This window comes from Rutidosis leptorrhynchoides, chromosome 2 (assembly GCF_046630445.1).
Source record: "Rutidosis leptorrhynchoides isolate AG116_Rl617_1_P2 chromosome 2, CSIRO_AGI_Rlap_v1, whole genome shotgun sequence".
Classification (NCBI taxonomy): Eukaryota; Viridiplantae; Streptophyta; class Magnoliopsida; order Asterales; family Asteraceae; genus Rutidosis; species Rutidosis leptorrhynchoides.
The window spans coordinates 525,412,053-525,700,410 of NC_092334.1; the positions used below are offsets into that span (position 1 = coordinate 525,412,053).

At 34.2% G+C, this 288,358-nt stretch overlaps 4 protein-coding genes across 4 annotated transcripts; 1 reads left to right on the forward strand and 3 right to left on the reverse strand.

Annotated features, from left to right (window-relative positions):
- Positions 1-26,944: 26,944 nt before the first annotated feature.
- Positions 26,945-35,075, reverse strand: LOC139892904 (uncharacterized). Its single transcript, XM_071876030.1, has 7 exons — positions 34,335-35,075; positions 32,836-33,763; positions 31,492-32,529; positions 31,112-31,180; positions 28,831-29,862; positions 27,539-28,432; positions 26,945-27,240 (listed from the first exon to the last, which is right to left on the reverse strand). The coding sequence occupies exons 1-7, from the start codon at positions 35,042-35,044 to the stop codon at positions 27,166-27,168; spliced, it is 4,746 nt and encodes a 1,581-aa protein (XP_071732131.1). The 5' UTR covers positions 35,045-35,075; the 3' UTR covers positions 26,945-27,165.
- A 468-nt stretch (positions 35,076-35,543) lies between these two features.
- On the reverse strand, positions 35,544-38,806 carry LOC139889578 (uncharacterized). Its single transcript, XM_071872522.1, has 3 exons — positions 37,982-38,806; positions 36,708-37,711; positions 35,544-36,510 (listed from the first exon to the last, which is right to left on the reverse strand). Exons 1-3 carry the CDS (start codon positions 38,804-38,806, stop codon positions 35,544-35,546), a joined length of 2,796 nt encoding a protein of 931 aa, XP_071728623.1.
- Positions 38,807-51,982: 13,176 nt separating this feature from the next.
- LOC139889579 (probable receptor-like protein kinase At5g38990) lies at positions 51,983-154,548 on the reverse strand. The gene is made up of 5 exons (XM_071872523.1): positions 154,357-154,548; positions 153,961-154,053; positions 53,022-53,190; positions 52,300-52,943; positions 51,983-52,057 (listed from the first exon to the last, which is right to left on the reverse strand). Exons 1-5 carry the CDS (start codon positions 154,546-154,548, stop codon positions 51,983-51,985), a joined length of 1,173 nt encoding a protein of 390 aa, XP_071728624.1.
- Positions 154,549-268,290: 113,742 nt separating this feature from the next.
- Positions 268,291-273,355, forward strand: LOC139892905 (histone deacetylase 19-like). The gene is made up of 8 exons (XM_071876031.1): positions 268,291-268,429; positions 269,205-269,739; positions 269,877-270,317; positions 270,981-271,211; positions 271,580-271,647; positions 271,748-271,805; positions 272,932-273,003; positions 273,086-273,355. The coding sequence occupies exons 2-8, from the start codon at positions 269,212-269,214 to the stop codon at positions 273,176-273,178; spliced, it is 1,491 nt and encodes a 496-aa protein (XP_071732132.1). The 5' UTR covers positions 268,291-268,429; positions 269,205-269,211; the 3' UTR covers positions 273,179-273,355.
- The last annotated feature ends 15,003 nt before the right edge of the window (positions 273,356-288,358 follow it).

A 288,358-nucleotide genomic window follows, 5' to 3' on the forward strand; every position in this document is an offset into this window, starting at 1 on the left:
TTTTACTTCGTCGGGAAGTAAGACTTGGCCACTGGTTGATTCACGAACCTATAACAATATATACATATATATCAAAGTATGTTCAAAATATATTTACAACACTTTTAATATATTTTGATGTTTTAAGTTTATTAAGTCAGCTGTCCTCGTTAGTAACCTACAACTAGTTGTCCACAGTTAGATGTACAGAAATAAATCGATAAATATTATCTTGAATCAATCCACGACCCAGTGTATACGTATCTCAGTATTGATCACAACTCAAACTATATATATTTTGGAATCAACCTCAACCCTGTATAGCTAACTCCAACATTCACATATAGAGTGTCTATGGTTGTTCCGAAATATATATAGATGTGTCGACATGATAGGTCGAAACATTGTATACGTGTCTATGGTATCTCAAGATTACATAATATACAATACAAGTTGATTAAGTTATGGTTGGAATAGATTTGTTACCAATTTTCACGTAGCTAAAATGAGAAAAATTATCCAATCTTGTTTTACCCATAACTTCTTCATTTTAAATCCGTTTTGAGTGAATCAAATTGCTATGGTTTCATATTGAACTCTATTTTATGAATCTAAACAGAAAAGTATAGGTTTATAGTCGGAAAAATAAGTTACAAGTCGTTTTTGTAAAGGTAGTCATTTCAGTCGAAAGAACGACGTCTAGATGACCATTTTAGAAAACATACTTCCACTTTGAGTTTAATCATAATTTTTGGATATAGTTTCATGTTCATAATAAAAATCATTTTCTCATAATAACAACTTTAAAATCAAAGTTTATCATAGTTTTTAATTAACTAACCCAAAACAGCCCGCGGTGTTACTACGACGGCGTAAATCCGGTTTTACGGTGTTTTTCGTGTTTCCAGGTTTTAAATCATTAAGTTAGCATATCATATAGATATAGAACATGTGTTTAGTTGATTTTAAAAGTCAAGTTAGAAGGATTAACTTTTGTTTGCGAACAAGTTTAGAATTAACTAAACTATGTTCTAGTGATTACAAGTTTAAACCTTCGAATAAGATAGCTTTATATGTATGAATCGAATGATGTTATGAACATCATTACTACCTTAAGTTTCTTGGATAAACCTACTGGAAAAGAGAAAAATGGATCTAGCTTCAATGGATCCTTGGATGGCTCGAAGTTCTTGAAGCAGAATCATGACACGAAAACAAGTTCAAGTAAGATCATCACTTGAAATAAGATTGTTATAGTTATAGAAATTGAACCAAAGTTTGAATATGATTATTAACTTGTATTAGAATGATAACCTACTGTAAGAAACAAAGATTTCTTGAGGTTGGATGATCACCTTACAAGATTGGAAGTGAGCTAGCAAACTTGAAAGTATTCTTGATTTTATGAAACTAGAACTTTTGGAATTTATGAAGAACACTTAGAACTTGAAGATAGAACTTGAGAGAGATCAATTAGATGAAGAAAATTGAAGAATAAAAGTGTTTGTAGGTGTTTTTGGTCGTTGGTGTATGGATTAGATATAAAGGATATGTAATTTTGTTTTCATGTAAATAAGTCATGAATGATTACTCATATTTTTGTAATTTTATGAGATATTTCATGCTAGTTGCCAAATGATGGTTCCCACATGTGTTAGGTGACTCACATGGGCTGCTAAGAGCTGATCATTGGAGTGTATATACCAATAGTACATACATCTAAAAGCTGTGTATTGTACGAGTACGAATACGGGTGCATACGAGTAGAATTGTTGATGAAACTGAACGAGGATGTAATTGTAAGCATTTTTGTTAAGTAGAAGTATTTTGATAAGTGTCTTGAAGTATTTCAAAAGTGTATGAATACATATTAAAACACTACATGTATATACATTTTAACTGAGTCGTTAAGTCATCGTTAGTCGTTACATGTAAATGTTGTTTTGAAACCTTTAGGTTAACGATCTTGTTAAATGTTGTTAACCCAATGTTTATAATATCAAAAGAGATTTTAATTTATTATATTATCATGATATTATGATGTACGAATATCTCTTAATATGATATATATACATTAAATGTCGTTACAACGATAATCGTTACATATATGTCTCGTTTCAAAATCATTAAGTTAGTAGTCTTGTTTTTACATATGTAGTTCATTGTTAATATACTTAATGATATGTTTACTTATCATAATATCATGTTAACTATATATATAACCATATATATGTCATCATATAGTTTTTACAAGTTTTAACGTTCGTGAATCACCGGTCAACTTGGGTGGTCAATTGTCTATATGAAACATATTTCAATTAATCAAGTCTTAACAAGTTTGATTGCTTAACATGTTGGAAACATTTAATCATGTAAATATCAATCTCAATTAATATATATAAACATGGAAAAGTTCGGGTCACTACAGTACCTACCCGTTAAATAAATTTCGTCCCGAAATTTTAAGCTGCTGAAGGTGTTGACGAATCTTCTGGAAATAGATGCGGGTATTTCTTCTTCATCTGATCTTCACGCTCCCAGGTGAACTCGGGTCCTCTACGAGCATTCCATCAAACCTTAACAATTGGTATCTTGTTTTGCTTAAGTCTTTTAACCTCACGATCCATTATTTCAACGGGTTCTTCAATGAATTGGAGTTTTTCGTTGATTTGGATTTCATCTAACGGAATAGTGAGATCTTCTTTAGCAAAACATTTCTTCAAATTCGAGACGTAGAAAGTGTTATGTACAGCCGCGAGTTGTTGAGGTAACTCAAGTCGGTAAGCTACTGGTCCGACACGATCAATAATCTTGAATGGTCCAATATACCTTGGATTTAATTTCCCTCGTTTACCAAATCGAACAACGCCTTTCCAAGGTGCAACTTTAAGCATGACCATCTCTCCAATTTCAAATTCTATATCTTTTCTTTTAATGTCAGCGTAGCTCTTTTGTCGACTTTGGGAGGTTTTCAACCGTTGTTGAATTTGGATGATCTTCTCGGTAGTTTCTTGTATAATCTCCGGACCCGTAATCTGTCTATCCCCCACTTCACTCCAACAAATCGGAGACCTGCACTTTCTACCATAAAGTACTTCAAACGGCGCCATCTCAATGCTTGAATGGTAGCTGTTGTTGTAGGAAAATTCTACTAATGGTAGATGTCGATCCCAACTGTTTCCGAAATCAATAACACATGCTCGTAGCATGTCTTCAAGCGTTTGTATCGTCCTTTCGCTCTGCCCATCAGTTTGTGGATGATAGGCAGTACTCATGTCTAGACGAGTTCCTAATGCTTGCTGTAATGTCTGCCAGAATCTTGAAATAAATCTGCCATCCCTATCAGAGATAATAGAGATTGGTATTCCATGTCTGGAGACGACTTCCTTCAAATACAGTCGTGCTAACTTCTCCATCTTGTCATCTTCTCTTATTGGCAGGAAGTGTGCTGATTTGGTGAGACGATCAACTATTACCCAAATAGTATCAAAACCACTTGCAGTCCTTGGCAATTTAGTGATGAAATCCATGGTAATGTTTTCCCATTTCCATTCCGGGATTTCGGGTTGTTGAAGTAGACCTGATGGTTTCTGATGCTCAGCTTTGACCTTAGAACACGTCAAACATTCTCCTACGTATTTAGCAACATCGGCTTTCATACCCGGCCACCAAAAATGTTTCTTGAGATCCTTGTACATCTTCCCCGTTCCAGGATGTATTGAGTATCTGGTTTTATGAGCTTCTCTAAGTACCATTTCTCTCATATCTCCAAATTTTGGTACCCAAATCCTTTCAGCCCTATACCGGGTTCCGTCTTCCCGAATATTAAGATGCTTCTCCGATCCTTTGGGTATTTCATCCTTTAAATTTCCCTCTTTTAAAACTCCTTGTTGCGCCTCCTTTATTTGAGTAGTAATGTTATTATGAATCATTATATTCATAGATTTTACTCGAATGGGTTCTCTGTCCTTCCTGCTCAAGGCATCGGCTACCACATTTGCCTTCCCCGGGTGGTAACGAATCTCAAAGTCGTAATCATTCAATAATTCAATCCACCTACGCTGCCTCATATTCAGTTGTTTCTGATTAAATATGTGTTGAAGACTTTTGTGGTCGGTATATATAATATTTTGACCCCATATAAGTAGTGCCTCCAAGTCTTTAATGCAAAAACAACCGCGCCTAATTCCAAATCATGCGTCGTATAATTTTGTTCGTGAATCTTCAATTGTCTAGACGCATAAGCAATCACCTTCGTTCGTTGCATTAATACACAACCGAGACCTTGCTTTGATGCATCACAATAAATCACAAAATCATCATTCCCTTCAGGCAATGACAATATAGGTGCCGTAGTTAGCTTTTTCTTCAATAACTGAAACGCTTTCTCTTGTTCATCATTCCATTCAAATTTCTTCCCTTTATGCGTTAATGCAGTCAAGGGTTTTGCTATTCTGGAAAAGTCTTGGATGAACCTTCTGTAGTAACCAGCTAGTCCTAAAAACTGGCGTATGTGTTTCGGAGTTTTCGGGGTTTCCCACTTTTCAACAGTTTCTATCTTTGCCGGATCCACCTTAATACCTTCTTTGTTCACTATGTGACCGAGGAATTGAACTTCTTCCAACCAAAATGCACACTTTGAAAACTTAGCGTACAATTCTTCCTTCCTCAATACTTCTAACACCTTTCTCAAATGTTCACCGTGTTCTTGGTCATTCTTTGAGTAAATAAGTATGTCATCAATGAAAATAATGACAAACTTGTCAAGGTATGGTCCACACACTCGGTTCATAAGGTCCATGAACACAGCTGGTGCATTAGTTAAACCAAACGGCATGACCATAAACTCGTAATGACCGTAACGTGTTCTGAAAGCAGTCTTTGGAATATCATCTTCTTTCACCCGCATTTGATGATACCCGGAACGTAAGTCAATCTTTGAATAAACAGACGAGCCTTGTAGTTGATCAAATAAGTCATCGATTCTCGGTAGTGGGTAGCGGTTCTTGATGGTAAGTTTGTTCAACTCTCGGTAGTCGACACACAACCTGAATGTACCATCTTTCTTCTTGACAAACAAAACAGGAGCTCCCCACTGTGATGTGCTTGGTCGAATGAAACCACGCTCTAAAAGTTCTTGTAATTGGCTTTGCAGTTCTTTCATCTCGCTGGGTGCGAGTCTGTAAGGAGCACGAGCTATTGGTGCAGCTCCTGGTACAAGATCTATTTGAAATTCAACGGATCGATGTGGGGGTAATCCCGGTAATTCTTTCGGAAATACATCAGGAAATTCTTTTGCAATGGGAACATCATTGATGCTCTTTTCTTCAGTTTGTACTTTCTCGACGTGTGCTAGAACAGCATAGCAACCTTTTCTTATTAGTTTTTGTGCCTTCAAATTACTAATAAGATGTAGCCTCGTGTTGCCCTTTTCTCCGTACACCATTAAGGGTTTTCCTTTTTCTCGTATAATGCGAATTGCATTTTTATAACAAACGATCTCTGCTTTCACTTCTTTCAACCAGTCCATACCGATTATCACATCAAAACTCCCTAACTCTACTGGTATTAAATCAATCTTAAATGTTTCGCTAACCAGTTTAATTTCTCGATTCCGACATATATTATCTGCTGAAATTAATTTACCATTTGCTAATTCGAGTAAAAATTTACTATCCAAAGGCGTCAATGGGCAACTTAATTTAGCACAAAAATCTCTACTCATATAGCTTCTATCCTCACCCGAATCAAATAAAACGTAAGCAGATTTATTGTCAATAAGAAACGTACCCGTAACAAGCTCCGGGTCTTCCTGTGCCTCTGCCGCATTAATATTGAAAACTCTTCCGCGGCCTTGTCCATTCGTGTTCTCCTGGTTCGGGCAATTTCTAATAATGTGGCCCGGTTTTCCACATTTATAACAAACTACATTGGCATAGCTTGCTCCGACACTACTTGCTCCGCCATTACTCGTTCCGACACCATTTGTTCCTTTCGTTCTATTAACCCCTGGTCCGTAGACCTCACACTTCGCCGCGCTATGACCATTTCTTTTACACTTGTTGCAAAATTTGGTGCAGAACCCCGAGTGATACTTTTCACACCTTTGGCATAGCTGCTTCTGATTGTTGTTGTTGCGGTTATTATTGTTGTTGGGATGATTGTTGTAGTTGCTGTTGTTGTTGTTGTTGTTGGGCCGCTTGTTGTAGTTGCGATTGATGTTGCGATTGTTGGGATAATTGTTGCGATTGCTGTTGTTGTTGTATTGGTGATTCTTATCACCATTTTCCTCCCACTTTCTTTTGACTTGCTTCACATTGGCCTCTTCAGCAGTCTGTTCTTTAATTCTTTCTTCAATCTGGTTCACTAGTTTGTGAGCCATTCTACATGCCTGTTGTATGGAGGCGGGCTCGTGTGAACTTATATCTTCTTGGATTCTTTCCGGTAATCCTTTCACAAACGCGTCGATCTTCTCTTCCTCATCTTCGAATGCTCCCGGACACAATAGGCACAATTCTGTGAATCGTCTTTCGTACGTGGTAATATCAAATCCTTGGGTTCGTAACCCTCTAAGTTCTGTCTTGAGCTTATTGACCTCGGTTCTGGGACGGTACTTCTCGTTCATCAAGGGCTTGAATGCTGACCACGGTAGTGCGTACGCATCGTCTTGTCCCACTTGCTCTAGATAGGTATTCCACCATGTTAACGCAGAACCTGTGAAGGTATGCGTAGCGTACTTTACTTTGTCCTCTTCAGTACACTTACTTATGGCAAACACCGATTCGACCTTCTCGGTCCACCGTTTCAATCCGATCGGTCCTTCGGTTCCATCAAATTCCAAAGGTTTGCAGGCAGTGAATTCTTTGTAGGTGCATCCTACACGATTTCCTGTACTGCTAGATCCAAGGTTATTGTTGGTATGTAGCGCAGCCTTTACTGCGGCTATGTTTGAAGCTAGAAAAGTACGGAATTCCTCTTCATTCATATTCACGGTGTGTCGAGTAGTCGGTGCCATTTCCTTCAAAATAGTTAAATGGAACAAGTTAATCATACAGAATATTAAGAGTAGTTAATAGTATTTCGTAGCATAATATGAACTCATTTATAAAAGCTTTTTCTTCATATTAGCGTTTTATAAGTTTAAATTCGGGTAGTACCTACCCGTTAAGTTCATACTTAGTAGCTAATATACAATTCAACTACTACAATTCTATATGAAAAACTGATTATAATAATATTTCGCGTTCAAACTTTTATACAATATTTTACAAACTTACAATACCGCTTATTTTACATAAAGCATGAAATATAGCACACAATAACTTTGATACAAGATAGTTGTGAAGATAATTCTAGATAGTACACAAGTCGTTCAGCAAAGGCAATAAAGACACGTAATTCATACGTCCAGAAACAAGTCATGCATTCTGGTTTTACTAGGACTACTTCCCATCCTTGGTCTTGTGCAACATAACTGTTATGGCCGTTGATAAGACAGCGTGTTGTAACGTCGTCAAAGGGACGAGGGTTACGTAATGTCCAACAGTCCCGTAATAATCTAAAAACCTCATTTCTTACCCCAATTACCGACTCCGTCACTTGTGGAAACGTTTTGTTTAATAGTTGTAGCCCGATGTTCTTGTTCTCACTTTGGTGAGAAGCGAACATTACTAATCCGTAAGCATAACATGCTTCTTTATGTTGCATGTTAGCCGCTTTTTCTAAATCACGAAGTCCAATATTCGGATATATTGAGTCAAAATAATTTCTTAACCCGTTGCGTAAAATAGCATTTGGGTTCCCCGCAATATATGCATCAAAGTAAACACATCGTAACTTATGGGTTTCCCAATGTGATATCCCCCATCTTTCAAACGAAAGTCTCTTATAAACCAAGACATTCTTGGAACGTTCTTCGAATGTCTTACAAACTGATCTCGCCTTAAATAGTTGTGCCGAGGAATTCTGGCCGACTCTAGACAAGATTTCATCAATCATGTCTCCGGGTAGGTCTCTTAAAATATTGGGTTGTCTATCCATTTTGTGTTTTTAAACTGTAAAATAGACAAGAGTTAGATTCATAAAAAAATACTTATTAATACAAGCAATTTTTACATATATCATAAAGCATAAGAACACTATATTACATATATTACACCACACGAATACAACTATCTTATTCCGACTCGCTCGTTTCTTCTTCTTCGGTTTTGGTTCGTTTTGCCAAGTTTCTAGGGATATATGATGTTCCCCTAATACGAGCCGTCGTTGTCCACATTGGTTTAGAAAAACCTGGTGGTTTAGAGGTTCCCGGGTCATTGTTACAACTTAAGGACTTCGGGCGTTGACGATACATATAAAGTTCATCGGGGTTGGAATTAGATTTCTCTATTTTTATGCCCTTTCCCTTATTATTTTCTTTTGCCTTTTTAAATTCAGTTGGGGTAATTTCTATAATATCATCGGAATTCTCGTCGGAATCCGATTCATCGGAGAATTGGTAATCCTCCCAATATTTTGCTTCCTTGGCGGAAACACCATTGACCATAATTAACCTTGGTCGGTTGGTTGAGGATTTTCTTTTACTTAACCGTTTTATTATTTCCCCCACCGGTTCTATTTCTTCATCCGGTTCCGATTCTTCTTCCGGTTCCGATTCTTCTTCCGGTTCCGACTCTTCTTCCGGTTCCTCTTCGGGAACTTGTGAATCAGTCCACGAATCATTCCAATTTATATTTGACTCTTCATTATTATTAGGTGAGTCAATGGGACTTGTTCTAGAGGTAGACATCTATCACATAATATCAAACGCGTTAAGAGATTAATATATCACATAATATTCACATGTTAAAAATATATAGTTTCCAACAAAATTTGTTAAGCAATCATTTTTCAAGTAAACACGGTCGAAGTCCAGACTCACTAATGCATCCTAACAAACTCGATAAGACACACTAATGCAAAATTCTGGTTCTCTAAGACCAACGCTCGGATACCAACTGAAATGTCCCGTTCTTATTGATTAAAAACGTTCCATATTAATTGATTTCGTTGCGAGGTTTTGACCTCTATATGAGATGTTTTTCAAAGACTGCATTCATTTTTAAAACAAACCATAACCTTTATTTCATAAATAAAGGTTTAAAAAGCTTTACGTAGATTATCAAATAATGATAATCTAAAATATCCTGTTTACACACGACCATTACATAATGGTTTACAATACAAATATGTTACATCGAAATCAGTTTCTTGAATGCAGTTTTTACACAATATCATACAAACATGGACTCCAAATCTTGTCCTTATTTTAGTATGCAACAGCGGAAGCTCTTAATATTCACCTGAGAATAAACATGCTTTAAACATCAACAAAAATGTTGGTGAGTTATAGGTTTAACCTATATATATCAAATCGTAACAATAGACCACAAGATTTCATATTTCAATACACATCCCATACATAGAGATAAAAATCATTCATATGGTGAACACCTGGTAACCGACATTAACAAGATGCATATATAAGAATATCCCCATCATTCCGGGACACCCTTCGGATATGATATAAATTTCGAAGTACTAAAGCATCCGGTACTTTGGATGGGGTTTGTTAAGCCCAATAGATCTATCTTTAGGATTCGCGTCAATTAGGGTGTCTGTTCCCAAATTCTTAGATTACCAGACTTAATAAAAAGGGGCATATTCGATTTCGATAATTCAACCATAGAATGTAGTTTCACGTACTTGTGTCTATTTTGTAAATCATTTATAAAACCTGCATGTATTCTCATCCCAAAAATATTAGATTTTAAAAGTGGGACTATAACTCACTTTCACAGATTTTTACTTCGTCGGGAAGTAAGACTTGGCCACTGGTTGATTCACGAACCTATAACAATATATACATATATATCAAAGTATGTTCAAAATATATTTACAACACTTTTAATATATTTTGATGTTTTAAGTTTATTAAGTCAGCTGTCCTCGTTAGTAACCTACAACTAGTTGTCCACAGTTAGATGTACAGAAATAAATCGATAAATATTATCTTGAATCAATCCACGACCCAGTGTATACGTATCTCAGTATTGATCACAACTCAAACTATATATATTTTGGAATCAACCTCAACCCTGTATAGCTAACTCCAACATTCACATATAGAGTGTCTATGGTTGTTCCGAAATATATATAGATGTGTCGACATGATAGGTCGAAACATTGTATACGTGTCTATGGTCTCTCAAGATTACATAATATACAATACAAGTTGATTAAGTTATGGTTGGAATAGATTTGTTACCAATTTTCACGTAGCTAAAATGAGAAAAATTATCCAATCTTGTTTTACCCATAACTTCTTCATTTTAAATCCGTTTTGAGTGAATCAAATTGCTATGGTTTCATATTGAACTCTATTTTATGAATCTAAATAGAAAAGTATAGGTTTATAGTCGGAAAAATAAGTTACAAGTCGTTTTTGTAAAGGTAGTCATTTCAGTCGAAAGAACGACGTCTAGATGACCATTTTAGAAAACATACTTCCACTTTGAGTTTAATCATAATTTTTGGATATAGTTTCATGTTCATAATAAAAATCATTTTCTCATAATAACAACTTTAAAATCAAAGTTTATCATAGTTTTTAATTAACTAACCCAAAACAGCCCGCGGTGTTACTACGACGGCGTAAATCCGGTTTTACGGTGTTTTTCGTGTTTCCAGGTTTTAAATCATTAAGTTAGCATATCATATAGATATAGAACATGTGTTTAGTTGATTTTAAAAGTCAAGTTAGAAGGATTAACTTTTGTTTGCGAACAAGTTTAGAATTAACTAAACTATGTTCTAGTGATTACAAGTTTAAACCTTCGAATAAGATAGCTTTATATGTATGAATCGAATGATGTTATGAACATCATTACTACCTTAAGTTCCTTGGATAAACCTACTGGAAAAGAGAAAAATGGATCTAGCTTCAATGGATCCTTGGATGGCTCGAAGTTCTTGAAGCAGAATCATGAGACGAAAACAAGTTCAAGTAAGATCATCACTTGAAATAAGATTGTTATAGTTATAGAAATTGAACCAAAGTTTGAATATGATTATTAACTTGTATTAGAATGATAACCTACTGTAAGAAACAAAGATTTCTTGAGGTTGGATGATCACCTTACAAGATTGGAAGTGAGCTAGCAAACTTGAAAGTATTCTTGATTTTATGAAACTAGAACTTTTGGAATTTATGAAGAACACTTAGAACTTGAAGATAGAACTTGAGAGAGATCAATTAGATGAAGAAAATTGAAGAATTAAAGTGTTTGTAGGTGTTTTTGGTCGTTGGTGTATGGATTAGATATAAAGGATATGTAATTTTGTTTTCATGTAAATAAGTCATGAATGATTACTCATATTTTTGTAATTTTATGAGATATTTCATGCTAGTTGCCAAATGATGGTTCCCACATGTGTTAGGTGACTCACATGGGCTGCTAAGAGCTGATCATTGGAGTGTATATACCAATAGTACATACATCTAAAAGCTGTGTATTGTACGAGTACGAATACGGGTGCATACGAGTAGAATTGTTGATGAAACTGAACGAGGATGTAATTGTAAGCATTTTTGTTAAGTAGAAGTATTTTGATAAGTGTCTTGAAGTATTTCAAAAGTGTATGAATACATATTAAAACACTACATGTATATACATTTTAACTGAGTCGTTAAGTCATCGTTAGTCGTTACATGTAAATGTTGTTTTGAAACCTTTAGCTTAACGATCTTGTTAAATGTTGTTAACCCAATGTTTATAATATCAAAAGAGATTTTAATTTATTATATTATCATGATATTATGATGTACGAATATCTCTTAATATGATATATATACATTAAATGTCGTTACAACGATAATCGTTACATATATGTCTCGTTTCAAAATCATTAAGTTAGTAGTCTTGTTTTTACATATGTAGTTCATTGTTAATATACTTAATGATATGTTTACTTATCATAATATCATGTTAACTATATATATAACCATATATATGTCATCATATAGTTTTTACAAGTTTTAACGTTCGTGAATCACCGGTCAACTTGGGTGGTCAATTGTCTATATGAAACATATTTCAATTAATCAAGTCTTAACAAGTTTGATTGCTTAACATGTTGGAAACATTTAATTATGTAAATATCAATCTCAATTAATATATATAAACATGGAAAAGTTCGGGTCACTACATCTTGATCATCTGAATGCCATGATCAGCACAATAATTAACGAATTTGGTGCCGATGTATTCTCCTCCATTATTTGACTTCAAGCACTTCACCTTCAAGTTAGAAGATAATTCAACAACAGATTTCCATTTCTTAAAAGCTTCAAAAACATCAGATTTATTTTTAAAAAAGTAAACGCATACCTTGCGTGTTGAATTATCAATGAAAGTAACATAATAGTGTGCTCTACTCAGTGAAGAAATAAGTGTAGGCCCGAACACATCTGTGTGTACCAGCTCTAACTTCTGAGCTTTTAAAGTTCTTCATGTTTTTGCAAAAGTGACCTTTTTCTTCTTGCCTAGAACACATGACTCGCAAAAGTCTGATTCAACCCTCTTCGCACCAGGAATTTTTTCATTACCCACTAGCATACTCATTCCTTTGTCACTCATGTGACCTAAACGTTGGTGCCACTAATTGGTTAAGCTTCGATCATTGGATACTGAATTTGCCTCATTAGCTAGAACTTCTAGCATGTAAAGAGTGCCTCTCTTCTTTCCCTTGGTTATTACTAAGTTCCCTTTTATTACTTTCCACTAACCTTCACCGAATAACACACCATATCCTTGATCGTCAAGTTGTCCAATAGAGATAAGTTTCTTCTTTAGGCCAGGAATAACTCGAACATTTTCCAAGGTCCAATTTGTGCCCAAAGAGGTCTTCAGCTCTAAATCTCTAATCCCTGTGATGTCAAGACAATGATCGTTAGCCAAACGAACTATACCAAGATTACGTGTTCGTAGATTCTTCAACAAGTGTGGACTTGGAGTAGCATGAAACGATGCTCCTGAGTCCATAACTCAAGCATCGATTGTGTTCTCAATGCAACACACAAGAACATTCTCATAGTCATCTGTTGCAGGTGCTACATTAACTTCCCTTCCCTTTGATGATATTGCTAGCTTAGTGCACTGGTTTCGAAAATGTCCAGTTTCCTGAAAATTCCAAGATTCAATGTCATTCCTTGTTCTTGACACACTCTTTCTTCTTGACTTTGATCTGCCCTTGGTGGTGTTACTTCTGCCTTTCTTTTTACCTATCTCTTATGTGTTAAGAAATTTTCCCGATGGTTCTCCTGAGCTCTTTCTTCTTATGTCCTCACCAAGAATAAAATCACGAATGGCCTCAAACTTGAGCTTTGAGGACTCTGTGGATCCACTGATAACTGTGATTGATCTTGATCGACTTTCAAGTAACGAGGATAATAATAAAAGAGCTTTAACTTCGCCATCGAACTTGATATCAACAGACCGAGAGATAATATTGTTGAAGTTATTGACATGGTTTGTTACTGAAGCACCTTCTTTCAACCTGGTGTTTACCAACTGTCTGATCAAGAACACCTTGTTAGAAGTAGATGACTTCTCATACATATTTGATAAGGTCTTCATCAAACCACGTGTCGTGGTTTCATTCACAATGTTAAAGGCAACACTTTTTGTCAACGTGAGTCTGAAAACTGCTAGGGCTTTCCTGTCAAGCATCTTCCACTTGCCGTCTTTCAATCTTTCCGGTTTATTCTCATTCAAAGCATCGATTAGATCCTTCATCCTTCTAACATAGCAAATCTTCAATCTGCATCTTCCACCACCCAAAATCTTGCCCGTCAATCTTGTCAATTTTGATTCTTCCTTCTTCTGCCATTGTAAAAGCTTTATCAGAATGGACAGCAGCAAAACACGCCTGTGAAATAGCAGCATATGTGATGATCAGAAGAATGGCAATAACTGTGATCAGCTGCAGAGGCTTGATCGTAACAGCACCAGCTGTTGGTCACGGCTAGGGTTTGACCTGCAAACAGATGTGATCGTCTAGGATTCCTGAGCAGCAGCTGTTAGAACCTGTAATCTGCTTTAACGTAATAGCAGCAGATCTGAAGCAGATGTGATCTGTAACAGCAACAGCTGACGTGGTCTGCAGCAGCAAACATGATCGACTAGGGTTAAACCTGTGCTCTGATACCAGTTGATATGGCTGAACCTGCACTTTGATCAGAGTAACAACCCTCATCGATCAAGCAATCACACACACAGTCACAATAGCCGAGATTAATAAACTCAAGAAAGAAAATAACACGACACAAGAAATTATGGTGGTCTGATCTCGGTGTGAGACTTAATCCACTTTGGAACTAGAGAGAATTCTTAATACTTTTTGAAGGTGATACAACATACAATATGAGAGAGTATTTATAGACTATGAATTAGACAAATCCTAGTCTAATTAATCCTAGATCTGGCCCATTTAAGTTAGGGTTGGCCATACCCTAACTTAACCACCAAGCAAACCTTTACCGTTTTATTTAGCTTAACAGCTAAACATTGACCGAATCCTACACCTCAACAATCCTTCCTCATAATTGAAAAGGATGAGATTTGTTGGGTTTTTTTAATAAGTTTTCATTTATGAAAAAGTTATAGCCCAAGCCCAACAATTAGGCCCTTTACAAGGTTAGATTGGGTTTGTATTATTAGGGCATTTAAATACTTCAAGTGCAGCCATTTTCTCATTCAAGAGAGTGGAGAGATTAAGAAAAAGAGAGAAACCCCTATTCCCGTCTACACTTACAGCAGCTCTGAAAAGTGACGATCCCCGAATATCCAGCCTTTGAATATTCACCATTTTTGGACAGCGTGTTCCTGACATTTGGGCTAAGGTTTTCAACCGTTGAGTTCGTCTAAAAAGGTCTGTAGCTCGATTTACAGTAGGTCAAACAACAACAGTTTTTAAGGTAGTGATGTTCGTCTTTTCTTTAATTATTTTATATACTTGTTGATTGTTCTTGTTCAAGAGTATGATGATGTTGTATGCCTCTAGTTGATCTAGATAAGGATTATTGTATTTATCTCTTGTTGGTGATAGTGGAATTTAAGTGGCCTACGGGTCCCGTGATTTTTACTCTCGATTTTGAGAGGTTTTCCACGTAAAAAATTCGTGTCTTTTGTGTGTGCTTAATTATTCTTTTATTTGCTGATTTGGGTTGGACATCCTCACGGTTTCATACGGGTCGGAAAAGATTTGTCAAACGGATGTTTGTTTCATCTTTGTAAATAGACCATTGTGATTTTTTATCCGATCATGTGCAACTTTAAGATGTATGTTTGTTATCACCAATATGATACACATCATTTTTTTTGGCGAAATATATATATATATAGATCAAATGATCAGGCAGGTTACAATTGTACAAATCTGGTGATCTGTTGAAAGATACAAATTGTGCATATCTGAGATGATCTGTTGTACGTGAACCTACGTTCACCCTTACACCAACAATAATTGAAAATACATACAGTGAGACAACATTGACAAACACTCACCCAACAAATTGATAAAACCCGCAGCTAATACCAACCGCTGCTAACCCTACCTAGACCTTAAACCAATCATAATACATACCCATCCAAGCACGACCAAGCCCACAGGAGACCTCCCGACCGCCACATCACTAAACTGTCCCAAAGAGCAACATCAGAACCACAACAAACCGATAAACACCGTCTACCGGGAAACCCAAGAACACCCATCATGAGGCCAGCTCACCGAAGAAATCACCCATTCAACGGACAAACCCACCGTACGGGCGGTAGAATAGCCCTCGAGAGATCACCCCCGTCCACCGAATTTTTTGATATCGACACTAATCGACCACGTCAGCAACAACGTCGTAACAGCCCGAACTGGCCACGATGACAGGAAGGATGGAGCAAACAGCGCCCAAACAGTCAGCTAAGGAGCAAACCCACCCTAAAATCGACCAAGAACAACCAATGACCAAAATTCCGGTATGAACTCCGGCCACCCCGCTAAAGCCGACAACAGAAAGATACAACATCAGTCACAAGGCAAAATCTCACCATTTTTCAAAGCTATGGATAAACAGAAACATAAAAAAAGCAGGCGGCAACAAAACCGGCCAAAAAACCGCCGAAAAAAAAACCGACGCCCAAGATACCGCAGGCCAAAGGGGAACAAAGGAGGCTGCCATAAACCAAAAACGGATCAACGGCCTCGTTGTCCACAGATCTCAAAGGAGATCGCCGCCTGTGGGCAATAAAAACGTCGATCCAAAGGCAGCCGGAGTAGTGACGCGAAAGCCCGACCATGACCAAAAGCAACCACCAAAAAAGACGAAAAGAGTAACTCTTACCAGAGGAAGACCACCAAACGTAGAAGAACGTGAAAACACGGCGTTCGCCGCCTACGCCGGAGTCAAGACGGTAAAAGGGGTCGGAACCCGGAAAGTGGTGCCGGACGACGGATCATCGAGGAAGAAAAAGGAAAATACATATTGAATGTCAAATTTTTCTCGCTTATATTTTCTATAATATATTTGATTAATTATTATTATATAAATCTATAAATTCTTTGATTAATTATTAGTCTATGAGTGGGGTCATTAAACGAACGGATATTTTGCTTGCTGTTTCTATATCAGACTAGATGTTATGAGTAGTTTTATGTGTTTTCTACTGATTCTTTTTGGTTACACAGTAAGTAATATATACAACTATACAAGTTTAATATTATATTTCGCATATTCATGTTGCATTTAATAGTTAACACACATCTATGTCCTGATGTCCAAGCACAATATTCCCGACATTTTTATATTTATGTTTGCAATATGAAAACATGTTATCTGAAACACTATTAGTGCATGTTTTGGTTGTTGTTTTTAGATCCAAACCATTATTTGAGTTGTCGTTTTGACGTTTGGGACCTACGGAGTTGTTGGTCATCTACAACGAAGAAAACAAAGGGTGTGATTATCAATGTTATTAATTGAGCAGATGATTGTGGCATCTTGCAGATTCGACCAGTATCTTGGCAGGGCGACACCCGAATAGCATACATTTTGTACAACTTGGTATGTTTGCAGCCATGGCGGACTTCGAATATTCATTTGCCACACAACCCCATTCCAGAGGGTGTTTTACTTGACCATTTTGTTGTCCCTTTTGTAACTTTCTTTAGTGGAATTAATGGCATTTTATACTGTGCGAATTCAGGTTTTTTTGGAAGAGTTTAAACAGGAGATTGTTTTGGAAATGAGTACAATTGGAAATGAAGGGGTTTTGGGTTGGGAGTATGCTCTGATTTTGGAATGGATGTATTTATCTTATTTATGTACATGCCAATCGTTAATTTTATTTATTGGCCGATGATGTTAGATTACTATTTGATTTCAAATCTATCTATATAGTCTAATAAACCTCTAAAATGATGATATCATCATTAAGTTAAATTACTCTTTACTTTTCATAATGATGATGTCATAATTATATATTATTTTAATTAAAAAATAATACAAAATCTTTTAAAAAAGGAAATATTAATCTCTCCTAAATTGTAATTTTATTTTTCTAAAAAAATTTAAAAGACATTTATTATTATTAATTATTATTATTATTATTATTATTATTATTATTATAAATATAAATATTCAACTCTGAGCGAACTTTATGTTTGTAAAATCAACGACAAGTTTCTTAGTCGGAATCTGTGGTTCCACGGGACAATAAACTAAATGACTTTAACATTTACATTCACTTAATACCCAAAACATATTATTAAACTGTTTCGTTTAAATAAACCTATGTTTTCACGGGTCATTTCGAGACATATTTCGATATTTTACATTTGTACCAATCAAACGATAAACAATGTTATCAATATCAAGTCGGCTCCAACATCACGCGACTAACCCTTAGTTGTTTACTTCAAATGACCCTTCCTTTAATTTTTTTTTAGAACAACTTGGTTGGCAACCCCCCCTACCCCCACTGGAAACCCACTCTCGAATCTTCGGACTTACATCAACCGGATCGATTTTGTAGTGACCCGTAAATTTTCGACTAATTTTAAACCGAACTCTCGATACGATTTAATATCTTTGAGACGATAAGCAAAGTCTGTTAGGTTGAGTCTCAAAAATTTTGAACTATTTTCACATATGCAATTACCCTTTGACTATTCCCGACGATTCACGAACAGTTATTTGTAAATAAACATGTAAATAAGTGTATATATGTAAATATAAAAATAAGTGTATATATTAATTTGAATTAATATAATATCATGTAATCATTTGAATTAAATATGTAAAGTATTAAACAAAATAAATAAGATGTTATTAAAATAAATATATATACATATATATGAATTCTGTACATAATTAATATTATAAGTATGTTGTAATATAAATAATATATAAATCTTAAATATTCAAAGATAATATATTATAATAAAAGTATTACATAATTAATAATATGAAATATTATATTAAACTTACTTATTAAAATATATTTGCTATATCAATATTAATATCATTTTATTATTATCATCATTTTTACTACACTTATTAAAACCATTATTATTGTTAGGAAATAATACATTTTATCATTAATATGGTTATTATCATCTTTATTATTATCATTATTATTTATTATTTATTATTTATTATTATTATTATTATTATAACTAATATATTTAACAATTATTAGTATTTAGTATATAAACTATAAATCAAGAAAATAAAAAAATAAAAAAATAAAATAAGAACTAATCAGTTTCATGTTACCATCATTCTGTAGATAATTTATTTTCATGTCTCTAAAATATATTACAAAAACAAATTCAGTTACAGACGTATCCAAAATCTGTTTGAGAACATTTTCAACTTTGTAGATATTTTTTTTCTTCTTTCTTCTCTTCTCCTTTCCTTTCTTCTTGTCTGCTCGAATCTTTCTGATAACTTTAATATTATAAAATTCGATCAATTCACATTACAAAACAAATCATTTACATATCACATTAGATGAAATATTCATTCTGTATCATATTCCCATCAACACTGTAATCAAATTTGTTTCTGTCTTCAGTTTGTTAGATATCAAAATCAATCGTACCAATCTGTTGACAATCACAATCTCCTTTTATGATTTTTCAACTTCTTCCTGACCAAATATTTCTGTCGACATCCTTCATTTGCTAGGAATCAATCAACCATCCACAGGATGAAATCCACTTTCTGTTAGCCATCCATATCTATCACTATCTACATTTGTTTATATCCCTAGATATATACTTGCTATTATAAACGAGGAGAAAACAATTCACCAACACGAACCACAGACTACTACTATCGCATACTTATTGTTGCTGCAATAGACCAAAACCAAACCCACATAAAATCACAATTTATCACAACCATCACCTTCACCTCTTCTCTCTATATAAATATATATGTACATACGTATCACCTGCTACTCTTTTATTGTTCCTGCTCAAACCAGATTAACAATCATCATCCACTCTCATCATAAAATCTTGAAACCCTTACCACTTTTCCATCGATATACGCTACTACTGCTATTCTTTTTTTTCCCCCTTAATACAAGAAGCCACAGAATCGTCACCTTCCAACACCATTGAAACCGTTACTACTGCGGTTGTATTGTTTTATATTTTTTTCTTCGGTTCATGTGATAATGAATATTGGTGCTAACAAGATGAAACAAGAAGGATTGAAGTAAAGTAAATGTTTGATTGGGTGGCTTTTTATGGGTAATAGAAGAGGAGAGGGAACCATGAAAGGGATGTATTCTTGGATTCCAAAACTTCACAGATAGTCTATTGATATTATATCAATGAATACAAAAAGAGATTGGACCGACACCCTAAGCCCTCGATCATACAGCAATATACATTATGATTAGTACTTTTCCTTTTTTTTTGACTAAACAAAGATCGAACCCCACAAAAAGGAACCCTCCAACTACTTTATTTTTTTTTTTCATTTATGTTCCTGCCAAATTACAAATCGTGTTACCAGATCAGAGGAGGAAACCAATTAGCTGTTGGGCCGCTGGCTAAGATCATTTAAGTGTTGGGCCACCATGAATTCACAAACCCATTGTTGTTTCCTGTTTTTCTGTTTCATATGCCGAACCCCAAACCAAGAATTAAACACCATCTTTTTCGATTGTTACTAGTACAACTGCTTCCTATTCCTGTTTCATTAAACAAACCGAGAACCCAAAATACCACACCATCATTTAATCATCACCAAAACCAACGCTTTTTTTTTTCCTGCTGCTTATATTCGATCTACTACAAACCTATCTATTGAAGTATTTCTACAACTATTTCTGTTTCGAATTCTGTTTCAAAAGAAAAACTAGCTGTAAATTAATGATGCTAGTTGACTGTCATCTTCGTGCAAAGTTGGGTGGGCCGAATTGCTATAAGTGTTTCTACTACTCCATTAACACATAAAATAAGTCAATAATCATGAAAAGCAAAAGTAAGGCAGCCTAATGTAATAGGGTACCGATATATATATTCTTATCACTTAACCTAGTGGGGCAATTATTAAATTGAGGGGCCAAAAGTCGACCAAATGGGTCACTTAAAGTGGCATTCGGTTATCATATTTTGTTACGAGGACTTTATGGCACATGAGATAAACAATGATGATGATGGATTGTTATGATTTAGATGGTAATGGTGACAAGGAGATGGAGAACGATTATAATGGATAGGAGATAGATGTTAACAAACTGCTGCACTCAAGCTGCATTGTTTCTGTTTTCCCTCGCAATCCAGGAACAAAATGAAATCAAATTTATAAATATTGTTGGGCTGTAATATAAATTATGCTTGGGCCGAGGTCCATCTTAATTTTCCTGTTAGGCCGAGATTCAACCAAGTTGTTGGGCTGTGACTCAATTTGCAAGCAGGCTGCGGCTATCGGGTTAAATAGAAATAAGGTAGGAGTTAAATTAGAAAAACAGAAGCTAGTTGGACGGTTTGGGATGTTGTCAAGTAATGAGAGGTCACAAGTTCGAGCCCGGGACATTTTTTTTTTTGAAAAGCTTGGAAGGTAGCTTTCAATACTAAATCATTATTATTATTATTATTATTATTATTATTATTATTATTATTATTATTATTATTATTATTATTATTATTATTAATATGTATTATAATTATTACTATTATTATTAGTTATCATTTATTATTATTACTATGATTATTATGTTTATTGTTATTATAAATTATTGTTATTATTGTTGAAAGTATCATTATTAAAATTATCATAATACAAGTATTATTAAAACTACCATCATTTTTCTTTTTCCTTTTATTATTATACCTAATACTAAAATATTTTAAATTAAAATATTGACATTGATAACTGATCTTTTAAAAATAATATTAAGTTTTATTACATTATATAATATTTTTTATATAACACTTATTTTAAATGACACATAATATATATATCCTAAATAGAGTGCCTTAATAAAGAAGATGATATTTAAACCTTAATTATATACCTAAAATATATAAAATAGTTATAATTAATAATATAGCATATGAACTACTAATAAAACAAGAATAATAATAAAATTTAACTTGATCGATTACGATTATATGTTTTAATATATATATACAAATGGTATAGGTTCGTGAATCCAAGGCCAACTCTGCATTGTTCAATATAGTCATATGTATTTTTACTACAAAATACAGTAGGTGAGTTCATTTGAATCCCTTTTACTCTTTACATTTTTGGGACTTAGAATACATGCAAATGCTTTATTAACTGTTTTACAATATTTATATTCGTGATTTCATTTGAATCCCTTTTACTCTTTACATTTTTGGGACTTAGAATACATGCAAATGCTTTATTAACTGTTTTACAATATTTATATTCGTGATTTCATTTGAATCCCTTTTACTCTTTACATTTTTGGGACTGAGAATACATGCAAATGCTTTATTAACTGTTTTACAATATTTATATGCGTGAGTTTCATTTGCTCCCTTTTACTCTTTATATTTTTGGGACTGAGAATACATGCGCTGTTTTTACAACTGCTTTATTAAATGCTTTTGAAATATATTTTGAACTTCGAATACATGAAATGCTTTTATAAATGTTTGACGAGATAGACACAAGCAAAACATTCCTCGAATGAATTATTATGCAGACAGAAGTTCTGCGAATTATTATTGAATTATGTGAACATGATAATTGCCACCATTGAATTATGTGGACATGATAATTGCCACCATTGAATTATGTGGACATGATAATTGCCACCATTGAATTATGTGGACATGATAATTGCCACCAGTTGATGTGAATGTTATATATCGAGAGAATGATTTTATACACAGGTTATGTGTATGTTATTTTGTGCACAAGATATGTGTACGGTTACTATAATTTATGAAAATGGTTTCGTACACGAGAAAGATGTACTGTATTTAAAAGATATAGCATGTACATTACAGGTGGGTATAGGATTCGGGCCCATTTGTACCATGCAGCATTTAAATTTTGTGGTCTATCAAAATGATGAATTTTTTTGTTTTAAGATAAACCTATGAACTCACCAACCTTTTGGTTGACACTTGAAAGCATGTTTATTCTCAGGTATGAAAGAAATCTTCCGCTGTGCATTTACTCATTTTAGAGACATTACACGGAATCGTTCAAGGCATATAGAGGTCCGTTCATCGCGATGGTACCATATGTTATTGTATTCGTTCAGAAGATTTTGGACTGGGTATGACAGATTTTATTATATACCTCGTTCCGCAAACCACGTATTAGAGGGACCACTTCGTGGGGCCACCACTCAGTGTATATATAATATGTGGGAAAACCAGCCCCATTCGAGACTCGAACCTGTGACCAAGCGAAGCCCTACTAGGGAATTGTACCACTCAGCCAGAAGCTCGGTGGTAAATGACCCTTCCTTTAATATCGTTTATAGATACTCGAATACCATTCCATACTCAACAGCCAATGAGATTTACAAAACCCCTTATTGGAAAGCAAGACCATAACCATAATAAAATAGTCTAATGTTCGATGTCCTGATCTTCTCATACGTCTCAAATACAAACCTAACTAGCACCCATGGTCAGATATGGGCATGTGCAAAGTTTACACTTGCACATAATACATAATCCAAAATGGCTTTACTATACATTGTATTGTTTAACTACAATTAAAATATCAAATTGTTGGAATTTGGATCCGCTTTAACCCATATCCAATCCGCCTACTAACATGCTTGATAGCAAATAAAGTGTGTTCATCATCTTATCAATTATGTATTACTAAATAACCATTAAATTAGGTGTTAATATTATGCGTGAGAATTTTAAGACCTTTCAACATTATATAAAATAAAACGGAGTATAAGTTAAAGTTTACGAAAAAATGCTAATAGTCAAATGAGATTATAGAAATGAACAATTGTTGGGAAATCCGGAAATGAGGAGTAATGATTCTTGACAAAATCATTCTATATAGATTATTTATATACGGAGTACTAATTTTATTATTATGTATAAAATGATATCAAAAGTTAAAATCTTATGACCTTTAGACCTTTATTATTGGTGATGAGTGATGGGTTTTTGGGGTATAGTGACTATTCGGCAAAGGTGATAGCGTGATGACGTGATAGAGTTTGTAATAGTATAATATGATGGTTGTGTGATGAGGTAATTGGTCCTGCATTTTTATTTTCTTTTTCATTTTTATGTTAAGTTATTATATTATTTAGTTTATTTTATTAATTAGTTAACTTAAAATTTTTTATAAAAAATAATGGTAACAGATTTCATAAATTTATATTTTTTAGATTTATATTGTTTAGGGTTTAAATTGTATTTTTAATACTTTATTTAACTATTTTGAAAAGTCATACAAAGTCTAGGTACTAAATGTGTAAAGTTCTTATTTCTATACCCCTTCTTTTTCATCATCGGCTCATCGCAACCTGAGAATGAAACCAAATCTGAGGTTTTTTTATTTCATCATCTTCTTCATTTTAATTATTAATCATCTTCTTCATCAAAAATTAAACACAATACGATTCAATCCTAATTCGTGGCAGCCCCCAGTTCGTGGATATCAACCAACACGCTCAGATTCTTCCCGTGAAACTCTCATCGCGCCATCCATTTTTTCGGTCCATCACGCCCCACAGTGGCGCCATGGTGGCGTGATGGTGGCAAAAAACGTGTAGTCACACTACGTTAACAAAGGTCTTAAACAAAGAATTATAAGAAAAATTAATAGAAGATAACATTGAGAAAATTAATGTCAACTTTTTTTTTTTTTTTTAGAACTATCAACTACGATTTTTTTATCCATTGAGGTCCACCGGATTCGGAAACCTCACGTCGTTCAAAGTCCAACTAGAACCAAGGGTAGTCTTCAATACAACATCTCCTATACCTTCTATTTCAAGCTTTTTATTGTTTGCCAATCTACCTTACCTTGATACGATCAAAAATTCTTCATCAAACTCCTAGTGGGTGAGACATGAAACGAAGCTCCCGAATCCAAGATTCAAGACTCCACCGAATCTTCAACACTACACAAAAGTGCATCATCCGTATCTTTCGCGGTAAAGTTAACACCTTTCGCCGGAGAATTCTTGCAATTCCTTTGAAAGTGCCCATTTTGATTGCAACTCCAACAAATAGCTTCACTTCGGTTCTTCAATGGATACCTCTTCTTAGACTTCTTCCTACCCTCCCTAATACCTTCAAACGCTAGCTTAGTAGTTCACGTAGAGCTACTAACCGCGGTGACCGTACTCGACCAACTTTTTCAATAACGATGAAAGCAAAATTAGTGCTTTTAGTTCATCATCAAACTTGAGATCTACCGATTCAAGCCTTGATATGATATTGTTGAATTAGTTGATGTTATCCGTTGCACTCGAACCTTCCCTCATCTTCGTATTGAACAATTGTCGCATAAGAAAAACCTTATTCATCGCCATAGGTTTTTCATACATGTTGGAGAGAGCCTTCAAACATGCAAAATTCGTTTTCTCATTCACAATGTTATAAGCAACGTTCATGGCAAGAGAAAGACGAATCGCACCCAAAGCTTGGCGATCCAAAAGAGACCAGTCGGTATCATCCATGCCTTCAGGTTTGATTTCCAACAAGGGTTGGTGTAGCTTTTTTTGATACAAGTAATTTTTAATTTGTATCTTCCAAAAGCCGAAGTCTTTTCCATCAAATCTATCGATTCTAAATTTCCAGTCTTCCGCCACTTCCCAAACTCGTAACCTTATGCCCTAGATACCAATTGTTAGGGTTATAAGACCCAACAATATGAGTGATTTCAGAAAATTACTCAATCCACAAACATAAACGAAGACAGTAACGAGGAAATTAAAGAACACAAGATATAATGTGGATATATGTAATCAAGAGTTGATTACTTTAATCCACAGACCAAACTAGAGGGGTTTTTATTGATAATTTCGTGCATACAATTTATGGGTTACATAGGGTTTATTTATAGGAAGAAAAGAATCACCAATTCATGTAAATGAGATGAAAACTATCAACTACAAATTCATGAGAACTATCAACCACCAATTCATGTAAATGAGATCAGAACTATCTCATGTTTGGTGTGATAAGAGTTCATGTATGAAACATGAAATTATACTTCATAATTAATTTGTTTCACACTATGAAGTCACGTGAATTCTTGTAGTCCCACTTATTGTTTAATTCTCGTTCACACCCAACAAAAACTCTTAGTACTTGCTTATTCAAATGGGGCTGCTGACCACCTTCTTCCCATTCAGTTTTGGTTGATCTAGAAGTGGTGTTGGTTTATCTAGAAGTACACACTAAGAAGGAATGTAGTTTATGTAACCACCGGAAAGTTGTTGCATCTTCAAGGAGAATTTGTTGTCACCGGGTCCATATCAGACAGCGGGGCATTCATTACACCATTCGTGATAAAGATATTGACTTACTTAGGTTAACTTGTGAATTCGAGCGTTCGTTACTAAATTAAAAACTTGAGAATTTACTGTAATAGTAGACTCGAAGTAGAAAGCCTTTTTCATCATCATTCACATTCAGTACCGAAAATGTTTTTTTTTTTTTTTTTTTTAATTTAATAAAATCACTTAGTTAGGAGAAGATCACATAAAGTTGGTCATACTTCTTGAGTTATAAATTATTCTTCAATGGTTCAAAATATATATATATATATATATATATATATATATATATATATATATATATATATATATATATATATATATATATATATATATATTTTAGCAAAATAACGATTACTATTAAAATTTAATAAGGTTCAAAGTTATATAATTGGCATATAATGGCATGCATTTATTGGGTTGTAAACCACTGTGTTAGACCTCCCACAAGCCACAACACAGGATCATGGGTTGAAACCGGTGTGTAATTATGATTACTGTACTTTATAATATACATATTTTTTGAATATGAATGCTGAGTTTACTAATTTCATTGTTCACATAAGGTTGTATTTTGCAGAATGTGCCTTTGGTTCAGTATACAAAAAAGGTCCAAACCAAGTAAGATAGCCAATTTTGAGTGCATGAATTGTAAACTAGCAAGACACTAAGAATTATCAGTAGACTTGACCACCAAGAAAGAACCACTATTGACACATATATAATTTTACTATACGAGGATATTAAATACCTAGACACCAAGAAAACAACACCAGATGACCCAATGAAACACATCAAATAACCACTAAAGACTATCTAGGCGGTACCTTAATAAACTGACATGTGATCAATATGAAGCATTTCAATATAAATGCAGGCCTATTGACATAAAAATGTACATTCACAGTTTAACATATCAAAATAATGAAATTGACATTTGCATATCTCAACCACTGAACAACATTATACGCTGATTTCAGTTTCAGATTTGAAAGGACATACATAACCTTGATGGTGTAACTTACCAATTTCAAATTCAACTAGAAACGCCTATTTTAGGTAAACACATAATTCGAGTTGACTTTTAACACAATAAGCTCCATCATTCGAGTTTCAATCTTGCAAGAAAATTAGATATATCAGTTGAAGAAGAAGAAGCTCGATTACCTCTCGACATCTACAAGTAAATTAGATGATATCAGTTGATTAAATACTTCTCAGACACAATAAAGAGGTAGAAATTATCCCACTTATTCTCAGACACAATAAAGAGGTGAAATTATCCCACTTATCTGCTGATGCATCTTCAGTAATTCGATTGAAACTAATATAATATGATTTTATAAAATCTAGTTTTTCATGAGTAAAAAGGAATCTAGTCTAACTTTTAAATAAAATTAAAAGCTAGATTATTAAACAGCTTTTGAGTAAAAAAAGGAACAAGAAAGTCGGAACTCCTATTATGGCAAACTTACTTGTAATTCCATTGCTTTCTTAAGTTGTTCCACGACTTCTTTTGCTTTCGGTCGTTCTTCTCTTTTCTCATTTAAGCACTTGTAGGCAATCATCTGAAATACATTCAATGCTTCCGGATTGATTTGTGCTTTTATATCCTCAAAGACAACGTCATCTTGAAGTCCTTTTTCAAATTTGTCTTTAATGAAAACGGGAAGATACACACCTTCGTGTTTCCGGATCATAAATGTTGATCTTCCACATAAGATCTCAAATAAAACGACACCAAACGAATATATATCAGACTCTTTGGTTAAGAAACGTGATTTCAAGTAAAGTGGATCCACATAGCCCTCTGTGCCGCACGCATGATCGATGACGTAGTCAGTTTCCTTACCTATTGCACTTATTAAAGAAAGCCCAAAATCAGCAAGTTTTGCATGCCATTCATCATTTAGCAGAATGTTATCTGTTTTGATGTCCCTATGTATCACAGTTGCTTGTTTTCCGACTCCTCTGTGAAGGAAATCCAATGCGGTTGCAACATCAATACATATGTTAAGTCGTGCCGTCCAAGTAAGACGAATATCATTCAAGTACCTATCAAGACTTCCTCTTGATGCATACTCATACACAATAATTTTTGCATCGTTTTTGACACAATATCCTACAAGACTAATGATGTTTTTGTGCTTATACTCAGAAAGAATATGAAGCTCATTCAGGAATTGTTTCTCCCCTTGACCACCACGTATGTCCAGTAGCTTTGCAACAATTGTATGATCACCCTGTGGAAGTTTTCCTTTATAAACCTTCCCAAACCCTCCTTGGCCGACACAATGTTTATCATGGAAGTTTCCAGTGGCTGACTTAACATCTTCAAGTGAAATCCATAGGGGGTCTTTATGGTTTTCCTATCAACCATGACACCAGTTAAATAAAATATACATGCATTTTAACAAGAAGAAATTTCAAAGTTTTCATAATTTTGTACATTTTTTTTAGTTCTTGTTTGAACTTTTGACTATATATCTATATCTATATATATTCTATATATAAGAAGCAATCATGAAAGAATATTATTACTTTAAGAATAGGGTTAGAATAATTTTGGAGCACATATTATTTGAATTTAATAGCTAAAAACTTAATAGCTTAGAATTCAAATCCTTATTTAAAATTTAAAAGGGTCAATCGTAATTTTTAATACACCTTTTATACCCTTTTTATTTGTTAACAATATGAATATGAATGGTTCAAGGATAATCTTACTAATATGAGAAAAAAATGAGAGTTAACAAAGACAACTTACCTGATATGCTAACGCTTTCTCGAGCTTCGCTACAACAACTTTCATTGTTGGACGTTTCTCTGGAGTGGAATCTGTACACGCAACTGCAATTTTCATGAATGCATCAAGAGAATTTTCGTTAGGTCCACTAAACAGGCTAAAATTGTTATCACATCGTTCTTCCATTATTAAAGGGTCTATCATTTCCTTCAGTATTCCATTGTAGAAGCATTTTCGGGCCACGGGTGCCGGTTCTACTTCGTCACTCATAATGGGCAATTTATCAACGCCAAACTTCCCACATGAAATCTTAAACAAAAATCCTCCGAAACAATATACATCTGTTTCTCTATCAGATTTACCCGTCCCCAAAAAATCATTGCAGGTCTTATTGAGAAAGTCTTGATCGAAATAAAAGTCATTTCGATTCGGTCGAAGAAATTTAGAGTAGCTAAAATCAAAAATCTTTGCCCCAAAATTCTCATCTACAACAACTGAAAGGCTCATATTACCAACTGTAATGCTCATACCTAATGCAGTGCTCATATTACCAGAATGTGATATCATCTTTTGGTCTTCCTTCTCATAATGTAAGTACTTTAATCCATATGCAATATCAAGGCATATTCTCAAACGTTTTGACCATGTAAGCATAATAGACTTCTCTTCGTGCAGCAATAATTCATGAAGGCGTTCAAAAATAGGAATCTCAAAAACGAGGATCATCTCGAGATCTTCATCACAAAATCCAACAAGAGTGACTATGTTAGGATGCTTACAAGTTGTAAGCATTTCAATTTCATTATACAATAACCTTTTCCCATCTTTGTATTCTCCATGGAGGCGTTTAATAAGTACAGTGGAGCGTTTCTTGGGTAGTTCACTTCTATTCTTCTCTTTTACAAAGCCAAACTTTTCTTGATCAAAATGCTCAAGTTCTGCTCTGTAATAGTAATAATTTTTGTCAAATCTAATGCGGTATCCCTCAGAAAAGTTATTGGTGGCCAACAATATGTCACTGAGTCGAATACGAAGATGGCCAAAGAGATTTGCCTGCAACATTGTGATAAGGGGTAATTACTTTTTGAACTTATACTTTGCTAGAAGGATATTGAAAAGAAATCATATACTATTCTAATTTTTTGATTCCTATCGAGCTATTACATGGTTGTGGTTGAAGTCTGGAATTTTATCAATGGTTAAAGTGTAGCTTTGGATAAAGGTGAAGGGCAGAGTTGTCAATTACACAGTTAAAGGGTAATTATGAAAATACAATGTGAACGATATATAAGTATCAACCTACTTTAGATAAATACGCTCTAGGATGCATTATATTATACACACTCACATATGCTACAATGTGTTCTCTCTTCACTTGTGATTGTACACTCCTCTCTCTCTGGTTAACTCTCACCATTGTTGGTTGATCTTGTATAATCATTCATACAACTTGTTGAATGATTCATGTTAAGGGATTATATATCTTAGATCTTGTAAGATTGTAATATAGTGGTTGATTTCATCTTAATCTTTGAGTAGGGTATACATGTAAGATCGCATAGCCCAAACACAATGTCCTGCAATATAAGCCCAAGAGTCCGTCATTTTCTAAAATATAAGCCCAAGAGTCCATCCTTTTCTAAAACCAATTGGTATTAGAGGGACTTCCCCTTAGACTTATATACATACTTTGTTTTTGTCTCCCTCCTATGTGGGATAGGTTTGCACCCCAACAATCCTCCCCTCAAACCGAAGACCACATCACCGAGCCTCCACTTCAACAATACTCCCGCCATCTTATATCACCGATCTCTTTTCTTTCACTACCGGGACACGCCTCTTATACCGCCGATCTCTTTCTTTCACTTTTCTTTCACCATCACAAGCCTCCTATGTGGGATAGGTTTGCACCCCAACAACCCTCCCCTCAAACGGACACGCCTCTTATACCGCCGATCTCTTTCTTTAACTTTTCTTTCACCATCACAAGCCTCCTATGTGGGATAGGTTTGCACCCCAACAATCCTCCCCTCAAACCGAAGACCACATCACCGAGCCTCCACTTCAACGATACTCCCGCCATCTTATATCACCGATCTCGAGTCCATCCTTTTCTAAAACCAATTTGTATTAGAGGGACTTCCCCTTAGACTTATATACATACATTTGTTTTTGTCTCCCTCCTATGTGGGATAGGTTTGCACCCCAACAATACATATCCAGATTACATACTTGTTCAAGTTATTAATTATCATACTAAATAGAAAAGGATAGAAGAACAAATGTAGAAGAAGAGTGTTACCAAATTTTCATGTATCAATTCAAATCCATCCACAACTTGGTCGGAATGTTCTTGGCATTGTGTTGGTTCCTCCATTAAACAAGAACATTAACATTAAAAAAAAAATAAACATTAGTACGGAAAACTTATATATTAATAATTGAAGTGACTGATATGACTCATGGTTGATATTCTATAAACATACTTAGTGTTCAGTTTACATTTCTTTTATATACTACTATGAAACATATACTGAGTTTGTAATTTATATGTTAATTTCAATATAACATTATCAAGATTTTAACAATTCCTAATATGATTAGGAATTACAGTAATATATTACTCATCCATAAACTGAAGACAAAAAGGAATAATTCTTATAATATGGAGTATTGACTTACTTGAAACGATAATGCTTTCTCAAGCTCTTTGACAACGACTTCCATTGTTGGACGTTTCTTTTGATATTCATCCACACACCGATATGCAATATCTGCAAATGTGTCTATAGAATCCTTAATGGGACCTTTAGTTATAACTAAATTGTTGTCATCAGTTGCTTCCTTAATTATTGAAGGATCTACAATTTCCATTAGTGTTCCCTTAAGGTAGCATCTACGTGCCACATCTACCAGCCCACCTTTACTCTCATTCACGTACATTTCATTGTAGGCCACCCTTCCACATAAAATTTCAAACAAAATTACCCCGAAAGTATACACATCTGATTTCCTTCTTAACTTACCTGTCTTCTGATATTCTGGATCAATGTAAAATGGAGTGCCAAAAAATGAACTAAATTTAAGAGAATCTTGGTTCGGCGGAAGGAACATCGAGTGCCCAAAGTCAACAATCTTTGCTCCCAAATTCTCATCTAAAGCAATTGAGATTGTACAGAAATTACGGATTATTACCGACTTTTGGTCTTCCATCTCATGGTGTAGGTACTTTAATCCGTACGCAAGATCAAGACATATTTTCAAACGTTTTTCCCAAGTAAGAACAGACTTATCTTTGAATTTTGTCAAATACTCAATAAGGTATCCATTAGAAGCATCCTCAACGACAATGATCTTCTCGGAATCTTCATCACAAAATCCAAGTAGAGTGACTATGTTGCGATGCTTACAAGTTGTAAGCATTTCAATTTCTGTACTGAATACTTCTTCTTGTTCTTCTCTCTTGTCTTCTCTAGGGCGTAGGCGTTTAATAAAGACAGTGGTACATCTCTCGGGACGTTCACTTTTATTCCTCTGTTGTTCTACAGAAGCAGAATTCTTTTTATCCCAGTCTTCTTCAAGTTCTGCTCTATACAAGTCATAGTAGTCGGTTGAATGATAGAAGTATTTCTGAGAAAAGTTGTCGGTGGCTAAACTTATATCCGCGAGTCTGATCTTCATGTGACTCTGTTCAGATGTCAAGTGTTCCAAGTTGGGTCTCTGTAACAACAAGGGAAAAATATAAAAGGCTGTTACTTGATAAGAAATTGTAGCTTAGAGTTTAGACTCTTTTTGAAGTTACGAGTAATAAAAAAGGCTGTTACTTGAAAAGAGATTGCAGTTTAGACACTCTTTTTCCAGTTACAAGTAATGAAAATAACCTAACCCACCCCATCACTTTTGAACACTAGCTACTAATTCAACCGCATATCTTGACAATTCGTGACCCACTAATATAATGGCAAAAAATCAATTAACAGGCAAAATGTGATAGCAAAAGAAACAGAATAAAAGGAGGCTCCTTACATAAAGCTTTTCGTAGTGCAGCTGAAGCTCCAACGCTTTTTCAAGTTTATAGACAATAGACTTCATATCTGGGCGTTGTGCTCGCTCATCATTTGTGCAAGAATATGCTGCTGCCTGTAAAGTAAAGAGTGATCTGTGGTCTATTTCTTTATTATGGAAAGGTTGAATCATCTCATCTGTTTTGTTTTCATAATGAAATCTCGCCAGTGGAGCTAGAAACCTATCAAATTCATAAGGAAGAAAGGCTTTCCTCATGTATAATACTTCAAATAAAACAACACCAAATGAGTAAATGTCCGACTTGTAGGTCAAACCTCCAGACTTTTCTATCGATGGGTCCACATACCCTGGTGTACCAATAGCTTCCGTGATGAGAACCTCATCTATCTGATGTACTGCACGGTGGATGGAATATTCAAAGCCAGACAACTTGGGCTCAAACTTATTATTTAATAAGATTGTAGAGCTATTGATGTTACGATGTATCAGAGAGTGATTACGTCCATCCTCATAATGGATGTAACTTAATGCACGCGCGACACCAATACATATCTTTAGTCTTTGAACCCATGTCAGACTTGGCTTGCTTAAATGCATCTCGAGGCTTCCTTTGGCTTCGAGCTTGTTTATGATCACCTTCTCGCCTCCTTCATCACAAAACCCGAGAATATAGACTATATTTTCATGCTTGAGCCTAGAAAGCACAGAAATCTCTCTCAAGAACTCAATGGCGTGTTTGTGCTTACGGTCAAATCTACGAGCAGCAACTTTCACCCACTTCCCAGACTGTAAGAGCTTTCCTTTATAGACCTTGCCCAACCCACCATGGCCGATGACATTTTTCTCATCGAAGTTGTTTGTGGCTTCTAGGACTTCTTCAAGCGGGATTTGTAAGTCACTAAATTTCGTGATTGAAGATTCCATGATCCTGTTGACCAAATGAAATAAACGACTCAAACAGTGGATTACAAATGAATTTGAAGGTGAAAAAAAAAGCACATACATACAACAATAATACCTGATCTGGCTTATGCAACAGAATAATGTACATATATAGAAGAGAACAAACAACTAGGAAACAGAAAAGTGCTAACATTCATGGCATCCAATGAAAACAATTGCAAGTTGGTTAGTGTTTGATCTTGTAACACCCCAATTATTTTAATGTATCATTTAATGGTTATTATTTAACTAACTTTGGTTAGAAAAGGACTAGTAATGTAAAGTTCTAAGTGGCATGGGTAAAAAGTGTTTTTAGAAAATAAAAATTGAAGAATTAGATTCAGCTCAATGTGGCACGCCGTGACAAAGATGGTGGAAAGTAGGAACTATGTGTCCCGGAGTGACACTTGTGCCACTGATGGTTAAAAAAAAAAAAAAAAAAAGTTTGTCGTTTTTCGGAAATGGTTAGAGGTCGTTTCAGATCTAGATCTGAAGAAATAGGAAACATATAAGTACTAAGATCTGGCTTATGCAAAAAATAGCAACAAGAGTCATACCGCAGCTGAAGCTCCAACGCTTTCTCAAGTTTGTTGACAATAGACTTCATATCTGGACGTTGGTCTGGTGTTTCAGCCACACACTGATACGCGATTTCTACAAATGTGTCTATAGAATCTTTGTTTGCCTTTTTAATGATTAAAGGATCTATTATTTCCATGAGTGTTCCCTTAAGGTAGCATCTACGTACCACATATACCAGCCCAGCTTCACTCTCCTTCTTGTACATATCATCCCAGGCCAACCTTGCACATAACATTTCAAACAAAATTACTCCGAAAATATGTACATCTGAACCTCTTGTTAACTTACCTGTCTTTTCATATTCTGGATCCATGTAAAATGCATGGCCACGATACGATTTCAATTGAAGAGAATGTTGGTTAGGAGGAAGGAACATCGAGAGCTTAAAGTCTTCAATCTTTGCCCCCAAATTCTCATCTAAAGCAATTGAGATTGTATTGAAATCATGGATTATCACACTCTTTTGGTTTTCCATCTCATGGTGTAGGTACTTTAAACCATATGCAATATCAAGACATATTTCCAAACGTTTTTCCCATGTAAGAACAGATTTATTTTCTTGGTTTGTCAAATACTTATCAAGGTATCCATTAGAAGCATCCTCAACGACAAGGATCTTTTCATTATCCTCATCACAAAATCCAAGTAGAGTGACTATGTTGCGATGCTTACAAGTTGTAAGCATTTCAATGCTCCTACCGAATGCTTTATATCCTTCGTTGTCTTCTCTAAGGCGTAGGCGTTTAATAATGACGGTGGTCCTTCTCTTGGAAAATTCACTTTTATTCTTCTCTTCTACAGAGGCGGATTTCTTTTTATCCCATACTTCAAGTTCTGCTCTATACAAGTCATATAACTCGGTTGAATGATAGAAGTATGTCCGAGAAAAGTTGTCGGTGGCTAAACATATATCCGCGAGTCTAATCTTCATGCGACTGAGTTTAGATGTCACGTGTTCCAGGTTGGGCCTCTGCAGCAACGAGGGAGAAATAAAAGGCTGTTACTTCAATTGAAAAGATATTGTAGTTTAGACTCTTTTTACAGTTACGAGTAATAAAAATAACCTAACCCACCCCCATCACCTGTTTAACCCATTTAACCACCACTTTTGAACACTTCGAAGTCAACCGCATATCTTGACAATTCGTTAACGTGATCAACTAAAATAATGGAATTAAAATCAATTAACACACAAAAATGTGATAGCAAAAGGAGGCTCTTACATAGAACTTTTCATGCTGCAGCTGAAACTCCAACACTTTCTCAAGATCATTGACAATAGACTTCATATTTGGGCGTTGAGCACCCTCATGACATGAGCAAATATATGCTACTCGTAGGAAATTAGAGAGTGACATCCATCCTATTTCATTATTACGAAAAGGTTGGATCCCATCAACTATGCTGTTCTCATAAACAAATCTGGCCAGTGGAGCTAGAAACCTATCAAATTCATCCGGAATAAATGCTTCCCTCATGAATAATATTTCAAATAAAACAACACCAAATGCGTAAATGTCCGACTTGTAGGTCACCCCTCCAGTCTTAAGTATCGCTGGGTCCACATACCCTGTTGTACCAATAGCTTCCGTGATGAGAACCTTATCCATCTCATGCACTGAACGGTGGATGGAATATTCAAACCCAGATAACTTGGGCTCAAACTTATCGTCTAATAAGATTGTAGAGCTATTAATATTACAATGTATCACAGAGTAACTACGCCCATCCTGATAATGCATATAGCTTAATGCACGCGCAACACCAACACATATCTTGAATCGTTGAACCCACGTCAAGGTTGGCTTGCTTAGATACATCGCGAGACTTCCCTTCTCCTCAAGCTTGTTTATGATCACCTTCTCCCCTTTTTCATCACAAAACCCGATAAGAGAGACTATGTTTTCATGCTTCAGACTACAAAGTGCAGAAATCTCTGTCAAGAACTCGATTCCTAGCTTATGCTTACTGTCTAATCTGCATGCTGCAATTTTGACCCACTTCCCGGACCTCAAGAGCTTTCCTTTATAAACCTTACCCAACCCACCATGCCTAATCACATTTTTCTCATCAAAGTTTTCGGTGGCTTCTAGGACGTCTTCAAGTGGGATTTTCAAGTGACTAAAATTCGAGATTTCCGATTCCGTGTTTCTGTTGATCAAATGAAAGAAACAACTCAAAAAGTGGATTACAAATGATTTTGAAGGTGAGAAAAAAAGCACATACATACAACAATAATACTGGCTTATGGAAAACGTTAGTGTACATATGTAAAAGACAACAAGGAACTAGGAAACAGAAAAGTACTAAGATCTGGCTTATGCAAAAAATAGCAACAAGAGTCATACCGCAGCTGAAGCTCCAACACTTTCTCAAGTTTGTTGACAACAGACTTCATATCTGGACGTTGGGCTTGAGTTTCAGCCACACACCGATATGCAATTTCTACAAATGTGTCTATAGAGTTTTTTTTTGCTTCCGTAATTATTGAAGGATCTATTATTTCCATTAGTGTTCCCTTAACGAAGCACCTGCGTGCCACATCTACTAGCCCGGCTTTACTCTCCTTCAGGTACATTTCATCGTGTGCCAACCTTCCACATAAAATTTCAAACAAAACTACTCCGAAAGTATATACATCTGATTTTCTTGTTAACTTACCTTCCTCATGATATTGTGGATCACTGTAAAATATAGTGCCACAAAACGAATTCAATTGAAGAAACTTTTGATTAGGAGGAAGGAACATCGAGCTCCCAAGGTAAACAATCTTTGCCCCAAAATTCTCATCTAAACTAATTGAGGATGAAGTGAAATGACACATTATCACTGACTTTTGGTCTTCCATCTCATGGTGTAGGTACTTTAATCCATACGCAACATCAAGGCATATTTTCAAACGTTTTTCCCAACTAAGAACAGATTTGTCTCTGTGTAAGTGGCTTAAAAAATACTCAGAAAGTAATCCTTTAGAAGCAGCCTCAATGACAAGGATCTTCTCTTCATCTTCATCACAGAATCCAAGTAGAGTGCCTATGTTGCGATGCTTACAAGTTGTAAGCATTTCAATGTCAGTACCGAATACTTTTTCTTCACTTTTGTCTTCTCTAGGGCGTAGGCGTTTAATAAAGACAGTGGTGCGTCTCTCGAGACGTTCACTTTTATTCCTCTGTTGTTCTACAGAGGAAGAATTCCTTTTATCCCAGTCTTTAGGTCTTGCTCTATACACGTCATAGAACATGGTTGGAAGACGGTAGTATGTCCAAGAAAAGTGGTCGGTGGCTAAACGTATATCCCTGAGTCTAATCTTCATGTGACTGAGTTGAGATGTCAAGCGTTCCAAGTTGGGTCTCTGCAACAACGAGGGAAAAATATAAAAGGCTGTTACTTGAAAAGAAATTGTAGTTTAGACTCTTTTTACTCTTTTTACATTTACTAGTAATAAAAATAACCTAACCCACCCCCATCACCTGTTTAACCCATTTGACAACTACTTTTGAACACTTCTAAGTCAACCACATATCTTGACAATTCTTTAACATGATCAACTAAATTAATGGCAAAAAATCAACGAATTGGCAAAATGTGATAGCAAAAGAAATGGAAAAAAGGAGGTTCTTACATAAAGACTTTCATACTGCAGCTGAAACTCCAACGCTTTCTCAAGTTGATTGACAATAAAGTTCATCTCTGGGCGTTGTGCTCGCTTATCATTTGTGCATAAATATGCTGATTGCATGAAAGGAATGAGTGAGCTCCTGCCTATTTCACCATTAAGGAAACGTAGGATCGCATCAACTTGATTGTTTTCAAAACGAAATTCGGCCAGTGGAGCTAGATACCTATCAAATTCATCAGGAATAAATGCTTTCCTCTCGTATATTATTTCCCATAAAACAACACCAAATGAGTAGATGTCCGAACAGCGGATGGAATATTCAAATCCAGATAACTTGGGCTCGAACTTATCATCCAACAATATCATAGAGCTGTTGATGTTACGGTGTATCTGAGAGTAACTACGTCCATCCTCATAATGGATGTAACTTAATGCACGAGCAACACCAATACATATCTTTAGTCTTTGAACCCATGTCAGACTTGGCTTGCTTAGATGCATCTCGAGGCTTCCCTCAGCCTCATACTTGTTTATGATCACCTTCTCGCCTTTTTCATCACAAAACCCGATAATAGAAACTATATTATCATGCTTGAGCCTAGAAAGCACAGAAATCTCTCGTAAGAAGTCGATTCCTGGCTTATGCTTACTGTCGAATCTCCGTGCAGCAATATTGACCCACTTCCCGGACCGCAATAGCTTTCCTTTATAAAGCTTGCCTAACCCATCATGGCTGATGACATTTTTATCATCAAAGTTGTTGGTGGCTTCTAGGACGTCTTCAAGTGGGATTTGTAAGTGACCAAACTTTGTGATTGAAGATCCCATATTTCTTTCTGTTGATCAAATGATAGAGAGGACTCAAATAGTGGATTACAATTGAATGTGAAGGTAAGATATGTGTGTGAACAAGCGGATTAATTAGAGCATGCCAACAAAGTCTAATTTTAAGAGCGTATTTAAAAACTTTTTTGTTATATAATTTTTTTTTTTTTTTTTTTTCTTTTTTCTGTGAAAAGCTTTCTAGAAAGGGGTCAAATTTGAAATTTAACTTTGATTTTTAAATTGCCAACTTGCTATTGATATATGATCGTATAGGACAATTTTACGTTGAACCCGGGAGTATGCTACATGTGAGCTTTGATTTATAAAATGTTTAGATAACATCTAATCTAAATAAATGAATAAAAAACAACACATATATCAGATGGGACAACGAACTAGAAAATAGAAAAGTCAGCAAAGGGTGCTGATAAACAATTGCAAGTTGGTTGGTGTTCAACTTTTTTAATCGATCACAAATTTTAATTATTCACCATGAAAAGGGTGCTTTACCTTGCATATATAGACAATTAGATATGTAAAGTAGGTTACCAATCGTCTCATTATTTTAAAAGTCACTATTTTAAACATAAAAATGAACTCTTAAAAAAACTAATATTTTCAATGAATATATATAACTAGATTTAAGAGCCCGTGCGTTGCACGGGGACTCCTAATCAAACTAAATTGAAACGTAAAATGTTATATCATTTGACGATATGATAAAGACAGTCTCACAAATATCGTTGTTCATGTTTACTGAGAAAAAGGTTACCTTTTGACTTGACTGTTGGAAATAAAATAGCAACTTGTTCTTGATACAAGAGAAAAATAGTTGGTCTGAGTTGAACACTTTATTCGGTCTCATCAATTTCAGGAAATGACATAGTAAAGATTGGGATGTTTTGATCATTCACCCTATGAAAGAAAAAAAGTATGATCTTTTTACGCTAGATACTAAACATGCACCAAATGCATTACATGTACTGATGTGCAGCCAAGTTGAACTATACAACGCTTGTATATGTGTATTACGATAAGGTCATCATTATTAGTATAGGTATCCTAATTGCAAAGAAAAGCTTGTCCTAATACATAACAAACACAATACAATAAGAAGGCTATGAATGAGTTCAACCTATAAACAATAAACTACATAAAATGAATCTGTTATATTTTATATGACCAATTCTGGAAGAGGAAAACACAACAAAGGATTCATATGACCTTAAGCGCGATTGTTTCGTAAAACATAAATATTAACTTTGTATAAAAAGTGGCTTCCAAAAGGCTAATAACTCATTAATCTCCCTTCACATTTTGACGGGAATGATAAAAGAGTACAGAACCGAAAGAAGCTACCATTCCGACCAAGTACCCAATGATAGCACCATAAGTTACAGATAAAACACGAACGAAAGTCATGCCACAATTTTTATAATATTCGAGATACAATAAACAACCAATGCAGGGTAATCTTATAGCTACTACCATGCTACAACACATTCGCTACTATAGCAACAATACATAATATATAAGCAAATGCATATCAAACGAACCCCCTTGATATAAACATAAGTATTACCATGAGGACGCCATTGCAAGCACAAGGAACTTCAAGATTCTAGATGGTATTTTCCTCGTGACACATTGACAGAATCATCGGCTCTTACATCATATTCTTCGGTTTCATTGGTATCCATAGTTGAAGCAGCAACACGACTGTTAGAAGCCATTTGAACAAACACTTTTAGATTCTCGAAATTACGCATATGGGTTAAAATATGCCTTTGTGACCCAAATGGGTCATTTAACCTAACCTAAAATAAGCTCCTAGTTTATTTTTGCCCGTTTGGGGTCGGGAGTCCAAATGAACCATAAAACACTTTTAACTGTATAACTTTCGAACGACCAATATTTCATTACCAAAATGATCAGTTTAAGTAAAATGATGTATGCAGTGAAAAAAATCCTATAAACCAAACAGTGTGCTATCAACATATAAAAGCTTGCAACAAATTTTAGCTGGAAATTAATCCAGTCAACGTCACATTGAACTAAATGTATGTTTAGCATCTATAAAGTAGAAAAGGATTTATTTAATTACTTTCATGATCAAACTGACTACCTAACAATAAATCAAACATCAAAGTATATATGGTGATAGTAATCAAACCCAAAGCACATATGCAAATCATCTATATATACAGTTAAAATATCGTAGACAAATAAACCGAACTCAACATCAACACCTGTATGTGAACATACACAGTTAGTGGCATGCGCAGCAGTAATAGACGGTACTGGTAAAGTATCCATGCCAACAACGATATGACTCAATATATCCTAATATAAATGAAATATGCACTAAAATATTTCACATATTTGGAAAATTAATAACAGACAAAAAAAATCTATTAATCCTATCAATGGCAATACTGATTTCGGCATGGACTCTGTAGACCAAATACCATATTAATCCATCTGATCAAGATTGACAAGATCAACACGGAATTCAAAATGCGAGATTATTATATCAGTAAGTATGATAGTTTCAGGAAAATTGAAGGACTTGTAAACTTTTTGCAATCTGATAAAGACTTGGAAGAAAAGATTCTTTAATAACATGAATATATGTGATGTGAGTCTGAAAAAAAAAAACAAAATGAAATCTAATTAACTTAATTTTCACAATCATTAAAATTAACTTAAATCATTTCATCAATCAAAAGATTAAAAAAAAAACCATATGTACAAATTATTTCATAAAAATTAAAACTTTTAATTGTTTATGTAGTCTCAAAAGGGTAAAAAAATGTTCATAAAAATCAAAATTTTAATCGTTTATGCAATCACTTATTATTTCTATAAAACAGAAAGATTAACATTAACATCAACAGTCCATCTTAGCCTTAGTATTGGGTCTCTTGTCATCACCACCCCACCACTCTCAAACTCATAACAACCGCCACTATCGCCATAGTTGTACTGCCCATCCATAATAGTATAAGTATCACTACACCACCACCCACCAAAAACTACTACTTGATTATGCTTTTTTTTCAAAAAAAAAAAAAAAAAAAAAAAAAAAAAAAAAACAAATTCAACTTTCCCCGCTATCAACTTTATTTATTTATTAAGCATATTTTACCATAATTGTGTTTTTGTACGTCCAAAACTACATGCTTTTTTAAGAGGTAGATACATATTTGAGTGATAGAAGTGCTAAACTGCAAAGTGTATTGTCTAAGGAGCATAAGCATTTGATTTTGTACCTTGATCGAGGTAGCGCCTTCACTAAATATCTCGAGTCTCTTTTTGCAAGTGCGGCAAGCGCTATAACACCATGCTCTTCGGTCATCCACTTCGTCAACAGTTCATTGGAAAGTAAAGAAATCTTTCTGCAAAATCGCATTGTATTTTTTGGTTAATGAATGTAGTCGTTTAATGTTTTGTTGATTTACTTACTTTGTAAAGCTGAGGTTTTTGAGCCAGCAAGTATGACAGTGTCTCCCCGTTCCTTTTCTTTTCTTGATCGGCATTTTTGTATCGGGTTCTTTTTAGGCGAAGCGTTGAATTTGCGTTGTATTATTCAGTGTACCACTATAGTTAATGAGTTTTTCATTAATGAAGTTGTTAGCTAGCTCTAAATATTACATCCTAAATGTGTTTATAACTTCAAATTTCCAGAATTTAGCAAATGGATCAAAATAGACACTTATCGTCAAAATGGGTCAAAACTTACACGTTAACCAAAATAGGCTCAAAAAATCATTTTGTAATGCGATAACTTGCCAATTCGTGTAAGAAATCATAATTGGTGTATTCAAATCAACAAATGCTCAATTTGACACTAAATAATCTACATAAGAACCTGATTTGCAGCAACGGCTTTTAAAAACTCATACTGCATTTTATGACCATGAAGCTTCTCTCTGAATGAACGCATTTGCCTTAACACGATCAGTTTCCTACACGATTGTAAGTTAGTATACACACATAGAATAATTGTAGGTTTTATGGATGTATCAGAAAATAACTTACACTATACAATAACACAGGTGGTCAGTTCAACCATTTTTCTCGAATGAGTCGATATGGGTTGTGTTGAATAGACATTAACGTCTTTCGTTAGATAAATATATAAATGCCCATGCGAATTATTCCACTTTTAATCAATTCTCTAGATGAAGTGTAATATAATGAACTAAACCTTGCAAATTAATTCAGTTATGTCATTTTCAGTTGTATGTAACCCAAGTCAAACATATGATCAACACCATTCTCTTCCAAGTCAGACATGGTACATATGAAAGAGTAAACATTAACGAAATACAAAATCAAAGACCTGACAAAAACGAAATATGCTAAACTCAATTATTATTTGACATTAACGAAATAAACATGGTACCTGAAAAATGAACTTACATAATCATTTTAAACATCAAACATTAGTTGTAACAACTATTATTCACCATTATCTACAAATTATTAGTAAACAAACAAACACCTTACTTACACTCAAAAGTTTAAAGGCATTTTATCAAACACTTTGTGGGCATAACCCAAAGCCAAAACATAATCAATTCAAACCTGTAAATTAAAAGAAATGAAAATCCTAACCGCTGACCCTTATCTATCGTCTCAAACAGCAATAGTCGAAAGGTGTAGCAAAATTTGTACAGTCGTACCTGATCTGTGAGTATTGAAGGAGTTGACGAATTGAATAACAACTTAAGACCGATATCTGCATTAGATGTTACGGGAACGTATTAACGACGTCTTCTTCATCGACATTAGATGTTACAATATAATATAATTAACTTTTATAACACAAAAAGAATAAAAGTTAAATAATTAAAAGTTAAATCGTATTGTACTTGCGGGACATCCTATTCAACGGTCATTCAATGTAGAGCCGATATACACTCACTTAAGCATGGATATGAACGATTTCAATGCATGAATATTAGATATTGATATGGATGAATAATGGATCTGTTAAATTTAGTGTAGGTTTAGATTTTTTAGAAGTGATAGATTAGTATGAAGTATTATAGTGTTTATAATGTTGAGGGAGTGTTTTAGAAATTAGAATAGAAAAGAGTTTTTAGAAAGTTGTTTTATTAATTCAATTTGTTTGTGTTTTGTTGTTTTACATTTTGCAAGACCACTAGCCTATTTATAGGCTCAATAAGTCTACTAGATCATTCTAGCAAATCTTGATTTTTTTGACTAACAAATTCTCTAACAATTTCTAGTCACTTCTACTTAAATATCTACTATTAAATATCTAATAAAACTTACTAATTCTAGATTAATCTATATTAATCTAGAAAAACATTATAATATTTTAACACTCCTCCTTAATGTTTTTCGGTGTTACTCCGAGCATGTTACGTAGGAACTCGAACTTGGGTCTTGGTAGTGCTTTAGTGAAAATATCTGCAATCTGCTCTTCGGTCTTGCAGTATTTTAATTCAATATCTTTCTTGGCTGAGCTTTCTCGCAGAAAGTGAAGCTTGATGTCAATGTGTTTTGTTCTACCAAGGAACACTGGATTCTTTGCCATCGCGATCGCGGACTTGTTGTCGCAGAATATTTTTGTAGCTTCATCTTGTTTCTCGCCCATGTCTTCTAGTATTCTTCTTAGCCATATAGCTTGATTAGCTGAGTTTGCGGCTGCGACGTACTCGGCTTCAGCTGACGATTGTGCCACCGTTTCTTGTTTCTTTGATGTCCATGAGAATACACCAGATCCAAGTGTGAATGCGTATCCGGAAGTACTTCTCATGTCATCCACCGATCCGGCCCAATCACTATCAGTGTATCCATGAAGCTTCGAGTCTATAGTGGGATTGTACCATATTCCATAGTCCATGGTACCTTGCAAGTATCTTAGTATTCTTTTATAAGCTCCGTAATGTATTTGAGTAGGGTTTTGCATGTACCTGGATAGCAGACTCGTTGCGTACATGATGTCTGGTCTTGTTGATGTTAGATATAGTAGACTTCCAATGAGACTTCTGAATCTTGAAGCATCCGCTTTCTCCGATCCATCTTCTTGTCTCATCTTCTCATTGGCAACTAGTGGCGTCGCGACGGTTTTACAACCGTACAGTTTAAACTTTTTCAGGAGATTTTCTGTGTATTTCCTTTGGCATATGAAGATGCCTTCCTTTTCTTGACTGATTTCGATGCCAAGAAAATAGCGCATCAAACCAAGGTCGCTCATCTCGAACGTTTTCATCATGTCTTCCTTAAACTCTTGTATCATTCTCTCATTGTTTCCCGTATATATAAGATCATCAACATACAAGGAAATAATGAGAGTGTCAGAGTTACCTTGGGTTTTGATATAGAGTGTGGGCTCACTTTGACTCCTCCTGAATCCTGTACTTGTGAAGTAGCTGTCAATGCGGCTATACCAAGCACGTGGTGCTTGTTTAAGTCCATATAGAGCTTTCTTTAGCTTCAGGACTTGGTCTTCTTTTCCTTTCTGAATGAACCATTGTGGTTGCTCGACGTATATTTCTTCTTCGAGAAATCCATTTAGAAAGGCTGATTTTACATCTAGTTGGTGAATCTTCCACCTTCGTTAAGCTGCTAATGCCACAAGTGCTCTTATAGTGTCTAGTCGAGCTACTGGTGCAAAAGTTTCGTGGTAGTCGACTCCTTGTTGTTGTGAGTAGCCTTTAGCTACTATCCTTGCTTTGTGTTTTTGTATAGAACCGTCAGGGTTGAGCTTTGTTTTGTAAACCCATTTAACTCCAATGATTTCTTTATTTTCTGGAGGATCAACTAACTCCCATGTGTTGTTTTTCTCAATCATTCTTATTTCTTCATTCATAGCAGCCACCCACTTTTCATCTTTCGATGCAACTTCATAGCTTTCAGGTTCTATAGTTGTGAAGTTGCAAGTCTCGTACACCTCTGCTAACTTTTTAACTCTTCCCGGTGTTGACTCCGGACTTGAATCTTCTTGCGCTGAAGGTAATGTTGCCGAAGGAGAACTTGGCGTAGCAGGGCTCGTTTCTCCTGTGCTTTCATGACAAGAATGCTTTGTTTGTAGTGGATGTTGAGCTGGAGTTTCTATAGATATCCGTGGCAGATATGTTTGCTTTTCAACTTTGTCTTTCTCCCAGTTCCAAGAAGCTTCTTCGTCAAACTCCACGTCTCGGCTGATCACGATGTTATTGGTCTTCAAGTTGTAGACTCGGTAACCTTTTGATTGTGTGCTATAGCCCAAGAATATTCCTTTCTCTGATTTTTCTTGGAGTTTGTGACGTTTCTCCTTTGGAATATGAATGTAGCAGATAGATCCAAATACTCGTAAATGTTTTGCCGACGGTTTCCTTCCACTCCATGCCTTAATTGGAGTCTTGTTTTCAACTGCTTTCATTGGACATCGGTTTAATATATATACAGCCGTGTATACAGCTTCAGCCCAAAAACTGTTTGGACGGCCTTTTTCATGTATCATTGTTTTGGCCATTTCCATTACAGTTCTATTTTTGCGTTCAGAGACGCCATTTTGCTCAGGGGCGTAACCAACAGTAAGTTGGCGTTTAACTCCTTCGTCTTCACAGAATTTGTTAAACTGTGTAGAGGTGTATTCTTTTCCTCTATCACTCCTTAGCGTTTTTATATAATGGCCACTACTCTTTTCGACGAAGTTCTTGAACTTCTTGAATATTGTAAATACTTCTGATTTTTCACGCATGAAATAAACCCACGTCATTCTAGAATAATCATCGATGAAGAGAATAAAGTACCTGTTTTGGTTAAGTGACGGGGTTCTCATTGGTCCACAAATGTCGGTGTGCACGAGCTCCAGTATACCTTTCTCTCTCCAAGATTTGTCACGAGGGAAAGGTTTTCGATGTTGCTTGCCCATCACACAGCTTTCACACGTGTCGGTGATCTCTTCTATGTTAGGCAAGTCTCTCATCATATTCTTCTGTTGGAGGATTTTTAGTGCGTGAAAGTTAAAGTGGCCAAATCTTCGATGCCATAGCCATGATTCTTCAACTTGAACTTTCATGGCTGTGTCTTGGATATACTGCCAACGAAGCGGAAAGTTGCGATTCTCCATTGGCACTTCGGCTATTAATTTATAGTTATTTTTCTTGTCACGAATAACGCATGATTTGTCTTCGAAGAGTAAAGAGTATCCGTGCTCCATCATTTGACCAACACTTAACAAGTTACTTGCTAGGCTTGGTACTAGAAGAACGTCATTGATAGATCGAGTGACGTTATTAGTTTGAACAGTAATAGTACCTTTGCCTTTAGTATCCACGAGTTCTCCATTCCCTAACTTGACACGGGACTTTACGGAGGTGTTGATACTCTGAAATAGCTTCTCATCTCCTGTCATGTGATTGCTGCACCCACTGTCGATCAACCAAGTATCGTCCCTCTGTTTATTTGCGACATGACAGGCATAGAATAGCTGATTTTTGTTCTCCGGAATATCTTCACTTTCTTCCATGAAGTTAGCTCGATGATTTTGTTTTAAACGGCAATCTTTTTCTAGATGCCCAAATCTTTTGCAGTTATTACATTGTGGTTTCTCTTTGTGGAAACAATCTTTCTCCAAGTGGTTTGTCTTTTTGCAGATATCACATGGAGGATAGTTTTTTCTTCTCTGATCAAACCCGGTTCTGGGTTTTTCTCCTCCTCTCGACTTTTCTTCGAGATTTCTTTTCCCCTCATTATTAGATTTCCGAGACCTTATTTTGAGTTTAGACTGAAAGGCACTTTCTAGTGAGTTTTCACTACGCCGACTCAATCTAGCCTCATATGCTTCAAGAGAGCCAATTAATTCTGGTACCGACAGAGTCTCGATGTCTTTTGACTCTTCGATAGCAGTAATGACATGATCGTATTTTTCGGTCATACTGATAAGTATCTTTTCTACGATCCTTTTGTCAGTTATATTATCTCCATAGGCTCTCATTTGATTTACTATTTCTTTGATTCTAGAATAGTAATCTTTAACGGTCTCAGTCTCTTTCATATTTAAATTTTCAAAATCTCGTCTTAGAGTTAGTAGTTTTACATATCTCACCTTGGCATTTCCTTGAAATTCTTCTTGAAGGATCTTCCACGCCTCTTTGGCTGTCGTAGCTCCCATGATTTGTGAAAAGATAGACGGTGTCAAGGCTTGTTGAATGTAGCCTAGAGCAGCAGCATTTCTTACAACATTTCTGTTGTATTTTTCTTGTTCTTCTGCGGATAGAGTTTCGACGTCTTTTGGAGTTGTAAACCCGACTTCGACAATATCCCACAAGCTTTGTGCTTGAAAATATGTCTTCATTCGGATACTCCAAAAATCATAGTTATCACCATCAAAGATGGGGACGGGAATATTGTACGCACCGACGGTAGTCATGGTGTATTCGAACAACGCCCAACACGGCTCTTGATACCACTTGTTAGATTTAGTGTAGGTTTAGATTTTTTAGAAGTGATAGATTAGTATGAAGTATTATAGTGTTTATAATGTTGAGGGAGTGTTTTAGAAATTAGAATAGAAAAGAGTTTTTAGAAAGTTGTTTTATTACTTCAATTTGTGTGTGTTTTGTTGTTTTACATTTTGCAAGACCACTAGTCTATTTATAGGCTCAATAAGTCTACTAGATCATTCTAGCAAATCTTGATTTTTTTGACTAACTAATTCTCTAACAATTTCTAGTCACTTCTACTTAAATATCTATTATTAAATATCTAATAAAACTTACTAATTCTAGACTAATCTATATTAATCTAGAAAAACATTATAATATTTTAACAGGATCGAATGTAATCCATTAGCTATCTAAATACATGTATATACATACATAAATATAAATACCTTCATTACTTTTTTTAAATCACATTTAATGAGTTTTTGGCTGAATGGTTTTATTTGAATCTTGAAACATAAGGCAACGAGTGGCATGCATGGTGCTGCAAAGAAGTAGTTACGTTCAGTGTCTCGGTTATATACATTGCATACCATTGGATTAGAAAACAACTGGTATATTGCCATTCTGAGTAGCGATGTTCACCGGTTCAGTTTACGATTTGTTCAGTTTTGAATTTCTGGAAGCAAAATCGAAAAGAAAACCGAATTCATATATCAAAATTGAACCTAAACGAATCGATTTCAATTCGGTTTTTTGTTTGATTTTGGTTAAAAGCAAAAAACAAACAAAATCTAAATTTTACTAAAAACACCCTACAACGTACAAAGTTACAAAATATACATGCTAATATGATACAAAATTACAAACTATATAATTGTAACTAGTAACACGTGTTACATTATAACCAAACAAGCAGATTGGTCAGCCACGTGTTGCGGCGGCCACCCTTCGTTTACGTAAAAAAAATTGTAGCATCCAATTATATATTATAATAAAAATATATTGAAGCAAAGCAGTTAACGTAACCTAGCTATAAGACAATAATTCGTTTTAACATATTAAATATCTAATACAATTGCAAAGAAACATAGTGTCATATATTACTATATGAGTTGTAACAAATTTATTATCCCGAGCTGTCCAAATTATATTGTATAATATTTTTTTGAGATGGATCAAATTAATTGTTATAAATAGTTACTATATAACACGTAAATAAATTTTTATACACGTAATAAAAATTACTCCGTATAAATTAGAAGAATGATTTAATAAGGTTTGAAAATTTAAGTTAGAAAAAAATGACCCAGTTTTGATGTAATTTATAATTTTAATTGTAATGTAATTTGTGTTACACATTAAAGGAATATTTTATTAATGACTCCAAATCTTTAATTGGAGCAAGGACTATATCTATGTAGCTAGTATTAAAAAAAGTCATCACGTGCTCCCTTCTCTATTCCTCCCTTACTTGAAAATCTACTCATCTCATTTTGCCTTTTCCATTTGATTCTCTAGTCTCCGGTCTTCTTCTCAGGTAACCATTTACAATATCTTCTGAATATTTGCTCTATGAGTCTGTACATTTTTGTTGACTCTGCCTTCTCTCATGTGTCTCGCCTAAAACCTGATTTTTTTCGGCGTCGTTCCAGCTTCTGGTATCCTCCGAACGTCCGGACTTTTCTTCTTTCTTTCCTTTTTCCGTCGCTGATATCTTTTGTTCCCAGTGAAGAACACATCTATACTACATGGAAAAACTCAAAAAAAGTGGCGGGAGAAATTTACGATGACCTATGTGTGTGGCGTGTGGTAGTGCGCTTCAGGCCGATTGCTGGTAAAAATTGTATGTTCGAAAATATGCTGTGAGTTAATTTGTGTAGGTGGTGTCTTTTTATTTAGCTAGAAAAATGAAAGTATTTGCGTTCAAAGTTTGGGGTGGGTTTATGAAGTTTTTTAGGTCTAAAAGCTATGTGGGTAAGTTCTAAAAGCTGCATTGTCGAAAATATGGCGGTTAGATGTTGTTGGAGCAAAGACGAAAATAGTTTGGGATGAAAAGAAAAATAGAAAAGGACAAAAGAGTTACTATTGAGGAATAGTAACTCAAAATTTGCTCAATTGTATATAGTAGTAATTAGAGTTCGAAACTACTATCAATATATGTGAATTTAAAGTCCAAACAAAACTATTATATATCATAATCAAATGATAGCTAAATTTTTAAGTTTTCAAAATGTTAAACAATTAATTTTTTCTTCAACCTAATTCGAAAAACCACACATATGTATAATATATTTATTTATAAATTTTTAATTAATTGAACTAGTTTTTGAATTCAGTTCCAGTTTAACCAAAATTCAAAATTTTCAAAACCATAAATCGAATCGAAAACCGAATTACGAATTCAAATTTGATTGATCCAAAAACCATTTATCAAACTCGGTTTTAGTTTTTCCCGGTTTAGTCTCGGTTCAGTTTTCCGTTTAAATGGTTTCAACCCAGATACTGAGCCATTATTCTCCTCATAGCGGTGTTTGTGGCTGGCTTAATCCCATTCTTTTGTAAGTCCCTCTTGTTTGTACACTTTTTTGGCGATCCTTGTTGAAGTAACAAGGATGAATAAATCCGATCACATAATATATGGAATTTGAGAATATGATATAGGATATATGCTTGTTGGCGGTTTCCGAAGGTAGTAGGAAGGTTTCCTACTTTACGCCACCAAGATACGAAGGTAACTCGTTACGAGTTATGTGTATGTGTTGTGATACGACTTGAGAGTGAAATGCCTCATCCAGAGATTGTGTTCTCCTTTTATAGGGTCATTCCAGAGTTTCTTCCCCAGTATCCTAGGTAGGGATCAGTCTCCAAGGCAATCTTTAACAAGACAAAGTGGACTTTCTTTTCGGTTGACTGTGGTTTCTGTTGTGGAAAAAAGTCGGTCCGATGCATTTCTCTTTGGTCGTTTGGACATTAGTGTAAGTAAGCAGGTCAACCAACTTACTTCTCTTCAGCATATGCGATCTTGTGGCTTTTGCATAAGTCATTGTCCATTGGTAAACGTGATACCTTCGTGACCGGATGTCTTCAGAGAAAGGTTCCAGATTTTCAACAATCTATGCACACTTTCAACATACTAACATCCAGAAATATTTTCTACAATTGTCTAAAGTTATTTTCTTATAGCCAAGACAACAATTCACTCTGTCTTATCCCAATCTTGATTTCGTGTAACTCGTGGCTAATTGGGTCGAAATACATGATTAGGAAAATGACTGCACGATTCAAGGATCAATCTGGTTATCATATTCTCAGCCACAAACCATTTTATATAACAAACAATATGAAGTGTTTCGATATAAACGTAGGCCTATTGACATAAAATGTAAATTGACAGTTTAACATATCAAAATATAATGAAATTGACATCTACATATCTCAACCTCTGAACAACATCTACGCTAATATAAACTGACAAGTGATCGATATGACAAAAGAAGCACTCTTTAGATATAAATGCAGGCCTATTAACATTTGCATATCTTGACCTTTGAAGAACATCTAAGCTAACCGATTTCAGTTTCAAATACAAAAGGACATACATAAACCTCAATGTAACTTACCAGCTTCAAATTCAGAAAAAACACCTATTTTCAGTAAACAAATGATTGAGTTCACTTTCGACAAATCAACGACATTTAAAAAAAAAAAAAAAACTTGTATACGAGGTAGCTCATGCAACCCTACATAAGTACTATCAATTACAAATATATCATTTGAATTTCAATCTTCCACTTGATGTGAAGTATTTGTTAAGGAAAGAAGAAGCTCCATCACCACTCGACATCTACATGTAAATTAAATAAAATTAAATATATGAGTTTAGTACATACTTCTTAGCCACATGCCCACATCAAAGGTGTGAAACTTATTTCACTTATCTGCTAATGTATCTTCCTTCAGGAATTTGATAGACTATTGAAACTAATGTAAATTTATATTATAGATCCTAGCTTATCATAATCATTTTATACAGTTGGAGGCAGAGTTGTTGAGTAAATAAAATAAGAAAGTCAGAACTTAACTTACTTGTAATTCCAATGCTTTCTTAAGTTGTTGTACGACTACTTGTGCTGTTGGCCGATCTTCTCTATTATCATGTAAGCATTGGCAGGCAATCGTGTAAAATACATTCAGTGCTTCCGGCATGATCTGTGTTTTTATGTTCTTAAGCACCACTTCATTCACTTTTTCTTTATCAAAGTTGTGTTTGACGAAACTCGATAGAAATACACCTTCCTTTTCGTGGATTAAAAACGTTGATCCACACAAGAGCTCAAATAAAACGACACCAAATGAATATATATCGGATTCTTTGGTTAACAGACGCGATTTCAAGTAACGTGGATCCACGTAGCCGGGTGTGCCGCATGCACGTTCGATTGCATAGTCGGTTTCCTTATCTATTGCACTTATTAAAGAAAGCCCAAAATCAGCAAGTTTTGCATTCCAGTCATTGTTTAGTAGAATGTTAGCTGCTTTTATATCCCTATGTATCACCGCTGCTTGTTTTCCGATTCCACTATGAAGGAAATCCAATGCGGTTGGAACATCAATGCATATTTTGAGTTGTATTGTCCAAGCTAGACGAGTTTCATTCAAGTACCTATCAAGACTTCCTCTTGACGCATACTCATACACAATGATTTTTAGATCGTTTTCGGAACAGTATCCTACAAGACCGATTATGTTATTGTGCTTATACTTGAAAAGAATTTAAAGCTCATTCTGAAATTGTTTTTCTCCCTGACCACCCTTTACATCCAATAGCTTCGCCACAATTGTATGATCATCCTGTGGAAGTTTTCCTTTATAAACTTTCCCAAACCCTCCTTGGCCGACACAATGTTTATCATGGAAGTGATCAGTGGCTGACTGCATGTCTTCAAGTGAAATCCGGAGGGTGTCTTTATGATTTTCCTGTCAACCATGACAACAATTAAATTAAATATTACATTTAGAAATACATGCATTATAACAAAAGGTTATAAAAGTTCTCACAATTTTGTAGTTCTCGTTTGAACCTTTGGATATATATATATATATATATATATATATATATATATATATATATATATATATATATATATATATATATATATAGACTCTAGTGAGAACTTTTTTAGTGTGAGAACTCTAGGAACTCCAAATACACAGAAATTCGAGCAAAAAAAGTGGCGGGCGAGCAAAAAAAGGAAATTCGAGCAAAAATCAAAAACACGGACGAACAAAAATTCATAGTTGGTGATGTAGCGTGAGGGTACGAAATAGTATTATTTTTAATACAAAATACTACAAAATATGACACAAGTTTTATTAATTTACGGATGGGATATACCTAAACCTTGCTACAACACTATAGGCAGTGTACCTAATCGTAGAGTAGTGTAGTTTTTAGTAAGTCCGGTTCGTTCCACAGGGAGCTGGTGATACTTACTATATTTTTAACTATATTTATACAAAATATATATAATTATATAAGTAGTAATATTATTATAAAAGGGGGGTTTTACCGTTTAATGACCGGTTTGTCGATTCTATATTTTAAGCGTAAAGATAAATGACGATAATTAAAGTGCGTAAAATAATGACAATAAATAAAATGACAGTAAATAAAATTGCGAGTAATAAAATGACAGTAAATAAAGATACGATGAGAAATATAATAAAAGAATTATGCTTATTTAAACTTCCGTAATCATGATGTTTGACGTGTTGATTTTAATTTATTACCATGGGTTAATTGTCCTTTGTCCTGGTTTATTTGATACGTCTATCTGGTTTTTATCCATAATAGTCCATCGGTCATAAATATAAAGTGCGAGTATCCTCGTCAAATTACCCTTATACCCGAAGTCAAATATTCCAACTGATTAAGGATTTAAACTGTGACGCAGTTATCACTTCTGTCAACAATTACACCAGTTATCACTGTATGTAATCCACCCCTGTTTTAATTAGTTTATGAATATTAATTCATCCACTTGATCAGAATGAATAATCAATTACCCAACCCAATTGATTAATTAAATGATTATAACAGATTCCATATGAACATCACTAAATAGGACAACCATAATCATTATTAATTATTAGGATAATTAATTTGAAGATAGGTTCGACAGACTCCAATGAGTTGTCACTCAATTAGACAATACCCCCCATCTATTAATAGTCAATAATCCAATTTCCACAAGTGTCGGTCTTTTGCCCAAACCTTAATTATGGTCCAAAGTTCAATAACCCAATTTTAGTAATTAGCCCAACATCATGAGTACTTCATTTTAAATAAGCATAATAACGACTTAGCTACGAGACATTAATGTAAAAAGGTTGAACATAACTTACAATGATTAAAAATAGCGTAGCGTTACACGGACAGAATTTCGACTTACACACTCAAATGATCTCTATCATAAATCTTATTATTATCATAATTTAAACTTAAAATTAAGATTATTGTTATATCTGATTACATTAACATTATGATAGAGAATTATAAATATAGATATTGATATTTGATATAGAAAAATAAGAAAAAAAATAGAAAGAAAAAAAAGATCGAAAATATATCCTCCTCCTCATCGTTACAATCGTTCCATTTATAGGCTAAATTGTAAATTGAATTTTCATTTACGACCCCTGAACTATGCTCAATTAACAACTTTTTATTATTTAATATTATTCTTATTATGATTTATTTAAATATTATATTTTATTCTTGTGCATAGTTGACTTTTAATTTTTACACCGTTGCGTCGAGCGTTGAGAGTTGGTTCATGCTTCGGTTCTGGATTTTCGAACGTCCTTTCGTATAATTTAATATCTTGTACTTTGCGTTTTGTAACTTGTACTCTTGTCATTTTTAGACGTTCTTCATCAATAATTTGAACCTTTTTGACTGTATCTTGTACTTTTGAGCTTTTTGGACGTTTTGGTCTTTCAAATCTTCGTTTTTGTCTTTAAATCTTCATTTTCGAGCGATTTGCGTCTTTCGTCTTCGCACTTATTTATTTAACTATTACAACTAAAAATAAGGAAATTACATTTAAAAACTTTACATATTGGAACGATATTGCTACTAAATATATGTTCATTTGGAACACTATCAAATATCCCCACACTTGAGCGTTGCTTGTCCTCAAGCAATACAGAACTTGAAATAAAAACATACATGAATCACTTTTTTATTCATCACATTTTGTACATCAGTGATTTTGATATAGCGGTATAAACAATGACAGTAATGATGGTTAAAGGTGGGTGTGTCATCCACAGTTGCCTCGGGTTTAGGTCAACGACACTTGCAATCAAATAGCCGATTTACTTTCGGTTTCCAAAGCAAAGTGCACATTTGAAAGGCGGTTTACAGTCCCACATGACTATAAAAATGTAGATCCTTTAGGGAAATTGGATCTTTATGAAAACATTTGATCTTTTGAAAATTCAAGCTAGATTTTACCCTAGACAAGTTTTCTGATTTGATCCATCATCGGTGTTGCAAAATATATTTGTGGATCATTATTTTGGCTAAAACATTTAGGTTCGTGTAATCCACTGCTATCCCGGTATCGGAAAGCACACATCCAGTTTACTTGTTCCGTATATTACCTTTCGGTAAACTACCGTCCGGTTGTAAAGGAAAGCGATGAACAAGAAACTGTTAAGGCAATGTCCCGTGACATGCAGATGATTATGGTCTTTTAACGTGTCGGATGCTAGAACTATCCTTGGTAGGAGCGATAGTAAAGATCATCCTATGATTTTTCGGTCTGGCACAAGGTCATGTCTCCGACCATGCTATGCAACCACCGTTCTTACGGTTGACACCCGATTTGGTTCAGGTGACCTAATGAATTCCAGGTGAATTCCTAGGATTTTACGTTCAATGGTAATGAACGCATTGAAAATGGGTTTTCAGAAAACAAATCGGTTTGTATTTTTGATCAAAATATTTTCTCGTTCAAGCTCGAGTTTAGATATCATTGAATTCCATGAGTTTGAATTCTCAATCTTTAAGGTCAATCTCTAGGATTGAGTAATATCAGTCTTAAAAGCTGATTTTTAATCTTTAAGGAGATTATCCTTTCTGGGGATCTGATTCATTAGTCTTATCAAGCTAATTTGCACGGTGCCTCCCCATTGTACAAGATAAATCCTTCTCATGGTTAGGATAAATCTGACCACTTGGCGACCCTGTTTGATGCTGAGGTCCGTGGATTTCCTGCTGATTTTAGTGATGACTTTTCTAGGTTTTTCGTCAACCTACAGCTGGTCTGGACGACAACTTCATGACCTAAATCAAGAAGCGCGTGTCTTTTTCGGAAGACTTTACTTCCTTTTAATGATGGAATTGATTCATCGTGTAGATCCATCTTTCTTTCAAATGTATTACAGTAAACCGGGTAAAACTGATTAGTATCGTCCAAAGCAAAAGTACCTGCAATAATCTTGTACAAAAATATGTGATATATGTTTTAAATTGAATAACTTGGTACATTCTTCCCACACTTAGTTTCTTTCTTTGCCTTTTTATTTTCTTTTATTTCATTTTAAATGAATTCAAGCATTTTAGGGTGTTTCTCAATTTATGTCCTTTTCGAGGTAACGATAATTTCGGTATTATCACCTAGTTTTCACCGTTCATAAATATGTATAAACATGATTTTAAATTCATTTAGTTGAAAATTTTTCAAATTTTCACAAAATTTGGCAAATAAACTAAGTGCAAACCCGAGAGAATTTATAACCCTTCCCCACACTTGAGATCATGCAATGCCCTCATTTGCATGAAATCGGACTATAATTATAAATTCATGAGGGTGATTAGTGTAGAAAAGTGATTAAAAATACCCAGTTTGTAAGCATATTATTTTACATCACATTTGATATTTTGCTTCTTGTCGTCAAAATCAGTAGCTATTGCTGAACTTAATGTTAGTCTTTGAAAGTGCGTTGTTCTACCCTGTTTTGTACATAATATAAAATACAAACATATATATACATATTTTTGAAGTTGGGTATATTACCCCACGTTCAAAAATTTATAAAATCAAATATATTTTTTTTTGGCATACTTTAAATCAATAAAATTAAAAATAATGATGAAAAAATTTTTCGCCCCGCCCTCGGGTAAAGTAATTTCGGCTTAATGACCTAGTCTTCAACTCACGAAGAATTTTAGAAATCATTTTTTCAACTTAATGAATTAAAGTAAATTTTGTTTTTAAATATCACACAAAACTTAAAAGCATATTAATTTCATATAAAACCTAAAAAAAACAAAAATTCAGAATGGGGGGAGAAAACTAGTTCTTTAGTGTCTGCTAGCGGAAAAGACCAATCGGATTCCATTCTCGGAACTACACGAGAACAGAACAACTAACTCTAGATAACATTTTCTTAGAACATTTGAATCTCCCCACACTTAGGTAGCTGTGGTGTCGAAATTGTGATTAACTTCATCGTCAATTTCTTTTGGTCCATAATCAACTTGCCTATCTGTGACTTTTTCTTTAAGCCAGTGCCCGGCTTCTTCCGTAATATCCCAAAATTCAACTAGTTTCGCCTTTTCTTTAGGCGACAGATTGGATACTAACCGGTTACATAACTTAAAGTTCCCCTTACTTCTAGCACCGATAGCCCGTTTAAAAAGTTTCTTCATTGAACTGTTAATAACGGGGTCATTTAATTTCGTATCAACAACGGGGTTCTTTATTATCAAGTCATCATTAGGTTTTACTTCATTTTCCCCACACTTAGGCGTTTTATTATTGCTAAGCACTACCGTTGGAGTTGGTAAAACAACATGGTTATTACCAATCGTTTTTACTGGTTTAACGGTTTTAGTTGGTGGAGATTTAGACTTTCGAATCATAAAGGTGATTGATTTGTTACCACTTTTAAGTGTCATTCTTCCATTTCCTACATCAAATAACGCCCCGGTGGACGCAAAGAATGGTCGACCTAAAATTAGAGGAACGTTTGGGTCCTCTTCTATGTCAATGACAATAAATTCGACTAGAAAGGTTAAATTGCCTACTTGAACGGGTAGGTTGTCAGCAATTCCAACTGGGTGCTTAATGGTTTGATCAAAGAGTCGAACACTCATATCCGTTGGACTTAACTTACCTACACCTAATCTCTTATATAAGGAAAGAGGCATAACACTTACACTTGCACCTAAATCTGCTAGTGCATCATACATAACACAGTCACTAAGTAGACAAGGAACAATAAATTCACCCGGATCACCTACTCTAGGTGGAGGTTTTGGTGGAACTGTATTCACCGGGTTTATTTCTACGGTTTTTGTTTCTTGTACTTTCTTCTTCTTTTTCTTCTTTTTCTTTCCAGAGGTATCACAAACTTTATTACTTATCACTTGCTCATACTCAACTCCTTTTCTTGGAAACGGGATGGGTAGTTTGTATGGTGCCACCACTGGCTTTACATACTCGGTTGGTGGTGGTGATGTAACTTCTTCATTGTTACTCACATCTAAAACCTTCCCATCTTCTGGAGCTGGTTTTTCAGAATTTGTTGAAACCATATTAACATTCTCTTTCCGAGGATTTACTTCAGTATTACTCGGTAGCTTTCCTTGTTCCCTCTCACTCATCATGCTAGCAAGAGTACCTACGTGTTTTTCTAGATTCAAAATGGAAGCTTGTTGAGTTCTTAATGACTGATCAAACCTCTCGTTCGTTTGGGTTTGAGTTTCAATAAATTGTGTTTGAGATTCAACTAGCTTGAATACCACGTCTTCCATATTTGACTTTTTCTCTTCGGTTTGTTGTTGTGGTTTATATAAGCCAGGTCTTTGTTGATTGAAAGTGTTGTTTTGAGTTGGTTGGTTATTTGGACCTTGTTGGTTATACCAGTTATTTTCGGGTCCTTTTGGATTGTAAAGAATGTTTTGATTTCGATTGAAGTTTAGCTTTGGCGGTTGATAATTATTTTGATAATTATTTCCTGGCCTTTGGTTCATATAGAAAACATTCTCTCGTTGTTCCATGGTTGGTTCAATGTGACAATCTTTCAATAAGTGTGGTCCACCGCATAGCTCACAACTGATTCGTATTGCGTGAATATCTTTATTCATCTTTTCCATTCGTCTTTCGAAAGCATCTATTTTTGCGGAAACAGAATCAAAGTCATGGCTAGAATCGGCTCTAGCCACTTTAGATGATCGAAAGATATCTTTTTCTTGGTGCCACTCATGTGAGTGAGATGCTGTGTTATCAATAATTTTGTAAGCTTCAGTTGCGGTTTTCTTCATAATGGAACCACCAGCTGTTATGTCGATGTCTTTTCGTGTAGCAACATTGACACCTTGGTAGAATATTTGTACTATTTGGTAAGTGTCTAAACCGTGTTGAGGACATCCTCTCAACATCCTTCCGAATCTTGTCCACGCCTCATATAATGTTTCATTTGGCTTTTGCGTGAACGTAACAATTTCTCCTTGAAGTCTCACGGCTTTGGATGCCGGAAAGAATCGTTTAAGAAATTTTTCAACTAAAACATCCCATGTGTCAATCGCCCCTTCAGGTAATGATTCTAACCAATCTTTGGCTTCTCCCTTTAAAGTCCAGGGAAACAACATGAGATAGATCTGCTCATCTTCCACTTCTCGGATTTTGAATAGTGTACAAATTCTTTTAAACGTACGAAGGTGTTCGTTAGGATCTTCATTCGGTGCACCACTGAATTGGCATTGGTTAGTTACCATGTGTAGAATTTGTCCTTTGATTTCATAATCTGGCGCATTAACTTCTGGCTTAATAATGGCGTGACCTTGGCCCGTGCGTGTGGCTCTCATTCGATCTTCCATACTTAGAGGTTCCGTTACTTCCATAATTGAATTTGTTGAATACGAATCACTAGAGGATTCTGATTTAATGGTTTGTGGCTCAGGAGGAATAATTAGTGGTTCAGGATCTCTGAATTGTCTTTGAATATCCTCCGGGTTCTTAATTGTGAAGTCGGGTTCAAAAGATGGATTGTCGGAAATTTGAGTTGGAGTTCTTGGTCGACTAGATGACGATTCTAAAGAAAAATCAACGGCGGCGATATTTGTTAAACGATGTCTTGATCGAGTTACAGGTGGTGAACGTATGACCGGCGGTGAACGTCTTGCTCGGTGCATTCACTGAATATCCTATTAGTTTTTAAAAAGGAAAGAAAAATTATATAAGTTATCCAATCAATAGACTTTTCTGATTTTGCCCACGTTTCGAATAGCCAAAAGATGCAGCAGAGGGGCAGGATTCGTTTGGTCTCAATATAATTGAGTACTGTTTGGCTCCAATAACCCGGTCCACGTACAAATCCAACTATTACTACGAACCAGAAAATTTTGATGTCTATCAATTTAACCACTTAAAATAAATTTTCGTAATTTTAAGAAATTTAGAGAAGAAGTAGAAAAAATTCTAAGTCCTAAAAACTAGAATGGCGAGAAATAAGAGAGAAAAAGATTGCGCGTCGAAAAGTGTCGAAAAATGAAAAAGACGAAGAGTAGTTTGTAAACACGCGGTTAATCCAACCTTATAACGATCACTATCTTAAAATTAAAACTACAAATAGAGATTACTAATTGGAATTGTAATTGATACATAGGTAAAAGGCGTCGAAAAATAAAAATAAGAAAATAACTATGGCATAACTAAACTTAATACTAAAAGTTGCGACTATAGTCTAAAAATCTAAAGGTAATAAAACTAAAAAAAACTTTTTTTTTTTATAGACAAAATTTTAAAAATATATATATTTTTTTTTAATAATTTTTTTTTTTTTTTTTTTACGTTTTTTTTTTTTACGTTTTTTTTTTTACGTTTTTGTTTTTTTTTACGTTTTTTTTTTTTTTTTTTTTTTTTTTCGTTTTTTTTTTTAAAAATTTTTTTAAAAAAAACGATTTTTTTTTTACAAATTTTTTTTTTTAAAAACGAATTTTTTTTTTTTTTTTTAAAAAAACGATTTTTTTTTTACACAAATTTTTTTTTTTTTTTTTTAAAAACGAAATTTTTTTTTTTTTTTTTTAAAAAACGATTTTTTTTTTTTTTTTTAAAAAACGATTTTTTTTACAAATTAATAATTTTTTTTATAATTATAATTTTAATTTTTTTTTTTTCAAAACTTTTTTTTTTTTTTAATTCATTTACTATTTATGAATAGTAAATAAAAATAAATTAATTAATTTACTATTCACATGAAAGCGACATGATAGCAATTATTAATTATAAGTTACATAATATACCCCTGAAGTATTTAATAAATACGACTTTTTTAAAATTTACGTATAAATTTTTGATTCTTAAATATTATTATATTATTATATTCTATTTCAATATTATTATATTATTATATTCTATTTCAATATTATTATATTATTATATTTTATTTCAATATTATTATAATTAAAAATATAGCGTTTTAGCGCTCCCCGGCAGCGGCGCCAAAAACTTGATGATGTAGCGTGAGGGTACGAAATAGTATTATTTTTAATACAAAATACTACAAAATATGACACAAGTTTTATTAATTTACGGATGGGATATACCTAAACCTTGCTACAACACTATAGGCAGTGTACCTAATCGTAGAGTAGTGTAGTTTTTAGTAAGTCCGGTTCGTTCCACAGGGAGCTGGTGATACTTACTATATTTTTAACTATATTTATACAAAATATATATAATTATATAAGTAGTAATATTATTATAAAAGGGGGGTTTTACCGTTTAATGACCGGTTTGTCGATTCTATATTTTAAGCGTAAAGATAAATGACGATAATTAAAGTGCGTAAAATAATGACAATAAATAAAATGACAGTAAATAAAATTGCGAGTAATAAAATGACAGTAAATAAAGATACGATGAGAAATATAATAAAAGAATTATGCTTATTTAAACTTCCGTAATCATGATGTTTGACGTGTTGATTTTAATTTATTACCATGGGTTAATTGTCCTTTGTCCTGGTTTATTTGATACGTCTATCTGGTTTTTATCCATAATAGTCCATCGGTCATAAATATAAAGTGCGAGTATCCTCGTCAAATTACCCTTATACCCGAAGTCAAATATTCCAACTGATTAAGGATTTAAACTGTGACGCAGTTATCACTTCTGTCAACAATTACACCAGTTATCACTGTATGTAATCCACCCCTGTTTTAATTAGTTTATGAATATTAATTCATCCACTTGATCAGAATGAATAATCAATTACCCAACCCAATTGATTAATTAAATGATTATAACAGATTCCATATGAACATCACTAAATAGGACAACCATAATCATTATTAATTATTAGGATAATTAATTTGAAGATAGGTTCGACAGACTCCAATGAGTTGTCACTCAATTAGACAATACCCCCCATCTATTAATAGTCAATAATCCAATTTCCACAAGTGTCGGTCTTTTGCCCAAACCTTAATTATGGTCCAAAGTTCAATAACCCAATTTTAGTAATTAGCCCAACATCATGAGTACTTCATTTTAAATAAGCATAATAACGACTTAGCTACGAGACATTAATGTAAAAAGGTTGAACATAACTTACAATGATTAAAAATAGCGTAGCGTTACACGGACAGAATTTCGACTTACACACTCAAATGATCTCTATCATAAATCTTATTATTATCATAATTTAAACTTAAAATTAAGATTATTGTTATATCTGATTACATTAACATTATGATAGAGAATTATAAATATAGATATTGATATTTGATATAGAAAAATAAGAAAAAAAATAGAAAGAAAAAAAAGATCGAAAATATATCCTCCTCCTCATCGTTACAATCGTTCCATTTATAGGTTAAATTGTAAATTGAATTTTCATTTACGACCCCTGAACTATGCTCAATTAACAACTTTTTATTATTTAATATTATTCTTATTATGATTTATTTAAATATTATATTTTATTCTTGTGCATAGTTGACTTTTAATTTTTACACCGTTGCGTCGAGCGTTGAGAGTTGGTTCATGCTTCGGTTCTGGATTTTCGAACGTCCTTTCGTATAATTTAATATCTTGTACTTTGCGTTTTGTAACTTGTACTCTTGTCATTTTTAGACGTTCTTCATCAATAATTTGAACCTTTTTGACTGTATCTTGTACTTTTGAGCTTTTTGGACGTTTTGGTCTTTCAAATCTTCGTTTTTGTCTTTAAATCTTCATTTTCGAGCGATTTGCGTCTTTCGTCTTCGCACTTATTTATTTAACTATTACAACTAAAAATAAGGAAATTACATTTAAAAACTTTACATATTGGAACGATATTGCTACTAAATATATGTTCATTTGGAACACTATCAATAGTCGAGCAAAAAAAAAAAATTTGTTCGAATTTAAAAAATGTAGAACACATTTTTGAATACATTTTTGTTCAACTATGATGTGTTCTACATTTTTTTGTTCGAATTTCAAACATGTAGAACACATTTTTGTTCGAATTTCACATTTTTGTTCGGCCGCCCTTTCTTTTTTCTTTTTGTTCGAATTACAAAAATGTAGAACACATTTTTGTTCGAATATCAATATTTTTGTTTCTTCCCTTTTTTTGTCCAACTTTCAAAAATGTAGAACACATTTTTGTTCGAATTTCTTTTTTTTTGTTTTGCCGTGTTTTTTTCTTGTTCGACTTTCCCCAGTTTTGCTCGACTATCATGTTTTTTGTGTGGCAACCCGGAAATTTCCGACCAAATTTAAACTTTAATCTTTATATGTTTCCGACACGATAAGCAAAGTCTGTAATGTTGAAATCTTAAAAACTTTGAACTGTGTTCATATATTCATTTACCCTTCGAATGCTCTCAATGATTCACGAACCACTATTTAAACTATTATATGTTTTTGTTATTATAAATAAATATGTAAAATAAAATAGGTAGTAATGAAAACTATTATTTTATTTTTATATATGTATGTATGTATGTATGTATGTATATATATATATATATATATATATATATATATATATATATATATATATATACATTACTTGATATATATAATGCATAATTTAAATTTCTTTATTTCTAAATATATATTTAATATATTTATTTAAATAATAAAAATTTGTAATTAAAATGTAATTATAGATATATTATATTGGAATATATATAATTATATATTTTACGAACTTGATTTACATTATTTAAAAATACTCGTTTTATATTTTTTTTAAGAAGTTAGTAACGAAAATTTATATATTTATAATTATAGGTTAATATATGAAATATATATATATATAATTTCTATACATAATTATTTAAATAAATATTGTAATATAAATAAATTCTAAATATTATATGTAGAGAAATTATAACATTTCTTTTTATGTAGAATAAGTTAAGCATTAATATTAATTTGTTATATTACTATTATTATTATTATCATTATTAACAATACTATTAATAATTATTATCATTAATAAGTATTATTATCATTATTATTAATACTATCATTATTATTAATTATTATCATCAATAATATTATTACTAATATAATTACTAATATTATTAGTATTATTATTATTATTTATTATTAAATGAATTATTATTATTACTAATATTATTATTATTATTATTATATAATATATAATATAAATATATAGACAGAGATATCTTTTTCAGATCCTAATTTTTATTATTTAAGTATTTCCTTTTTGTTTTGTTCCTTCGCGTGACCCTGCATCACTCACGATCATTGCTATAAAACAATTTTCAATCAATTCCTATTTCTACGTAAATCATTCATTCGCATATGATAAACAACTTTTTCTCTGCTGCTGTTTGAAAATGAAAACAGAAACTTGAAGAAAACCCAGTATTTTTTTTTCTTCTGTCAAGATAATTTTTTTTTTTTTTGGTTTTACCATATATCAAAATCGAGTCAATCTTCAGAATCTAAAAGCGTAGTTGTATTAGGAATCTTGTGGTCAAATTTCCTGCAAAATTTTAAATTCTAAATTCTTGTATCGATTGAGAATTCAAGAGTCAAAGTTTTATTATAAAAAAGTCAAACTGGTTTCTATGAACGAATTCGATTCCTCTGTTACAATTCAGATTCAATTGATGATTGGGAAAGTTTCTAAGAGTAATTTTCAAACTGTTTTGTATAGAAATCGTGGATTAAAACGGTCTCAATTTCAAAATCAAGATATATGTTCATCGTGTTCATCCGAAGCTGTTACAGCTTTTTATTTTTTTATTTTTTTTCTTTCTTTTCTGTTTGAAAAATTAATCCATCTCATTCAAGTTGTTTTCTGTTTCAATTACGAATCATAAATACATTTCGAAGTTTTGTTGAATGTGATAACTGAACTGGTCGAATTGCTTATGAAGAAGGAAGAAAGAAATTAGAACAGAAAAACAATATCGGTTTACATATATATCAGTTGGGTTTAATTTAGGAAAAACAGATTAGAGTAGTTGGTTATGGGTTGATTCGGGTTAGCTGGAGGTCGAGGGTTCGAGCCCGGCTCGGGGCATTTTTTTTAAGAAAGCTTATTTGAGGTAGTTTTTATTTTCTTTATTTTTGATTATTATTGTTATTATTACTTTTATTATTATTGTTATTATTATTTATGTTAATATTATTGTGTTATTATCACTAATATTAATGTTATGAGTATTATTATCGTTAACAAAACTAATATTGTTAATATTATTATCATTATTATATTTATGATAATGATAATTGTTATTACTCCTAATATTTAGAAATATCATTATTTTAATCAAATTAAGATCATTATCAATTTCGTTAACATTAGTATAAGTATCATAATTACAATCAGGATTATTGTTATTATTATTATTATTGATATTATTAGTATTACAATTATTATTATTACAAATATTATAATTATATTTATAAGTTGCAGAAACATTAATTATCATTAATATTTGTATAAGTAAGATTATTATAAATTTTGTCATTTTAGTATTATTATTATTATTATTAATATGATTATGATTAATATTAATATTAATATTACTTTGGTAACTATTAGTATTACTAATCTTATAATTAGATAAAAGTATCATTATTAACAATATCATTATTATTATTATTAAAATTATCATTTTTAATAAAGTTATTATTAGTATTATTATTATTCTTAGTAAATCATTAATATCAAAACCATCAATTTTAAACAAATAAATATTTTGTATATAAAACATACTTATTACATATACTACAATTATATTAATAAGCCATATAACTATATATAAAATATATTAACATTATTTATATAAAAACTTATATACAATAAATTAGGTATTTTTCAGATATAGACATATTAATATAACTATATAAATAATAATCATTTTTAAATATATATACAAACTAAATATATAATATATAAAGTTATAAGGTATGAAATTATTTGATTACGAGTATATATATATATATATATATATATATATATATATATATATATATATATATATATATATATATATATATATATATATATATATATATATATATATATATATATATATACGAATGATATAGGTTCATGAATCCGAGGCCAACCTTGCATTGTTCAGTATCCAGAGGCATCTTTGAGCATAAGCAAGATAGGCAGCTGCCTAGGGCCCAAAAATTTTAAAGGGCCCAAAATTTTGAATATCTATATACTTTTCTCAAAATATTATGTTTAATTAAAAAAAATGTCAATTAAAGTTGTAATACTGTAACTTTAAATAGTTAAATACATTGTAAGTAAATAAATAGATAAATCTAAGTATTATCTTTTTATATGTATGAAAAAATTAAACGTGTATAAGGGCCCACTTTTATTTTCTCATAGGGCCTTCAAATTATTGAGACGGCCCTGTAAGTATCGTCGTATGCATATTTTTACTACAAAATATCGTATTGTGAGTTCATTTGATTCCCTTTTACTCTTTACATTTTTGGGACTGAGAATACATGCGCTGTTTTTTTATAACTGCTCTATTAAATGCTTTTGAAATATATTTTGAACTGAGAATACATGAATTGCTTTTATAAATGTTTGACGAGATAGACACAAGCAAAACATTCCTCGAATGAATTATTATGCAGACGAAAGTTCTGCGGATTATTAATGAATTATGTGGACATGATAATTGCCACCAATTGATGAGAATATTTTTCCCCTGATTATTATTTCTTGGTAACCTAAGAATTAGAATCGGTTATGGCCCTAATTCACGCGAATCCTAAAGGTAGCTACCGGGTTTAACACCTGTAACACCCCAGCTTAACATGACCACAATATTGTCCGCTTTGCCCGCAGGCGCACGGCTTTTTCTTGGCGATCACACACGAGAAGCACTTTCCCAGGAGGTCACCCATCCTGGTAGTGCTCTTGCTCGAGCACGCTTAACCACAATGTACTCGCACTTCTACTCAGCCTGTGATCCCAAAACGCGTTGTGTCATTTAAGCGTGAGTATTACCTTATAATCCCATGATCACTCATGTTCGTGGGCGATGTGAGATTTGCCTAGGGTGTTACATTCACCCCCCCTTTAGGGACTCATCGTCCTCGATGAGGTTTGCCCCACCACCCCCAACGGCACATGAGTGGCTCTGATACCATTCGGTAACACCCCAGCTTAACATGACCACAATATTGTCCGCTTTGCCCGCAGGCGCACGGCTTTTTCTTGGCGATCACACACGAGAAGCACTTTCCCAGGAGGTTACCCATCCTGGTAGTGCTCTTGCCCGAGCACTCTTAACCACAATGTACTCGCACTTCTACTCAGCCTGTGATCCCAAAACGCGTTGTGTCATTTAAGCGTGAGTATTACCTTATAATCCCATGATCACTCATGTTCGTGGGCGATGTGGGATTTGCCTAGGGTGTTACAACACCCCCATTCAGAATGTTCACTAGACGAAAGAGCTAGTGGGCGTGGTGTTTAGTACTTCGAAGTTTATATATTATACAGACGAGATGTTCTGTTTTGAGGATATTATTGATGCGCATTATATGTTAAGGTCAGTTACCATGTTGAGCAATGAAATCGAAATGAATGTTATGTATCGAGAGAATGATTTTTATACACAGGTTATGTGTATTAGTTTTGTGCAAGAGATATGTGCACGATTATTTAAAAATCACGAGGCAACCTACGGGGGAGAAAAGGATACGAACCTACTCTGCTAAGCATTATGAAAAATGGTTTCGTACACGAGATAGGTGTACTGTATTTGAATCTTGTGGTCTATCAAAATGATGAATTTTATTGTTTACGATAAACTTATGAACTCACCAACCTTTTGGTTGACACTTTAAAGCATGTTTATTCTCAGGTATGAAAGAAATCTTCTGCTGTACATTTGCTCATTTTAAAGATATTACTGGAAGTCGTTCGTGGCATATTTCAAAAGACGTTGCATTCGAGTCATTAAGTTCATCAAGATTGATAAGAAGTCTGATATGATAAAACCGACCTTTAAATTTTACAACTAAACTAGCTTAATAAATATTATCACACTACAGGCAACTGGTCCCGATCGTGCAGTAATAGATATTGGCAAGTCAAGTTCGTTCCACGGGGAGAAGCGTATTCAAGAACTTAACGACAATTAATTATACTTGAAAATGGGTTTTAACTGGTTTTTGGATTTGGATATAATTAATTAAAATAATAATAAAAATTACAAGAAATAAAAATATAAGAAAGTGTATTTACTTAGATTTCGTCCCCTCGTTGATATGAATCATAGACAAATCATAATCAATATACTATGGATTGTTGTTAAGTCCTGTTACAATATTATATAGTATATAACTTCGTGATAACCTTTCGATTTCATAAAGCCCTGATTTACTAAAATTCAACTTAACTTTCGCTAATCTCATTTTAACAAATCAACTATACCTGATCATTCGAATTGTGATTCAACCTAGTTTTAACTTTCATTAAAAACTAAACTAAAATGGTTTCCCTTCTTATAATTTCATGACTATATAAATCTTAATACCACCAAATCCGTATTCTTATATTTTTGTCAGGAATATTATCCTACGTTTTGTCTAGATCACAAATAGTGTTGAAGCATATTTTATATATCACCAATTTAACTTTCGCTAAATGATTCAATAAACTATGTGACGGGGATTAAGTATTAAATTTACATAATAATGGATCTTTTGATTGAACACAATATCTAAAATGACTAAAATAACAATTGTAATTCTTAAAATATTTACTTTATATATTTTTTCTTTCGAATTTATATAAAATCTTAACTAACTAAAATTAAATCTAACTTTCGTTAAATCTTATTTTAGCGAGTCAAACTATACTATGATTATTTAAATTGTGACCTAGCCAAGTTTTGACTTTCGCCAAAACTTAAATCATAACGGTTTCCCTTTTACAATTTCACGATTATATGAACTATAATATTATCCAAACCACCGAATCTTATTTCTAAATTGGTGTTAATAATTTATCCATAAGTTCGTCTAAACCACTTTTAGTGTTAAAGCTTAATCTATATTAATAGAAATAACCTTAGCTATTTATATCTAACAAATTAAGTGATATGGATTAAACATCTAATTGTATAACAATGGTTCTTTTAGCTAGGCACAATGTTAGAAATAATCAAAGTTACATTTTAATGTTCTAAATGATAACAATCCATAATCGAGGGGTTCTAGATCTAAGCAAACACAGGAGTAAACAAGCTAATCATAATAATAGGACGGGAGAAAAAATATAAATATACAATAACAACCATGATAACAATAATAACAATGATAATGGTTCTAATAATAATAATAACAAAAATAATTCTATACTAATAATACTAATAACAACAATGATAACAAAAATGATAATAACAATAATGAAAAAATTAAATAGAACAACTTACAAAAGACTTCAATTTATTGATTGCAAATGGGTCAGGTTGGGTTGGTTTGGGTAACGGGTCGAAACGGGTCACAGGTCAGTTGGGTCAAATGGGTTACGTCGCTTTTTTTACATTTATTACATTATTTTAGTTATTTTTATTTATTATATATACATAAGAACTATTAATATACATAATAAATTATATAACCATGAATGCTTTCATAATTTTTTGATAGATTAAACTTTTGTGCTTGACTAATTTGACCCATTCACAAAATCCATTTGACCCATTTCTATTTATTTATCTTTGAGTATTGATACCCATTAGACCCGTTCCTTTATTTTTTTTATAGGACTCAATAGGATGGAGAGTAGCTCATTTGGATCTTTTTTTTAAGTTTTGATTTACATTGTTAAGCTTATTTTTTCTCAAGACCCAATTGACCTGAAAGCTTGACCCATTTGACCCGAATTTGAGTATATGGGTCACAATTGCCAAGTCTACTTTCTTCAAATGCATTTGCTTTTAGGATCGTCAGACAACAGTATGAATTCATCAAGAACAAAAGAATATTAGAGAAATCCATTGAGATGTATTCTTCAAGCAATACATTTGAATATGTCTTATTCGAGATACTGGAAAGCTTTACAGAATTCGTAATTATCTTTTCTCAGTCCTAGTTTTCCTCGTGTTAGATCTTAAGGAACTTTCGGTTTAGCGTTTATGGCTTATGTTCAAATCATGTCTAATATAAAAGTGTAAAACTAACGTGTCGAAAGTGTCATCAGAGAGAACATGATAGTTTTATTGAATGAAATGTTAAGTTTTAAAAGACATTGTGATTATATGCGCTATCCTGCCCTTTAATTTTGTCATCGAAATAAATTTTAAAGTTCATTACTAATACTTATTAGTTCTTCTTGAATCTGTGTAAGGGTGTGTTTGATTGCTGCTGAACCATGCCATTCAGAGCTGAATGCTGAATCGGTCAGCGTTCAGCGTGTTTGATTTACAAATTATGTCACCTCTGAATGGAACCAACCCCTCTGAATCGGTCAGCACTTCCATCCTCTCTGAATGATACCCACTTTCATTCAGCACGAGAATCCAGACATACCCTTGGTAGCATCTTCTACATATTCAACCTTTATTAATCTTCTTCAGTCCTTATCTTTTTTTTCTAAACCAGCAACAAGTCAACATAAAACCCATCTTCATCCCCTCAATCTAGGGCTTTTTTACTTCTTCCATTTGAACAGTCAATTGATAAACTTGTTTTTTTAATTGTCAGATACAAGCAATGGTATTAATCAATTCATAAAAGGAAGCTTACGTTAAGTGTACCACGAGCCGAGTTGCTTCTTATCTTCTTCTATTTGATCCGTTTATGCCTTACTAAAACATGTGGTTTCAGTTTATGATGATGAGATCTCAAGTCGATTTACAAAAATTAGGTGAATGAAATAATACTATAAATATCCAAAAGAAAAGATGTAACGACCCTACTTTTTCCGTTATCTTTTACCGTTAATTATTTAATGACCGTTAACTGTTATTCGTGCCACGTCATCTCTATGACCTATATTATTATTTTTGTAATAATATATTAATTATTATGTGTTAAATGAATATTTGTATTCATATTTTAAATCGTACGTTTCTACGTGTCGCGGATTTCTATCCGGCGAATCTTTTCGGTTTTCAAACCAACGGTCGAGCTTTTGGGATTTTTAATTATTTTAAATATGATATTTTAATTTCATATATTTATATATAGTGTTTATATATATTTTTCGTCGCGTATTTAATATTTCTCAGAATTTTCAATCGCGTAGTCATGTTTTCGCGTTTCGGGTTTCGTTCGGGCATTCGGGCCACAAGGATTTTATCACATTATCAAATTGTCCCATAAGTGGGGCCTACCCCATCCCAATCGGCCGAACCCCTAATGGGTGGGGGGAGTGCCTTGTTTTTCCATTCATTTTTTTTTTCACATTTGCTTTCACAAAAATTACCTAAACCTAAAAACACTCTTTCTCCTCCCTTTTTCTCCCCTTTGGCCGTCGCCTAGAACACCACCATCATCATCATCCTTCAAAAAAATATTACTTGGATCATTAAATCGTTTACACAATCGGATTTCTCTCGCTCTCCTCTACGCGTTCATACTCTTTGATTATCGATTAGGGTATAAAACCTAACCCTAGCTTTTTTATTTTTCATTTATTTTTCTGATTTTATATGTTATATTAGTAGTATGATGATTATTATGTTATTGTATTGTGGATTGTATGCGTAGAAATGCTCGTTAATTCATGTTTTCGGTTTGATTGTTTTGGGACAGTGGTTTGATTGTTTTTTCTGTGAACATAACTGATATAAAAGTGAAATTAAAGTGTTTAGATGAGTTCCTCTCATCAATACATTAATTTTAGACTCCGGATTCATGTCATTTCGATTCCCGGAGCTCTAGATATGATTAAAATGGTGTTTTGTTGAGATTAAAATGTGAAAACGAATTGAATCAGGTATGGTCCGACTTTTTGACTACTTTTGGAGTCTTTAGGGTGTACTAGTGTGTTAGGATTGATGATGGGATGAACTTTCATGTTCGGGTCATCGAAATCCGAGCCACGGATCACCCGGTATGACTAAAATATGTTTTTGAACGGATTAAAGGTACAAGTTGTTTAATGGCTGATCATCACGACTTGTTTGCTGTTATTGGGATTTTCTTGAGCACACTAATGTGTCGGGTGGGTTGGTTAGGCGAAGATATATATAAGGCTCGCCGAAAACTGATTCCCGGGGCTTAAGTTATGACCCGATGAACTTTTAATTAAAACTTATGGTTATTAATTATGACTTATGATACAAATAATGAATTTCATTATTAATAAATTACTTATGATATAAAAAGTAATTATTTAATGTAAGACTTATGATATATATTTATTATATCATTTATTAATTAATTATGATTTAATTAAACATTTAATTAAACTTATGATTAATATTACTTTTATTATTAATGAAAAATACTTATGGTAAGTATTAAACTTATATTATGAGATTATTATAATAAGACTTATAATAAAAATTAATTAATCATTTAATTATTATAAGGCTTAGTTATTATTTAATTATAATTTAATTATTAAATACTTATGATTTAATAAATATAATTAGAAACTTATGATATGATTGATAATTCATTATTAATTAATAATACTTATATGATTTAAAATCTATTATTAATTAATAATCCTTATATTATGACTAATATCTAATTAATTAATTAAATACTTATGTTATATTAATTCTATCATTTAAACTTATGTTAACTTTAATAATTCATTTAATTTAATTAAAACTTATGTTATGACATAGTTATACATATATGACTTTAATTAACTTTATAACCTATATTATTAATATAACTTATACTTTTAAAATTAATGTTGACTATGTTTGACCAAGGTTGACTTTTGAGTTGACTTTCGATTGACTTTGACTTTCAGTTGACTTTTGTTGACTTTCTAATTAAGGAAACTTTCCTAACTTATATACTTTCCAAAAATAGCAAATTTCTAAATATGGAAACTTTCTAAATTTGGAAACTTTCCTAACATAGAAACTTTCCTAAAATAGAAACTTTTCTAAAATAGGAACTTTCCTAAAATAGAAACTTTCCAAAAATAGAAACTTTCCAAAAATAGAAACTTTCTAACAATAGAAAGTGTGTGTCCGTACGCTGTTCCGATCAAACCGATGCATGTTGAGTGTTGTTCTATGTCTACTTGCAATATGTACAATAGCTATCATACTAAGACTTGATCTAAGTTAGTTATTTATATCGACCTGCTTTATTTATAGGTCGGCGTTGTGATCATTCCTGATCACTTTACTTCATTTGATGTTCGCATTATTGTGTGGTTACTTCATTTGCTTTAAGGTGAGTTATAGTCCCGTTTTTACATACTTTTCAAAGTATATTTTTGGGATGTGATTACATGCATTTTATTTTACGTTTAGACACAAGTGACAATTAAATTTGAATTATTCGTTATGAGTTGAACAAAAATATTCCCTAGTCTGGTAACTGTAATCACTGGTTTCTACTGGTGAACGTGAATCCTATGGATAGATCTATCGGGTTTGACAACCCCATTTTTAGCGACCCGACAAAATCGTCATTGTCGGCGTCGCTAACTTAGGTCTCGTTACGTGGTCATAGTCCCTAAATGAGACGCGTTTGACCAAAATTATGTCGCATTCATTTGAAACGTGTAAGACTTGCAAAGTTTTGAGTTTCCAAACAGTTCGACAACGAGTTAAGTTTACAAAAGTTGATAAGTATAAATGAAATAATTTGCGACATAGTATAAGTTGTAAATCTCGAATGCTATCAATAGCGTATGTATGTATGTATGTATGCTTGACCCCAAGCAAGTAATCAAAGTGTATGCATGCATGCTTGACCCCAAGCAAGTATAAGTGTACGCGGAAGCATGTATCATGTAGCCAAGTATGAACCTGAGAAAACATATAGAAAACTGTCAATGAAAAACGTTGGTCAACCACAAGCAAGTATAAATGAAATCATAGGTGTATTTGTAAAAGTATGTTTTTGAACCACAAGATTTAGTATAAACCGAATCTCAAGCGTATACATCTCAAAAGATGTGCATTGTTGACTTGTAATTTTTAGTCCGTTGCGTCGAGCGTTGAGAGTTGACTCTGGTCCCGGTTCTGGATTTTCGAACGTCCTTTCGTACTATTTAATATCTTGTACTTTGCGTTTTGCGGCTCGTACTCTTGTAACTTTTAGACGTTTCTCATCAATAATTTGAACCACTTTGATTGTACTTTGTACTTTTGAGCTTTTTGGTCGTTTGCGTCTTCAATTCATCGAATCTGTCTTTTGTCTTCACCTTTTATTATTTAAACGAATATCACTTGTAAATAGAACAATTGCAACTAAAAGCTTGTCTTTCTTGAAGGATAATGCTATGAAATATATTTTCGTTTTTTGCATTATCAATGCATCAAAAGTTCATTTTAAGATCTATCAAACCCTAACCAAGAATCACAAAATCAATAATCATGTTAATGTAAGGTTTTCATGTCATCCAACATACCAAAACGAAGCTAACAATGCTAGTAGCACTTTTAATACATGAACTTTAACATTTAAACAACATTTAATCATCTAAAACTCAAGATTAAACACACTCATTTCAAGTTCATGCTAGTTTATGCAAAACAACAAGATCGAGCAAATAAATCACATATTCATGTTAGACTCGAGCCATAGACACTAACTAACACCATTTCAAGTCTATAAAATGAATTTAGAGAAATCTAGAGTTTTAGAAAAGTTACCCAAATGAGATGAAATTGGTATCAAGTTGTAGAGGAAGAAGAGAGGATTCCAAATATGTAATTTGTTTTGTTGCAAGCTTCCTAGATCGAATTTAGATGATGATTCTTTGTAGTTGGGGTTTGAGAGAAAAAGTGGAAGTATGAAGATGAGGGTGAGAGGTGAATGAATGGTGGGAGGTGGGTTTGACTAGTTCACTAGTCACCACTTTACCCACTTGACAACATTAGTCCCTCGAGTTTAAAAGCGGGTGCGTGAATTAACCAAACGAATTATTTTAAAAACGCAAATTAACGAGAGATGTTATAATTAAATAACGGGAATATTAGGAATGCTATTTGATGAAAGATACGAATTTAGATACGAAGAGTATTATATAAAATAAAAAGACGGGCGTTAAAATAATTTAATGGAAAAATGCTGGATGTTACACCATTTCGAGCTAGTCGCGCTAGCAATTTATAATCGGAATGTTTAGTACTTCGTATTTTGTTGTAGATATACTTGTTCAGTGTATATTATTATTGTGTTTGGCAAGGGTAAATAAAGGGTTAAGTGGTTACCAGGTGGCTCATTGATAATGGAATAATGTTTAATGTTTTCTAACATTTTAAATCTTGTGGTCTAAAGTTTATTCAATTATTTAAACCTATAATTCACTCAACATTTTTGTTGACAGTTTACTCGCATGTTTTCACAGGTACTTGAGTTTGTTTGATGCTTCCGCTGTGTTAGAAGAGTCTGCATGCATTTGGGCAGATTTTGTTAAACAATTATGAAACTTTGAACTTGCATTCTAATTTAGAATATTTAAACTTGTGGGTTTTGTTGACAATGTTTTATGTCAACTTTGGTATTTAATATGTTGGGTTACTTAAACTACATATTTTTGGTATGTTTCCTTTTTGGGAAACTTTTAAAATAAAAGAATGCAATGTCGTTTATTAAATTCATTTAAGTTCGATCAAGCTGTGGGACCAAGTGACGGAGCCGTTAAGTGTTTTGACGGGGCCATCACAGTTGGTATCAGAGCTCTGGTTGTAGGGAACTAGGCGGTCTTAATGTGGTCAACCCGTGGTTTTTAGGGTGCATTAGAGTCTAGTCTACCACCCGACCTTTCTTGTTATAGCATTATTATGCATTTCATTTCGTATGAGGAATAATTATAAGTTATTACTTATGTTACTTCTATGTTGTATGTGGTTTGTGGTTTTACAGTTTGCAGATGTCGGCATCGAGCAACAATTTCGTTCCAGCTCCTGCTCCTTCGTCTGCTACTAGACGCCGTGCTCATCAGCCTTTAATAGATGATCCTGTTGACCACTACATGGCTACCATCACTCACATGACTAGAGCATACTCGAATGAGACGCGTATTAATGCTCTCAGCGACTGTATGCGGATCTTGCCGCATAACGAGGTAATGGATGAGATTAGAGCTAGTATGGATTCGTTTATCAGTTTCAAGCATAATGTTGGGTTCGAGACTGTAGTGACCCGTACTAATCCATCTAGACGAATACATTACATTTGGTTACATCGCGAGGTACTTGACCTCTAAATGATACATTTTACAAACATTGCATTCGTTTTTAAAAGACAAACTTTCATTTACATCGAAAGTTGACGGCATGCATACCATTTCATAATATATCCAACTATAATTGACTTAGTAATAATATTGATGAACTCAATGACTCGAATGCAACGTCTTTTGAAATATGTCATGAATGACTCCAAGTAATATCTCTAGAATGAGCAAATGCACAGCGGATGATTTCTTTCATACCTGAGAATAAACATGCTTTAAAGTGTCAATCAAAAGGTTGGTGAGTTCATAAGTTTATCGTAAACAATAAAATTCATCATTTTGATAGACCACAAGATTCAAATACAGTACACCTATCTAGTGTACGAAACCATTTTTCATAAATCTTAGTAACCTTACACATATCTCGTGTACAAAAATATCATACACATAACCTGTGTATAAAATCATTCTCTCGATACATAACATTCACTTTTCATTCATTGATTGGCTTGGTAACCGAACTTAACATATAATGCGCATCAATAATATCTCCAAAACATAACATCTCGTCTGTATAATATATAAACCTCGAAGTACTAAACACCACGCCCACTAGCCCTTCCGTCTAGTGAACATTCTGGGTGGGGGTGTTAAACCCGGTAGCTACCTTTAGGATTCACGTGAATTAGGGCCATACCCGATTCTAATTCTTAGGTTACCAAGCAATAATAATCAAGAGAAATATTCACAACAATTAGTGGCAATTATAACGTCCAACTAATTCAATAATAATCCACAGAACTTCTGTTTGCATAATAATTCATTCGAGGAATGCTTTGCTTGTGTCTATCTCGTCAAACATTTTTAAAAGCATTTCATGTATTCCCAGTTCAAAATATATTTCAAAAGCATTTAATAAAGCAGTTATAAAAATAGCGCATGTATTCTCAGTCCCAAAAATGTAAAGAGTAAAAGGGAATCAAATGAACTCACAATACTGTATTTTGTAGTAAAAATACATATGACGACATGGAACAAGTGTAGGGTTGGCCTTGGATTCACGAACCTATATCATTTGTATATTTATTAATATACATGGTTGTAATCGAACAATTATATATATATATTTATTAGTGATATCATTTTTATATTAATAATTTATAGGTTTCATTTTTTGTTTAAATATATTCATTTCATATATTTTAAATAAATAAAGGTACTAATATAGTTAAGTTATGTATATTAAATATATCTTTATACGAAAATCATTTGTTTGTGAAATTATTAATTATGATAATATTAATATTAGTAATAATAATGATATTTTATAATAATAATGATAAAGGTGATAATAATAGTGTTAATAATGATATTAATAATGATAATAATACTGATAATATTCATAATACTTAATTAATAATAATAATAACACCCATACTTAATAATAATAATAATAATAATAATAATAATAATAATAATAATAATAATAACATTTATAATACTTGTAATAGTAATTGTAATGCTAGTTATAATTAATACTAGTAATATTACTAACAATAATAATAATGACAATAATAATAGTAATTATAATTATAAAAAAATAAGGATAAGGAGTATACCCTCTTATAAAGCTTTTTATAAAAAGAATGCCCCAAACGAGACTTGAACCCGCGACCTCTTGTATAACACAAACACTCTTAACCATTACTCCATCTATGCTTTCCTTGTTTACAACCGTATATATATTTATTTAGCATATACACATCGCCTATCTCCCCATTCTTATAACCAAACCTCTCGGCAACAATAATTACCATCACGGACCAACACTTAAACATGTAAATGGACCTCTTAATAAAAAAACAGGATCACGATGGCCCAACAAGAATCAAGTACACAGCCCAACTTAGGAATTTAAATGGGTTTCGATCCAGACTATCAATTGTCCAAAAGTTCAACCCGATCCAAAGATAAATACAATGGTACGATTTGTTGGGTTTTGAGCGGCAGTAGAGTAAAAAAAATGGTTTTTGATTCTTCCTTGTTCCCTCATCATAACGTCATTCTCCATTATCATCATCACCGAAACTTTAACTAGATAAATATCCAAGTAAAGTCATAAGTATCATCTCCTTTATTATCAATTTATCTTTATCATATTCAATCTAATACCCAAAAAGCAGAAACATCACATGAATCAATTTACCACTTATCATCATCATCATTCCATTTATATCATCCTTCTCGTTTAATATGCGTGAGTGTGTTTTGAATTACAAGAGAAACAGCAACTGCAGGAGCAAACCAATATAGTAGTAGCAAAAATAGATTACGTGGGTTTCCTGGTGTTGTAGGATGGCTGTGTTCGATCAATGAAGAGAAAAGAAAAACGCAGGTGGTGATAGCCGGTCCTTAACCGAAGACCATACTAGTTTGTAGTTTATCAAGTTCTTGTGGTGATTAATTGGGTTTCAAACGGTGATGGTCGTCGCTGGTGATTTTGGATGGTTTAATGGTTGTCGAGAAAGAGGGAGATGGTGGGTTTGGTTTAAAGTGGTGGTGATGTCTTGAACAAGAAGAAGATGGTTCGATTTGGATGTACATGGTGTAAACAAATAGTGGTTCTTCGATTATGTTTAAACTGAACTAGAAATAGAAATGTGAAGGCTGCAGCTGCAGCTAATCACACAGCAGTTTGTAGTCGAGATTCGTAGGAAGAAAAGATATGAGGATGATTTATAGCTGCATCAGAAACAGGAACTATAACGAAGGTGTGTTGGGTTTGTTTAATCGTGGGTTTCCCTCAACAGAAGTAGTAAATAGATACATGTGTCGACATTAGGGTTTTCGAGTAATATTAAAAATATTGATGATGATCATGGTGGTTTATGAACTGAGTAGAAAATGGGTTAGTTATTGTATTCGGATAGCAGTGGTGATGGTTCGTGGGGATATTTTAAAGAGTGTTCGTTGTTTATCACAAAGCAATATAATCCAACAGATATTGTTTGGATGTTTATATTGATGAACCAACAATATTGTTGATTGTTAAAGTATCCATGAAAACGATTAGTTGTTGTTGATGTTGATCTTGGATCGTGACCGAAGTACAACAGAAAAACAGTAGGATAGATGGAGATGATGGCTTGCGGGTGTCGACTTGGTGCCGGTAGTGATTGTTTGCAATGATTGTGGGTTATCGTCAATGATGGGTGGTGGTTTGTAGGTTAAAAGATCATTGATTAGAAACAGAAATAAAGAAGTGGTGGATTTTTAGATATTGAATTTTGATAATTATGTGCTCATCTCCATTTGTTGTATTCGTATAAATATAATCATATATATGATTATGATATGATTTGGGATGAAAGAAAGCAAGACACATTAACATAAGAATGTGATGGTTCTTTGGCAGTGATCAAGGTGGTTATTGTATACTTTTCTATCTCTCTGCCATTTTATGTATGTATATAAGAAATATAGAGAACAATGAAAGATAGAATAGATATGATAGATTGATAAACGAAGAAAAATATTAAATCAGGTCCCATGATTGAATGTAAAAGTTGCTTTAAATTTGTCTTGTGAATTTCAATTGTTTTGTAGTTAGGATTTGTAGACAGGGAGATATTCGATCATACCATCAAACAACAATTTAAAAGTATAATATGATGGGAAACTGATTTCCATTATTAATCTATTTTTATAATTACTATTAATAATCAGTCATTATAAATTTATGAAATAATAATTTTAATATTAAGTATAATAATATTTATTAATTATAATATTAATAATGATATTAATAATAATAATATTAAGGATAGTGGTAATAAGTTGTTTTATAATAATAACAATAATTATAAGAATTTTAGTACTTTTAGTAACACTAATAATATTAATAATACTATTAATGATCAAGATAAATAATAATAATCAAATTAATATAACAAATTGAATGTGTCAAATTTCATATATATACTTTATATATACTAATATTTATCATTACGTCGTATATTATTTTATTTTACATATTTATTTTTAGCAGTTAAGTAGCATTCTTATTTCAAATCATATTTCAAATTAAAATATATATATATATATACAAATATATATATATATATATATATATATATATATATATATATATATAAGTATATGTATCTATTTACAAACAGTTGTTCGTGAATCGTCGGGAATAGTCAAAGGTTAAATGAATTCATGTAAACAGTTCAAAATTTTGAGACTCAGTTTAACAGACTTTGCTTATCGGGTCGAAATCATAATTAAATTAAGTTTAAATTTGATCGGAAATTTCTGGGTCGTCACAGTACCTACCCGTTAAAGAAATTTCATCCCGAAATTTGAGTGTGGTTGTCATGGTTAACAATAAGAATGTTTTCATGACGAATATGAGTTGATACATAGAGTTTTATTATTATTGATTAATATAGATAAATGATTCGATTACTTGAAGCGTATGAGTGAAGCTATCACAAAAGATTGAAATGAGATAATAGATATTCGTCTTAGCTTTTGACGTAATCACGTTTGAATTCCGGAATTCAAGGGATTAAAGAAAATCTTCGAAATCTAAATAAGATCTGAGTCTTCGAAATTTAAGGAAATTAGGATCTTTTTAATTAAATGTGGTCATCTGTCTTGATTGCTACGTCTGAAATTTTCGTTATAAATTAATCTCTTTCATCCCATTATTTTTACCACTTCTATATTTTCTTCCTCACTTCATACTTCCAAAAGATTGTGAGAATGCTTAATCCAGTTCTGATCCTTGACTTCATTCTGAGTATCGCAACAATCATCCTTCTATTCCAACTCCCACCAGAGGAATCTGTTTACTTCTACTTCGTTCTTGGGGTAGTGGTTTTCATAATCCTTCCTTGCATCTGTCTTTCCATAATTATTGACATCCATGGTTAATGATCTCTCTATTTGATGTGATTTATACTCCTATTTATATTTCGAATCTTCATGCTTCTGTTTTCTCTTCTATCCATTAAGCACCGCATGTAATGGTCCAGAATTCGCAGATATGAATTTCGGAATGAACATAGTTAATGTTCTAAGAAGGATATTGTAATGGCACGATTTTGATTTGAATTACCAAAATTCAAGAGAAAAGATAGAACTATCAAGAAAATATGTTCTTGTTATGTTTATAGATTAGATAGAATGTAAGAGTCGTGTAACATGGCACATGATGACGTTAGGGTCTTTGAATCATCACGTTCCATTAGAAACTCAGCATGACTGTTAGGACCCCGAAGTTGTATAGTGTTAATGTGAAATAAGCTTAATTGAAGGTTCCTTAGAAGATGGCTATATAAGGAACCTAAGTAGTCCTAATTAGATAGCCATTGCATTGTAACTGAGTTCTAGAAGATGTGGAATGTAATTGTACCGATTCTCTCTAATACCGAGTCTCATGCTTACATACCGAATCTCTCTTTATCTTATCATTTCTCTCAATCTCAACATGATCTGACCTATCATTTGGTATCAGAGCTTCCAGGAGGTGAATTTACATCACTATATTGATCCAGAGATTGTAGATTACAGAATCTGAATACTCTCGGTATTTTGAATCACATTCGGTATTATCGAATTTGATAATCTGACGTTCAGATTCTTGTGATAAGTTCAGCGAAGGTGCATTAGGTATTTTAGAAAGAGTTTCGATCATCATTACAGCTTTTTAACTTCAATTATGGAGAATCAAGTTGATTTTTAGAGTTTGTGGCTAAAACTCTCGGTATTGCTTAATTCAAGCTTGATTCTGGATTTTTGTGAAGATTTAAGGTTTCAGTTGTGTTCGTGAGGTGTTAAATCACATTTCTGACGGTTCAATTTCTTCAATTCATCAAGTTTTGAAGATTTGATCAACACTCGGTATCGTAACTGTCATACCGAGTCTGCTTCATTACTTAAATTCATCTTAAGTGTTGCAGATTGTGGTGTGATTGTGATTCTATCACATTCGGTTTGATTATACGCAGCTACTTGGTGTGATTTGAGAAAGGATTCTATCATATTTCTAAGTTTTAAACTTAGACTCGGTATTGTCAACTGCTACAGTTGACATTCGGTATCCTATACTTTCGGTATCTTTGATATTTTGTGTGATACTAACGTGTTTCCTTGTGCAGCAAGGTTACATAATCTAATTCAAAAGGATTGAATTGAGTTTGAACTTCAAATTCATACAGAATCTGACTACCGAATCAAATACAGAATCTGAGTTTCTGTATCACTTAATCCATTGTTTTAAGTGGTTATAGGCTACAATTCTTGTGATTACCGAATCTATACTGAATCTGGGTGTGTCTCTTGTATTTCTGATCAGTTTCTTTTACAGAATCTGATATACAGAATCTTTACCGAATCTGCTACAGTACCGAATCTGCTACAGTACCGAATCTGACACAGAATCTGACATTCTGATCAGATTGTTGTGATTTTTCATCTTAGATTTGTGTAATACAGAATCTTTACCGAATCTACCTCATTTTCAAGATGTCTACTCAAGATACTTTGATCATTGGATCAGATTCCCGTCCTCCAGTGTTGTTTGATGGAAAGTACACTCAGTGGCTTCACCGTATCACTCAGTACATAGACTATAAGGGTGAGAAAGCAAAGTACATTTAGGCTTCTCTGAGAGATGGTCCAGTTGTTGATTATCATCCGGATACTGGTATGCCAATTTCAGTCTATGAACTTTCTGGAGATAAGCGTGAGAGAGCTCAGGGTGACATAGAGGCAAAGAATATTGTTATGCAAGCTATCCCGTATGAATTGTTTGAAAATGTTGATAGCAACACAACAGCAAAAGATATATGGGATGAGATCAAACGACAGCAAGAAGGTTATGACATGTCAGACGTTACTAAATTGAATGAGGCTCTAGGATTCTATGAAGATTTCAAGCAGGAAACTGATGAACCACTCAAGGATACCTATCGTCGTTTCAATGATGTTCTCAATGAGTTGAAAAGGTGCAAGATCATAAAAGTAAATGCTGAAGTCAACATGAAGTTTCTCAAAAAGCTCAATGCTGATTGGCTTCCTTATGGAACCATTGTTCGATCTACTAAAGAGATTGACAAGTTGACTATTCATGAGCTTGTTAGAGTTTTTATGCATTACCAACCTGAAGTGTCTAAACTTCAAGAAGGAAGGAAAGAGTCTTCTCCGGGCAATCCACTTGCCCTAATTGCCAAAAAGAAGAGTAAATCGTTGACGTCTTCCAAAAGCTTGTCCAAGAAAGTGCTTGTAGAAGAATCAACTGATTCAGAAGATTTGAATCTTTCTGATGTTGATGATTCTCACCTTGAATTAGTCAAGATGGCAGCTGTGATGACCCGTCCTTATTCACCTGGACGAAGTCTTCAACATTTGGTCCCATTGCGATGATCGACTCCAAGTAATGTCCTTAAAATGAGCTAATGCAGAGCGGAAGACTTAATTCGTACCTGAGAATAAACATGCTTAAAAGTGTCAACCAAAAGGTTGGTGAGTTCATAGGTTTATCATAACAATCATTTCAATATATATTAATAGACCACAAGATTTCATAATCATAAACATAATACACTCGCAAGTGTATATAAAGCATTCTAAGTGGTTGAGCACTTGGTAATCATACTTAACTATTAATCAACGTTGCATATTCCCTTTACTATGAAATCTCACTACACTGTACCAAGTGTAGTCTACAAAACGAAGTACTGTGCAACCGTTGAATACTGGTCGTCCAGTCCGGTTGGGGTTGTCAGGCCCGATAGATCTATCAACATGATTTGCGTTTACAATACCCATGTAAATAGTAGTTACCAAGCTACAGGGAAATATGCCAGTGGTACAACTCAACGTAGAATATATTTGAAGTACTTGTGTCTATTTCGTAAACATTTATAAAAACAACGCACGTATTCTCAGCCCAAAAATATATATTGCAAAAGCAATTAAAAAGGGAGCAAATGAAACTCACCTAATGTATTTTGTAGTAAAAATACATATGACGACATTGAACAAAAGTAGTGTTGGCCTCGGATTCACAAACCTATATCATTCATATTTATATTAAAACATATTTTTGTATTTGCACAAATTTATTTATTATATCTTAAGTTTTATATGTTATATATTGAATAAATAATACTTTTATAGTTTTTATATATAATTAGTATCATTTTAAAAATCAATGATTTGTTATATGTAAAATTTTATATAAAAAGTTTTTAATATATATAATATATGTGATATTATGGTAGTTATAATAAATATACTTTTATATAGGAAATATTTAATTGTAATAATAATATTGTTAATATGAAAATGTTAATAATAATAATGATAATAATAATAATATTGATGATAATAATATTTTTAATGAAATTTTTAGTAATGATGATAACTTTGATAAAAATTTTGATAACCCTTAATAGTAATAATATTTTTAATAAAAATTATAATGATATAATAATAATAATATCAGTATTAATGATAATACTTATAATAATCGTGTAAATAATGCTACTAGTATCAATATAAATGATAATTCTACTAATGATATTAATATTAGTATTAGTGATGATAATAGTGATTTTAGTGATATGATGTTAATAATAATACTAGTACTATAGTGATAATTTTATTAATAACGATAATAGGAATATTAATAATGTTAATAATTAATAATAATGATACCAATGATAACTCTTAGGTTAGTAATAATTATGTTCATATTACTTTTAATCTTGGTAATAATAATAAATATAATTCTAATGATAGTTAGTAATAATAACATTAATAAGTAATAACAATGATGATAATAACATAACAATATTAATAATAATAATAATAATAATAATAATAATAATAATAATAATAATAATAATAATAATAATAATAATAATAATAATAATAATAATAATAATAATTTGATGGAAAATCTACCTCAAAATGGTTTTCTTAAAAAAAATGCCTCAAACCGGAATCGAACCCGTGACCTTCCATCCACACATCTATACCCTAACCGTTTCTCCATCTTGTTTTTCTCTGCTTTATACCCAAACCATAAATATATAGCACGTATCTTTCTGTTTTATTTTCCATCTCCTTCGTAATCAATTCAGTCGACCCCTAACACTTCATATCAGTTATTATTATTTTTTTTCATTTTTAAGTTTAGGGATTACAAGGATTTAAATTAGTAAAAGTGTTGTTGATTAATAAACGCGAAAAGAAGGAGAAAAAAAATTAAAATGATAAAACTGGTACCTGTGTTCGTCGCTGATAAAAAAAATATATATTTGATTTGCATTTTGACAACATTATAGTTAAATATGATAACACAAAATAGTTTGTTAATCATATATTGAAACTATTAGAATCGTCAATTGATCCTAAAACATCAAAACCACTTCGAATTTATCTATGAACAAAATGTTTGACTTTTTACCTTGAAACTTTGACTCGTGAATTTGTTATCAATTTGAGAAATTGAAGATTGAAAACTTGCAGATAGTTTTTCTGGAATCATTTCTAACATCTCTGCAATATTACATTTTTAAAATTGAATCGAATTCGATATATAGCAAAAACAATTGAAGAACACGGGTACGTTACTGGTTCTTGATCTTTTCTGTTTAATCCCACAATCAATAGAAGTTAGAAGGATTTTTAATTGATAATGAGAAGGGATAATCACATGACTTAATTGATCTTGATGTTATTCGATTGTTTTATAATCCAAATACGTCGACAGAATCAATTTGTAACAGAGAGGAGAAAATAAAAACAAAAATAAAAAGGTGAATTAGATTGACAAAGATCTGATGTTGAAGTATAATGAAACTCGTTTATATCTGTATCATTGGATTCTGTTATATTAATTAATAATAGATAGATTAATAATAGAATGCTGTAAAATAAAATATTAATAATAGAAATAATAATAATAATACTAATTATAAAAATAAATATACATTAATATTAAATTGTACAATTCCTAAAAAAAAAAATATGATAATAATAGTATTTTTTTAATGATAAAGATAATTATAATGATATAAATAATACTATTAATGATAAGAATAATAATTCGTATTATTAAATAATAAAAGTGATAACTTATAATAATAATAATAATTCTTAATGAAGATGATAATAATACTTAATAATATTACTAATATTAATCATATAACTAAAATTATAACTTTACTCCTTATTATAATAATAATGATATTAACAAATCAAAGGTAACAATTTTTAGTATTATCACTTTAATAATATTGATATTAATAAAAATAATGAATGTATTAATAATAATTATATAATAATTATAATTAAACTTGTAATTACATTTAATATATTTATATTACAATTCTTATGTCATATATCATATGAATATGAATACATCTATTACATTTTTAATATTTATACATTTTATAATATTCTAGCATAATAGTTATTAATAGAAATTCTTTATAGCTAAATAGATTTATAATAATTTCATATATCTATTTATATCTATTTTTTACAACATAATTATTTTTTGTTTATTACTTTACACTTTTAATTCCAATTGATAAATGATTATTATTATTTATTCAAAAATATATTACGTATACTTATATATATATATATATATATATATATATATATATATATATATATATATATATATATATATATATATATATATATATATATATATATATATATATATATATATATATATATATATATATATATTTTCATTTTTTTATACACAATTGTTCGTGAATCGTCAGGAATAGTCAGGTTAAAAGATCTTATTAAATTAGTTCAAAATTTTTAGACTCAACATTACAGACTATGCTTATCGTGTCGAAAACATATAAAGATCAAGTTTAAATTTGGTCGGAAATTTCCGGGTCGTCACAGTACCTACCCGTTAAAGAAATTTCGTCCCGAAATTTGAGTGAGGTTGTCATGGTTAACAATAAAAAATGTTTTCATGACGAATATGAGTTGATAAATAGAGTTTTATCATCAACGAGTAATATGGATAAAACAATTTGCTTAAGTGAAGCGTACGAGTGAAGTTATCACAAAAGAGTGAAATGAGGAAATAAAGATTCGTATTAAGTATTGACGTAGTCACTGTTGAATTCCAGAACTCAAGGGATTTAGAGAAAATCTTAGAAATCTATAAGATCCGATTCTTCTGGATTTATGGAAATTAAGATCTCTTTAATTAAATGCGATCATCTGTCTCGATTGCTTTGTCTGGTATCTCCATTATAAATGAACTTCTTTCGTTCCATTATTTTCACCATTCCTATACTTTCTTTCTTAGTTCATACATCCAAAAGATTGTGAAAATGCTTAATCTCGTTCTAATCTTTGATATTTTTCTAATTATCTTTTCTGTCATCCTTCTATTTCAACTTCCACCAGAGGAATCTGTTTACTTTTACTATGCTCTAGGGACTATAGTATTTCTGATCCTCCTGTGTCTTTATATTGCTATACGCGCTGGTATACACGGTTTGTAATTTCTGTACTGTTATCTCGCTTTATATTTTCCCTTATATTCTGGGGCTCCATGCTCTTGTTTTCTCTTCCCGACTTTAAATCAAGCGAAAAATGGTCCAGAGTTCGTAGTTATAGAGTTTCGAATGATTATAATATATTAAGCAGAAAGGAACGGTAATAGCACGAATTGATTTGTCAAATTACCAGAATCACTGAGAATAGAACTATCAAGAATATATTTTCTTGATATTTTTAGAATTTAAACAGAATGAAAGAGTTATGTAACACGACACATGATGACGTTATGGTCTGTGAATCATCACGTTTCATTAGAAACTCAGCATGACTCACTGTCATATAATCATGTTGGCCAAGCGCCATTATATTATACTAACTCATGCTTCAATTCCCAACACTTCTCCACAATTCATTCATAATTTGTACTTAGATTTTACAGAAGTTTCCAATATAATGGAATACATATAGCACGAAGAGGTGTATAATTTTGGTCGAGAATATTTATGAAAATATCCTCAAAAATATCGAAGATATTTATGATGATATTTTGGAATTTCTAATTTCGAAGATTGATGGAGAAAATTTTTCGCAAGATTTTAACGTGGGTACGGAGCAAGATATTCTCTAAAGATTTCATCGGATCCAGATTTACCTGGATTCTTTGAATATAGGGTTTGGTCCTTGTATTTGTTCTTTGTTTCCTTCATGGTTAGCTCAATCCGTTTTTTTTAGTACCAAATTTTCTGTCGAGCGTTCCTAACACTCCCTTCTTTATCATCAAACCGTTGACCGTTCAGACCATCTACAATTTTTCTGTTTCCTCGGCATTTAATGCTATGATATCTGAATTATCGGTTATCAATCTGAGGTGGTTTCAAGAGAATTTTGTTTTTTTTTTTAGATGATTAAACGCTGATGATAATATGAAAGGTTTTCTAGTAACAATAAAGAACAAGCATATATATCAAGGTTATAATAAGGTTGTTTCGAACGAAAAGTTGATGTTGACTTGTTGGAGCTGTGACAAAATTTGCTACTTTGAAAGGAATTACCAAGTTATTTTGGGTAATAATAACACTAAAGGAATTAGCACAGATACGTGTTAAACATTTACATCAGGTTCCGAGAGTTTTCAAGTGCATAACTATATGCATCAATCTCTTCTTATGTAGATGAAGAGCGGTTGGTTCATCCTCTCGATTGAGGTGTTATCAAGAATCAAGAAAGGTTTGAACGCAGATCGTAATCGTCAAGATACAAATGAGGTTTAAGATGAAATCAAGTGGCAAACTTGAAAAATTGTTTAGTTTCATATGTTATAATCAATATTTTAATTCATTTTAATTGTCCAATGTTAATAGTCCATAGTTCAAAGTCCACAGTTAGCAATTCAATAATTCAAATATAGTTTAATATATAACATTCGAATTAATTAATGCGTATCGTGACCCGTGTACCGGTCTCAGACTCGGTCACAACTCAAAGTATATATATATTTTGGAATCAACCTCAACCCTGTATAGCTAACTCCCAACATTACTGCATATAGAGTGCCTATGGTTGTTCCGAAATATATATATAGATGGGTCGATATGATATGTCAAAACCTTGTATACGTGTCCCGATATTTAAAGTGCGTAAATTAAATAACAGAAATTAAATAACGATAAATAAATTGCTAGAATATAAATTGCGATAATTAAATTGCGATAAATAAAATGTAATCAGTTAGCTAGGAACAGTTAGCGTGGATTCTTAACAAAATTCTTCTCATAATTAAATTGTTTGTTTCTAACAAATTTTATTTTGTCAAATGTTTTCTTCATTATGCCACTTGTTGAATTCTCATAGGTCAAAATCCAAATATGAGATTGAATGAAAATGGTTATTTTGCGGTGATCAGATTCGTATCTCTGTGGATGTAAGTAGGATAGTAAATGACTGTTGAATCAGATTGGAAGAATGTACAGTGCAACATATTAATGTGAAATCAAAATATTCCTCAGGTATTACCTACCCGTTAAAATATTTTCACCATTAACAGTTTGTACGAAAGAATTTTTAATTACAATCTTTATGAAAACATATATACATATATATTTTCTTCAGATGTAATCATGGATTTAATGAATTAATAAGATATTAAACTCATTGATTTATCGTTAGTACTAGATTACATAATCTCTAAAACTTTAGAAATTACATAATTGCTGGGCCGAGCGAAGATAATCGATGTAGAACGATACGTAGAACGATGATTATGCTCGAGGTACAGAATGAGATGTGGAGGCATGTGATGTTGAAACTTGGGTTGTTGGTGGTACTGTTGGTGCCGGTGATGTTGCTGAAGTTGGTAGGTTTTGCACCATATTTTCCAAAGATACTACTCGAGCGCGAAGCTAGTTGACTTCTTCTATTATTCCGGGATGATTGTCGGTTGGAACGAGCGGATGAATAAGGTTTAGAATTGTGGATAGAATATAATCGTGGTGAGATATTCGGCCAACGAGAGTGGAAATGGTGTTTCGAACAGGTTCGTCGGTAAGTGATTCAGGTTCTTCACCAAGAGGTGAATTCGGTTGATGAAAGGGATCACCTTCTTCTCGCCTCCACTGATTAAGTTGATTACGAACCCATCAGATGAATTGGGAATGGCTGATTGGTTGATTCATTCTGGTGACGCTGCTTCTGGAGCTGGAGTGAGACTCCATATCGGAATCCGAGGGACTTGAACTAGTGGTAAGTTCCATTGCGTACGATTGAATAAAGGATTTTTTGATATGAAATGATTTTCAGATATCAGATATTCTAATTATATAGAATACCTATACATAGTACAGAAGATCCCGTAGATTACGAAGGAATTTAAGAAATCGTGTCAGATAAAGTCTACAGTAACAGATATGCTAAGATATGAATTTATCTGTACACTATCTATCAAATAAGTGCAGGAAGTCGTGTCTAGACTTAGGAATGATTAGCAGGTAATTTTCCACTAGGAATGATATACAATACTTATAATATGCAGCTAAGGTCGAAGTCCAGACTCGTTAATGTATCCTAACAACTATCAGTTAGACACACTAATGCAAGACCTAGTTCGCTAAGACCACCGCTCTGATACCACCTGTGATGACCCGCCCTTATTCACCTGGACGAAGTCTTCAACATTTGGTCCCATTGCGATGATCGACTCCAAGTAATGTTCTTAAAATGAGCTAATGCACAGCGGAAGACTTAATTCGTACCTGAGAATAAACATGCTTAAAAGTGTCAACCAAAAGGTTGGTGAGTTCATAGGTTTATCATAACAATCATTTCAATATATATTAATAGACCACAGGATTTCATAATCATAAACATAATACACTCGCAAGTGTATGTAAAGCATTCTAAGTGGTTGAGCACTTGGTAACCATACTTAACTATTAATCAACATCGCATATTCCCTTTACTATGAAATCTCACTACACTGTACCAAGTGTAGTCTACAAAACGAAGTACTATGCAACCGTTGAATACTGGTCGTCCGGTCCGGTTGGGGTTGTCAGGCCCGATAGATCTATCAACAGGATTCGCGTTTACAATACCCATGTAAATAGTAGTTACCAAGCTATAGGGAAATATGCCAGTGGTACAACTCAACGTAGAATATATTTGAAGTACTTGTGTCTATTTCGTAAACATTTATAAAAACAACGCATGTATTCTCAGCCCAAAAATATATATTGCAAAAGCAATTAAAAAGGGAGCAAATGAAACTCACCTAATGTATTTTGTAGTAAAAATACATATGACGACATTGAACAAAAGTAGTGTTGGCCTCGGATTCACAAACCTATATCATTCATATTTATATTAACACATATTTTTGTATTTGCACAAATTTATTTATTATATCTTAAGTTTTATATGTTATATATTGAATAAATAATACTTTTATAGTTTTTATATATAATTAGTATCATTTTAAAAATCAATGATTTGTTATATATAAAATTTTATATAAGAAGTTTTTAATATATATAATATATGTGATATTATGGTAGTTATAATAAATATACTTTTATATAGGAAATATTTAATTGTAATAATAATATTGTTAATATGAAAATGTTAATAATAATAATGATAATAATAATAATATTGATGATAATAATATTTTTAATGAAATTTTTAGTAATGATGATAACTTTGATAAAAATTTTGATAACCCTTAATAGTAATAATATTTTTAATAAAAAATTATAATGATATAATAATAATAATATCAGTATTAATGATAATACTTATAATAATCGTGTAAATAATGCTACTAGTATCAATATAAATGATAATTCTACTAATGATATTAATATTAGTATTAGTGATGATAATAGTGATTTTAGTGTGATTTTAGTGATATGATGTTAATAATAATACTAGTACTATAGTGATAATTTTATTAATAACGATAATAGGAATATTAATAATGTTAATAATTAATAATAATGATACCAATGATAACTCTTAGGTTAGTAATAATTATGTTCATATTACTTTTAATCTTGGTAATAATAATAAATATAATTCTAATGATAGTTAGTAATAATAACATTAATAAGTAATAACAATGATGATAATAACATAACAATATTAATAATAATAATAATAATAATTTGATGGAAAATCTACCTCAAAATGGTTTTCTTAAAAAAAAATGCCTCAAACCGGAATCGAACCTGTGACCTTCCATCCACACATCTATACCCTAACCGTTTCTCCATCTTGTTTTTCTCTGCTTTATACCCAAACCATAAATATATAGCACGTATCTTTCTGTTTTATTTTCCATCTCCTTCTTAATCAATTCAGTCGACCCCTAACACTTCATATCAGTTATTATTATTTTTTTTCGTTTTTAAGTTTAGGGATTACAAGGATTTAAATTAGTAAAAGTGTGGTTGATTAATAAACGCGAAAAGAAGGAGAAAAAAAAATTAAAATGATAAAACTGGTACCTGTGTTCGTCGCTGATAAAAAAAAAATATATTTGATTTGCATTTTGACAACGTTATATTAAAGATGATAACACAAAATAGTTTGTTAATCATATATTGAAACTATTAGAATCGTCAATTGATCCTAAAACATCAAAACCACTTCGAATTTATCTATGAACAAAATGTTTGACTTTTTACCTTGAAAATTTGACTCGTGAATTCGTTATCAATTTGAGAAATTGAAGACTAAAAACTTGCAGATAGTTTTTCTGGAATCATTTCTAACAACTCTGCAATATTACATTTTTAAAATTGAATCGAATTCGATATATAGCAAAAACAATTGAAGAACACGGGTACGTGACTGGTTCTTGATCTTTTCTGTTTAATCCCACAATTAATAGAAGTTAGAAGGATTTGTAATTGATAATGAGAAGGGATAATCACATGACTTAATTGATTTTGATGTTATTCGATTGTTTTATAATCCAAATACGTCGACAGAATCAATTTGTAACAGAGAGGAGAAAAAAAAAAGGTGAATTAGATTGACAAAGATCTGATGTTGATGTATAATGAAACTCGTTTATATCTGTATCATTGGATTCTGTTATATTAATTAATAATAGATAGATTAATAATCGAATGCTGTAAAATAAAATATTAATAATAGAAATAATAATAATAATACTAATTATAAAAATAAATATACATTAATATTAATCTGTACAATTCCTAAAAAAAAATATGATAATAATAGTATTTTTTTAATGATAAAGATAATTATAATGATATAAATAATACTATTAATGATAAGAATAATAATTCGTATTATTAAATAATAAAAGTGATTACTTATAATAATAATAATAATTCTTAATGAAGATGATAATAATACTTAATAATATTACTAATATTAATCATATAACTAAAATTATAACTTTACTCCTTATTATAATAATAATGATATTAACAAATCAAAGGTAACAATTTTTAGTATTATCACTTTAATAATATTGATATTAATAAAAATAATGAATGTATTAATAATAATCATATAATAATTATAATTAAACTTGTAATTACATTTAATATATTTATATTACAATTCTTATGTCATATATCATATGAATCTGAATACATCTATTACATTTTTAATATTTATACATTTTATAATATTCTAGCATAATAGTTATTAATAGAAATTCTTTATAGCTAAATAGATTTATAATAATTTCATATATCTATTTATATCTATTTTTAACAACATAATTATTTTTTGTTTATTACTTTACACTTTTAATTCCAATTGATAAATGATTATTATTATTTATTCAAAAATATATTACGTATACTTATATTTATATATATATATATATATATATATATATATATATATATATATATATATATATATATATATATTTTCATTTTTTTTTATACACAATTGTTCGTGAATCGTCAGGAATAGTCAGGTTAAAAGATCTTATTAAATTAGTTCAAAATTTTTAGACTCAACATTACAGACTATGCTTATCGTGTCGAAAACATATAAAGATCAAGTTTAAATTTGGTCGGAAATTTCCGGGTCGTCACAGCAGCCATGTTCACAAAAGCCTTGAACAAACACAAGTTTAAAGGCAAATCAAGCAATCAACGCAAACACTCATCATCTTCCTCGTACTACAAGAAAGCTGATCAATCTAAACAACAACGTGCTGATGATTCCATAAAGGAAGATTCTATTTATTTCAATTGTGGCAAAGCTGGTCATTACTCTCGTGAGTGCAAGATGCCTAAGAAGAAGGACGCAGCTTACTACAAGAAGAAAATGTTGATGGCTAAGATTGTGAAAACTGGGGGAGAGCTAAAACCGGTTGATGATACTTGGTTTAACTGGACTGACGATTCAGATTCAGAGGTGGAACATGCAAATGTTTGCAAGGTGACAAAGCTCATCAAAGCTAAGGAAGCAATGGAGAATTCTGACTCAACATCCGATGATGATGAGGTACAATCAACTGAAATCTCACCTGATTTTATAAAAATGCAAAATGACTTGCTGAAGAATCTGGTCTCAATGTCAAAAGAAGTCAAAGGCTTAAAATCTGAAAACAAGGTTTTAAAAGATAAAATCAAAATGAATGAGACCAGACCTTCCTCATCCAAATTGCAAACGGATGTGCAATAATTGACTCTCCAACTCAACTCTACGGAAACTGAGTTGGAATATCTAAAAAAGACAATTCATCCAATTAAAGTTGAAAGAACTGATTATCGTTTAAAATCGGAACGGCTTGCAGAAAAAGTTCAATTTTTAGAAAAAGATCTTTCTGATTTGAAAAACCAACATGAACCCATACTTTCAAAACTAAACAAGAAAATCGTTCAATTGGAAAACACCATAATTGAAAAGAACACTGAAATTTCTTTATTGTCAAAAGAATCTTTTCAAATGAAAGCTCAACTTGCTCGATATGAGGAAAAACTCTATCGAACAGAGCAATCCAAAGCTATCATGGATATGGAACTTTCAAAACAAACCATTTTCATGAATAGACCAAAAACAATTCATGGTGAAAAGTGGGGGTTGGGTTACGAAGATCCGAAAATTTTGGAAGATGCTTCCAAAAAGATTCCAGTATTATATCATTCTGATTATTTTCAAGCCGGTTTACCATCGCATTTTGTACATGCTTCTGATGCTGATTTTGATGATATTATTGTAAATCGTAAATCTAGGAAATACCATCAAATTAGCTTAATGTATGAAAAAGTCAATGCTAAGATAGGTAAATCGAATCCTGATTTCTTGAAAAATCTTGTTGAAACTGAAAAAAACATGCAACGTGAAGATTATGTGCCTAAGCGTAGACTGGTTTATATCCCAACACTCATGCTAGAGAAATACATTTTAATGCTTGAGAATGAAGTGTTTAACAAACCTAGTTCTAGCATTACTGCAATAGATAAGGTGTTTGATGAACCAATTTTTGATGTGAAACCAATTCTACCAACTTTACCTGCATGTCCAGATGATGTTTTCCGTGAAGACCTAGCACATGAACTAACTGTCTTCTTTGAGACAGATTCTCTAGGTCAAAATTCTTTAGATGAAAAAGTAGAACCTCAGGATGAACCGAACATTGAACCTTTGATAGATTTTAAAAGTCAACTTGATCCCTTGCATGATTATTACTTGCATTTGCCTGCTGTACGTAATTTGAATTGTATAGTAGCTCAACTTGAATAGGAGAATATTGACTTGCAACTTAACTGCCAATCATTAGAACAAATGCTTGCTTTGTGTGATAAATTGCCTTCACTGCCTAAGAAAGAATGTACTTATGCTTTTAAGGAGGGTGAAGTAATAGTTTATGCTGAAGAATAATGTCTTGAGATTAAAAGCTTAAAACAAAAGATAATTCAAATGAAACAGGCTAACACACTTAAGCAAACGTCTAATGTTGCAACCAATGTGCTTGAATGTACTGGTGGGATTACTAAGAAGGGGAAGGGAACAACAACATCTAAGGATGTAAAACCCATTACTATTCTTAAAAATCCTCTACGTTCTCAATTTGGCAATCATGGTTCGAAAGTTGTTTCTACAACTCAGTATATTGTTAAAAAGGTTCATTCTCCAAATGGTTCTGTGTTAACTGAAAAGATTCCTATGATTCCTATGACAAAAACTTCAAAAGCGAGTCTTTTAAAGAAATCAGTTAAGTCCACAACACACACAAGTTCTAAACCTGATTTAAGTGAGTATGATGCAAAAGAACGTACAATCAAATTGGAAATTTTACAAAATTAGTCATCTCATGTGTCAACTAAAAAGTTTGGATGTCTAACTAACAAAGGTGTTTCTCGTGTCACAGGTCATAATCCAAACTTGAATTACAAATCTGTATGGGTTCCTAAGTCCACGACTAAGAAAGTAGCAACCAAACCAAAGCAATCTGCTAGTCGGCATAGGAAATCATCTCATGTTTTTCAATTTTCGTCTGTGAACAAAACATCTACTTGGAATAAATTGTGTGTTAAGACTTCTGATAACGATGTAAAGATTGATATTACGTATGATGCTTCATGTAATGTGGTTTTAAATGATGCTTTATTGTCTATACTGCATGATGCTTTACGTGATTATTTAATCATTGATCCAAAGTTTGTTGTTAATCAAAAGTTTATTGCTGGTACTAACCGAAAAGGACCCAAGAAACTTTGGGTACCTAAACTCTAGGGAATTTACATTTACAGGGTTTCAACGTCTGTGTTTGGTATATCGATTCCGGTTGTTCTCGACACATGACGGGCGATAAATCCTTGCTTGTCAACTTCATTGACAAATTCCTAGGAACGGTTACATTCGGAAATGATGAGATTGCAGCAATAACGGGTTACAAAGATTTTGTGCAAAATGGCTTTTGAACAACTCAGTTCAAAACCCGATCCTAACCTGGCTACTACTTCTTTCGCGCAAAACTCAATTTTCTCGAAGAAGGGTGTTCCTACGGTTACATCAGAGGAACTGGATATCTTGTTTGATAGTCTTTATACTCCTCAACGGGATTCAAATGTTCAAGCCGTACCGGTTACACCATCACAGTCAACTACTGTGGAGACTCTTCAAAGTCTTTTTGATGAAGATTCAACACCAACTGATTCACCTGTTGCTTCTTCATCCTCCCTCCAACCTCCTGTTATTGATAATCTTGAACAAGATCAAGATTCATCATTTGATACAACTCCAGCTGTTTCTCCAGATACTCTATTGAATCCATTAGATACTGTTACATCAGATCAAGCAGATCAAGGCTCAACGTCGACAACGGTTGATGTTCCGATGGATACAGTTGATGTACAATCTCTTCCACACACCCGATGGACTAAAAGTCATCCAATAGATCTTATTATTGGTGACGCATCTTGTAACGACCCTGGAATTTCCAATGTTTATTTATTAATAATAATTATTATTAATACGTGTGATTAAACGAATGTACGTTATTACATTTACATGTTGCCATGATTGCCCGAACTTGACTTTAATTGCCCGAAACGTCTTTGTGACACCCGGAACTTGCACGAATAATATTTTCAAGTATTATTTACATTCATGATTAGTTTTATTAATCATTTTAATTAACTAAGGTTGTTGGTTAATTACTTGGGCTTTAAATGGATTAATTTGTTAATTAAGTGAACTTGGGCTTTAGTAGTGAAATGGACTTATGACTTTGGGCTTCCAAGCCCACCCTACATTATTAATGGACTTAGTTAGCCCATGTCTTGCACTTGAATGTATCAATTTAACATGGAACTAGTTAGTTGTTGTAATTGGAATCTAGTTAGCAACTTATCCCCATGCATGGCCATCCATTAACCACCTTTTATGAGCTTTACTTGCAAGTGACCACTAAACAAACCCATCCCTCTTCTTGGAGCAGCTGGCCATCGGTTTTGGTGGCCCTTTAGGGGTGTTTTGTTTCAAATTTTCCTTTACCTTATTCACTAGAACACTCTCATTTCACACACACACAATTACTTGCATTTTTTTTCTCTCAAACATTCTCTCATCTTTTGCTCTCAAGTGTGAGTATTCTTTCAAGCCTTTCTCTCTTTTTCTTCTTGCTAAAACCGAATCCATTCATCTCATCTTCATCAATCTTGTTTGTTGTTTACTTGTCTTTGATTGTTACTTACATACTTGTTGTTAGTTATTTACTTACTTGGTTTCAAGAATCTAACTTACTAGTTTGATTCTTCATTTTTATCTTGTTATAACAAGAACAACAAGAACATAATCTATCTAGTTATGTTCTACCTTATTTGTTTCAAAAGATTATAAAGTTCACGGTTGAAAGACATACTTGAAGTTCATGAAGTAAACTTTAAAGTTTACTTTCTAAAGATCAAACTTTGGTTTGAATCTTTAAAGTATGAACAACCATAAACAAATTACATGTTTACTTAGTTACTTTTTCATTTTATGCACTTTAATTTCATGTAGTTAGTTTATATGGTCAAGTACTACAAGTTGGTCTTGATCTCATATCTCTTGAACAAATTAAGTTAACTTTGAAAGTTCAAGAACACACAAATAAGTTTTCTTTAAATATAACTTTGGATCTAGACTTTTGAGTCTTGGATCTTCAAGATCAAACTAAGAACTATGTTCTACTACTTATGATCTTGATTAGTTAGTTAAATTTCAAGTTTATAGTTCAATATTTCTTTTATAGTTCATATAAGTGTCAAACCTAAGACTTTGATGTAACTTTAGTTCATCAAACTACATGCAACTCTTAAGTGAGTTGTGCTTCATGTCTTAGACTTGCACTGTAGTGACCCGAACTTTTCCATGTTTATATATATTAATTGAGATTGATATTTACATGATTAAATGTTTCCAACATGTTAAGCAATCAAACTTGTTAAGACTTGATTAATTGAAATAGGTTTCATATAGACAATTGACCACCCAAGTTGACCGGTGATTCACGAACGTTAAAACTTGTAAAAACTATATGATGACATATATATGGTTATATATATAGTTAAAATTATATTATGATAATTAAACATATCATTAAGTATATTAACAATGAACTACATATGTAAAAACAAGACTACTAACTTTATAATTTTGAAACGAGACATATATGTAACGATTATCGTTGTAACGACATTTAATGTATATATATCATATTAAGAGATATTCGTACATCATAATATCATGATAATATAATAATTTAAAATCTCTTTTGATATTATAAACATTGGGTTAACAACATTTAACAAGATCGTTAACCTAAAGGTTTCAAAACAACATTTACATGTAACGACTAACGATGACTTAACGACTCAGTTAAAATGTATATACATGTAGTGTTTTAATATGTATTTATAAACTTTTGAAAGACTTCAATACACTTATCAAAATACTTCTACTTAACAAAAATGCTTACAATTACATCCTCGTTCAGTTTCATCAACAATTCTACTAGTATGCACCCGTATTCGTACTCGTACAATACAGAGCTTTTAGATGTATGTACTATTGGTATATACACTCCAATGATCAGCTCTTAGCAGCCCATGTGAGTCACCTAACACATGTGAGAACCATCATTTGGCAACTAGCATGAAATATCTCATAAAATTACAAAAATATGAGTAATCATTCATGACTTATTTACATGAAAACAAAATTACATATCCTTTATATCTAATCCATACACCAACGACCAAAAACACCTACAAACACTTTCATTCTTCAATTTTCTTCATCTAATTGATCTCTCTCAAGTTCTATCTTCAAGTTCTAAGTGTTCTTCATAAATTCCAAAAGTTCTAGTTTCATAAAATCAAGAATACTTTCAAGTTTGCTAGCTCACTTCCAATCTTGTAAGGTGATCATCCAACCTCAAGAAATCTTTATTTCTTACAGTAGGTTATCATTCTAATACAAGGTAATAATCATATTCAAACTTTGGTTCAATTTCTATAACTATAACAATCTTATTTCAAGTGATGATCTTACTTGAACTTGTTTTCGTGTCAAGATTCTGCTTCAAGAACTTCGAGCCATCCAAGGATCCATTGAAGCTAGATCCATTTTTCTCTTTTCCAGTAGGTTTATCAAAGGAAATTAAGGTAGTAATGATGTTCATAACATCATTCGATTCATACATATAAAGCTATCTTATTCGAAGGTTTAAACTTGTGATCACTAGAACATAGTTTAGTTAATTCTAAACTTGTTCGCTAACAAAAGTTAATCCTTCTAACTTGACTTTTAAAATCAACTAAACACATGTTCTATATCTATATGATATGCTAACTTAATGATTTAAAACCTGGAAACACGAAAAACACCGTAAAACCGGATTTACGCCGTCGTAGTAACACCGCGGGCTGTTTTGGGTTAGTTAATTAAAAACTATGATAAACTTTGATTTAAAAGTTGTTATTCTGAGAAAATGATTTTTATTATGAACATGAAACTATATCCAAAAATTATGGTTAAACTCAAAGTGGAAGTATGTTTTCTAAAATGGTCATCTAGACGTCGTTCTTTCGACTGAAATGACTACCTTTATAAAAACGACTTGTAACTTATTTTTCCGACTATAAACCTATACTTTTTCTGTTTAGATTCATAAAATAGAGTTCAATATGAAACCATAGCAATTTGATTCACTCAAAACGGATTTAAAATGAAGAAGTTATGGGTAAAACAAGATTGGATAATTTTTCTCATTTTAGCTACGTGAAAATTGGTAACAAATCTATTCCAACCATAACTTAATCAACTTGTATTGTATATTATGTAATCTTGAGATACCATAGACACGTATAGAACGTTTCGACCTATCATGTCGACACATCTATATATATTTCGGAACAACCATAGACACTCTATATGTGAATGTTGGAGTTAGCTATACAGGGTTGAGGTTGATTCCAAAATATATATAGTTTGAGTTGTGATCAATACTGAGATACGTATACACTGGGTCGTGGATTGATTCAAGATAATATTTATCGATTTATTTCTGTACATCTAACTGTGGATAACTAGTTGTAGGTTACTAACGAGGACAGCTGACTTAATAAACTTAAAACATCAAAATATATTAAAAGTGTTGTAAATATATTTTAAACATACTTTGATATATATGTATATATTGTTATTGTTATAGGTTCGTGAATCAACCAGTGGCCAAGTCTTACTTCCCGACGAAGTAAAAATCTGTGAAAGTGCGTTATAGTCCCACTTTTAAAATCTAATATTTTTGGGATGAGAATACATGCAGGTTTTATAAATGATTTACAAAATAGACACAAGTACGTGAAACTACATTCTATGGTTGAATTATCGAAATCGAATATGCCCCTTTTTATTAAGTCTGGTAATCTAAGAATTAGGGAACAGACACCCTAATTGACGCGAATCCTAAAGATAGATCTATTGGGCCTAACAAACCCCATCCAAAGTACCGGATGTTTTAGTACTTCGAAATTTATATCATATCCGAAGGGTGTCCCGGAATGATGGGGATATTCTTATATATGCATCTTGTTATTGTCGGTTACCAGGTGTTCACCATATGAATGATTTTTATCTCTATGTATGGGATGTGTATTGAAATATGAAATCTTGTGGTCTATTGTTACGATTTGATATATATAGGTTAAACCTATAACTCACCAACATTTTTGTTGACGTTTAAAGCATGTTTATTCTCAGGTGAATACTAAGAGCTTCCGCTGTTGCATACTAAAATAAGGACAAGATTTGGAGTCCATGTTTGTATGATATTGTGTAAAAACTGCATTCAAGAAACTGATTTCGATGTAACATATTTGTATTGTAAACCATCATGTAATGGTCGTGTGTAAACAGGATATTTTAGATTATCATTATTTGATAATCTACGTAAAGCTTTTTAAACCTTTATTTATGAAATAAAGGTTATGGTTTGTTTTAAAAATGAATGCAGTCTTTGAAAAACGTCTCATATAGAGGTCAAAACCTCGCAACGAAATCAATTAATATGGAACGTTTTTAATCAATAAGAACGGGACATTTAAGTTGGTATCCGAGCGTTGGTCTTAGAGAACCAGAAAATTTGCATTAGTGTGTCTTATCGAGTTTGTTAGGATGCATTAGTGAGTCTGGACTTCGACCGTGTTTTCTTTAAAAATGATTGCTTAACATTTTTGTTGGAAACTATATATTTTTAACATATGAATATTAAGTGATATATTAATCTCTTAACGTGTTTGATATTATGTGATAGATGTCTACCTCTAGAACAAGTCCCATTGACTCACCTAATAATAATGAAGAGTCAAATGTAAATTGGAATGATTCGTGGACTGATTCACAAGTTCCCGAAGAGGAACCGGAAGAAGAGTCGGAACCGGAAGAAGAATCAGAACCGGAAGAAGAATCGGAACCGGAAGAAGAAATAGAACCGGTGGGGGAAATAATAAAACGGTTAAGTAAAAGAGAATCCTCAACCAACCGACCAAGGTTAATTATGGTCAATGGTGTTTCCACCAAGGAAGCAAAATATTGGGAGGATTACCAATTCTCCGATGAATCGGATTCCGACGAGAATTCCGATGATGTTATAGAAATTACCCCAACTGAGTTTAAAAAGGCAAAAGAAAATAATAAGGGAAAGGGCATAAAAATAGAGAAATCTAATTCCAACCCCGATGAACTTTATATGTATCGTCAACCCCCGAAGTCCTTAAGTTGTAACAATGACCCGGGAACCTCTAAACCACCAGGTTTTTCTAAACCAATGTGGACAACGACGGCTCGTATTAGGGGAACATCATATATCCCTAGAAACTTGGCAAAACGAACCAAAACCGAACAAGAAGAAACGAGCGAGTCGGAATAAGATAGTTATATTCGTGTGGTGTAATATATGTAATATAGTGTGCTTATGCTTTATGATATATGTAAAAATTGCTTGTATTAATAAGTATTTTTTTATGAATCTAACTCTTGTCTATTTTACAGTATAAAAACACAAAATGGATAGACAACCCAATATTTTAAGAGACCTACCCGGAGACATGATTGATGAAATCTTGTCTAGAGTCGGTCAGAATTCCTCGGCACAACTATTTAAGGCGAGATCAGTTTATAAGACATTCGAAGAACGTTCCAAGAATGCCTTGGTTTATAAAAGGCTTTCGTTCGGAAGATGGGGGATATCACATTGGGAAATCCATAAGTTACGATGTGTTTACTTTGACGCATATATTGCGGGGAACCCAAATGCTATTTTACGCAACGGGTTAAGAAATTATTTTGACTCAGTATATCCGAATATAGGACTTCGTGATTTAGAAAAAGCGGCTAACATGCAACATAAAGAAGCATGTTATGCTTACGGGTTAGTAATGTTCGCTTCTCACCAAAGTGAGAACAAGAACATCGGGCTACAACTATTAAACAAAACGTTCCCACAAGTAACGGAGTCGGTAATTGGGATAAGAAATGAGGTTTTTAGGTTATTACGAGACTGTTGGTCATTACGTAACCCTCGTCCCTTTGACGACGTTACAACACGCTGTCTTATCAACGGCCATAACGGTTATGTTCCACAAGACCAAGGATGGGAAGTAGTCCTAGTAAAACCAAAATGCATGACTTGTTTCTGGACGTATGAATTACGTGTCTTTATTGCCTTTGCTGAACGACTTGTGTACTAGCTAGAATTATCTTCACAACTATCTTGTATCAAAGTTATTGTGTGCTATATTTCATGCTTTATGTAAAATAAGCGGTATTGTAAGTTTGTAAAATATTGTATAAAAGTTTGAACGTGAAATATTATTACAATCAGTTTTTCATATAGAATTGTAGTAGTTGAATTGTATATTAGCTACTAAGTATGAACTTAACGGGTAGGTACTACCCGAATTTAAACTTATAAAATGCTAATATGAAGAAAAAGCTTTTATAAATGAGTTCATATTATGCTACGAAATACTATTAACTACTCTTAATATTCTGTATGATTAACTTGTTCCATTTGACTATTTTGAAGGAAATGGCACCGACTACTCGACACACCGTGAATATGAATGAAGAGGAATTCCGTACTTTTCTAGCTTCAAACATAGCCGCGGTGCAGGCTGCACTACATACCAACAATAATCTTGGATCTGGCAGTACAGGAAATCGTGTAGGATGCACCTACAAAGAATTCACTGCCTGCAAACCTTTGGAATTTGATGGAACCGAAGGACCGATCGGATTGAAACGGTGGACCGAGAAGGTCGAATCGGTGTTTGCCATAAGTAAGTGTACTGAAGAGGACAAAGTGAAGTATGCTACGCATACCTTCACAGGTTCTGCGTTAACATGGTGGAATACCTATCTAGAGCAAGTGGGACAAGATGATGCGTACGCACTACCGTGGTCAGCATTCAAGCACTTGATGAATGAGAAGTACCGTCCCAGAACCGAGGTCAATAAGCTCAAGACAGAACTTAGAGGGTTACGAACCCAAGGATTTGATATTACCACGTACGAAAGACGATTCACAGAATTGTGCCTATTGTGTCCGGGAGCATTCGAAGATGAGGAAGAGAAGATCGACGCGTTTGTGAAAGGAATACCGGAAAGAATCCAAGAAGATATAAGTTCACACGAGCCCGCCTCCATACAACAGGCATGTAGAATGGCTCACAAACTAGTGAACCAGATTGAAGAAAGAATTAAAGAACAGACTGCTGAAGAGGCCAATGTGAAGCAAGTCAAAAGAAAGTGGGAGGAAAACGGTGATAAGAATCACCAATACAACAACAACAACAATTACAACAATAATCGCAACAATTATCCCAACAATCGCAACATCAATCGCAACTACAACAAACGGCCCAACAACAACAACAACAACAACAACAGCAGCAACTACAACAATCATCCCAACAACAATAATAACCGCAACAACAACAACAATCAGAAGCAGCTATGCCAAAGGTGTGAAAAGTATCACTCGGGGTTCTGCACCAAATTTTGCAACAAGTGTAAAAGAAATGGTCATAGCGCGGCGAAGTGTGAGGTCTACGGACCAGGGGTTAATAGAACGAAAGGAACAAATGGTGTCGGAACGAGTAATGGCGGAGCAAGTAGTGTCGGAGCAAGTTATGCCAATGTAGTTTGTTATAAATGTGGAAAACCGGGCCACATTATTAGAAATTGCCCGAACCAGGAGAACACGAATGGACAAGGCCGCGGAAGAGTTTTCAATATTAATGCGGCAGAGGCACAGGAAGACCCGGATCTTGTTACGGGTACGTTTCTTATTGATAATAAATCTGCTTACGTTTTATTTGATTCGGGTGCGGATAGAAGCTATATGAGTAGAGATTTTTGTGCTAAATTAAGTTGTCCATTGACGCCTTTGGATAGTAAATTTTTACTCGAATTAGCAAATGGTAAATTAATTTTAGCAGATAATATATGTCGGAATCGAGAAATTAAACTGGTTAGCGAAACATTTAAGATTGATTTGATACCAGTAGAGTTAGGGAGTTTTGATGTGATAATCGGTATGGACTGGTTGAAAGAAGTGAAAGCAGAGATCGTTTGTTACAAAAATGCAATTCGCATTATACGAGAAAAAGGAAAACCCTTAATGGTGTACGGAGAAAAGGGCAACACGAAGCTACATCTTATTAGTAATTTGAAGGCACAAAAACTAATAAGAAAAGGTTGCTATGCTGTTCTAGCACACGTCGAGAAAGTACAAACTGAAGAAAAGAGCATCAATGATGTTCCCATTGCAAAAGAATTTCCCGATGTATTTCTGAAAGAATTACCGGGATTACCCCCACATCGATCCGTTGAATTTCAAATAGATCTTGTACTAGGAGCTGTACCAATAGCTCGTGCTCCTTACAGACTCGCACCCAGCGAGATGAAAGAACTACAAAGCCAATTACAAGAACTTTTAGAGCGTGGTTTCATTCGACCAAGCACATCACCGTGGGGAGCTCCTGTTTTGTTTGTCAAGAAGAAAGATGGTACATTCAGGTTGTGTATCGACTACCGAGAGTTGAACAAACTTACCATCAAGAACCGCTACCCACTACCGAGAATCGACGACTTATTTGATCAACTACAAGGCTCGTCTGTTTATTCAAAGATTGACTTACGTTCCGGGTATCATCAAATGCGGGTGAAAGAAGATGATATTCCAAAGACTGCTTTCAGAACACGTTACGGTCATTACGAGTTTATGGTCATGCCGTTTGGTTTAACTAATGCACCAGCTGTGTTCATGGACCTTATGAACCGAGTGTGTGGACCATACCTTGACAAGTTTGTCATTGTTTTCATTGATGACATACTTATTTACTCAAAGAATGACCAAGAACACGGTGAACATTTGAGAAAGGTGTTAGAAGTATTGAGGAAGGAAGAATTGTACGCTAAGTTTTCAAAGTGTGCATTTTGGTTGGAAGAAGTTCAATTCCTCGGTCACATAGTGAACAAAGAAGGTATTAAGGTGGATCCGGCAAAGATAGAAACTGTTGAAAAGTGGGAAACCCCGAAAACTCCGAAACACATACGCCAGTTTTTAGGACTAGCTGGTTACTACAGAAGGTTCATCCAAGACTTTTCCAGAATAGCAAAACCCTTGACTGCATTAACGCATAAAGGGAAGAAATTTGAATGGAATGATGAACAAGAGAAAGCGTTTCAGTTATTGAAGAAAAAGCTAACTACGGCACCTATATTGTCATTGCCTGAAGGGAATGATGATTTTGTGATTTATTGTGACGCATCAAAGCAAGGTCTCGGTTGTGTATTAATGCAACGAACGAAGGTGATTGCTTATGCGTCTAGACAATTGAAGATTCACGAACAAAATTATACGACGCATGATTTGGAATTAGGCGCAGTTGTTTTTGCATTAAAGACTTGGAGGTACTACTTATATGGGGTCAAAAGTATTATATATACCGACCACAAAAGTCTTCAACACATATTTAATCAGAAACAACTGAATATGAGGCAGCGTAGGTGGATTGAATTATTGAATGATTACGACTTTGAGATTCGTTACCACCCGGGGAAGGCAAATGTGGTAGCCGATGCCTTGAGCAGGAAGGACAGAGAACCCATTCGAGTAAAATCTATGAATATAATGATTCATAATAACCTTACTACTCAAATAAAGGAGGCGCTACAAGGAGTTTTAAAAGAGGGAAATTTAAAGGATGAAATACCCAAAGGATCGGAGAAGCATCTTAATATTCGGGAAGACGGAACCCGGTATAGGGCTGAAAGGATTTGGGTACCAAAATTTGGAGATATGAGAGAAATGGTACTTAGAGAAGCTCATAAAACCAGATACTCAATACATCCTGGAACGGGGAAGATGTACAAGGATCTCAAGAAACATTTTTGGTGGCCGGGTATGAAAGCCGATGTTGCTAAATACGTGGGAGAATGTTTGACGTGTTCTAAGGTCAAAGCTGAGCATCAGAAACCATAAGGTCTACTTCAACAACCCGAAATCCCGGAATGGAAATGGGAAAACATTACCATGGATTTCATCACTAAATTGCCAAGGACTGCAAGTGGTTTTGATACTATTTGGGTAATAGTTGACCGTCTCACCAAATCAGCACACTTCCTGCCAATAAGAGAAGATGACAAGATGGAGAAGTTAGCACGACTGTATTTGAAGGAAGTCGTCTCCAGACATGGAATACCAATCTCTATTATCTCTGATAGGGATGGCAGATTTATTTCAAGATTCTGGCAGACATTACAGCTAGCATTAGGAACTCGTCTAGACATGAGTACTGCCTATCATCCACAAACTGATGGGCAGAGTGAAAGGATGATACAAATGCTTGAAGACATGCTACGAGCATGTGTTATTGATTTCGAAAACAGTTGGGATCGACATCTACCATTAGCAGAATTTTCCTACAACAACAGCTACCATTCAAGCATTGAGATGGCGCCGTTTGAAGCACTTTATGGTAGAAAGTGCAGGTCTCCGATTTGTTGGAGTGAAGTAGGGGATAGACAGATTACGGGTCCGGAGATTATACAAGAAACTACCGAGAAGATCATCCAAATTCAACAACGGTTGAAAACCGCCCAAAGTCGACAAAAGAGCTACGCTGACATTAAAAGAAAAGATATAGAATTTGAAATTGGAGAGATGGTCATGCTTAAAGTTGCACCTTGGAAAGGCGTTGTTCGATTTGGTAAACGAGGGAAATTAAATCCAAGGTATATTGGACCATTCAAGATTATTGATCGTGTCGGACCAGTAGCTTACCGACTTGAGTTACCTCAACAACTCGCGGCTGTACATAACACTTTCCACGTCTCAAATTTGAAGAAATGTTTTGCTAAAGAAGATCTCACTATTCCGTTAGATGAAATCCAAATCAACGAAAAACTCCAATTCATCGAAGAACCCGTCGAAATAATGGATCGTGAGGTTAAAAGACTTAAGCAAAACAAGATACCAATTGTTAAGGTTCGATGGAATGCTCGTAGAGGACCCGAGTTCACCTGGGAGCGTGAAGATCAGATGAAGAAGAAATACCCGCATCTATTTCCAGAAGATTCGTCAACACCTTCAACAGCTTAAAATTTCGGGACGAAATTTATTTAACGGGTAGGTACTGTAGTGACCCGAACTTTTCCATGTTTATATATATTAATTGAGATTGATATTTACATGATTAAATGTTTCCAACATGTTAAGCAATCAAACTTGTTAAGACTTGATTAATTGAAATAGGTTTCATATAGACAATTGACCACCCAAGTTGACCGGTGATTCACGAACGTTAAAACTTGTAAAAACTATATGATGACATATATATGGTTATATATATAGTTAACATTATATTATGATAATTAAACATATCATTAATGTAACGACCCGCACTTTTTCGATCATACTATACTTATAAGATTAATATTTACATAAATTAAACCTTGCCAACATGATAAGCAATCCAAATTGTCGAGACTGATATTTCCGAAAAGAGTTTTACACAACGTTTGACCGTCTAGTTTGACCGATGATATCACGAACCATACAATATATGATAATTATACGTTTGTGTATATATATGTATATATACATATTTAACATGATTAAGGAATGTTTTAATACCTCATTTTATATTAATAACAACAAGTTATATGTGTATTTTGAAACTACTAACTTAAGTTTTCAAAACGATAACTATACGTAACGTTATTTGACATAAATACTTAAGACATATAATGTTTATACATATATTGTATAAGTAATGTATTTAATCACTTTTAAGAACTTAAATACATAAAATCATATAAGTGTATTCACAAAAGATAGCTATATTTGAATCCTCATTCCATTTTTCACAAAATTTCTATACGTATACCTAGAGTATTTGTACTCGTATCATACCAAGCTTCTATACGTATTTACTATTGGTATATACACATCAAATCACCACCTAACCAGCCCTTATTCATGCCTTATGTATAAGGTAATTACTTTTGAATCATTGCAAGACTAATTACAAAAATACAAACTAAAATTTTGTCATGTTATCCTTAAAGATCACATTTTTAGGAGTATATATGTATCATCATTTTTGATTCATTTTTACTTCAATCTCTTAACTAAAAACACACACTCTTTCAAGAACTCTAAACTCCATAACACTTCAGCAACTTACCAAGAAGATCTAGCTTCAAAAACCATACTAAAACACCATAAGAAAACCATACAAAAACACTTCAAGAAATCCTTCCAAGAACACCAACTTACTTCCAATCTTTCATCCACTTCTATCACCCTTTTGATTCTAGCTTCTTACTCCTCTTTTACAGCAAACTTATCCAAGAAACTTGAGGTAGAATCTATGTTCATAACCTTATTCGATTCATATATATATAGCTATCTTATTTTGTGGTACAAAAGTTTAACAACAAGAACATAGTTTGAATGTTTTCAAACTTGTTTGCAAACTAAATAGATCCTTCTAACTTAACTTTTAAAATACTTCAAGACATGTAACATAACTTATTTATATGTTAATTTAACAAGGTAAAACTTGGTTTTTCAAAGTATAAGTATTTTTAGAAAAATGGTCATTAAATGATTTTGTTGTAACAAAAATGTTTAACTTCATATGTTTCACTAATGTTTCACTTATGCCGTATGATTTTGAATACAAACCAAGGTATTTACAGTTCATAGTCTTAAAGAAGAACTCGATCCAAGAAGATGGCAATTTGAATCAACGAAAACGGACTTGTAACGAAGAAACTATGACCGAAACAAAATTGGTTATCCTAGATCATTTCAACTACGGGATCAATTGGAAAAAATGATATAAATCACATATTTCTAAGATAACATGATATTTTATATATATGTACTTATAATTCAATTTTATATGGTTCAGGATCACCCGTAAACAACACGAGAAGATTAATCATAAGATCCCATGATTGTACGCAACACGTCATTTGACAACACCGGTACTTTATGTACGCAACACGTCATTTGACAACACCGGTACCATGGGTCAAGATTAATCTCGACCAATACATATACGTTGGGGTTTTATTTATTACGTTGGGGGTTTTATTTATTGCGGGTATATTAAACATCTAAAAATGAACCATTAAAAATTGAATTACTAACATCGGAATGCTAACTACGGACTAAGGAAATATTCAAAATATTAAAAGTATAACAAGTATATATATATATAACGTTTGTTTTAAAATGAAAACATATTGATATATTATATATGGATAGGTTCGTGATATCAACCGGAAGACCGAGTCAAAATATATATATCATCAAGACAAGAGTGAGTATATAGTCCCACTTTTAAACTCTAAATATTTCGGGATGAGAATACATGTATTTTATGTTTTACGATATGGACACAAGTAACTGAAAAATATGTTCTACGTTGAGTTGTACCACTGGCATACTTCCCTGTAGCTTGGTAACTAATATTTACAGCGGTATTGTAAACGCGAATCCTGTTGATAGATCTATCGGGCCTGACAACCCCAACCGGACTGGACGACCAGTATTCAACGGTTGCACAGTACTTCGTTTCGTGACTACACTTGGTACGGTGTAGTAAGATTTCATATTAAAGGGAATATGCGACGTGATTAAATGTTAAGTATGGTTACCAAGTGCTCAACCACTTAGAATATTTTTATTGAAATGTTTATATACGAAATCTTGTGGTCTATATATATATATTGCTGCGCACTAAACCTATATCTCACCAACTTTATGTTGACGTTTTTTTAAACATGTTTATTCTCAGGTGATAATTAAAGCTTCCGCTGCATTATGTTGAATCTAAGCAGGATCATGCGTACTCATATTTGTGTCAAAAATAAAACTGCATATCCGAGGACGTGTGTTGTAAAATATGCTAGAAATCGTGTTGTTATTATCATTTGTAAAGTTTGTAAGTCGAAGATTATCGTTAAACGATAATCATCTTTTTATTGTCTAAAGCTTGTAACAAAAATAATGGTTTGGTTTGTAATGTATAATATATGCAGTTTTCCTTTTTAAAAATGTCGCATATAGAGGTCAATACCTCGCAATGAAATCATACGTTATCTAACACGTTCTTATGGTTAAGGACGGGTTATGACATGTGGTATCAGAGCGTTGGTCTTAGCGAACCAGGTTTGCATTAGTGTGTCTAACCGAGAAGTCGTTAGGATACATTAGTAAGTCTGGACTTTGACCGGGTCTGATTTAAAAAAAAAAAACCATTGCTTATCACTGTTGGTTAAAATTTATATGTAAATATTATATAAGTACTAATGGGTTAGTTGTTGTGTGATAGATGTCGAACTCAAAAATTGTTATCACAATCAACGACTCCGAATCAGAATCTTCAGATGGCGTTCCAGTCATTAACCTGTCCGATGACGAAAATGATATCCTTGGGGAAGACTCACAAATCCCGGATGAACCGACTATAGAGAACTCGGAAAGTGAACCCGAGGAGGAAAGTGAACCCGAGGAGGAAAGTAAACCCGAGGAGGAAAGTGAACCCGAGGAAGAAATACAGGAAATTACAAAAGACGAGTTCGAACTAGGAAAGAAACGAAAGGCTAATGAATTAGAAAATCCAAATCCCGAGTTTAATGAGAATGATGTGGCACCAATTCCACTCAACACTACCACCCCTATCCCCGCTATTCCTATTCGTTCTGTCCCGGCATCCAGTTCTTCAGTCCCACAGCCAAAATATAGGCAGACAGTTAGGATAAGCGTTAAGCAAATCTTTGTGTCTAAACGTCCTAGAAAATAGATCAAACGATGCGCTGCTGTGTCAAACCATGGAACCGAATAATGTTTTGTATAATATTAATAGTGTGGTTTGCTTAATGTTCGATGTAAGATAAGCATATGTAAAATATTGAAGTATGAAATGCAATAATTTTCCATGGTTAAGTATTATTTAGATTGTAGTAATTGATTCTGTACTAAGCTATTAAGTATGAACATTAACGGGTAGGTACTACCCAAGATATAATTATAAAACGCTAATAAGAAGAAAAGGCTTTTATAATAATACCTAGTTCATATTATTAATAAGCTATAATGTACTATAAATACACACTACATCTATAATAATCCATGTGAATAGTTATTTTCTTTCATTAGGAAATGGCGCGATTGAATCGAATGACGGAACAAGAACTCGAGGAACTCATCAACCAGCGAGTGAACGACAGAATGCTATGGGTCGAAGCTGCAAGAGCTGCTGCAGTTAATCCAAATCCTCGTGTAGGATGCTCCTACAAGACGTTTCAAGCTTGCAAGCCCTCATCATTCAGTGGAACGGAAGGACCGATCGGTTTAACCCGATGGATAGAAAAGATGGAGACGGTGTTTAAAATCAGTGGTTGTGATGAAAAAGACATGACCAAGTTTGCATCGTGCACTTTACAAGATAGTGCACTCACATGGTGGAAGAATTATGTGAAGGCGGTAGGAGGAGATGTAGCTTATGATACTCCATGGGAAGAATTCAAAGCGATGATAATCACCGAGTATTGTCCAAGGAATGAGGTTATTAAGTTAGAAGATGAGTTACGAAGTTTGAAGGTGGTTGGTACTGAAATCACCAACTACAACCAGCGATTCATGGAATTAGTTTTGCTATGTCCTGAATTGGTTCCAACCGAAGAACGGAAGATTGAAATGTACAAAGCTGGTTTGCCCAAAAAGGTCAAGGCAAATGTTACGGCGTCGAAACCTAAGACAATTCATGAAGCTATAACCATGGCAAACGAGCTAATGGATCAGGTCATCATGGATAAGAAAGTATCCAATACTGATGTGAAGGTATCAGGTAACAAAAGAAAGTGGAATGGAAATTATGATCGAGGTTACCAACAGCAATCTTTTAAGAAACCAGAAACCCCGAAAGGTGCGGGTAGCGGTTCAGGCTTTGGTTACAAAGGACAAAGTCCTTTATGCAACCGTTGTCACAAACATCATTTTGGTTACTGTAGTGTGTTGTGCACTAAATGCAATAGACAGGGACATCTTGCTGAAGATTGTAAGGCTCTCGTTACAAATGCAAATGGTAACAAGACTCCTGCCACCAACGCAAATAGAACTGCTTTGGCTAACATTACTTGTTTTGGGTGTGGAAAACAAGGTCACTATAAGAGCCAGTGCCCGAATCAGAATGGCGGACCTGCACGTGGAAGAGCGTTTGTTATTAATGCTAGAGAGGCACGAGAAGACCCGGAGCTTGTTACGGGTACGTTTACCATTAATAACTTATCAGCATCTATTTTATTTGATACTGGTGCTGATAGAAGTTACGTGTGTAGAGACTTTCACGCTAAATTGAATTGTTCATCATTACCTCTAGATGCTAAGTACATGATTGAGTTAGCTAATGGTAAACTAATTAAAGCCGATAAAATTTGTCGTGATTGTGAAATAAATCTAGCCGGAGAAACGTTTAAAATCGACTTAATACCCGTAGAATTAGGAGGTTTTGATGTAATAGTCGGCATGGACTAGATGTCCAAAGTAGGAGCGGAAGTTGTTTGTGCCAAGAAGGCAATTCGTATTCCTGGTAAGGATAAAATGCCGGTGATGATTTACGGAGAGAAGGGTGATTCAAAGCTAAAACTCATTAGCTGTTTGAAAGCCAAAAAGTGTTTAGAAAAGGGATGTTACGCTATTTTAGCACATGTTAATAAAGTCGAAAAGAAAGAAAAGTGCATCAACGACGTGCCTGTGGCAAGAGATTTTCCTGAAGTTTTTCCGGAAGAATTGCCGGGATTACCTCCATTTAGATCTGTAGAATTTCAAATAGATTTAGTACCAGGAGCTGCACCAGTGGCTCGTGCGCCATATAGACTTGCACCGTCCGAATTAAAAGAACTTCAAAGTCAGTTAAAAGAATTACTAGACCGTGGATTCATACGACCAAGTACTTCACCGTGGGGAGCTCCGATTCTATTTGTTAAAAAGAAAGATGGATCTTTTAGGATGTGCATAGATTATCGTGAATTAAATAAGTTAACTATCAAAAATCGGTATCCACTACCGAGAATTGACGACTTATTTGATCAACTCCAGGGATCATGTGTTTATTCGAAAATTGACTTAAGGTCGGGCTATCATCAATTACGTGTCAAAGAAGAGGACATTCCGAAAACTTCTTTTCGGACACGTTATGGTCATTACGAATTTTTGGTTATGCCGTTTGGATTGATGAATGCGCCAGCTGTATTCATGGACCTCATGAATCGAGTTTGTAGTCCGTATTTAGATAAGTTTGTTATCGTTTTCATTGATGATATTCTTATCTATTCCAAGAGTGAGCAAGAGCATGAAGAGCATTTAAGGTTGATACTGGAGTTGTTGAGAAAAGAACAACTTTATGCTAAATTTTCTAAGTGTGCTTTCTGGTTGAAAGAAGTGCAATTTCTTGGTCACGTTGTTAATAGCAAAGGAATTCAGGTTGATCCAGCAAAAACTGAAGCTATTGAAAAATGGGAGACTCCTAAGACACCAACACAGATACGCCAATTTTTGGGTTTAGCTGGTTATTATAGAAGGTTTATTCAAGATTTTTCCCGAATAGCTAAGCCGTTGACAGCGTTAACGCAAAAAGGGAAGGAATACGAATGGACCTCGGAGCAGGAGAATGCATTTCAATTACTGAAGAAGAAGTTAACTACGGCGCCTATTTTATCGTTACCTGAAGGGAACGATGATTTTGGAATATATTGTGACGCTTCGCGACAAGGTTTTGGTTGTGTTCTTATGCAACGGAAGAAAGTTATTGCATTTGCATCCCGACAATTGAAGATTCACGAGCGGAATTATACGACGCATGATCTAGAACTGGGAGCAGTCGTGTTTGCATTGAAGATGTGGAGACACTACTTGTATGGGGTTAAATTCACTGTGTTTACTGATCATAAAAGCCTTCAACATATTTTCGATCAAAAACAGCTGAACATGAGGCAACGTAGGTGGGTTGAGTTAATAAATGACTATGATTGTGAAATTCGTTATCATCCCGGAAAGGCGAACGTGGTGGCTGATGCTTTAAGCAGAAAAGAACGAGAACCAATTCGAGTTCGAGCAATGAACATAAAAATTCGCATGAATCTCAACTCACAAATCAAAGAAGTTCAACGAGAAGCACTTACTAAAGAAAATATAGGAAATGAAATAATGAAGAAGTATGAGAAGCAACTCGTTATGCGGGAAGATGGAATTCGATATTTTGCAAATCGTATTTGGGTACCGAAGTTGGGTGGATTAAGGAAGTTGATATTAAATGAGGCACATAAGACAAGATACTCGATACATCCTGGAGTTGGAAAGATGTACCAAGATCTTAAGACGCATTATTGGTGGCCTAATTTAAAAACAGACGTTGCAACATATGTTGGGGAGTGTTTAACTTGTTCCAAGGTTAAAGCAGAACACCAGAAGCCGTCAGGGTTACTTCAACAACCAGAAATTCCAGAATGGAAATGGGACGGTATTACCATGGATTTCATCACGAAGTTACCAAAGACTGCCTGGGGATACGACACCATTTGGGTAATTGTTGATCGTCTTACCAAATCTGCACATTTCTTGCCTATAAAGGAAACAGATAGAATGGAGAAATTATTACGATTATATATAAAGGAAATAGTTTCAAGGCATGGAATACCTATTTCCATTATATCCGATCGTGATAGTAGATTTACTTCAAAATTTTGGCAATCACTACAGGAGGCACTAGGAACTCGGTTGGATATGAGTACCGCATATCATCCACAAACCGATGGACAGAGTGAGAGAACGATTCAGACTCTCGAAGACATGCTCAGGGCATGTGTGATCGATTTTGGAAACGGATGGGATAAATATCTACCGTTAGCAGAATTCTCGTATAATAATAGTTATCATGCGAGCATTGGAGCTGCGCCATTCGAAGCATTGTACGGAAGGAAGTGTAGATCTCCTATCTGTTGGAATGAAGTAGGAGATCGACATTTAACTGGTCCCGAGATCATACATGAAACGACTGAGAAGATAGTGCAAATCAAGGAGAGATTGAAAACAGCCCGTAGTCGCCAAAAGAGCTACGCTGATGTCCGAAGGAAACCATTAGAGTTTCAGGTCGGGGACATGGTTATGCTAAAGGTGTCACCTTGGAAAGGTGTAATACGTTTCGGCAAAAGGGGTAAACTGAACCCAAGGTACGTAGGCCCGTTTAAGATCATCGAACGCATTGGACCGGTAGCTTATCGACTCGAGTTACCGCAACAACTCGCCGGAGTACATAATACCTTTCACGTCTCAAACCTTAAGAAGTGTCTTGCAAAGGAAGACCTCACCATTCCTCTTGAAGAAATCCATGTCGACGAGAAACTACAATTCGTCGAAGAACCAATCGAAATCATGGACCTTGAAGTTAAACAACTCAAACAGAGTAATATACCGATTGTTAAGGTTCGTTGGAATGCTAGAAGAGGTCCCGAGTTTACTTGGGAACGAGAGGATCAGATGAAGCAAAAGTATCCACACTTGTTTCTCGATGACGCAAAATAGGTACAATTTTAAAATTTCGGGACGAAATTTATTTAACGGGGAGGTAATGTAACGACCCGCACTTTTTCGATCATACTATACTTATAAGATTAATATTTACATAAATTAAACCTTGCCAACATGATAAGCAATCCAAATTGTCGAGACTGATATTTCCGAAAAGAGTTTTACACAACGTTTGACCGTCTAGTTTGACCGATGATATCACGAACCATACAATATATGATAATTATACGTTTGTGTATATATATGTATATATACATATTTAACATGATTAAGGAATGTTTTAATACCTCATTTTATATTAATAACAACAAGTTATATGTGTATTTTGAAACTACTAACTTAAGTTTTCAAAACGATAACTATACGTAACGTTATTTGACATAAATACTTAAGACATATAATGTTTATACATATATTGTATAAGTAATGTATTTAATCACTTTTAAGAACTTAAATACATAAAATCATATAAGTGTATTCACAAAAGATAGCTATATTTGAATCCTCATTCCATTTTTCACAAAATTTCTATACGTATACCTAGAGTATTTGTACTCGTATCATACCAGGCTTCTATACGTATTTACTATTGGTATATACACATCAAATCACCACCTAACCAGCCCTTATTCATGCCTTATGTATAAGGTAATTACTTTTGAATCATTGCAAGACTAATTACAAAAATACAAACTAAAATTTTGTCATGTTATCCTTAAAGATCACATTTTTAGGAGTATATATGTATCATCATTTTTGATTCATTTTTACTTCAATCTCTTAACTAAAAACACACACTCTTTCAAGAACTCTAAACTCCATAACACTTCAGCAACTTACCAAGAAGATCTAGCTTCAAAAACCATACTAAAACACCATAAGAAAACCATACAAAAACACTTCAAGAAATCCTTCCAAGAACACCAACTTACTTCCAATCTTTCATCCACTTCTATCACCCTTTTGATTCTAGCTTCTTACTCCTCTTTTACAGCAAACTTATCCAAGGAACTTGAGGTAGAATCTATGTTCATAACCTTATTCGATTCATATATATATAGCTATCTTATTTTGTGGTACAAAAGTTTAACAACAAGAACATAGTTTGAATGTTTTCAAACTTGTTTGCAAACTAAATAGATCCTTCTAACTTAACTTTTAAAATACTTCAAGACATGTAACATAACTTATTTATATGTTAATTTAACAAGGTAAAACTTGGTTTTTCAAAGTATAAGTATTTTTAGAAAAATGGTCATTAAATGATTTTGTTGTAACAAAAATGTTTAACTTCATATGTTTCACTAATGTTTCACTTATGCCGTATGATTTTGAATACAAACCAAGGTATTTACAGTTCATAGTCTTAAAGAAGAACTCGATCCAAGAAGATGGCAATTTGAATCAACGAAAACGGACTTGTAACGAAGAAACTATGACCGAAACAAAATTGGTTATCCTAGATCATTTCAACTACGGGATCAATTGGAAAAAAATGATATAAATCACATATTTCTAAGATAACCTGATATTTTATATATATGTACTTATAATTCAATTTTATATGGTTCAGGATCACCCGTAAACAACACGAGAAGATTAATCATAAGATCCCATGATTGTACGCAACACGTCATTTGACAACACCGGTACTTTATGTACGCAACACGTCATTTGACAACACCGGTACCATGGGTCAAGATTAATCTCGACCAATACATATACGTTGGGGTTTTATTTATTACGTTGGGGGTTTTATTTATTGCGGGTATATTAAACATCTAAAAATGAACCATTAAAAATTGAATTACTAACATCGGAATGCTAACTACGGACTAAGGAAATATTCAAAATATTAAAAGTATAACAAGTATATATATATATAACGTTTGTTTTAAAATGAAAACATATTGATATATTATATATGGATAGGTTCGTGATATCAACCGGAAGACCGAGTCAAAATATATATATCATCAAGACAAGAGTGAGTATATAGTCCCACTTTTAAACTCTAAATATTTCGGGATGAGAATACATGTATTTTATGTTTTACGATATGGACACAAGTAACTGAAAAATATGTTCTACGTTGAGTTGTACCACTGGCATACTTCCCTGTAGCTTGGTAACTAATATTTACAGCGGTATTGTAAACGCGAATCCTGTTGATAGATCTATCGGGCCTGACAACCCCAACCGGACTGGACGACCAGTATTCAACGGTTGCACAGTACTTCGTTTCGTGACTACACTTGGTACGGTGTAGTAAGATTTCATATTAAAGGGAATATGCGACGTGATTAAATGTTAAGTATGGTTACCAAGTGCTCAACCACTTAGAATATTTTTATTGAAATGTTTATATACGAAATCTTGTGGTCTATATATATATATTGCTGCGCACTAAACCTATATCTCACCAACTTTATGTTGACGTTTTTTTAAACATGTTTATTCTCAGGTGATAATTAAAGCTTCCGCTGCATTATGTTGAATCTAAGCAGGATCATGCGTACTCATATTTGTGTCAAAAATAAAACTGCATATCCGAGGACGTGTGTTGTAAAATATGCTAGAAATCGTGTTGTTATTATCATTTGTAAAGTTTGTAAGTCGAAGATTATCGTTAAACGATAATCATCTTTTTATTGTCTAAAGCTTGTAACAAAAATAATGGTTTGGTTTGTAATGTATAATATATGCAGTTTTCCTTTTTAAAAATGTCGCATATAGAGGTCAATACCTCGCAATGAAATCATACGTTATCTAACACGTTCTTATGGTTAAGGACGGGTTATGACAATTAAGTATATTAACAATGAACTACATATGTAAAAACAAGACTACTAACTTAATAATTTTGAAACGAGACATATATGTAACGATTATCGTTGTAACGACATTTAATGTATATATATCATATTAAGAGATATTCGTACATCATAATATCATGATAATATAATAATTTAAAATCTCTTTTGATATTATAAACATTGGGTTAACAACATTTAACAAGATCGTTAACCTAAAGGTTTCAAAACAACATTTACATGTAACGACTAACGATGACTTAACGACTCAGTTAAAATGTATATACATGTAGTGTTTTAATATGTATTTATACACTTTTGAAAGACTTCAATACACTTATCAAAATACTTCTACTTAACAAAAATGCTTACAATTACATCCTCGTTCAGTTTCATCAACAATTCTACTCGTATGCACCCGTATTCGTACTCGTACAATACACAGCTTTTAGATGTATGTACTATTGGTATATACACTCCAATGATCAGCTCTTAGCAGCCCATGTGAGTCACCTAACACATGTGGGAACCATCATTTGGCAACTAGCATGAAATATCTCATAAAATTACAAAAATATGAGTAATCATTCATGACTTATTTACATGAAAACAAAATTACATATCCTTTATATCTAATCCATACACCAACGACCAAAAACACCTACAAACACTTTCATTCTTCAATTTTCTTTATCTAATTGATCTCTCTCAAGTTCTATCTTCAAGTTCTAAGTGTTCTTCATAAATTCCAAAAGTTCTAGTTTCATAAAATCAAGAATACTTTCAAGTTTGCTAGCTCACTTCCAATCTTGTAAGGTGATCATCCAACCTCAAGAAATCTTTGTTTCTTACAGTAGGTTATCATTCTAATACAAGGTAATAATCATATTCAAACTTTGGTTCAATTTCTATAACTATAACAATCTTATTTCAAGTGATGATCTTACTTGAACTTGTTTTCGTGTCAAGATTCTGCTTCAAGAACTTCGAGCCATCCAAGGATCCATTGAAGCTAGATCCATTTTTCTCTTTTCCAGTAGGTTTATCAAAGGAAATTAAGGTAGTAATGATGTTCATAACATCATTCGATTCATACATATAAAGCTATCTTATTCGAAGGTTTAAACTTGTGATCACTAGAACATAGTTTAGTTAATTCTAAACTTGTTCGCAAACAAAAGTTAATCCTTCTAACTTGACTTTTAAAATCAACTAAACACATGTTCTATATATATATGATATGCTAACTTAATGATTTAAAACCTGAAAACACGAAAAACACCGTAAAACCGGATTTACGCCGTCGTAGTAACACCGCGGGCTGTTTTGGGTTAGTTAATTAAAAACTATGATAAACTTTGATTTAAAAGTTGTTATTCTGAAAAAATGATTTTTATTATGAACATGAAACTATATCCAAAAATTATGGTTAAACTCAAAGTGGAAGTATGTTTTCTAAAATGGTCATCTAGACGTCGTTCTTTCGACTGAAATGACTACCTTTATAAAAACGACTTGTAACTTATTTTTCCGACTATAAACCTATACTTTTTCTGTTTAGATTCATAAAATAGAGTTCAATATGAAACCATAGCAATTTGATTCACTCAAAACGGATTTAAAATGAAGAAGTTATGGGTAAAACAAGATTGGATAATTTTTCTCATTTTAGCTACGTGAAAATTGGTAACAAATCTATTCCAACCATAACTTAATCAACTTGTATTGTATATTATGTAATCTTGAGATACCATAGACACGTATACAACGTTTCGACCTATCATGTCGACACATCTATATATATTTCGGAACAACCATAGACACTCTATATGTGAATGTTGGAGTTAGCTATACAGGGTTGAGGTTGATTCCAAAATATATATAGTTTGAGTTGTGATCAATACTGAGATACGTATACACTGGGTCGTGGATTGATTCAAGATAATATTTATCGATTTATTTCTGTACATCTAACTGTGGATAACTAGTTGTAGGTTACTAACGAGGACAGCTGACTTAATAAACTTAAAACATCAAAATATATTAAAAGTGTTGTAAATATATTATAAACATACTTTGATATATATGTATATATTGTTATAGGTTCGTGAATCAACCAGTGGCCAAGTCTTACTTCCCGACGAAGTAAAAATCTGTGAAAGTGAGTTATAGTCCCACTTTTAAAATCTAATATTTTTGGGATGAGAATACATGCAGGTTTTATAAATGATTTACAAAATAGACACAAGTACATGAAACTACATTCTATGGTTGAATTATCGAAATCGAATATGCCCCTTTTTATTAAGTCTGGAAATTTAAGAATTAGGGAACAGACACCCTAATTGACGCGAATCCTAAAGATAGATCTATTGGGCCTAACAAACCCCATCCAAAGTACCGGATGCTTTAGTACTTCGAAATTTATATCATATCCGAAGGGTGTCCCGGAATGATGGGGATATTCTTATATATGCATCTTGTTATTGTCGGTTACCAGGTGTTCACCATATGAATGATTTTTATCTCTATGTATGGGATGTGTATTGAAATATGAAATCTTGTGGTCTATTGTTACGATTTGATATATATAGGTTAAACCTATAACTCACCAACATTTTTGTTGACGTTTAAAGCATGTTTATTCTCAGGTGAATACTAAGAGCTTCCGTTGTTGCATACTAAAATAAGGACAAGATTTGGAGTCCATGTTTGTATGATATTGTGTAAAAACTGCATTCAAGAAACTGATTTCGATGTAACATATTTGTATTGTAAACCATCATGTAATGGTCGTGTGTAAACAGGATATTTTAGATTATCATTATTTGATAATCTACGTAAAGCTTTTTAAACCTTTATTTATGAAATAAAGGTTATGGTTTGTTTTAAAAATGAATGCAGTCTTTGAAAAACGTCTCATATAGAGGTCAAAACCTCGCAACGAAATCAATTAATATGGAACCTTTTTAATCAATAAGAACTGGACATTTCATGCACTAGGGTTATGATGGTCAAGACTTGGTTAAGATGATGTAGATACATCAATGAGTTGTACACTTGAAGCTATATGCATCAAGGATGAGAACCAGGATGAACATCAAGCACCAAGACCACCGGAACTCACTTAAACTTACTGTTTCTGTCCAAAACCTACTGACCTGCTGTTTCTGTAACAGACCAGAAGACCTGGGCTGTTCTAACCATGATTTTTAGATAGATCTTTTCGAGTAGATAACTTTTCATATAGGACTCGTCTTAATCCGAGTTACGGTTTAGGATTTATGGCCCTCCAATCGTTACTATGTCCTTTAACGTTGTGCAGAAATTTCAGACCTACTCGTACTTAAACCGTCACCACGGTTAAACGAAGACGAGTTTGCTTCTGTAAATTTTACCACACTTAAGGGACTCATATACGGATCCATGGCCACTGGTCTCACCTTAATTCAGTAAGGGTAGAGGCCGTGGTGACTGATCGAATTCATCCTTTGTTTTAAACTACTTTCATAAACGAAACTTACCTTACGCCTTTTGTTTGATGATGAATGATGATGACCCTTAAGACCTTAAATACATACTTTTAAACCTATTAAGACGATTTACTGAATTAGTATTATTTGCCTTAGGTTGAGGACCTTCGGACCGATTACTTGCACACCTTTTCCGAACCGACTTTACGACTACATTATCATTGTGAGTTATAGCATTCCCTTTTTACTTTAACTTATTTTGGGAACTGAGAATACATGCGGATTTTATGTTTTACATACTAGGCACGAGTACTTAAACTTTATATATGTGTGGGTTATACAACGGCATAAACATTCCCTTTAGCTCGGTAACGTTTAATCATTGGTTTTTGAACCATGAACGCGAATCTTAGATATGGATCCATAGGGTTTGACATCCCCACTCGGGCTAGTAGCACTAGCATTTAACGAGTGTTTAATACTTCATAAACATACGCACTTGCCAAGTGTACTTTCAGGGGGTATAAACGTTAAGTTAGTTACCAAGTGCCCACGGTTAACATATACTTTATCATACTGTTTTGAAACGCTCTTTGTAGCACTGGAATCTCGTGGCCTACCTTACATACTGTTATACTTAAACTATAGCTCACCAACCTTTGTGTTGATGTTTTTAAGCATGTATTTCTCAGGTGCTTGAGGTTGCTTCCGCTGTCTTACTTGTTGTGCTGTAGACACCCGCTGCTTAGAGTTGTCCACGCATGAACTACTTTACTTTGTATTCAAACATTCGTACTTTTGAACTATGACTTGTAACGACCATTGTGGTCACATACACTTATTATTTGCTTCTACTTAGTGAAGCATGCTTTTGGGATTGTAAAACATTCGATGTTGGATTAGACATCACTTTATTTATGAATGCAAACTCTTTTCGAAAACGCATATAGTACTTAACCTTGTAATGATCCTATTGTTGATGATTCGTACACGATGGTTTTGTACGGGGCATCACATTTGGTATCAGAGCCTTGGTTGTAGGGAATTAGGTTGCATTAGTGAGTCTAAGACCGACCCGAGTAGGATTCACTAATAGGACTAATCTACAACTTGCTAGTTTACTTGTTTCCGCTGAGCTTACTACATGCTAATGCTTACTTTTTCTGCTATATGTCGTATGCTACTACATGATTACACTACTGCATGATGCTACTTGCTTTTGATTGCATGCTACTTTCATACGAATTGCTGTTATTGCCATGCTAGTTATTGTTATACATGATTTAAACTGTTGGCCTATTAATTGCTTGCTTTATGACATACTAACATGGAAAATTTATTTTTCCTTGTTCAGATGTCGGATGTTCCACCTACTGGCATTTTGGGCAGTACAGACTCAGACCCCGTCGCCCTACCTACTGCTACACCTGCTGCTGCTACTGCCGATACACCGGCCCCGACACCCACTAGTGATCCCGGCGCTTATACTTCCGGAGCTTGTACTAGCGCACCTGCCACAGTGTCTGCTCCCGGACCATCGAGGTCACAGCCCCGCATTGGTGGTATTGAGATCCCCGCGGAGTTCGGGGAAGGGCCGTTTCGTAACCACATGCGCACGCCTTGCCGACGCACTCTCGACGGACGTTTAGTCGTGATTCCGCCAGGCAGACACAGACAGATGTTGGCCGCTTCGGACGCTTCGGATTACCAGCTCAGCCACCAGTGTCACCACCACACGATTCGGATGACTCATCATCCGCCGATTCTTCATCATCAGACGACTCCAGCAATGATGAGGATCCTGTTGATAGACCTATTCAGGCACCCTCCACCCCGCCGAAGAAGCGGTACCGTTTGGACGGCACCATCATTCCAGGGGTGAATGGAGGTCGTGCTTTTACTGACGCTTTTGGCCATCGTCGTAGGGTTACCGCCCGTAAACGGGTTGTACCATACCCTGCCGACCCTCTGATACGTAAGGTTCCCCGTTACGTATTGACCATTACTGGAACCATACCGCCTAGATTTAGATACGGACCACTTACATCTAGGGACGTACCGTCTACATCCGGAGCCGGACCATCTACACCAGCACCACCCGCACCACCCGCCCCACCTGCACCGCCTGCCCCACCAGCTCCCTCTAACGAGGAACTGATGAGGGAGGTTGAGACCCTCCGAGCTCGAGTCACTGAGCTCGAGGAGCAGTTGGCTCGAGGAGCAATTCACCCGCCTTCACCGTAGGACTTTGTATTTAGATTTCATGATGTAATCTAGTTGTAGTTTCATGTATTTCATATGTATTGTACGAACTTATGCGATGTATGAAACTTATTATTATTAATGGAAATTTGCGTTGTTTACTTTTTGCACAAGTGTCCTATTTACATTACTATGTGGTGATTTGTGGTACTTATATCTAGTTGCGTTACTTAATCAACATGTGTTGTGCTGTTTTCATGTTGGTTGCTATATACTATATTATTACTATACTGAATGCTGGATTTTGACTTGGGTCAAAAATTTTGTTTAGAATCTCATGGCTAACGGAAGATCCACACCTACCGCCGCCCAGATTGAGGACATGATCAACGAACGGGTCGCTGCAGCCCTAGCAGAAAGAAATCTCGAAGCTCCACCGCCACCACCACCGGTTATTCCACCCGTTCGAAATGGGTATACATACAAGGAATTTCAGAGCTGCAAACCGCATAACTTCAGCGGCACCGAGGGACCAGTTGGTCTCACCAGATGGTTCGAGAAACTTGAATCAGTATTCCGAGTTAGTAACTATTCGGAGGACAATAAGACTAAGTTTGCATCTTGCACGCTATCTGACGGCGCGCTAACGTGGTGGAACACGTTAGCTCAAGCGAAAGGTATCGATGAGGCGTATGCTACGCCATGGGAGGAATTCAAGGTGGCTATGATTGATGAGTATTGTCCGAGAACTGAAATTCAGAAGATGGAAATTGAATTCATGCAGTTGAAGGCCGTAGGGAACGACCTTAACAGTTACAATCGTAGGTTTTTGGAGTTAGCACTGATGTGTCCGGCCATGGTCACCCCCGAATTCAAGCGCATGGAGAAATACTTCTCAGGACTCCCTAAGTCCATCAAAGGAAACGTCACCTCATCCAAACCACCGAATGTTCCCGAAGCAATGCGCATGGCGCATACTCTCATGAATCAGATTCTTATTGATGAGCCGGAGAAGGCTAAGTTTGAGGCTGGTAGCAGTGAAAAGAGGAAATGGGACAACAACCACAACAACCACAACAACAACAACAACAACAACAACAACAACAGGGGGAGAAACTACGATCAAAAGCCCGCCAAGAGGCACAACAACGGTGGAAACCCTAATTCCAACAACAGCACCAACTCCAACCCGAACTACAAGGGAACCCTACCTCAATGCAAGAGGTGTTACAAGCACCGCACTGGGTATTGCAATGTTGTCTGTGAGAAGTGCCAACGGGCTGGGCACATCGGGAAGGACTGCAAGGTCACTACTTTGAATGGGAAGCCAAACACCAATGGACCGAAGAAGTGCTACGAATGCGGACAGACGGGCCATTTCAGAAATGCGTGCCCAAACAAGCGAAAAGACGGAGGACCACCGCGAGGTAGAGCTTTCAATGTTAATGCAAGGGACGCACGCGATAACCCCGACTTGGTGACAGGTATATTCAAAATCAACAATCTCTTAGCTTCTATCCTATTTGATACTGGTGCCGATAGAAGTTACGTATGTAGACATTTTTGCGATAAGTTAGATTGGTCGTTAGTTCCTTTAAAGGAAAGTATGCTTGTCGAGGTAGCGAACGGCAAACTTGAAAAAGTGGACCAAATAGGCCGAGGGGCTATTATCAACATAGCCGGCGTGGAGTTTGAGATAGACTTGATACCCATTAAGTTGGGAAGTTTTGATGTTATTGTTGGCATGGATTGGTTGACTAAGATAAGAGCTGAGATTATTTGTGGAGACAAAGCACTTCGCATACCACAAGGAGATGGCGAACCACTGGTTATCTATGGAGAGAGATGTACCTCAAAGTTGAACCTCATTAGTTGCGTGAAAGTGCAAAAGATTATGAAGAAGGGACGTTTTGCTGTCCTAGCACATGTGAAAGCGGTAGAAACTGAGGTGAAGAGCGTGAATGACGTTCGAATTGTGAACGAATTTTCCGATGTCTTCCCAGAGGAATTTCCTGGATTACCGCCGCAGAGAGCAGTAGAGTTTCAGATTGACTTAGTGCCAGGAGCTGCACCTGTAGCTCGCGCACCTTATAGACTCGCACCTTCCGAGATGCAAGAATTACAGAGTCAACTACAAGAGCTGTTAGACCGTGGATTTATCCAACCAAGTTTCTCGCCTTGGGGCGCACCTGTGTTGTTTGTGAAGAAGAAGGATGGATCCTTCCGTATGTGTATCGACTACCGTGAACTCAACAAATTGACTATCAAGAATCGGTATCCTCTTCCACGAATTGACGATCTTTTTGATCAACTACAAGGATCGAGCATTTATTCAAAGATCAATTTGCGATCCGGATATCACCAGCTGAGGGTGAAGGAAAGTGACGTGATGAAAACTGCATTCAGGACCCGTTATGGCCATTATGAGTTTCTCGTGATGCCATTCAGTTTGACAAATGCACCTGCCGTGTTCATGGACCTCATGAATCGTGTCTGCAAGCCTTACTTGGACAAGTTTGTTATCATCTTCATAGATGATATCCTCATCTACTCTAAGAGCGAAGAAGAACATGAGCAACACCTCCGATTAGTGCTTGAACTCTTAAGACAAGAGCAACTTTACGCCAAATTCTCCAAGTGTGAATTTTGGTTGAAGGAAGTACAATTTTTGGGTCATGTTGTAAGCGACCAGGGTATCAAAGTTGATCCCACCAAGATTGAAGCCATCAGCAAGTGGGAGACCCCCACTACTCCGACGCATATTCGCCAATTCCTAGGTCTCGTCGGTTATTACCGAAGATTCATCGAAGGATTTTCTCTAATTGCGCGTCCTTTGACCGCACTGACTCACAAGGGCAAGAAGTTCATTTGGGAACCCGCACACGAATCAGCATTTCAAACTTTGTAGAAGAAGTTAACCACCGCACCTATCCTATAACTTCCTGAAGGCAGTGACGACTTTGTTGTTTATTGTGATGCATCGAATAGTGGTTTTGGTTGTGTACTGATGCAACGATCAAAGGTTATTGCCTATGCCTCCCGCCAATTGAAGATTCACGAGCGGAACTACACTACACATGATCTTGAACTTGGAGCCGTTGTCTTTGCGCTTAAATTGTGGAGACACTATTTGTATGGAACTAAGAGCACTATCTTCACCGATCACAAGAGTCTCCAGCACATCTTTGATCAGAAGCAACTGAATATGAGACAACGTCGATGGATCGAGATGCTCAACGACTACGATTGTGAACTCCGTTATCACCCTGGCAAGGCCAATATTGTAGCTGACGCTTTAAGCCGAAAGGAGAGGACGGCACCTCTTCGTGTTAGGGCTCTGAACATCACCATCCATTCGAACCTCAACAGCCAGATCAAAGTAGCTCAAGATGAGGCTCTCAAGGAGGAGAACATATCTCATGAACATTTGAACATACTTGTCTCTCGATTCGAGGTTAGGGAGTCTGGACTCCGATGTTATGCCGAAAGAATTTGGGTACCTTTTTATGGAGATCTACGAAACCTGATACTTGATGAAGCACACAAATCGAGATATTCGATTCACCCTGGAGCAGGCAAAATGTACCACGACCTTAAAGAACAGTATTGGTGGTCGAATCTTAAGAAGGACATTGCAACTTATGTTGGGAAGTGTTTGACTTGTTCGAAAGTTAAGGCCGAACATCAGAGACCTTCTGGGTTACTTCAACAGCCGGAAATCCCACAATGGAAGTGGGAAAGGATCACAATGGATTTCATTACTAAGCTGCCGAAGACGGTGGGCGGATACGATACTATTTGGGTTATTGTTGACCACCTTACCAAATCTGCACACTTCCTAGCGATGAAGGAAACTGATACAATGGAAAGACTTGCTCAGCTGTACATCAAAGAGGTTGTATCTCGTCATGGTGTACCTTTATCGATCATCTCCGATCGCGATCCCCGTTTTGCCTCTAGATTTTGGCGTTCTTTGCAAGAAGCCATGGGAACTCGTCTTGACATGAGTACTGCTTATCATCCTCAGACTGACGGGCAAAGTGAACGAACGATTCAGACGTTGGAAGACATGTTACGTGCATGTGTCATTGATTTTGGAAAGGCCTGGGAAAGGCATTTGCCACTAGCCGAATTCTCGTACAACAACAGTTATCACTCGAGCATTAATGCCGTACCTTTCGAGGCATTGTATGGTCGTAAGTGTCGATCTCCTATTTGCTGGGCTGAAGTAGGCGAAAAGCAAATCACCGGACCCGAGGTAGTCCACGAAACAACGGAGAAGATTGCTCAGATTCAAGCGAGACTTAAGACTGCCCGCGATCGTCAGAAGAGTTATGCCAATCTTAAACGTAAGGACTTTGAATTCAACGTGGGTGATCGTGTAATGTTGAAGGTTGCACCTTGGAAAGGTGTGATCTGTTTTGGAAAACATGGAAAGTTAAACCCACGATACATTGGTCCTTTTGAAATCTTGGAACGTGTTGGACCCGTTGCTTACCGTTTGGACTTACCAGCACAATTGAGCTCAGTTCATCCTACCTTCCATGTGTCGAACTTGAAGAAGTGTATTGCTACACCCGAACTTATCATACCACTTGAGGAGCTTACGATTGACGACAAACTCCACTTTGTGGAAGAACCAGTTGAGATTATGGATCGTGAGATCAAAACTTTGAAATGCAACAAGATTCTGATCGCCTGAGTGCGATGGAATGCCAAACGAGGACCCGAGTTTACTTGGGAGCGAGAGGACCAAATGATGCGGAAGTATCCTCACCTTTTCCCGACTCCTCCATCTACCTCAGCTTAAAATTTCGGAACGAAATTTTCTTTAACAGGTGGGTAATGTAACGACCCTGGAATTTCCAACGTTTATTTATTAATAATAATTATTATTAATACGTGTGATTAAACGAATGTGCGTTATTACATTTACATGTTGCCATGATTGCCCGAACTTGACTTTAATTGCCCAAAACGTCTTTGTGACACCCGGAACTTGCACGAATAATATTTTCAAGTATTATTTACATTCATGATTAGTTTTATTAATCATTTTAATTAACTAAGGTTGTTGGTTAATTACTTGGGCTTTAAATGGATTAATTTGTTAATTAAGTGAACTTGGGCTTTAGTAGTGAAATGGACTTATGACTTTGGGCTTCCAAGCCCACCCTACATTATTAATGGACTTAGTTAGCCCATGTCTTACACTTGAATGTATCAATTTAACATGGAACTAGTTAGTTGTTGTAATTGGAATCTAGTTAGCAACTTATCCCCATGCATGGCCATCCATTAACCACCTTTTATGAGCTTTACTTGCAAGTGACCACTAAAAAAACCCATCCCTCTTCTTGGAGCAGCTGGCCGTCGGTTTTGGTGGCCCTTTAGGGGTGTTTTGTTTCAAATTTTCCATTACCTTATTCATTAGAACACTCTCATTTCACACACACACAATTACTTTCATTTTTTTCTCTCAAACATTCTCTCATCTTTTGCTCTCAAGTATGAGTATTCTTTCAAGCCTTTCTCTCTTTTTCTTCTTGCTAAAACCGAATCCATTCATCTCATCTTCATCAATCTTGTTTGTTGTTTACTTGTCTTTGATTGTTACTTACATACTTGTTGTTAGTTATTTACTTACTTGGTTTCAAGAATCTAACTTACTAGTTTGATTCTTCATTTTTATCTTGTTATAACAAGAACAACAAGAACATAATGTATCTAGTTATGTTCTACCTTATTTGTTTCAAAAGATTATAAAGTTCATGGTTGAAAGACATACTTGAAGTTCATGAAGTAAACTTTAAAGTTTACTTTCTAAAGATCAAACTTTGGTTTGAATCTTTAAAGTATGAACAACCATGAACAAATTACATGTTTACTTAGTTACTTCTTCATTTTATGCACTTTAATTTCATGTAGTTAGTTTATATGGTCAAGTACTACAAGTTAGTCTTGATCTCATATCTCTTGAACAAATTAAGTTAACTTTGAAAGTTCAAGAACACACAAATAAGTTTTCTTTAAATATAACTTTGGATCTAGACTTTTGAGTCTTGGATCTTCAAGATCAAACTAAGAACTATGTTCTACTACTTATGATCTTGATTAGTTAGTTAACTTTCAAGTTTATAGTTCAATATTTCTTTTATAGTTCATATAAGTGTCAAACCTAAGACTTTGATGTAACTTTGGTTCATCAAACTACATGCAACTCTTAAGTGAGTTGTGCTTCATGTCTTAGACTTGCACTAGGGTTATGATGGTCAAGACTTGGTTAAGATGATGTAGATACATCAATGAGTTGTACACTTGAAGCTATATGCATCAAGGATGAGAACCAGGATGAACATCAAGCACCAAGACCACCGGAACTCACTTAAACTTACTGTTTCTGTCCAAAACCTATTGACCTGCTATTTCTGTAACAGACCAGCAGACCTTCGCTGTTCTAACCATGATTTTTAGATAGATCTTTTCGATTATATAACTTTTCATATAGGACTCGTCTTAATCCGAGTTACGGTTTAGGATTTATGGCCCTCCGATCGTTACTATGTCCTTTAACGTTGTGCACAAATTTCAGACCTACTCGCACTTAAACCGTCACCACGGTTAAACGAAGACGATCTTGCTTCTGTAAATTTTACCACACTTAAGGGACTCATATACGGAGCCATGGCCACTGGTCTGACCTTAATTCAGTAAGGGTAGAGGCAGTGGTGACTGATCGAAGTCAGCCTTTGTTTTAAACTACTTTCATAAACGAAACTTACCTTACGCCTTTTGTTTGATGATGAATGATGATGACCCTTAAGACCTTAAATACATACTTTTAAACCTATTAAGACGATTTACTGACTTAGTATTATTTGCCTTAGGTTGAGGACCTTCGGACCGATTACTTGCACACCTTTTCCGAACCGACTTTACGACTACATTATCATTGTGAGTTATAGCATTCCCTTTTTATTTTAACTTATTTTGGGAACTGAGAATACATGCGGATTTTATGTTTTACATACTAGGCACGAGTACTTAAACTTTATATATGTGTGGGTTATACAACGGCATAAACATTCCCTTTAGCTCGGTAACGTTTAATCATTGGTTTTTGAACCATGAACGCGAATCTTAGATATGGATCCATAGGGTTTGACATCCCCACTCGGGCTAGTAGCGCTAGCATTTAATGAGTGTTTAATACTTCGTAAACATACGAACTTGCCAAGTGTACTTTCAGGGGGTATAAACGTTAAGTTAGTTACCAAGTGCCCACGGTTAACATATACTTTATCATACTGTTTTGAAACGCTCTTTGTAGCACTGAAATCTCGTGGCCTACCTTACATACTGTTATACTTAAACTATAGCTCACCAACCTTTGTGTTGACATTTTTAAGCATGTATTTCTCAGGTGCTTGAGGTTGCTTCCGCTGTCTTACTTGTTGTGCTGTAGACACCCGCTGCTTAGAGTTGTCCACGCATGAACTACTTTACTTTGCATTCAAACATTCGTACTTTTGAACTATGACTTGTAACGACCATTGTGGTCACATACACTTATTATTTGCTTCTACTTAGTAAAGCATGCTTTTGGGATTGTAAAACATTCGATGTTGGATTAGACATCACTTTATTTATGAATGCAAACTCTTTTCGAAAACGCATATAGTACTTAACCTTGTAATGATCCTGTTGTTGATGATTCGTACACGATGGTTTTGTACGGGGCATCACACATCTGCTCCAGTTTCAACTCGAAGGGCTACTCAGAATATGTGTCTATTCACAGCCTTTCTTAGTAAGATTGAACCAACAACGGTTGCTCAAGATTTACTAGATCCATACTGGGTAGTTGCAATGCAAGACGAGATCAATTAATTTGAACGATTGAAAGTATGGTGATTAGTTCCAAGACCAACGGGTCAACGACCAATAGGGGTTAAGTGGATTTTCAAGAACAAGAAGGATTCTGATGGAATTGTGGTTCGAAATAAGGCACGTCTTGTGGCCAAAGGATATCAATAACAAGAGGGCATTGATTATGACGAAACGTTTGCTCCGATTGCTAGGATTGAGGCAATTCGTATTTTCCTTGCATTTGCTTCTCATATGAAGTTCACGGTGTTTCAAATGGATGTCAAAACTGCTTTTCTGAATGGTTATCTTCAAGAGGAAGTCTATGTTGATCAACCAGAAGGCTTTGTCGATCCCATTCATCCAAACCACGTTTACTACTTGGAGAAAGCTTTATACGGTCTGAAGCAAGCACCGTGTGCATGGTACGAGACCTTAACAAAGTATTTGCTGGACAATGGCTTCTCTCGTGGAACGATTGATACAACGTTATTCATCCGTAAAAACCACGGTCACATTCTCTTGGTTCAAATTTATGTTGATGATATTATTTTTGGTTCCACGTCCCCGGCCTTATGCAAAGAATTTGGTGACCTTATGGCCAACAAATTCGAAATGAGCATGCTTGACCAGTTAACTTTCTTCTTGGGGTTACAAGTAAAACAATTACCAAATGGGATTTTTATCAGTCAAACAAAGTATATCAATGATATGCTGTGATGACCCGAAAATTTCTGACCAAATTTAAACTTAATCTTTGTATGATTAACATTTCCGACACGATAAGCAAAGTCAGTAAAACTGAATCTCAAAATTTTTGAACTACTTTCATATATTCAAATACCTTTCGGTTGTTCTTGATAATTCGCGAACAATTATATGTATATAGATACATATATATATATATATATATATATATATATATATATATATATATATATATATATATATATATATATATATATATATATATATATATATATATATATATATATATACTATAACTTGAAAACGTAACAATGTATTAATTGTTTGATACCGTACATTAAACTTATTGGTTTAAATATTTATTTGAATATATATGATAAGTTGGAATATTAATTGTATGAATAACTTGCGACGTATATTTTAAAACGTGTTTAAAAATATTGAGAATAGATATTAACTTGGTTATGAAACGTTTGATAAATACTATTATATTAATAAATAATGAGACAATAATTTATAGAAGTAAATGACCAAAACACTCGAAAGATTAAGATATACTTTGAGTGATATAGTTTATGGATAATTTAAGGCTATATTTTGACAAAGGTACGTGTCACGAAACGTAAAATGCAAGTTTTCTAAGTGTACGAAAATGCGTTCGAGAAACCGAAACCGGGACATAAGTCGAGTAACAACGTACGAGTCATCGGAATGAAAATTACAGGTCAACTATGCACATGAATTTAATATAATACATAATTAATTATATAAATTAAATATATTATATATATATATATATATATATATATATTTAAATAATATGTCGACAAACAAGAAAACAAAAGTTTGTGAGCTGGATCAGAGGGCCATGCGATCGCATGGCCTTGAAGCACAAATCTCATGCGATCGCATGGGGTGCTTTTTCAGAAAAGGTTCTATAAATTGCACGATTTTGGTTCATTTTTCTCACACTCTTTATATTACTCCTGATGTCGTAGGGGGTGTATACAAAATAGTATTATTTTTACTAGGAAATACTACAAAATATGACACAAGTTTTATTAATTTACGGATGGGATATACCTAAACCTTGCTACAACACTATAAGCAGTATACCTAATCGTAGAGTAGTGTAGTTTTTAGTAAGTCCGGTTCGTTCCACAGGGAGCTGGTGATACTTACTATATTTTTAACAACTATATTTATATAAAATATATATAATTATATAAGTAGTAATATTATTATAAAAGGGGGGTTTTACCGTTTAATGACCGGTTTGTCGATTCTATATTTTAAGCGCAAAGATAAATGACGATAATTAAAGTGCGTAAAATAATGACAATAAATAAAATGACAGTAAATAAAATTGCGAGTAATAAAATGACAGTAAATAAAGATACGATGAGAAATACAATAAAAGAATTATGCTTATTTAAACTTCCGTAATCATGATGTTTAACGTTTTGATTTTAATTAATTGTTACTCGGGTTAATTGTCCTTTGTCATGGTTTATTTGATACCTATCTGGTTTTTGTCCATAATAGTCCATCGGTCATAAATATAAAGTGCGAGTGTCCTCGTCAAATTACCCTTATACCCGAAGTCAAATATTCCAACTAATTAAGGATTTAAACTGTGACGCAGTTATCACTTCTGTCAACAATTACACCAGTTATCACTGTATGTAATCCACCCCTGTTTTGATTAGATATGAATATTAATTTACCCACTTGATCAGTTTGAATAATCAATTACCCAACCCGAATAATTAATTAAATGATTATAATAGGACAACGTCACTAAATAGGACAACCATAATCATTATTAATTATTAGGTTAATTAATTTGAAGATAGGTTCGACAGACTCCAATGAGTTGTCACTCAATTAGACAATACCCCCCATCTATTAATAGTCAATAGTCCAATTTCCACAAGTTTCGGTCTTTTGCCCAAACCTTAATTATGGTACAAAATTCAATAACCCCGTCTTAATATTTTAGCCCAACATCACGATTACTTCGGCTCAAATAAGCATAATAATAACTTAGTTACGAGACATTAATGTAAAAAGGTTGAACATAACTTACAATGATTAAAAATAGCGTAGCGTTACACGGACAGAATTTCGACTTATACACTCAAAACACTCCTTAACATAACCTTATTATTATTATTAATTAAAATTAAAATTATAATTAAATTTATTTATGTATTACAAAAGAGAGATAGAAAGATATATTATGGTGTACATAAAATGGATCACGAACTCGCTTTAAATAGAATGTGGCCTGGAAAAGCCCCTCATGCGAGTCGCATGAAAATGGGCATAGGGCCATGCGAGTCGCATGGCCATGAATTCCAGCTCACATTCGTTTGGCTCCTAGCTTGTCGACATAATTTAATAATAATAAATATATAAATAATTTTAATAATTATTTATATATTTATATTATATTTATATGCATAGTTGAGTAGATATTTTTAGTCCGTTACGTCGGGCGTTTCTTCTAGGCTCAGGTCCCGGTTCCGGATTTTCGGACGTCCTCGCGTACTATTTTATATCGTGTACTTTGCGTCTTGTAACTTGTACTCTTGTCATTTTTAGACGTTCTTCATCAATAATTTGAACCTTTTTAATTGTATCTTGTACTTTTGAGCTTTTTGGACCTTTTTGTCTTCAATTTGTCGAATCTGCCTTTTATCTTCACTTTTTAATATTTAAACGAATAGTGCTTGTAAATCGAACAATATCAACTAAAATCTTGTCTTTCTTGGGGAATAATGCTGTAAAATATGTGTTCATTTTTGGCATTATCAATATTCCCACACTTAAGCGTTGCTTGTCCTCAAGCAATATAGTCTTGAAACACTTGAATCACTTCTTTATTCTTCACACTTTGTACATAAGTGACTTCAATACAGCGGTATAAACAATGATAGTAACGATGTGGTTTAAAGGTGGGTGTGTCTTTTATAGTTGCCTCGGGTTTAGGTCAACGACACTTGCAATCAAATAGCCGATTTACTTTCGGTTTCCAAAGCAAAGTGCACATTTGAAAGGTGGTTTACAGTCCCACATGACTATAAAAATTTAGATCCTTAAGGAAATTGGATCTTTATGAAAACATTTGATCTTTTGAAAATTCAAGCTAGATTTTACCCTAGACAAGTTTTCTGATTTGATCCATCATCGGTGTTGCAAAATATATCTGTGGATCAATATTTTGGCTAAAACTTTTAGGCTCGTGTAATCCACTGCTATCCCTGTATCGGAAAGCACACATCCAGTTTACTTGTTCCGTATATTACCTTTCGATAAACTACCGTCCGGTTGTAAAGGAAAGCGATGAACAAGAAACTGTTAAGGCAATGTCCAGTGACATGCAGATGATTATGGTCTTTTTAACGTGTCGGATGCTAGAACTATCCTTGGTAGGAGCAATAGTAAAGATCATCCTATAATTTTTCGGTCTGGCACAAGGTCCTGTCTCCGACCATGCTATGCAACCACCGTTCTTACGGTTGACACCCGATTTGGTTCAGGTGACCTAATGAATTCCAGGTGAATTCTTAGGATTTTACGTTCAATGGTAATGAACGCATTGAAAATGGGTTTCAGAAAACAAATCGGTTTGTATTTTTGATCAAAATATTTTCTCGTTCAAGCTCGAGTTTAGATATCATCGAATTCCATGAGTTTGAATTCTCAATCTTTAAGGTCAATCTCAAGGATTGAGTAATATCAGGCTTAAAAGCTGATTTTTAATCTTTAAGGAGATTATCCTTTCTGGGGATCTGATTCATTAGTCTTATCAAGCTAATTTGCACGGTGCCTCCCCATTGTACGAGATAAATCCTTCTCATGGTTAGGATAAATCTGACCACTTGGCGACCCTGTTTGATGCTGAGGTCCGTGGATTTCCAGCCGATTTTAGTGATGACTTTTCTAGATTTTTCGTCAACCTACAGCTGGTCTGGACGACAACTTCATGACCTAAATCAAGAAGCGCGTGTCTTTTTCGGAAGACTTTACTTTCTTCAAATGATGGAATTGATTCATCGTGTAGATCCATCTTTCTTACAGTAAATCGGGTAAAACTGATTAAAATCGTCCAAAACAAAAGTACCTGCAATAACTTTACAGAAAATGTGATAGACAGTTTTTAATTGAATAACTTGGTACATTCTCCCCACACTTAGTTTCTTTCTTTGCTTTTTTTTATTCTCCTTTATTCCATTTTAAATGAATTCAATCGTTTTAGGGTGTTTCTCAATTTATGTCCTTTCCGAGGTAACGATAATTTCGGCATTAACACCTAGTTTTATCGTTCATAAATATGTATAAACATGATTTTGAATTCATTTAGTTAAAAAATTTTAAAATTTTCATAATATTTAGAAAATAAGCCAAGTATAAACCCGAGAGAATTTATAACCCTTCCCCACACTTGAGATCATGCAATGCCCTCATTTGCATGAAATCAGACTATAATTATAAATTCATGAGGGTGATTAGTGTAGGAAAGTGATTAAAAATACCCAGTTTGTAATTACAAAGCTCGTCGAATGATAGATGGCTCGCCTCATCGTTCATTCCTTCATCTATTATATCACATTTGTTGTTTTGCATCTTGTCGTCAAAATCAGTAGCTTTTGCTGAACTTAATGTTAGTCTTTGAAAGTGCGTTGTTTTACCCTGTTGTTGATAAAATACAAACATATATACATATTTTTAAAGTTGGGTTTATTACCCCACGTTCAAAAATTTATAAAATCAAATATTTTTTTTTTTTTTTTTTGCATACTTTAAATCAATAAAATTAAAAATAATGATGACAAAATTTTTCGCCCCGCCCTCGGGTAAAGTAATTTCGGCTCAACGACCTAGTCTTCAACTCACGACGAATTTTAGAAATCATTTTTTTTTCAACTTAATGAAATAAAGTAAATTTTTGTTTTTTAAAAAAAAAAAAACACAAAACATAAATTTTAAAAAGCATATTAATTTAATATAAAACCTACAAAAAAAAAATTCAGAATGGAGGGAGAAAACTAGTTCTTTAGTGTCTGCTAGCGGAAAAGACCAATCTGATTCCATTCTCGGAACTACACGAGAACAGAACAACTAACTCTAGACAGCATTTTCTTTTTTAGAACATTTGAATCTCCCCACACTTAGGTAGCTGTGGTGTCAAAATTGTGATTAACTTCATCGTCAATTTCTCTTGGTCCATAATCAACTTGCATATCTGTGACTTTCTCTTTAAGCCATTGGTCGGATTCCTGTGTAATATCCACAATTTCAACTAGCTTCACCTTTTCTTTAGGTGATAGATTGGATACTAACCGGTTACATAACTTAAAGTTCCCCTTGGTTTTAGCATCACGAATCCGTTTAATAAGTTTCTTCATTGAACTATTAATAACGGGATCATTTAATTTCGTATCAACAACGGGGTTCTTTGTTATCATGTCATCATTAGGTGTTACTTCATTTTCCCCACACTTAGGCGTTTTATTATTGCTAAGCACTACCGTTGGAGTTGGTAAAACAACATGGTTCTTACCAATCGTTTTTGCTGGTTCAACGGTTTTGGTTGGTGGAGATTTAGACTTTTGAATCATAAAGGTGATCGATTTTTCATCATTACTAAGTGTCATTCTACCATTTCTTACATCAAATAACGCCCCGGTGGACGCTAAGAATGGTCGACCTAAAATTAGAGGAACGTTTGAGTCCTCTTCTATGTCAATGACAATGAATTCGACTAGAAAGGTTAAATTACCTACTTGAACGGGTAGGTTGTCAGCAATTCCAACTGGGTGCTTAATGGTTTGATCAAGGAGTCGAACACTCATATCCGTTGGACTTAACTTACCTACTCCTAATCTCTTATATAATGAAAGAGGCATAACACTTACACTTGCACCTAAATCTGCTAGTGCATCATACATGACACAATCACTAAGTAGACAAGGAACAATAAATTCACCCGGATCACCTATCCTAGGAGGAGGTTTTGGTGGAACTGTCTTCACCGGGTTTATCTTTACGGTTTTTGTTTCTTGTACTTTCTTATTCTTTTTCTTCTTCTTCTTTCCAGAGGTATCACAATCTTTATTACCTATTACTTGCTCATACTCAACTCCTTTTCTTGGAAACGGGATGGGTGGTCTGTATGGTGCCACCACTGGCTTTACATACTCGGGTGGTGGTGGTGGTGTAACTTCTTCATTGTTACTTACATCTAAAACCTCCCCATCTTCTGGTGCTGGTTTTTCAGAATTTGTTGACACCATATTAACATTCTCTTTCCGAGGATTTACTTCAGTATTACTCGGTAGCTTTCCTTGTTCCCTCTCACTCATCATGCTAGCAAGAGTACCTACGTGTTTTTCTAGATTCAAAATGGAAGCTTGTTGAGTTCTTAATGACTGATCAAACCTCTCGTTCGTTTGGGTTTGAGTTTCAATAAATTGTGTTTGAGATTCAACTAGCTTGAATACCACGTCTTCCATATTTGACTTTTTCTCTTCGGTTTGTTGTTGTGGTTTATATAAGCCAGGTCTTTGTTGATTGAAAGTGTTGTTTTGAGTTGGTTGGTTATTCGGACCTTGTTGGTTATACCAGTTATTTTCGGGTCCTTTTGGATTGTAAAGAATGTTTTGATTTCGATTGAAGTTTAGCTTTGGCGGTTGATAATTATTTTGATAATTATTTCCAGGCCTTTGGTTCATATAGGAAACATTCTCTCGTTGTTCCAATGTTGGTTCAATGTGACAATCTTTCAATAAGTGTGGTCCACCGCATAGCTCACAAATGATTCGTATTGCGTGAATATCTTTATTCATCTTTTCCATTCGTCTTTCAAAAGCATCTATTTTTGCGGAAACGGAATCAAAGTCATGGCTAGAATCGGCTCTAGCCGCTTTAGATGATCGAAAGATATCTTTTTCTTGGTGCCACTCATGAGAGTGGGAGGCTGTGTTATCAATAATTTTGTAAGCTTCAGTTGCGGTTTTCTTCATAATGGAACCACCAGCTGTTATGTCGATGTCTTTTCGTGTAGCAACGTTGACACCTTGGTAGAATATTTGTACTATTTGATAAGTGTCTAAACCGTGTTGAGGACATCCTCTCAACAACTTTCCAAATCTTGTCCACGCCTCATATAGAGTTTCATTTGACTTTTGCGCGAACGTAACAATTTCTCCTTGAAGTCTCACGGCTTTAGATGCCGGAAAGAATTGTTTAAGAAATTTTTCAACTAAAACATCCCATGTATCAATCGCCCCTTCAGGTAACAATTCTAACCAATCTTTGGCTTCTCCCTTTAAAGTCCAGGGAAATAACATGAGATAGATCTGCTCATCTTCCACTTCTCGAATTTTGAATAGTGTACAAATTCTTTTAAACGTACGAAGGTGTTCGTTAGGATCTTCATTCGGTGCACCACTGAATTGGCATTGGTTAGTTACCATGTGTAGGATTTGTCCTTTAATTTCATAATCTGGAGCATTAACTTCTGGTTTAATAATGGCGTGACCTTGGCCTGTGCGTTTAGCCCTCATTCGATCTTCCATACTTAGAGGTTCTAGATTTTCCATGATTGGATTTGTTGTATCCGAATCACTAGAGGATTCTGATTTAAAGGTTTGGGGTTCAGGATCTTGGAATTGTCCTTGAATATCTTCCGAGTTCTTAGTTGTGAAATCGGGTTCAAAAGATGGATTATCGGAAATTTGAATTGGAGTACTTGGTCGACTAGATGACGATTCTAAAGAAAAATCAACGGCGGCGATATTTGTTAAACGATGTCTTGATCGAGTTACAGGTGGTGAACGTATGACCGGCGGTGAACGTCTTGCTCGGTGCATTCACTGAATATCCTATTAGTTTTTAAAAAGGAAAGAAAAATTATATAAGTTATCCAATCAATAGACTTTTCTGATTTTGCCCACGTTTCGAATAGCCAAAAGATGCAGCAGAGGGGCAGGATTCGTTTGGTCTCAATATAATTGAGTACTGTTTGGCTCCAATAACCCGGTCCACGTACAAATCCAACTATTACTACGAACCAGAAAATTTTGATGTCTATCAATTTAACCACTTAAAATAAATTTTCGTAATTTTAAGAAATTTAGAGAAGAAGTAGAAAAAAATCTAAGTCCTAAAAACTAGAATGGCGAGAAATAAGAGAGAAAAAGAGTGCGCGTCGAAAAGTGTCGAAAAATGAAAAAGACGAAGAGTGGTTTGTAAACACGCGGTTAATCCAACCTTATAACGATCACTATCTTAAAATTAAAGCTACAAATGGAGATCACTAATTGGAATTGTAATTGATACATAGGTAAACGCGTCGAAAAATAAAAATAAGAAAATAGCGCGAAAAATGGCGTCGCAAAATTCTAAAGCACCTAAAACTTAGTCTAAGGAATAAGCACTTAAGGGATTTTACGGCAAAGCCTAAAAATCTAAAAATGAAAATAACTATGGCAAAACTAAACTTAATACTAAAAGTTGTGACTGAGTCTAAAAATCTAAAGGTAATAAAACTTAAAATATATTTTTTTTTTTTACGTTTTTTTTTTTACGTTTTTTTTTTATATTTTTGCAAATATAAATTAAAAATATAGCGTTTTAGTGCTCCCCGGCAGCGGCGCCAAAAACTTGATGTCGTAGGGGGTGTATACAAAATAGTATTATTTTTACTAGGAAATACTACAAAATATGACACAAGTTTTATTAATTTACGGATGGGATATACCTAAACCTTGCTACAACACTATAGGCAGTGTACCTAATCGTAGAGTAGTGTAGTTTTTAGTAAGTCCGGTTCGTTCCACAGGGAGCTGGTGATACTTACTATATTTTTAACAACTATATTTATACAAAATATATATAATTATATAAGTAGTAATATTATTATAAAAGGGGGGTTTTACCGTTTAATGACCGGTTTGTCGATTCTATATTTTAAGCACAAAGATAAATGACGATAATTAAAGTGCGTAAAATAATGACAATAAATAAAATGACAGTAAATAAAATTGCGAGTAATAAAATGACAGTAAATAAAGATACGATGAGAAATACAATAAAAGAATTATGCTTATTTAAACTTCCGTAATCATGATGTTTAACGTTTTGATTTTAATTAATTGTTACTCGGGTTAATTGTCCTTTGTCATGGTTTATTTGATACCTATCTGGTTTTTGTCCATAATAGTCCATCGGTCATAAATATAAAGTGCGAGTGTCCTCGTCAAATTACCCTTATACCCGAAGTCAAATATTCCAACTAATTAAGGATTTAAACTGTGACGCAGTTATCACTTCTGTCAACAATTACACCAGTTATCACTGTATGTAATCCACCCCTGTTTTGATTAGATATGAATATTAATTTACCCACTTGATCAGTTTGAATAATCAATTACCCAACCCGAATAATTAATTAAATGATTATAATAGGACAACGTCACTAAATAGGACAACCATAATCATTATTAATTATTAGGTTAATTAATTTGAAGATAGGTTCGACAGACTCCAATGAGTTGTCACTCAATTAGACAATACCCCCCATCTATTAATAGTCAATAGTCCAATTTCCACAAGTGTCGGTCTTTTGCCCAAACCTTAATTATGGTACAAAATTCAATAACCCCGTCTTAATATTTTAGCCCAACATCACGATTACTTCGGCTCAAATAAGCATAATAATAACTTAGTTAAAAGACATTAATGTAAAAAGGTTGAACATAACTTACAATGATTAAAAATAGCGTAGCGTTACACGGACATAATTTCGACTTATACACTCAAAACACTCCTTAACATAACCTTATTATTATTATTAATTAAAATTAAAATTATAATTAAATTTATTTATGTATTACAAAAGAGAGATAGAAAGATATATTATGGTGTACATAAAATGGATCACGAACTCGCTTTAAATAGAATGTGGCCTGGAAAAGCCCCTCATGCGAGTCGCATGAAAATGGGCATAGGGCCATGCGAGTCGCATGGCCATGAATTCCAGCTCACATTCGTTTGGCTCCTAGCTTGTCGACATAATTTAATAATAATAAATATATAAATAATTTTAATAATTATTTATATATTTATATTATATTTATATGCATAGTTGAGTAGATATTTTTAGTCCGTTACGTCGGGCGTTTCTTCTAGGCTCAGGTCCCGGTTCCGGATTTTCGGACGTCCTCGCGTATTATTTTATATCGTGTACTTTGCGTCTTGTAACTTGTACTCTTGTCATTTTTAGACGTTCTTCATCAATAATTTGAACCTTTTTAATTGTATCTTGTACTTTTGAGCTTTTTGGACCTTTTTGTCTTCAATTTGTCGAATCTGCCTTTTATCTTCACTTTTTAATATTTAAACGAATAGTGCTTGTAAATCGAACAATATCAACTAAAATCTTGTCTTTCTTGGGGAATAATGCTGTAAAATATGTGTTCATTTTTGGCATTATCAACTCCGTATTACTTATGTTATTTATTTAATTTATTATTTATAATTATAATAATAATAATTATTATTATTATTATTATTATTATTATTATTATTATTAATATTAAGATTATTATTATTAATCTTATTATTAATAGTATTAGTATTATTATTTTTACGATACAAAAATAATAATATATATAAAATATCACGACGGAGGGATGTTTAAATGATTTCGAAACGGGTTTTCGAGCAAGCTAGAGCTAAGAAAATTATGGGTTATTATCAAGGAGGTTATGGGTAATATTCGGGGGTATATTTGTGAATTAAACCTAGTGTTTATCATCTCTGTTGTGTCTACGTACTTTTCTACAATATTGAATCTCAATATTAATACGTTGAGATCTACGATTATTTGATATACCGAGTTTCGGTCACATTACGATGAACAACTTTATGTGCTGCTAAGGTGAGTTTCATATGATCCCTTTTACTCAATATATTTTTGGGCTGAGAATACATGCAACTGTTTATACATACTGAAAATACTAGATTTATATGCGTGAGTTTCATATGATCCCTTTTACTCAATATATTTTTGGGCTGAGAATACATGCAACTGTTTATACATACTGAAAATACTAGATTTATATGCGTGAGTTTCATTGATCCCTTTTTAATTGCTTTTGCAATACATATTTTTGGGCTGAGAATACATGCACTTTATTTTAAACGCAATGGATACAAGTACATACTAAATTCTACACTGAGTTTGAACTGAAAATCCCTTAGCTTTGGTAACTGTTAACTGCCAGTTATAAGAACTGGTGGGCGCGAGTAGTAGTATATGGATCCATAGGGCTTGATATCCCCGTCCGAGCTAGAGCACTAGCCTTTTAACGGACGTATGCTATTTGAGAAGCGTACACGTTGGTTTGCGTGTATTATTAAGATGATTATACAAAGGGTACAAATTATATATACGTTAAGTTTAGTTACCAGGGTGCTCAATTTCGTAGAATATTTTGATAAACGTTTCTGGATAAAACAACTGAAATCTTGTGATTCATCTTTATATACAGATTATGCGAAACATACAAACTATGAACTCACCAACCTTTGTGTTGACACTTGTTAGCATGTTTATTCTCAGGTTCCCTAGAAGTCTTCCGCTGTTTGCTTATATGATAGACAAGCTATGTGCATGGAGTCTTATATGGCATATTTTTCAAGAAAACGTTGCATTCACCAATTCATCATCATGTACCTTATTTTGACTGCATTGTCAATGGAAGTACTATTGTAAACTATTATATACGGTTATTGTCTATATGTAGAAATCATCAGATGTCGAAAACCTTTGATTTAAATATTCATTTATGGTGTGCCTTTTCAAAAGAATGAAATGTTTACAAAACGTATCATTTAGAGGTCAAATACCTCGCAATGAAATCAATGAATGACGTGTTCGGCCATATGGATTTGGAGCGATCGTCACATATGCTAAAACGTTTTAAAATGACTGCTTTAAAACCAATGACAACCCCAATGAGGACTTTACTGGATGCTGATACTAATGGGGAACCCTTTGATATTACGCTTTATCGAAGCATGGTTGGTTCTTTAATGTATCTGAATGCGAGTCGACCAGACATTACACTTGCCGTAACTGCATGTGCCCGCTTTTAGTCCAACCCTAAGAAATCTCACTCCAAAGCGGTTGTTAGGATTTTTCAATACCTTAAAGGTACACCTAACCTTGGGATCTGGTATCCTCATGGATCCGATTTCAATCTCACTGCTTATACTGATGCGGATCATGGTGGTTGCCATGTTGATAGAAAGAGCACATCTGGATCAATTCAGATGTTGGGGAATAGACTAGTTAGTTGGTCATCCAAAAAGCAGAACTGTGTGTCTTTATCAACAGCTGAGTCTGAGTACATTGCTGCTGCTCACTGTTGTTCACAAGTTTTGTGGATGCAAACTCAACTCTTGGACTATGGCTTTAAGATTTCTAAGACCCCGATCTATTGTGATTCACAAAGTGCTATTGCAATAACAAGCAACCCGGTTCAGCATTCTAAAACTAAACACATAGATATTCGTTATCATTTCATTAAGGACCATGTAGAGAAAGGGGATATAGAGTTATACTTTGTGCCTACTAAAGTGCAATTAGCTGACATGTTCACTAAACCTTTAGATGAACTTAGGCTAAATTTCTTGATCAAAGAGATTGGCATGTTCACTAAACCTTTAGATGAACTTATTTTTGGGATCTTGTGTTTAGGGGGAGTAGATACTTTCTAGGGGGAGCTACTAAGTTTCAGGGCTTTAGATAATTTTTCTTTAAGGGACTGCCTTTGGATTAATGATAACTTCCTAGATATATTTGATCAATGGTTACGCAAGGGGGAGTTAATTCATTTTCTTGGGAATATAATCAAAATGCTGATTTACTTTCTTGTATATCACATTTTGAGGGGGAGAAAACGGGAGAAAATGAGAAAATAATTCAAAAATATTGTTTTTCAAAAGTGAATTCAAAATTTCTTTTTTTATCTGAAATAATTCACTATGGCTTGTATACATCTCAGTATGCAACCCGTGTCAACAATTGGTATCACTGAAGATTTATATTTTGTATAAAATTCAAAGTTCTTTTAAGTACAAATCTTATTTTGAAAAATTCATAAAAATTGGAAAAGATAAAATCCAAAAATATTTAAATTTTACTGAATAAATGCTATTTTTAGCATTTTACCGAATCTGACAACCAACAGTACAGATTCGGTAAGTTCAAAGTTTTCAGAAATTGTCTCAGAATTGTTTTTCATGAAAAGATTGAAATGGATTTCAAGAGGAAAAATCAATTTGTCAAAATTTGGAGTTAAATTGTTAATGTTTTGAAAAATTGGACTGTATTCGGTATTTTAGGCTCATTCTGTAAAGCCCATTCGGTATTTTACTTTCGGTATCTATAAAAGGAGAGTCAAAGTCAAACATTACTCTCTTACTGTTATTAATCACCTACCGAGTCTGTTGATTATACCGAATCTGCCTAATTCTACCGAGTCCGTCATTCTGTTTCTTCAAATTCTTGGTAATTGTTCATTTTAATCAATGTTTAAGATATATAATTGTAGATCTGAGATAATTAAGTTTTTATCAACCAGAAAAGATCAAAATAACTGGATTATGACCTTTAATTTTTGAAATCTTGTTGATTATACCGAGTCTGAGTCGATTTCAATTAATCTTTGATTAAACTCAATTGATTTGGAAAATCAACATGAAATCTTGTCTAATCTGAGTTAAATTGACTGATCTATTATTTGACCGAGTCTGATTACATGTTTAATTGCTTATTTGATGAATTATGTATCTACCGAATGTGTTCTTATCCTGATACCGAATTTGTTCATACAATTAACATGTTAATATACTTGTAATTGAATGGTTAATTGATCATGGTTGTGATATTACTTGATATATGATAGAATATGCATGTTTGAGTGACTTTCTGTTAATTGTTGAAGATACCGAATCTGGTTTTCTTTCTTGATACCGAGTCTGAAATTTGGTACCTTGAAATTTTCTGATTTTTATCTTCAAACACTTAACATGTTTATTCTATATCTTTCTGATATAAAAACTCAAGCTTATTTGTTTACAGAATCTAAAGTTTTCATAACTATCGAATCTGCTTGAAATGTGTTTAAAAATTGACTAAGTGTTGTTCTGAGTCCTTGTGTTATATAATTGACTTTGCATGATGATTTTGTACTAAGATGAATATCATATGAATGTCATGGTTGTCAATTATTTGTTCATATTTGTGAATAAAAGACTTTTATATTCTTTAAAAATCATAAAAATCTTAAAATTTAAAAATATAAAAAGGATTTCAAAGGCAAATAAGAATAGAGATATATGCTTTTTGTTAAATATCTTGTGGTCTTCTATTTCTTATTTATACAGCTAAATGGCGAACAATCACTTCATCAACTCTGAAACCAGCATACCCTGCAACTACTGGACAGCAATTCTAGAGAGGCACACACTGTAGCCTGCTCTCAATACTACTGCCAGTGTAGCTGTAACAGATCTGGAGTTACTTAACAGAACAATTAGGTTTGTGGAAGCTACACAACCTACTACTAAAAATCCAGAGGGAACACAAGCTCGTTTTGAATTTCAACTAAGAGGAGTTCAAGGGAGGAGGAGTTTCACTAAAGCTGATTTCAGGAGGGTCTTCAGACTTCCTCTTGTACAGAATGCTCCTGCTTTTCCTGCTACTCAGCAAATGATGACTTCTGTCTTTGATCTTGGTTATGTTAGAGATACCAACGTTCCACCAGCTAAGTTTCAGAAGAAATATCTGCACTCAAGGTGGTATGTGATCTTCTCAATCATCAACAGATGCTTGCTGATGACAAGGAGTGGATCTGATAGCTTGACTGTGCCAATGCTGAAAGTATTCTACTCTTTCATAAGAGTAGAGGCTCCTGACTATGCTAAGCTTTTATGGGATCTGGTTCAAGCTCAAGTTGATAAGCCAAGGGGTTTATACATCCCTTGCGAAAGGTTTTTCTGTATCTTTATCCATGATGCTATAAATGCTTGCAGAAATGCAAATATATTTGTACCAGGTACACATGGATTACAGATGAAAAGGTTTGGAGAGCTGAAGATGAACACCCCTATGGTGTCTGATAATCAATTCACTGCGCCAATTCCAAATTGGCTGGTGAGGCTAGCTGAACCCCAAGACGCTCGTATGCGTTCTTATTTTCAGGCTGTAGGAATACCTCTTCCGAACCCGGTACAACAAGAACAAGTTAAACCTGCCGTGGTTCCTGCCCCAGAGGTTGTAGAGGAACCTGTATTTCAACCACCCGGGCCAGCTAATCCTCCACTTAGGGTGAACCTCAAACGATCTAGGGTAGCACACCAAGCTCAACCCGTGAGGATCAGGGAACCTAGTCCAACTAGGATTGAACCAACCCTTTCCACAACACCCGAAGTAAGCAGTGACACTTCAGCAACATCATCTGAATCATCTCCTGAACATTCTCCTAAGAGAACTCGATACATGCCTGATGAGATGATTCAGACTCCGCCAACCCAACGAGTAACTAGATCTAGGACTTTGACACCCATCGTCCGCCAAACAGTTACTCCAACCATTGGTGATACGGATCAAGACCAAGAGCCAATTAGGTCACCCTCACCTATCTCCGTATCACATCCAAGAATAACAGTAAGCCCTACGCTAAATGAAGCGCAAGCTTCGGTAGGCAAGAGATCTAAACGCACGGATGGTAAAAAGACCACTAAGCCCATCCAATCTAAACAGGACTTAATAATAAATCCTACAAAGCAAGATGCTTCGGCATCTAAGGAAGTAAAGTCTTCCTCTGCAGTAAAGTCTGCGTTGACTCAATTGATTGAGGAAACTCAATCATTGAAGTCCAGAACGGCCGAAGGGGGGCCGAAAAATCTTGAAAAGGCACCCTGCGTATTGGCTGGAAATCCTCCTGTACCTCAACGTACAACAGGGTCTCGAGGTCCGGCTTATCTTGATGAGGAAGATCTGCCGCATCCCATGGAAACGAGTCAACATGACAATCCTTCGGGATATTTATCAGACTTCCAGCAGACTGTTCCCTTGGTTCATGAAAGTGATCCATTGGTTCAAACCACTTCTCTTCCGGATTCTGAATCTCAGGGTCTGGAGGAAGAGTTTTTAACTGAAAGAGATGTGCCACCTCATGGTATATCAATGATTTCAGGAGTCGGGGATAGCAATATCTCTGCGAGAACTAAACCGACGGGTAGTCCTACTACTTTGTCAGAGTCCCATGAGACGAAAGTCATGGAGGCGGATGCTTCGAAAGAAACTTCGCCGGTGACAACTCCGGTTGTTACCCAACCTCCATCAGAAGGGGATATCACGAATCTGACTAGTAGTATGTATAGCCCTACATATAAGAATAATACCGCACAATCATCCTTACCTGCCCTCACGGCAACTCAAACACTTCCACCAACATCGCCTTCAACAGTTGCTGCTGCTGGTGTTCCTATTGTTACTTTTCCACCATCACCTTCTCGTTTACCACATTTCTATGATGCTTTGGAGCAAGAATATTTCAGTCGTATGTTTTCTAGAGTCAATCTAGATGTTTTTCGACGCACTTCGCTTCAAGCATTGTTTCGTGCTCGTGTTCGATATCCACTTAATTCCTGCTCTTCTCTGTTGAGTCCTCACCGTGATGATGAACATGACGATTTTGATCCTCAGAATAGCCATGAGGGGGAGATATGAGTAGATGGTGAATATCTAACGGTAAATATTTCAACTAAGGGTGGTGGTGTAAGGTCTTCATCAGCTTCACAAGCTCAACAAGTTCAGATGGAATCAGAAATGGTTACTACACATGATGAAATTGATGATAAGGAGCCTGAGCAAGTTATAATTCCAATTGTTCATAATGAGGCTGATAGTGGACTGGTAGATGAGGATTTGAACTTGAGTGATTTCTATCTTGAAGAGATGGATGACGATGGATTTGTCATTCTAAGCAAGTTATCATCAGTATCTTCAATTCTGGAAGATGTAGAGATTGTAGATGAAGAGAATCCTGAACCAGTAATAGAAAGTGATGATGAAATGGATTCTTCTGATGACGATGAAGACAATCTTTATGTTAATCCAAATGAAGAAGAGATCTTTGATCATATTGAAGATGATGATGTTCCAAATAATGATGCAACAAATCCTACTGGTCATTCATCAAATTCAACACCCTCACCGAGTTCAAATCCAACAAATGCTAATGAAAGATCAACTTCTGGTGTGACGACCCGGAGAATTCGACCAAATTTAAACTTAACTCTTATTTGATTTCAACACGATAAGCAAAATCTGTAATGTTGAGTCTCGAAAATTTTGAAAACTATGTTCATATATTCAAATTACCCTTTGAGTACTGCCGACGATTCACGAACAATTATTTGTAAATAGGTATGTATATATTTAAATAAATATATATATGATTTGAAATATAAATTATGATGTAATTGTTAGAAATTAATTATGTAAACATAATAATTATTATTTAAAACATATCTATATATACAAATAAGGTATATTAAAATTAAATATTAAATAAATGTAATACTCAATGATGTTCTGATTTATATTAAGCAAGTTAAATTCAAACTGATATTATTTTAAAATAAACGGTGATCCGAAAATGAGTTCTATAAATTTTAGGCTTATTAAATATATATTTAAGAACCATTTGTGGAATTTTAAAACTTTTCATATTTTACATGGGATTGGGAGTGAATAATTAATGTAATTTTTATTTAATAATTAATGATCGAATTTTATACCATAATGACTAAAATAAATAAATATAGTTAATTTAAAAATATTTTACCCGCCACTAATTTCGCACGATACACAGTCCGTAAAAACTGTCGGTAGGAAGAAACAAATATTACGACTGCTTTGATGTATCATTTTTTGCTCCGTGATTCAAGATGTCAATTAAAGTGTTGTATGTGACAACTAACTAACCCACTTGTATATATTATATATGTAGAGATATGTGGATATATATCAACTAATATCAAACATCATTGTGATCAACACCTTCTTGTCTTGTTGCACTTTTTCTTTCACATACGTACCTATTCCTAGCATTGTTAATTGTTAATTATCATTATAGCATTCCTCACTTGATAAGAATGAAGGAGTCATGCATGTGATAAAATATATGAGTATTATATACACTTTTATTTTTCCTCTTTTTTCAATCACTTGCTCAAATTACATCCACTAACCAACTAGATCACTCACTTGCATCTTTCGTTTTCTTCCTTTGGTTGTTTAATCAACCCACTTCTTTGTTTAAACTACCTAACAAAAGAACACACCACTCTTGTCTTCTGTTTATTAATCCTCTTGTTTCCATGACCAAACAATGAACAAGATCACCATGAACTTCATCTACCAACTTCGTGACCCATCAAACCCACTTCCACCATCGAAAACAACCATCTCCACCACTTGCTACTTATTTTTTTTTATTATTTCCTGATTAACCACAAACCCGTCACCCTTAGAATCACCACTGCAACCGCTATTATTGTTTTTCTGTTGCAAATGGACCCATGAACTCGATGCAGATATGTGTTTCTGTTTAATGTTTGAACCACCACCGTAGAACACCTTAAACAGCCGCCGTGTTGCTGTTACAACCTTCTATCTTCTTTCTGTTTGAATACAATCGTAAACTCACCCATCACCTCACCTAAATATATATACCCGACTGTTTTCAGTTTACTTGCGGATCCCTTTCGAACTCAAACCCAAACACCCATCAACGTTTAGACCATCACCTTTATTTAACCCATCAACATTATCGACCAGGATATTGTCTTTTAATCATCACCAACACCGCCATTAAACTGCTGCAAACTTCCTGTGTTGTCTGGTTACTGTTCCGGCTAAACCCAATACTAACATCACTGCTACTGCTGCGTTGTTCTTTTCATATCTTTCTGTTTCTTCATGAACCTCAAAATCATCACGTTGCCACTCCCTACTGCGTGCTGTTTTAGTCAAACCACAACTATCGAAAAACCATTGAAGAGGATGATGAACAATAACAATTACTACTGTTGCTATCATCTCCTCTATCTATACTACTAGTTTTGTTACAGTGACGAGAAGAAGATGATAAAACAAGATGGTGAGGATTCGTTGATGATGTTGATGATTCTACGAATAATGGTGAAACAGTGAACTATATTACCTGATAATTCGATACAAGATATAAACGAAGATGATGATAAAAAGTAAGCACGATGAGAAGATGATGATCATGAAGGGGATCGAGTTTGATAAATAAATATGATGATACGGTGTCGATGATGATAATGTTTAGGTTTTCCTTCGGCTGCTATATTTTTTTTGTTGAGTCAGACAAACCAGAGAACTCGCACACATATTTGTTTTACGGGATTATTTGTATTTATGGACTGCAAAGTTTTTTTTTCATCATGGACTGTGTATTGCTTTTAACGTTGGGCCAAAAACTGATATTACAATTGGGCTGTGACATTTGTTTTGTATCTGGACTTCCATGTATCTGTTGGACCGAAGGGGTTAAGTAAAATATAATTGGGTTGCTTATTATATTAGAAAGACAAAAATGGATTAGTGGTTATGGGTGTTGCGGGTTAGCGAGGGGTCTCGGGTTCAATTCTCACTCGGTGCATTCTTTTTATTCAAGACTTTTAAAGGTAGTCTTTCTTTTAAAAATTATTATTATTATTGTTATTATGATTATATTGTTATTGTTATTGCTATTATCAATAATTACAATTGTTAGTGATATTATACATAATAAGATTAAAAATATAATTAGTATTATTATTAATATCATTATATCATTACTAGATTTATCATTAAATATTATTAGTATCATCATTAACCTTAGTATTAGTTTATGTATGATTTATGAAATTATTACTACTAACGTTATCATTTTAAGTATCGTTATTAATATTATGATTAGTTATTATTATTGTTGATATTGTTAATATTATAGTTAGTAGTAATAATATCATATTTAAATTTATAAGTATTAGACATGTAATTAACATTAGTATTATTAAGATTATAAATATGTATTAATCGTATAACAATTTGTATATAAATGTTCATAAATGACAAGTTAGATATCTTCAAAATAATACTAATATGAGATAAACATAACTACATATATAATAAACATTTTTGGATAGATACACAAACTAAATAAGTATAATATATAATTTAAGATATAATATATAAATGTGTTCGAATACGATTATATATATATATTAATATACCTACAAATGATATAGGTTCATGAATCTGAGGCCAACCCTACACTTATTCAATGTCGTCATATGTATTTTTACTACAAAATACAGTAGGTGAGTTCATTTGCTCCCTTTTTCTCTTTATATTTTTGGGCTGAGAATACATGCACTGTTTTAAAGACTGTTTTACAATATTTATATGCGTGAGTTTCATTTGCCTTTTTACCCTTTATATTTTTGGGACTGAGAATACATGCGCTTTTATAAATGTTTGACGAAATAGACACAAGTAATTGAAACTACATTCTATGGTTAAATTATCGAAATCGAATATGCCCCTTTTTATTAAAGTCTGGTAATCTAAGAATTAGGGAACAGACACCCTAATTGACGCGAATCCTAAAGATAGATCTATTGGGCCTAACAAACCCCATCCAAAGTACCGGATGCTTTAGTACTTTGAAATTTATATCATGTCCGAAGGAGGATCCCAGAATGATGGGGATATTCTTATATATATCTAGTTAATGTCGGTTACCAGGTGTTCAATCCATATGAATGATATTTTTGTCTCTATGCATCGGACGTATGTTTATGAGAAATGGAAATATGAAATCTTGTGGTCTATTAAAATTATGAAATGATTATTTAAGCTAAACTAATGAACTCACCAACCTTTTTGGTTGACACTTGAAAGCATGTTTATTCTCAGGTACGAAAGAAATCTTCCGCTGTGCATTTGATCATTTTAAAGATATTACTTGGAGTCATTCATGACATATTTCAAAAGACGTTGCATTCGAGTCGTTGAGTTTATCAAGATCATTATTAAGTCAATTATAGCTGGATATATTATGAAATGGTATGCATGTCTGTCAACTCTAGATGTAATGAAAGATTGTCTTTTCAAAACGAATGCAATGTTTGTAAAATGTATCATATAGAGGTCAAGTACCTCGCAATGTAATCAACTATTGTGAATTGTTTATAATCGATATGGACTTCGTCCGGATGGATTAGGACGGGTCCTTTCAGTTGGTATCAGAGCGGTGGTCTTAGCGAACCATGTCTGCATTAGTGTGTCTAATTGATAAGTCATTAGAATGCATTAGTGAGTCTGGACTTCGACCGTATCTACATGTCAAAAGTTTTGCTTATCATTTTGTGTCAAAAATTACCTGCTTATCATTCTTAGAGAATCACTTGCTTATCATTCTTAGTCTAGACACGTTTTACTGCATTGACTGCATGAATAGTGTATAGACAAAATTCGTATCTTAGCGTATCTGCTAATTCATATCTTAGCATATCTGTTACTGTAGACTTTTCCTGACAACTTCCATAGATTCCTCCGTAACTTATGGGATTTTAGTATTATATATGTATATGTAAATTATGTATTGCAGGGTACTAATCTACATCCTATAATCTATTTCTTACCGAAAATCCTTCATCTGATCATACGAGATGAATCCTGCAACCAGTTCTAGTCCCTCAGATTTCGATAGCTATTCCGATAGTTATTCCAACAGCTATTCCGACATAGATGTTCACCTAAGCTCCGAAAACAGCGTCATCGACATGAATCAACCAATCAGCCATTATCAATTCATCTGATGGTTTCGTAGTTGACCTAATTAATGGAAACGCGCAGAAGGCAATCCCTTCCACCAACTGAATTCACCTCTTGACAATGAACCTGAAGCGTTTACCGGCGAACCTGTTCGAGACACCATTTTCAGCCCCATTTCCAGGGTAACTCGACAAGATCATATTCTATCCACAATTCTGAACCTTATTCATCTGCTCGTTCCGACCGACAATCATCCTGGAGTAATAAGTCAACGAACTTCGCGCTCGAATAATCAATTCGGAGAATATGGTGCAAAATGTACCAGCTTCAGCAACATCACCGGCACCAACAGTACAATCAATAACAGCACCAGTACCATCAACAATCCATGCTTCAATATCATCATATGTACTTTGAGTATGATCTTTGTTCTACGTATCGTTCTACCTCATTTATCTTCGTTCGACATGGCGAATATGTAATTTCTAAAGTTTTAGAGATTATTTATTCTAGTTCCAACTGAAAAGCAAATGAGTTTAATATCATATTAACTCATTAAATCCATGAATACATCTGAAGAAAATATATATGTATATATGTTTTCATAAAGATTGTAATTAAAAAAAAAATTCTCTTGTACAAACTGTTAATGGTGAAAATATTTTAACGGGTAGGTAATACCCGAGGACTATTTAAATTTCACATTAATAAGTTACATTGTACGTTCTTCGAATCTGTTTCAACAAGTCATATACTATCCTACTTACATCCACCGATATAAAATCCGTTCACCACAGAATAACAATATTCATCCAATTACATATTTGGATTTTGATCTATCAGAATCCATCAAGTGGTATAACGAAGAAATAATGGACACAATAAAAATTGATTAGAAACAGATTAATTAACAATATGAAATTCTATTGAGAATCCACGCTAACAAAAATTCTAGCTAACTGTTCCTAGCTAACTGTTAATTCCGTATTACCATTTAATTATCGCAGTTTATTTATCGCAATTTATATTCTCGCAATTTTATTTATCGTCATTTAATTTTCGTTATTTACTTTACGCACTTTATTATTCGTCATTTAAATTTCTGTTATTTATTTTTACGCACTTTAAATATCGGGACATGTATACAAGGTTTTGACATATCATATCGACGCATTTATATATATTATTTGGAATAACCATAGACAATCTATATGCAGTAATGAACGAGTTCTCTATATAGGGTTGAGGTTGATTCTACAATAATATATATAATTTGAGTTGTGATCGAGTCTGAGACATGTATACGGGTCACGATACGTATTAATTAATTCGAATATTATATATTAAATTATATATCAATATGAATTATTGGACTGTCAACTGTGGACTATCGACTGTGGACTAATAACATTGGACAATTAAAATGAATTAAAATATTGACTATAATATATGAAACTAAACAATTCTTCAAGTTTGCCACTTGATTTCATCTTAACCTCATTTGTATCTTGACAATTACAATCCGCGTTCAAACCTTTCATGATTCATGAAAACACATCAATCGAGAGGATGAACTAACCGCACTTCATCTACGGAAGAAAAGATTGATGCATATAGTTATGCACCTGAAAACACTTGGAAACTGAGTAAACGTTTAACACGCATCTGTGCTAGCTCCTTCGGCATTGCTATTACCGAAAATAACCATGCAATTCCTTTTCAAATTAGCCAATTTTGTCACAACTCCAACAAATCAGCATGGACTTTTCATTCAAACAAACCTTGTTGTAACTTTGATATATATGAGTGCCCATTTATTGTTACCGGAGAACATTTATATTCTACCATATAACCATCAGCGTTTAATCATCTAAAAACACAATTCTCCTGAAACCACCTCGGTTATCAGATATCGTAGCTTTAAATGCAGAGGAAACAGAAAAATTGTAGATGGTCTAAACAGCCAAGAGTTTGACGATAAAGAAGGGAGTGTTAGGAACGCTCGATAGAAAATTTGGTACTGAAAAACAGATTGAGCAAACCATGAAGGAGATCTAGGTCAAATACAAGGACCATATCATATATTCAAAGAACCCAGGTAATTCTGGATCCGATGAAACCTTCAACGAATATCTTGCTCCGTACTCATGTTAAATTCTTGCGGAAAAATCTTTCTTCATCAACCATCGAACTTAGAAATTCTAAAATATCATCATCAATATCTTTGATATTTCTGAGGATATTTTCATAAATATTCTTATTCGAAATTATATACCTCCTCGTGCTTCCTGTGTATCATATATTGGAAACATTCAATAGAAAATTTAGTACCGAAAAGCAGATTATGCGAAACTATGAAGAAAGTCGTGGACAAATCACAAAGAATAAGTTTGACTTCAAAGAATCCAAATGATTCAATGTCTGCTAAAGTCTTTAGTGAATATCTTGCTCCTTACTCTAAACCCTTGCAGACAATAGTTTCTATCATCCTCTGATCTTAGATATTCCGAGATATTATCATATCTTTCATTATAAATATCCTCCATATTTCTAAAGATATTTTTATAACTATTCTTATCTGAAATCATTAATCTCTTCGTGCTATCAGTATTACATCATATAGAAACTGTTAGTTTCTATATTCTGTAAACTTTCGAGCTTAAAATATGAATGTTATTGAAGTAATGTTGGGAACTGATGCATGAGTTAGTATAATATAATGACACTTGATCAACGTGATTATATTATAGTAAGTCATGCTGAGTTTCTAATGGAACGTGGTGATTCACAGATCATAACATCATCATGTGCCATGTTACATGACTCGTTCATCCTACTTCACCTCCGAACATATCAGGAAAAATATATTCTTGATAGTTCTATTCTCAGTGATTCTGGTAATTTGACAAATCAAATCGTGCCATTACGATTTCCTTCTTAGAACATTAACAATGTTCATTCTGAAGTTTATATCTGCGAATTCTGAACCATTACAAGCGGTGTTTGATCGCAAGAAGAAGAAATGAAGGGACAAAGCTCCAAAATATAAGAGAAAATATAAAGCCCAATAACAACACGGAGGTTACAAACCGTGGATATTAATACGAATAACAATATAAAGACATGGTATAATTAAGAATAGTATTACCCAAGGTAATAATAGGAATAAACAGATTCTTCTGGTGGAAGATTGAAAAGAAGGATGACAGAAATGATAATTAAGAAAACATCAAGGATTAGAACTGGACTAAGCATTTTCACAATCTTTTGGACGTATGAACTAAGAAAGAAAGTATAGGAATGGTGAGAATAATGGGACGGGGGAGTTTAATTTATAATGGAAACATCAGACAGAGTAATCGAGGCAGATCACAGTATTTAATTATAGAGATCTTAATTTCATTATTCACCGAAGAATCAAATCTTATAGATTTCGAAGATTTTCTTTTAAATCCCTTGAATTCCGGAATTCAACAGTGACCACGTCAAAAGTTAAGACGAATCACTATTTTCTCATTTCACTCTTTTACGATAACTTCACTCGTACGCTTCACAATAATTGGATCGTTTTATCTATATTAATCAATAATGATAAAACTCTATTTATCAGCTCATATTCGTCATGAAGACATTTTTATTGTTAGCCATGACTACCTTGCTCAAATTTCGGGACGAAATTTCTTTAACGGGTAGGTACTGTGACGACCCGAAGAATTCGACCAAATTTAAACTTAACTCTTATTTGATTTCGACACGATAAGCAAAATCTGTAATGTTGAGTCTCGAAAATTTTGAAAACTATGTTCATATATTCAAATTACCCTTTGAGTACTGCCGACGATTCACGAACAATTATTTGTAAATAGGTATGTATATATTTAAATAAATATATATATGATTTGAAATATAAATTATGATGTAATTGTTAGAAATTAATTATGTAAACATAATAATTATTATTTAAAACATATCTATATATACAAATAAGGTATATTAAAATTAAATATTAAATAAATGTAATACTCAATGATGTTCCGATTTATATTAAGCAAGTTAAATTCAAACTGATATTATTTTAAAATAAACGGTGATCCGAAAATGAGTTCTATAAATTTTAGGCTTATTAAATATATATTTAAGAACCATTTGTGGAATTTTAAAACTTTTCATATTTTACATGGGATTGGGAGTGAATAATTAATGTAATTTTTATTTAATAATTAATGATCGAATTTTATACCATAATGACTAAAATAAATAAATATAGTTAATTTAAAAATATTTTACCCGCCACTAATTTTGCACGATACACAGTCCGTAAAAACTGTCGGTAGGAAGAAACAAATATTACGACTGCTTTGCTGTATCATTTTTTGCTCCGTGATTCAAGATGTCAATTAAAGTGTTGTATGTGACAACTAACTAACCCACTTGTATATATTATATATGTAGAGATATGTGGATATATATCAACTAATATCAAACATCATTGTGATCAACACCTTCTTGTCTTGTTGCACTTTTTCTTTCACATACGTACCTATTCCTAGCATTGTTAATTGTTAATTATCATTATAGCATTCCTCACTTGATAAGAATGAAGGAGTCATGCATGTGATAAAATATATGAGTATTATATACACTTTTATTTTTCCTCTTTTTTCAATCACTTGCTCAAATTACATCCACTAACCAACTAGATCACTCACTTGCATCTTTCGTTTTCTTCCTTTGGTTGTTTAATCAACCCACTTCTTTGTTTAAACTACCTAACAAAAGAACACACCACTCTTGTCTTCTGTTTATTAATCCTCTTGTTTCCATGACCAAACAATGAACAAGATCACCATGAACTTCATCTACCAACTTCGTGACCCATCAAACCCACTTCCACCATCGGAAAAAACCATCTCCACCACTTGCTACTTATTTTTTTTTATTATTTCCTGATTAACCACAAACCCGTCACCCTTAGAATCACCACTGCAACCGCTATTATTGCTTTTCTGTTGCAAATGGACCCATGAACTCGATGCAGATATGTGTTTCTGTTTAATGTTTGAACCACCACCGTAGAACACCTTAAATGAAATGTCCCGTTCTTATTGATTAAAAACGTTCCATATTAATTGATTTCGTTGCGAGGTTTTGACCTCTATATGAGACGTTTTTCAAAGACTGCATTCATTTTAAAACAAACCATAACCTTTATTTCATCAATAAAGGTTTAAAAAAAACTTTACGTAGATTATCAAATAATGATAATCTAAAATATCCTGTTTACACACGACCATTACATAATGGTTTACAATACAAATATGTTACAACAAAATAAGTTTCTTGAATGCAGTTTTTACACAATATCATACAAGCATGGACTCCAAATCTCGTCCTTATTTAAGTATGCGACAACGGAAGCTCTTAATAATCACCTGAGAATAAACATGCTTAAAACGTCAACAAAAATGTTGGTGAGTTATAGGTTTAACCTATATATATCAAATCATAATAATAGACCACAAGATTTCATATTTCAATACACATCCCATACATAGAGATAAAAATCATTCATATGGTGAACACCTGGTAACCAACATTAACAAGATGCATATATAAGAATATCCCCATCATTCCGGGACACCATTCGGATATGATACAAATTTCGAAGTACTAAAGCATCCGGTACTTTGGATGGGGTTTGTTAGGCCCAATAGATCTATCTTTAGGATTCGCGTCAATTAGGGTGTCTGTTCCCTAATTCTTAGATTACCAGACTATATAAAAAAGGGCATATTCGATTTTGATAATTCAACCATAGAATGTAGTTTCACGTACTTGTGTCTATTTTGTAAATCATTTATAAAACCTGAATGTATTCTCATCCCAAAAATATTAGATTTTAAAAGTGGGACTATAACTCACTTTCACAGATTTTTACTTCGTCGGGAAGTAAGACTTGGCCACTGGTTGATTCACGAACCTATAACAATATATACATATATATATCAAAGTATGTTCAAAATATATTTACAACACTTTTAATATATTTTGATGTTTTAAGTTTATTAAGTCAGCTGTCCTCGTTAGTAACCTACAACTAGTTGTCCACAATTAGATGTACAGAAATAAATCGATAAATATTATCTTGAATCAATCCACGACCCAGTGTATACGTATCTCAGTATTGATCACAACTCAAACTATATATATTTTGGAATCAACCTCAACCCTGTATAGCTAACTCCAACATTCACATATAGAGTGTCTATGGTTGTTTCGAAATATATATAGATGTGTCGACATGATAGGTCGAAACATTGTATACGTGTCTATGGTATCTCAAGATTACATAATATACAATACAAGTTGATTAAGTTATGGTTGGAATAGATTTGTTACCAATTTTCACGTAGCTAAAATGAGAAAAATTATCCAATCTTGTTTTACCCATAACTTCTTCATTTTAAATCCGTTTTGAGTGAATCAAATTGCTATGGTTTCATATTGAACTCTATTTTATGAATATAAACAGAAAAGGTATATGTTTATAGTCGGAAAAATAAGTTACAAGTCGTTTTTGTAAAGGTAGTCATTTCAGTCGAAAGAACGACGTCTAGATGACCATTTTAGAAAACATACTTCCACTTTGAGTTTAACCATAATTTTTGGATATAGTTTCATGTTCATAATAAAAATCATTTTCTCAGAATAACAACTTTTAAATCAAAGTTTATCATAGTTTTTAATTAACTAACCCAAAACAGCCCGCGGTGTTACTACGACGGCGTAAATCCGGTTTTACGGTGTTTTTTGTGTTTCCAGGTTTTAAATCATTAAGTTAGCATATCATATAGATATAGAACATGTGTTTAGTTGATTTTAAAAGTCAAGTTAGAAGGATTAACTTTTGTTTGCGAACAAGTTTAGAATTAACTAAACTATGTTCTAGTGATTACAAGTTTAAACCTTCGAATAAGATAGCTTTATATGTATGAATCGAATGATGTTATGAACATCATTACTACCTTAAGTTCCTTGGATAAACTTACTGGAAAAGAGAAAAATGGATCTAGCTTCAACGGATCCTTGGATGGCTCGAAGTTCTTGAAGCAAAATCATGACACGAAAACAAGTTCAAGTAAGATCATCACTTGAAATAAGATTGTTATAGTTATAGAAATTGAACCAAAGTTTGAATATGATTATTACCTTGTATTAGAATGATAACCTACTGTAAGAAACAAAGATTTCTTGAGGTTGGATGATCACCTTACAAGATTGGAAGTGAGCTAGCAAACTTGAAAGTATTCTTGATTTTATGTAACTAGAACTTGTAGAATATATGAAGAACACTTAGAACTTGAAGATAGAACTTGAGAGAGATCAATTAGATGAATAAAATTGAAGAATGAAAGTGTTTGTAGGTGTTTTTGGTCGTTGGTGTATGGATTAGATATAAAGGATATGTAATTTTGTTTTCATGTAAATAAGTCATGAATGATTACTCATATTTTTGTAATTTTATGAGATATTTCATGCTAGTTGCCAAATGATAGTTCCCACATGTGTTAGGTAACTCACATGGGCTGCTAAGAGCTGATCATTAGAGTGTATATACTAATAGTACATACATCTAAAAGCTGTGTATTGTACGAGTACGAATACGGGTGCATACGAGTAGAATTGTTGATGAAACTGAACGAGGATGTAATTGTAAGCATTTTTGTTAAGTAGAAGTATTTTGATAAGTGTATTGAAGTCTTTCAAAATTGTATAAATACATATTAAAATACTACATGTATATATGTAACGACCCGCACTTTTTCGATCATACTATACTTATAAGATTAATATTTACATAAATTAAACTTTGCCAACATGATAAGCAATCCAAATTGTCGAGACTTATATTTCCGAAAAGAGTTTTACACAACGTTTGACCGTCTAGTTTGACCGATGATATCACGAACTATACAATATATGATAATTATACGTTTGTGTATATAAATGTATATATACATATTTAACATGATTAATAAATGTTTTAATATCTCATTTTGTATTAATCACAACAAGTTATATGTGTATTTTGAAACTACTAACTTAAGTTTTCAAAACAATAACTATACGTAACGTTATTTGACATAAATACTTAAGACTTATAATGTTATACATATATTGTATAAGTAATGTATTTAATTACTTTTAAAGAACTTAAATACATAAAACCATATAAGTGTATTCACAAAAGATAGCTATATTTGAATCCTCATTTCATTTTTCACAAAATTTCTATACGTATACCTAGAGTATTTGTACTCGTATCATACCTAGCTCCTATACGTATTTACTAATAGTAAATACACATCAAAATCACCACCTAACCAGCCATTATTCATGCCCTTAGAGCTAGGTAATTACTTTTGGATGATTACTTGACTAATTATACAAGAAAACAACTAAAACTTTTGTCCTTGTACACCATCAAAAACGCCACCATCACCACCTTAAATACTTCCATTCATTTCTCATTTTTGATTCACTTTCACTTCAATTATCTTAGCAAAAACACACACTCTTTCAAGAACTCTAAACTCCATAACACTTCAGCAACTTACCAAGAAGATCTAGCTTCAAAAACCATACTAAAACACCATAAGAAAACCATACAAAAACACTTCAAGAAATCCTTCCAAGAACACCAACTTACTTCCAATCTTTCATCCACCTCTAGCACCCTTTTGATTCTAGCTTCTTACTTCTCTTTTACAGCAACTTTATCCAAGGAACTTGAGGTAGAATCTATGTTCATAACCTTATTCAATTCATATATATATAGCTATCTTATTTTGTGGTACAAAAGTTTAACAACAAGAACATAGTTTGAATGTTTTCAAACTTGTTTGCAAACTAAATAGATCCTTCTAACTTAACTTTTAAAATACTTCAAGACCTGTAATATAACTTATGTATATGCTAATTTAACAAGGTAAAACTTGGTTTTTCAAAGTATAAGTATTTTTAGAAAAATGGTCATTAAATGATTTTGTTGTAACAAAAATGTTTAACTTCATATGTTTCACTAATGTTTCACTTATGCCGTATGATTTTGAATACAAACCAAGGTATTTACAGTTCATAGTCTTAAAGAAGAACTCGATCCAAGAAGATGGCAATTTGAATCAACGAAAACGGATTTGTAACGAAGAAACTATGACCGAAACAAAATTGGTTATCCTAGATCATTTCAACTACGGGATCAATTGGAAAAAATGATATAAATCACATATTTCTAAGATAACATGATATTTTATATATATGTACTTATAATTCAATTTTATATGGTTCAGGATCACCCGTAAACAATACGAGAAGATTAATCATAAGATCCCATGTTTGTACGCAACACGTCATTTGACAACACCGGTACTTTATGTACGCAACACGTCATTTGACAACACCGGTACCGTGGGTCAAGATTAATCTCGACCAACACATATACGATGGGGTTTTGTTGATTTCGTTGGGGGTTTTATTTATTTCATTGCGGGTATATTAAACATCTAAAAATGAACCATTAAAATTGAATTACTAACATCGGACTGCTAACTACGGACTAAGGAATTATTCAAAGTATTAAAAGTATAACAAGTATATATTTATAACGTTTGTTTAAAAATGAAAACATATTGATATATTATATATGGATAGGTTCGTGATATCAACCGGAAGACCGAGTCAAATTATATATATCATCAAGACAAGAGTGAGTATATAGTCCCACTTTTAAACTCTAAATATTTCGGGATGAGAATACATGTATTTTATGTTTTACGATATGGACACAAGTAACTGAAAAATATGTTCTACGTTGAGTTGTACCACTGGCATACTTCCCTGTAGCTTGGTAACTAATATTTACAGCGGTATTGTAAACGCGAATCCTGTTGATAGATCTATCGGGCCTGACAACCCCAACCGGACTGGACGACCAGTATTCAACGGTTGCACAGTACTTCGTTTGGTGACTACACTTGGTACGGTGTAGTAAGATTTCATATTAAAGGGAATATGCGACGTGAAAATGTTAAGTATGGTTACCAAGTGCTCAACCACTTAGAATACTTTTATGAAACTGTTTATATATACGAAATCTTGTGGTCTATATATATATATTGCTGCCGGCACTAAACCTATATCTCACCAACTTTATGTTGACCTTTTTAAAACATGTCTATTCTCAGGTGATTTCTAAAGCTTCCGCTGCATCATGTTGGATCTAACCAGGATCTTGCGTACGCATGTTTGTGTCAAAAATAAAACTGCATATCCGAGATGTTGTATTGTAAAATATGCTAGAAACCGTGTTGTTGTCATCATTTGTAAAGTTTGTAAGTCGAAGATTATCGCTAAACGTTAATCTTCTTTTTATTGTCTTAAGCTTGTAACAAAAATAATGGTCGTGGTTTGTTATGTATAATATATGCAGTTTTTCTTTTAAAAATGTCTCATATAGAGGTCAATACCTCGCAATGAAATCATACGTTATCTAACGCGTTCTTATGGTTAAGGACGGGTTATGACATGTGGTATCAGAGCGTTGGTCTTAGCGAACCAGGTTTGCATTAGTGTGTCTAACCGAGAAGTCGTTAGGATACATTAGTAAAGTCTGGACTTTGACCGGGTCTGATTTTAAAAACCATTGCTTATCACTGTTGGTTAAAAATTTATATGTAAATATTATGTAAGTACTAATGGGTTAGTTGTTATGTGATAGATGTCGGGCTCGAAACTTATTATCACATTCAGCGACTCCGAATCAGAACCTTCAGACTGTGTTTCAGTCATTAACATATCCGATGACGAAAGTGGTATTTTTGGGGAAGACTCACAATTTCCGGATGAACCAACTATAGAAATATCGGAAAGTGAACCCGAAGAGGAAAGTGAACCCGAAGAAGAAAGTGAACCCGAGGAAGAAATACTAGAAATTACGAAAGAAAAATTCGATCAAGGAAAGAAACGAAAAGCGAATGAATTAGAAAATTCAAATCCCGAACTTAGTGAGAATGACGTGGCACCAATTTCACTCAACACTACCACCCCTATTCCCGCTATTCCTATTAGTGCTATCCCCGCATCTAGTTCTTCGGCTCCTCAGCCAAAACGTAGGCAGACAGCTAGGATAAGCGTTAGGCCATTCATTGGAACTAAACGCCCTAGAAAATAGACCGAACGATGCACTGCCGTATTAAGCCATGGAATCATATAATGTTTTGTATAATATTATTAGTGTGGTTTGCTTAAAGTTTGATGTAAGATAAGCATATGTAAAATAGCGAAGTATGAAATGCAATAATTTTCCATGGTTAAGTATTATTTAGATTGTAGTAATTGGTTCTGTACTAAGCTATTAAGTATGAACATTAACGGGTAGGTACTACCCTAGATATAATTATAAAACGCTAATAAGAAGAAAAGGCTTTTATAATAATACCTGGTTCATATTATTAACAAGCTATAATGTACTATAAATACACACTACATCTATAATAATCCATGTGAATAATTATTTTTTTTCATTAGGAAATGGCGCGATTGAATCGAATGACGGAACAAGAACTCGAGGAACTCATCAATCAACGAGTGAACGATAGAATGTTATGGGTCGAAGCTGCAAGAGCTGCTGCAGTTAATCCAAATCCTCGTGTAGGATGTACTTACAAGACTTTCCAAGCTTGCAAGCCCTCATCATTCAGTGGAACGGAAGGACCGATCGGTTTAACCCGATGGATAGAAAAGATGGAGACGGTGTTCAAAATCAGTGGTTGTGATGAAAAAGACATGACCAAGTATGCATCGTGCACTTTACAAGATAGTGCACTCACATGGTGGAAGAATTATGTGAAGGCGGTAGGAGGAGATGTAGCTTATGATACTCCATGGGAAGAATTCAAAGCGATGATAATCACCGAGTATTGTCCAAGGAATGAGGTTATTAAGTTAGAAGATGAGTTACGAAGTTTGAAGGTGGTTGGTACTGAAATCACCAACTACAATCAGCGATTCATGGAATTGGTTTTACTATGTCCTGAATTGGTTCCAACCGAAGCACGGAAGATTGAAATGTACAAAGGTGGTTTGCCCAAAAAGGTCAAGGCAAACGTTACGGCGTCGAAACCTAAGACAATTCATGAAGCTATAACCATGGCGAACGAGTTAATGGATCAGGTCATTCTGGATAAGAAAGCATTCACTACTGAGGTGAAGGTATCGAGTAACAAAAGGAAGTGGAACGGAAATTATGATCGAGGTTACCAACAGCAATCTTTTAAGAAACAAGAAACCACGAAAGGTGCGGGTAGTGGTTCAGGCTTTGGTTACAAAGGACAAAGTCCTTTATGCAACCGTTGTCACAAACATCACTTTGGTTACTGTAGTGTGTTGTGCACCAAATGCAATCGACAGGGTCATCTTGCTGAAGATTGTAAGGCTCTCGTTACGAATGGTAACAAGACTCCTGCTACCAACGCAAATAGAACTGCTTTGGCTAACGTTACTTGTTTTGGGTGTGGAAAACAAGGTCATTATAAGAGTCAGTGCCCGAATCCAGAAAAGAATGGCGGACCTGCACGTGGAAGAGCGTTTGTTATTAATGCTAGAGAGGCACGTGAAGACCCGGAGCTTGTTACGGGTACGTTTACCATCAATAACTTGTCAGCATCTATTTTATTTGACACTGGCGCCGATAGAAGTTACGTGTGTATAAATTTTTACACTAAATTGAATTGTTCATCATTACCTCTAGATGCTAAGTACTTGATTGAGTTAGCTAATGGTAAACTAATCAAAGCCGATAAAATTTGTCGTGATTGTGAAATAAATCTAGCCGGAGAAACGTTTAAAATCGACTTAATACCCGTAGAATTAGGAGGTTTTGATGTAATAGTCGGCATGGACTGGATGTCCAAAATAGGAGCGGAAGTTGTTTGTGCCAAGAAGGCAATTCGTATTCCTGGTAAGGATAAAATACCGGTGATGATTTATGGAGAGAAGGGTAATTCAAAGCTAAAACTCATTAGCTGTTTGAAAGCCAAGAAGTGTTTAGAAAAGGGATGTTACGCTATTTTAGCACATGTTAATAAGGTCGAAAAGAAAGAAAAGTGTATCAACGACGTGCCTGTGGCAAGAGATTTTCCTGAAGTTTTTCCGGAAGAATTGCCGGGATTACCTCCATTTAGATCGGTGGAATTTCAAATAGATTTAGTGCCAGGAGCTGCACCAGTGGCTCGTGCTCCATATAGACTTGCACCGTCCGAACTAAAAGAACTTCAAAGTCAGTTAAAAGAATTACTGGACCGTGGATTCATACGACCGAGTACTTCACCGTGGGGAGCTCCAATTTTGTTTGTTAAGAAGAAAGATGGATCTTTTAGGATGTGTATAGACTATCGTGAATTAAATAAGTTAACTATCAAGAATCGGTATCCACTACCGAGAATTGATGACTTATTTGATCAATTGCAAGGATCATGTGTTTATTCGAAAATCGACTTAAGATCGGGCTATCATCAACTACGCGTCAAAGAAGAGGATATTCCGAAAACTGCTTTTCGGACACGTTATGGTCATTACGAATTTTTGGTTATGCCGTTTGGATTGACGAATGCGCCAGCTGTATTCATGGACCTCATGAATCGAGTTTGTAGTCCGTATTTAGATAAGTTTGTTATCGTTTTCATTGATGATATTCTTATCTATTCCAAGAGTGAGCAAGAGCATGAAGAGCATTTAAGGTTGATACTGGAGTTGTTGAGAAAAGAACAACTTTATGCTAAATTTTCTAAGTGTGCTTTCTGGTTGAAAGAAGTGCAATTTCTTGGTCACGTTGTTAGTAGCAAAGGAATTCAGGTTGATCCAGCAAAAATTGAAGCCATTAAAAAATGGGATACTCCTAAGACACCAATGCAGATACGCCAATTTTTGGGTTTAGCCGGTTATTATAGAAGGTTTATTCAAGATTTTTCCCGAATAGCTAAGCCGTTGACAGCGTTAACGCAAAAAGGGAAGAAATATGAATGGACTTCTGAGCAGGAGAGTGCATTTCAGTTACTGAAAAAGAAGTTGACTACGGCGCCTATTTTATCGTTACCAGAAGGGAGCGATGATTTTGAAATATATTGTGACGCTTCGCGACAAGGTTTTGGTTGCGTTCTTATGCAACGGAAGAAAGTTATTGCATACGCATCCCGACAATTGAAGATTCACGAGCGGAATTATACGACGCATGATCTAGAACTGGGAGCAGTCGTGTTTGCATTGAAGATATGGAGACACTACTTGTATGGGGTTAAATGCACTGTGTTTACTGATCATAAAAGCCTTCAACATATTTTTGATCAGAAACAGCTGAACATGAGACAACGTAGGTGGGTCGAGTTAATAAACGACTATGATTGTGAAATTCGTTATCATCCCGGGAAAGCGAACGTGGTGGCCGACGCTCTAAGCAGAAAGGAACGAGAACCAATTCGAGTACGAGCGATGAACATAAAAATTCGCATGAATCTCAACTCACAAATCAAAGAAGTTCAACGAGAAGCACTTACTAAAGAAAATATAGGAAATGAAATAATGAAGAAGTATGAGAAGCAACTCGTTATGCGGGAAGATGGAATTCGATATTTTGCAAATCGTATTTGGGTACCGAAGTTGGGTGGATTAAGGAAGTTGATATTAAATGAGGCACATAAGACAAGATACTCGATACATCCTGGAGTTGGAAAGATGTACCAAGATCTTAAGACACATTATTGGTGGCCTAATTTAAAGACAGACATTGCAACATATGTTGGGGAATGTTTAACTTGTTCCAAAGTCAAAGTTGAACACCAGAAGCCGTCAGGGTTACTTCAACAACCAGAAATCCCAGAATGGAAATGGGATGGTATTACCATGGATTTCATCACGAAGTTACCAAAGACTGCCTGGGGATACGACACCATTTGGGTGATTGTTGATCATCTCACCAAGTCTGCACACTTCTTGCCTATAAAGGAAACAGATAGAATGGAGAAACTATTACGATTGTATATAAAGGAAGTTGTTTCAAGGCATGGAATACCTATTTCCATTATATCCGATCGTGATAGTAGATTTACATCAAAGTTCTGGCAATCACTACAGGAGGCCCTAGGAACTCGTTTGGATATGAGTACCGCATATCATCCGAAGACCGACGGGCAGAGTGAAAGAACAATTCAGACTCTTGAAGACATGCTCAGGGCATGTGTGATCGATTTTGGAAACGGATGGGATAAATATCTACCGTTAGCAGAATTCTCGTATAATAATAGTTATCATGCGAGCATTGGAGCTGCGCCATTCGAAGCATTGTATGGAAGGAAGTGTAGATCTCCTATCTGTTGGAATGAAGTAGGAGATCGACATTTAACTGGTCCCGAGATCATACACGAAACGACCGAGAAGATAGTACAAATCAAGGAGAGATTGAAAACAGCCCGTAGTCGCCAAAAGAGCTACGCCGATGTCCGAAGGAAACCATTAGAGTTTCAGGTCGGGGACATGGTTATGCTAAAGGTGTCACCTTGGAAAGGTGTGATACGTTTCGGCAAAAGGGGTAAACTAAACCCAAGGTACGTAGGCCCGTTCAAGATCATCGAACGCATTGGACCGGTAGCTTATCGACTCGAGTTACCGCAACAACTCGCCGGAGTACATAATACCTTTCACGTCTCAAACCTTAAGAAGTGTCTTGCAAAGGAAGACCTCACCATTCCTCTTGAAGAAATCCATGTCGACGAGAAACTACAATTCGTCGAAGAACCAATCGAAATCATGGACCGTGAAGTTAAACAGCTCAAACAGAGCAATATACCGATTGTTAAGGTTCGTTGGAATGCTAGAAGAGGTCCCGAGTTTACTTGGGAACGAGAGGATCAGATGAAGCAAAAGTATCCACACTTGTTTCTCGATGACGCAAAATAGGTACAATTTTAAAATTTCGGGACGAAATTTATTTAACGGGGAGGTAATGTAACGACCCGCACTTTTTCGATCATACTATACTTATAAGATTAATATTTACATAAATTAAACTTTGCCAACATGATAAGCAATCCAAATTGTCGAGACTTATATTTCCGAAAAGAGTTTTACACAACGTTTGACCGTCTAGTTTGACCGATGATATCACGAACTATACAATATATGATAATTATACGTTTGTGTATATAAATGTATATATACATATTTAACATGATTAATAAATGTTTTAATATCTCATTTTGTATTAATCACAACAAGTTATATGTGTATTTTGAAACTACTAACTTAAGTTTTCAAAACAATAACTATACGTAACGTTATTTGACATAAATACTTAAGACTTATAATGTTATACATATATTGTATAAGTAATGTATTTAATTACTTTTAAAGAACTTAAATACATAAAACCATATAAGTGTATTCACAAAAGATAGCTATATTTGAATCCTCATTTCATTTTTCACAAAATTTCTATACGTATACCTAGAGTATTTGTACTCGTATCATACCTAGCTCCTATACGTATTTACTAATAGTAAATACACATCAAAATCACCACCTAACCAACCATTATTCATGCCCTTAGAGCTAGGTAATTACTTTTGGATGATTACTTGACTAATTATACAAGAAAACAACTAAAACTTTTGTCCTTGTACACCATCAAAAACGCCACCATCACCACCTTAAATACTTCCATTCATTTCTCATTTTTGATTCACTTTCACTTCAATTATCTTAGCAAAAACACACACTCTTTCAAGAACTCTAAACTCCATAACACTTCAGCAACTTACCAAGAAGATCTAGCTTCAAAAACCATACTAAAACACCATAAGAAAACCATACAAAAACACTTCAAGAAATCCTTCCAAGAACACCAACTTACTTCCAATCTTTCATCCACCTCTAGCACCCTTTTGATTCTAGCTTCTTACTTCTCTTTTACAGCAACTTTATCCAAGGAACTTGAGGTAGAATCTATGTTCATAACCTTATTCAATTCATATATATATATAGCTATCTTATTTTGTGGTACAAAAGTTTAACAACAAGAACATAGTTTGAATGTTTTCAAACTTGTTTGCAAACTAAATAGATCCTTCTAACTTAACTTTTAAAATACTTCAAGACCTGTAATATAACTTATGTATATGCTAATTTAACAAGGTAAAACTTGGTTTTTCAAAGTATAAGTATTTTTAGAAAAATGGTCATTAAATGATTTTGTTGTAACAAAAATGTTTAACTTCATATGTTTCACTAATGTTTCACTTATGCCGTATGATTTTGAATACAAACCAAGGTATTTACAGTTCATAGTCTTAAAGAAGAACTCGATCCAAGAAGATGGCAATTTGAATCAACGAAAACGGATTTGTAACGAAGAAACTATGACCGAAACAAAATTGGTTATCCTAGATCATTTCAACTACGGGATCAATTGGAAAAAATGATATAAATCACATATTTCTAAGATAACATGATATTTTATATATATGTACTTATAATTCAATTTTATATGGTTCAGGATCACCCGTAAACAATACGAGAAGATTAATCATAAGATCCCATGTTTGTACGCAACACGTCATTTGACAACACCGGTACTTTATGTACGCAACACGTCATTTGACAACACCGGTACCGTGGGTCAAGATTAATCTCGACCAACACATATACGATGGGGTTTTGTTGATTTCGTTGGGGGTTTTATTTATTTCATTGCGGGTATATTAAACATCTAAAAATGAACCATTAAAATTGAATTACTAACATCGGACTGCTAACTACGGACTAAGGAATTATTCAAAGTATTAAAAGTATAACAAGTATATATTTATAACGTTTGTTTAAAAATGAAAACATATTGATATATTATATATGGATAGGTTCGTGATATCAACCGGAAGACCGAGTCAAATTATATATATCATCAAGACAAGAGTGAGTATATAGTCCCACTTTTAAACTCTAAATATTTCGGGATGAGAATACATGTATTTTATGTTTTACGATATGGACACAAGTAACTGAAAAATATGTTCTACGTTGAGTTGTACCACTGGCATACTTCCCTGTAGCTTGGTAACTAATATTTACAGCGGTATTGTAAACGCGAATCCTGTTGATAGATCTATCGGGCCTGACAACCCCAACCGGACTGGACGACCAGTATTCAACGGTTGCACAGTACTTCGTTTGGTGACTACACTTGGTACGGTGTAGTAAGATTTCATATTAAAGGGAATATGCGACGTGAAAATGTTAAGTATGGTTACCAAGTGCTCAACCACTTAGAATACTTTTATGAAACTGTTTATATATACGAAATCTTGTGGTCTATATATATATATTGCTGCCGGCACTAAACCTATATCTCACCAACTTTATGTTGACCTTTTTAAAACATGTCTATTCTCAGGTGATTTCTAAAGCTTCCGCTGCATCATGTTGGATCTAACCAGGATCTTGCGTACGCATGTTTGTGTCAAAAATAAAACTGCATATCCGAGATGTTGTATTGTAAAATATGCTAGAAACCGTGTTGTTGTCATCATTTGTAAAGTTTGTAAGTCGAAGATTATCGCTAAACGTTAATCTTCTTTTTATTGTCTTAAGCTTGTAACAAAAATAATGGTCGTGGTTTGTTATGTATAATATATGCAGTTTTTCTTTTAAAAATGTCTCATATAGAGGTCAATACCTCGCAATGAAATCATACGTTATCTAACGCGTTCTTATGGTTAAGGACGGGTTATGACAATATACATTTTAACTGAGTCGTTAAGTCATCGTTAGTCGTTACATGTAAGTGTTGTTTTGAAACCTTTAGGTTAACGATCTTGTTAAATGTTGTTAACCCAATGTTTATAATATCAAATGAGATTTTAAATTATTATATTATCATGATATTATTGTGACAACCCAGAAATTTCCAACCAAATTTAAACTTTAATCTTTATATGTTTCCGACACGATAAGCAATATTTGTTAAGTTAAATTTCAAGAATTTTAAACTATGTTCATACATTCATTCAACCTCGACCAAGTTCCAACGATTCGCGAACCATTAAACGAATATGATTATATATGTATATGTGTATATATATTATAACTTGAAACGTAAACAAAATATTAGATTAAATACTTTATATGATTGTATCTGTTTCAAAATGTTTATCAATGAAATTAGAAGATAAGATCAAATGATTGAATTATCAAATATATTGAATTATGATTACAAGTCTCTGTTGAAAGGCCCACGTTGATTTGAGAAATCTTTCCATTTTAACAATATTCGAAAAATGGTAAAGTGATTTATAAATAAGAACAAATTGTCAATCATTGAGAACTAGACAAAGGATAGTGGAAGATTGAATCTCATAAAGACTCGATTGATCTATTTAGTTTCAAACGTACAAAAACGTTTTCAGTTTAAAAAGAACTTTATTATTAAAACGTATATAACTTTTATAAATATCTAGAACCACTTTTGACAACTCATTACTTAACTTGTATGATAAAGATAATAATATTTATATTTTATTTTATTAAATATATATAACGATTTAAATTAATATTATATATATTTATACGAGTATTATACATACATAGTTTTATACTTTTACTATACTTAAACTTTACCTTTACTTTATTTTTACTTTACTTTAACTTTAATAATTCATACTTTAATAATTCACTTTAATAATTCATACTTTAATAATTCACTTTAATAATTCATACTTTAATAATTCACTTTAATAATTCATACTTTAATAATTCACTTTAATAATTCACTTTAATAATTCAAAAATCTATTATAAATAGAATTCATAGGTTTCATTATTTCATAGAAACTTGAAAATATTTTTCTCTAAACTCTCTCAATCGATTTACATATATATATTTACTCCGTATTATTTCAAGATATTATTAGTATACATAAAATATTATGACGGAGTGCTGTCCGAGTGATTTCGAAATTGTTTTTCGAGTAGAATAGGATTAAGGAAATTATGGGTTATAGCTATGGAGGTGATTGAGTATGGTTCATGGGTATGCTCGCGAGGTCAATATAGTGTTTATCATTTACGTTGCGTCTACGTACCTTTCCTGCAATATTGAATCTCAATATTGATACGTGAGTACTCATAATTTAACTTTTACATACTAATAGTGTATCCCTGACTAGTGCTCGAGTATTTAGGATTATGCATGCTTATACTTTTGATATTGCCCTTAGACAGGTTAGGTTGAATCTTGAATTAGTTACACTTGCGGTTGAGATAAGGTATAAGGTATGCATGTCCTTGGAAAGCTAGCGAAAAATTAAGAACTTTTCCTTTAGATATCGAATGGTTTCGATGAACGGATTAGAAGTTATAATCAATTGAATTTTCGATATTTTTATTAAAAATGATTATTATTATCGTCGTTCTAGTTTTATCTTATTATTATCATTATTATTATCTTTATCAATAAAAGGGATTTATCATTAAAAATTGTTAATTTTTTTATTATTACTATCGTTATTATTGTTAAAGTTATAATTAGTATTATTATTATTATCCAATTATTATTATTATTATTATTATTATTATTATTATTATTATTATTATTAGTATTATTATTATTATTATTATTATCATTATTAATATATATATCATTATTTAAAAATGGTTATTTTTATTGTTATTATTATTATTACTATATTATCATTAAGATAATTATTAGTATTATCGTTAATAATGTTATAGTAACTATCATTATTAATATTAGTGTAATTAAAATAAATATTTGTAACACCTAATTATTTTGATTACTATTATTATCATTATTATGGACACGATATAAAAGACGATTAAAAGCTATTAAACGAAACGATTAGGAAATAATGAGTAAGAGTATCATGATGAAATTAAAATATTATAAGATATTGATTTAGATAAAATTATCGTTCTTATTATTTTTATCATTACTATTATTATTAAAAGTATCGTTAGTATTAAAACTATCATTTTAACAAAAATTATCATTTTAATAGAAATGTCATTGTTACTATAAAATATCATTATTATTATTATTTTAAATAGAATTATTATTTTAAAGATAATATTAAAAAAATTATCGTAAATATTAAAGTTATCATAATTAGAATTATCGTTTTATCATAATGTCATCTTAGTAATTATAAATATTGATATTTTTATAATAATTATTATTATTACAAAATAATACAACTTTTACTTACTATCATTATAGATATTATTTTATCAAATAAATATGTGATACAAACATATTTTATTACGTGTAATAACTTACTTTAATAATACCTATCATATTATCTTTATGATATTAAATAAACCCTATAAATTTTATTACTTAATATATATAAAAGTATATTTTATTATATAAATTTAATATAAAATTTTATTTATTAATAAATAAATTATATTATTTACTCTAATAAATCTTTTAAAAATATTTAAAAATATAAAAGGACGATATTTAAACTATATATTAATCATGTATAGATTTTTGAAAATTATTTTGAGTCAAATTTACTTTTGTTGACTTTTGCATATTAGTCTCGAGCATTAGGATTGTGGTACATTATGACTTGACCTAATTTGTTAGACAAATATTGACCAACACATAAATATATATAATTAATTTAGGTTCGTGAATCCGAGGCCAACCTTGCACTTGTTCAATGACGTTATATGTATTTTTACTACGAAATACAGTATGGTGAGTTTCATTTGCCTTTTTACCCTTTATATTTTTGGGACTGAGAATACATGCGCTTTTATAAATGTTTGACGAAATAGACACAAGTAATTGAAACTACATTCTATGGTTGAATTATCAAAATCGAATATGCCCCTTTTTATTAAGTCTGGTAATCTAAGAATTAGGGAACAGACACCCTAATTGACGCGAATCCTAAAGATAGATCTATTGGGCCTAACAAACCCCATCCAAAGTACCGGATGCTTTAGTACTTCGAAATTTATATCATGTCCGAAGGAGGATCCCGGAATGATGGGGATATTCTTATATGCATATTGTTAATGTCGGTTACCAGGTGTTCAATCCATATGAATGATTATTTTTGTCTCTATGCATGGGACGTATATTTATGAGAACTGGAAATGAAATTCTTGTGGTCTATTAAAATGATGGAAATGAATGATTATGATAAACTAATGAACTCACCAACCTTTTGGTTGACACTTTAAAGCATGTTTATTCTCAGGTATAAAAGAAATCTTCCTCTGTGCATTTGCTTGTTTTAAAGATATTACTTGGAGTATTTCATGGCATATTTCGAAGAACGTTGCATTCGAGTCATTGAGTTCATCAAAGATTACTATTAAGTTAATTTATAATTGGATAGTGGATATTATGAAATGGTATGCATGCCTGTCAATTTTCGATGTAAAGAAAGTTTGTCTTTTAAAAACGAATGCAATGTTTGTAATATGTATCATATAGAGGTCAAATACCTCGCGATGTAATCAACTATTGTGAATCGTTTATAATGTATATGAACGGGTCCTTTCAGTTGGTATCAGAGCGGTGGTCTTAGCGAACCAGGTCTGCATTAGTGTGTCTAACTGATAAGTCGTTAGGATGCATTAGTGAGTCTGGACTTCGACCGTGTCTGCATGTCAAAAGTTTTGCTTATCATTTCTAGTCGGAAATCATCTGCTTATCATCCTTAGGAAATTACCTGCTTATCATTATTAGTATAGACACGTCTTGCTACATTAATTGCATGAGTAGTGTATAGACAAAATTCATATCTTAGCGTATCTGCTAAATCATATCTTATCGTATCTATTACTGTAAACTTTGCCTGACATATTCCGTAAATTCCTCCGTAATCTACGAAATCTTTTGATCTATATACATATATGGATATCCTATGTAAATAGAATACCACCCGATAGCCGGAAAATCATTTTATATCGAAAAATCCTTTATCCAATCGTACGAAATGGAAGTTGTCATCAGTTCAAGTCACTCGGATTCTGAAATGGAATCTCACTCAAGCTCCGAAAGCAGTGTGACCGGAATGGATCAACCAATCAGTCATCATCTATTCTGGATGAATTGAGGATGGGTTCGTAGTCTCCTCAATCATTGGAGACAAGAAGTAGGCGATCCTTTCCATCCATCACATTGCCCTCTTGACGAAGAACCTGAAGCACTTACCGGCGAACTTGTCCGAAACACCATTTTCTCTCTCATTTCCAGAGTATCTCGTCACGATTATATACTCCATCAAATTCTAGATTTTATTTATCCGCTCGTCCGAACCGACAATCACCCCGGTGTAATAGAAGAAGTCAACGAGCTTCGCGCTCGGGTAGTAGCTTTGGAGAATATGGTGCAGAAATTACAAACACCAGTAGCAGCACCAGCAGCATAACCAGTACCACCATCATCAACGCCAACAGTACCATTACCACCTCCAACCACAACCGCGTCGTAAACCTCAACTTCACAATCTGTCCCACGAGCATCAACGTCATACGCACCATAGATACCAAGGAGTACCAACAACAATAACTGACGAAGTATTAATTCATAACTTCATTGGAGAAACATTCCGCGGCGATTATGTAATCTCTAAAGTCTTAGAGATTATCTAATCTAGCCCTAACCATAAATCAGTTAAGCGAACCAAAATGATAGAAGGAAGAGTAGAAACCCTGACAAAAATGGTGTGTGATTAACAAGCTAAACTTGCTTTACCAACAACATCAACAGTACCGTCAGCGTTACCAGCATCGTTAGTACAGTCAACATCTGAATCAACAACACCGATAACATCACAAACTCCGTCAGTTCAAGAATCACGGTGGACATCATTACGAATCAATAACGTGTATATTGTATCAACGAGTTATGAAGAATTAACTCATTCCCTCTGAAGAAATTATATGTATATTATATAAATATATATATATATATATATATATATATATATATATATATATATATATATATATATATTTTGAAATAAATCTTTCCGTGCTAAGCTATTGTGTGTGAATCTTAACTACTCGGTTAATTCATAATACAAATATGCAATAATGTACGTCCTTCGGCCGCAACTTAACCAGCGTTAACTACAATCTCTGTCGCAATTCAACAAATTCCAATTCATAATAAATCAAGTATATATTTGATTTTACACTTTCATCATCGATGTACTCGAAACTTTTCAGATAACATCATTCGTACTTTGCGAAATTTACAAGAATTCCACGAACCGAACATCATACATCAACAAATAACGAAGTATTGATTCATAATTTCAATGTCATTAAAGAAATACTGCGTAAAAGTTATGTACTTTTTAAAGCCTTTCGGGATTATTCAATTCTAGTTTCAACCGTAAATCAAATGAGTTTAATTTAACATTAACTCATTAAATCTATGTTACATCTGAAGAAAATATACATATATATATTTTCATAAAGACTGTAATAAAATTCTTTTGTACAAAATATTAATTGTGAATTTTTTTTTTAACGGGTAGGTAATACCCGAGAGATATATAAATTCACAATTAATATGTTACATTCTTCGAATCTGATCAAGCAAATTATCAACTATACTTCCTACTTTCACAATAATATACATTCTTTCATAGAGATCAAAACAACCATACTCATTCAAACCCAATTACAAATTTTGATTTTGAAACCTCAGAATTCAATTCGAGATATAACCGGTATCATCACTTTTAGATTCCTACATCTTTCAAAGCTATACTTTGACTTCAAAACTGTGTTAGAACATCAAATGTATATTAACGATTACAATCTGTGTTCAAACCCTTCAAAAATATCTGAAGACACTTCAAATAATGAGCAATCGAGATGATGATCCAACCACATGTTACCCACAGTTATGTACCCAAAAAAAAAAACTCTTGAAACCAAAGTAAAAGTTTAAACAACGTATCCGCGTCAGATTCTTTGGCATTTATTAGCAAAAATAACTTTGCGACTCCTATTCAAAGTAGCCAGTTTTGTCACAGCTCCAGCAAGTCAACTTCGACTTTTCAGTCAGACTAACCTTATTATAACCTTGAGATATACACCATCGTTACCAGGGAACCTTTTACATCCCACCACATTATTAGCAGATGTACCAACAACTTCATTACCCTTTGACTTTAGCCTCTCTAAAAAGTCATTATAATTATTCATTGAAACTCCATCATTTACTCATTCGCATCTTGTAATGAGAATTGCCATACGAATCATTGGGAATTAGCAATCAGTATTTTGAAATCTCGCAGCATGTCTACGCCAACAGTTATATGTGTATATATAACGTCTATCTTCTGGACTTAATTTGAATGTGAAGTTTCTGAAAAACACTCCGAACTACGAATTGGTTCTCCGAAAATGGAAAAAAATGCTGATGAAGCAGCAAAAACTATAAACGACTTTAAACGGTAAAAGCTGGATGATAATGATGAAGTGTGCTGGCAAAGCGCAGAAAAAGAGAAGTTTTGGAACTGGAAAACGGATTGAGCAAAGTAGGAAGGAGGCTGTGGACAAATTACAAAGACTGAACCTGACTTCAAAGGATTCAAATGATTCAATACCTGCTGAAGTCATTAACGAATACCTTGCTCCTGGCTCTAAACCCCTGCGGACAATATTCTTCATCATCATCTGATATTAGAAATTCTAAAATATCATCATATATTTCATTATAAATATCCTCCATATTTCTGAAGATATTTTCTTAATTTTCTTATTTGAAATCATTTACCTCTTCGCGCTATCTGTATTACATCATAAAAGAAACTATTTTAGTTTCTAAATTCTGAAACATTCAAGTTTAAGATAGGAATATTTTGAAGTAGTGTTGGGAACTGAAGTATGAATTAGTATAATATAATGACACTTGATCAATGTGATTATATTACAGTAAGTCATGCTGAGTTTCTTAATGGAACGTGATGATTCACAGATCATAACATCATCATGTGCCATGTTATACGACTCTTGTATTCTATTTAACCTCTAAAAAAATCAAGAAAATATTTCTTGATGATTCGGCCTTTTCCAAGGTATTCTAGTAATTTGACAAGTCAAGATCGTGCCATCACAATTTCCTTCATAGAACATTAACAATGTTCATTCCGAAATTCATATCTGTGAATTCTGGACCATTACAAGCTGTGCTTAATCGCAAGAAGAAGAAACGAAAGGACAAAACTCCGAAATAGAAATTGGGGTATAAATTGCAGCAAATAAAAGAGAGCATTAACTGTGAATGATAATGATTATAGAAGACAGAAGCAGAGACTTTGAAATATAAGGGAACATATAAAGCCCAACGACAAACCAGAAATTATAAACCATATATATCAATGCATATAGCAATATAAAAACACGGGAGAACTAGAAACACTATAAACCCAAGAGTATAGTAGAAGTAAATAGATTCTTCCGGCGGTAGATGAAAAAGAAGAATGACCGATATGAAAGTTAGAAGCATATCGAGAATCAGAACTGGATGGAGCATATTGTGAATACTTTAAAATATGAGTTGAGGGGAAAAGAATAGAAGGTGATGAAATATGACTAGGAACTTAGAAATCAACAGATTTAACTCACACAATGGCGGAATAAGTGAATCAAACCCTCTAGTGAATAGGTTAAGTTTTTTTTTTTTTGATTAATTTAGTCAAACCACAACTAAATCAAGTGTGATTAGATCAACACCTAGAGCTATTATTCACCACCTGGGTGATTTGGACTGAGAGAGAATCAGAGGAGCTCACTAGATCTGAATGTGTGTAGCAAATGAGAGGCTTAACCTAAAATGAAGAACATAAGACTTTATATACCCCTGTTGTTGACTCACCCATACGATTCATTCATCACACGTACGAGTTGGCTTCATCAGCCGTACAGGTGATCACTCACTCGTGTCTTCTCATTTAGGTTGTAATTGTGACTTAGCTCAGCATCAACCGTGCATATGAGCCTGTCAGCCGTACTAGTGAGGCTTCACTCGTACGTCTGACTAAGTCTAACATAGTCAAACATCTAAATCTCATTCCTGCAGTTCCTGTAACCACATACAAACACGGATATGATAATAACGAGTAATCATGGTGGCCTGTAAACTGTTGTACCTGCAATAGACGTGGGTAGATGTCTAGGGACTTGCATAAAATGCATCAACAGAAGGTGTGAGTTGTAAGGAAACGAAGGAGGTGAATTTATAAGAAAATCTTCGACAGAACAATTAAAATGGACGATCGCATTTAAATCGGATCCTAATTCCCTTGATTACCGGAGAGTCAAATCTTATTAAGAAGATTTTCTTCAAATCCCTTGAAATCTGGGAATCAATCATATCTACGTCAAATGATAAGATGAATCTACACTTACTCATTTCACTCTTCTATGTTAGCTTCATTCGTACTCTTCATATAAATGGACTGTTTATCCAAATTATTCGCTGATGATAAAACTCTAATTTTCAGCCCGTATGCATCATGAAAACATACTTATTATCATTCACGACCTTTCCACTCAAATTTCGGGACGAAATTTCTTTAACGGGTAGGTACTGTGACAACCCAGAAATTTCCAACCAAATTTAAACTTTAATCTTTATATGTTTCCGACACGATAAGCAATATTTGTTAAGTTAAATTTCAAGAATTTTAAACTATGTTCATACATTCATTCAACCTCGACCAAGTTCCAACGATTCGCGAACCATTAAACGAATATGATTATATATGTATATTTGTATATATATTATAACTTGAAACGTAAACAAAATATTAGATTAAATACTTTATATGATTGTATCTGTTTCAAAATGTTTATCAATGAAATTAGAAGATAAGATCAAATGATTGAATTATCAAATATATTGAATTATGATTACAAGTCTCTGTTGAAAGGCCCACGTTGATTTGAGAAATCTTTCCATTTTAACAATATTCGAAAAATGGTAAAGTGATTTATAAATAAGAACAAATTGTCAATCATTGAGAACTAGACAAAGGATAGTGGAAGATTGAATCTCATAAAGACTCGATTGATCTATTTAGTTTCAAACGTACAAAAACGTTTTCAGTTTAAAAAGAACTTTATTATTAAAACGTATATAACTTTTATAAATATCTAGAACCACTTTTGACAACTCATTACTTAACTTGTATGATAAAGATAATAATATTTATATTTTATTTTATTAAATATATATAACGATTTAAATTAATATTATATATATTTATACGAGTATTATACATACATAGTTTTATACTTTTACTATACTTAAACTTTACCTTTACTTTATTTTTACTTTACTTTAACTTTAATAATTCATACTTTAATAATTCACTTTAATAATTCATACTTTAATAATTCACTTTAATAATTCATACTTTAATAATTCACTTTAATAATTCATACTTTAATAATTCACTTTAATAATTCACTTTAATAATTCAAAAATCTATTATAAATAGAATTCATAGGTTTCATTATTTCATAGAAACTTGAAAATATTTTTCTCTAAACTCTCTCAATCGATTTACATATATATATTTACTCCGTATTATTTCAAGATATTATTAGTATACATAAAATATTATGACGGAGTGCTGTCCGAGTGATTTCGAAATTGTTTTTCGAGTAGAATAGGATTAAGGAAATTATGGGTTATAGCTATGGAGGTGATTGAGTATGGTTCATGGGTATGCTCGCGAGGTCAATATAGTGTTTATCATTTACGTTGCGTCTACGTACCTTTCCTGCAATATTGAATCTCAATATTGATACGTGAGTACTCATAATTTAACTTTTACATACTAATAGTGTATCCCTGACTAGTGCTCGAGTATTTAGGATTATGCATGCTTATACTTTTGATATTGCCCTTAGACAGGTTAGGTTGAATCTTGAATTAGTTACACTTGCGGTTGAGATAAGGTATAAGGTATGCATGTCCTTGGAAAGCTAGCGAAAAATTAAGAACTTTTCCTTTAGATATCGAATGGTTTCGATGAACGGATTAGAAGTTATAATCAATTGAATTTTCGATATTTTTATTAAAAATGATTATTATTATCGTCGTTCTAGTTTTATCTTATTATTATCATTATTATTATCTTTATCAATAAAAGGGATTTATCATTAAAAATTGTTAATTTTTTTATTATTACTATCGTTATTATTGTTAAAGTTATAATTAGTATTATTATTATTATCCAATTATTATTATTATTATTATTATTATTATTATTATTATTATTATTATTATTAGTATTATTATTGTTATTATTATTATCATTATTAATATATATATCATTATTTAAAAATGGTTATTTTTATTGTTATTATTATTATTACTATATTATCATTAAGATAATTATTAGTATTATCGTTAATAATGTTATAGTAACTATCATTATTAATATTAGTGTAATTAAAATAAATATTTGTAACACCTAATTATTTTGATTACTATTATTATCATTATTATGGACACGATATAAAAGACGATTAAAAGCTATTAAACGAAACGATTAGGAAATAATGAGTAAGAGTATCATGATGAAATTAAAATATTATAAGATATTGATTTAGATAAAATTATCGTTCTTATTATTTTTATCATTACTATTATTATTAAAAGTATCGTTAGTATTAAAACTATCATTTTAACAAAAATTATCATTTTAATAGAAATGTCATTGTTACTATAAAATATCATTATTATTATTATTTTAAATAGAATTATTATTTTAAAGATAATATTAAAAAAATTATCGTAAATATTAAAGTTATCATAATTAGAATTATCGTTTTATCATAATGTCATCTTAGTAATTATAAATATTGATATTTTTATAATAATTATTATTATTACAAAATAATACAACTTTTACTTACTATCATTATAGATATTATTTTATCAAATAAATATGTGATACAAACATATTTTATTACGTGTAATAACTTACTTTAATAATACCTATCATATTATCTTTATGATATTAAATAAACCCTATAAATTTTATTACTTAATATATATAAAAGTATATTTTATTATATAAATTTAATATAAAATTTTATTTATTAATAAATAAATTATATTATTTACTCTAATAAATCTTTTAAAAATATTTAAAAATATAAAAGGACGATATTTAAACTATATATTAATCATGTATAGATTTTTGAAAATTATTTTGAGTCAAATTTACTTTTGTTGACTTTTGCATATTAGTCTCGAGCATTAGGATTGTGGTACATTATGACTTGACCTAATTTGTTAGACAAATATTGACCAACACATAAATATATATAATTAATTTAGGTTCGTGAATCCGAGGCCAACCTTGCACTTGTTCAATGACGTTATATGTATTTTTACTACGAAATACAGTATGGTGAGTTTCATTTGCCTTTTTACCCTTTATATTTTTGGGACTGAGAATACATGCGCTTTTATAAATGTTTGACGAAATAGACACAAGTAATTGAAACTACATTCTATGGTTGAATTATAAAAATCGAATATGCCCCTTTTTATTAAGTCTGGTAATCTAAGAATTAGGGAACAGACACCCTAATTGACGCGAATCCTAAAGATAGATCTATTGGGCCTAACAAACCCCATCCAAAGTACCGGATGCTTTAGTACTTCGAAATTTATATCATGTCCGAAGGAGGATCCCGGAATGATGGGGATATTCTTATATGCATATTGTTAATGTCGGTTACCAGGTGTTCAATCCATATGAATGATTATTTTTGTCTCTATGCATGGGACGTATATTTATGAGAACTGGAAATGAAATTCTTGTGGTCTATTAAAATGATGGAAATGAATGATTATGATAAACTAATGAACTCACCAACCTTTTGGTTGACACTTTAAAGCATGTTTATTCTCAGGTATAAAAGAAATCTTCCTCTGTGCATTTGCTTGTTTTAAAGATATTACTTGGAGTATTTCATGGCATATTTCGAAGAACGTTGCATTCGAGTCATTGAGTTCATCAAAGATTACTATTAAGTTAATTTATAATTGGATAGTGGATATTATGAAATGGTATGCATGCCTGTCAATTTTCGATGTAAAGAAAGTTTGTCTTTTAAAAACGAATGCAATGTTTGTAATATGTATCATATAGAGGTCAAATACCTCGCGATGTAATCAACTATTGTGAATCGTTTATAATGTATATGAACGGGTCCTTTCAATTATCATGTATGAATATCTCTTAATATGATATATATACATTAAATGTCTTTACAACGATAATCGTTACATATATGTCTCGTTTAAAAATCATTAAGTTAGTAGTCTTGTTTTTACATATGTAGTTCATTGTTAATATACTTAATGATATGTTTACTTATCATAGTATCATGTTAACTATATATATATCCATATATATGTCATCATATAGTTTTTACAAGTTTTAACGTTCGTGAATCACCGGTCAACTTGGGTGGTCAATTGTCTATATGAAACATATTTCAATTAATCAAGTCTTAACAAGTTTGATTGCTTAACATGTTGGAAACATTTAATCACGTAAATATCAATCTCAATTAATATATATAAACATGGAAAAGTTCGGGTCACTACAGTACCTACCCGTTAAATAAATTTCGTCACGAAATTTTAAGCTGTTGAAGGTGTTGACGAATCTTCTGGAAATAGATGCGGGTATTTCTTCTTCATCTGATCTTCACGCTCCCAGGTGAACTCGGGTCCTCTACGAGCATTCCATCGAACCTTAACAATTGGTATCTTGTTTTGCTTAAGTCTTTTAACCTCACGATCCATTATTTCGACGGGTTCTTCGATGAATTGAAGTTTTTCGTTGATTTGGATTTCATCTAACGGAATAGTGAGATCTTCTTTAGCAAAACATTTCTTCAAATTCAAGACGTGGAAAATGTTATGTACAGCCGCGAGTTTTTGAGGTAACTCAAGTCGGTAAGCTACTGGTCCGACACGATCAATAATCTTGAATGGTCCAATATACCTTGGATTTAATTTCCCTCGTTTACCAAATCGAACAACGCCTTTCCAAGGTGCAACTTTAAGCATGACCATCTCTCCAATTTCAAATTCTATATCTTTTCTTTTAATGTCAGCGTAGCTCTTTTGTCGACTTTGGACGGTTTTCAACCGTTGTTGAATTTGGATGATCTTCTCGGTAGTTTCTTGTATAATCTCCGGACCCGTAATCTGTCTATCCCCCACTTCACTCCAATAAATCGGAGACCTGCACTTTCTACCATAAAGTGCTTCAAACGGCGCCATCTCAATGCTTGAATGGTAGCTGTTGTTGTAGGAAAATTCTGCTAACGGTAGATGTCGATCCCAACTGTTTCCGAAATCAATAACACATGCTCGTAGCATGTCTTCAAGCGTTTGTATCGTCCTTTCGCTCTGCCCATTAGTTTGTGGATGATAGGCAGTACTCATGTCTAGACGAGTTCCTAATGCTTGCTGTAATGTCTGCCAGAATCTTGAAATAAATCTGCCATCCCTATCAGAGATAATAGAGATTGGTATTCCATGTCTGGAGATGACTTCCTTCAAATACAGTCGTGCTAACTTCTCCATCTTGTCATCTTCTCTTATTGGTAGGAAGTGTGCTGATTTGGTGAGACGATCAACTATTACCCAAATAGTATCAAAACCACTTGCAGTCCTTGGCAATTTAGTGATGAAATCCATGGTAATGTTTTCCCATTTCCATTCCGGGATTTCGGGTTGTTGAAGTAGACCTGATGGTTTCTGATGCTCAGCTTTGACCTTAGAACACGTCAAACATTCTCCTACGTATTTAGCAACATCGGCTTTCATACCCGGCCACCAAAAATGTTTCTTGAGATCCTTGTACATCTTCCCCGTTCCAGGATGTATTGAGTATCTGGTTTTATGAGCTTCTCTAAGTACCATTTCTCTCATATCTCCAAATTTTGGTACCCAAATCCTTTCAGCCCTATACCGGGTTCCGTCTTCCCGAATATTAAGATGCTTCTCCGATCCTTTGGGTATTTCATCCTTTAAATTTCCCTCTTTTAAAACTCCTTGTTGCGCCTCCTTTATTTGAGTAGTAATGTTATTATGAATCATTATATTCATAGATTTTACTCGAATAGGTTCTCTGTCCTTCCTGCTCAAGGCATCGGCTACCGCATTTGCCTTCCCCGGGTGGTAACGAATCTCAAAGTCGTAATCATTCAATAATTCAATCCACCTACGCTGCCTCATATTCAGTTGTTTCTGATTAAATTTGTGTTGAAGACTTTTGTGGTCAGTATATATAATACTTTTGACCCCATATAAGTAGTGCCTCCAAGTCTTTAATGCAAAAACAACCGCGCCTAATTCCAAATCATGCGTCGTATAATTTTGTTCGTGAATCTTCAATTGTCTAGACGCATAAGCAATCACCTTCGTTCGTTGCATTAATACACAACCGAGACCTTGCTTTGATGCATCACAATAAATCACAAAATCATCATTCCCTTCAGGCAATGACAATATAGGTGCCGTAGTTAGCTTTTTCTTCAATAACTGAAACGCTTTCTCTTGTTCATCATTCCATTCAAATTTCTTCCCTTTATGCGTTAATGCAGTCAAGGGTTTTGCTATTCTGGAAAAGTCTTGGATGAACCTTCTGTAGTAACCAGCTAGTCCTAAAAACTGGCGTATGTGTTTCGGAGTTTTCGGGGTTTCCCACTTTTCAACAGTTTCTATCTTTACCGGATCCACCTTAATACCTTCTTTGTTCACTATGTGACCGAGGAATTGAACTTCTTCCAACCAAAATGCACACTTTGAAAACTTAGCGTACAATTCTTCCTTCCTCAATACTTCTAACACCTTTCTCAAATGTTCACCGTGTTCTTGGTCATTCTTTGAGTAAATAAGTATGTCATCAATGAAAACAATGACAAACTTGTCAAGGTATGGTCCACACACTCAGTTCATAAGGTCCATGAACACAGCTGGTGCATTAGTTAAACCAAATGGCATGACCATAAACTCGTAATGACCGTAAAGTGTTCTGAAAGCAGTCTTTGGAATATCATCTTCTTTCACCCGCATTTGATGATACCCGGAACGTAAGTCAATCTTTGAATAAACAGATGATATTGCTCTAAACATACATATTATTCGACGCAATATCACTTATATTTCATAGGTTTTTATCATCTACAAAGACATTCAATGCCCATATTTTGTGTGTTTTTAACATGGTTTTGACAGGTACAGACGAAAATGCAATTAGACAAAACGAAACATCAAATTACATTGTGATACAAACATTGGATATGATCATAGGTAAAACAATTTGAAAATCCAAATCGGTTAACAAAGGAAGTTCCAAATACTCTACACTTTTTGTCCTCTCAAATTTATACATTATTATCTGATTTTATGTAATGAGGGCATTACATAATCTTAAGTGTGGGGTGGGAATATATAAATTCTCGAGAACTAATAAGTTATTGGTTTTTATGAAAATTTGAAAATTTTTAAACAAATGTATCTAATCAATTTTTAAGGTAACTACGAGCAATTAAAGATCAGGTGTAAAAACCGAAATTGTTGTCTCCATACATTAAAAATACATAAGTTTATTTGTTTAAAACCTAGAAAAAGAAAAAAAAAAAAATTTATAACAAGAATTTATAAATCCTTATGTTAAGAACCATTTATCACATGTTTCTTTGAAGTTTATTGCAGATATCATTGCTACAGAATGTATAAACCTGAATATTCCATTATCACGAGTAATAGAGGATGAATCAAATCCATCCCGTAAGGAAGTAAAGTCTTCCAAATTGACACACTTGCTAACTTATGTTAGAAGATGTAGTCCAGAACAGCTGTAGGTTGACGAAAAATCTTGTAAAGTCATCCCTAAAATCGGCTGGAAATCCACCTAACCTCAGCATCAAACAGGGTTTTTGGTGGTCAGACTTATCCTAACCATGAGAAGGATATGTCCCGTACAATGGGGGGGCACAATGCAAATTAGCTTTTAAGACTAATGAATCTAATCCCCAGATAGATGATCTCCGTAAAGATTAACCGCATCTATGTTTGACCGCGGTCAACATACATATGCCATAACAAATTGAGGTGTGCAAACTCATGGTTCATCGATGATATTTGGACACGGTATAATTTTTTTCTAAAACTTATGCTATTTTATGAATTATATTTGTGTAAAACCATTTTTTGGACATTCGGCTTCAAGTTCCATGATACTACAATCATGGGGGCGAATAGCTTGCTAATCGCCGACTGAGACTTCGGTTTTCAGTTACCCTCAAACGGAATTTGAGGTTAAAACCGGAAAACGTGTCTAGTGTAAAAACTAGCATGACATTTTATAAAATCATAAAACGTTTTCATAAGGTCCAATTTTCCCTAAGGATCCAAATTTTTAAACCCTAATCACTAGTTTCATGTTTGTTTCTGTTGTCAGAATTTCATTTCGTGTGGTGTGCGTGTGATCCAATAAATACTGTGTTGTGTAATATATTTCATATAGCGTGTGTTTCATTTCGTGTAGTGTGTGTTGTGTGATCTAAATTTCGATAAAGAAAAATATATAATGTTCTAACTCTGTTAAAAGATGTAATTGCTTTAGGACAAGCAACGTTCTAGTGTGGCGTATTTTGATATTGCTCTAAACATACATATTATTCGACGCAATATCACTTATATTTCATAGGTTTTTATCATCTACAAAGACATTCAATGCGCATTTCAAGAGAAAAACGACAAAAGTGGATAAGAGCTTGCTATTTGAAGATTCGACGATAAAACGATAGTTTTAACCAGATTTATATCAAGAAATGTTTATCCGAATGAAAGTACAAGATAGATGAAGAAAAGAGTTCAAATGTAAAGTGCCAAGTCAGTACACGTCAATACGAGGTCATCAAAGAACAAATGAAAAAATAAAAATAAAGAAAACTGCTTTTACTCTTACACGAATAGTGTAGGTCTACACGAATAGTGTAGAATATTTGTTCTTACACGAATAGTGTAGGTCTACACGAATCATGTAGAATATTTGTTCTTACACGAATAGTGTAGCCATACACGAATCGTGTAATGTTAGGCCGAATTAATCATTTTGTCAGACATGGGCGGTTGGCTTTTGAAGTTTTAAAACAATTCTTTTCATAGTGCTGTAGCAAATGGATAGCACTTTTGACTCAACAACTACTTCACAATATCAATGTTAAATACGGAGTACGTTTAGAAGATTAGGGAGAGACACATATATTACACACAGGAGATTACAACACAAAATTACTATACACATACTATTGTCACTTTTATTATCAGTATTATTTACATTTCAGTTTCAAAGTTCAATTATTAGGATTAGTTTCAAATATTAAGGGGGTATTGTTCGTGATAAAGGGTGTTATTGTACGCGTGAAAGGGGTGTTATTATTGTAATTTTTCTACCGTTTGAAGTTAATGCAAGTGAAGATATTTTAGTAAGTTTACTCTGTTAAAATTAGCGTTGTTATTATGTTTGCATATCTATATTTTTATGTCTACCCTAGTGTAATGAATAGCTAAATTTCCCTAGTGTTTGCTTAAATGTAGAGCCCCTAGTGAAATGGATTGTTACCATCTGTAAAAGTTAAAATGTAACTTTAGTATTTTTAATATTGAGCCTAGTTAAAAAGAACCATTTTTATGTAATTAGGTATTTAACCCTTGCCACTTAATTTATTAAATTCAAATAACGAAAGTTATTTTTATTTACATAAATTAAGCTTCAACATTAAAAGTGATCTAGACGAATTTATGGATAATTTATTAACACCAATTTAGAAATAAACTTCGGTGGTTTGGGTGATATCAATAAATTACATGACAGTGAAATTATAAAAAGGGAAACCGTTATAATTTGGGTATTGGCGAAGGTCAAAACTAGGCTAGGTCTCAATTTAAATACTTGGGGAATAGTAGCTTTCTAAAAAGAATCCGATGAAAATTAGATTTTATTTAGTTAAGTTGTAACCTTATGTTTATTTGAGAGAAAAATGTAAAGTTTGATACTAGAACATTTTAATAGGGCGTAAAACTTAAAACAATCCATGGACCTAGGGGTGACACAATTAAGTAAACACTCCCATTTATCTTATTTATATTTGTTATAAAAGTATTATTATTATTATTTACGATTTATCATTTTAAAATATTAGAAAAATACATAAAAACATTTAATTTTCGTAACAGTTAAGTTGTCACATATTTTTACACGTACACGAATCGTGTATCATCACACGAATCGTGTAAGGCTAAAACGCGGCTACAGTACAGCTAGGTTAAAATTAGGGTTTTTGTTATTTAATTATATTTATATTTAGGTTATTAGTTATTTTAGTTATTTTAATTAAGTTAATTAGTTAAAGTTATTTAAAATGCTTAAAATACATGTTTTAATCCTAAAATTAGTATTACTTATTATAGGTTTATAAATTGTAATTAGTTTATAATTAGTAAATTAATTAAATTCCTTTTAATTTGTATTAGTTTTACTAAAAATGCATTTTAGTTAATTTAAATAAGTTTCTATTGTAATTGCTCAAAACAAAATTCTAAATATATAGTTTCATTAAAAATTACTATTTTACTAATTACCATTTAGTAACATAATTAATGCATCATAATTAGTTTATTTTCATTTAGTTCCTTTTTAAGTTAATTTTTGTAATCTTGTAATTTTATTTAGTAAATTAGTTTTAGTTATTTTCTTTTACTGTTATTTTACAATTGCCTAATCCAAAACCCCCTTTAATTAAGTTTAACATCAAAGACTATTAAAAACCATTAAACACTCCATCTCCCTGTGGAACGAATCGGATTTACCAACAAACTAAACTACACGGATAGGACTAGTTGCCTATATATGTGTGAAATCAACCTGAAATCAATAAAATACCACATATACAATAAATCAATTCGTGTAACAAAACAACTCAAATCCGTTCAAAATAAAGGTTACGTTTCCGCACATCAACTCTTTGGCGCCGCTGCCGGGGAGTTGGCAGTTAAATAAATAGATAATTTTTCTGATTCGTAGTAGTAGTTGGATTTGTACGTGGACCGGGTTGTTGGATCACCAATTTTATTGGTCAATAGAAGGATCCTGCCCCTCTGCTGCATCTTTTGGCTATTCAAAACGTGGGCAAAATTAGAAGGAAAATCTGTTGTTTAAGGGTTTTTATCATTGTTTTTATGTTATTCGATCCTCTCGAGGAAATTCATTTCCAAGAAAGTTCAAAGTTTTTGAATAAATCCTTTAGTTCTTTGTACAATTTCCCAAATTGTATGATCCGTTCAATCTTAAACTCATTAAACTTAATCCGGAACCTCAAAGAATTAATAAAAGACAAAAACAACAAAAAGAAATAGGAAGTACTAGTAATTTTAAAACACCGAAAAACACTAAAAAAAGAGAAACAAATAGGTAACCCTAGATAAACCTTTAGTGAAGTGATCTCATAATAGAAATTAATGTATGAACTTACGTTCCTCCAACGCTGAATTAACTCCTTCACATCCTGAACCCGAAAGGAAATTCCACGAACGCTTAAGAGCTCAAGACGTAGAAACTCTTGCTAAAAATTTAGAGTCACTTTCCTTAGAATCCGACTCTGAACCAATAATTCAACCAATCATAGAGCCAATTATTAAAGAAAAAGATAAAATGACTGAGACAAATTTAACGATGGAAGCATTAATGAAGGCCACAAGAAAAGGTCAAGGCCACGCAATCATCCAACCCACGATGACTGATGGCTTTGAAATAAAAGGTCAATATTTACACATGGTAACTAATACATGCCAATTCGGTGGAGCTCCAAATGAGGATGCTAACGAGCATCTTCGTAAGTTTGTAAGCATTTGCAAACTATTCAAAATTAAGGATGTCACCGATGATGTCGCATGTTTAAAAATATTTCCATGGTCATTAAAAGATGAAGCTAGAGATTGGCTAGACTCATTACCAGAAGGTTATATTGAAAACTGGAATGATATGATGGACAAATTTTTGTCAGAATTCTTTCCTGCTTCAAAAGCAGCAAAATTACAAAGTGATATAAATCACTTTAAACAAAAACCTAATGAAACTCTTTATGAAGCTTGGACTCGATTCAATAAAATGCTTCGAATATGTCCTCAACACGGGTTGAGTACATTCCAAAAAGTCTGTGTATTTTATAAAGGAGTCAATGTTGCAACTAGAAAAGATATAGATGTTGCAGCCGGAGGTTCGGTTATGAAGAAAACACCTGAAGACGCTCATACAATCATTGCTAATTTAGCGTCCCATTCTCATAACTGGCATCAAGAAATAGAATTTTCTAGATCATCAAATGTTGCTAGTATTGAAAGCAATGATGAAATTGCCTCTTTAAAAGTTCAAATAGCAAATCAAGCAAGGCAAATCGAGAAAGTAACCAAGGAAATGCATGCCATCAGAGTAGGATGTGAACTATGCCAAGGTCCTCATCTTACTAGAGATTGTGATCAAAGTACAATGGAAGAGCAAGCAAATTTCTTAGGTTATTTACGAAAAGGTGAAATGAACTTTAGCGATTTTCCAGCCATAGAAGCAAACAACCGAAAATATCCTCCTATAAACAGCTATCAAGTAGGAGGACCTTCAGGATCAAATAATAATAACTATCAAAATAACAATAACTATCAAGGAGGAAATCCAGGTTACCAAAACAACCGGAATTTCCCAAATCAAAATCAAAGAAATCCGCCACCAGGTTATAATAACCGAAATCAACCTCAACGAAATTATCAAAATAATTTCCAACATAATCAACCACAACCTCTAGCACTTATGCAACCACAACCATTAGCAATTATGCAACCTCAACCCGAGAGGAAATCTGGTTTAGAAGATCTCTTAAGAGATTTTATGGTTAAGCATGAGCAAAATGCAGAGCTCCAAACTCAGCAAATTCGAAATCAACAAGCCACGATTCAGATTTTAGAAAGAGATGTTGGAAGGATCTCACAGTTACTAGCAGAGAGACCACCAATTGCAAGTAACCCCCCGTTTATACTAAAGAAGAATGATCCTCAAGCCCCAGCATATTCACAAGTGAATGCTATTTATAGTTTCTGTGAGGATGAAGCAAGTTTCAAAACACCGGAGCATAGTCCTATTTTTACTCTTGGGTGTGAAGATGATGATGAAGAGTGTGATGAGTTTATATTTTCTGATTTATCCAATATGGCGGATTACACTCCTTATCAAGAGATGGATGATACCCGAGTTGAAAGTGTGAAAAGTATAACATGTGAAGATGAAGAGATCCGAGTTGGTGACATAACTCCCGAGTATGGTGATTATTTGATGAGGTTGATGTCGGGAAATCATGCGGAAGTGCAGAAAATTGAAACCACCGAGCCTTCCGAATTTAGGGTTGATGATGATTTGAAGATGATCAAAGAAGAAGCGGAAGATACGATGAAGCAAGCACCTAAAGTGGAAGACTATAAAGAACCCATTCCATACCCACAAGCACTTGCATCCGAAAAACCAAAGGAGAATCATTGTAAGCCTTTAAATACGGATAATATCTGTGTAAATGTACCTTTGGTTGATGTTGTTGCAGGTATGCCAAACTATGGGAAATTCTTGAATGATTTGATGGCAAAAGAAGGAGTGTGTGAGCAGGCATCATCTGCGTTTCTTAAAGCAGAATGTGCTGCTATTGTGAAAAAGAATGAATTGCCACCTAAGTTAGGTGATCCTGGACCATTCATAGTACCTTGTAAGCTTAATGAATCTGAAATTCTTAGATCATTAGCTGACTCAGGTGCAAGTATAAATCTCATGCCTTATTCCATTTACTCGCATTTGAACTTAGGTGAACTTAAACCCACCAATTCAGGCATTAGATTCATTGATCAGTCGGTTAATAAACCTATAGGGATTGCTGAAAACTTAGTAGTAAAAACAGGTGAACTTGAGTTTCTAGCTGACTTTGTAGTTGTAGACATGAAGAAAGATAAGTTTGTACCTATTATTTTAGGTAGACCATTCTTAGCAACTGCATGTGCTTTAACAGATTGGAAAACAGGAAAACTAGTTTTGAAGGATAGAGGCAAGAGTGCAACCTATCAAACTGAGTTTAGTATGAACCCACCACCCACACCGATAGTTTCAGTGAATATTGTTGACAATGTCAAACCCATTAGTCAACAAGCTAAGTGTGGGGAGGGTGATGAGGAGAAACTAGATAGTAAACCGCCCAATGATAGTGTTGTTGAGAAAACCATGAAGAAGTTATATGGTAGGATTAGAAATGCTATGTCGAAAAAAGATAAACATTTGAGAGAGAGATTGATTTCAAACCTATCAAAACTTGAGAAATATAAGTTGAAAAAACTGGTTGAAGAGTCAAGATTTTCGGACTCTTGGTTATTATCAAAAATTAGTGGTAAGAATGGTTGCAGTAATGGTTCTATTGGAGTAAAGAAGGGTGATGTTTATCACCCCGACGTTAGTTAAAATTAGGGTGGAGTCGCGTGAACGACTCGCTAATAAAATTCACAAATTGTAAATAGTCCCATTCGTGTGTCTCGTTTTTATTTTAAATTCCTTTTTATTTGTATTTCTCATATACTTGTTTTAAAATTTAAAAATGTTAATCTTTTTAACACAAAAATAGAGTGTTTTTATTTTATTTTAAATTTGTTTTTGAAAAATATTAAAACTTTAACTTTTAATGAATTGAATTTTATAAATTGAATTTAAAAATTTATAAACGGATTAAGATCAGGTATAACAACCGAATTTCCGTTACAAATATAAATTTATAAAAGATATTTTAAATTTAATTGATTATAAGTTATATAAAAAAAATATAAAATGAAAAAAGTAAAAAAAAAAAAAAAAAATTTAGTTTGTAATAACATAATTTTTTGGTGTGTATTGAAACTTATTATGTTTTTATTTTTTATATTAGCAAGAAAATATAGTGTGGGGTAAAAAAATGTGTTGTACGATTGAATTAAAACCCCATATTTTGTGTGTTTTTAACATGGTTTTGACAGGTACAGACGAAAATGCAATTAGACGAAACGAAACATCAAATTACATTGTGATACAAACATTGGATATGATCATAGGTAAAACAATTTGAAAATCCAAATCGGTTAACAAAGGAAGTTCCAAATACTCTACACTTTTTGTCCTCTCAAATTTATACATTATTATCTGATTTTATGTAATGAGGGCATTACATAATCTTAAGTGTGGGGTGGGAATATATAAATTCTCGAGAACTAATAAGTTATTGGTTTTTATGAAAATTTGAAAATTTTTAAACAAATGTATCTAATCAATTTTTAAGGTAACTACGAGCAATTAAAGATCAGGTGTAAAAACCGAAATTGTTGTCTCCATACATTAAAAATACATAAGTTTATTTGTTTAAAACCTAGAAAAATAAAAAAAAAATTTATAACAAGAATTTATAAATCCTTATGTTAAGAACCATTTATCACATGTTTCTTTGAAGTTTATTGCAGATATCATTGCTACAGAATGTATAAACCTGAATATTCCATTATCACGAGTAATAGAGGATGAATCAAATCCATCCCGTAAGGAAGTAAAGTCTTCCAAATTGACACACTTGCTAACTTATGTTAGAAGATGTAGTCCAGAACAGCTGTAGGTTGACGAAAAATCTTGTAAAGTCATCCCTAAAATCGGCTGGAAATCCACCTAACCTCAGCATCAAACAGGGTTTTTGGTGGTCAGACTTATCCTAACCATGAGAAGGATATGTCCCGTACAATGGGGGGGCACAATGCAAATTAGCTTTTAAGACTAATGAATCTAATCCCCAGATGGATGATCTCCGTAAAGATTAACCGCATCTATGTTTGACCGCGGTCAACATACATATGCCATAACAAATTGAGGTGTGCAAACTCATGGTTCACCGATGATATTTGGACACGATATAATTTTGTTCTAAAACTTATGCTATTTTATGAATTATATTTGTGTAAAACCATTTTTTGGACATTCGGCTTCAAGTTCCATGATACTACAATCATGGGGGCGAATAGCTTGCTAATCGCCGACTGAGACTTCGGTTTTCAGTTACCCTCAACCGGAATTTGAGGTTAAAACCGGAAAACGTGTCTAGTGTAAAAACTAGCATGACATTTTATAAAATCATAAAACGTTTTCATAAGGTCCAATTTTCCCTAAGGATCCAAATTTTTAAACCCTAATCACGAGTTTCATGTTTGTTTCTGTTGTCAGAATTTCATTTCGTGTGGTGTGCGTGTGATCCAATAAATACTGTGTTGTGTAATATATTTCATATAGCGTGTGTTTCATTTCGTGTAGTGTGTGTTGTGTGATCTAAATTTCGATAAAGAAAAATATATAATGTTCTAACTCTGTTAAAAGATGTAATTGCTTGAGGACAAGCAACGTTCTAGTGTGGCGTATTTTGATATTGCTCTAAACATACATATTATTCGACGCAATATCACTTATATTTCATAGGTTTTTATCATCTACAAAGACATTCAATGCGCATTTCACGAGAAAAACGACAAAAGTGGATAAGAGCTTGCTATTTGAAGATTCGACGATAAAACGATAGTTTTAACCAGATTTATATCAAGAAACGTTTATCCGAATGAAAGTACAAGATAGATGAAGAAAAGAGTTCAAATGTAAAGTGCCAAGTCAGTACACGTCAATACGAGGTCATCAAAGAACAAACGAAAAAAGAAAAATAAAGAAAACTGCTTTTACTCTTACACGAATAGTGTAGGTCTACACGAATAGTGTAGAATATTTGTTCTTACACGAATAGTGTAGGTCTACACGAATCATGTAGAATATTTGTTCTTACACGAATAGTGTAGCCATACACGAATCGTGTAATGTTAGGCCGAATTAATCATTTTGTCAGACATGGGCGGCTGGCTTTTGAAGTTTTAAAACAATTCTTTTCATAGTGCTGTAGCAAATGGATAGCACTTTTGACTCAACAACTACTTCACAATATCAATGTTAAATACGGAGTACGTTCAGAAGATTAGGGAGAGACACATATATTACACACAGGAGATTACAACACAAAATTACTATACACATACTATTGTCACTTTTATTATCAGTATTATTTACATTTCAGTTTCAAAGTTCAATTATTAGGATTAGTTTCAAATATTAAGGGGGTATTGTTCGTGATAAAGGGTGTTATTGTACGCGTGAAAGGGGTGTTATTATTGTAATTTTTCTACCGTTTAAAGTTAATGCAAGTGAAGATATTTTAGTAAGTTTACTCTGTTAAAATTAGCGTTGTTATTATGTTTGCATATCTATATTTTTATGTCTACCCTAGTGTAATGAATAGCTAAATTTCCCTAGTGTTTGCTTAAATGTAGAGCCCCTAGTGAAATGGATTGTTACCATCTGTAAAAGTTAAAATGTAACTTTAGTATTTTTAATATTGAGCCTAGTTAAAAAGAACCATTTTTATGTAATTAGGTATTTAACCCTTGCCACTTAATTTATTAAATTCAAATAACGAAAGTTATTTTTATTTACATAAATTAAGCTTCAACATTAAAAGTGATCTAGACGAATTTATGGATAATTTATTAACACCAATTTAGAAATAAACTTCGGTGGTTTGGGTGATATCAATAAATTACATGACAGTGAAATTATAAAAAGGGAAACCGTTATAATTTGGGTATTGGCGAAGGTCAAAACTAGGCTAGGTCTCAATTTAAATACTTGGGGAATAGTAGCTTTCTAAAAAGAATCCGATGAAAATTAGATTTTATTTAGTTAAGTTGTAACCTTATGTTTATTCGAGAGAAAAATGTAAAGTTTGATACTAGAACATTTTAATAGGGCGTAAAACTTAAAACAATCCATGGACCTAGGGGTGACACAATTAAGTAAACACTCCCATTTATCTTATTTATATTTGTTATAAAAGTATTATTATTATTATTTACGATTTATCATTTTAAAATATTAGAAAAATACATAAAAACATTTAATTTTCGTAACAGTTAAGTTGTCACATATTTTTACACGTACACGAATCGTGTATCATCACACGAATCGTGTAAGGCTAAAATGCGGCTACAGTACAGCTAGGTTAAAATTAGGGTTTTTGTTATTTAATTATATTTATATTTAGGTTATTAGTTATTTTAGTTATTTTAATTAAGTTAATTAGTTAAAGTTATTTAAAATACTTAAAATACATGTTTTAATCCTAAAATTAGTATTACTTATTATAGGTTTATAAATTGTAATTAGTTTATAATTAGTAAATTAATTAAATTCCTTTTAATTTGTATTAGTTTTACTAAAAATGCATTTTAGTTAATTTAAATAAGTTTCTATTGTAATTGCTCAAAACAAAATTCTAAATATATAGTTTCATTAAAAATTACTATTTTACTAATTACCATTTAGTAACATAATTAATGCATCATAATTAGTTTATTTTCATTTAGTTCCTTTTTAAGTTAATTTTTGTAATCTTGTAATTTTATTTAGTAAATTAGTTTTAGTTATTTTCTTTTACTGTTATTTTACAATTGCCTAATCCAAAACCCCCTTTAATTAAGTTTAACATCAAAGACTATTAAAAACCATTAAACACTCCATCTCCCTGTGGAACGAATCAGATTTACCAACAAACTAAACTACACGGATAGGACTAGTTGCCTATATATGTGTGAAATCAACCTGAAATCAATAAAATACCACATATACAATAAATCAATTCGTGTAACAAAACAACTCAAATCCGTTCAAAATAAAGGTTACGTTTCCGCACATCAACAGACGAGCCTTGTAGTTGATCAAATAAGTCATCGATTCTCGGTAGTGGGTAGCGGTTCTTGATGGTAAGTTTGTTCAACTCTCAGTAGTCGATACACAACCTGAATGTACCATCTTTCTTCTTGACAAACAAAACAGGAGCTCCCCACGGTGATGTGCTTGGTCGAATGAAACCACGCTCTAAAAGTTCTTGTAATTGGCTTTGTAGTTCTTTCATCTCGCTGGGTGCGAGTCTGTAAGGAGCACGAGCTATTGGTGCAGCTCCTGGTACAAGATCTATTTGAAATTCAACGGATCGATGTGGGGGTAATCCCGGTAATTCTTTCGGAAATACATCGGGAAATTCTTTTGCAATGGGAACATCATTGATGCTCTTTTCTTCAGTTTGTACTTTCTCGACGTGTGCTAGAACAGCATAGCAACCTTTTCTTATTAGTTTTTGTGCCTTCAAATTACTAATAAGATGTAGCTTCGTGTTGCCCTTTTCTCCGTACACCATTAAGGGTTTTCCTTTTTCTCGTATAATGCGAATTGCATTTTTGTAACAAACGATCTCTGCTTTCACTTCTTTCAACCAGTCCATACCGATTATCACATCAAAGCTCCCTAACTCTACTGGTATCAAATCAATCTTAAATGTTTCGCTAACCAGTTTAATTTCTCGATTCCGACATATATTATCTGCTGAAATTAATTTACCATTTGCTAATTCGAGTAAAAATTTACTATCCAAAGGCGTCAATGGACAACTTAATTTAGCACAAAAATCTCTACTCATATAGCTTCTATCCGCACCCGAATCAAATAAAACGTAAGCAGATTTATTGTCAATAAGAAACGTACCCGTAACAAGCTCCGGGTCTTCCTGTGCCTCTGCCGCATTAATATTGAAAACTCTTCCGCGGCCTTGTCCATTCGTGTTCTCCTGGTTCGGGCAATTTCTAATAATGTGGCCCGGTTTTCCACATTTATAACAAACTACATTGGCATAACTTGCTCCGACACTACTTGCTCCGCCATTACTCGTTCCGACACCATTTGTTCCTTTCGTTCTGTTAACCCCTGGTCCGTAGACATCACACTTCGCCGCGCTATGACCATTTCTTTTACACTTGTTGCAAAATTTGGTGCAGAACCCCGAGTGATACTTTTCACACCTTTGGCATAGCTGCTTCTGATTGTTGTTGTTGTTGCGGTTATTATTGTTGTTAAGATGATTGTTGTGGTTGCTGTTGTTGTTGTTGTTGTTGTTGGGCCGTTTGTTGTAGTTGCGATTGATGTTGCGATTGTTAGGATAGTTGTTGCGATTATTGTTATAATTGTTGTTGTTGTTGTATTGGTGATTCTTATCACCGTTTTCCTCCCACTTTCTTTTGACTTGCTTCACATTGGCCTCTTCAGCAGTCTGTTCCTTAATTCTTTCTTCAATCTGGTTCACTAGTTTGTGAGCCATTCTACATGCCTGTTGTATGGAGGCGGGCTCGTGTGAACTTATATCTTCTTGGATTCTTTCTGGTAATCCTTTCACAAACGCGTCGATCTTCTCTTCCTCATCTTCGAATGCTCCCGGACACAATAGGCACAATTCTGTGAATCGTCTTTCGTACGTGGTAATATCAAATCCTTGGGTTCGTAACCCACTAAGTTCTGTCTTGAGCTTATTGACCTCGGTTCTGGGACGGTACTTCTCGTTCATCAAGTGCTTGAATGCTGACCACGGTAGTGCGTACGCATCGTCTTGTCCCACTTGCTCTAGATAGGTATTCCACCATGTTAACGCAGAACCTGTGAAGGTATGCGTAGCGTACTTCACTTTGTCCTCTTCAGTACACTTACTTATGGCAAACACCGATTCAACCTTCTCGGTCCACCGTTTCAATCCGATCGGTCCTTCGGTTCCATCAAATTCCAAAGGTTTGCAGGCAGTGAATTCTTTGTAGGTGCATCCTACACGATTTCCTGTACTGCTAGATCCAAGGTTATTGTTGGTATGTAGCGCAGCCTGTACTGCGGCTATGTTTGAAGCTAGAAAAGTACGAAATTCCTCTTCATTCATATTCACGGTGTGTCGAGTAGTCGGTGTCATTTCCTTCAAAATAGTCAAATGGAACAAGTTAATCATACAGAATATTAAGAGTAGTTAATAGTATTTCGTAGCATAATATAAACTCATTTATAAAAGCTTTTTCTTCATATTAGCGTTTTATAAGTTTAAATTCGGGTAGTACCTACCCGTTAAGTTCATACTTAGTAGCTAATATACAATTCAACTACCACAATTCTATATGAAAAACTGATTATAATAATATTTCGCGTTCAAACTTTTACACAATATTTTACAAACTTACAATACCGCTTATTTTACATATAGTATGAAATATAGCACACAATAAATTTGATACAAGATGGTTGTGAAGATAATTCTAGCTAGTATACAAGTCGTTCAGCAAAGGCAATAAAGACACATAATTCATACGTCCAGAAACAAGTCATGCATTCTGGTTTTACTAGGATTACTTCCCATCCTTGGTCTTGTGGAACATAACCATTATGGCCATTGATAAGACAGCGTGTTGTAATGTCGTCAAAGGGACGAGGGTTACGTAATGTCCAACAGTCCCGTAACAATCTAAAAACCTCATTTCTTACCCCAATTACCGACTCCGTCACTTGTGGGAACGTTTTGTTTAATAGTTGTAGCCCGATGTTCTTGTTCTCACTTTGGTGAGAAGCGAATATTACTAATACGTAAGCATAACATGCTTCTTTATGTTGCATGTTAGCCGCTTTTTCTAAATCACGAAGTCCAATATTCGGATATATTGAGTCAAAATAATTTCTTAACCCATTGCGTAAAATAGCATTTGGGTTCCCCGCAATATATGCGTCAAAGTAAACACATCGTAACTTATGGGTTTCCCAATGTGATATCCCCCATCTTTCAAACGAAAGTCTCTTATAAACCAAGACATTCTTGGAACATTCTTCGAATGTCTTACAAACTGATCTCGCCTTAAATAGTTGTGCCGGAGAATTCTGACCGACTCTAGACAAGATTTCATCAATCATGTCTCCGGGTAGGTCTCTTAAAATATTGGGTTGTCTATCCATTTTGTGTTTTTATACTGTAAAATAGACAAGAGTTAGATTCATAAAAAAAATACTTATTAATACAAGCAATTTTTACATATATCATAAAGCATAAGCACACTATATTACATATATTACTCCACACGAATACAACTATCTTATTCCGACTCGCTTGTTTCTTATTCTTCGGTTTTAGTTCGTTTTTCCAAGTTTCTAGGGATATATGATGTTCCCCTAATACGAGCCGTCGTTTTCCACATTGGTTTAGAAAAACCTGGTGGTTTAGAGGTTCCCGGGTCATTGTTACAACTTAAGGACTTCGGGGGTTGACGATACATATAAAGTTCATCGGGGTTGGAATTAGATTTCTCTATTTTTATGCCCTTTCCCTTATTATTTTCTTTTGTCTTTTTAAATTCAGTTGGGGTAATTTCTATAACATCATCGGAATTCTCGTCGAAATCCGATTCATCGGAGAATTGGTAATCCTCCCAATATTTTGCTTCCTTGGCGGAAACACCATTGACCATAATTAACCTTGGTCAGTTGGTTGAGGATTTTCTTTTACTTAACCGTTTTATTATTTCCCCCACCGGTTCTATTTCCTCCTCCGGTTCCTCCTCTTCCGGTTCTGATTCTTCTTCCGGTTCTAATTCTTCTTCCGGTTCTTCTTCGGGAACTTGTGAATCAGTCCAATATATATTCGACTCTTCGTTATTATTAGGTGAGTCAATGGGATTTGTGCTAGAGGTAGACATCTATCACACAATATCAAACATGTTAAGAGATTAATATATCACATAATATATACATGTTAATAATATATAGTTTCCAACAAAAATGTTAAGCAATCATTTTTAAAGAAAACATGGTCGAAGTCCAGACTCACTAATGCATCCTAACAAACTCGATAATACACACTAATGCAAATTTCTGGTTCTCTAAGACCAACGCTCTGATACCAACTGAAATGTCCCGTTCTTATTGATTAAAAACGTTCCATATTAATTGATTTCGTTGCGAGGTTTTGACCTCTATATGAGACGTTTTTCAAAGACTGCATTCATTTTAAAACAAACCATAACCTTTTTTTCATCAATAAAGGTTTAAAAAAAACTTTACGTAGATTATCAAATAATGATAATCTAAAATATCCTGTTTACACACGACCATTACATAATGGTTTACAATACAAATATGTTACAACAAAATAAGTTTCTTGAATGCAGTTTTTACACAATATCATACAAGCATGGACTCCAAATCTCGTCCTTATTTAAGTATGCAACAACGGAAGCTCTTAATAATCACCTGAGAATAAACATGCTTAAAACGTCAACAAAAATGTTGGTGAGTTATAGGTTTAACCTATATATATCAAATCATAATAATAGACCACAAGATTTCATATTTCAATACACATCCCATACATAGAGATAAAAATCATTCATATGGTGAACACCTGGTAACCAACATTAACAAGATGCATATATAAGAATATCCCCATCATTCCGGGACACCCTTCAGATATGATATAAATTTCGAAGTACTAAAGCATCTGGTACTTTGGATGGGGTTTGTTAGGCCCAATAGATCTATCTTTAGGATTCGCGTCAATTAGGGTGTCTGTTCCCTAATTCTTAGATTACCAGACTATATAAAAAGGGGCATATTCGATTTCGATAATTCAACCATAGAATGTAGTTTCACGTACTTGTGTCTATTTTTTAAATCATTTATAAAACCTGCATGTATTCTCATCCCAAAAATATTAGATTTTAAAAGTGGGACTATAACTCACTTTCACAGATTTTTACTTCGTCGGAAAGTAAGACTTGGCCACTGGTTGATTCACGAACCTATAACAATATATACATATATATATCAAAGTATGTTCAAAATATATTTACAACACTTTTAATATATTTTGATGTTTTAAGTTTATTAAGTCAGCTGTCCTCGTTAGTAACCTACAACTAGTTGTCCACAGTTAGATGTACAGAAATAAATCGATAAATATTATCTTGAATCAATCCACGACCCAGTGTATACGTATCTCAGTATTGATCACAACTCAAACTATATATATTTTGGAATCAACCTCAACCCTGTATAGCTAACTCCAACATTCACATATAGAGTGTCTATGGTTGTTCCGAAATATATATAGATGTGTCGACATGATAGGTCGAAACATTGTATACGTGTCTATGGTATCTCAAGATTACATAATATACAATACAAGTTGATTAAGTTATGGTTGGAATAGATTTGTTACCAATTTTCACGTAGCTAAAATGAGAAAAATTATCCAATCTTGTTTTACCCATAACTTCTTCATTTTAAATCCGTTTTGAGTGAATCAAATTGCTATGGTTTCATATTGAACTCTATTTTATGAATATAAATAGAAAAAGTATAGGTTTATAGTCGGAAAAATAAGTTACAAGTCGTTTTTGTAAAGGTAGTCATTTCAGTCGAAAGAACGACGTCTAGATGACCATTTTAGAAAACATACTTCCACTTTGAGTTTAACCATAATTTTTGGATATAGTTTCAAGTTCATAATAAAAATCATTTTCTCAGAATAACAACTTTTAAATCAAAGTTTATCATAGTTTTTAATTAACTAACCCAAAACAGCCCGCGGTGTTACTACGACGGCGTAAATCCGGTTTTACGGTGTTTTTCGTGTTTCCAGGTTTTAAATCATTAAGTTAGCATATCATATAGATATAGAACATGTGTTTAGTTGATTTTAAAAGTCAAGTTAGAAGGATTAACTTTTGTTTGCGAACAAGTTTAGAATTAACTAAACTATGTTCTAGTGATTACAAGTTTAAACCTTCGAATAAGATAGCTTTATATGTATGAATCGAATGATGTTATGAACATCATTACTACCTTAAGTTCCTTGGATAAACCTACTGGAAAAGAGAAAAATGGATCTAGCTTCAACGGATCCTTGGATGGCTCGAAGTTCTTGAAGCAAAATCATGACACGAAAACAAGTTCAAGTAAGATCATCACTTGAAATAAGATTGTTATAGTTATAGAAATTGAACCAAAGTTTGAATATGATTATTACCTTGTATTAGAATGATAATCTACTGTAAGAAACAAAGATTTCTTGAGGTTGGATGATCACCTTACAAGATTGGAAGTGAGCTAGCAAACTTGAAAGTATTCTTGATTTTATGTAACTAGAACTTGTAGAATATATGAAGAACACTTAGAACTTGAAGATAGAACTTGAGAGAGATCAATTAGATGAATAAAATTGAAGAATTAAAGTGTTTGTAGGTGTTTTTGGTCATTGGTGTATGGATTAGATATAAAGGATATGTAATTTTGTTTTCATGTAAATAAGTCATGAATGATTACTCATATTTTTGTAATTTTATGAGATATTTCATGCTAGTTGCCAAATGATGGTTCCCACATGTGTTAGGTGACTCACATGGGCTGCTAAGAGCTGATCATTAGAGTGTATATACCAATAGTACATACATCTAAAAGCTGTGTATTGTACGAGTACGAATACGGGTGCATACGAGTAGAATTGTTGATGAAACTGAACGAGGATGTAATTGTAAGCATTTTTGTTAAGTAGAAGTATTTTGATAAGTGTATTGAAGTCTTTCAAAATTGTATAAATACATATTAAAACACTACATGTATATACATTTTAACTGAGTCGTTAAGTCATCGTTAGTCGTTACATGTAAGTGTTGTTTTGAAACCTTTAGGTTAACGATCTTGTTAAATGTTGTTAACCCAACGTTTATAATATCAAATGAGATTTTAAATTATTATATTATCATAATATTATCATGTATGAATATCTCTTAATATGATATATATACATTAAATGTCTTTACAACGATAATCGTTACATATATGTCTCGTTTAAAAATCATTAAGTTAGTAGTCTTGTTTTTACATATGTAGTTCATTGTTAATATACTTAATGATATGTTTACTTATCATAGTATCATGTTAACTATATATATATCCATATATATGTCATCATATAGTTTTTACAAGTTTTAACGTTCGTGAATCACCGGTCAACTTGGGTGGTCAATTGTCTATATGAAACATATTTCAATTAATCAAGTCTTAACAAGTTTGATTGCTTAACATGTTGGAAACATTTAATCATGTAAATATCAATCTCAATTAATATATATAAACATGGAAAGTTCGGGTCACTACATTAAACAGCCGCCGTGTTGTTGTTACAACCTTCTATCTTCTTTCTGTTTGAATACAATCGTAAACTCACCCATCACCTCACCTAAATATATATACCCGACTGTTTTCAGTTTACTTGCGGATCCCTTTCGAACTCAAACCAAAACACCCATCAATGTTTAGACCATCACCTTTATTTAACCCATCAACATTATCGACCAGGATATTGCCTTTTAATCATCACCAACACCGCCATTAAACTGCTGCAAACTTCCTGTGTTGTCTGGTTACTATTCTGGCTAAACCCAATACCAACATCACTGCTACTGCTGCGTTGTTCTTTTCATATCTTTCTGTTTCTTCATGAACCTCAAAATCATCACGTTGCCACTCCCTACTGCGTGCTGTTTTAGTCAAACCACAACCATCGAAAAACCGTTGAAGAGGATGATGAACAATAACGATTACTACTGTTTCTATCATCTCCTCTATCTCTACTACAAGTTTTGTTACAGTGACGAGAAGAAGATGATAAAACAAGATGGTGAGGATTCGTTGATGATGTTGACGATTCTACGAACAATGGTGAAACAGTGAACTATATTACCTGATAATTCGATACAAGATATAAACGAAGATGATGATAAAAAGTAAGCACGATGAGAAGATGATGATCATGAAGGGGATCGAGTTTGATAAATAAAGATGATGATACGGTGTCGATGATGATAATGTTTAGGTTTTCCTTCGGCTGCTATATTTTTTTTTGTTGAGTCAGACAAACCAAAGAACTCGCACACATATTTGTTTTACGGGATTATTTGTATTTATGGACTGCAAAGTTTTTTTTTCATCATGGGCTGTGTATTGCTTTTAACGTTGGGCCAAAAACTGATATTACAATTGGGCTGTGACATTTGTTTTGTATCTGGGCTTCCATGTATCTGTTGGACCGAAGGGGTTAAGTAAAATATAATTGGGTTGCTTATTATATTAGAAAGACAAAAATGGATTAGTGGTTATGGGTGTTGCTGGTTAGCGAGGGGTCTCGGGTTCAATTCTCACTCGGTGCATTCTTTTTATTCAAGACTTTTAAAGGTAGTCTTTCTTTTAAAAATTATTATTATTATTGTTATTATGATTATATTGTTATTGTTATTGCTATTATCAATAATTACAATTGTTAGTGATATTATACATAATAAGATTAAAAATATAATTAGTATTATTATTAATATCATTATATCATTACTAGATTTATCATTAAATATTATTAGTATCATCATTAACCTTAGTATTAGTTTATGTATGATTTATGAAATTATTACTACTAACGTTATCATTTTAAGTATCGTTATTAATATTATGATTAGTTATTATTATTGTTGATATTGTTAATATTATAGTTAGTAGTAATAATATCATATTTAAATTTATAAGTATTAGACATGTAATTAACATTAGTATTATTAAGATTATAAATATGTATTAATCGTATAACAATTTGTATATAAATGTTCATAAATGACAAGTTAGATATCTTCAAAATAATACTAATATGAGATAAACATAACTACATATATAATAAACATTTTTGGATAGATACACAAACTAAATAAGTATAATATATAATTTAAGATATAATATATAAATGTGTTCGAATACGATTATATATATATTAATATACCAACAAATGATATAGGTTCGTGAATCTGAGGCCAACCCTACACTTATTCAATGTCGTCATATGTATTTTTACTACAAAATACAGTAGGTGAGTTCATTTGCTCCCTTTTTCTCTTTATATTTTTGGGCTGAGAATATATGCACTGTTTTAAAGACTGTTTTACAATATTTATATGCGTGAGTTTCATTTGCCTTTTTACCCTTTATATTTTTGGGACTGAGAATACATGCGCTTTTATAAATATTTGACGAAATAGACACAAGTAATTGAAACTACATTCTATGGTTAAATTATCGAAATCGAATATGCCCCTTTTTATTAAAGTCTGGTAATCTAAGAATTAGGGAACAGACACCCTAATTGACGCGAATCCTAAAGATAGATCTATTGGGCCTAACAAACCCCATCCAAAGTACCAGATGCTTTAGTACTTCGAAATTTATATCATGTCCGAAGGAGGATCCTGGAATGATGGGGATATTCTTATATGTATCTAGTTAATGTCGGTTACCAGGTGTTCAATCCATATGAATGATATTTTTGTCTCTATGCATGGGACGTATGTTTATGAGAAATGGAAATATGAAATCTTGTGGTCTATTAAAATTATGAAATGATTATTTAAGCTAAACTAATGAACTCACCAACCTTTTTGGTTGACACTTGAAAGCATGTTTATTCTCAGGTACGAAAGAAATCTTCGCTGTGCATTTGATCATTTTAAAGATATTACTTGGAGTCATTCATGACATATTTCAAAAGACGTTGTATTCGAGTCGTTGAGTTTATCAAGATCATTATTAAGTCAATTATAGCTGGATATATTATGAAATGGTATGCATGTCTGTCAACTCTAGATGTAATGAAAGATTGTCTTTTCAAAACGAATGCAATGTTTGTAAAATGTATCATATAGAGGTCAAGTACCTCGCGATGTAATCAACTGTTGTGAATCGTTTATAATCGATATGGACTTCGTCCGGATAGATTAGGACGGGTCCTTTCATCTGGTACATCTACATCAAGTGAAACAGTGAATTCCAGATTCAAATACAATCATGGAATATTCTTTAAGAATCAGGAGCAAAGATTATTGTTGGGAGTAGAACATGATTTTATAACGTTACGAAACACATTCATCGAAGAAAATGCTTACAAGATCTTCCGCATCAATGAATTACCAAGGAGTAAAAGGTTTACTTATATAGGTTCACGATTGCTTCCAGCAAGTGAAAGGAATTGGTATGAGTTTATGTGGAGGAAACATATCAACAAAGATGAAGATGATTTGTGGCTTCAAAGAAAATATCGTATTTCAGAAGTGTTGAATATTACTCGAGTCGGAGTAGAGATAAGCGAAAAGAAAGATGTCATCAGTCAGTTCCACGTTATCAGAGAAGATGAGAAAGAGTACAAGTTCACTGAAACAGATTTTCATAATCTAGATATGCTTGACATCATTCACATCTACAACTACCTCAGTATCATCACCATACGACCTTTTGCTAAGGCTCAAGCTTTGGAAGCTGTGAAAAGATACATGATGGAGACAATAGAACTGGTGAGACGTGAAGACTTTCAAATAGGTCTCGAAGCAAAAAGGAAAAAGATTCAAATTACGTGTCCGAATCAATTTACAGAGGGACTGAAGGATATGAGGATGTTTCAAATGCAATTCGAACCCGAAGGGTTTGTTTTTGTAAATTCTCAAAAAGAAAAGGTGTTCATTCGTACTGAAGAGCTAAACAAATATTCAGATGGAACACTTAAGGCTGCACTGAAGTATCTTAAGATTCATCAAAGCAAGTTCCATGACATTGACATGATAATGGGTCTTGGAGAATTCATAAAGCATATAAGAGATCATCTGAAACTCCGGGTTCGTACAAGACAGTTTGAGATACTTCGTGGACAGAGAAAGAGAAGATATTTCAAGGAAATGGATGAATATCCATTATATGAGGGAGATCCAAGAAAAGCGTGGGGTGTCTGGAAACCTTCTAAGCAAATTTCAGAAAATCAAGTAGAAGTTTCAAAACCAGATGGCACACGATGGAAACTAACGTTTGGACCTCTCAAGATTACAAAATAGGATTATGTTGTAAAGTTCACATTTAACACTAAGGGGGAGATTGTTAGGACCCCGAAGTTGTATAGTGTTAATGTGAAATAAGCTTAATTGAAGGTTCCTTAGAAGAGGGCTATATAAGGAACCTAAGTAGTCCTAATTAGATAGCCATTGCATTGTAACTGAGTTCTAGAAGCTGTGGAATGTAATTGTACCGATTCTCTCTAATACCGAGTCTCATGCTTACATACCAAATCTCTCTTTATCTTATCATTTCTCTCAATCTCAACATGATCTGACCTATCAATGACTTACTTTAATATAATCACGTTGATCAAGTGTCATTATATTATACTAACTCATGCTTCAGTTCCCAGCACTACTTCAAAAACCTTCTTATTTTAAATTCGAAGGTTTACAGAATATAGAAACTAAAACAGTTTCCTTTTATGATATAACACAGATAGCGCGGAGAGATAATTAATATTGGACGAGAATATTTATGAAGGTATCTTCAGAAATATTGAGGATATTAATAATGAAAGATACGATAATATCTTTGAATTTTTGAATCAAATTGTGATGAAGAATTTCATTCACGATAATTTAGAGTGATTAAGGAGCAAGGTATTCGTTAAAGATTTCATCAGAAACAAAATCATTAGGATTCTTTTATGTATAAGATTAGTCCTTGTTCAGAGTCTCTTTCATGATTTGCTCAATTCATTTTTCAGTATCCAAATCTTTGAGCTTTTTCAACACTTCATTCTTTATCATCAAACTTTTGACTGTTTAAACAGTCTTCAGTTTGCGCTGCTTCATCAGCTTTTTCAGAACTCAAAAAACTGATTCATAGGCTAGAGCGCTTTTCAGAAATTCAGAATTTAAGTTCGTAAATCCAGGAGATTATATATATATATATATAATTGTTGTCGTAGAATCGCTGAGAAATTTGAGATTATCGATAGATGCCTCCCGGTATTTAGTATGGTAATTATCGTTACAAGATGCGGATGAGTATATGATAGGGTTTCGATAAATATAATAATTTTTCAGAAAGTCAATAATCAACGAAGTTGTTGGTAAGTATACTGCTAACGATGACAAAAGGGCAATCGTATACATCAAGGTAATAATAAGACTAGTACGATTGAAAAGTTGAAGTCACCTTGTTGGAGCTGTGACAAAATTAGCTACTTTGGAAAAGAACTGCAAAGTTATTTTGAGTAATAATAACACTAAAGGAATTAGCACAGCTACGTGTTAAACGTTTACTCAGTTTTTGAGAGTTTTTCAGGTGCATAATTATATGCATCAATCTTTTCTTCCGTAGATGAAGTGCGGTTGGTTCATCCTCTCGATTGAGGTGTTTTCAAGAATCATGAAAGGTTTGAACGCAGATTGTAATCGTCAAGATACAAACGAGGTTTAAGATGAAATCTAGTGGCAAACTTGAAGAAATGTTTAGTTTCATATGTTATAATCAATATTTTAATTCATTTTAAATTATCCAATGTTATTAGTCCACAGTCGATAGTCCACAGTTAACAGTCCAATAATTCATATATAGTTTAATGTATAATATTCGAATTAATTAATACGTATCGTGACCCGTGTACATGTCTCAGACTCGATCACAACTCAAAGTATATATATTATTTGAGAATCAACCTCAACCTTGTATAGCTAACTCAAGCATTACTGCATATAGAGTGTTTATGGTTATTCCAAATAATATATATAGATGCGTCGATATGATATGTCAAAACCTTGTACACGTGTCCCGATATTTAAAGTGCGTAAAATAAATAACAGAAATTAAATGACGATAAATAAAATTGCGAGAATTTAAATTGCGATAAATAAATTGCGATAATTAAAATGTAATACAGAATTAACAGTTAGCTAGGAACAGTTAGCTAGGAACAGTTAGCTAGGAATAATTAGCGTGGATTCTTAACAGAATTTCTCATAGTTAATTTGTTTGTTTCTAACAAATTTTATTTGTCAAATGTTTTCTTCATTATGCCACTTGTTGGATTCTGATAAGTCAAAATCTAAATATGAAATTGAATGAAAATGGTTATTCTGTTGTGAATGGATGTGTATCTCTGTGGATATAAGTAGGATAGTAAATGACTGTTGAATCAGATTCGAAGAATGTACAGTATAATTTATTAAAGTGAAATCTAAATATTCCTCGGGTATTACCTACCCGTTAAAATATTTTCATCATTAACAGTTTATACGAAATAATTTTTTATTACAATCTTTATGAAAATATATATTTTCTTCAGATGTAATCATGGATTTAATGAGTTAATATAATATTAATCTCATTTACTTTTCGGTTTGAGCTAGAATAAGTAATCTCTAAAACTTTTAGAAACCACATATTCTTCGCAGAATATTTCTTCAATGAAGTTATGAATCAATACTTCATCGTTGATTCTTATTAGTACTCATTGGTATCTATGGTGCGTACGACGTTGATGCTTGTGGAACAGATTGTAAAGTTGAGGTTTACGACGCGATTGTGGTTGGGGTAGCAATGGTACTGTTGGCGTTGATGATGGTGGTACTGGTTATGCTGATGGTGCTGCTGCTGGTGTTTGTAACCTTTGCACCATATTCTCCAAAGCCACTACCCGAGCGCGAAGCTCGTTGACTTCTTCTATTACACCGGGGTGATTGTCGGTTCGGACGAGCGGATAAATAAAATCTAGAATTTGATGTAGTATATAATCGTGACGAAATACTCTGGAAATGAGAGAGAAAATGGTGTTTCGGACAGGTTCGCCGGTAAGTGCTTCAGGTTCTTCGCCAAGAGGGGAATGTGCGGGATGGAAGGGATCACCTTCTTCTTGTCTCCAATGATTAAGTAGGCTACGAACCCATCCCCAATTCATCCAGAATAGATGATGGCTAATTGGTTGATCCATTCCGATTACACTATCTTCGGAGCTCGAGTCGAAATCCATAACGGAATAGTTGTCGGAATCTAAGGAATTTGAACTAGTTGCGAGTTCCGTCTTGTACGGTTAGATAAAGGGTTTCGATACGAAATGATTTTCGGATATCGGATGATATTCTAATTAAATAGAATACCTGTATATAGTACAGAAGATCCCATAGAATACGGAGAAATTTGCGGAATATGTCAGGCAAAGTCTACTGTAACAGATACGCTAAGATATGATTCAGCAGATACGATAAGATATGAATTTTTGTCTATACACTATTCATGCAATCAATGCAGTAAGATGCGTATAAACTTAAGATGATAAGCAGGCAATTTCCTAAGGATGATAAGTAGATAATTTTCGACACAAAATGATAAGCAAAACTTTTGACATGCAGACACGGTCGCTAAGACCACCGCTCTGATACCACCTATAGTGACCCGTCCTAATCCATCTGGACGAATATATTACATTTGGTTACATCGCGAGGTACTTGACCTCTAAATGATACATTTTACAAACATTGCATTCGTTTTTAAAAGTCAAACTTTCATTTACATCGAAAGTTGACGGCATGCATACCATTTCATAATATATCCAACTATAATTGACTTAGTAATAATATTGATGAACTCAACGACTCGAATGCAACAACTTTTGAAATATGTCATGAATGACTCCAAGTAATATCTCTAGAATGAGCAAATGCACGGCGGAAGATTTCTTTCATACCTGAGAATAAACATGCTTTAAAGTGTCAACCAAAAGGTTGGTGAGTTCATAAGTTTATCGTAAACAATAAAATTCATTATTTTGATAGACCACAAGATTCAAATACAATACACCTATCTCGTGTATGAAACCATTTTTCATAAATCTTAGTAACCGTACACATATCTCGTGTACAAAAGTATCATACACATAACCTATGTATAAAATCATTCTCTCGATACATAACATTCACTTTTCATTCATTGCTTGGCTTGGTAACCGATCTTAACATATAATGCGCATCAATAATATCCCCAAAACAGAACATCTCGTATGTATAATATATAAACCTCGAAGTACTAAACACCACGCCCACTAGCCCTTCCGTCTAGTGAACATTCTGGGTGGGGGTGTTAAACCCGGTAGCTACCTTTAGGATTCGCGTGAATTAGTGCTATACCCGATTCTAATTCTTAGGTTACCAAGCAATAATAATCAGGGGAAATATTCATAACAATTAGTGGCAATTATCACGTCCAACTAATTCAATAATAATCCACTGAACTTCTGTCTGCATAATAATTCATTCGAGGAATGTTTTGCTTGTGTATATCTCGTCAAACATTTATAAAAGCATTTCATGTATTCGCAGTTCAAAATATATTTCAAAAGCATTTAATAAAGCAGTTATAAAAATAGCGCATGTATTCTCAGTCCCAAAAATGTAAAGAGTAAAAGGGAATCAAATGAACACACAATACTGTATTTTGTAGTAAAAATACATATGACGACATGGAACAAGTGTAGGGTTGACCTTGGATTCATGAACCTATATCATTTGTATATTTATTAATATACATGGTTGTAATCGAACAATTATATATATATTTATTAGTGATATCATTTTTATATTAATAATTTATAGGTTTCATTTTTTGTTTAAATATATTCAGTTCATATATTTTAAATAAATAAAGGTATTAATATAGTTAAGTTATGTATATTAAATATATCTTTATATGAAAATCATTTGTTTGTGAAATTATTAATTATGATAATATTAATATTAGTAATAATAATGATATTTTATAATAATAATGATAAAGGTGATAATAATAGTGTTAATAATGATATTAATAATGATAATAATACTGATAATATTCATAATACTTAATTAATAATAATAATAACATTCATACTTAATAATAATAATAATAATAATAATAATAATAATAATAATAATAATAATAATAATAATAATAATAATAATAATAATAATAATAATAATAATAATAATAATAACATTTATAATACTTGTAATAATAATTGTAATGCTAGTTATAATTAATACTAGTAATATTACTAACAATAATAATAATGACAATAATAATAGTAATGATAATTATAAAAAAATAAGGATAAGGAGTATGCCCTCTTATAAAGCTTTTTATAAAAAGAATGCCCCAAACGAGACTTGAACCCGCGACCTCTCGTATAGCACAAACACTCTTAACCATTACTCCATCTATGCTTTCCTTGATTACAACCGTATATATATTTATTTAGCATATACCCATTGCCTATCTCCCCATTCTTATAACCAAACCTCTCGGCAACAATAATTACCATCACGGCCCAACACTTAAACATGTAAACGGACCTCTGAATAAAAAAAAAACAGGATCACGATGGCCCAACAAGAATCAAGTACACAGCCCAACTTAGGAATTTAAATGGGTTTCGATCCAGACTATCAATTGTCCAAAAGTTCAACCTGATCCAAAGAAAAATACAATGGTACGATCTGTTGGGTTTTGAACGGCAGTGGAGTAAATAAAAATTGGTTTTTGTTTTCTTCCTTGTTCCCTCATCATAACGTCATTCTCCATTATCATCATCACCGAAACTTTAACTAGATAAATATCTAAGTAAAGTCATAAGTATCATCTCCTTTATTATCAATTTATCTTTATCATATTCAATCTAATATCCAAAAAGCAGAAACATCACATGAATCAATTTACCACTTATCATCATCATCATTCCATTTATATCATCCTTCTCGTTTAATATGCGTGAGTGTGTTTTGAATTACAAGAGAAACAGTAACTGCAGGAGCAAACCAATATAGTAGCAGCAAAAATAGATTATGTGGGTTACCTGGTGTTGTAGGATGGCTGTGTTCGATCAACGAAGAGAAAAGAAAAACGCAGGTGGTGATAGCCGGTCATTAACAGAAGACCATACTAGTTTGTAGTTTATAAAGTTCTTGTGGTGATTAATTGGGTTTCAAACGGTGATGGTCGTCATTGGTGATTTTGGATGGTTTAATGGTTGTCGAGAAAGAGGGAGATGGTGGGTTTGGTTTAAAGTGGTGGTGATGTCTTGAACAAGAAGAAGGTGGTTCGATTTGGATGTACATGGTGTAAACAAATAGCGGTTCTTTGATTATGTTTAAACTGAACTAGAAAAAGAAATGTGAAGGCTGCAGCTGCAGCTAATCACACAGCAGTTTGTAGTCGAGATTCGTAGGAAGAAAAGATATGAGGATGATTTATAGCTGCATCAGAAACAGGAACTATAACGAAGGTGTGTTGGGTTTGTTTAATCGTGGGTTTCCCTCAACAGAAGTAGTAAACAGATACATGTGTCGACATTAGGGTTTTCGAGTAATATTAAAAATATTGATGATGATCATGGTAGTTTACGAACTGAGTAGAAAATGGGTTAGTTATTGTATTCGGTTAGCAATGGTGATGGTTCGTGGGGATATTTTAAAGAGTGTTCGTTGTTTATCACAAAGGAATATAATCCAACAGATATTGTTCGGATGTTTATATTGATGAACCAACAATATTGTTGATTGTTGAAGTATCCATATAAACGATTAGTTGTTGTTGATGTTGATCTTGGATCGTGACTGAAGTACAATAGAAAAATAGCAGGATAGATGGAGATGATGGCTTGCGGGTGTCGACTTGGTGCCGGTAGTGATTGTTTGCAATGATTGTGGGTTGTCATCAACGATGGGTGGTGGTTTGTAGGTTAAAAGATCATTGATTAGAAACAGAAATAAAGAAGTGGTGGATTTTTAGATATTGAATTTTGATAATTATGTGCTCATCTCCATTTGTTGTATTCGTATAAATATAATCATATATATGATTATGATATGATTTGGGATGAAAGAAAGCAAGACACATTAACATAAGAATGTGATGGTTCTCTGGCAGTGATCAAGGTGGTTATTGTATACTTTTCTATCTCTCTGCCATCTTATGTATGTATATAAAAAATATAGAGAACAATGAAAGATATAACAGATATGATAGATTGATAAACGAAGAAAAATATTAAATCAGGTCCCATGATTGAATGTAAAAGTTGCTTTAAATTTGTCTTGTGAATTTCAATTGTTTTGTAGTTAAGATTTGTAGATAGGGAGATATTCGATCATACCATCGAACAACAATTTAAAAGTAGAATATGATGGGAAACTGATTTCCATTATTAATCTATTTTTATAATTATTATTAATAATCAGTAATTATAAATTTATGAAATAACAATTTTAATATTAACTATAATAGTATTTATTAATAATAATATTAATAATGATATTAATAATTATAATATTAAGGATAGTGGTAATAAGTTGTTTTATAATAATAACAATAATTATAAGAATTTTAGTACTTTTAGTAACACTAATAATATTAATAATACTATTAATGATCAAGATAAATAATAATAATCATATTAATATAACAAATTGAATGTGTCAAATTTCATATCTATACTTTATATATAATAATATTTATCATTACGTCGTATATTATTTTATTTTACATATTTATTTTTAGCAGTTAAGTAGCATTCTTATTTCAAATCATATTTCAAATTAAAATATATATATATACATATTTATATTTATATATATATATATATATATATATATATATATATATATATATAAGTATATATATCTATTAACAAAAAGTTGTTCGTGAATCGTCGGGAATAGTCAAAGGTTAAATGAATTCATGTAAACAGTTCAAAATTTTGAGACTCATTATAACAGACTTTGCTTATCGGGTCGAAATCATAATTAAATTAAGTTTAAATTTGATCGGAAATTTCCGGGTCGTCACAGAGACCCGAAAGCGTAACTTTGAGGTGGACGCTAAGTTCGAGGCTCTTGAGAGCGTGGTTCGTGGTTTGAAGACGGAGTTGGAGGATGTGAAGGGAAAGTTGAGGAAGTATGAGACTACTGACGAGCCTCATACCGGCCCAGCTTATCACACCCGCTCCCAGCAGATATGATGTGATGATATCATGATTGATTATTTATTTCATAAGACTTAATGTCCTTTTATACATTCATTTTGGGGTGATGTACGGCGTTTTCCCGAGGATTTTATTAAGGATTTTGTTATGGGATATTTTTCATTTATGTATGGATGGTTATTTCTTTATGACATCTGTTATCATTATCATATTTTATTCCCGATGTTGTAACTCTTGGCATGTTATATTATGCGTAATATAGTTCATGTATGTTAGGTGCTATGTATGTTGTATGATTTCTATCATAAAGTATGTATGCATGTGGTGGCTATTTCTATAACAATCATAACTATTATGTTATTACTCATAGTGTTTATTGACTATTATTTTAATGGTTAATCTTTTCGTGTTCGATCTATTCCTTTATAACACTGGTATTATTCTTAGTACTAACGGTTGTGTTATTATGTTTTGAAGATCACGCCTCCCCGCGAGTCCAACGAAGCCCGTATGCAACGACTTATCTCCGAAGGAATAGCAGCTGCTATGGCAGCTAATGTTAATGCTAATGCTAATAACAATAACCAGGTGGGATGCTCCCACAAAACGTTCATGGCAAGTCGTCCACAAGAATTTAGTGGCACTGAAGGACCCATTGGACTTAATCGTTGGTTTGAGAAGATTGAGTCTATTTTTAGGGTTAGCCGAGTCCGTGATGAAGACAAGGTTAGTTTTGCAAGCTGCACTCTTAAAGTTAGTGCATTAACTTGGTGGAACAACTTGGTTAGTAGTTTGGGTAATGATATGGCGTATGGTTTGACATGGAACAACTTTAAAGAGAGAATGATCACTCGTTATCGTCCCCGGGGTGAACTTAAGAAGTTAGAAGCCGAGCTTAAGAACTTAAAGATGAAGGGCACTGAATTAGATGCCTATGAGCAAAGGTTCTTCAAGTTGACTTTGTTGTGTCCAAATGTTTATGCGGATGAGAATCTTAAGATTGAAGCTTTTATTGATGGGTTATCTGAGAAAATTGAGCATGGAGTTGAGTCTAGTGAGCCCCAGACTATTGAAGCTGCTATGTCTATGGCTCACAAACTTAATGATAAGATTTTGAGGAGAAGTAATGCTGCTGTGACCGATGCCAGTGAGGAAGTTGTTAAAAAGGCTGATAATGGGAAAAGGAAGTGGGATAATAACTGCAACCAGAACCAAGGTCGACAGAATAAACAAGATACTTCTGGCTCTAATAACCGAAATCAGTGTGTGTGTCCTCGATGTTTTAAGGCTCATGATGGTTACTGTACGGTTCCTTGTAAGAGGTGTTCCAAGCAGGGACACATTGCCAAAGATTGTACGGTGCTTATGCCGGGTTCTGATACTCCTACTGCAGGTGGTGGTAATAATGCTAGTCATAATGGTGGTAATGGTAATGGGAAGCCGAGAAATGGTGGTAATCAGAGAGTTTGTTATGAATGCGGTAAGCCGGGGCATTTCCATGATGCCTGCCCTAACAAGAAGACTACTGAGAATGCACGTGGAAGAGCATTCAACATTAACGCTAGGGATGCTGAGGAAGATCCTAACCTTGTTACAGGTACGTTCTCGGTCAACGATTTATCAGTTTATATACTATTTGATTCGGGGGCTGATTTGAGTTTTGTGTCGAATAAATTAAGTCCAAAAATCAAAACTTCGTTAACTCCTCTAGACAATACTTATGTTGTAGAGATAGCTAATGGTAAAGTGCTTACTGCTAAGACTGTGTATCGTAAATGTAACATTAATTTGGCTGGTAGAGATTTTGAGATAGATTTGATACCGATTGACCTAGGCAGTTTTGATGTTGTTATTGGTATGGATTGGTTGTCTACGAATCATGCTGAGGTTGTGTGTTATGAAAAAGCTGTTCGTGTTACTAATGTGGTTAGAGAGCCGCTGATGGTTTTTGGGGATACGAAATGCAGACAGTTAAACCTTATTAGCCGTTTGAAAGTTCATAAACTTCTTCGCAAAGTCTGTCATGCTATTCTAGCCCATGTTGTTGATTCTGGTAGAGAAGTGAAGAGCGTTGGTGATGTTCATATTATTAGAGATTTTCCCGAGGTATTTCCCGAAGATTTACCTGGCCTTCCGCCACAACGCGCGGTAGAATTTCAAATCGATCTTGTTCACGGTGCTGCTCCTGTAGCACGTGCTCCTTACCGACTTGCGCCTTCCGAACTTCAAGAATTGTCGAGTCAACTTCGTGAGTTGTTAGACAAAGGTTTTATTCGTCCTAGTTCCTCCCCTTGGGGAGCTCCTGTCCTGTTTGTTAATAAGAAAGATGGTTCGTTTCGTTTGTGTATTGATTATCGTGAATTGAACAAGCTTACAGTTAAAAACCGTTACCCTCTTTCAAGAATTGATGATCTGTTCGATCAGCTTCAAGGTTCGTCTGTTTATTCTAAAATCGATCTTCATTTCGGTTATCATCAACTGCGTGTTAAAGAATCTGATGTTCCAAAAACTGCTTTTCGCACCCGTTACGGTCACTACAAATTCCTTGTTATGCCATTCGGATTGACAAATGCACATGCTGTGTTCATGGACCTCATGAACCGTGTGTGCAGATCGTATCTGGACAAATTTGTTATTGTATTCATCGACGACATCCTTATTTATTCTAAAAGTGATGAAGAGCATGAAGAACAATTGAAGTTGGTGCTTGATTTGTTGAGGAAAGAAGAGTTGTACGCTAAGTTCTCTAAGTGTGCTTTCTGGTTAAGAGAAGTTTAATTCCTTGGACATATCGTTAGTAAACAGGGAATACAAGTTGATCCTGCCAAGATAGAGGCAATTGAGAAGTGGGAAATCCCGAAGACTCCTACTCAGGTTCGTCAGTTTCTAGGGTTGGTAGGTTATTATCGAAGGTTCATTCAAGATTTATCTCGTATAGCGAAACCTCTGACTGCTTTAACGCACAAGGGGAAGAAGTATGAGTGGAAGAATGAACAAGAGACTGCTTTTCAAACTTTGAAGAAGAAGTTGACTACCGCTCCGATATTGTCACTACCTGAGGGTAATGATGATTTTGTCGTCTATTGTGATGCATCGCGTCAGGGCTTTGGTTGTGTTTTGATGCAACGTAAGAAAGTTATTGCGTACGCGTCATGTAACATCCCGCGTTTTTCCGTTAAATTTATTTTAACACCGTCTTTTTTTTAAAAAAAAAAATAATATCTTTCGTCATTTAATTTGGCATCTTTCGTTAACTAACGTTCATAATATTCTCGTTATCTAATTATAAAGTCATCCGTTACTCGAACGTTTTTAAAATATTCGTTTGGTTAATTCACGCACCCGCAACCGAACTCGAGGGACTAGTTTCGCCAAGGGAGCAAAGATGTGACTAGCTTTTGACTAGTCAACACCCACCTCCCCATTCCTTTCCATTTTCATTTTCATTTTCTTTTAACACTTTCAAGAATTCTCTCAAATCTTCAAACAAGGAATCATCATCCATTTTAAATTGATCAAGCTTCAATCCAAACAAATTACATATTTGGAATCCTTGCATCTTCCTCTTCGATTTCATACCAACCTCATCTCGTTTGGGTAACTTTCTAAAATCACTAGATTTTTGTGTTCTTGATGTTTTTAACTTATAAAGTTGTTAATTAGTGTCTATGGCTCAAGTCTAACATGAATATATGATTTATATGTTCGATTTCGTTATTTTTGATAACTAGCATGAACTTGAAAGTTTGGTGTGTTTGATTTATGATTTGGATGCTTAAATGTTGTTAATATGTTAAAGTGCAAGTATTAGATGTGTTCCTAGTGTCACTAGCTTCAATTTGATGTGTAGGTTGATTTGTAAAACTTCATAAACTTGATTAGTGATTTTGGTGATTTTGGATTAGGGTTTGATAAGCTTTACATGAACTTTTGATGCATCAAATGCTATGATATATTGTTGTTAAGTATTTGGTTGCAATGTGTGTTTGATTACCTTCGAAACGGCATAACATACATGTAAATTGGTTGCCCGAATCATGAAATGCGTTTTTAAACTTGAAACTTTGATTTTGAACATTAATTGCAGTTTTTGGTTGTTATAAGTGGAAGTTTGATTGATGATATGTGTTTAGTTGCATTCCTCGTCAAAATACCTTTCCAACGATGTATGATAGGCGTTATAAGTGTTTGCGGGTCAAGAGTTGTGTTAGAATTGGTTTTGGTTCGTGACTTGGACCATTTTTCTGCAAACTGCATGTTTCCCAGGTATTGCGCGCCGCGCATATACCCGCGCGCTGCGCAGAATTAGAAATCCCAGATGTTTGCTTTCGTGGTTAAGTTCTGACCAGGATTTACACTTGGGTGCGCGCCGCGCATATGCCCAGCTCATTTTTGTTTTTATTTTTCCTTTCACAAAATGTTTCTCGCTTAACCGTAACTCCGATTAACATGAAACTTGGCCATTCTGCTCATAAATGATTTCTCATCATGGGAAAATTGTCGGATACCCGACCCGACCCCGTTGACTTTGACTTTGACCAAGTTTGACTTTTAGCCAAACTTAACCAAACAATTATACGATCGTTCTAACATGCTTAATTACTTGTATCGTGCATGAAACTTGACTAATTGATTCACATGCTACATAATCGAGTCGTAACGAGCCATAGGACTAATTGAACATCTTTGACCGTTTGTGTTTACCGTTATTGATATAACCTATATGTTTAGGTCAAGACTAGCTTTGTCTTTGCACGCGTTTACTTGTTGAAGTACTTTATTAACTCTCGCGCTCAAGGTGAGATCATAGTCCCACCTTTTCAACAACTTTTATACTTTTAAATCGTGGGCTGAGAAAACATATACTTTGTTACATCTTGTACTACTTACTTTTATGTTTTGAACACAAGTGTGAAAACAAACATTCCACGTGCGAGTTAGAACAAAAATGCCTCAATTCGATTATCATTAGTTACACTTGCAGGGTGTAAGCGAGAACTTATATTGTGTGGCCATACGGGTTTAACAAACCCTCATTCGGACGGTTCGCTACCGTTATGCGGATGAAATATATTTTTGTGTTTTAGTGTGGGTTCTAGCACTGTGTGATGGGGTAACGTTAGTTAAGTTTTGATAATTGAGTGCTCGCGTATAACAACACTTTTGGAATGCAAATGATTTGGATAATCTACGTTATGGAAATACAAAATCTTGTGGTTCAAAAACAACGTTTAATACTTACTAAACCTATGATTTCACCAACGTTTTCGTTGACAGATTTCTATATTTTTTCTCAGGTCTTGCACGATATGTGATACATGCTTCCGCTCACTTTTTGATACTTGCATTGGATGTCGAGTATACATGCATTACTTGGAGCGTCTTTTGACTTTACTTTAAACCGTGTCGCCTAGATTTCAAATGTACTTATAACCTTGTAACTTAACTTTTGGTTGAACAATTCTTGTAAACTTTGAAAACAATCTTTATTTTGAAATGAGGGTGACATATTTTGGTCAAACATTGTCATAAAGACTTATGACCAGGTAATGGGACCCACGTAGTCGACGCCGTCACTTGACGATTTGTCGGGGTCGCTACAAGTGGTATCAGAGCTGGTTTAACCTTAGCCGTAAAGGTAGTCACGCGCGCCGGCTGTCAGGCCGGGCACTCATACGGACTATGCTTTTTGGCGGGTTAATCGTAGAGGGGGTTCTCACAGTGTTACCTGTGACGAAGCATTGGCTCTTACCCCTTGCGATCCCTTGGAATTTGAGGGTTGGCAGTTTGGCAGAAATGCGGGCCGTAAAATCAGTGTCTGAGGTACACTCAGTGGTCACCAAGCGGTTAGCTGGAAAGGCACTGGGTGGGTTTCTACCCCATCTGTCGCTACAAGTGGTATCAGAGCCTTGGTTGTAGGGATTTAGAGTTCATTTGTGTCCACCCCGAGTCATAGGGTACATAGGTGAATCTAGACTACAACCGGCATATAGACTGAAGTAGGAATTACTTGACTATTTGTGCATCTATACTCGAACTCTTCTATCATATCTAACTCGTATTCGATCTTGATCTTACGTTGATAAATTTTGTTGACGCGCCACCTTGACTTTATGAGGTAATGTTAAATGCACATGAGAATCAGGGTAATATAATTTCCGGGATTATATTACGGTGATTCATATGGACATTCCGACATTATGACATAAAGAATTTAAGGCGAGTCAAGGAAAATTTTCTCTACATCATCATTCCCTATCATGATTAGTATTATTGAGAATACTAATCAACGATATTCTTGTGTCTTGAAGGAACAATGCCTCCCCGTCACGGACCACGTAATGAAACTTCCGAACAAGCTTTTCAACGCATGATAGCCACCGCCATAGGTGCGGCTATGGCTAGTATCTCCTCCGACATCAATAACAACCACAACCACAACAACCATGGAGCCGGTAATTCAAACGAGGGTTGCTCCTACAAAACTTTCATGGGGTGCAAACCTCACACCTTCGATGGGACCGGAGGACCGGTTGTGCTCACCCGATGGTTTGAGCAAACAGAAGCTGTTTTTAGCATAAGCGGTTGTCGGGACCAAGACAAAGTCAAATATTCCACCCACACTTTCGCCGGTATCGCCCTCACATGGTGGAATATGTATGTGCTGTCGGTGGGTATCGATGAAGCTCACACTCTCTCATGGGCCGACTTAAAGAAAAAGATGATCACCGAATACTTCCCGCGCGAAGAGACCCGTAAGCTCGAACACGAACTAAGAACTTTAAAAGCGGTCGGGAATGACCTAAAGGCATATAATCAACGATTTTCTGAGCTATCCTTGATGTGCCCAAACCTCGTGACCCCCGAACCTCTAAGGGTTGAACTTTACATGGATGGTCTTCCCAAGAGCATCAAACAAGGAGTAATGTCATCCAAACCCAGTAATCACCAAGAGGCCCTGAATATGGCCCGTCAATTGATCGAAACGGTAGACGAGATTGAAGTGCCGGCACCTAAAGCCGAGGATGAGTCGGGTGACAACAAAAGAAAATGGGAAGCCCCCCAATCGAGCAACTACAACAACAACTTTGCCAAGGAACCTCTCACCCCCGTCGGCAAGAAAAGTTATGCCGGGACACGACCTTTTTGCAACAAATGCCACAAGCATCATTTTGGTGAATGTGGCAAGCTAATTTGCCATCGGTGCCAAGGTAGTGGTCATATTGCCAAGTATTGTGGAAGTACCGCCCCCGTCACTCAAAAGGGGCCCGACGCACCAAAGCCGAGTATTTGCTACAAATGTGGCCAATCGGGTCATTTTAGGAATGAATGCCTAAATAAGAAAATCAACCCCAACGCACGCCGTTGAACTTTCAACATCGACACCTAGGATGCCCGAGACGACGATGGACTAGTCACGGGTAAGTTTCTTCACAACAAACCGTATATTTCATACTTATTCGATTCGTTTACCGCTAGACGTTTATTAACCAAGTCTTTGACTCGTGCTCTTTGCACTCCACTTTTTCCCCTAGATACTACTTAAGCAATTTAAGTGACCCACGGAAACATATTGTGTGCCTATAAATTTTATCGGGGGATATACGTTAAGAATTTTGACTTGACACCTATAGAACTAAGGAGCTCGAAAACCTATTCGTTAAGGTGAAATTGTTTCCCTACCATTATGTATAGGTTGTTGTGAACTAAGTAATTTTCGGTTGGAAACCGATACCCTCTTCCTCGTATCCATGGCCTCATGATTATTTGCGTGGATCCCGTGTATTCCAAATCGACCTCCGTTCTGGTTATCATCAATTGGGGGTTAAGGGAGACGATGTCTCCTAAGCCATTTTTTTTTTCCAAACTCGCAACGTTAGTTGTAAACCTCTCTTAATACCATTCGATTTATTTAGGACTCTGCCCGTATTCATGAACCTCCTAAACCGCGTATGCAAATTTTTCATAGACGAATCCGTTATCGTATTTATAGACAAATCTTAACTTATTTAAGTAAAGAAGGAAAACGAACAACATCACCATCTTACGCTCGAACTTTTGAGAAAAGAGCAACTCTATACCAAATTCTCCGAGTGGGAATTTTTGTTGAACGAAGTCCAATTTTTCTAGACCATGACGTTAATGGTCAAGGCATTACAATCAATCTCGAAATCAAGCCACATGTAATCAGGAAACTCTCCCAACTCGGACTTGTATTCGTAAAAATCTTAGATCTCGTCTGTTATTACCAAAGATTCATTTCTGACTTTTCTCGTGTTACACGACTTTTAAACTCGTTAACTCACTAAGGAAAACTTTAAACCTCTCCGTGTTTGAACCTCGAACGTAATTTTGCATGCAAACCTTTCTAGCTAAATTCGTATAGCACATAACGGAACTCAATATGGAAATAATTCTACTTAAACGCCCGAAAGGCATACTCTCTCGACTCGAAATCAACGGAACTGAAATTCGTTATTTTTGCACGAAGAATTCGAATACATAATTGTTGATCCGATCAACTTTTTTCGTCATCACGTACCACACTACGTACCTCTGTTATTCCACCGTTACCGTCTGATATTACTGGAACTTAGGATAACCCGCAATCCAAGGATACATCACTCTTATTTGACATAACGTCCTTGTGTTTCTGATAATCGGCCAACTACTATTCAACCCCGAACTATACAACTACGTGTACTATCTCGATTTTCTTTCAAACTTCAACTTTTGACAACTAGATGCACAATACGGCGACCTTGAGATGTAAACTCATCCTATTCTAAGACCTCATTTCACTCCTATCTTTATCGCTCGCACTTCCGTTTAAAGAAACTCCTTGTAACATTTCTCCATGGATAGAGAAATTCCTCATATTACAATAGTATTCGCCACGAGGGTGAATAGTCCTAACGAACATTTTTTCGAACCCTAACTGACTTGTTCAAACATATCTTAAGAGATTCTATTCCAACACGGAGTATCTTTGTCAATTATCCCGTATCGAAATACTCGTTTCGCCTCTAGTTTTACAAGAAACCTTGGGAACTCGCTTAGACACATGTACCGTGTATCTCCCACAACTGACGAACCGAGCAAACGTACGATTCAATCTTGGAAAGACATGTTACAGACTGGTATTGTCACCTTTAGTAGTTCCTCTTACAACGACAGCTATCACTCGTATATTAACGCCGCACCTCCGAAACCCTATATGACCGCAAATGTCATACCCCTGTTCATTTAACCAAAGCATGTGGCAAGCAAATCACCGAATCCGAACCCCATCAAGAAACAACAATTGAGATCATTCAAATCCGAGGAGGGCTCGAGACGATCCGTAGTCGCCAAAAGAGTTATACCAAACTTAGATGAAAACCTCACAAATCCCAGTGTGTAACCGCGTAATATTGAGAACCTGCACCTTGGAAGGGTGTAATCCGTTTCGGGAATCAGGGAAAGTTAAACCCGCGACATGTTAACCCTTTTGAAACCTTGGGGCGTATTGGAACCGCTTCCTACCGTTTAGAACTTCCGACTAAATTAAGTTTCCGTTTACCCTACATTTCGTGTAACAAACTTAGAAACGTGTCCTGCGGAACAGGAACGTGCAATCCTGCTAGATACACCAACTATCGATGACAAACTTCTCTTCATAGGAAAACCAGTTGAAACCGGGGATCGTAAAACCAAACCTTAATACAACGTAAAACCCTGACTATCCAAATTCATGAGAACACTCAAGGACGTACCTACACTTATTCATATCATGAACAACGTAAAGTCTCGAGTAAGAGATATCGACTACTAATTCCAACTAAATTTCGGGACGAAATTTCTTTTGAGGTGTGGATAATGTAACATCCCGCGTTTTTCCGTTAAATTTATTTTAACACCGTCTTTTTTTTTTTTTAAAAAAATAATATCTTTCGTCATTTAATTTGGCATCTTTCGTTAACTAACGTTCATAATATTCTCGTTATCTAATTATAAAGTCATCCGTTACTCGAACGTTTTTAAAATATTCGTTTGGTTAATTCACGCACCCGCAACCGAACTCGAGGGACTAGTTTTGCCAAGGGAGCAAAGATGTGACTAGCTTTTGACTAGTCAACACCCACCTCCCCATTCCTTTCCATTTTCATTTTCATTTTCTTTTAACACTTTCAAGAATTCTCTCAAATCTTCAAACAAGGAATCATCATCCATTTTAAATCGATCAAGCTTCAATCCAAACAAATTACATATTTGGAATCCTTGCATCTTCCTCTTCGATTTCATACCAACCTCATCTCGTTTGGGTAACTTTCTAAAATCACTAGATTTTTGTGTTCTTGATGTTTTTAACTTATAAAGTTGTTAATTAGTGTCTATGGCTCAAGTCTAACATGAATATATGATTTATATGTTCGATTTCGTTATTTTTGATAACTAGCATGAACTTGAAAGTTTGGTGTGTTTGATTTATGATTTGGATGCTTAAATGTTGTTAATATGTTAAAGTGCAAGTATTAGATGTGTTCCTAGTGTCACTAGCTTCAATTTGATGTGTAGGTTGATTTGTAAAACTTCATAAACTTGATTAGTGATTTTGGTGATTTTGGATTAGGGTTTGATAAGCTTTACATGAACTTTTGATGCATCAAATGCTATGATATATTGTTGTTAAGTATTTGGTTGCAATGTGTGTTTGATTACCTTCGAAACGGCATAACATACATGTAAATTGGTTGCCCGAATCATGAAATGCGTTTTTAAACTTGAAACTTTGATTTTGAACATTAATTGCGGTTTTTGGTTGTTATAAGTGGAAGTTTGATTGATGATATGTGTTTAGTTGCATTCCTCGTCAAAATACCTTTCCAACGATGTATGATAGGCGTTATAAGTGTTTGCGGGTCAAGAGTTGTGTTAGAATTGGTTTTGGTTCGTGACTTGGACCATTTTTCTGCAAACTGCATGTTTCCCAGGTATTGCGCGCCGCGCATATACCCTCGCGCCGCGCAGAATTAGAAATCCCAGATGTTTGCTTTCGTGGTTAAGTTCTGACCAGGATTTACACTTGGGTGCGCGCCGCGCAACCCATTGCGCGCCGAGCATATGCCCAGCTCATTTTTGTTTTTATTTTTCCTTTCACAAAATGTTTCTCGCTTAATCGTAACTCCGATTAACATGAAACTTGGCCATTCTGCTCATAAATGATTTCTCATCATGGGAAAATTGTCGGATACCCGACCCGACCCCGTTGACTTTGACTTTGACCAAGTTTGACTTTTAGCCAAACTTAACCAAACAATTATACGATCGTTCTAACATGCTTAATTACTTGTATCGTGCATGAAACTTGACTAATTGATTCACATGCTACATAATCGAGTCGTAACGAGCCATAGGACTAATTGAACATCTTTGACCGTTTGTGTTTACCGTTATTGATATAACCTATATGTTTAGGTCAAGACTAGCTTTGTCTTTGCACGCGTTTACTTGTTGAAGTACTTTATTAACTCTCGCGCTCAAGGTGAGATCATAGTCCCACCTTTTCAACAACTTTTATACTTTTAAATCGTGGGCTGAGAAAACATATACTTTGTTACATCTTGTACTACTTACTTTTATGTTTTGAACACAAGTGTGAAAACAAACATTCCACGTGCGAGTTAGAACAAAAATGCCTCAATTCGATTATCATTAGTTACACTTGCAGAGTGTAAGCGAGAACTTATATTGTGTGGCCATACGGGTTTAACAAACCCTCATTCAGACGGTTCGCTACCGTTATGCGGATGAAATATATTTTTGTGTTTTAGTGTGGGTTCTAGCACTGTGTGATGGGGTAACGTTAGTTAAGTTTTGATAATTGAGTGCTCGCGTATAACAACACTTTTGGAATGCAAATGATTTGGATAATCTACGTTATGGAAATACAAAATCTTGTGGTTCAAAAACAACGTTTAATACTTACTAAACCTATGATTTCACCAACGTTTTCGTTGACAGATTTCTATATTTTTTCTCAGGTCTTGCACGATATGTGATACATGCTTCCGCTCACTTTTTGATACTTGCATTGGATGTCGAGTATACATGCATTACTTGGAGCGTCTTTTGACTTTACTTTAAACCGTGTCGCCTAGATTTCAAATGTACTTATAACCTTATAACTTAACTTTTGGTTGAACAATTCTTGTAAACTTTGAAAACAATCTTTATTTTGAAATGAGGGTGACATATTTTGGTTAAACATTGTCATAAAGACTTATGACCAGGTAATGGGACCCACGTAGTCGACGCCGTCACTTGACGATTTGTCGGGGTCGCTACACGTCACGTCAGTTGAAGATCCACGAACAGAATTATACAACCCACGATTTAGAGTATGGAGCTGTTGTGTTTGCGCTTAAGATTTGGAGACATTATCTTTATGGGGTCAAGAGTACGGTGTGCACTGATCACAAAAGTCTTCAACATATCCTTGACCAAAAACAGTTGAACATGAGGCAGTGTAGATGGGTTGAGACATTGAATGATTATGATTGTGAACTTTTATATCATCTGAGAAAAACCAATGTTGTGGCCGATGCGTTGAGTCGAAAAGAAAGGGCTGAACCTCGCAGATTTAGAGCTTTGAATATGATGATTCGAACTAACCTCGCAAGGCAGATTCTTGAGGCACAACAAGAAGCCTTAAAGGAGGAGAATTTTGTGAATGAGAATGTCAGAGGCATGGCTAAGAAGTTTGAGGTACGAGCAGATGGTACTAGATATTTTGCGGGACGCCTTTGGGTTCCGAAGTATGGTGATCTGCGACAACTTGTTTTGGATGAAGCTCATAAGTCTAGGTACTCTATTCATCCTGGTTCAGGAAAGATGTATCATGATCTTAAGGAGCTGTATTGGTGGCCTAATTTGAAAGCTGATGTAGCTACGTATGTGGCTAAGTGTTTGACCTGTGTCAAGGTTAAAGCTGAACATCAAAAACCGTCTGGACTATTTATGCAACCTGAGATTCCCGAGTGGAAGTGGGAAGGTATTACGATGGATTTTATTACGAAGTTACTGAGAGTTGCGGGTGGCTATGATACCATTTGGGTGATTGTAGATTGACTCACTAAGTCAACTCACTTTTTACCGATTAAGGAAACAGATTCAATGGAGAAGCTTACTCTTTTGTATTTGAAGGAGATTGTTTCTAGACATGGTGTTCCTGTATCAATCATTTCAGACCGAGATAGTCGATTTATATCGAGGTTTTGGCGATCCTTACAGGAAGCCTTGGGAACTAAGTTAGATATGAGCACCGCTTATCATCCTCAGACGGATGGTCAGAGTGAAAGGACCATTCAAACGTTAGAAGACATGTTGCGAGCATGTGTTATTGATTTTGGTAATGGGTGGGATAAATATCTGCCGCTAGCTGAATTTTCTTATAACAACAGTTATCAAGCAAGTATTAAAGCCGCACCGTTTGAAGCGCTGTATGGTAGGAAGTGTAGGTCTCCTGTCTGTTGAAATGAGGTTGGGGATGCTCAACTCACAGGCCCAGAGATTATTCATGAGACTACCGAGAAGATCGTACAGATTAAGGAAAGATTGAGAACCGCCAGAAGTCGGCAAAAGAGCTATGCCAATAAGAGAAGGAACGATATTGAATTTAAGGTCGGTGATCGTGTTATGTTGAAGGTATCGACTTGGAAGGGCGTGATACGTTTTGGTAAAAGGGGAAAGTTGAGTCCTCGTTTTGTTGGACCGTTTGAGATTATTGAGAGAGTTGGACCCGTGGCTTATCGTTTGAAATTGCCACAAGAACTCGGTGCCGTTCACGATGTTTTTCATGTATCGAATTTAAAGAAGTGTTTGGCCGAAGCCGATAATACTATTCCTCTGGAGGAACTTTATGTTGATAAGCAACTACACTTTATTTGGGAAACTGTTGAAATTATAAACCGAGAGGTTAAGACTCTCAAGCAGAGCAGAATTCCTATTGTTCGGGTTAGATGGAACGCCAGACGCGGTCCCGAGTTCACTTGGGAGCGTGAAGTGTAGTGACCCGAACTTTTCCATGTTTATATATATTAATTGAGATTGATATTTACATGATTAAATGTTTCCAACATGTTAAGCAATCAAACTTGTTAAGACTTGATTAATTGAAATATGTTTCATATAGACAATTGACCACCCAAGTTGACAGGTAATTCACGAACGTTAAAACTTGTAAAAACTATATGATGATATATATATGGATATATATATAGTTAACATGATACTATGATAAGTAAACATATCATTAAGTATATTAACAATGAACTACATATGTAAAAACAAGACTACTAACTTAATGATTTTTAAACGAGACATATATGTAACGATTATCGTTGTAAAGACATTTAATGTATATATATCCTATTAAGAGATATTCATACATGATAATATCATGATAATATAATAATTTAAAATCTCATTTGATATTATAAACATTGGGTTAACAACATTTAACAAGATCGTTAACCTAAAGGTTTCAAAACAACACTTACATGTAACGACTAACGATGACTTAACGACTCAGTTAAAATGTATATACATGTAGTGTTTTAATATGTATTTATACACTTTTGAAAGACTTCAATACACTTAAAAAAATACTTCTACTTAACAAAAATGCTTACAATTACATCCTCATTCAGTTTCATCAACAATTCTACTCGTATGCACCCGTATTCGTACTCGTACAATACACAGCTTTTAGATGTATGTACTATTGGTATATACACTCCAATGATCAGCTCTAAGCAGCCCATGTGAGTCACCTAACACATGTGGGAACCATCATTTGGCAACTAGCATGAAATATCTCATAAAATTACAAAAATATGAGTAATCATTCATGACTTATTTACATGAAAACAAAATTACATATCCTTTATATCTAATCCATACACCAACGACCAAAAACACCTAAAAACACTTTCATTCTTCAATTTTCTTCATCTAATTGATCTCTCTCAAGTTCTATCTTCAAGTTCTAAGTGTTCTTCATAAATTCTACAAGTTCTAGTTACATAAAATCAAGAATACTTTCAAGTTTGCTAGCTCACTTCCAATCTTGTAAGGTGATCATCCAACCTCAAGAAATCTTTGTTTCTTACAGTAGGTTATCATTCTAATACAAGGTAATAATCATATTCAAACTTTGGTTCAATATCTATAACTATAACAATCTTATTTCAAGTGATGATCTTACTTGAACTTGTTTTCGTGTCATGATTCTACTTCAAGAACTTCGAGCCATCCAAGGATCCATTGAAGCTAGATCCATTTTTCTCTTTTCCAGTAGGTTTATCCAAGGAACTTAACGTAGTAATGATGTTCATAACATCATTCGATTCATACATATAAATCTATCTTATTCGAAGGTTTAAACTTGTAATCACTAGAACATAGTTTAGTTAATTCTAAACTTGTTCGCAAACAAAAGTTAATCCTTCTAACTTGACTTTTAAAATCAACTAAACACATGTTCTATATCTATATGATATGCTAACTTAATGATTTAAAACCTGGAAACACGAAAAACACCGTAAAACCGGATTTACGCCGTCGTAGTAACACCGCGGGCTGTTTTGGGTTAGTTAATTAAAAACTATGATAAACTTTGATTTAAAAGTTGTTATTCTGAGAAAATGATTTTTATTATGAACATGAAACTATATCCAAAATTATGGTTAAACTCAAAGTGGAAGTATGTTTTCTAAAATGGTCATCTAGACGTCGTTCTTTCGACTGAAATGACTACCTTTACAAAAACGACTTGTAACTTATTTTTCCGTCTATAAACCTATACTTTTTCTGTTTAGATTCATAAAATAGAGTTCAATATGAAACCATAGCAATTTGATTCACTCAAAACGGATTTAAAATGAAGAAGTTATGGTTAAACAAGATTGGATAATTTTTCTCATTGTAGCTACGTGAAAATTGGTAACAAATCTATTCCAACCATAACTTAATCAACTTGTATTGTATATTATGTAATCTTGAGATACCATAGACACATATACAATGTTTCGACCTATCATGTCGACACATCTATATATATTTCGGAATAACCATAGACACTCTATATGTGAATGTTGGAGTTAGCTATACAGGGTTGAGGTTGATTCCAAAATATATATAGTTTGAGTTGTGATCAATACTGAGATAAGTATACACTGGGTCGTGGATTGATTCAAGATAATATTTATCGATTTATTTCTGTACATTTAACTGTGGACAACTAGTTGTAGGTTACTAACGAGGACAGCTGACTTAATAAACTTAAAACATCAAAATATATTAAAAGTGTTGTAAATATATTTTGAACATACTTTGATATATATGTATATATTGTTATAGGTTCGTGAATCAACCAGTGGCCAAGTCTTACTTCCCGACGAAGTAAAAATATGTGAAAGTGAGTTATAGTCCCACTTTTAAAATCTAATATTTTTGGGATGAGAATACATGCAGGTTTTATAAATGATTTACAAAATAGACACAAGTACGTGAAACTACATTCTATGGTTGAATTATCGAAATCGAATATGCCCCTTTTTATTAAGTCTGGTAATCTAAGAATTAGGGAACAGACACCCTAATTGATGCGAATCCTAAAGATAGATCTATTGGGCCTAACAAACCCCATCCAAAGTAGCGGATGCTTTAGTACTTCGAAATTTATATCATATCCGAAGGGTGTCCCGGAATGATGGGGATATTCTTATATATGCATCTTGTTAATGTCGGTTACCAGGTGTTCACCATATGAATGATTTTTATCTCTATGTATGGGATGTGTATTGAAATATGAAATCTTGTGGTCTATTATTATGATTTGATATATATAGGTTAAACCTATAACTCACCAACATTTTTGTTGACGTTTTAAGCATGTTTATTCTCAGGTGATTATTAAGAGCTTCCGCTGTCGCATACTTAAATAAGGACGAGATTTGGAGTCCATGCTTGTATGATATTGTGTAAAAACTGCATTCAAGAAACTTATTTTGTTGTAACATATTTGTATTGTAAACCATTATGTAATGGTCGTGTGTAAACAGGATATTTTAGATTATCATTATTTGATAATCTACGTAAAGCTTTTTAAACCTTTATTGATGAAATAAAGGTTATGGTTTGTTTTAAAATGAATGCAGTCTTTGAAAAACGTCTCATATAGAGGTCAAAACCTCGCAACGAAATCAATTAATATGGAACGTTTTTAATCAATAAGAACGGGACATTTCAGTTGGTATCCGAGCGTTGGTCTTAGAGAACCAGAAAATTTGCATTAGTGTGTCTTATCGAGTTTGTTAGGATGCATTAGTGAGTCTGGACTTCGACCGTGTTTTCTTTAAAAATGATTGCTTAACATTTTTGTTGGAAACTATATATTTTTAACATATGAATATTATGTGATATATTAATCTCTTATCGTGTTTGATATTATGTGATAGATGTCTACCTCTAGAACAAGTCTCATTGACTCACCTAATAATAATGAAGAGTCAAATGTAAATTGGAATGATTCGTGGACTGATTCACAAGTTCCAGAAGAGGAACCGGAAGAAGAGTCGGAACCGGAAGAAGAGTCGGAACCGGAAGAAGAATCGGAACCGGAAGAAGAATCGGAACCGGAAGAAGAAATAGAACCGGTGGGGGAAATAATAAAACGGTTAAGTAAAAGAGAATCCTCAACCAACCGACCAAGGTTAATTATGGTCAATGGTGTTTCCGCCAAGGAAGCAAAATATTGGGAGGATTACCAATTCTCCGATGAATCGGATTCCGACGAGAATTCCGATGATGTTATAGAAATTACCCCAACTGAATTTAAAAAGGCAAAAGAAAATAATAAGGGAAAGGGCATAAAAATAGAGAAATCTAATTCCAACCCCGATGAACTTTATATGTATCGTCAACCCCCGAAGTCCTTAAGTTGTAACAATGACCCGGGAACCTCTAAACCACCAGGTTTTTCTAAACCAATGTGGATAACGACGGCTCGTATTAGGGGAACATCATATATCCCTAGAAACTTGGCAAAACGAACCAAAACCGAACAAGAAGAAATGAGCGAGTCGGAATAAGATAGTTATATTCGTGTGGTGTAATATATGTAATATAATGTGCTTATGCTTTATGATGTATGTAAAAATTTCTTGTATTAATAAGTATTTTTTTATGAATCTAACTCTTGTCTATTTTACAGTATAAAAACACAAAATGGATAGACAACCTAATATTTTAAGAGACCTACCCGGAGACATGATTGATGAAATCTTGTCTAGAGTCGGTCAGAATTCCTCGGCATAACTATTTAAGGCGAGATCAGTTTGTAAGACATTCGAAGAACGTTCCAAGAATGCCTTGGTTTATAAAAGGCTTTCGTTCGGAAGATGGGGAATATCACATTGGGAAATCCATAAGTTACGATGTGTTTACTTTGACGCATATATTGCGGGGAACCCAAATGCTATTTTACGCAACGGGTTAAGAAATTATTTTGACTCAGTGTATCCGAATATAGGACTTCGTGATTTAGAAAAAGCGGCTAACATTCAACATAAAGAAGCATGTTATGCTTACGGGTTAGTAATGTTCGCTTCTCACCAAAGTGAGAACAGGAACATCGGGCTACAACTATTAAACAAAACGTTCCCACAAGTGACGGAGTCGGTAATTGGGGTAAGAAATGAGGTTTTTAGGTTATTACGAGACTGTTGGTCATTACGTAACCCTCGTCCCTTTGATGACGTTACAACACGCTGTCTTATCAATGGCCATAACGGTTATGTTCCACAAGACCAAGGATGGGAAGTAGTCCTAGTAAAACCAGAATGCATGACTTGTTTCTGGACGTATGAATTACGTGTCTTTATTGCCTTTGCTGAACGACTTGTGTACTAGCTAGAATTATCTTCACAACTATCTTGTATCAAAGTTATTGTGTGCTATATTTCATGCTTTATGTAAAATAAGCGGTATTGTAAGTTTGTAAAATATTGTATAAAAGTTTGAACGCGAAATATTATTACAATCAGTTTTTCATATAGAATTGTAGTAGTTGAATTGTATATTAGCTACTAAGTATGAACTTAACGGGTAGGTACTACCCGAATTTAAACTTATAAAATGCTAATATGAAGAAAAAGCTTTTATAAATGAGTTCATATTATGCTACGAAATACTATTAACTACTCTTAATATTCTGTATGATTAACTTGTTCCATTTGACTATTTTGAAGGAAATGGCACCGACTACTCGACACACCGTGAATATGAATGAAGAGGAATTCCGTACTTTTCTAGCTTCAAACATAGCCGCAGTACAGGCTGCGCTACATACCAACAATAACCTTGGATCTGGCAGTACAGGAAATCGTGTAGGATGCACCTACAAAGAATTCACTGCCTGCAAACCTTTGGAATTTGATGGAACCGAAGGACCGATCGGATTGAAACGGTGGACCGAGAAGGTCGAATCGGTGTTTGCCATAAGTAAGTGTACTGAAGAGGACAAAGTGAAGTACGCTATGCATACCTTCACAGGTTCTGCGTTAACATGGTGGAATACCTATCTAGAGCAAGTGGGACAAGACGATGCGTACGCACTACCGTGGTCAGCATTCAAGCACTTGATGAACGAGAAGTACCGTCCCAGAACCGAGGTCAATAAGCTCAAGACAGAACTTAGAGGGTTACGAACCCAAGGATTTGATATTACCACGTACGAAAGACGATTCACAGAATTGTGCCTATTGTGTCCGGGAGCATTCGAAGATGAGGAAGAGAAGATCGACGCGTTCGTGAAAGGATTACCGGAAAGAATCCAAGAAGATATAAGTTCACACGAGCCCGCCTCCATACAACAGGCATGTAGAATGGCTCACAAACTAGTGAACCAGATTGAAGAAAGAATTAAAGAACAGACTGCTGAAGAGGCCAATGTGAAGCAAGTCAAAAGAAAGTGGGAGGAAAACGGTGATAAGAATCACCAATACAACAACAACAGCAATTACAACAATAATCGCAACAATTATTCCAACAATCGCAACATCAATCGCAACTACAACAAACGGCCCAACAACAACAACAACAACAACAACAACAACAACAATAGCAACTACAACAATCATCCCAACAACAATAATAACCGCAACAACAACAACAATCAGAAGCAGCTATGCCAAAGGTGTGAAAAGTATCACTCGGGGTTCTGCACCAAATTTTGCAACAAGTGTAAAAGAAATGGTCATAGCGTGGCGAAGTGTGAGGTCTACGGACCAGGGGTTAATAGAACGAAAGGAACAAATGGTGTCGGAACGAGTAATGGCGGAGCAAGTAGTGTCGGAGCAAGTTATGCCAATGTAGTTTGTTATAAATGTGGAAAACCGGGCCACATTATTAGAAATTGCCCGAACCAGGAGAACACGAATGGACAAGGCCGCGGAAGAGTTTTCAATATTAATGCGGCAGAGGCACAGGAAGACCCGGAGCTTGTTACAGGTACGTTTCTTATTGACAATAAATCTGCTTACGTTTTATTTGATTTGGGTGCGGATAGAAGCTATATGAGTAGAGATTTTTGTGCTAAATTAAGTTGTCCATTGACGCCTTTGGATAGTAAATTTTTACTCGAATTAGCAAATGGTAAATTAATTTCAGCAGATAATATATGTCGGAATCGAGAAATTAAACTGGTTAGCGAAACATTTAAGATTGATTTGATACCAGTAGAGTTAGGGAGTTTTGATGTGATAATCGGTATGGACTGGTTGAAAGCAGTGAAAGCAGAGATCGTTTGTTACAAAAATGCAATTCGCATTATACGAGAAAAAGGAAAACCCTTAATGGTGTACGGAGAAAAGGACAACACGAAGCTACATATTATTAGTAATTTGAAGGCACAAAAACTAATAAGAAAAGGTTGCTATGCTGTTCTAGCACACGTCGAGAAAGTACAAACTGAAGAAAAGAGCATCAATGATGTTCCCATTGCAAAAGAATTTCCCGATGTATTTCCGAAAGAATTACCAAGATTACCCCCACATCGATCCGTTGAATTTCAAATAGATCTTGTACCAGGAGCTGCACCAATAGCTCGTGCTCCTTACAGACTCTCACCCAGCGAGATGAAAGAACTGCAAAGCCAATTACAAGAACTTTTAGAGCGTGGTTTCATTCGACCAAGCACATCACCGTGGGGAGCTCCTGTTTTGTTTGTCAAGAAGAAAGATGGTACATTCAGGTTGTGTATCGACTACCGAGAGTTGAATAAACTTACCATCAAGAACCGCTACCCGCTACCGAGAATCGACGACTTATTTGATCAACTACAAGGCTCGTCTGTTTATTCAAAGATTGACTTACATTCCGGGTATCATCAAATGCGGGTGAAAGAAGATGATATTCCAAAGACTGCTTTCAGAACACGTTACGGTCATTACGAGTTTATGGTCATGCCGTTTGGTTTAACTAATGCACCAGCTGTGTTCATGGACCTTATGAACCGAGTGTGTGGACCATACCTTGACAAGTTTGTCATTGTTTCCATTGATGACATACTTATTTACTCAAAGAATGACCAAGAACACGGTGAACATTTGAGAAAGGTGTTAGAAGTATTGAGGAAGGAAGAATTGTACGCTAAGTTTTCAAAGTGTGCATTTTGGTTGGAAGAAGTTCAATTCCTCGGTCACATAGTGAACAAAGAAGGTATTAAGGTGGATCCGGCAAAGATAGAAACTGTTGAAAAGTGGGAAACCCCAAAAACTCCGAAACACATACGCCAGTTTTTAGGACTGGCTGGTTACTACAGAAGGTTCATCCAAGACTTTTCCAGAATAGCAAAACCCTTGACTGCATTAACGCATAAAGGGAAGAAATTTGAATGGAATGATGAACAAGAGAAAGCGTTTCAGTTATTGAAGAAAAAGCTAACTACGGCACCTATATTGTCATTGCCTGAAGGGAATGATGATTTTGTGATTTATTGTGACGCATCAAAGCAAGGTCTCGGTTGTGTATTAATGCAACGAACGAAGGTGATTGCTTATGCGTCTAGACAATTGAAGATTCACGAACAAAATTATTCGACGCATGATTTGGAATTAGGCGCGGTTGTTTTTGCATTAAAGACTTGGAGGCACTACTTATATGGGGTCAAAAGTATTATATATACCGACCACAAAAGTCTTCAACACATATTTAATCAGAAACAACTGAATATGAGGCAGCGTAGGTGGATTGAATTGTTGAATGATTACGACTTTGAGATTCGTTACCACCCGGGGAAGGCAAATGTGGTAGCCGATGCCTTGAGCAGGAAGGACAGAGAACCCATTCGAGTAAAATCTATGAATATAATGATTCATAATAACCTTACTACTCAAATAAAGGAGGCGCAACAAGGAGTTTTAAAAGAGGGAAATTTAAAGGATGAAATACCCAAAGGATCAGAGAAGCATCTTAATATTCGGGAAGACGGAACCCGATATAGGGCTGAAAGGATTTGGGTACCAAAATTTGGAGATATGAGAGAAATGGTACTTAGAGAAGCTCATAAAACCAGATACTCAATACATCCTGGAACGGGGAAGATGTACAAGGATCTCAAGAAACATTTTTGGTGGCCGGGTATGAAAGCCGATGTTGCTAAATACGTAGGAGAATGTTTGACGTGTTCTAAGGTCAAAGCTGAGCATCAGAAACCATCAGGTCTACTTCAACCACCCGAAATCCCGGAATGGAAATGGGAAAACAGTACCATGGATTTCATCACTAAATTGCCAAGGACTGCAAGTGGTTTTGATACTATTTGGGTAATAGTTGATCGTCTCACCAAATCAGCACACTTCCTGCCAATAAGAGAAGATGACAAGATGGAGAAATTAGCACGACTGTATTTGAAGGAAGTCGTCTCCAGACATGGAATACCAATCTCTATTATCTCTGATAGGGATGGCAGATTTATTTCAAGATTCTGGCAGACATTACAGCAAGCATTAGGAACTCGTCTAGACATGAGTACTGCCTATCATCCACAAACTGATGGGCAGAGCGAAAGGACGATACAAACGCTTGAAGACATGCTACGAGCATGTGTTATTGATTTCGGAAACAGTTGGGATCGACATCTACCGTTAGCAGAATTTTCCTACAACAACAGCTACCATTCAAGCATTGAGATGGCGCCGTTTGAAGCACTTTATGGTAGAAAGTGCAGGTCTCCGATTTGTTGGAGTGAAGTGGGGGATAGACAGATTACGGGTCCGGAGATTATACAAGAAACTACCGAGAAGATCATCCAAATTCAACAACGGTTGAAAACCGCCCAAAGTCGACAAAAGAGCTACGCTGACATTAAAAGAAAAGATATAGAATTTGAAATTGGAGAGATGGTCATGCTTAAAGTTGCACCTTGGAAAGGCGTTGTTCGATTTGATAAACGAGGGAAATTAAATCCAAGGTATATTGGACCATTCAAGATTATTGATCGTGTCGGACCAGTAGCTTACCGACTTGAGTTACCTCACTCGCGGCTGTACATAACACTTTCCACGTCTCGAATTTGAAGAAATGTTTTGCTAAAGAAGATCTCATTATTCCGTTAGATGAAATCCAAATCAACGAAAAACTTCAATTCATCGAAGAACCCGTCGAAATAATGGATCGTGAGGTTAAAAGACTTAAGCAAAACAAGATACCAATTGTTAAGGTTCGATGGAATGCTCGTAGAGGACCCGAGTTCACCTGGGAGCGTGAAGATCAGATGAAGAAGAAATACCCGCATCTATTTCCAGAAGATTCGTCAACACCTTCAACAGCTTAAAATTTCGGGACGAAATTTATTTAACGGGTAGGTACTGTAGTGACCCGAACTTTTCCATGTTTATATATATTAATTGAGATTGATATTTACATGATTAAATGTTTCCAACATGTTAAGCAATCAAACTTGTTAAGACTTGATTAATTGAAATATGTTTCATATAGACAATTGACCACCCAAGGTGACCGGTAATTCACGAACGTTAAAACTTGTAAAAACTATATGATGATATATATATGGATATATATATATAGTTAACATGATACTATGATAAGTAAACATATCATTAAGTATATTAACAATGAACTACATATGTAAAAACAAGACTACTAACTTAATGATTTTTAAACGAGACATATATGTAACGATTATCGTTGTAAAGACATTTAATGTATATATATCCTATTAAGAGATATTCATACATGATAATATCATGATAATATAATAATTTAAAATCTCATTTGATATTATAAACATTGGGTTAACAACATTTAACAAGATCGTTAACCTAAAGGTTTCAAAACAACACTTACATGTAACGACTAACGATGACTTAACGACTCAGTTAAAATGTATATACATGTAGTGTTTTAAAATGTATTTATACACTTTTGAAAGACTTCAAGACACTTATCAAAATACTTCTACTTAACAAAAATGCTTACAAATACATCCTCGTTCAGTTTCATCAACAATTCTACTCGTATGCACCCGTATTCGTACTCGTACAATACACAGCTTTTAGATGTATGTACTATTGGTATATACACTCCAATGATCAGCTCTTAGCAGCCCATGTGAGTCACCTAACACATGTGGGAACCATCATTTGGCAACTAGCATGAAATATCTCATAAAATTACAAAAATATGAGTAATCATTCATGACTTATTTACATGAAAACAAAATTACATATCCTTTATATCTAATCCATACACCAACGACCAAAAACACCTACAAACACTTTCATTCTTCAATTTTCTTCATCTAATTGATCTCTCTCAAGTTCTATCTTCAAGTTCTAAGTGTTCTTCATATATTTTACAAGTTCTAGTTACATAAAATCAAGAATACTTTCAAGTTTGCTAGCTCACTTCCAATCTTGTAAGGTGATCATCCAACCTCAAGAAATCTTTGTTTCTTACAGTAGGTTATCATTCTAATACAAGGTAATAATCATATTCAAACTTTGGTTCAATTTCTATAACTATAACAATCTTATTTCAAGTGATGATCTTACTTGAACTTGTTTTCGTGTCATGATTCTGCTTCAAGAACTTTGAGCCATCCAAGGATCCGTTGAAGCTAGATCCATTTTTCTATTTTCCAGTAGGTTTATCCAAGGAACTTAAGGTAGTAATGATGTTCATAACATCATTCGATTCATACATATAAAGCTATCTTATTCGAAGGTTTAAACTTGTAATCACTAGAACATAGTTTAGTTAATTCTAAACTTGTTCGCAAACAAAAGTTAATCCTTCTAACTTGACTTTTAAAATCAACTAAACACATGTTCTATATCTATATGATATGCTAACTTAATGATTTAAAACCTGGAAACACGAAAAACACCGTAAAACCGGATTTACGCCGTCGTAGTAACACCGCGGGCTGTTTTGGGTTAGTTAATTAAAAACTATGATAAACTTTGATTTAAAAGTTGTTATTCTGAGAAAATGATTTTTATTATGAACATGAAACTATATCCAAAAATTATGGTTAAACTCAAAGTGGAAGTATGTTTTCTAAAATGGTCATCTAGACGTCGTTCTTTCGACTGAAATGACTACCTTTACAAAAACGACTTGTAACTTATTTTTCTGTCTATAAACCTATACTTTTTCTGTTTAGATTCATAAAATAGAGTTCAATATGAAACCATAGCAATTTGATTCACTCAAAACGGATTTAAAATGAAGAAGTTATGGGTAAAGCAAGATTGGATAATTTTTCTCATTTTAGCTACGTGAAAATTGGTAACAAATCTATTCCAACCATAACTTAATCAACTTGTATTGTATATTATGTAATCTTGAGATACCATAGACACGTATACAATGTTTCGACCTATCATGTCGACACATCTATATATATTTCGGAACAACCATAGACACTCTATATGTGAATGTTGGAGTTAGCTATACAGGGTTGAGGTTGATTCCAAAATATATATAGTTTGAGTTGTGATCAATACTGAGATAAGTATACACTGGGTCGTGGATTGATTCAAGATAATATTTATCGATTTATTTCTGCACCTTCTTAAAGATTTCGTTCTTATTGATTAAAAACGTTCCATATTAATTGATTTCGTTGCGAGGTTTTGACCTCTATATGAGACGTTTTTCAAAGACTGCATTCATTTTAAAACAAACCATAACCTTTATTTCATCAATAAAGGTTTAAAAAGCTTTACGTAGATTATCAAATAATGATAATCTAAAATATCCTGTTTACACACGACCATTACATAATGGTTTACAATACAAATATGTTACAACAAAATAAGTTTCTTGAATGCAGTTTTTACACAATATCATACAAACATGGACTCCAAATCTCGTCCTTATTTAAGTATGCGACAGCGGAAGCTCTTAATAATCACCTGAGAATAAACATGCTTAAAACGTCAACAAAAATGTTGGTGAGTTATAGGTTTAACCTATATATATCAAATCATAATAATAGACCACAAGATTTCATATTTCAATACACATCCCATACATAGAGATAAAAGTCATTCATATGGTGAACACCTGGTAACCGACATTAACAAGATGCATATATAAGAATATCCCCATCATTCCGGGACACCCTTCGGATATGATATAAATTTCGAAGTACTAAAGCATCCGATACTTTGGATGGGGCTTGTTGGGCCCGATAGATCTATCTTTAGGATTCGCGTCAATTAGGGTGTCTGTTCCCTAATTCTTAGATTACCAGACTTAATAAAAAGGGGCATATTCGATTTCGATAATTCAACCATAGAATGTAGTTTCACGTACTTGTGTCTATTTTGTAAAACATTTATAAAAACCTGCATGTATTCTCATCCCAAAAATATTAGATTTTAAAAGTGGGACTATAACTCACTTTCACAGATTTTTACTTCGTCGGGAAGTAAGACTTGGCCACTGGTTGATTCACGAACCTATAACAATATATACATATATATCAAAGTATGTTCAAAATATATTTACAACACTTTTAATATATTTTGATGTTTTAAGTTTATTAAGTCAGCTGTCCTCGTTAGTAACCTACAACTAGTTGTCCACAATTAGATGTACAGAAATAAATCGATAAATATTATCTTGAATCAATCCACGACCCAGTGTATACGTATCTCAGTATTGATCACAACTCAAACTATATATATTTTGGAATCAACCTCAACCCTGTATAGCTAACTCCAACATTCACATATAGAGTGTCTATGGTTGTTCCGAAATATATATAGATGTGTTGACATGATAGGTCGAAACATTGTATACGTGTCTATGGTATCTCAAGATTACATAATATACAATACAAGTTGATTAAGTTATGGTTGGAATAGATTTGTTACCAATTTTCACGTAGCTAAAATGAGAAAAATTATCCAATCTTGTTTTACCCATAACTTCTTCATTTTAAATCCGTTTTGAGTGAATCAAATTGCTATGGTTTCATATTGAACTCTATTTTATGAATCTAAACAGAAAAAGTATAGGTTTATAGTCTAAAAAATAAGTTACAAGTCGTTTTTGTAAAGGTAGTCATTTCAGTCGAAAGAACGACGTCTAGATGACCATTTTAGAAAACATACTTCCCCTTTGAGTTTAACCATAATTTTTGGATATAGATTCATGTTCATAATAGAAATCATTTTCTCAGAATAACAACTTTTAAATCAAAGTTTATCATAGTTTTTAATTAACTAACCCAAAACAGCCCGCGGTGTTACTACGACGGCGTAAATCCGGTTTTACGGTGTTTTTCGTGTTTCCAGGTTTTAAATCATTAAGTTAGCATATCATATAGATATAGAACATGTGTTTAGTTTATTTTAAAAGTCAAGTTAGAAGGATTAACTTTTGTTTGCGAACAAGTTTAGAATTAACTAAACTATGTTCTAGTGATTACAAGTTTAAACCTTCGAATAAGATAGCTTTATATGTATGAATCGAATGATGTTATGAACATCATTACTACCTTAAGTTCCTTGGATAAACCTACTGGAAAAGAGAAAAATGGATCTAGCTTCAACGGATCCTTGGATGGCTCGAAGTTCTTGAAGCAGAATCATGACACGAAAACAAGTTCAAGTAAGATCATCACTTGAAATAAGATTGTTATAGTTATAGAAATTGAACCAAAGTTTGAATATGATTATTACCTTGTATTAGAATGATAACCTACTGTAAGAAACAAAGATTTCTTGAGCTAGCAAACTTGAAAGTATTCTTGATTTTATGTAACTAGAACTTGTAAAATATATGAAGAACACTTAGAACTTGAAGATAGAACTTGAGAGAGATCAATTAGATGAAGAAAATTGAAGAATGAAAGTGTTTGTAGGTATTTTTGGTCGTTGGTGTATGGATTAGATATAAAGGATATGTAATTTTGTTTTCATGTAAATAAGTCATGAATGATTACTCATATTTTTGTAATTTTATGAGATATTTCATGCTAGTTGCCAAATGATGGTTCCCACATGTGTTAGGTGACTCACATGGGCTGCTAAGAGCTGATCATTGGATTGTATATACCAATAGTACATACATCTAAAAGCTGTGTATTGTACGAGTACGAATACGGGTGCATACGAGTAGAATTGTTGATGAAACTGAACGAGGATGTAATTGTAAGCATTTTTGTTAAGTAGAAGTATTTTGATAAGTGTCTTGAAGTCTTTCAAAAGTGTATGAATACATATTAAAACACTACATGTATATACATTTTAACTGAGTCGTTAAGTCATCGTTAGTCGTTACATGTAAATGTTGTTTTGAAACCTTTAGGTTAACGATCTTGTTGAATGTTGTTAACCCATTGTTTATTATAACAAATGAGATGTTAAATTATTATATTATTATGATATTATGATATATAATATATCTTAGTATGATGTATATACAGTTAAATGTTGTTACAACGATAATCGTTACATATATGTCTCGTTTCGAAATCATTAAGTTAGTAGTCTTATTTTTACATATGTATTTCATTGTTAATACACTTAATAATATATTTAATTATCATTTAACATAATTAACCAAGTGTATCAATATCTTAATATGATTCATATGTACCTAGTAAGACGTTGTTATAACGATAATCGTTATATATATCGTTTTCGAGTTTCTTAAATTAATAGTCTCATTTTTATGTATATAACTCATTGTTAAAATACCTAATGAGATACATACTTATAATAAAAACATTTTAACTATATATATAACCATATATATGTCATTGTATAGTTTTTACAAGTTTTAACGTTCGTGAATCACGGGTCAACTTGGGTGGTCAATTGTCTATATGAAACATATTTCAATTAATCAAGTCTTAACAAGTTTGATTGCTTAACATGTTGGAAAAATTTAATCATGTAAATATCAATCTCAATTAATATATATAAACATGGAAAAGTTCGGGTCACTACAGTACCTACCCGTTAAATAAATTTCGTCCCGAAATTTTAAGCTGTTGAAGGTGTTGACGAATCTTCTGGAAATAGATGCGGGTATTTCTTCTTCATCTGATCTTCACGCTCCCAGGTGAACTCGGGTCCTCTACGAGCATTCCATCGAACCTTAACAATTGGTATCTTGTTTTGCTTAAGTCTTTTAACCTCACGATCCATTATTTCGACGGGTTCTTCGATGAATTGAAGTTTTTCGTTGATTTGGATTTCATCTAACGGAATAGTGAGATCTTCTTTAGCAAAACATTTCTTCAAATTCGAGACGTGGAAAGTGTTATGTACAGCCGCGAGTTGTTGAGGTAACTCAAGTCGGTAAGCTACTGGTCCGACACGATCAATAATCTTGAATGGTCCAATATACCTTGGATTTAATTTCCCTCGTTTACCAAATCGAACAACGCCTTTCCAAGGTGCAACTTTAAGCATGACCATCTCTCCAATTTCAAATTCTATATCTTTTCTTTTAATGTCAGCGTAGCTCTTTTGTCGACTTTGGACGGTTTTCAACCGTTGTTGAATTTGGATGATCTTCTCGGTAGTTTCTTGTATAATCTCCGGACCCGTAATCTGTCTATCCCCCACTTCACTCCAACAAATCGGAGACCTGCACTTTCTACCATAAAGTGCTTCAAACGGCGCCATCTCAATGCTTGAATGGTAGCTGTTGTTGTAGGAAAATTCTGCTAACGGTAGATGTCGATCCCAACTGTTTCCGAAATCAATAACACATGCTCGTAGCATGTCTTCAAGCGTTTGTATCGTCCTTTCGCTCTGCCCATCAGTTTGTGGATGATAGGCAGTACTCATGTCTAGACGAGTTCCTAATGCTTACTGTAATGTCTGCCAGAATCTTGAAATAAATCTGCCATCCCTATCAGAGATAATAGAGATTGGTATTCCATGTCTGGAGACGACTTCCTTCAAATACAGTCATGCTAACTTCTCCATCTTGTCATCTTCTCTTATTGGCAGGAAGTGTGCTGATTTGGTGAGACGATCAACTATTACCCAAATAGTATCAAAACCACTTGCAGTCCTTGGCAATTTAGTGATGAAATCCATGGTAATGTTTTCCCATTTCCATTCCGGGATTTCGGGTTGTTGAAGTAGACCTGATGGTTTCTGATGCTCAGCTTTGACCTTAGAACACGTCAAACATTCTCCTACGTATTTAGCAACATCGGCTTTCATACCCGGCCACCAAAAATGTTTCTTGAGATCCTTGTACATCTTCCCCGTTCCAGGATGTATTGAGTATCTGGTTTTATGAGTTTCTCTAAGTACCATTTCTCTCATATCTCCAAATTTTGGTACCCAAATCCTTTCAGCCCTATACCGGGTTCCGTCTTCCTGAATATTAAGATGCTTCTCCGATCCTTGGGGTATTTCATCCTTTAAATTTCCCTCTTTTAAAACTCCTTGTTGCGCCTCCTTTATTTGAGTAGTAAGGTTATTATGAATCATTATATTCATAGATTTTACTCGAATGGGTTCTCTGTCCTTCCTGCTCAAGGCATCGGCTACCACATTTGCCTTCCCCGGGTGGTAACGAATCTTAAAGTCGTAATCATTCAATAATTCAATCCACCTACGCTGCCTCATATTCAGTTGTTTCTGATTAAATATGTGTTGAAGACTTTTGTGGTCGGTATATATAATACTTTTGACCCCATATAAGTAGTGCCTCCAAGTCTTTAATGCAAAAACAACTGCTCCTAATTCCAAATCATGCGTCGTATAATTTTGTTCGTGAATCTTCAATTGTCTAGACGCATAAGCAATCACCTTCGTTCGTTGCATTAATACACAACCGAGACCTTGCTTTGATGCGTCACAATAAATCACAAAATCATCATTCCCTTCAGGCAATGACAATATAGGTGTCGTAGTTAGCTTTTTCTTCAATAACTGAAACGCTTTCTCTTGTTCATCATTCCATTCAAATTTCTTCCCTTTATGCGTTAATGCAGTCAAGGGTTTTGCTATTCTGGAAAAATCTTGGATGAACCTTCTGTAGTAACCAGCTAGTCCTAAAAACTGGCGTATGTGTTTCGGAGTTTTCGGGGTTTCCCACTTTTCAACAGTTTCTATCTTTGCTGGATCCACCTTAATACCTTCTTTGTTCACTATGTGACCGAGGAATTGAACTTCTTCCAACCAAAATGCACACTTTGAAAACTTAGCGTACAATTCTTCCTTCCTCAATACTTCTAACACCTTTCTCAAATGTTCACCGTGTTCTTGGTCATTATTTGAGTAAATAAGTATGTCATCAATGAAAACAATGACAAACTTGTCAAGGTATGGTCCACACACTCGGTTCATAAGGTCCATGAACACAGCTGGTGCATTAGTTAAACCAAACGGCATGACCATAAACTCGTAATGACTGTAACATGTTCTGAAAGCAGTCTTTGGAATATCATCTTCTTTCACCCGCATTTGATGATACCCGGAACGTAAGTCAATCTTTGAATAAACAGACGAGCCTTGTAGTTGATCAAATAAGTCATCGATTCTCGGTAGTGGGTAGCGGTTCTTGATGGTAAGTTTGTTCAACTCTCGGTAGTCGATACACAACCTGAATGTACCATCTTTCTTCTTGACAAACAAAACAGGAGCTCCCCACGGTGATGTGCTTGGTCGAATGAAACCACGCTCTAAAAGTTCTTGTAATTGGCTTTGCAGTTCTTTCATCTCGCTGGGTGCGAGTCTGTAAGGAGCACGAGCTATTGGTGCAGCTCCTGGTACAAGATCTATTTGAAATTCAACAGATCGATGTGGGGGTAATCCCGGTAATTCTTTCGGAAATACATCGGGAAATTCTTTTGCAATAGGAACATCATTGATGCTCTTTTCTTCAGTTTGTACTTTCTCGACGTGTGCTAGAATAGCATAGCAACCTTTTCTTATTAGTTTTTGTGCCTTCAAATTACTAATAAGATGTAGCTTCGTGTTGCCCTTTTCTCTGTACACCATTAAGGGTCTTCCTTTTTCTCGTATAATGCGAATTGTATTTTTGTAACAGACGATCTCTGCTTTCACTTCTTTCAACCAGTCCATACCGATTATCACATCAAAACTCCCTAACTCTACTGGTATCAAATCAATCTTAAATGTTTCGCTAACCAGTTTAATTTCTCGATTCCGACATATATTATCTGCTGAAATTAATTTACCATTTGCTAATTCGAGTAAAAATTTACTATCCAAAGGCGTCAATGGACAACTTAATTTAGCACAAAAATCTCTACTCATATAGCTTCTATCCGCACCCAAATCAAATAAAACGTAAGCAGATTTATTGTCAATAAGAAACGTACCTGTAACAAGCTCCGGGTCTTCCTGTGCCTCTGCCGCATTAATATTGAAAACTCTTCCGCGGCCTTGTCCATTCGTGTTCTCCTGGTTCGGGCAATTTCTAATAATGTGGCCCGGTTTTCCACATTTATAACAAACTACATTGGCATAACTTGCTCCGACACTACTTGCTCCGCCATTACTCGTTCCGACACCATTTGTTCCTTTCGTTCTATTAACCCCTGGTCCGTAGACCTCACACTTCGCCGCGCTATGACCATTTCTTTTACACTTGTTGCAAAATTTGGTGCAGAACCCCGAGTGATACTTTTCACACCTTTGGCATAGCTGCTTCTGATTGTTGTTGTTGTTGCGGTTATTATTGTTGTTGGGATGATTGTTGTAGTTGCTGTTGTTGTTGTTGTTGTTGTTGTTGTTGTTGGGCCGTTTGTTGTAGTTGCGATTGATGTTGCGATTGTTGGGATAATTGTTGCGATTATTGTTGTAATTGCTGTTGTTGTTGTATTGGTGATTCTTATCACCGTTTTCCTCCCACTTTCTTTTGACTTGCTCCACATTGGCCTCTTCAGCAGTCTGTTCTTTAATTCTTTCTTCAATCTGGTTCACTAGTTTGTGAGCCATTCTACATGCCTGTTGTATAGAGGCGGGCTCGTGTGAACTTATATCTTCTTGGATTCTTTCCGGTAATCCTTTCACAAACGCGTCGATCTTCTCTTCCTCATCTTCGAATGCTCCCGGATACAATAGGCACAATTCTGTGAATCATCTTTCGTACGTGGTAATATCAAATCCTTGGGTTCGTAACCCTCTAAGTTCTGTCTTGAGCTTATTGACCTCGATTCTGGGACGGTACTTCTCGTTCATCAAGTGCTTGAATGCTGACCACGGTAGTGCGTACGCATCGTCTTGTCCCACTTGCTCTAGATAGGTATTCCACCATGTTAACGCAGAACCTGTGAAGGTATGCGTAGCGTACTTCACTTTGTCCTCTTCAGTACACTTACTTATGACAAACACCGATTCGACCTTCTCGGTCCACCGTTTCAATCCGATCGGTCCTTCGGTTCCATCAAATTCCAAAGGTTTGCAGGCAGTGAATTCTTTGTAGGTGCATCCTACACGATTTCCTGTACTGCTAGATCCAAGGTTATTGTTGGTATGTAGCGCAGCCTGTACTGCGGCTATGTTTGAAGCTAGAAAAGTACGGAATTCCTCTTCATTCATATTCACGGTGTGTCGAGTAGTCGGCGCCATTTCCTTCAAAATAGTCAAATGGAACAAGTTAATCATACAGAATATTAAGAGTAGTTAATAGTATTTCGTAGCATAATATGAACTCATTTATAAAAGCTTTTTCTTCATATTAGCGTTTTATAAGTTTAAATTCGGGTAGTACCTACCCGTTAAGTTCATACTTAGTAGCTAATATACAATTCAACTACTACAATTCTATATGAAAAACTGATTATAATAATATTTCGCTTTCAAACTTTTATACAATATTTTACAAACTTACAATACCGCTTATTTTACATAAAGCATGAAATATAGCACACAATAACTTTGATACAAGATAGTTGTGAAGATAATTCTAGCTAGTACACAAGTCGTTCAGCAAAGGCAATAAAGACACGTAATTCATACGTCCAGAAACAAGTCATGCATTCTGGTTTTACTAGGATTACTGTAACATCCCGCCTTTTTCCATTTACTTTTCCGTTATACTAATATAAAGTCCGTTATATGTTTATAACATCTCCCGTTGATACGCGTTTTAAATTATCTCGTTTAGGTAATTCCCGCACCCGAACGAAAGTTGAGGGACTAAACTTGACAAGGGATCAAACCCTTGACTAGGTCAAAGGGTCAACCCCTTTCACCCATTCATTTCCACCTCCATCTCTCTCTCTTTCTCTCTAGCAAGAACACACACCCAAAACCAAATTCATTCAATCATTATCTAAATCCGATCTAGGAGGCTTACAACAAAATAAATTACATATTCGTGATCCTCTCTTCATCCTCTTCATTTTGGTACCAACTTCATCTCGTTTGGGTAACATTTCTAAAACTCTAGATTTCTCTAAATTCGTGTTTTTGACTTGAAATGGTGTTAGTTAGTGTCTATGGCTCATTGTGATGTCGTGTATGTAATTTGTATGCTCGATCTCGTTGTTTTAGTGTAACTAGCATGAACTTGAATTTTGGTGTGTTGTTCTTGAATTTTGGATGATCATATGTTGTTAGATGTTAAAAGTTGATGTTTTAATTGTGTTACTAGCATCACTAGCTTCAATTTGATGTGTAGGTTGCCTTAGAAAACTTCATGAACTTGATTAGTGATTTTGGTGAATTTGGGTTAGGGTTTGATGAACTTGAAATGGACTTGTGATGCATTGAATGCCATTGATTATTATTGGTAAGCGTTTAGTTGGATTGTATGCTTGATTACCTTCGAAACGGCATATCATTCATGTAAATTGGTTGCCCGAATCATTGAATTGCATTTATGAACTTGTATGCGGTTAATGTTAAGCATTAGATGAGGTTTTGGTTGTTGTAATAGGTAGATTGATTGATGAAATGTGTTTAGTTGTTTTCCTCGTCAAATTACCTTCCCAACGGTATAAGGTACTTGTCTTGATTGTTTGCGGATCATAAATGGTGATTGTTTGAAGTTAGGTTCGTGCATAAAACTTAAAAACTGCCAGAATTCTCTGCACAGGTACCCGCGCGGCTCGCCATATACCCGCGCGGCGCGCCGTTTGGGTCTGTCCAACTTGGTCAATTTTCGAATAATGTTTGCTATGCTACGCACCTCCGATTCACATGTAACTTGTCCTAGCATGTTCATACATGATTAAAAACCTCAGAAAAATAGTTCGGGACACGACCCGAACGTGTTGACTTTTTCGTTGACTTTGACCGACCAAAGTTTGACTTTTTGTCAAACTTAACCAAATGATTTTGCAACCTTCCTAACTTGTTTATATACTTGTATCTTGCATGAAACTTGACAATTTGATTTCACATGCTCAATAATCGAGTCGTAACGAGCCATAGGACTAATTGAACATCTTTGACCTATCGTGTTTACCGTTATTGATACAAACCTATTGTTTAGGTCAAGACTAGCATTGTTCTTTGCACACGTTTACTTGTCGAAGTACTTTACTACTCGTGCATTCAAGGTGAGATCATAGTCCCACTTTTACTCTTTTTGAACTTATATTGGGATGAGAAAACATAAACGATTCTTTTGAACTAAGTGAACACAAGAACGGGAAAACAAACATTCTACATACGAGTTTAGAACAAAAATCCTCAATTCGATTATCATTAGTTACACTTGCCGGGTGTAAGCGAGAACTTATGTTATATGGCCATATGGGTTGACAACCCTCATCTTTGACGGTTCGCTACCGTCTACGGATGAAATATATTTTCGAGAATCAGTGTTTGTTCTAGCACTAAGTGATGGGGTATACAATGGAAGGAATGTTAAGCTTTGATAATTGGGTGCTCGTGAAACAAACTTTTGGAATGTATTACTATTATTTCATTGATGCAAATCTTGTGGTTCACTTGTACTTACTTACTTAAACCTATGATTTCACCAACGTTTTCGTTGACAGATTTCTATGTTTTTCTCAGGTCCTTGAACGATACATGATACATGCTTCCGCTCATTATTTTGATACTTGCATGGGATGTCGAGTATATATGCATACATGGAGCGTCTTTTGGATACTTTTAAATTGTGTCGCATAAGTTTCAATTGTACTTAAAACTTTGTATCGTAACTTGTGGTGGAACAATTCTTGTAAACTTGAACAACCTTTACATTTGAAATAAATGCGACATATCTTTTGGTCAAACGTTGTTTTAAAGACTTATGACCACGTAACGGGACCTAAGTAGACGGCGCCGTCAATGACGATTTGGTCGGGTCGCTACAGATGGTATCAGAGCGTTGGTTGTAGGGATTTAGAGTTCATTGGTGTCAACCTCGAGTCATAGGGTACATTGGTGAGTCTAGACTACAACCGGCATATAGACTTGAAGTAGGAATTACTTGACTACTTGTGCATTTATACTCGAACGCTTCTACTCATATCTACTCTTAGTTCATCTTAATCTCACGTTGTTTAATTTGATTGACGCGCCACCTTGACTATATGAAATGATGTCGAATGCACATACGAATCAGGGTAATATAATTTCCGGGATTATATTACGGTGACTCATATGAACGTTCCGACATTATGACATAAAGAATTTAAGGCGAGTCGAGGAAAAACTTCTCTTTATCTTTATTCTATATCACGGTTAGTATTATTGAGAATACTAATCAATGATATTCTTGTGTCTTGAAGGAACAATGGCTCCTCGTCGTGTACGCCGCAATGAAACTCCCGAACAAGCTCTCGAACGGATGATAGCTACCGCCGTAGATGCGGCCATGGCCGGTCACTCATCCAACAACAATAATAATAACAACCACAACAACAACAACAACAACAACAACAATGGAGCCGGAAACTCAAACGAGGGATGCTCCTATAAAGCTTTCATGGGGTGCAAACCTCACACTTTTGATGGAACCGGGGGACCGGTCGTGCTCACCCGATGGTTTGAGCAAACGGAAGCCGTCTTTAGCATAAGCGGTTGTCGGGACCAAGACAAGGTCAAATACTCCACTCACACCTTCGCCGGTGTCGCTCTTACATGGTGGAATACTTATGTACAATCGGTGGGTACCGATGAAGCTCATGCCCTCTCTTGGGCCGATCTAAAGGAAAAGATGATTGTTGAATATTTTCCGCGCGAAGAAACCCGAAAGCTTGAGGAAGAACTAAGAGCTTTGAAAGCGGTCGGAAACGATCTTAAAGCTTATAATCAACGCTTCGCCGAACTATCCTTGATGTGTCCTAATCTTGTTAACCCCGAATCTCAAAGGATTGAGCTCTACATGCTCGGTCTTCCAAAAAGCATCAAACAAGGGGTGATGTCATCCAAACCCACTACTCATCAAGCCGCTATGAACATGGCTCGCCAACTAATTGAAACGGTTGACGAAATCGTAGTTCCGGCACCTAAGGCCGAGGATAAATCGGGCGGCAACAAAAGAAAGTGGGAACCCTCCCAATCAAGCAACAACAACTTTGCCAAGAAATCTTTCACTTCCGACGGCAAGAGGGGTTATGCCGGGAACCTACCTCTTTGCAACAAATTCAACATACATCACTTTGGTGAATGTGGCAAGTTAATTTGCCACCGGTGCCAAGGAGTTGGTCATAAGGCCAACGATTGTAAAAGTGCCACTCCCGTTGCTCGAAAGTGGCCCAATGCACCAAAGACGGGCACTTGTTACGAATGTGGCCAAACGGGTCATTATAGAAATGCATGCCCAAAGAAGAAAGATAACCCCAATACGCGCGGCCGAGCTTTCAACATCAACACCGAGGAAGCCCGGGATGACACTGAACTAGTCACGGGTACGTTTCTTCTCAACAATTCTTATGTCTCTTGCTTATTCGATTCAGGTGCCGATAAATGCTTTGTATCCAAGACTTTGACTCATTCTTTTAGCACTCCACCTCTTCCGTTAGATACCACTTATACCATTGAAGTGGCTAACGGGAAACTATTAAGTGCCAACACATATTACCGGGGGTGTACGTTAAACATTTTGGGTAAGGAATTTGAAATTGACTTGATACCCATGGAACTAGGAAGCTTTGATGTAATAATCGGTATGAATTGGTTAGTCAAAACGAAATCTCACATTCTTTGTGATCTTAACGCAATCCGAATTCCTATCGAGAATGGTGAACCTTTGATTGTCTATGGCGATAAGAGTTGCACCAGACTCAACCTCGTTTCGTGCCTTAAAGTTAGAAAACTGCTCCGTAAGGGTTGTTTTGCGATCCTTGCCCACGTTAAGAAAGTCGAGTCCGATGAGAATCATATCGATGATGTGCCAATTGTTAGTGACTTTTCCGATGTATTTCCCGACGAATTGCCGGGTCTTCCACCTCATCGACCGGTTGAATTCCAAATCGATCTTATTCTGGGAGCCGCACCCGTAGCACGTGCACCATATAGACTCGCTCCATCTGAAATGCAAGAATTGCAAAGTCAAATCCAAGAACTACTTGATCGTGGTTTTATCCAACCTAGCCATTCACCTTGGGGCGCTCCGATTTTGTTTGTTAAAAAAGAAAGACGGATCCCTACGAATGTGCATTGATTATCGTGAACTAAATAAATTGACGGTTAAGAACCGATATCCTCTTCCTCGCATCGATGACCTCTTTGATCAACTACAAGGGTCTTGTGTATATTCGAAAATCGATCTCCGCTCGGGTTATCATCAATTAAGGGTTAAGGGGGAAGATGTCTCCAAAACCGCTTTCCGAACTCGTTATGGTAGTTATGAATTTCTTGTAATGCCATTTGGTCTCACTAACGCACCGGCGGTGTTCATGGATCTTATGAACCGCGTGTGCAAACCGTATCTTGACAAATTCGTTATCGTGTTCATCGATGATATTTTAGTCTATTCAAAAAGCGAAGAAGAACACGAGGAACACCTCCGACTTGTGCTTGAACTTTTAAGACAAGAACAACTCTATGCCAAATTCTCCAAGTGTGAATTTTGGTTAAAGGAAGTTCAATTTCTTGGTCATGTTGTAAGTGATCAAGGTATTAAAGTCGATCCCACGAAAATCGAAGCCATTAATAAATGGGAGACTCCTACTACTCCTACTCACATTCGTCAATTCTTGGGTCTCGCCGGGTACTATCGTAGATTCATCGAAAATTTCTCTTTGGTTGCACGTCCTCTAACCGCATTGACTCACAAGGGAAAGAAATTCATTTGGGCGACCGAACATGAATCCGCATTCCAAATCTTGAAAACGAAGCTAACCACCGCTCCTATCTTGTCACTTCCCGAAGGCAATGATGACTTTGTTGTATATTGCGACGCCTCGAAACATGGTTTTGGGTGTGTATTGATGCAACGAACGAAAGTCATTGCTTATGCTTCTCGACAACTCAAAATTCATGAACGAAACTATACGACACATGATCTCGAACTCGGAGCCGTCGTCTTTGCACTTAAAATGTGGAGACACTATCTTTATGGAACCAAGAGTACTATCTTTACCGACCACAAAAGTCTCCAGCACATTTTCGATCAAAAGCAACTAAACATGAGACAACGACGGTGGATTGAAACTTTGAACGATTACGATTGCGAGCTTCGTTACCATCCCGGGAAGGCAAACGTAGTAGCCGATGCCTTAAGTCGAAAAGAAAGAGCGGTGCCTCTTCGTGTCCGAGCCTTAAACATCACCATTCACACCAACCTTAATAGCCAAATTCGGGTAGCCCAAGATGAGGCTCTCAAGGATGAAAACATCTCTCTCGAACACTTGAACGTCCTCACCTCTCGATTCGAAGTTAAAGAAACCGGACTCCGATATTTCGCCGGAAGAATTTGGGTGCCTAGTTATGGGGATCTACGAAGCCTTATTTTAGATGAAGCCCATAAGTCACGATACTCGATTCACCCCGGTGCCAATAAGATGTACCACGACCTTAAACAACTATATTGGTGGCCGAACATCAAAAGGGACGTAGCTACTTATGTTTCCAAGTGTTTGACATGTTCCAAAGTCAAAGCCGAACACCAAAGACCGTCCGGACTACTTCAACAACCCGAGATCCCGCAATGGAAGTGGGAAAGGATAACGATGGATTTTATCACCAAACTACCAAAAACGACGGGCGGTTATGATACCATTTGGGTTATTGTTGACCGTCTCACCAAATCCGCACACTTCCTTGCCATGAAAGAAACGGACAAAATGGAGAAACTTGCACAACTTTACATTAAGGAGATCGTAGCCCGACACGGTGTACCTTTATCGATTATCTCCGACCGAGATGGCCGTTTCGTTTCTAGATTTTGGCGTACTTTGCAAGAAGCGTTGGGAACGCGTTTAGACATGAGCACCGCATATCATCCTCAAACCGATGGACAAAGCGAACGTACAATTCAAACCTTAGAGGACATGTTACGAGCTTGCGTGGTTGATTTCGGAAAAGCTTGGGACAAGCACTTACCTCTCGCCGAGTTCTCTTACAACAATAGTTATCACGCGAGTATTAAAGCCGCACCTTTTGAAGCGCTATATGGCCGCAGATGTCGTTCACCTCTTTGTTGGGCCGAGGTAGGCGACGTGCAAATCACCGGACCCGAACTCATTCACGAAACCACCGAGAAAATCGTTCAAATCCGAGATAGGCTTAGGACGGCCCGAAGTCGTCAAAAGAGCTATACCGACAAACGACGCAACGATCTTGAATTTCAAGTCGGTGACCGAGTAATGTTAAAAGTCGCACCTTGGAAGGGTGTAATCCGTTTTGGGAAACGCGGGAAGCTAAATCCGCGGTATATTGGTCCTTTCGAAATCTTGGAGGGTATTGGAACCGTTGCTTATCGTTTAGATCTTCCGCCTCAATTGAACTCCGTTCATCCCACCTTCCATGTATCTAACTTGAAAAAGTGTCTTGCCGAACCCGATATCGTCATCCCTCTCGAAGAACTTACTATTGATGACAAATTTCATTTTGTGGAGGAACCGGTTGAAATTGTGGACAACTCCGTCAAGACATTGAAACAAAGCCGAATTCCGATTGTTAAAGTCCGTTGGAACGCCAAAAGGGGACCCGAGTTTACTTGGGAAAGACAAGATCAAATGCAAAGGAAGTATCCTCATCTATTCGTGAATTCGGAAACGCAAGATCTCGAGGAAGAAACAACGACTACTACGCCTACTTAAATTTCGGGACGAAATTTCTTTTAAGGAGTAGGTAATGTAACATCCCGCCTTTTTCCATTTACTTTTCCGTTATACTAATATAAAGTCCGTTATATGTTTATAACATCTCCCGTTGATACGCGTTTTAAATTATCTCGTTTAGGTAATTCCCGCACCCGAACGAAAGTTGAGGGACTAAACTTGACAAGGGATCAAACCCTTGACTAGGTCAAAGGGTCAACCCCTTTCACCCATTCATTTCCACCTCCATCTCTCTCTCTTTCTCTCTAGCAAGAACACACACCCAAAACCAAATTCATTCAATCATCATCTAAATCCGATCTAGGAGGCTTACAACAAAATAAATTACATATTCGTGATCCTCTCTTCATCCTCTTCATTTTGGCACCAACTTCATCTCGTTTGGGTAACATTTCTAAAACTCTAGATTTCTCTAAATTCGTGTTTTTGACTTGAAATGGTGTTAGTTAGTGTCTATGGCTCATTGTGATGTCGTGTATGTAATTTGTATGCTCGATCTCGTTGTTTTAGTGTAACTAGCATGAACTTGAATTTTGGTGTGTTGTTCTTGAATTTTGGATGATCATATGTTGTTAGATGTTAAAAGTTGATGTTTTAATTGTGTTACTAGCATCACTAGCTTCAATTTGATGTGTAGGTTGCCTTAGAAAACTTCATGAACTTGATTAGTGATTTTGGTGAATTTGGGTTAGGGTTTGATGAACTTGAAATGGACTTGTGATGCATTGAATGCCATGGATTATTATTGGTAAGTGTTTAGTTGGATTGTATGCTTGATTACCTTTGAAACGGCATATCATTCATGTAAATTGGTTGCCCGAATCATTGAATTGCATTTATGAACTTGTATGCGGTTAATGTTAAGCATTAGATGCGGTTTTGGTTGTTGTAATAGGTAGATTGATTGATGAAATGTGTTTAGTTGTTTTCCTCGTCAAATTACCTTCCCAACGGTATAAGGTACTTGTCTTGATTGTTTGCGGATCATAAATGGTGATTGTTTGAAGTTAGGTTCGTGCATAAAACTTAAAAACTGCCAGAATTCTCTGCACAGGTACCCGCGCGGCGCGCCATATACCCGCGCGGCGCGCCGTTTGGGTCTGTCCAACTTGGTCAATTTTCGAATAATGTTTGCTATGCTACGCACCTCCGATTCACATGTAACTTGTCCTAGCATGTTCATACATGATTAAAAACCTCAGAAAAATAGTTCGGGACACGACCCGAACGTGTTGACTTTTTCGTTGACTTTGACCGACCAAAGTTTGACTTTTTGTCAAACTTAACCAAATGATTTTGCAACCTTCCTAACTTGTTTATATACTTGTATCTTGCATGAAACTTGACAATTTGATTTCACATGCTCAATAATCGAGTCGTAACGAGCCATAGGACTAATTGAACATCTTTGACCTATCGTGTTTACCGTTATTGATACAAACCTATTGTTTAGGTCAAGACTAGCATTGTTCTTTGCACACGTTTACTTGTCGAAGTACTTTACTACTCGTGCATTCAAGGTGAGATCATAGTCCCACTTTTACTCTTTTTGAACTTATATTGGGATGAGAAAACATAAACGATTCTTTTGAACTAAGTGAACACAAGAACGGGAAAACAAACATTCTACATACGAGTTTAGAACAAAAATCCTCAATTCGATTATCATTAGTTACACTTGCCGGGTGTAAGCGAGAACTTATGTTATATGGCCATATGGGTTGACAACCCTCATCTTTGACGGTTCGCTACCGTCTACGGATGAAATATATTTTCGAGAATCAGTGTTTGTTCTAGCACTAAGTGACGGGGTATACAATGGAAGGAATGTTAAGCTTTGATAATTGGGTGCTCGTGAAACAAACTTTTGGAATGTATTACTATTATTTCATTGATGCAAATCTTGTGGTTCACTTGTACTTACTTACTTAAACCTATGATTTCACCAACGTTTTCGTTGACAGATTTCTATGTTTTTCTCAGGTCCTTGAACGATACATGATACATGCTTCCGCTCATTATTTTGATACTTGCATGGGATGTCGAGTATATATGCATACATGGAGCGTCTTTTGGATACTTTTAAATTGTGTCGCATAAGTTTCAATTGTACTTAAAACTTTGTATCGTAACTTGTGGTGGAACAATTCTTGTAAACTTGAACAACCTTTACATTTGAAATAAATGCGACATATCTTTTGGTCAAACGTTGTTTTAAAGACTTATGACCACGTAACGGGACCTAAGTAGACGGCGCCGTCAATGACGATTTGGTCGGGTCGCTACAATTACTTCCCATCCTTGGTCTTGTGGAACATAACCGTTATGGCCGTTGATAAGATAGCGTGTTGTAACGTCGTCAAAAGGACGAGGGTTACGTAATGTCCAACAGTCCCGTAACAATCTAAAAACCTCATTTCTTACCCCAATTACCGACTCCGTCACTTGTGGAAACGTTTTGTTTAATAGTTGTAGCCCGATGTTCTTGTTCTCACTTTGGTGAGAAGCGAACATTACTAATCCGTAAGCATAACATGCTTCTTTATGTTGCATGTTAGCCGCTTTTTCTAAATCACGAAGTCCAATATTCGGATATATTGAGTCAAAATAATTTCTTAACCCGTTGCGTAAAATAGCATTTGGGTTCCCCGCAATATATGCGTCAAAGTAAACACATCGTAACTTATGGGTTTCCCAATGTGATATCCCCCATCTTTCAAACGAAAGTCTCTTATAAACCAAGACATTCTTGGAACGTTCTTCGAATGTCTTACAAACTGATCTCGCCTTAAATAGTTGTGCCGAGGAATTCTGACCGACTCTAGACAAGATTTCATCAATCATGTCTCCGGGTAGGTCTCTTAAAATATTGGGTTGTCTATCCATTTTGTGTTTTTAAACTGTAAAATAGACAAGAGTTAGATTCATAAAAAAATACTTATTAATACAAGCAATTTTTACATATATCATAAAGCATAAGCACACTATATTACATATATTACACCACACGAATACAACTATATATAATACTTGAGTTTGGGCAGATTTTGTTAGACAATTATGAAACTTTGAACTTGCATTCTAATTTGGAATAATTTAAACTTGTGGGTTTTGTTGACAATGTTTTATGTCAACTTTGGTATTTAATATGTTAGGTTACTTAAACTACATATTTTTGGTATGTTTCCTTTTTGAGAAACTTTTGAAATAAAAGAATGCAATGTCGTTTATTAAATTCATTTAAGTTCGGTCAAGCTGTGGGACCAAGTGACGGAGCCGTTAAGTGTTTTGACGGGAGAGCAACTAGTAAACTATTCTTCTCCGTAATTGATTTTGTTGATACAGGGATTTGGTGGAATGAGTGAATTGTTGGTGGAATGGAAGTAATACCCAAAAAGTTAAGCGGTGGAACACGATAATGATTTTATATGATTACATATTTTATATTTATTTACATTATAAGTATAATTTTGTGTAATATATATGATTCATATTCATATTAACCCTATATTTTTTTTTTTTGTAATTTTATTCCTGATTTTATAAATCTGATAATGTTATAGAATAAATTAATTTATTAATTTATATCATTTCACATTAGATTATACTCTAAATTATATTGAAGGTCAAAATGGTAATTTTTATCTCCATTCAGAACAGTTATCAAGCACTAATTTTCTATTCAGAATCAAATTCATTCAGAGTCTTGGAACCATTCAGCACTAAATCGTTCAGATTTATCAAACGCACCCTAACACGTATTTCGTTAGTCGCTAAATAAATATGACAACCAATTATATACTTCCGATATAATAATACTTTTAAGTATGACGGCCAATAAGCCTGCGAACTAATTGTGCGCGATTACTTAAAAAGCTTAATTTGAAGCGATCTCAGACCCGAACTTGAACATATTTTGAAGATCGTTTAGTAAACTAGCCCGGTCTCCTTCTATCGGGCTCTTTTAATTTTAAACTAATCAATCTCTAGCCTAGTCGAGAATTTAAATCAACTCATCGTTTACACCGATTTGAGTTGCTAAAATCGATCACATGCTGTCCTTTTCTTTTTGTGTGGGCCTAGTATGAAAACTGCCAGCCCATAATAAGCCTATAAACTTGGGCCCTTTTTCTAATCTCCAAATTAGTGCGCTATATTCACTCTCCAAATTCATATTAGCAAATTATATTCTCATAAACAACTCCATCATCAAGAAAAAACTGTAGCGGATCTTTCTCGATTCTTCTTTCTGAATTCAGTCACTAGATTTACATCTTTCTAGGTTTTTATTGTTTTACGAAACCTGATTTCACCATTTCAGGTATAATTTACCACCTTCTTGTATACTTGTTAAATTATATAATGCTTTTTTTTCAGTTTCTGTTAATATATTTCTATACATCTTACTTTGTAAACGATTTATGTTAAATTGAACCTATTTTTTTTATTTTTAGTTTTGAGATATTAAGCGTTTAATTAAGGTTTGAGTGTATATCTATATATATATATATATGTTTGTGTGTATTTAGAATTGATTTGATACGTGCTTTAAAATAGGAATGAAATGATGGATACATCTAGGTTAATTAGTTGACTCTTGATAGGTTATATTTTTTTTTGTGTTTTGTAGGTTGATACTAAATTATTTTGAAATTAGGATCCAGGGCAAATTTTGGTTTAACTTTGCAACTGTTAGAAATTTAGGGCTGTTTTGGTTGCCTTTTTTTGTTAGTGACTAGGAACCCTGATTTTTCGTTGAGGTATCCGATGAGGATGTTACTTCTGTTACACTTCACTTGATTGTGTGTGTGGTGTATGGATGTAGAGACTAGAAATTGTATGCTTTAACGCTTGTTGTGGTGGGGTAAAATGGTTTTGGTATTACATAGTAAAGTAATGTAATGCATATGCTTGTATGTTAAAGGCTTACATAGTTATAGACTCGTAGAAGAATCTCTAACCGTACGAACGAACTTTGTAGTGGAAAGTGATATTTGTGTCTTGTAGTGTGTAATAATTGTTTCCGACTTTCAGTAATCAGTATAATGTTACTTGTGTTACAGAAATGGTTACTTATTCTATATTATATTTTTCAGGATTTAGATGGAAACTGGAGGTAATTCACTAGCATCCGGGCCGGATGGTGTGAAGAGGAAAGTGTATTACTTTTACGATCCAGAGGTGGGAAATTACTATTACGGGCAAGGTCACCCAATGAAGCCACACAGAATTCGCATGACTCATGCCCTTTTAGCTCACTATGGTTTACTCCAAAACATGCATGTTGTAAAACCGGTTTCCGCTCGGGATAAAGATCTATGCAGGTTTCATGCTGATGACTATATCTCTTTTTTAAGGAGTATCACCCCAGAAACGCAGCAAGATCAATTAAGGCAGCTAAAAAGGTTTAATGTTGGTGAAGATTGCCCTGTGTTCGATGGCCTCTACAATTTTTGTCAGACTTATGCAGGTGGTTCTGTTGGAGGTGCGGTTAAGTTAAACCATAATTATTGTGATATTGCGATAAATTGGGCAGGTGGACTCCATCATGCTAAAAAATGCGAGGCTTCTGGTTTCTGCTATGTTAATGATATCGTGTTGTCTATTCTTGAACTCCTGAAAGTACATGACGTATGTAAATTTTCGTTTCAATTTGCAACCTTTTTTAACACACACACACACACACACACTACATGTATACATCGCCCGAGGGCATTTTGTTTTTATTTTTTTTAGAATTTTAAATTGGAAATTTATATTTAATGCAGCGTGTGCTATACGTGGATATTGACATTCATCATGGTGATGGTGTGGAGGAGGCGTTTTACACTACCGATAGGGTCATGACTGTTTCTTTCCATAAATTTGGAGATTATTTTCCTGGTACAGGAGATATAAGAGATATTGGATATAATAAAGGAAAGTATTACTCTTTGAATGTTCCCCTTGATGATGGCATTGATGATGAAAGCTACCAGTCGTTATTCAAGCCGATTATTGGCAAAGTGATGGAAGTTTACCAGCCCGGTGCAGTTGTGTTACAGTGTGGGGCCGATTCTTTGTCGGGGGATAGGTTAGGCTGCTTTAATCTCTCAATTAAAGGACATGCTGAGTGCGTGAAATATATGAGATCTTTTAATGTGCCGTTACTCTTGCTTGGCGGGGGAGGCTATACAATACGAAATGTTGCCCGCTGCTGGTGCTATGAGGTGATTATTATGTTTCCTAGTATAGAAGTCTCTCAGTGTGTATTTTATTAATGATTATATTATTTTTAGCAAGTAAAATTGGATTCTGAGATGTCTTATTACAGGTGGCAGTGCATAGTATTTGGACACGGTTCTGATTTTTGAAACTGTAATAATCACAAAATTATTTTTTTTAGTGTTTAACTTCCATTTATGTTAAAATGGTGATAAATTAAATGGATGAACAATAATATTCCGAAAAACGAGAGATTTACTTTCAAAAGCATTGAATTGATTATTTCCTTCTACACTTAAAATATTCAGCTTTATGCAGCTGGTATGAAACTGATGATTATGACTTAGATTTGTAGCGGAAATCGTTAATTTTGTCACCACTAACTGATTATTGTGCCTTTGAATTGCAATTATCTGATAAATATACTGCAAAAAGCAATTAAAACTCTAGCTATTAGCACATAGTGCCAAGATATAATATATTAAAAGAATGAGTGTTACAAAATACTCTAGCATAACTGAATGGAAAAGCTAATTAAAGATTACCTCAAGCTAGTGCGGGAACAGGAATTATAATTTATTTATATGCTACTAATAACTCAAGCAGTTACCAATCGAGAATTCTTCTAAAAAATGAGGAGTTAATGCATGCTTTATTTTTCTTTGCAGACTGGAGTTGCACTTGGGGTTGAGCTAGAAGATAAGATGCCTCAACATGAGTATTATGAATACTTTGGTCCTGACTATACTCTTCATGTTGCTCCAAGTAACATGGAAAATAAGAACTCTCGTCAGCTGTTGGATGAAATACGATCAAAGCTTCTTGATAATCTCTCTAAACTTCAGCATGCACCAAGTGTGCAGTTTCAAGAACGCCCGCCTGATACTGAATTCCCTGAGGTTTGTTTGCTCATTTAATTCTCTTTATTTGTTGTATGCGTCTTTGTTATTTGTCAACTGTTTTATGTACTAAAACATATATGTATGCACCCCTTTTGTCGGTAGTTATTTTTGGGTTTGACAAATCATTGAAGGATTCTGTTTGTGGTGAAAAGTTCAGTGTGTTCATGAGTAACTATGTTAAGTTGGCTTTTACCATTCCATGCCGATTATCAAAGTGGTTTCGCATTTGTATTTTTATGTCACTTATTGTTTTTTTAACTTAAATTATTTCAGTACATTCCGTAACGAGCTGTTCTTGATGCTGCTAAGTTTTTTTTTTCTCCCTCTAGTGAGAAACTTACCGAAGTGAAATTATTTGTATTCAGGCTGACGAAGACCAAGAGGATGATGATCGAAGATCAGACGATTCTGATGTGGATGAAACTAATGAGGGGTAGGTTTCCTTTTCCGATTATATGATATAATGCTATTTGATTTGTATTTTCTCTTTGCTGATCTGTCATTTATTACCTTTTTTTGGTTACTTTTTACAGTAAGCCTATACTTGGAAGAGTGAAGAGGGAACTTCATGATGTCGAATCTAAGGACATGGTATGTGCACTTCTGTTATCTTTGTGGTCAGTTAGTTAACTGGTGCTCTAGAGGTGGTAATATGACCATTTACTTACGAATGGGTCGGTTTGGGTGTGTTTTTCTCTCAAACGGGTCAAATTAACATTTTGTAAAAGGGGTTTGTGTGTTGAAGTTGTCCTTAATCTTATTATTATTTTTAATAATATTTACCGGGTAAAACCCTTCACCCAAATACAACCACCTATATTTTTTTTAATCAGAGATTTAGTTTGTTTTCGTAATACTATTAATTAATTATTTAATTAACACACTAATAATAGATAAAACTACATCAAAAAGGACAACGTCTAGAGTTCAATCCCAACCGATTGACTTATAATATAATGTGACCTGCTTCAACCTGACACTGTTTTTGACCTATTACCAAACTAGCCCAAGCAACCAATCTTACTACTACTGTCATCAGATACAATGTGAATAGGCCGTGTTTTTACATTCTTTTTTGTTAGTAAACAAACTTTATTCTATACTCCGTATTATATTGTGCTAAAACTTCATGCTATTCCTCCATATTGTTTCCTATGGCGTACTTGTTACAGTATAAGAAGAATAACTTAAGTACAACGATGAGTATTAGTTATCAATATTTTGCTGACATATACTTGGTTTCGTCTCACAAAATAACAAGTACATACATCGGTGACGGGTCTCTTGATTATCTAGTTATTTAGGAGCCAAATGATAATATTTTGGTAAGTGAAGTTTGTACTGGCTGCAACAGAAGTTACAGAACCAATTGTTTTAGGACTAGAGGCAACTACATACCCTTTGTTTTCTCTCTTCCTTCACTAAAACAAATCTTGTTCTTTTTGGTCATCTTATCTAGTACTAGTCTGATTATTTGAATCTAAACATTTAATTATTAGTTTGTTACAGCTCCTATCAGATTCAGCACATCCGAATGCTATTTGTTTGACCTGTTACATTACTGTTAAGTGTATGGTTACGATTGTCCAATATTACATTTTCCGCCCCCAAAAATCAAATGCAAACACCCCTTGAATAACCTTCTATCATTTCAAGATCAGTGACCACAATTTCTTCTATATACTGATGTATTTCCACGTTATGTGTGTTTGTTCAGGTCGATATCAAAGAAAGTGAACGTGCTAATACGAGAGAGATGGATGCATCGTTTTCTGAAATATCTATAAAGGTGAACAACCCCTTCTATAAAAATGACATATATTTTATTTTATGCTTCCCAAGTGTTTAAATACATTTGTATGTATTGTCAGGGTACAACTTCAGGTTCAGCACCAGCAGATGTCAAACAAGAACAAGGAAGCTCAAACAAGTTGGACCAGCCAGCTTCTGAGATGAATTTGTAGTCTATGATATTTATGATCATAACTTGGTTTTACTATTTACTGCACTTTTATTAGTCCTACTTGGAACTTATATTGAGAAGTCATGTATTGTATTGTAGAAAACTGGTTTGAAAATTGTGTACAACTTTTGTAAGTTGCACCTCTTGAACTAAATGAAATTGAAAAAGATAGATCATACATGGTATGGTGTGGTATGGTATGGTAATGGAATGAGTATCTTTTGGTTTGTTATAAATATACTCACACGAATTAAGTTGGGTTACAGATGTGGTTTTGGGTAGTCGTATTGAGTGACTGCATCTTTTGGTGTTATTCCTTACCTATGGGACCGAACCAAAGTTGTTGGTTAAGATAACTTTTTCTCAGTCGACAATTCTTTTTGCAACGTTATATAGACATATCTAATGTCTATTGTAAGGAGCAGCAGCTTGATAATTGTTAGTTGAAGTTGCTCCCCTTGTATCCAGCAACTGAATGTATAATCATATTGTTTCATTAGGTATAAATTATGAAATTGGCTTCCTCTCATCGTTTGTTGCAATTGTTATTTGTTCATTCCTTTTTACCCATGTCGATTGTAAACAGGTCGGCATAAGAAGGTTCGTTTCTTTTATGTTTGGTTGTTTTTCTTGTGCAAAATCGATACAATGTACATGTATTAGTCAATGATCTCTTTGCTTGTATTAGCAGCTTCTGTTGATCTTGGATCACTCATTTAGGTATTAAAAAGCCAAAATATGTGGATCCGGATCCAAGGCCTAGTTGTGTAATGGCTGTGATAAGTGTGCCTATGGCACATGTAGTCTGTCTCTATGTATGAGATGGTTCCTGGATGTTTGGATGCTATTGTGATCATGGGATTTTATATATGTTGTTTTTCCATCTTTGTTGCGGTGAAAACTTATATTTAGGTAAAGACGTACAGTAGCATATATGAAATCTTAATAAACGGGTAAACATATAAGGTTTTTTCTATTCAGGCTACTCGGGAATTGAAGTTTTTGAAGTAGTTTTACTCAGATGTACGCAGTCTAGTCGGGTTATTTCATATTTTTCCGACCCTTTTCACTGATCACATAAGATATAAGTCTGTATGACATTGAATGTTGGGGCTTAAGTTTATGTAGGAGCTCATTTTAGATGGTGGTCCATTTAAATGATTTACATTCGTAATTGACATTGAATTTGGAATTTGGAATATGTCTCAAATTTCCATTTTTTGGAACAAACTAGCTACTAACTAGAGGTAACTAACAATTAAATATCTTGTCGACTTCATATTCTACACATGTAACAATGTTTTTGATTCAAGGAATAGGCTAACTGATATATACCATCAAAAAATAGTGCATGTTTAGTATTTAAATTGGCTGATGAGTTGTATCTGAACGCTTTGGTTTCTTGATCTAACCATTTAGTTGGTGACCCGTATAGAAAATGAAACCGACTGACGCGAGCCCACTACATTCATACTCCGACTTATGATTTCAAACTAACAGGGCCGGTCCCGAGAATTTAGAGGTCTGGAACAAGATGGAAAAAAGGCCCTTAGGCCCTAAGTAGTAATATAAGTTTTTTTTAAAAAACCCTCCAAGCCTTGCTAGAGTGCTAGTGGATTTTGATTTTTTTTTTTTATGAATCATTTGATTGTTGTTTTTGGGTCTATTGTGTTTCGTATTCGCTGCTTCAATTATGTTTTCATACTTCTCATGTTTCTCAAATCTCTAATTGCGTTTGTATATATATAAAAAATTAGGCCCCTAAAAATCATGAGTCCTGAACGGTTGATCACCTTGCTCCCTCTCCGGGACTCCCCTTCAAACCAATATGGCTAGGTTTTGAAGATGACAGCTTCAATTGGCTTTTGGCTTTTGGCTTTAGGTTATTTTCCAAACCAAATTGTAATGTGGGGTTGTGGGGGGATAAATTGGTATGGATTAGGGGAAACCTAGAACGCATAACAGAATTTTCAGTTTTATTTAATTTTCTACAATCTTGGTTAGACAATGCATTTAATTTAGCAGTTCGAAAGAAAAAATGCATTTAATTTAATTTAAATTTAAATCAAAATAAAATAAGGCACCTAGTGTCTTTTTTTTTTTTTTAACTAATGATACCGCAACCCGCAGGCGCACCGCAAATGTATGCGAACAATCACTATTGTGCGTATGCGTGTTTTTGTGTGCGGTATGCGGCGTGCGAATGCCTTTGTTCCCGGTACGGCGGTTGCTTAGCTGTCAAGTAAATATCTTTTCCATAATTATATCCGTGATTCGGGGGAGTCAGTTATGGATGAGATTAACGTGATCTGGGACGGTTCTAGAATTAGGGTTTGCCTATAAATACAAACCCTAATCATCATTTACTTCACACGGCATATTACGTAACTATCGCACACGAGATACATTACGCAAAACAGCATCATTCAGCATCTCTTCAAGGTTAACAGGTTAGTCTTTCGTAAGCTAGTACCTACGACCTTATTTGGGGCCTCTTGATCGACGACCGTTATCAGAGGTGGACTTAATCACTTGGCCACCCCGCCGACATCATCATGTCGGCCAGGGTTATTCACGGTAGCCGGACCGGAGAGCCACGTTCTAAGATCCTTAAACCCCTCATTATGTATTGAGCAGGCATATTGATGAAATGTCCCGTTCTTATTGATTAAAAACGTTCCATATTAATTGATTTCGTTGCGAGGTTTTGACCTCTATATGAGACGTTTTTCAAAGACTGCATTCATTTTAAAACAAACCATAACCTTTATTTCATCAATAAAGGTTTAAAAAGCTTTACGTAGATTATCAAATAATGATAATCTAAAATATCCTGTTTACACACGACCATTACATAATGGTTTACAATACAAATATGTTACAACAAAATAAGTTTCTTGAATGCAGTTTTTACACAATATCATACAAGCATGGACTCCAAATCTCGTCCTTATTTAAGTATGCGACAGCGGAAGCTCTTAATAATCACCTGAGAATAAACATGCTTAAAACGTCAACAAAAATGTTGGTGAGTTATAGGTTTAACCTATATATATCAAATCATAATAATAGACCACAAGATTTCATATTTCAATACACATCCCATACATAGAGATAAAAATCATTCATATGGTGAACACCTGGTAACCGACATTAACAAGATGCATATATAAGAATATCCCCATCATTCCGGGACACCCTTCGGATATGATATAAATTTCGAAGTACTAAAGCATCCGGTACTTTGGATGGGGTTTGTTAAGCCCAATAGATCTATCTTTAGGATTCGCGTCAATTAGGGTGTCTGTTCCCTAATTCTTAGATTACCAGACTTAATAAAAAGGGGCATATTCGATTTCGATAATTCAACCATAGAATGTAGTTTCACTTACTTGTGTCTATTTTGTAAATCATTTATAAAACCTGCATGTATTCTCATCCCAAAAATATTAGATTTTAAAAGTGGGACTATAACTCACTTTCACAGATTTTTACTTCGTCGGGAAGTAAGACTTGGCCACTGGTTGATTCACAAACCTATAACAATATATACATATATATCAAAGTATGTTCAAAATATATTTACAACACTTTTAATATATTTTGATGTTTTAAGTTTATTAAGTCAGCTGTCCTCGTTAGTAACCTACAACTAGTTGTCCACAGTTAGATGTACAGAAATAAATCGATAAATATTATCTTGAATCAATCCACGACCCAGTGTATACGTATCTCAGTATTGATCACAACTCAAACTATATATATTTTGGAATCAACCTCAACCCTGTATAGCTAACTCCAACATTCACATATAGAGTGTCTATGGTTGTTCCGAAATATATATAGATGTGTCGACATGATAGGTCGAAACATTGTATACGTGTCTATGGTATCTCAAGATTACATAATATACAATACAAGTTGATTAAGTTATGGTTGGAATAGATTTGTTACCAATTTTCACGTAGCTAAAATGAGAAAAATTATCCAATCTTGTTTTACCCATAACTTCTTCATTTTAAATCCGTTTTGAGTTAATCAAATTGCTATGGTTTCATATTGAACTCTATTTTATGAATCTAAACAGAAAAGTATGGTTTATAGTCGGAAAAATAAGTTACAAGTCATTTTTGTAAAGGTAGTCATTTCAGTCGAAAGAACGACGTCTAGATGACCATTTTAGAAAACATACTTCCACTTTGAGTTTAACCATAATTTTTGGATATAGTTTCATGTTCATAATAAAAATCATTTTCTCAGAATAACAACTTTTAAATCAAAGTTTATCATAGTTTTTAATTAACTAACCCAAAACAGCCCGCGGTGTTACTACGACGGCGTAAATCCAGTTTTACGGTGTTTTTCGTGTTTCCAGGTTTTAAATCATTAAGTTAGCATATCATATAGATATAGAACATGTGTTTAGTTGATTTTAAAAGTCAAGTTAGAAGGATTAACTTTTGTTTGCGAACAAGTTTAGAATTAACTAAACTATGTTCTAGTGATTACAAGTTTAAACCTTCGAATAAGATAGCTTTATATGTATGAATCGAATGATGTTATGAACATCATTACTACCTTAATTTCCTTGGATAAACCTACTGGAAAAGAGAAAAATGGATCTAGCTTCAATGGATCCTTGGATGGCTCGAAGTTCTTGAAGCAGAATCATGACACGAAAACAAGTTCAAGTAAGATCATCACTTGAAATAAGATTGTTATAGTTATAGAAATTGAACCAAAGTTTGAATATGATTATTACCTTGTATTAGAATGATAACCTACTGTAAGAAACAAAGATTTCTTGAGGTTGGATGATCACCTTACAAGATTGGAAGTGAGCTAGCAAACTTGAAAGTATTCTTGATTTTATGAAACTAGAACTTTTGGAATTTATGAAGAACACTTAGAACTTGAAGATAGAACTTGAGAGAGATCAATTAGATGAAGAAAATTGAAGAATGAAAGTGTTTGTAGGTGTTTTTGGTCGTTGGTGTATGGATTAGATATAAAGGATATGTAATTTTGTTTTCATGTAAATAAGTCATGAATGATTACTCATATTTTTGTAATTTTATGAGATATTTCATGCTAGTTGCCAAATGATGGTTCCCACATGTGTTAGGTGACTCACATGGGCTGCTAAGAGCTGATCATTGGAGTGTATATACCAATAGTACATACATCTAAAAGCTGTGTATTGTACGAGTACGAATACGGGTGCATACGAGTAGAATTGTTGATGAAACTGAACGAGGATGTAATTGTAAGCATTTTTGTTAAGTAGAAGTATTTTGATAAGTGTATTGAAGTCTTTCAAAAGTGTATAAATACATATTAAAACACTACATGTATATACATTTTAACTGAGTCGTTAAGTCATCGTTAGTCGTTACATGTAAGTGTTGTTTTGAAACCTTTAGGTTAACGATCTTGTTAAATGTTGTTAACCCAATGTTTATAATATCAAATGAGATTTTAAATTATTATATTATCATGATATTATCATGTATGAATATCTCTTAATATGATATATATACATTAAATGTCTTTACAACGATAATCGTTACATATATGTCTCGTTTAAAAATCATTAAGTTAGTAGTCTTGTTTTTACATATGTAGTTCATTGTTAATATACTTAATGATATGTTTACTTATCATAGTATCATGTTAACTATATATATATCCATATATATGTCATCATATAGTTTTTACAATTTTTAACGTTCGTGAATCACCGGTCAACTTGGGTGGTCAATTGTCTATATGAAACATATTTCAATTAATCAAGTCTTAACAAGTTTAATTGCTTAACATGTTGGAAACATTTAATCATGTAAATATCAATCTCAATTAATATATATAAACATGGAAAAGTTCGGGTCACTACAGTACCTACCCGTTAAATAAATTTCGTCCCGAAATTTTAAGCTGTTGAAGGTGTTGACGAATCTTCTGGAAATAGATGCGGGTATTTCTTCTTCATCTGATCTTCACGCTCCCAGGTGAACTTGGGTCCTCTACGAGCATTCCATCGAACCTTAACAATTGGTATCTTGTTTTGCTTAAGTCTTTTAACCTCACGATCCATTATTTCGACGGGTTCTTCGATGAATTGAAGTTTTTCGTTGATTTGGATTTCATCTAACGGAATAGTGAGATCTTCTTTAGCAAAACATTTCTTTAAATTCGAGACGTGGAAAGTGTTATGTACAGCCGCGAGTTGTTGAGGTAACTCTAGTCGGTAAGCTACTGGTCCGATACGATCAATAATCTTGAATGGTCCAATATACCTTGGATTTAATTTCCCTCGTTTACCAAATCGAACAACGCCTTTCCAAGGTGCAACTTTAATCATGACCATCTCTCCAATTTCAAATTCTATATCTTTTCTTTTAATGTCAGCGTAGCTCTTTTGTCGACTTTGGGCGGTTTTCAACCGTTGTTGAATTTGGATGATCTTCTCGGTAGTTTCTTGTATAATCTCCGGACCCGTAATCTGTCTATCCCCCACTTCACTCCAACAAATCGGAGACCTGAACTTTCTACCATAAAGTGCTTCAAACGGCGCCATCTCAATGCTTGAATGGTAGCTGTTGTTGTAGGAAAATTCTGCTAACGGTAGATGTCGATCCCAACTGTTTCCAAAATCAATAACGCATGCTCGTAGCATGTCTTCAAGCGTTTGTATCGTCCAAAAGCTCTGCCCATCAGTTTGTGGATGATAGGCAGTACTCATGTCTAGACGAGTTCCTAATGCTTGCTGTAATGTCTGCCAGAATCTTGAAATAAATCTACCATCCCTATCAGAGATAATAGAGATTGGTATTCCATGTCTGGAGACGACTTCCTTCAAATACAGTCGTGCTAACTTCTCCATCTTGTCATCTTCTCTTATTGGCAGGAAGTGTGCTGATTTGGTGAGACGATCAACTATTACCCAAGTAGTATCAAAACCACTTGCAGTCCTTGGCAATTTAGTGATGAAATCCATGGTAATGTTTTCCCATTTCCATTCCGGGATTTCGGGTTGTTGAAGTAGACCTGATGGTTTCTGATGCTCAGCTTTGACCTTAGAACACGTCAAACATTCTCCTACGTATTTAGCAACATCGGCTTTCATACCCGGCCATCAAAAATGTTTCTTGAGATCCTTGTACATCTTCCCCGTTCCAGGATGTATTGAGTATCTGGTTTTATGAGCTTCTCTAAGTACCATTTCTCTCATATCTCCAAATTTTGGTACCCAAATCCTTTCAGCCCTATACCGGGTTCCGTCTTCCTGAATATTAAGATGTTTCTCCGATCCTTTGGGTATTTCATCCTTTAAATTTCCCTCTTTTAAAACTCCTTGTTGCGCCTCCTTTATTTGAGTAGTAAGGTTATTATGAATCATTATATTCATAGATTTTACTCGAATGGGTTCTCTGTCCTTCCTGCTCAAGGCATCGGCTACCACATTTGCCTTCCCCGGGTGGTAACGAATCTCAAAGTCGTAATCATTCAATAATTCAATCCACCTACGCTGCCTCATATTCAGTTGTTTCTGATTAAATATGTGTTGAAGACTTTTGTGGTCGGTATATATAATACTTTTAACCCCATATAAGTAGTGCCTCCAAGTCTTTAATGCAAAAACAACTGCGCCTAATTCCAAATCATGCGTCGTATAATTTTGTTCGTGAATCTTCAATTGTCTAGACGCATAAGCAATCACCTTCGTTCGTTGCATTAATACACAACCGAGACCTTGCTTTGATGCGTCACAATAAATCACAAAATCATCATTCCCTTCAGGCAATGACAATATAGGTGCCGTAGTTAGCTTTTTCTTTAATAACTGAAACGCTTTCTCTTGTTCATCATTCCATTCAAATTTCTTCCCTTTATGCGTTAATGCAGTCAAGGGTTTTGCTATTCTGGAAAAGTCTTGGATGAACCTTCTGTAGTAACCAGCTAGTCCTAAAAACTGGCGTATGTGTTTCGGAGTTTTCGGGGTTTCCCACTTTTCAACAGTTTCTATCTTTGCCGGATCCACCTTAATACCTTCTTTGTTCACTATGTGACCGAGGAATTGAACTTCTTCCAACCAAAATGCACACTTTGAAAACTTAGCGTACAATTCTTCCTTCCTCAATACTTCTAACACCTTTCTCAAATGTTCACCGTGTTCTTGGTCATTCTTTGAGTAAATAAGTATGTCATCAATGAAAACAATGACAAACTTGTCAAGGTATGGTCCACACACTCGGTTCATAAGGTCCATGAACACAGCTGGTGCATTAGTTAAACCAAACGGAATGACCATAAACTCGTAATGACCGTAACGTGTTCTGAAAGCAGTCTTTGGAGTATCATCTTCTTTCACCCGCATTTGATGATACCCGGAACGTAAGTCAATCTTTGAATAAACAGACGAGCCTTGTAGTTGATCAAATAAGTCATCGATTCTCGGTAGTGGGTAGCGGTTCTTGATGGTAAGTTTGTTCAACTCTCGGTAGTCGATACACAACCTGAATGTACCATCTTTCTTCTTGACAAACAAAACAGGAGCTCCCCACGGTGATGTGCTTGGTCGAATGAAACCACGCTCTAAAAGTTCTTGTAATTGGCTTTGTAGTTCTTTCATCTCGCTGGGTGCGAGTCTGTAAGGAGCACGAGCTATTGGTGCAGCTCCTGGTACAAGATCTATTTGAAATTCAACGGATCGATGTGGGGGTAATCCCGGTAATTCTTTCGGAAATACATCGGGAAATTCTTTTGCAATGGGAACATCATTGATGCTCTTTTCTTCAGTTTGTACTTTCTCGACGTGTGCTAGAACAGCATAGCAACCTTTTCTTATTAGTTTTTGTGCCTTCAAATTACTAATAAGATGTAGCTTCGTGTTGCCCTTTTCTCCGTACACCATTAAGGGTTTTCCTTTTTCTCGTATAATGCGAATTGCATTTTTGTAACAAACGATCTCTGCTTTCACTTCTTTCAACCAGTCCATACCGATTATCACATCAAAACTCCCTAACTCTACTGGTATCAAATCAATCTTAAATGTTTCGCTAACCAGTTTAATTTCTCGATTCCGACATATATTATCTGCTGAAATTAATTTACCATTTGCTAATTCGAGTAAAAATTTACTATCCAAAGGCGTCAATGGACAACTTAATTTAGCACAAAAATCTCTACTCATATAGCTTCTATCCGCACCCGAATCAAATAAAACGTAAGCAGATTTATTGTCAATAAGAAACGTACCCGTAACAAGCTCCGGGTCTTCCTGTGCCTCTGCCGCATTAATATTGAAAACTCTTCCACGACCTTGTCCATTCGTGTTCTCCTGGTTCGGGCAATTTCTAATAATGTGGCCCGGTTTTCCACATTTATAACAAACTACATTGGCATAACTTGCTCCGACACTACTTGCTCCGCCATTACTCGTTCCGACACCATTTGTTCCTTTCGTTCTATTAACCCCTGGTCCGTAGACCTCACACTTCACCGCGCTATGACCATTTCTTTTACACTTGTTGCAAAATTTGGTGCAGAACCCCGAGTGATTCTTTTCACACCTTTGGCATAGCTGCTTCTGATTGTTATTGTTGTTGCGGTTATTATTGTTGTTGGGATGATTGTTGTAGTTGCTGTTGTTGTTGTTGTTGTTGTTGTTGTTGGGCCATTTGTTGTAGTTGCGATTGATGTTGCGATTGTTGAGATAATTGTTGCGATTATTGTTGTAATTGCTGTTGTTGTTGTATTGGTGATTCTTATCACCGTTTTCCTCCCACTTTCTTTTGACTTGCTTCACATTGGCCTCTTCAGCAGTCTGTTCTTTAATTCTTTCTTCAATTTGGTTCACGAGTTTGTGAGCCATTCTACATGCCTGTTGTATGGAGGCGGGCTCGTGTGAACTTATATCTTCTTGGATTCTTTCCGGTAATCCTTTCACAAACGCGTCGATCTTCTCTTCCTCATCTTCGAATGCTCCCGGACACAATAGGCACAATTCTGTGAATCGTCTTTCGTACGTGGTAATATCAAATCCTTGGGTTCGTAACCCTCTAAGTTCTGTCTTGAGCTTATTAACCTCGGTTCTGGGACGGTACTTCTCGTTCATCAAGTGCTTGAATGCTGACCACGGTAGTGCGTACGCATCGTCTTGTCCCACTTGCTCTAGATAGGTATTCCACCATGTTAACGCAGAACCTGTGAAGGTATGCGTAGCGTACTTCACTTTGTCCTCTTCAGTACACTTACTTATGGCAAACACCGATTCGACCTTCTCGGTCCACCGTTTCAATCCGATCGGTCCTTCGGTTCCATCAAATTCCAAAGGTTTGCAGGCAGTGAATTCTTTGTAGGTGCAACCTACACGATTTCCTGTACTGCTAGATCCAAGGTTATTGTTGGTATGTAGCGCAGCCTGTACTGCGGCTATGTTTGAAGCTAGAAAAGTACGGAATTCTTCTTCATTCATATTCACGGTGTGTCGAGTAGTCGGTGCCATTTCCTTCAAAATAGTTAAATGGAACAAGTTAATCATACAGAATATTAAGAGTAGTTAATAGTATTTCGTAGCATAATATGAACTCATTTATAAAAGCTTTTTCTTCATATTAGCGTTTTATAAGTTTAAATTCGGGTAGTACCTACCCGTTAAGTTCATACTTAGTAGCTAATATACAATTCAACTACTACAATTCTATATGAAAAACTGATTATAATAATATTTCGCGTTCAAACTTTTATACAATATTTTACAAACTTACAATACCGCTTATTTTACATAAAGCATGAAATATAGCACACAATAACTTTGATACAAGATAGTTGTGAAGATAATTCTAGCTAGTACACAAGTCGTTCAGCAAAGGCAATAAAGACACGTAATTCATACGTCCAGAAACAAGTCATGCATTCTGGTTTTACTAGGACTACTTCCCATCCTTGGTCTTGTGCAACATAACCGTTATGGCCGTTGATAAGACAGCATGTTGTAACGTCGTCAAAGGGACGAGGGTTACGTAATGTCCAACAGTCCCGTAATAATCTAAAAACCTCATTTCTTACCCCAATTACCGACTCCGTCACTTGTGGGAACGTTTTGTTTAATAGTTGTAGGCCGATGTTCTTGTTCTCACTTTGGTGAGAAGCGAACATTACTAATCCGTAAGCATAACATGCTTCTTTATGTTGCATGTTAGCCGCTTTTTCTAAATCACGAAGTCCAATATTCGGATATATTGAGTCAAAATAATTTCTTAACCCATTGCGTAAAATAGCATTTGGGTTCCCCGCAATATATGCGTCAAAGTAAACACATCGTAACTTATGGATTTCCCAATGTGATATCCCCCATCTTTCGAACGAAAGCCTTTTATAAACCAAGGCATTCTTGGAACGTTCTTCGAATGTCTTACAAACTGATCTCGCCTTAAATAGTTGTGCCGAAGAATTCTGACCGACTCTAGACAAGATTTCATCAATCATGTCTCCGGGTAGGTCTCTTAAAATATTGGGTTGTCTATCCATTTTGTGTTTTTATACTGTAAATTAGACAAGAGTTAGATTCATAAAAAAATACTTATTAATACAAGCAATTTTTACATATATCATAAAGCATAAGAACACTATATTACATATATTACACCACACGAATACAACTATCTTATTCCGACTCACTCGTTTCTTCTTCTTCGGTTTTGGTTCGTTTTGCCAAGTTTCTAGGGATATATGATGTTCCCCTAATACGAGCCGTCGTTGTCCACATTGGTTTAGAAAAACCTGGTGGTTTAGAGGTTCCCGGGTCATTATTACAACTTAAGGACTTCGGGCGTTGACGATACATATAAAGTTCATCGGGGTTGGAATTAGATTTCTCTATTTTTATGCCCTTTCCCTTATTATTTTCTTTTGCCTTTTTAAATTCAGTTGGGGTAATTTCTATAACATCATCGGAATTCTCGTCGGAATCCGATTCATCGGAGAATTGGTAATCCTCCCAATATTTTGCTTCCTTGGCGGAAACACCATTGACCATAATTAACCTTGGTCGGTTGGTTGAGGATTTTCTTTTACTTAACCGTTTTATTATTTCCCCCACCGGTTCTATTTCTTCATCCGGTTCCGATTCTTCTTCCGGTTCCGATTCTTCTTCCGGTTCCGACTCTTCTTCCGGTTCTTCTTCGGGAACTTGTGAATCAGTCCACGAATCATTCCAATTTACATTTGACTCTTCATTATTATTAGGTGAGTCAATGGGACTTGTTCTAGAGGTAGACATCTATCACATAATATCAAACGCGTTAAGAGATTAATATATCACATAATATTCACATGTTAAAAATATATAGTTTCCAACAAAATTTGTTAAGCAATCATTTTTCAAGTAAACACGGTCGAAGTCCAGACTCACTAATGCATCCTAACAAACTCGATAAGACACACTAATGCAAAATTTTGGTTCTCTAAGACCAACGCTCGGATACCAACTGAAATGTCCCGTTCTTATTGATTAAAAACGTTCCATATTAATTGATTTCGTTGCGAGGTTTTGACCTCTATATGAGACGTTTTTCAAAGACTGCATTCATTTTAAAACAAACCATAACCTTTATTTCATCAATAAAGGTTTAAAAAGCTTTACGTAGATTATCAAATAATGATAATCTAAAATATCCTGTTTACACACGACCATTACATAATGGTTTACAATACAAATATGTTACAACAAAATAAGTTTCTTGAATGCAGTTTTTACACAATATCATACAAGCATGGACTCCAAATCTCGTCCTTATTTAAGTATGCGACAGCGGAAGCTCTTAATAATCACCTGAGAATAAACATGCTTAAAACGTCAACAAAAATGTTGGTGAGTTATAGGTTTAACCTATATATATCAAATCATAATAATAGACCACAAGATTTCATATTTCAATACACATCCCATACATAGAGATAAAAATCATTCATATGGTGAACACCTGGTAACCGACATTAACAAGATGCATATATAAGAATATCCCCATCATTCCGGGACACCCTTCGGATATGATATAAATTTCGAAGTACTAAAGCATCCGGTACTTTGGATGGGGTTTGTTAAGCCCAATAGATCTATCTTTAGGATTCGCGTCAATTAGGGTGTCTGTTCCCTAATTCTTAGATTACCAGACTTAATAAAAAGGGGCATATTCGATTTCGATAATTCAACCATAGAATGTAGTTTCACTTACTTGTGTCTATTTTGTAAATCATTTATAAAACCTGCATGTATTCTCATCCCAAAAATATTAGATTTTAAAAGTGGGACTATAACTCACTTTCACAGATTTTTACTTCGTCGGGAAGTAAGACTTGGCCACTGGTTGATTCACAAACCTATAACAATATATACATATATATCAAAGTATGTTCAAAATATATTTACAACACTTTTAATATATTTTGATGTTTTAAGTTTATTAAGTCAGCTGTCCTCGTTAGTAACCTACAACTAGTTGTCCACAGTTAGATGTACAGAAATAAATCGATAAATATTATCTTGAATCAATCCACGACCCAGTGTATACGTATCTCAGTATTGATCACAACTCAAACTATATATATTTTGGAATCAACCTCAACCCTGTATAGCTAACTCCAACATTCACATATAGAGTGTCTATGGTTGTTCCGAAATATATATAGATGTGTCGACATGATAGGTCGAAACATTGTATACGTGTCTATGGTATCTCAAGATTACATAATATACAATACAAGTTGATTAAGTTATGGTTGGAATAGATTTGTTACCAATTTTCACGTAGCTAAAATGAGAAAAATTATCCAATCTTGTTTTACCCATAACTTCTTCATTTTAAATCCGTTTTGAGTTAATCAAATTGCTATGGTTTCATATTGAACTCTATTTTATGAATCTAAACAGAAAAGTATGGTTTATAGTCGGAAAAATAAGTTACAAGTCATTTTTGTAAAGGTAGTCATTTCAGTCGAAAGAACGACGTCTAGATGACCATTTTAGAAAACATACTTCCACTTTGAGTTTAACCATAATTTTTGGATATAGTTTCATGTTCATAATAAAAATCATTTTCTCAGAATAACAACTTTTAAATCAAAGTTTATCATAGTTTTTAATTAACTAACCCAAAACAGCCCGCGGTGTTACTACGACGGCGTAAATCCGGTTTTACGGTGTTTTTCGTGTTTCCAGGTTTTAAATCATTAAGTTAGAATATCATATAGATATAGAACATGTGTTTAGTTGATTTTAAAAGTCAAGTTAGAAGGATTAACTTTTGTTTGCGAACAAGTTTAGAATTAACTAAACTATGTTCTAGTGATTACAAGTTTAAACCTTCGAATAAGATAGCTTTATATGTATGAATCGAATGATGTTATGAACATCATTACTACCTTAATTTCCTTGGATAAACCTACTGGAAAAGAGAAAAATGGATCTAGCTTCAATGGATCCTTGGATGGCTCGAAGTTCTTGAAGCAGAATCATGACACGAAAACAAGTTCAAGTAAGATCATCACTTGAAATAAGATTGTTATAGTTATAGAAATTGAACCAAAGTTTGAATATGATTATTACCTTGTATTAGAATGATAACCTACTGTAAGAAACAAAGATTTCTTGAGGTTGGATGATCACCTTACAAGATTGGAAGTGAGCTAGCAAACTTGAAAGTATTCTTGATTTTATGAAACTAGAACTTTTGGAATTTATGAAGAACACTTAGAACTTGAAGATAGAACTTGAGAGAGATCAATTAGATGAAGAAAATTGAAGAATGAAAGTGTTTGTAGGTGTTTTTGGTCGTTGGTGTATGGATTAGATATAAAGGATATGTAATTTTGTTTTCATGTAAATAAGTCATGAATGATTACTCATATTTTTGTAATTTTATGAGATATTTCATGCTAGTTGCCAAATGATGGTTCCCACATGTGTTAGGTGACTCACATGGGCTGCTAAGAGCTGATCATTGGAGTGTATATACCAATAGTACATACATCTAAAAGCTGTGTATTGTACGAGTACGAATACGGGTGCATACGAGTAGAATTGTTGATGAAACTGAACGAGGATGTAATTGTAAGCATTTTTGTTAAGTAGAAGTATTTTGATAAGTGTATTGAAGTCTTTCAAAAGTGTATAAATACA

What these genes read in the sequence shown, in the direction of transcription:
- LOC139889578 (XM_071872522.1), bottom strand. Translation starts at nt 38,806, where the DNA reads ATGGGATCTTCAATCACAAAGTTTGGTCACTTACAAATCCCACTTGAA. An exon ending in TGCAGTATGAAAGTCTTTAT is followed by an intron (nt 37,712 to 37,981) that starts GTAAGAACCTCC and finishes TCGTTGTTGCAG; the next exon opens with AGACCCAACTTGGAACGCTT. An exon ending in GTGTTGGAGCTTCAGCTGCG is followed by an intron (nt 36,511 to 36,707) that starts GTATGACTCTTG and finishes TTTGATCAACAG; the next exon opens with AAACACGGAATCGGAAATCT.
- LOC139892905 (XM_071876031.1), top strand. Translation starts at nt 269,212, where the DNA reads ATGGAAACTGGAGGTAATTCACTAGCATCCGGGCCGGATGGTGTGAAG. An exon ending in ATGTCGAATCTAAGGACATG is followed by an intron (nt 271,806 to 272,931) that starts GTATGTGCACTT and finishes GTGTTTGTTCAG; the next exon opens with GTCGATATCAAAGAAAGTGA. An exon ending in TTTCTGAAATATCTATAAAG is followed by an intron (nt 273,004 to 273,085) that starts GTGAACAACCCC and finishes ATGTATTGTCAG; the next exon opens with GGTACAACTTCAGGTTCAGC.
- LOC139889579 (XM_071872523.1), bottom strand. Translation starts at nt 154,548, where the DNA reads ATGATAGCAACAGTAGTAATTGTTATTGTTCATCATCCTCTTCAATGG. An exon ending in CTAAGGGTGACGGGTTTGTG is followed by an intron (nt 53,191 to 153,960) that starts GTTAATCAGGAA and finishes CATGGTTGACAG; the next exon opens with GAAAATCATAAAGACACCCT. An exon ending in GCTATTGGATGTAAAGGGTG is followed by an intron (nt 52,944 to 53,021) that starts GTCAGGGAGAAA and finishes TCGGTCTTGTAG; the next exon opens with GATACTGTTCCGAAAACGAT.
- LOC139892904 (XM_071876030.1), bottom strand. Translation starts at nt 35,044, where the DNA reads ATGCTTACAACTTGTAAGCATCGCAACATAGTCACTCTACTTGGATTT. An exon ending in TGCACTACGAAAAGCTTTAT is followed by an intron (nt 32,530 to 32,835) that starts GTAAGGAGCCTC and finishes TTGTTGTTACAG; the next exon opens with AGACCCAACTTGGAACACTT. An exon ending in AGAAAGCAATGGAATTACAA is followed by an intron (nt 27,241 to 27,538) that starts GTAAGTTTGCCA and finishes ATTTACTTGTAG; the next exon opens with ATGTCGAGAGGTAATCGAGC.